At 40.0% G+C, this 240,210-nt stretch overlaps 2 protein-coding genes and 1 long non-coding RNA gene across 5 annotated transcripts; 2 read left to right on the top strand and 1 right to left on the bottom strand.

Moving 5' to 3' along the window:
• Positions 1 to 10,125: 10,125 nt before the first annotated feature.
• Positions 10,126 to 32,735, top strand: LOC128644002 (embryonal Fyn-associated substrate-like; the record flags this gene model as incomplete). The annotated part of the gene is given in 8 exon segments (XM_053696768.1): positions 10,126 to 10,296; positions 10,298 to 10,441; positions 10,516 to 10,632; positions 11,045 to 11,158; positions 11,160 to 11,701; positions 11,703 to 12,012; positions 31,828 to 31,911; positions 32,080 to 32,735. Coding segments are annotated over 8 exon segments (1,902 nt in total), but the record flags the coding sequence as incomplete, so codon positions are not given.
• Positions 32,736 to 94,806: 62,071 nt separating this feature from the next.
• On the bottom strand, positions 94,807 to 203,509 carry LOC128644000 (apoptosis regulator R1). 3 transcript variants are annotated; one of them, XM_053696767.1, is made up of 8 exons: positions 203,374 to 203,509; positions 198,930 to 199,357; positions 99,905 to 100,019; positions 96,678 to 96,745; positions 96,395 to 96,501; positions 96,203 to 96,290; positions 95,806 to 95,954; positions 94,807 to 95,580 (listed from the first exon to the last, which is right to left on the bottom strand). In XM_053696767.1, the coding sequence occupies exons 2-8, from the start codon at positions 199,344 to 199,346 to the stop codon at positions 95,541 to 95,543; spliced, it is 984 nt and encodes a 327-aa protein (XP_053552742.1). In that variant the 5' UTR covers positions 199,347 to 199,357; positions 203,374 to 203,509; the 3' UTR covers positions 94,807 to 95,540. The 3 variants fall into 3 exon arrangements, with proteins under 3 accessions (XP_053552742.1, XP_053552740.1, XP_053552741.1); XM_053696765.1 differs by lacking the exons at positions 198,930 to 199,357; positions 203,374 to 203,509 and adding an exon at positions 106,423 to 106,865; XM_053696766.1 differs by lacking the exons at positions 94,807 to 95,580; positions 95,806 to 95,954; positions 96,203 to 96,290; ... (1 more) ...; positions 96,678 to 96,745; positions 99,905 to 100,019 and adding an exon at positions 197,706 to 198,781.
• On the top strand, positions 175,560 to 180,305 carry LOC128644001 (uncharacterized). The gene is made up of 2 exons (XR_008399905.1): positions 175,560 to 175,589; positions 179,963 to 180,305. It is a non-coding gene; the product is annotated as an uncharacterized LOC128644001 (long non-coding RNA).
• Positions 203,510 to 240,210: the final 36,701 nt, after the last annotated feature.

The following is a 240,210-nucleotide window of genomic DNA, read 5'->3' on the forward strand; positions in this document are numbered from 1 at the left end:
TATCTGTGTGTGCAGTGACTATTACTGTGCATAATTATTAGGCAACTTAACAAAAAACAAATATATACCCATTTCAATTATTTTTTTTACCAGTGAAACCAATATAACATCTCAACATTCACAAATATACATTTCTGACATTCAAAACAAAACAAAAACAAATCAGTGACCAATATAGCCACCTTTCTTTGCAAGGACACTCAAAAGCCTGCCATCCATGGATTCTGTCAGTGTTTTGATCTGTTCACCATCAACATTGCGTGCAGCAGCAACCACAGCCTCCCAGACACTGTTCAGAGAGGTGTACTGTTTTCCCTCCTTGTAAATCTCACTTTGATGATGGACCACAGGTTCTCAATGGGGTTCAGATCAGGTGAACAAGGAGGCCATGTCATTAGATTTTCTTCTTTTATACCCTTTCTTGCCAGCCACGCTGTGGAGTACTTGGACGCGTGTGATGGAGCATTGTCCTGCATGAAAATCATGTTTTTCTTGAAGGATGCAGACTTCTTCCTGTACCACTGCTTGAAGAAGGTGTCTTCCAGAAACTGGCAGTAGGACTGGGAGTTGAGCTTGACTCCATCCTCAACCCGAAAAGGCCCCACAAGCTCATCTTTGATGATACCAGCCCAAACCAGTACTCCACCTCCACCTTGCTGGCGTCTGAGTCGGACTGGAGCTCTCTGCCCTTTACCAATCCAGCCACGGGCCCATCCATCTGGCCCATCAAGACTCACTCTCATTTCATCAGTCCATAAAACCTTAGAAAAATCAGTCTTGAGATATTTCTTGGCCCAGTCTTGACGTTTCAGCTTGTGTGTCTTGTTCAGTGGTGGTCGTCTTTCAGCCTTTCTTACCTTGGCCATGTCTCTGAGTATTGCACACCTTGTGCTTTGGGCACTCCAGTGATGTTGCAGCTCTGAAATATGGCCAAACTGGTGGCAAGTGGCATCTTGGCAGCTGCACGCTTGACTTTTCTCAGTTCATGGGCAGTTATTTTGCGCCTTGGTTTTTCCACACGCTTCTTGCGACCCTGTTGACTATTTTGAATGAAACGCTTGATTGTTCGATGATCACGCTTCAGAAGCTTTGCAATTTTAAGAGTGCTGCATCCCTCTGCAAGATATCTCACTATTTTTGACTTTTCTGAGCCTGTCAAGTCCTTCTTTTGACCCATTTTGCCAAAGGAAAGGAAGTTGCCTAATAATTATGCACACCTGATATAGGGTGTTGATGTCATTAGACCACACCCCTTCTCATTACAGAGATGCACATCACCTAATATGCTTAATTGGTAGTAGGCTTTCGAGCCTATACAGCTTGGAGTAAGACAACATGCATAAAGAGGATGATGTGGTCAAAATACTCATTTGCCTAATAATTCTGCACTCCCTGTATTTGATTCAATCGATTGCCGCTCTTAGCTCCTATAGCAGCCCACGGCTAAAAAATGTTTTGGCTAAGAGGTGACGATGTCACTTCTTAGCCAAATAGCCGTCAGATAAATTCGGCTTGGCGCCCATGGGAGCCGGATTTACCGCAAGGTTATTGGCTAAGAGGTGAAAACGTCACCTTTTAGCCAAAATTTTTTTTAGCCGTGCTCTGCTGTAGGAGCTAAGAGCAGTGATCAATTGAAACAAATAAAGGGGCTTTCTACATACCATAAAAATACCTTGCATTTCTGCAAACTAAAGGCATTTCTATATGCACTTCCTTGTTTAATTTCTATAGAGAAACAGAAAAGATGAGAAGTAAACAATGTTGTACCTTTAACACCAATGACTAACATCTGTAAATATTTCTGGGGCAGATACCTCAGTCTTTAAAATATATCCAGAGACAGTGCTCTCAATAGGAAGAAAACATATGAGACAAAATATACAGGCACCTCATTACAGAAGTATTCACACTGTGGAGTGTAGGGAGTGCCTTTTACATTTTAAATATAATTCCATTAGCAAAAATGCTTCTAGTAAAAGTGCATTAACAAAAGGCTACCCCTGCATTAGGATTGTACAGTGGTTTCAATGGCATACTCACATATGCTACATGTGACTAGATTTAAACACTGTGCTTGCTCAGAGAGCTGGCAGTGGTGTATATTGCAACAGTACAGACTTAATTTGTATCATACAAGCTGCTGTTGACTCACTGAGAAGGTGTAGTGTTTGAATCCTGATGCTCTAGTCACACGAAAGCATATGTGGGTATGCCGTTGAAACAGTGTACAATCCTAATGCAGGGGAGCCTTTTATTAGTGCAAGTTGCAGTCCATCTATCTATCTATCTATCCCCAAAATCATTAGACAGAGCATCATGTATATTATTACTATTGCTTACTACTGAGTTAGATTTCGGGCCCAAAACAGTTTGCAGCAGGGCCCTTTGTTAAGTAGGTCTGCTACTTTTCAGTCTCATATTAGTTTCACAAAGAGCTTTTATTGAATCAATGCCAGTGATATCACTGACTTATCATTCCGCTATACACATTAAGTGGAAATCAATAAAGAAACCTGAGTCCTGAAATAGACACTGTAAGCTGGAATTGGAAGACCAAAAAAAAAAATAGTTAAAAAACAATCCAACATAGGAACAATTTTTAAATAGACAATTAAATTTGACATCATTACTATTCTATTACTATACTATACTATTACTATATGAATAATAAATTCATTTCACTTACATAACATTTCCCTCATCTAACTCTGTATTAACATCTTTCTCAATCTTGCAGTCCTCACCTCCTGTTTCTCATCACCTCCTACCCTTCTAGATTGTAAGTTCCCACGGGAATAGGGCCCTCAATCCCTCCTGTATGTGTTTGTAAATTTTGTCCTGTCAAGTCTTGTTTTATTTAAATGAATTGTATCCATGGACAGCACTGCGGAATATGTTGGCGCTTCATAAATAAAGTATAATAATAATAATTACTATATACAAATATTCTCCAATCAATAGTAAAAAAAAATCCTGACCCAGCAATATACCATAGTAAGATTTTTTTGCAGCCACACCCAGAAACAGACTTTAGGTACCAGCCAGCCTCATTTAGGGATTAAATATAGCTTTAATACAAGGCACCTGTATCCTGTGAAATAAACCTGGCTTGTGAGACTTAAAGGAACAGTGTTACTTAAACAAATCACAAATAAAAGTTTCAATCTATTAGCGTTGCGGAATCTGTTGGCGCTCTACAAATACCTGATAATAATAATAATGAATCAAGCCTTTACATTGTAATGTTTGTTATTTTGGCAGGTGTTTAGTATTGCAGCTAAGTTTCAGGGTTTTTGAATTAGGTATATAAATCACCCCTATTTCAATGTTTTTATTTTTAAATAAAACATTTTTTGTTCAGTTCGCATTTCCATAAACATTATTGCACCCTAGTTTAACCCTTTCACTGCCTAAGCCATTTATAGATTAAAGGGACAGTCAAGTGAAATAAGTGGTCAGTCAGCAGAAGCTTAGATACAAGGTAAATTACAGAGGTAAAACATGTATTATTATAACTGTGTGGTTATGCAAAATTGGGGAAATGGGTAATAAAGGGATTATCTGACTGTCCCTTTAAGATTTATAGTTTCAATGCTTTTTATTATCACCCCTGTCCACCCGACCTCTCCGCTGATTGCTGCCCACATTTAACATTGCACATGAGCCCTCCTTTGTGCTGCCGTGCAACCCTGCCTCCTGCACAGCTAATCGCGCGGGTAGGAGCTGTCAATCTTCCCGTTCGAGACCGGTGAGATTAAAATTCTCTACCTAAAAGGTGGAGAACATGATAGGGGAAGCAGCAGTCCTGATGACCGCTGTTTGAAAAATCGTGACTGCAGGTTTGCTTGTGGGCACCTGCAGTCATAGGCCTAGATTTAGAGTTCGGCGGTAGCCGTCAAAACCAGCGTTAGAGGCTCCTAACGCTGGTTTTGGGCGCCCGCTGGTATTTGGAGTCAGTGATTAAAGGGTCTAACGCTCACTTTTCAGCCGCGACTTTTCCATACCGCAGATCCCCCTACGCCATTTGCGTAGCCTATCTTTTCAATGGGATCTTTCTAACGCTGGTATTTAGAGTCGTTTCTGCAGTGAGCGTTAGAGCTCTAACGACAAGATTCCAGCCGCCTGAAAATAGCAGGAGTTAAGAGCTTTCTGGCTAACGCCGGTTTATAAAGCTCTTAACTACTGTACCCTAAAGTACACTAACACCCATAAACTACCTATGTACCCCTAAACCGAGCTCCCCCCACATCGCCGCCACTCGATTAAAATTTTTAACCCCTAATCTGCCGACCGCCACCTACGTTATACTTATGTACCCCTAATCTGCTGCCCCTAACCCCGCCGACCCCTATATTACATTTATTACCCCTAACCTGCCCCCCACAACGTCGCCGCCAGCTACTTAAAATAATTAACCCCTAATCTTCCGACCGCAAAGCGCCGCCACCTACGTTATCCCTATGTACCCCTAATCTGCTGCCCCTAACACCGCCGACCCCTATATATTTATTAACCCCTAATCTGCCCCCCTCAACGTCGCCGACACCTGCCTACACTTATTAACCCCTAATCTGCCGAGCGGACCTGAGCGCTACTATAATAAAGTTATTAACCCCTAACCCGCCTCACTAACCCTATCATAAATAGTATTAACCCCTAATCTGCCCTCCCTAACATCGCCGACACCTACTTAAATTATTAACCCCTAATCTCCGACCGGAGCTCACCGCTATTCTAATAAATGTATTAACCCCTAAAGCTAAGTCTAACCCTAACACTAACACCCCCCTAACTTAAATATAATTTACATCTAACGAAATAAATTAACTCTTATTAAATAAATTATTCCTATTTAAAGCTAAATACTTACCTGTAAAATAAATCCTAATATAGCTACAATATAAATTATAATTATATTATAGCTATTTTAGGATTAATATTTATTTTACAGGCAACTTTGTATTATTTTAACCAGGTACAATAGCTATTAAATAGTTAAGAACTATTTAATAGTTACCTAGTTAAAATAATAACAAATTTACCTGTAAAATAAATCCTAACCTAAGATATAATTAAACCTAACACTACCCTATCAATAAAATAATTAAATAAACTACCTACAATTACCTACAATTAACCTAACACTACACTATCAATAAATCACCAATCAGATTGAATCGCATTCTATTAGATCAAACAGCCAATAGAATGCTGTCAGCAATAGAATGCGAGCTCAATCTGATTGGCTGATTGGATCAGCCAATCGGATTGAACTTGATTCTGATTGGCTGATTCCATCAGCCAATCAGAAAATTCCTACCTTAATTCCGATTGGCTGATAGAATCCTATCAGCCAATCGGAATTCGAGGGACGCCATCTTGGATGACGTCCCTTAAAGGAACCGTCATTCGTCGGGAGACATCGGAAGAAGAGGATGGATCCGCGTCGCCTGCTTCAAGATGGACCCGCTCCGCACCGGATGGAAGAAGATAGAAGATGCCGCTTGGAGAAGATGTTTGCCGGTCCGGATGTCCTCTTCTTGCCGGATAGGAGGAAGACTTTGGAGCCTCTTCTGGACCTCTTCAGCAGGATTATGGATCGCCAACCCCCGCTTGGGTTGGATGAAGATCTTGGAGCCAGGACGGATCGGTGAACCTGGATGGTGAAGACAAGGTAGGAAGATCTTCAGGGGATTAGTGTTAGGTTTATTTAAGGGGGGTTTGGGTTAGATTAGGGGTATGTGGGTGGTGGGTTGTAATGTTGGGGGGGGGGTATTGTATGTTTTTTTTTACAGGCAAAAGAGCTGAAATTCTTGGGGCATGCCCCGCAAAGGGCCCTGTTCAGGGCTGGTAAGGTAAAAGAGCTTGTAACTTTTTTAATTTAGAATAGGGTAGGGAATTTTTTATTTTGGGGGGCTTTGTTATTTTATTAGGGGGCTTAGAGTAGGTGTAATTAGTTTAAAATTGTTGTAATATTTTTCTTATGTTTGTAAATATTTTTTTATTTTCTGTAACTTAGTTCTTTTTTATTTTTTGTACTTTAGCTAGTTTATTTAATTGTATTTATTTGTAGAATTGTGTTTAATTAATTTATTGATAGTGTAGTGTTAGGTTAATTGTAGGTAATTGTAGGTAGTTTATTTAATTATTTTATTGATAGGGTAGTGTTAGGTTTAATTATTCTTAGGTTAGGATTTATTTTACAGGTAAATTTGTTATTATTTTAACTAGGTAACTATTAAATAGTTCTTAACTATTTAATAGCTATTGTACCTGGTTAAAATAATACAAAGTTGCCTGTAAAATAAATATTAATCCTAAAATAGCTATAATATAATTATAATTTATATTGTAGCTATATTAGGTTTATTTTACAGGTAAGTATTTAGCTTTAAATAGGAATCATTTATTTAATAAGAGTTAATTTATTTCGTTATATGTAAATTATATTTAAGTTAGGGGGGTGTTAGTGTTAGGGTTAGACTTAGCTTTAGGGGTTAATACATTTATTAGAATAGCGGTGAGCTCCGATCGGAAGATTAGGGGTTAATAATTGAAGGTAGGTGTCGGCGATGTTAGGGAGGGCAGATTAGGGGTTAATACTATTTATGATAGGGTTAGTGAGGCGGATTAGGGGTTAATAACTTTATTATAGTAGCGCTCAGGTCCGCTCGGCAGATTAGGGGTTAATAAGTGTAGGCAGGTGTCGGCGACGTTGTGGGGGGCGGATTAGGGGTTAATAACTTTATTATAGTAGCGCTCAGGTCCGCTCGGCAGATTAGGGGTTAATAAGTGTAGGCAGGTGTCGGCGACGTTGTGGGGGGCAGATTAGGGGTTAATAAATATAACATAGGGGTCGGCAATGTTAGGGCAGCAGATTAGGGGTACATAGGGATAACGTAGGTTGCGGCGGTTTACGGAGCGGAAGATTAGGGGTTAAAACTGTAATGCAGGGGTCAGCGATAGCGGGGGCGGCAGATTAGGGGTTAATAAGTGTAAGGTTAGGGGTGTTTAGACTCGGGGTACATGTTAGAGTGTTAGGTGCAGACGTAGGAAGTGTTTCCCCATAGGAAACAATGGGGCTGCGTTAAGAGCTGAACGCTGCTTTTTTGCAGGTGTTATTTTTTTCAGCTCAAACAGTCCCATTGTTTCCTATGGGAGAATCGTGCACGAGCACGTTTTTGATGCCGGCCGCGTCCGTAAGCAACTCTGGTATCGAGAGTTGCATTTGCGGTAAAAATGCTCTACGCTCCTTTTTTGGAGCCTAACGCAGCATTTGTTTTAACTCTCGATACCAGAGTTAAATTTATGGTGCGGCCAGAAAAAGCCCGCGGAGCGTTAACAGCCCTTTTACCGCCGAACTCCAAATCTAGGCCATAGTGAAGAAAAGGGCTTGATAAATCTATGTTAAACCATCAGTACAACTGCCTTAAACACCGAAACCTAGGATTCAAATACTTGCTCTAATAAATCATATGTAGGTTTTCACAAGACACCTATTTAGGGCTAGATTACCCTATTTATCGCTCCCACTCGCGAGCTATTGCAACCGCGTTAATGCCAGATGTGCTAACCCGACACACATTCACATTCCAATGTTCTTCACATTGAAGAATATGTTTTTATTTATTCATAAACAGAAATTCCTACATATACTCTGATGTTTGTTATTTTGTAAAATATATTTATACCTATATAATCTATATGATTATATATAGGTATATGATATATACAGATATATATAGGAATATTTAATATTCCCCTATGTAAAGAATATTGGACATGGGTAATATTTACAGTAAATACCTAGTCTAAACATTTTATTAATTATTAATATTGCATACATATATATATATATATATATATTATATATATATACACACACACTACGTTTGCAGACTTTTTTTTTCACACCTGAGACCCTCATATCTTTGAGCTCTTTTAACTTTTGATTGCAATTTTCTTTTCCAATTAAAGGGCCACTCAAGACAAAATAAAACTTTTATGATTTCAGAAAGATAATGCAGTTTTAAGACACTTTCCATTTACTTACATTATCAAATTTTGCTCAATATTCACACTTTCTGGGGAACAAGATCCTACTGAGCATGTGCACAAGCTCACAGGGTATACATATACTAGTCTGTGATTGCTGATGTCTGTCACATGATACAGGGGGCTGGAAAATGGGAGAAAAAATAAATTTGAATTTCAAATAAGCAGTAGATTTTTTTCGGACAGATTAAGTGCTATTATTGCATTGTCTTTTTATTATGTAATTCTACTGCATTGAGTGGTCCTTTAAGTTATTATGAGTGTTACAAATAAGATACTTCTCTTAGTATCCTTTGTTGAAGAGTAGGCTCAGGAACATCAATGAATCATACTGGGAAATAGATGAACACATCTGTCTGGTGAGCCAATTGCAAGAGACATATGTGGAGCCACAAATTACCAGCTAGCTCCCAGTAGTGCTGTAGTACCAAGAAGAAGTAAATTGAAAGTAATTTAAAATTATTATTGCTCTATGTACGTTTAATTATGACTTTTATGTCCCTTTAACAAAATTCAAATAGCTGCACTTACATCTATCTATCTCTATCTATCTATCTATCTATCTATCTATCCATCCGTGTGTTTCTTTTATATATATATATATATATATATATATATATATATATATAAACACCTGATCATAGACATATATGCACTTGTTGGACATTCCATTCCAAAAAAACATGAGAAGGCTCTCCACAAGATTTTGGAGTGTATCTGTGGGAATTTGTGCTTATTCAGCCAAAAGAGTATTTGTCTGGTCAGACGCTAATGTTGGACGAGATGGTCTGGCTCACAATCTGTGTTCCAGTTTATCCCAAAGGTGTTCGGTGGGTTTGAGTTCAGGGCTCTGTGCTGGTCACTTGAGTTCCTCCACACCGAACTTGTCAAACCATGTGTTCATGGACCTCGCTTTGTGCTGGAACAGGAAAGGGCCTTCCCCAAACTGCAGCCACAAACTTGGAAGCATTGTATTGTCTAAATGTCTTTGTATCCTTTCACTGGAACTAAGGGGCTTAGTCCCAAACCCTGAAAAAACAGCCCAGACCATTTTATTCTTCTACAGTAGGCACTATTATGCATTCCGGTAGGTAGCGTTCTCCTGGTATCCGCAAAACTTAGATTATTCAATTAGACTGCCAGATAGTGACGCGTAATTCATTCGTTCCAGAGAACACATTCCCACTGCTCCAGAGTCCAGTGTTAGTGTGCTTTACAGCACTTCAGCAGACTAGTCAGGGGTTAAAAGTTACTAGCCAAGGGGAAAAATGTACTAGTCCACTCAATGGTAAATATGGGGAAAAGTAAATATTTTTTACTTGTCCATAGCAATTTTTTTATATTTATTTGACACAAACAAACAAAATATTTACAACATGTGTGATAATATACTTTCAACTATTTTTAAAACAATACCAAGACAATTATAGAATACAAAATATTAACCAGCAGAAGTTGTTCCAACAACACAATAGCTTTAAATTCAGTTATAATGATTTAAGTTTGTTTTTTTTGTTTACTAATAGGTTGGGATTTTTATAAAACATTCCATTTCTTGAAAAATCTCTGTATTCGTAGACCAGGATCTATAAGAGAATCTTATTGTTAAACTATCATATAATAATTAATTAACTTTATTAAAAAGATAAATATTGGAAAATGTTTTGATTTTCAATATTTAACAATTAATTTCATACCCCTACACATCACAAAGAGGAAATCCTGTTCCATATTCCTTATTTTCTTCTTTAATAAATACAATTTTATAAATAACAGTTTTGGATCTTGCTTTTGTTATTTTATTTAACCAATTCAACACCATTCCCAATATATTTCTATATTTTTCAACTTATCAGGGACTAGTGGAGATTTCAAGCACTGGATATATATATATATATATATATATATATATATATATATATATATGTATGTATATATATTTATATACGTGTGTGTGTAGTTGTGTTTATGTATATGTAGGGTTGTTTGATTGCTGTCACTGAGAACTCCAAAAATTCCAAATTTAGACAATGAGAGACAATCTGGGATAAAAATGCCAGTAAATGAAAGTATTTTTTCTCTGTTTTTAAGGCACAGCTGGCTCAGGCTCTATATGATAATACAGCAGAGAGCCCAGAGGAACTGAGTTTTCGCAGAGGGGACGTCATGTTGGTTCTGGAACGAGATGCTCCAACCCTTGGAGGATGGTGGCGCTGCTCTCTGAGGGGGCAACAAGGTATTTGCACCTGGGAACAGACTGCGGCTTCTTACTGATACACCATCACAAGAGAATGAGTATCAAGCTCCACGTGCACTGAGGGCTCCAACAGATAAGGAGGAACCTCAGAGTGTCAAGGAGATACCACAGACTCTGTCAGAAACTGAGGTGAGTATCAGAAATAATTAATTGGGTACCCCATGTAAGGTTAGAGAGAAATTAAATATTTACTTCTTTTGTAGGTATATGAAGTCCCCCCAGTGGCACGACCCTGCCTCATTCCTCCATTGACTGGAGCTCAGGATGATATTTACAAATGTCCTCGTCTCATAGGGGCATTGGTGCAGAACCCACAAGAGGTATAAAACACCAGAAACTGCATAGTCACAGTCTATTAAGCTTTACATATATTATGTTTCTTTCCCCACGTTTTTGCTTTAGGTAAGCAATCATTGCATTTTTAATTACCTATATTTGGATTTTATCTTCCTCCCATGATTAAGATAGTGATGGCCCACAAGTTTAATTAATGAAATATATAATAATAAACTACTCAGCAATATATATACAAAATTACACAATGTGTACCACTATAAACTATCCAAAACTATCATGAACAGATATATTATGTTTTTATTCTCAGCCACACTTCCCAAGTCACCCTCACCAGGGGGCTGTGAAAGCTCATAGTGTCCTGACCTCCTGCTTTAGAAGTACTTGTCCTGTTTATCTCACAAGTGTTGACAGGCTCTATCATGCCTTTTTTTGCAGATATATGACATGCCTAAGTTACTGAGAGACTCCCAGAGTGCACCTGAGACATACGATAGTCCAGCATTATCGAGAGCTGTGGTATTGATGCCCCCGGAACCCATACCCAACCCAATCGGAGACAATTCCAGAGGATATTTATGATGTTCCTCCAATCTTTCATAGTCTACCAGATACAGAGGGTGATGAGGAAGATGGAGTGTATTCTATGCCATCAAATCTTAAGAGGGTATCAGGACTACAAAACCTATATGAGGCACCTGAAGATATACTGAGCACTGGTCATCCCTTAGAAACCCTAGAACCTCCTCATACGCACCGTCTTTCAATCTCAAGTGTTGGTAGTGCTCGGTCTGTAGATTCTGCAGGAAGCAGAGAGTCTAACTTGCCACCTTCCCTAGTTTTGGAGTATCGTAATGATGGCACATGCACACTAGAAGCCTTGAGAGTGCTCCACCATGAACTACAGAGAGCATTTCCTTTTGTGGATGAAGGATTAGAGGAGTTGGAGGCATCTAAGAAAGTAGACACTCTAAGGGATTTTATTGGCATGGCACATATAGCTTTACTCCGCTCTTGTCAGGCATCAGACCCCTCTCTTCACAGAGAGCTCTCTGGCCATGTGGAACAGCTTGAACGTGTCATGCGTGACATGCAAGGCAGGAGGGAAGCAGAATCCACTACCCAAAGTGGTACAAGAAGAAAGTGGATACATTGTAAGTCTTATCAATGCTAATGCTGCCCTTCTGTTCCCTCGCCCTCGACTGAGCTCAAGTGAGAGCCTCTCCCGCCGCCCACTACCTGCACTCCCCATTGCCTCTCCAGCCACCCACAGGAAGGGAAGCATTCAAGACAGACCTCTTCCACCACCACCCACGCTGTCTCATACACAGTTTAACAATGAGGAAACTGCTGACAGCGAGTATGAAAGGATACAGTGCAAAGACAATCATTATGTACATTTACAGGTAAGGAGCATTTTTATGTGGCTAAAACTCTTGTTATCATGTCCATGAACTTCAATGTATACAGTTTCATGCCTTATGGCGTAGATAGATACTTTCCAGGAGTTTTCAGACACTTTCCCTCCCTGCTGTCTTTACTTTGTTTATAACCCATTTGAAATTCAGTAGCAGCTCTGCTCAAGCTGAGAATGTGTTGTTTTCTTTATTATTAAATAAGAAGAAAAAGATTGTGACTTTACTCAATATGCTTTACTGTGGCCTTGGTCAGGGCTACCTGACCATGGCTATCAGACTCACGATATCCCTTGGGTTTATTAGATTATGACTGTAGCTTTAAGGGTCATTATATTTCACCTTCATGGGCCCATTTTCCTTTCATAAACAGACTAGAACATGTTGTGCTATGCTTTCCTCAGTCTGTGTGCCATTATGTTCCCCAGATTGCCCAGCCCTGCTCCAAAACACATCTTTGGTTTACCTGGGAATTATATTTCTTGTTACAGAAACTTATTTGAGGGATGAATTCCAAGCTTCTGTAAATGTATGTTTGCAGTTGCATAGCTGGGTGTTTTCTCTGCAAAGCATTGTGTGTTAGGACCAGTACTGAAAGAGTTAATAGCAGCAGCACTAAAGAGTTCATGGAGCTATAATGCTGAGCCATTAGGATTTACTGCACAAACAGCATTCTCTGCATCTCCAACCTTCTGTACAATGTTATTTTTATTTTATTTTTATACATGTTGGGGGGAGATATTGAGTTATTTCCTGACACATGACATTATGTTGTGCTTTTGCATATTCTCATATGAAAAATAAAATAACAAACAAACAGCCAGATTACGAGTTTTGCGTTATGAGGGGTGCGGTACTAACTTGCACGTTATTCTCACAGCTCACTTACCTACAGCGCTGGTATTACAGGTTTTTACAAACCCGGCCGTTAAAAGACAAGAAGTGAGCGTTGTGCTCCATACCGCACTCAATACCAGCGCTGCTTAAGTCAGCGGTGAGCTGGTTGTACGTGCTCGTGCATGATTTCCCCATAGACATCAATGGGGAAAGCCGGCTGAGAAAAAGTCTAACACCTGCAATAAAGCAGCGTAAAGCTCAGTAACGCAGCCCCATTGATTCCTATGGGGAAACACATTTTATGTTTACACCTAATACCCTAACATGAACCCGAGTCTAAACACCCCTAATATTACACTTATTAACCCCTATCTGTCGCCCCCCGACATAGCAGACACTGCATTATAACTTATTAACCCCTAATCTGTCGCTCCGGACATCGCTGCCACTATAATAAACATATTAACCCCTAAACCGCCGTACTCGCACCTCGCAAACATTAGTTAAATATTATTAACCCCCCTAATCTGCTGTCCTAACACAGCCGCCGCCACCTACATACATTTATTAACCCCCTAATCTGCCGTCCCCAACGTCGCCGCCACTAAAAGGGAGCGTCTGAGCATAATTTAGCTCACTTCAAACCCTAATACCAGCGCTGCTTATAGGTAGCAGTAAGCTGGAAAAACCGTGCTCGTGCACGAGTTTCCCATAGGAAACAATGGGGCTGAGCTGGCTGAAAAAAAACCTAACACCTGCAAATAAAGCAGCGTTCAGCTCCTAACCGCAGCACCATGTTTCCTATGGGGAAACACTCTCTAAGTCTACACCTAACACCCTAACATGAACCCTGAGTCTAAAACACCCCTATCTTACACTTATTAACCCCTAATCTGCCGCCCCCCGCTATCGCTGACACCTACCTTTATATTATTAACCCCTAATCTGCCGCACCGGACACCGCCGACACCTACATTATAGCTATGAACCCCTAATCTGCTGCCCCTAACATCACCCGACACCTATATTATATTTATTACCCCCTAATCTGCCCCCCCCCAACGTCGCCGCCACCTACCTACACTTATTAACCCCTAATCTGCCGACCGGACCTCCGCCGCCACTATAATAAATGTATTAAAGGACCAGTCAACACAGATTTGCATAATCAACAAATGCCAAGATAACAAGACAATGCAATTGCACTTAGTCTGAACTTCAAATGAGTAGTAGATTTTTTATAACAAATTTCAAAGTTATGTATATTTCCACTCCCCTTGTACCATGTGATAGCAATCGCCAATCACAAATGCATATACGTATAGTCTGTGAATTCTTGCACATGCTCAGTAGGATCTGGTGACCTCAAAAATTGTAAATATAAAAGACTGTGCACATTTTTTTCTAATGGAAGTAAATTGGAAAGTTGTTTAAAATTGCATGCTGTATCTGAATCATGAAAATTTTTATTTAACCTGAGTGTCCCTTTAACCCCTGAAACCGTCGCACTCCCGCCTCGCAAACATTATAATAAATTTAACCCCTAATCTGCCCTCCCTAACATCGCCGGCCACCTACCTACAATTATTACCCCCTAATCTGCCGCCCCCACAGTCGCCGCTACTATAATAAAGTTATTAACCCCTAAACCTAGTCTAACCCTAACACCCCCCTAAATTAAATATAATTTAAATAAATCTAATAAATTTACTATAATTAAAAAAAATATTCCTATTTAAAACTAAATACTTACCTATAAATAAACCCTAATATAGCTAACAATATAACTAATAGTTACATTGTAGCTATTTTAGGATTTATATTTATTATACAGGCCAACTTTGTATTTATTTTAACTAGGTACAATAGCTATTAAATAGTTTATAACTATTTAATAGCTACCTAGTTAAAATAATTACACAATTACCTGTAAAATAAATCCTAACCTAGTTACAAATACACCTAACACTACACTATCATTAAACTAATTAAATAAATTACTACCAATTATGTAAACTAAAATACAATTAAATAAATCTAAACTATAATACAAAAAAAATAACAAACACTAAATTACAGAAAATAAAAAAATTACAATAAGTTTAAACTAATTACACCTAATCTAAGCCCCCTAATAAAATAAAAAAGCCACCACAAAATAATAAAATGCCCTTCCCTATCCTAAATTACAAAGTAATCAGCTCTTTTACCAGCCCTTAAAGGGCTTTTTGAGGGGCATTGCCCCAAAGTAATCAGCTCTTTTACCTGTAAATAAAAATACAATACACCCCCCAACATTAAACCCACTACCCACATACCCCTACTCTAAAACCCACCCGATCCCCCCTTATAAAAAACCTAACACTACCCCCCCCTGAAGATCACCCTACCTGGAGCCATGTTCACCCAGCCCGGGCACCGATGGGCCAGAAGTGGACATCCGGAGTGGCAGAAGTCTTCATCCGATCGGGGCGCAGCAAGAGGTCTCCAAGCGGCAGATGTCTTCATCCAAGCGGCATCTTCAATATTTCATCAACCGGAGCGGAGCCATCTTGAATCCATCCGACACGGAGCCATCCCTTCTTACAGATGTCCTAAGGCCGAATGAAGGTTCCTTTAATGACGTCATCCAAGATGGCGTCCCCTCGAATTCCGATTGGCTGATAGGATATCTATCAGCCAATCGGAATTAGGTACGGAAAAAATCCGATTGGTTGATTTAATCAGCCAATCGGATTGAAGTTTCAATCCGATTGGCTGGATTAAATCAACCCAATCAGATTTTTTTTTGTATCTAGCCTTAGGGTTTATTTTTATTTTACAGGCAAGTTTGTATTTATTTTAACTAGGTAGAATAGTTACTAAATAGTTATTAACTATTTACTAACTACCTAGCTAAAATAAATACAAAATAAAACCTAACCTAAGTTACACTAACACCTAACACTACACTACAATTCAATACATTACATAAATTAAATACAATTAAATAAATTAAATGCAATTAGCTAAATTACAAAAAACAAACAACACTAAATACAGAAAATAAAAAACAAATTACAAGATATTTAAACTAATTACACATATCTAATAGTCCTATCAAAATAAAAAACCCCCCCCCCCAAAATAAAAAAATCCAGAGCCTAAACTAAACTACCCAATAGCCCTTAAAAGGGCCTTTTGCCCCAAAGAAATCAGCTCTTTTACCTGAAAAAAAATACAAACAACCCCCCAACAGTAATAACCCACCACCCACACAACCAACCCCCCAAATAAAACCCTAACTAAAAAAACTAAGCTCCCCATTGCCCTGAAAAGGGCATTTGGATGGGCATTGCCCTTAAAAGGGCATTTAGCTCTACTGCGGCCAAAGCCCTAACCTAAAAATAAAACACACCCAAAAAAACCCTAACATTAACCCCTGAAGATCACATACAGTTTTGAAGATCTGACATCCATCTCAACGAAGCCGGAGAAGTCCTCAACGAAGCGGGAGAAGTCTTCATCCAAGCCGGGAGAAGTGGTCCTCTAGACGGGCAGAAGTCTTCATCCAGACGGCCATCTTCTATATTCATCATCCGGCGCAGAGCGGGTCCATCTTCAAGACATCCGACACGGAGCATCCTACTTCTTCCGACAAATCTTCCAGAATGAAGGTTCCTTTAAGTGACGTCATCCAATATGGCGTCCCTTAGATTCTTGGATTGACGTCACTTAAAGGAACCTTCATTCTGGAAGATTTGTCGGAAGAGAGAGGATGCTCCGCGTCAGATGTCTTGAAGACGGACCTGCTCCGCGCCAGATGGGGTGAAGATAGAAGATGCCGTCTGGAGGACCACTTCTCCCGGCTTGGATGAAGAATTCTCCCAGCTTCGTTGAGGACTTCTCCCAGCTTCGTTGAGGATGGATGTCGGATCTTCAAAACCTGTAAGTGGATCTTCAGGGGTTTAGTGTTATGTTTTTTTAAGGGTTATTGGGTGGGTTTTATTTTAGGTTAGGGCTTTGGGCGCAATAGAGCTAAATGCCCTTTTAAGGGCAATGCCCATCAAATGCTCTTTTCAGGGCAATGGGGAGCTTAAGTTTTTTAGTTAGGGTTTTATTTGGGGGGGTTGGTTGGGTGGGTGGTGGGTTTTACTGTTGGGGGGTTGTTTTGTATTTTTTTCAGGTAAAAGAGCTGATTTCTTTGGGGCAATGCCCGCAAAAGGCCCTTTTAAGGGCTATTGGTAGTTTAGACTAGGGTTTTTTATTTATTTTGGAGGGGCTATTTTTATTTTGAAAGGGCTATTAGATTAGGTGTAATTAGTTTTAAAATATCTTGTCATTTGTTTTTTTATTTTCTGTAATTTAGTGTTTGTTTTTTTTTTGTAATTCAGCTAACTGTATTTAATTTATTTAATTGTATTTAATTTATGTAATTTATTGTAGTGTAGTGTTAGGTGTAGTGTAACTTAGGTAGGTAGTATTTTAGAGGTAAATTTGTATTTATTTTAGCCTAGGTAGTTTGTAAATAGTTAATAACTATTTAGTAACTATTCTACCTATTTAAAATAAATACAAACTTGCCTGTAAAAATAAAAATACAACCCTAAGCTAGATACAATGTAACTATTAGTTATATTATAGCTAGTTTAGGGTTTATTTTACGGGCAAGTATTTATTTTTTAAATAGGAATTATTTCGTTATTAATAGTAGGTTTTATTTAGATTTATTTTAATTATATTTAAGTTAGGGGTGTTAGGGTTAGAACTTAGATTTAGGGGTTAATAAATTTAGTATAGTGGCGGCGACGTTAGGGGCGGCAGATTAGGGTTAATAAATGTAGTAGGTGGCGGCTATGTTAGGGACAGCAGATTAGGGGTTAATAATATTTAACTAATGTTTGCGAAGTGGAAGTACGGCGGTTTAGGGGTTAATATGTTTTATTATAGTGGCGTCGATGTCTGGAGCAGCAGATTAGGGGTTAATAATTTTATTATAGTGTTTGCGATGCAGGAGGGCCTCTGTTTAGGGTTAATAGGTAGTTTATGGGTGTTAGTGTACTTTTTAGCACTTTAGTTATGAGTTTCATGTTACAGCTTGTAGTGTAAAACTCATAACTACTGACTTTTAAATGCGGTACGAATCTTGACGGGATAGGGTGTACCTCTCACTTTTTGGCCTCCCAGGACAAGCTCGTAATACCGGAGCTATGGAAAGTCCCATTCAAAATAGACTACAAAATAGACTTAAGCAATTTGCGTAAGTTGATTTGCGGTAAGGCATAAAAGTGTGCGGGGCCCTTAAATCGGCAAGACTCGTAATAGCAGGCGGTAGTAAAAAAGCCAGCGTTATGAGACTTAACGCTGCTTTTTTACTCATAACGCAAGACTCATAATCTAGCCGAAATTGTATAAGTAGACACCTTTATAGGCTAACAAAAGAGGATTTTTTTTGCAAGCTTTCAATTGTACTATGCTCCTTTCACCTTATACAATTTTATTATATTTTTCATTTAGTTAACTGGCTAAACGGTACCAAGAAACAAAAAAAATCTTCTCTTATGGAAGAAATTTATACATTGGATTCTGAAGTTTTCCTTATTTTTTTTGTGATTTGGGGCCTGTTGTTAAAAAACATATATCATTTGAGTGGGGTTACTCACTGAAATATGACTTACCAGTAGCTTTTTAAATTTTAAGCAGCAAAAAAAGCTCAAAAACAGCTTATCACAGAGGTGTAAAAAGGCTTAAAGGGACAGTGTATACCAGTTTTCATATAACTGCATGTAAACAGACACTGCTATAAAGAATAATATGCACAGATACTGATCTAAAAATCAGTATAAAACCTTTTAAAAACTTGCTTAGAAGCTCTCCATTTAAGCACTGGTGATGAGGTTAGGCTGGAACACCAACTGAAAAGGGCGGGAAATAGACATCCCCCCCTCGTTTTCATATGAAAAGACCAGATTACACAAACAGGCGAAGCAAGCAGAATCTGTACACATCAGTATACATCTGACACTTAAAGCGATAGTTTAGTCAAAATTAAACTTTCATGATTCGATACAGAATGCAATTCTAAGCACTTTTCTAATTTACCGCCTATTATCTTCGTTCTCTTCGTATCTTCATTTGAAAAGGCAAAGTATGTAAGTTTAGGAGCCGGCCATTTTTGGTTCAGAACCTGGGTAGCGCTTGCTGATTGGTGTCTAAATGTAGCCACCAATAAAGCAAGCGCTACCCCAGGGTGTTGAACCAAAAATAGGTTGGCTCCTAGGCTTACATTACAGCTTTTTCAAATAAAGATATCAAGAGAACAAAGAAAAATTGATAATAGGAGTAAATTAGAAAAGTTGTCAAAATGCAATGCTCTAGCCGAATAATAAAAGAAAAAAATGGGTTTCATATCCCTTTAAGGGTTGGTCAGGAGTCTGAAAATTAGCACAATGCTATTAAATATAAGCAAAAAACTATGAGTTACAAAAACACTCCAGGTGGGCTTATAAATGGATCATCAACAAAACATATACGCTATGAAAAATCTAGTGTGCAATGTCCCTTTAAGCAGCTGATCTCTAGTTCTTATGGTTGTAATGAGTCACGCACACACACGTACAGTATATAATACACATTTAAGGGACTGTTCCATCACTCATTTAGTCAACTTGTATCTCTTCAGGGGAGCAGTTCTTATTACTTTGACCTTTTGCCTTGCAGACTATAGTATAAAGTATATTTTAGTCTTCTCCTTTAAGGGATATAACGCATTATGCTTAATGTAAATCATAGCAATATGAATTATTCATCACATGAAGTTCTGCAATAGTAGCTCTCTTATTTAGCTGTGGGCACAGGCAGTGTTCATTTAGCAAGAAAACAAGTAAGTTGTTTGCAGTTTTTTAACATAATCTGTTTATTTTTATGTGTACTTCTATTTAACATTTTTCTTTTATAGTAAAGGAATATTGTTTCCTATCCCTTTAATCTACAGCCTCAGTCTCCACCCTTTTAAAACTGCAGTGGTCTATTTTTACAACTGCCCAGTGTAATTGCTCAGTGTAACAACCTGAGTCCCATACTGAAACTAAAGTTAGGAATAGCTTCTGATTTCACACCTCCTCTCTTCCAAGGCAACAATTTGTCAACCTGTAGAAAGTGGTACATATTCTGTATATGTAGAGCATGCATTTGTTCTGTTGTCTTTTACATTGTCTCTAGGCAATTTTTCTTTCTTTTTTGCTTGCTATCTACTTAGACAAATTGCTTCTTGATGATAATTTTGTGATTTTTTTTTCAGATTGGTTTATGGCCATCTTATATCTTCTTGTTTAGTTAAAGGGATAGTCTAGTCAAAAATAAACTTTCATGATTCAGATAGAGCATGCAATTTTAAGCAACTTTCTAATTTACTCCTATTATATTATTTTTCTTTATATCTTGTTATCTTTATTTTAAAAAGCTGAAAAGTAAGTTTAGGAGCCGGCCCAATTTTGGTTCAACACCTAGGTAGCGCTTGGTGATTGGATGGCTACAATTACACACCAATCAGCAAGCACTACCCAGGATTGATAAAAGGAGTAAATTAGACAGTTGTTTAAATTGCTTGCACTATCTGAATCATGAAAGTTTAATTTTGACTATACTATCCCTTTAATTATTCTCGTCCTTCTTTTCGTTTCAAATGATCTAGTTTGTCCAGTTGTTGCTAAACAGATATTCAGTTTGATTCTACATCAGGGGCTCGACAAACCCAGGAGCCAGGGAGTCATTGGCTCCTAGGATTTTACACATAGCTCCCTACTTTTTGGGTTATTCTGCATACATCTATATACAAATACCACTGTTTGGCTCCTAAAGTATGTCTGGCTCCTAATTTTTAAACACATTTGTCAACCTCTGTAAATCTGCATTACATGATGGTCTACCATGTCATTTCTTTTTCTGGGTAAATTTCAGACTCCATAGGCTATAGCTAGTTTACAAGTGGAGCGCTATTAAAAGTGTTTGCTAGATCGTCAAATTCTTTGAATGTCTAGTGCAGGGAGCATTATTAGCATACTCCTTATGCTCATATTGCTAGGGATGAGTTTAGTGTTTCATTCAAGGGCAAACCAAAATATTGCTATAAAAAATAGCATTTTTAAAGGGACATTCAAGTCAAAATAATATTTTATGATTCAGATAGAACATGCAGTTTTAGGACACTTTCCAATTTACTCCCATTATCAAATTTTGCACAGTCTTTTTATACTCACACTTTCTGGGGAACAAGATCCTACTGAGCATGTGCACAAGCTCACAGGGTATACATATACTAGTCTGTGATTAGCTGATGTCTGTCACATGATACAGGGGGCCAGAAAAAAAGGGAGAAAAAATAAATTTGAAATTCAGAGTAAGTGCTATTGCATTGTCTTTTTATTATGCACTTGTTAATTATGTAATTCTACTGCAATAAGTGGTCAATTTTCATATAACTGCATGTAATAGACACTTCTATAAAGAATAAGATGCACAGATACTGATATAAAAATCCAGTAAAAAAACGTTTAAAAAATTACTTAGAAGCTCCCAGTTTAGCTCTGTTAAAAAGGTAGTTGAAACACCCACTGCAAATGGGGGGGGGGAGCAGACCCCCCCTTCCCTCCCCCTTCCTTTGCATATGAAAGACTCTTTACACAAACAGGAGCAAGCTGGAGTAGGTATACGTCAGTATTCTCCTAAAGCTTTGGGGCTTGATTAGAAAATCAGAGCAATGTTATTAAAAAATAAGAAAAACTATACATTTAAAAAAAATAAGAAAATACCTGTATGGTCTATATAAATGGATCATCTACAACACATTTATGCAAAGAAAAATCTAGTGAATAATGTCCCTTTAAGACCTGAAGTAAACCATTATTACTAACAGTATAGCACAGAACTCCACTACCTGCACACCATTGATTTAGTGCACCCTCAGCTTAAAGGGACACTGAACCAATTTTTTTCTTTTGTGATTCAGATAGAGCATGCACATTTAAGCAACTTTCTAATTTACTCCTATTAACATTTTTTTCTTTGTTCTCTTGCTTTCTTTATTTGAAAAAGAAGGGATCTAAGCTTTTTTTGGTCAGAACCATGGAAAGCACTTGTTTATTGGTGGGTGAATTTATCCACCAATCAGCAAGAACAACACAGTGTGTTTACCAAAAATGGACCTGCATCTAAACTTACATTCTTGCATTTCAAATAAAGATACCAAGAGAATGAAGAGAATTTGATAATAGGAGTAAATTAGAAAGTTGCTTAAAATTGCATGCTCTATCTGAATCACGAAAGAAAATTTTTGGGTTCAGTGTCCCTTTAATAAACCCTTGGCTTACAGCTTAAGTGATATCCGGCATGAATTTTACCATTGTATCATGTCCGCTCGCACTTACATAAATATACCCCCTTGACATAAAGTGCACACAGATCTATCATGTAGCTTATTGTAATTATTGGACCTGCAAAGTCCAAGTGTAAGCAGCCCCATGGTGTGATGGGTAAAGTTAATGTCTGTTTTGATCTTTTCAGTTGTCTTTGAGTCTGTGCACATCCTTTACAACTGGGGTGTCCAATCTTTCGGCTTCCCTGAGCCACATTGGAAGAAGAAAAATTGTCTTGGCCCACACGTAAAATACACTAACGATAGCTGATGAGCTTAAAAAAAGGTCCGTGCATAATTTTCATGATATCTGCCACCACAGATAAGCAAAAAAGTCCTTGCATAATAATCCTAATTATTCGGAGGGTCTTTTAAAATTGTTGAGCAGGTCCCAAGTTTGTGATCACGGATAAAAAAAAAATTGCCAAAGCATAACATTTAAAGGGACACTCAATCAAAATTAAACTTTCATTATTCAGATAGAGCATGCAATTTTTAACAACTTTCCAATTTACTTCCATTAACAAAATGTGCACAGTCTTTTCAAATTTAAACTTTTTGAGTCACCAGCACCTACTCAGAATGTGCAAGAAAATGTGTGTATGCATTTATGAATGGCTGATGGCTGTCACATGGTACATGTATGCATTTGTGAATGGCTGACGGCTGTCACATGGTACGTGTATGCATTTGTGAATGGCTGATGGCTGTCACATGGTACAGGGGGAGTGGAAAAAGACATAACTTTTAAAATTTTCAGAAAAAAAATCTACTACTCATTTGAAGTTCAGACTAAGTGCTATTGCATTGTCTTGTTATCTTGCATTTGTTAATTATGCAAATATACTGTGTTGACTGGTCCATTAAAATTAGCAGCTTTACTCTCCAAACCTCTTTTAATAGATTTTCCAGTTTCTTCCATTAGCCTTGCTATAGTCTGGTGAGACAAACTGATTTTAGAAATATATTTTTTATCAGGACAAATTATATCTGCCACACTTTTCATACATTGCTTAATAAACTCACCATCAATAAATGGTTTTGATTTTTTTGCTATAACTTTAAAAAAAAAAAAAATTTGTTGAGAAGACAGACTTTTTTTTCCAGTTCCGCTATTTTGTCCTTATGACACATTCCTTGATACGCACCGAATTTGGCAGCATGTTGTTGCATATAATGCCTTTTCAAATTATAGTCTGAAAACTGGCACAAATTTACTACAAATTAAGCAGAGTGCCCTACTATTTGCCTCGATAAAAAAGTAGTCAATCTGTCCCCTTTTCATTGCACAAACTTCCGTCATCCGTAATTTTTCTTTTTTTTGGGTTCTGTTTCATTTAGGACATTGTGGAAGCCATGCAGAAATGAAAAAAAATAATAGATAAGCAACTATATTTACTTTTATTATTAAAATTAATAGACAGGAAAATAGAAAGCAACCTATACGAAGGTAGGTTGAAATATTATCCATAATCGCTGTGTTTTAATTGCCAAGTCACCACAAGCACACGTAACGTCTGATGGTGTCAATTCGACTGTCCGTGCTTGAAAGATAACACTGAAAGCCGCACACTGCCTTAAAACTGAAGCCACACATGCGTACAAATAGCAAAAGCGTTCTGTGCGCGGCAACGCTATGCCTAGTACAGAATACCTTGTCAAAATTCATTTTACGTGACATTGCAACAGAGTCCTCTCGCTCTTTATTTTAGTAGTTCATTTGAAAGTTTTTTTGTTTCTTCCAAAAAAAAAAGTTTACAAATTTGTGTTGGGCCGCATTCAAATCCATCCTGGGCCGCATTCAAAGCCATCCTGGGCCGCATTCAAAGCCATCCTGGGCCGCATTCAAAGCCATCCTGGGCCGCATTCAAAGCCATCCTGGGCCGCATTCAAAGCCATCCTGGGCCGCATTCAAAGCCATCCTGGGCCGCATTCAAAGCCATCCTGGGCCGCATTCAAATACATCCTGGGCCGCAGGTTGGACACCCCTGCTATACAATGTAATATGATTTTCAATATTGTTGTCTTTACCTGGAACCTCACATAACCACCTGTCATCCCTGGATGTCCTTTATACAAGTTCCATTGCACAAGATTAGGTATTGTTAGCTGTTGAGACATAATCTTGAAGTAGATATTTACGTTCTTTTAGTCATCCGTGAAACACGTGACCTCAGATTTGTGTAACCGACTATCTTTTAGAAGAAAAACGTGCGGAAATGTACTGTTTTGTTTTAGCTGTTTATTTCCTTTTTAACTGATTACTGGTAACCTTGCTACGTGTTTATCATCATGTGACCTATGTTTAATTCGGTAATGCTATGCTCCAAATGCTAAAGTTTAGCACTGCGGATATGCTACTGTTAGGGTTAATACATCTTTTATGTGGAATAAATTAATGAGTGCTTTCTTTAAATCATAGTAAACTGACACTCCAGAATTTGCAATTATATTCTTTTTATTCTATAATTTCTCTTTTTTCTATTTCCACTCCCACTGCATCATGTGACAGCCAACATCCAATCACAAATGCATATATTCTGTGAATTCTTGCACATGCTCAGTAGGAGCTGGTGACTCAAAAATGTGAATATAAAAAGACTGGACATTTTGTTAATGGAAGTAAATTGGAAAGTTTTTTTAAAATTGCATGCTCTATCTGAATCATGAAGTTTAATTTTGATTAGAGTGTCCCTTTAATGCCGTCACTGTTATCAGCAGTAGTCAATCCCTGACCGTGCTCTAAAAGGGATTGTCTACACTAAAATATTTATTGTTTAAAAAGATAGATGATCCCTTATTACCTATTCCCCAGTTTTGCATAACCAACACTGTTATATTAAAATACTTTATACCTCTTTGATTACCTTGTATCTAAACCTCTGCAGACTGCCCCTTTATCTTTATGCTATTTACAGACTTGAATTTTAGCTAATTAGTTTAAACTCATAAATAACGCCACAGGAGTGAGCACGTTATCAATATGGTGCACATGAACTAGCAGTGTCTTGCTGTAAAAAGCTATAAAAATGCTCTAGTGGCTTAGAGACAGGCAAAAATGTATCTGCAATAATTGTGCATGTTACCAGCTAATCGTATGGTAGAAGGTTGCTTACAAATTAATAAATAAAGATAAAGGAGTATAAGTATAAAAATAAATTTTAGAGGGACAGGAAAAATTGTTCTATTTTTTTTTCTTCAATTAATCCATTTTAAACATTTCAAGAGCAAATAAAAGTAACTTTAATGTTCCTTTAAGACAATCTAAAAAGACAATCACCTAGATTACGAGTTTTGCGTTAGAGGCTATGCGGTGCTAACGAGCAGTTTATGCTCACCGCTCACTTACAGACATCGCTGGTATAACGGGTTTTTACAAACCCGGCGTTAACCGCAAAAAAGTGATTGTAGAGCAAAATTTTGCTCCACATCTCACCTCAATACCAGCGCTGCTTACGTTAGCGGTGAGCTGGCTGAACGTGCTCGTGCACGATTTCCCCATACGAATCAATGGGGAGCGCCGGCTGAAAAAAAACCTAACACCTGCAAAAAAGCAGCGTTTAGCTCCTAACGCAGCCCTATTGATTCCTATGGGGAAAATACCTTTATGTCTACACCTAACACGAACCCCGAGTCTAAACACCCCTAATCTTACACTTATTAACCCCTAATCTGCCGCCCCCCGACATCACCGACACCTACATTATATTGATCAACCCCTAATCTGCCGCTCCGGACACCGCCGCCACCTACATTATACTTATGAACCCCTAATCTGCTGCCCCCAACACCTACATTATATTTATTAACCCTTAATCTGCCACCCCCAATGTCGCCACAACCTACCTACATTTATTAACCCCAAATCTGCCGCCCCCAACGTCGCCGCCACTGTACTAAATTTATTAACCCCTAAGTCTAACCCTAACACCACCTAACTTAAATATAATTTAAATAAATGTAAATAAAAATAACGATCATTAACTAAATTATTCCTATTTAAAACTAAATAGTAACCTATAAAATAAAGCCTAAGCTAGCTACAATATAACTAATAGTTCCATTGTATCTAGCTTAGGGTTTATTTTTATTTTACAGGCAAGTTTGTATTTACTTTAACTAGGTAGAATAGTTATTAGTTATTAACTATATTAACTATTTAATAACTACCTAGTTAAAATAAGACAAATTTACCTGTAAAATAAAACCTAACCTAAGTTACAATTACACCTAACACTACACTATAATTAAATTAATTCCCTAAATTAAATACAATTAAATACAATTAAATAAAATTATCTAAAGTACAAACCCCCCACTAAATTACAGAAAATAATAAACAAATTACAAGATTTTTAAAATAATTACACCTAATCTAATCCCCCTAACAAAATAAAAAAGCCCCCCAAAATAAAAAAGCCCTACCCTACACTAAATTACAAATAGCCCTTAAAAGGGCCTTTTGCAGGGCATTGCCCCCAAATCCCCCCCCCCAACATTAAAACCCACCACCCACATATACAACCCTACTCTAAAACCCACCCAATACCCCCTTAAAAAAAACTAACACTAACCCCTTGAAGATCACCTTACTGGGAGAAGTCTTCACCCAACCGGGCCGAAGTCCTCAACGAAGTCGGGAGAAGTCTTCATCCAAGCCGGGCGAAGTGGTCCTCCAGACGGGCAGAAGTCTTCATCCAGACGGCATCTTCTATCTTCATCCATCCGGCGCGGAGCGGGTCCATCTTCAAGACATCCGGCGCGGAGCATCCTCTTCCATCGAAGTCTTCTTACTAAATGATGGTTCCTTTAAGTGACGTCATCCAAGATGGCGTCCCTTCAATTCCGATTGGCTGATAGAATTCTGTCAGCCAATCGGAATTAAGGTAGAAAAAATCCTATTGGCTGAACTTCAAGGTAGAAAAAATCCTATTGGCTGTTCCAATCAGCCAATAGAATGACAGCTCAATCCTATTGGCTGATTGCATCAGCCAATAGGATCTTTTCTACCTTAATTCTGATTGGCTGATAGAATTTAACTAGTGTTTGCGAGGCGGGAGTGTGGCGGTTTAGGGGTTAATATATGTATTATAGTGGCGGCGATGTCCAGTTCGGCAGATTAGGGGGTTAAACAATTTATTATAGTGTTTGCAATGTGGGAGGACCTCGGTTTAGGGGTTAATAGGTAGTTTATGGGTGTTAGTGTACTTTTTAGCATATTAGTTATGAGTTTTATGCTACAGCGTTGTAGTGTAAAACTCTTAACTACTGACTTTAAAATGCGTTACCAGTCTTGACAGGAGAGGGTGTACCGCTCACTTTTTTGTCAGACTCGTAATACTGGCGCTATGCAAGTCCCATTGAAAAAAGAGGATACGCAAATCATACGCAGTGGATTTGCGGTATTTCCAAGTCTGGCCAAAAAAGTGAGTGGTACACCTGTACCTTCAAGACTCGTAATACCAGGGTGCGTTAAAAAGCAGCGTTGGGACCGGACAACGCTGCTTTTTAAGCCTAACGCACAACTCGTAATCTAGCCGAATGGCTTTGTGGTATGTAACTTCATTCATTACTTTTGGGAATTCAGAACCTGGCCACCAGGAGGAGGCAAAGACACCCCAGCCAAAAGGCTTAAATACCTCCCCCACTTCCCTCATCCCCCAGTCATTCTTTGCCTTTCGTCCCAGGAGGTTGCAGAGAAGTGTCAGACGTTTTCGATAGTCTCTTATGGAGGGTAGTACTCATCGGCATGGGACTGGAGTTGTCAGCCTCTCAGTGAGAGCATGGGTGAAAGTTAGAGTCCGGATATGCAGGGAGAGTCTTTCTGCAAAACCATCCCGACTCATATTAACTGCTCCACAACTAATCAGTGTTGACGAGTTTCGCTGCCTGCTTTTTTCTCTCAAGTCCATGGCAGAAGCAACACTGTCACACTTGAAGGGCCGTGTTCCTGTTCCACGGCGTAGATTCCGGTAAGATTGTTTCATTTTACTTTCATCATGAATGTATTATAATTACAACTGTTTATCCATTTGTTATGTGCATCTGTCTGCTACTGTGTAGTGTTGTTTCCTTCGGGAACTTTCTTCTCTGGAATTGATACTTGCGATTTTGTGGTCGCACTGTTTACAAAAGTCTGTCTGACTGTTCTTTATCCCTCAATCTCGGAGGAGACTCTTTGTGGCCTTGACAGTGCTGGGGCCCTTGGTTTCAGGCTGGTCCTGACTGGGTACAAATCCTTCTGTCTTTGAGGCCTAGTTCAGACACGTGGCGCCTTTTTATGTCTGGTTGGTCGCCTAGTGATAACAATATGATTTGTGTTGTTTTCTTGTTTTATTTTACAAGCTTCAACTATCGGACTTGAGGGTCCGTGGTTGCTTAGGGGCATGGGGGATTGGGGCCGGGACTCCGTTGAGATCTGCAACAACATGCTCAGTCGTTTCCGTATGAAGGATCCTTCATACCGCCGTTCTTACGGTTTTGCCTTTCATTGTCTCTTTGGAAGTGTCCTTTTAGGACTTGCTCCTTTTAGAGGTTCTCTTCCTTTGGGTTAAGACTTTCTGGACTTTGTCTGGATTTTCTGGCGGCTTTGGCCGCTTAATTAGGAAGTGAAGGCCGTGAGGCTCTGTCTTCCTTCGGGATTTAGTCGTCTCCATATTAGGGGCGATAGGAGGTGTTTGTCTCTTTTTCCAAGCTTTTGCTTAGGGGATGTCTTTCTGCCTGGGTTCAAGGAGATTTGCATTCTTCTCCCTTGGGTGTGGTCCTCTGGAACATTAATCTGAAAGGATTATGGAAACTAGCCTTTCTTTCTACTCTCTTTAGGGTGACTTTGTTCTTGTTCTCATTTCCCTTAGTGCTGCCTCTTGGGGCCTTTAGGCTCTAGAGAAATTGCATGACTTTGTTGCGGCCTAGCACCTTGTTGGGGGGGTGTTGACCTCCGGCTAAGGGTGTTCTCTTCCCTTTGGCCGGGAATTACGAGTGAGTCCTGTACCCGTTCTCCGGGTTTCCCAGTTTTCATCCCCCGTGAGGTCTGATTGCTTCAGATGGGGTATCTTGTGTTCCCTGGGGGTGTCGTTCGTTCTAGGACGATTCTGGGTCCCAGGTCCAGGGTTCTTGTCTTGGATCCTATGATCCTGTGGACTGATTCGGGACAACCCAGTTTTTTCAGAGACCCTATGTTGCGACATAAGGGCTAGCTCATTGGGCTTGCAAGCAGGAAGGCCAGAGTTCACATCTACCTTCGTGTACTGGTTATGAACGTTAAGGCCTGACTTGTCCTTTGGACGGAGTATGCTCCTCTTCATGGGGAGTTTTTTCTCTGTTGGGTCAACAGTGGTGTCTGGATGATTTTTTCATTTGGTCCGTGTTTTGATCATACTATGGCTTCATGTCTTGTGGACATGTACGCTGTTATTATCTGTGCCCTTCCCTTTTGAGGGGATAGTTTGTCTTCCTTATGAGCTGAGGTTTCCTCTCTCTGGAGGGTCTTTGTCCTGCCCTGTGTGTAGGAGGTTGGATCAGGTGGCTTATTTCTGTAAGGGGCAGCAACTGCTGCTCTGTAGTCTCTGTTCCACCTGTTGGAAATTAATCTCGCTACGTAGAGACTGTCTAAGAAAGTTTTGACAGGTCGTCCTACGGATCTATTGCACTTTTCTCTGTTCCAGGTCCTAGGGGGTTCTCCTTGGGAGTGCCTTATTTTGGAGGAGCCAATTGGGTTGGCACCCGAGCTTTGTTGGGGTGAGTGAGTCCCCCCCCTTTTTCCTTCCATTCCCTAGGGGCTTGTGGTTGGAGTCTTTCTGTCCTCCCCTGTCTATCAGACTTGTCTGTCGCTTGGGCTGGTCCGGTGTTGGAGCAGGATCTGAGATCTGTTGCTCTGCTATTTTGTCCAAGGAGCATTCGAGGTACGGTAAGCCTCTTTGAGGTTTCTCCTTTCTCCACGTTCAATATTTGTGGGAAGGACTGGCGGCTTTTAGATAGCCTGCAATGTTATACGCTAGTTGTTTTCCCAAAAGTAATGAATGCAGCTGTGGACTCTTTCCATTTATGAAGAATAACTTAAATTATGCTTACCTGATCATTTTCCTTTCTTCAGATGGAAAGAGTCCACAGCTCCCCTCCAGTATTTTTCTGTGGGGCGTCTGTTATTTTTTTCTTCTGGCACCTTTTCACCCTCATATTTCTCCTACTGTTCCTTGTTCCCTCGGCAGAATGGGGGATGACGGAAGTGGGGGAGGTATTTATGCATTTTGGCTGGGGTGTCTTTGCCTCCTCCTGGTGGCCAGGTTCTGAATTCCCAAAAGTAATGAATGCAGCTGTGGACTCTTTCCATCTGAAGAAAAGAAAAATATCAGGTAAGCATAATTTAAGTTTTTTCACAGAACATTTTGTCAGGCAGGTGGAATTATGAAGTAGCCAGGTGGGGGCAGTGTAGTCACATTTTCTGTTATTTATAAAAGTTACTCAGGCTATCCAAAACACAAATGAGTTTATATAATTTAAAAATTAGCTTAATATTGGCTAACATTTTAGCCAGGTGGTGTGCCCATTAAACAGGTTCTAGGGACACTGACTATGCAAGACTGTTACTTGGTCTTCCCTTATGTTCTCTGAATTCTGTAGGTTTATATTTTGTCACAGATCCACCAGTTCCTAAATTATATTATGATTTTTATAGATTTAAACTTAAAGGGGCATAAAACCCAAAAAATTTCTTACATGATTCAGATAGATCATATTTTAAACAACTTTCCAATTTTATCATCAAGGTTGCTTTTTTCTTTGGTATTCTTTTTTTAAAGCTAGGTACGGTTAAAACTTATTTCTAAAACATTGAAAACCGCCTCTTATCTCAGTGCATTTAGGTAGTTTTTCAGATTTAGACAGTGCTAGTTCATGTGTGTCAGATAGATAACATTGTGCTTGCTCCCATGGTGTTATTTAAGAGTCGGCACTGATTGTCTAAAATGCAAGCCTGTAAAAAAAAACTGAGATAAGGGGGCAGTTTGCAGAGGCTTAGATACAAGGTAATCACAGAGGTAAATAGTGTATTAATATAACTGTTGGTTATGCAAAACTAGGGAATGGGTAATAAAGGGATTATCTATCTTTTTAAACAATAACACTTCCTTTAAACACTAAATACATTTTAAAAGCATGGTATTAAGATTATTCCCTGCCTTATGCTGGTCATGGGTGTTGTCATGTTGAAATTTAACTTTCATTGCATTCCAGTGCTGATATACGTTTGCACATGTGCAGCAACTCTTCTTAAGATACCTGCAGTTGAATCTAAGTTCAAAAATGGCAGCACCCATGATTAGAGGGAGGTGCAGGAAATGTATTTAGTGCTTAATGTCCCTTTAACAATAAGGGTCTTTCACAAAGAAAAAACTATATTATACATCTAAAAATATGTAGAGAGCAAAAGACGTCTTGACCTTTGCTATGTACTCTGAAAGGCACAGACTACATAACCTGTTTCCTAAACAGAATTCTTCAAGAATAAAAAAATCATTTATTTCAAGTCTAATGTTTTGTTCTATTTACCCTGCACTCAAACTCCCACTTGTTTCTCCTAGGAAAGGGTTACAGCTCAGATTAAACCAAAACCTGGAGAAAAACATGCAGATGCTGATCTTAGCAAATTAAAGGCAAATAATGAGGTATGTAACATGCACATTCAATGGTAATAGTCTAGAACAGACACACTTTTAGAATTAGTTATGAGTATTATTTGGTATAGTACTGTGGCTCAGTATATGAAATACTGCAGGATAATTAGTTAAATATTTAGGTTTAAGCACCTTGACCCATACAGTTTCTTATTGCAGATTGCGCTGAGTCCTGATCCCTCAGAAGAAGACCTCCACTTGTTGCGTTTCTATGCAGCTCAGAGCCACGGACACCTAGAAACACTTCTATCCTACGTGAACACTTTCCTAGATTGTGCTAGCTCACAGCCCCCACGTGTCTTTGTGGGACATGGGAAACAGTTGGTGATTGCAGCACACAAGCTGGTTTTCATTGGCGATACACTGGGGCGTCTCCTTAGTTGTGGCCAATTACAGTCTCAGTTAGCAGGGGAGTCAGGAGCCTTGTGTCAAGCACTGAAAGAAGTGGTGCTTGCAACAAAGGAGGCAGCTGCGCTATACCCTTCCTCTTCAGCTCAGAAAGCCATGGTGAGCAGCGTTTCTGTACTCTGTACCTACGCTCAAAGCTTCACAGATCTGTTGAAGAGTTTAGCTAGTTGAAAGAGTAACAATAAAGTATCCTGTATGGTCATATGATAATCTACCTTAGAATATGGGAGCTGAGGGCACTCTCTGAGCATTTGACATGTGGCAGAATACAGCTAGCTGAGGGACCATGCCACCCTTAAGACTTTAAGTTGTTTTTTTTTATATGTTTTTAACAAATTATTTATTTTGTATGATAAGGGCAGAGTGAAAGATGTGTTTTCTAAATAATAAAACGGTACAACTCTTAATATGTCCTGTCTTTAATACATGAGATTCAACATGGGAAAACCCGTTTAAGTGTCAGTATATCTGCAATTAATGGGACATAAAACCCCAAACAATGTGCTCATGATTCGGATAGATAATACAATTTTAAACAACTTTCTAATTTACTTCTATTATCTAATTTGTTTCATTCTTTTTGTATCATTTGTTGAAGGAGCAGCAATGCTCTACTGGTTTCTAACTGAACACATGGGTGAGCCAGTGACAATTGGTATATATATGCAGCCACCAATCAGCCGCTAGAACCTGGGTTCTTTGCTGCTTCTGAGCTTACCTAGATAAACCTTTGAGCAAAGGATAACAAGAGAAGGAAACCAATTAAATAATAGAAGTAAATTGGAAAGTTGTTAAAAAATTGTATGCTCTGTCTAAATCATGAATGTCTAATTATGATTTTACTGTCCCTTTAAGCATTGCATAGGATTTGAATATAAATGTTTTAAAGGCATTTCTTAAAATGTAATTTTTTAAAGAAAAAGTTGCATAGATTTGCAGTCATGGGTCCTACTCTTTAAAAATACTTATCTCTGCTGTGGCATGCACTGATCAAGCAATCACTGTGTAAAATGTAGCAGGGTTAGACCTCTGAAGTCTATAATATGCACCTCAAGATCTCAAGGGAAATAGAAAAAAAAATGTTAATTACAAGAAGCAAAACACGTACATTGCAAAGTATTTTTACTAAACACTTTTTGGATTAGATTACCAGTAAAATGTAGATGGTATGAGAATGTTTAGGGGCCGAATGATCAAGCTCCGAATGATCAAGCTCAGAATTATCAAGCTCCTTTAGGCTCGCCGGAAACAGACGTTATGAAGCAGCGTTATAAAGACCACTGCTCCATAACTTGTCCGCCTGCTCTGAGGCAGCAGATAGAAATCAACCTGTTCGAATACGATAGGGTTGATTGACACCCCCTGCGAATCTCCAGGGGGTGGGATTGCACAAGCAATTCACAAGAACTGCTTGTGTAATGATATACTCTGTCGGCATTTATTGATGTGCGGCGGACATGATACGCTACATCGTATCATGTCCGCTCGCACTATGATAAATTGGCCCCATAGTGTGCGGAAATGGGAGAAACCTACAGATATGGCAATAAGTTGTAAATCAATAGCAAAAGAATCCAAATAAATAAGCAGGGTGATATCCACCGTTCCCCTCGATGGTGTGCGCTTTTTCAGGCTAGCGCACAAGCATTTTCCAAGTGGAGCTGTATCTGCATCTTTGGTTTCATGTTGGTCATGGTAAGTGTGCATAAATATCAGTTTTGGTGCTTTTGATTGAGATATCTAAAATAAGGAGATCAGTCTGTTGGATAAGAGGCAGCTGAATGAACAGTTTGCCTCTTTTGCAGGTTAGATATCATAAATGTAGATTACTGAATGACCTGTAAGTGGCCGTATTGTTGATTCTTAAATGTTTAATTAACGTTTGGGTTTTGATTTGTTCACTCTCCGTTTAGGAAAAGATGGAAACAATAAATACCCCAGTATAAAGCAATGTGCACTGATGCAAAGCCCCAGTTTGCAAAAAAACCCCAGCAATCTTACGGCCAGATTACGAGTTTTGCGGTATGAGGGGTGCGGTGCTAACTTGCACGTTATTGTCACCGATCACTTACCTACAGCGCTGGCATTACAGGTTTTTATAAACCCGGCGTCAAAAGGCAAGAAGTGAGCGTAGAGCAAAATTGTGCTCCATACCGCACTCCAATACCAGAGCTGCTTAAGTCAGTGGTTAGCTGGTTGTACGTGCTCGTGCACGATTTCCCCATAGACATCAATGGGGAGAGCCGGCTAAGAAAAAGTCTAACACCTGCAAAAAAGCAGCGTAAAGCTCCGTAACGCAGCCCTATTGATTCCTATTGGGAAACACATTATATGTTTATACCCTAACATGAACCCCGAGTCTAAACACCCCTAATCTTACACTTATTAACCCCTAATCTGCCGCCCCCGACATCGCCGATACCTACATTATACTTATTAACCCCTAATCTGCCACTCCGGACATCGCCACCACTATAATAAACATATTAACCCCTAAACCGCCGCACTCCTGCATCACAGACAGTTAAATATTATTAACCCCTAATCTGCCGCCCCTAACATAGCCGCCACCTACCTACAATTATTAACCCCTAATCTGCCGCCCCAACGTCGCCGCCACTATACTATATTTATTAACCCCTAAACCTAAGTCTAACCCTAACACCCCCTAACTTAAATATAATTAAAATAAATCTAAATAAAACTTACTATCATTACCTAAATAATTCCTATTTAAAACGAAATACTTACCTGTAAAATAAACCCTAGTTAGCTACAATATAACTAATAGTTACATTGTAGCTAGCTTAGGGTTTATTTTTATTTTACAGCTAAGTTTGTATTTATTTTAACTAGGTTGAATAGTTACTAAATAGTTATTAACTATTTACTAACTACCTAGTTAAAATAAATACAAATTTACCTGTAAAATAAAACCTAACCTAAGTTACACTAACACCTAACCTTACACTACAATTAAATAAATTACCTAAATGAAATACAATTAACTAAATTAAATACAATTACCTAAAATACAAAAAACAAACAAACACTAAATTACACAAAATAAAAAACAAATTACAAGATATTTAAACTAATTACACCTAATCTAATAGACCTATCAAAATAAAAAAGCCCCCCCCCCAAATAAAAAAAAACCATAGCCTAAACTAAACTGCCAAAAGCCCTTAAAAGGGCCTTTTGTGGGGCATTGCCCCAAAGAAATCAGCTCTTGTACCTTTAAAAAAAAAAATACAAACAACCCCCTAACAGTAAAACCCACCACCCACACAACCAATCCCCCAAATAAAACTCTAACTAAAAAAACCTAAGCTCCCCATTGCCCTTAAAAGGGCATTTGGATGGGCATTGCCCTTAAAGGGGCATTTAGCTCTATTGCAGCCCAAAGCCCTAACCTAAAAATAAAACCCACCCAATAAACCCTTAAAAAAACCTAACACTAACCCCCTGAAGATCCACTTACAGTTTTGAAGAGCCAACATCCATTCTCAACAAAGCCGGGAGAAGTCGTCATCGAAGTGGAAAGAAGTCCTCAACAAAGCCGGGAGAAGTCTTCATCCAAGCCGGGAGAAGTGGTCCTCCAGACGGGCAGAAGTCTTCATCCAGACGGCATCTTCTATCTTCATCCATCCGGCGCGGAGCAGGTCCATCTTCAAGACATCCATTGGGGAGCATCCTCTTCTGCCGACGACTACCCGACGAATGAAGGTTCCTTTAAGTGATGTCATCCAAGATGACGTCTCTTAGATTCCGATTGGCTGATAGAATTCTATCAGCCAATCGGAATTAAAGGGACAGTAAAGTCAAAACTAAACTTTCATGATTCAGATAGGGCATGCAATTTTAAACAACTTTCCAATTTACTTTTATCATCAAATTTGTTTTGTTCCCTTGGTGGTATTTTTGAAAAGCTAAACCTAGCTAGGCTCAAACTGATTTCTAAACAGTTGAAAACCGCCTCCTAGCTCAGAGCATTTTGAAAGTTTTTACAGTTAGACTGTGCTAGTTCACGTGTCATATAGATAACATTGTGCTCACTCCCGTGAAGTTATTTAGGAGTCTTCACTGATTGACTACACTGCATGTCTGTCAAAGGCACTTAGATAAGGAGGCTGTCTGCAAAGGCTTAGATACAAGGTAATCACAGAGGTAAAACATATATTAATATAACTGTGTTGGTTATGCAAAAACGGGGAATGGATAATAAAGGGATTATCTATCTTTTAAAACAATAAAAATTCTGGTGTAGACTGTCCCTTTAAGGTTGAAAAAATCCTGTTGGCTGATGCAATCAGCTAATAGGATTGAACTTCAATCCTTTTGGCTGATCCAATCAGCCAATAGGATTGAGCTCGCATTCTATTGACTGATTGGAACAGCCAATCGGAATCTAAGGGAGGCCATCTTGGATGATGTCACTTAAAGGAACCTTCATTCGTTGGGTAGTCGTCGGCAGAAGAGGATGCTCCGCACCGGATGTCTTGAAGATGGGCCCGCTCCGCGCCGGATGGATGAAGATAGAAGATGCCGTCTGGATGAAGACTTCTCCCGGCTTCGTTGAGGACTTCTTTCGATTCGATGAGGACTTCTCCTGGCTTTGTTGAGGATGGATGTCGGCTCTTCAAAACTGTAAGTGGATCTTCAGGAGTTAGTGTTAGGTTTTTAAGGGTTTATTGGGTGGGTTTTATTTTTAGGTTAGGGCTTTGGGCTGCAATAGAGCTAAATGCCCTTTTAAGGGCAATGCCCATCCAAATGCCTTTTTCAGGGTAATGGGGAGCTTAGGTTTTTTTAGTTAGGGTTTTATTTGGGGGATTGGTTGTATGGGTGGTGGGTTTTACTGTTGGGGGATGTTTGTATTTTTCTTTACAGGTAAAAGAGCTGATTTCTTTGGGGCAATGCCCCGCAAAAGGCCCTTTTAAGGGCAATTGGTAGTTTAGTTTAGGCTAGGTTTTTTTTTTATTTTGGGGGGGCTTTTTTATTTTGATAGGGCTATTAGATTAGGTGTAATTAATTTAAATATCTTGTAATTTGTTTTTTATTTTGTGTAATTTAGTGTTTTTTTTAAATTTAGGTAATTGTATTTAATTTAGTTAATTGTATTTAATTTAGGTAATTTATTTAATTGTAGTGTAGTGTTAGGTGTTAGTGTAACTTAGGTTAGGTTTTATTTTACAGGTACATTTGTATTTATTTTAACTAGGTAGTTAGTAAATAGTTAATAACTATTTAGTAACTATGCTACCTAGTTAAAATAAATACAAACTTGCCTGTAAAATAAAAATAAACCCTAAGCTAGCTACAATGCAACTATTAGTTATATTGTAGCTAGCTTAGGGTTTATTTTACAGGTAAGTATTTCGTTTTAAATAGGAATTATTTAGTTATTAATTGTAGGTTTTTAGTTAGATTTATTTTAATTATATTTAAGTTAGGGTTAGACTTAGGTTTAGGGGTTGATACATTTAGTATAGTGGCGGCGACGTTGGGGAAGGCAGATTAGGGGTTAATAAATGTAGGTAGGTGACGGCGATGTTAGGGACAGCAGATTAGGGGTTAATAATATTTAACTAGTGTTTACGATACGGGAGTGGGGCAGTTTAGGGGTTAATATGTTTATTATAGTGGCGGCGATGTCCGGAGCGGCAGATTAGGGGTTAATAATTTTATTTTAGTGTTTGCGATGCGGGAGGGCCTCAGTTTAGGGGTTAATAGGTAGTTTATGGATGTTAGTGTACTTTTTAGCACTTTAGTTATGAGTTTTATGCTACAGCTTTGTAGTGTAAGACTCATAAATACTGACTTTAGAATGCGTTACGAATCTTGCGGGATAGGCTGTACTGCTCACTTTTTGGTCTAAAAAAAAAAAAAGCTTGTAATACCGGCGCTATGGAAGTCCCATTGAAAAAAGACTTTACGCAAATTGCGTAAGTTGATTTGCGGTACGGCCAAAAAAAGTGTGCAGGACAGCTGTACCTACACAACTCGTAATAGCAGCGGTAGTAAAAAAGCAGCGTTATGAGGCTTAACGCTGCTTTTTTACTCATAACTCAAAACTCGTAATCTAGCCGTTAGAAAATAGTATGTAGTATCAAATTTGGATCGAAACAAATTCAGCTGCCCTAGCGCAAATGTTTTAATACTGAACTGCTAACATGAATATGTTAACATTATACATTTGAAAAGGTTGTGTTAACATGACTGCCCTCATCACCCTCCATGACGTAAATAATTTGGTATTGTAAATTAATATGAAATATGATAGCTTTAGCAGTCACCTGTGAATTGTTTTTATATAACTGTTCTTTAGAAGGCTGACACCTGTTGACCCCTACCTATACCTTCTCATATGGATTTCACAGAATTGTTTCTTTCATACAGGTTGTGAGATTCCAAGATCCATTACTCCTGGGAATTACTCTTCCTTACCACTAGGAGGAGGCAAAGATTCCCAAACCCCAAGAGCTCTATATAACCCCTCCAACCTAACAGGTACCTCAGTCTTGTCTTTGCCTCTGCTGGAGGAAGGTGAAGAATGAAGATGTGCATATGATTCTTCATTGAGATGGTCAGGGAGATTTATATGGGGTATGGTTAGTGGCTTTTTTTCTCACCTCATGGGAAAAGTTGTCACATACCTTCCATAAATGGTCGCAGGGACTTGTCTTTTGCTTCTTTCTATGGTTCTACAATACACTCCTATTCCATAAACTCTGCTGATATGTTGCAGTACTGGTTTGGCTTGCAACTGGCCTCTTGGTAAGTATATATTTTTTTCCATATGATACTCAATATCCTTATGTGGGTAATTACAGTTATATATTAATTTATATATACAGCATTGGACCAGATTCTATATATTATTCTCCTTTGAAAAATATTTTGCGCACATTGGATTTTTTGGTGCATTTAGTTTGATTTTTTTTACCGCACGTCAGCCTTGCTTGTTTCAATCTGGATACATAAAGGAACTGTTGCTGAACGTTTACCAACTGAGCTTTTTTTAGCGTGTTTTAACACCTATGTGCTCAATTTTTGGCTCCTTCATTTTTCCTGCCTTGATCAATTATTATATGGGAATAATTTAGGATTGTATGAATTGGCTCTAAATGTTTATATTTTGTGTTTGCACTTTGGGGGTTATTTTGGGTTTTTGGGATATGTGAAGAGGTGTAAATAAACACTTTTTGAATAAGGATTTTTGAGTGCAGCCTTGTCATTCTTTGATATCCATTAATACTGTGGATATCTCTTTCTTTTTTCTTTTTGTATATAAATGTTTATGCTATTGTAGCTCAATGCTATAATGGAGCTTTCTTATTCTGTCCCCTGAACACCTTTCTACCAAAATGAAGTGTGTTGTAAAAAGGCTGATGTTTCTCCTCCAGCTTATTTATGTCACTCATGTTTAAATATGGTAATGCATTCAGATGAACCTAACGCTGCTTCTATAGGTATTACTGCTCCTTCTGTTTGTTCTTTACAGTGGAGCTCTATAGATTTTGCTCTGGGTGTGAAAAACCTCATCAAATCTGCAGTTTATGAAGTGTTGGCAGCTCTCCCGCCTTCAAGTAAGCGTAAAAGGTTAGTTCAGAATTTACCTTCCACCAGTGCTATGTCTCCTGAGGCCAGGAATACTATTGTTTCTTTAGAGGGGGACGTTTCCTCTGATGATGAGGAATCCTCCTCTGATGTTTAACCTGATACATCCTCTTCATTATTTAAAGTTAAACATATCCGTTCTCTTTGAAAAGGGATTAACGACTCCAAGGGTTCTGAGGATAAGCCTTCTAATTGTTTACATTCAGTTTCCTATTCAACATGCTGCCTCTGAGATAGTTTCTAAGGAATGTTGTTAACCAGGAAATTATTTGCAAGGTTTAAAGGGACACTGAACCCAAATTTTTTCTTTCGTGATTCAGATAGAGCATGACATTTTAAGCAACTTTCTAATTTACTCATATTAACAAATGTTCTTTATTCTCTTGGAATCTTTATTTGGAATGCAAGAATATAAGTTTAGCTGCCAGCCCATTTTTGGTGAACAACCTGGGTTGTCCTTGCTGATTCATGGATAAATTCATCCACCAATAAAAAAGTGCTGTCCAGAGTCTGAATAAAAAAAAAAGCTTAAATGCCTTCTTTTTCAAATAAAGATATCAAGAGAACAAAGAAAAAATGATAATAGGAGTGAATTAGAAAATTGCTTAAAATTGTATGCTCTATCTGAATCATGAAATAAAAAATTTGGGTTCAGTGTCCCTTTAAGAAGTTATATCGTCTACCTGCTTCTAATATTGAACTGTGGGGAACTGTCCGTAAGGCAGATGGGGCCATTTCTACTCTGAATTGGAAGAGAGCACTTCTTTTAAGGAGCCTTTCTACAAGTAGGGTATTTGTTTAGGCCTGTTATCTCTTGCTGATGTAGCTGTTGCTACTTCTTACTGATTAGCTAGTCTTTCTGCAGTGCACAGTGTTCTAATGATTCTGCCAGTGAAAATCTTTTGGGTTTCAAGAATGCTTATTATTTGGTGGGGTTACTGGCCCTTTAAAGGGACAGTATACACCAATTTTCATATAACTGCATGTAATAGACACTACTATAAAGAATAAGATGCACAGATACTGATATAAAAATCCAGTATAAAACTGTTAATAAACCTACTTAGAAGCTCTCAGTTTAGCTCTGTTGAAAAGGTAATTGGAAAGCCCACTGCAAGTGGGAAATAAGACACTCCCCCTACCCCTTCTTTTGCATATGAAAAGGCCCTTTACACAAACAGGAGCAAGCTGGAGTAGGTAGCTGACTGTATTCTCATAAAACTTTGGGGCTTGGTTAGGAGTCTGAAAATCAGAGCAATTTTATTTAAAAATAAGCAAAACTATACATTTGAAAAAAAACAAAAAACTTTATGGGCTATATAAATAGATCATCTACAAAACATTTATGCAAGGAAAAAATGAGTGTATAATGTCCCTTTAAACACAGGGGTTTCTCAGATTCTGTAATTTAAACTTTAATCCAGGCTCATAAGCCAGTGACTAGAAGGATTTATCATAAGGTCCGGAAGGCTTATTGTGTGGTGTATAGATCATTTTTTTCCCTGGTAATCGTTTAGAATTCCTAAAATGTTGTAGTTCTTACAGGATGATTTGGATAATGGCCTATCTGCCAGCTCTTTGAAAGGGCAGATTTATGCTCTTTTAGTTTTGTTTAATAGGAAGATTGCTGATCTTCCTGACATTCATGGGTTTGAGGCTTTGTCACTAACTTAGCCTGTAATCAAGCCATTTCTCCTCGCTGGAGTCTTAACTTAATGTGAAAAGCTTTATAGGCTCCTCCTTTTGAGCCTATGGGGCATATTTATCAAGCTCCGAATGGAGCTTGATGTCCCGTGTAACTGGCGAGCCTGCAGGCTCGCCAGAAACAGCAGTTATGAAGCAGCGGTCACAAAGATCGCTGCTCCATAACCTGTCTGCCTGCTCTGAGCAGGCGGACAGACATCGCCGGAAATCAACCCGATCGAGTACGATCAGGTTGATTGGCACCCCCCTGCTGGTGGCCTATTGGCCGCGAGTCTGCAGGGGGCGGCGTTGCACCAGCAGCTCTTGTGAGCTGCTGGTGCAATGCTGAATATGGCAAGCGTACTGCTCGCCGTATTCAGCGAGGTCTGATGGACCTGATCCGCACTGTCGGATCAGGTCCGACAGACCTTGATAAATAGAGGCCATTGCATAAAGTGAATATTAAGCAGTTTTCTTGGAAGGTTTTGTTCCTTTTGGCTATCTCTTTTGCTGGAAGAGTTGCCGAATTGTCTGCTCTTCATCAGAAAAAAGGCAGTCTTAAGGAATAAATGTGATTTCTTGCCCAAATTTCTGTCTTCAGACAATATCAGTAGGAATATTGTTGTCCCTTCTTTGTTTCATTATCCCAAGAATGCTTCAGAGACATTTGCATACTTTGGATGTTGTTAGAGAATTGAAGTATTACATTGATGCTACTAAGGATTTCAGACAAACTTCTGGTTTCTTAATTTTACTGGTTATAGTTCTGCTGTTTCTTTGGCCTCTTGGTTGAAACTTTTGATTCATAAGACTTACTTGGAGGGAGGTCCACCGAAACAGATTACTGCTCATTCTACTTCTTGCGCTTCTATGAATGAGGCTTCAGTTGATCAAATTTGCAAGGCAGCTACTTGGTCTTCTTTGCATACTTTTACTAAATTCTACCATTTTGATGTTTTTGCTTCTTCTGAGGCAGCCTTTGGTAGGAAAGTCCTCCAGGGCAGTTTCACCCCGATTTATTTTTATCTGATTGATTAAATTGTAAGTGGGTTTAAAAAAAAAAAAAAAAAAAAGCATTTTTGGGGTTTTTGTGGATTTTAGTTTTTGAGTGGAAAAATATGTTTTTAAATCCCACTCTTTGTGTCACCACCTTTATGAAAGAAAACAAAATTTATGCTTACATGATATATTAACATCTTTCATGGTGGTGAGAGTCCACAAGACACCACCCAATGTTTTTTTTCTTTCCTAAGATATGGTGAGTCCACAACTTCATCATTTACTGTTGGGAATACCACTCCTGGCCAGCAGGAGGAGGCAAAGAGCACCACAGGAAAGCGATTAAGTATCACTTCCCCAGTCATTCTCTTCGTCTTGGTGCATGGAGGAGGTGAAGTTTTGGTGTTTGAAGAAGATTAAATTAATTTCACTTCAATCAAGATTTTATTATTTTGAAAGCCAGAGTAGGTTTGCTCTGATCTTTTCTTTCAAGATTGGGTCTAGCTGTACTCCACATTAGTCTCTTCAGGCAGTGGTGGCTTTAAAGCAGTTAGGAACTTGTGAAGTGGGCTTCACTGCATTTTCCTAACATGTTGCTTCCCATGGTATAGAAAGCCAGAGTAGGTTTACTCTGTTCTTTCTTTTTTCTACAGGTCTCTGTGAGGAGTGGCTTCCTTTCACCCGGGTAAGCTGACCCCCTAGATGCAGGTAAGTGCCTTTCTATCTTCTAGGGTGGAGATATGGCACTTAAGATTTTAAACTAATTGGCTGCATCGTTTTGGGACATATATATCCTTTATGCAGGATATTTTAAAGGGCAGGGAGCAGGCACTGATTTGTGATAAAAGACAGGGATTATAATTTTTGCTATTAAGAAGTTATTTCCCCTTTTTATTAACTGTGGGCTGTATGTTGCTGTGTTAAGTGACACGGATTTAACAAGTGGGCTAGTTCGCTCTCAGACTTATTTAGAGCGGGGTTGTCTTTTGATGTTTGGATGTGCAAACTTTGAGACCATAAGAGGTACATGCGCGGGTGTCTTATCTGATTGTACCCGGTAAGGGTTTATGGCGAACAGAACCTTGGGCTCAACTGCACTTCCATTAGCGGGGGAAAGTCATGTCTGGTAGACATGTTTCTTTTATTGCGTAGTTTCTTCTTGGCGGGGAGATGCTGAGAATCGCGCGCTTCTTTCTCTCTGAGAACTATGACTAGCCAAGTAGCTTGCTAGTGTGTTAAGTGACACGCCTCTCTGTTTCTGTTCTAAGTTTAAACTGAGCGGCGTTCTCACGGCTGAAGAAAATGTTATTGTCTGTGTGAGTTCGGCAGGGAGCTCTGCCGCCTTTTTGCTCGGTTCGGTTGTTGTTGTTACTGATAGCAGTAAAGGAGGAACCGCTGCAACTTGAGAGAACGTTTATGTTTAAAGAAGAGTGACAAGTCAAGAAATCTTTGATCTTGCATACTAAATAGTACTTTCAATAAATCATTCATAAGACATACATATTAATTGTTCAGATGATATTTATTGTGCCTGGGGTACTGTTTTTTAAAGTGACAGTACATAATAATTTAAATTTATGTTTATGTTCTATCATGAAATAGTGTTATGTATTAAGGCACAATTTCTTTGTTTTTCAAACATGGATAAGACATTCTGTTCTAAGACCGCATGTTATATCCTGAAGCACTTTTTGTTTTGCATATGCAGTTCAGTGCTATATGATTAATTTTAACTGTTTAATTATAATATAGATTGTTGCCCACTGAGCCCATTGTCTCTAAGGTTGATGCTGTTTAGGCAATGCCACAGCTTTCTCCTCAATCGTCCCAAGCCTTTATGGTGTCACATGCAGTGCCCTGCGGTTCCTCTCAATCTCCTGGATGAGTTATTTGCCTGGAGAATTTGCTACCAAGGTATCTTCTGCGGTATCTGTGGCATTAAGTCATTAAGCCGGAAGCCATGATATCTGGTCTCCCTGTGCTAGCCCACAGGGCGTTGTGGCTATTTTCTTGGTCAGTGGTTTCTTCCCATGAGTCCAGGTTTCTGGCGATTCCTTACAAGGGTAAGATCTTGTTTGGTCCTGATTTGACAGGAATATTCTGATATACGGGTGGAGAAGTGTCTTTTCTACTAGAAGACAAGAAAAATAGACCTAAAGGACGTCAGTATAGAACCCTGCAGCTGAGTCAACATAAATCAGCATAAAGAGTTTGCCCCCGATCCGGGATCGGATCAAGTGGGAGGCTGAATCTCTGTTTTTTCTTCAAACGTGGATACGAGATGTCCCAGATAGACTGAGGACATAGTATTTCAGGGTTACTAAATAGAATTCTTGCTTTTCCTCCCAGATGCAGGTTTCACCTCTCTCTTTTATCTGCAGACCATAACAGAGAGGCATTTTTGAATTGTGTTTAGTTCCTTTCTTCCTAGTTCCAGTTCCTGTAAGGGAGCAGAGTCTAGGATTCTATTAATTTCTGTTCATGGTTCCTGAAACAGTGGGAATTTTTCGTCCTATTCTAGACCTCAAGTGTCTCAACAAGTTTTTTCAGGGTACCGTCCTTCATAATTGAAACCTTTGGTTTCATTTTTCCTTTGGTCCAAGAGGGTCAGTTCAAGATGACCATAGACCTGGGGGACGCGTATCTTCAAGTTCCGGAGATTTGCTCAATTTCTTTAAGGTGATGGTTTTTCCCTTTGGCCTTGCTGCGACTTCCTGTGTGGGCTATCTTGGCAGTGATCAGGTTTCGGGGACTTAAGGTTTAGGCGCCAACAACAAGTAAACTCTCATACAGAGATCTTGTTGTCTTTTCTTTGTTTCCACGGATGGACTGAAAATGAGTTTCCTTGTTCCAGCTACAGGGGTAGTTTTATTAGCAACTATTTTAGTTTTCCTATTTCTGAAAATTTTCTGTCAGAGGTCAGAAAATCAAAGATTATTTCCTCTTGCCTCTCTCTGTAGTCTACTTTTGCAGCAGGCTCCGTTTGAGCCATTGCATTCCATAGATATTAAGTTGCTATCTTGGAAGGTTTTGTTTCTTATTGCTATCTCTTCTACTCGGAGAGTCTCGAAACTCTCGGCTTGCAGTGTGATTCGGATTACCCTATCTTTCATGCTGATAAGGCAGTTCTAAGTTGAATTTTCCTCCTAAAGTGGTTTCGGAAAATAATATTAATTAGGAAATAGTTGTTTTTTTTTCTCTGGCCTATTACTTCTTATCATAAGGAATGTCTGTTACACAACTTGGATGTTGTGCGTGCGCTAAAATTCTACTTATAGGAGACTAAGGATTTTCGCCAGTCTTCTGCCCTGTTTGTTTGTTCTCAGGAAAGCATATAGGTCAGAGGGCTGCTGCTACTTCTCATTGTTTTACTTATGAGACTGCTGGTCAGCAGCCTTCTGAGAAAATTACAGCTCTTTCCACATGGGCTGTTCCCTCTTCTTGGGCTTTCAAATGTGAAGCTTCTGTGGACTAGATTTGCAAGGTTGCATGCTTGGTCCTCTGAATTCTTTTTCTAAATTTTACTAATTTGATACTTTTGCCTCGGCTGAGGCTTCCTTTGGGAGAAAGGTTCTTCAAGCGGTGGTGCCTTCTGTTTAGGTCTACCTGTCTTGTCCCTCCCTAGTCATCTGTATACTCTGGCTTGGGTATTGGTTCCCAACAGTAAATGATGACATTGTGGATTCACCATATCTTTGGAAAGAAAACAAAATTTATGTTTGCCTGATAAATTTATTTATTTCCAGATATGGTGAGTCCATGACCCCGCCCTTTGTTTTAAGACAGTTATTTTTTACTAAACGCCAGGCACCTCTACACCTTTGTATATTTCCTTTTTCCATTACCCTTCGGTCGAATGACTGGGGTTTGTGGGAAGGGAAGTGATACTTAACAGCTTTGCTGTGGTGCTCTTTGCCTCCTCCTGCTGGCCCGGAGTGGTATTCCCAACAGTAAATGATGACGTTGTGGACTCACCATATCCATAAATAAATAAATATATCAGGTAAGCATAAATTTTGTTTTTATTATGCAAATCTTTTTCCCCCTTTTTTTTTTATTCCTCTGATTGCTTTTTCCTACCTCACTTTGCTTGGCTATACCTTAGGCTAAGGTACCCGTGAGATGGGAAGGGTTTTATAGTGCTCTTGGGGTTTGGGAATATTTGCCTCCTCCTAGTGATAGGGAAAAGTATTTCCCTGGAGTAATGGATCATGGACTCTTGCACCATAAAAGAGTATATCTTTATCTGTGTGTGTGTGTGTGTGTGTGGGAGAGAGCATCTGTACCTGAAAGAGTATATTGTTGTGAGAGAGACTGCGTTTCTGTGTGTGTGTGAGAGAGCGTTTCTCTGTATGTGTGAGAGTACTACTACTTTTGACTACACTCAAGAAGAGTGCATGCACATTTTAATCACTTGGCCCAAAATTGCATAGAAAAAATATTTGCACACTGCTCAAAAAAATTAAAGGGAAGATTGATTATATCAGATATGGGCCTAGTGGAGCGCAAAAATATTAACGCTATTGTGCAATAACATTGATAGAGCACTATTCATACTACTTCGATTTATGAGCTTATTTCCTTGCTAAGATTGGAAGAATCCACAGCTTCATTCCTTACTGTTGGGAAATACAACACCTGGCCACCAGGAGGAGGCAAAGATACCCCAGCCAAAGGCTTAAATATCCCTCTCACTTCCTCATTACCCCAGTCATTCTTTGCCTTTCGTCACATTAGGAGGTGGCAGAGAAGTGTCAGAAGATTCAGAGACTCCTGAAAAGGGTATCTGCCGTTCGAGATAGGACTGGAGTTTTAAGTATTAGTGTCAACCTCTTAGTGAGAGTATTGATAAAAGTTAGAGTCTGGAGATGCAGGAAAAGTTTTTCTGCGAAAGCATCCAGACTACTGCTAACAGCTCCTAAACAATAATTGTTGACAAGTTTCACTGCCTGCTTTCTCACACTCAAGTCCATGGCAGGAGCGCTGCTATAAGACTGTCACACTTGAGAGGCTGTGTTCTGTTCCACAGCATGGATCCTGGAGGTAAGATTGTTTCAATTTTTTACACATAAAACGCTATAACAGGGTTACAGTGTGGCTCCTTTATACCTTGATAGGATCCAGGGTTAATATCCTCTAAAGGGGGATTATTGAACAGCTGGGGTTAATTAATCAGTGTATTAATTATTTACATGTTGCTTTGTGTGATTTTTCCTGGGCTGATAGACTGTGTGTTTTTGGCTGGAACAAACAGGTTTCACATTCCTTCTAAATACAGGGAGAGTCCACAGCTGCATTCATTACTTTTGGGAATACAGAACCTGGCTACCAGGAGGAGGCAAAGACACCCCAGCCAAAGGCTTAAATACCTCCCCCACCTCCCAGTCATTCTTTGCCTTTCGTCACAGGAGGTTGGCAGAGAAGTGTCGGAAGATTTTGGAGTAATTCCTTATGAAGGGTCTCTTCGAGATGGGACTGGAATTTGAAGCAGTCTTGTCAGCCTCTCAGTGAGAGCATTGATGAAAGTTAGAGTCCGGAGTTGCAGGGAGAGTCTTTCTGCAAAACCATCCCGACTCATATTAACAGCTCCATAAGCAATCAGCGTTGACGAGTTTCGCTGCCTGCTTTTATGCACTCAAGTCCATGTCAGAGGCGCTGCTACAATCTGTCAAACTTTAAGGACCGTGTTGCTGTTCCACGGCATTGATTCCTGTAAGATCGTTTCAATTTTTACATGCTTGTAACGTTAGAAGACAGGGTCTCAGTGGGACTCCTTTATCTTTATGGAATCAAGGGTTAATATCTCTGGAGGGGGATTATTGAACAGTGGGGCTTAAATCATGGTTGTTATGTGATTTTGACTGCTTATGTGTAAGTGACGTTTGGAGCTCATAGGCTGATACGGAACGTACAGGTTATTTTCGAGCTGCTCAGTTTTATGAACTGGCGCGCTTTTCTTAGCGGGAGGAATCCTGTACGTTGCACCATGTGACCGGGTGCGGTCACGTTTTTGTTTCCCATTTCCGTATTCCTGACCGTGTGACTGCGGAGAGGATCCATTTTCTCTACCTGTGTCATAGGAGGTGGTGAGTGCCCCAGCCATTGGGGGTGTAAGGTGCCAGTTATTTTTTGACCATAATCTGCTTAGTTGAGTTATGGAGGATTCTGATATGTTAGAGGGGGTTTCCTCTGATTCAGATTTTGATACCTGTGTTTATTGTGAGGTGGCCCGGGGAACCCAGCCCTCTCAATTATGTTCCGTATGCCACAACAGAGTGTTTTCATCTTCCCATGTTGGAACGTTAGAGACTACTGAGCCATCCGCCTCAGAGGAATCGGCATCCCATGAGTTGCGTTCCTTAACATCCTACACAGGCGGTTGCCCTGTATACCGTTACCACTTCTCCGGAAGGAGGCCTTTTTCCACCAGAGGTTACTACATGGTTTCGCATTGGCCATATCTCTGGCCTTAGCACATTTGCATCTTCCTGCCACGTGCAAGCAAAGGCTTAATCTGTGTACTCCTGCCCAAGGTCCGGCATGTAAAAGAACTTTGGTATCTGATCAGTCTTCTCGGGAAGCGGTATCCTCTGAGGCTTCAGAGGTGTTACCTCTAGGGTCAGAGACCCCAGATACTCCGACGGAGGTGAATTTTGCTTTAAAATTTAGAATGGCTGTGTGTACTTCTGAGAGAAGTTTTGGCGACGGATGGGATCTAAGGTTTTTTTTACAGTATCCTGTTTTTCTGGGTTCTGGTTGCTCCTATTTTTGGCGGTTATGGTTTCTCCATCGCCTACTAGGAGTTTTAAGAAATCTCTCTTGTCCTTTCCAGTTGAGTTTGGAGTGGAGTTCCTGGGGTAGACTCCAGGGTGGTTCTTGATTCTGTTTGATTTTCAGACAGGGGGTCTCCTAGGCCCATTTGAGGTAAAATACTCTATAGGCTTGCCCTGCTTTTTTCCTTCAGTCCTTCGTTGGTACTGTGGGTGGGTGATGTTAACAGTCTGGTTTTTCGGGTTGGCATGTTGCTATCTATCTCCAGATTCTCATTGATTTATGGTTAGTCCGCACCGGTCGCTTAGTATGCGGTATATCTTTCCATATTCTGGGAAACTTTTCTTTGGTCTACTGGGGCAGTTTGTCTTACCACTTCCATGGAAGTGGGAGAGTGTCTTCTGGGATTCCTTCTGTTTTCTCTTAGGAATCTTCAGTCACTCTTTCTACTCTGAGGACCTGGTCTTCTGAGTTTTTACCAGTTGGGTTTTTTCTGAAGTAGATCCTTTTTCTGACTCAGAGTTCAGCTGGAGGTCGACGAACTCTCCTTTGGTGTGTGCTTTTGACGGATCTGTACTTTTGGTGGTATCCAATCTAGGTTCTCTGGGCATTCGTGCCTATCCTATTCTTGCCCTTAGGGGATCGTGGTCAAGAATTCTTAAGTAGATCTCTCGATCTTTTTGGGGAAGTTTATTCTTCCTTGTTCCCTTCGACTATGTCACCTCTTCTGGGTTAATTCAGTCTGTCAGCGGTAGGCATCAGGGTACCTGATTGCTCCTTTTTTGTGCTAAGACTCATTTTCGTTCTTGGGCTTCTCCGTTAGGGTTGCTCCTTATTATGGAGTTTGACAGGGTCTTCGCCCTTGGTGTTTTGATGTATCGTGAAAGGAAGTTTTTTGTAAAGGTGTCAGTTCTTTCCTCAGCTTGTAGCTGGTCCCTCCTTTGGGTTGACAGCCTTCCCCCCCTGTTTTGGTGGTGGGGTGTTGGTACTCTCTAATTTTATATTTCTTCTTGAGGTTCTCTCTGGTTCTTCCAGTGTGTCCTAGAAAAAGGGTTCTTAGCCGGTTCTTGTTAGGACGGCTAGTTCTTACCAGGAGGGTTAGCCTGGCTGTCTAACAGACGTGCGGTTACGGGTGGGCTCAGCCGTCGCTTCTGCCCATAGTTTTTTTTGTATCGATGCAGCAGATGGTCCTTGAATTATCTATTCATTGACCTGTTACGTTTCTGGAATATCTCTCCAGGTCCTAGTATCTCTTGCAGTCGGGTAATCCGCCTTATGGGTCTTCTTTCTAAGGAGACTTTTTCTTTAGGTTCTGCAAGGGACTTTCTCCCCTTTTGTTTCTGGGATTGTACCTCGAGGTCCTTTCAGACCTCTTAGCATATTCTTTTGTTCCTGGTTTCTTCCTACGGAAGTGTACGGTGTTGGGAGTCTTGGTTGTCCTCGTCGGGTTCGTGGAGGAGTGTTTCTTCGCCTGATCTCATAGTCAGTGGGACTCTTGTCTCCTCAGAGATTTGTGTGCTCTTTTTGGGACCAGTGATTATGTGTGGTCCTTGACGTGAGCTCTTCCGGTCCTAATTGTTGGGCAGTTACTTGGTCCTGCTAACTTTTTTGGGGCTTTTGCTTTGGTTGAAGCAGTTTTCAGGAGATGGGATTTTTTTCAGGCTGTGGTGCCCTCAGATTGGACCACCTTATTGTTACTCCCCCCCCCCCCCCCGTTAGCATTCAGTGTCCTCTATAGCTTGGGTAGTTTTCCCAAAAGTAATGAATGCAGCTGTGGACTGTATTTAGAAGGAAAACTAAAATTATGACTTACCAGATAATATCCTTTCCTTCGATACAGGGAGAGTCCACAGCTCCCGCCCGTGCTCTCCGGAGGGCGGCCCTAAATTTAAATTGCTTTCTTCTGGCACCTTTTTCACCCTGATATTTCTCCTACTGTTCCTTGTTCCCTCGGCAGAATGACTGGGGGATGAGGGAGGTGGGGAAGGTATTTAAGTCTTTGGCTGGGGTGTCTTTGCCTCCTTCTGGAGGCAGGAGTCTGTATTCCCAAAAGTAATGAATGCAGCTGTGGACTCACCCTGTATCAAAGGAAAGGAAATTATCTGGCAAGTCATAATTTTTGTTTTTAAGTTTCACGTTTTTGAAAGTCTTGCACAGCTCTTATTACTTGCTGTACTTGTAATAACAGGGGAAGTACTGTCTTGCACTCCATGTGACCGGGTGTGGTCTATATTCATTTCCTCCATTCCGGCTGAGACTTGAACCTGAGGAGAGTGTTTCCTCTGTAAAGTGTCTCAGCCATTGGGAGTATAAAGGTGCAGTTTTTTATAGTAAAAAACTTTGTGTGTCCTTCTGTGGGTATAACCTGAGCTATGGAGGACTCTGACATGTTAAAAGGTACTCCTGTACTAAATCATACCTGTTTATATTGTGAGGAGGCTGTGGTTTTCCCGCCCACTCAATTATGTTCCACATGCCTTAACACCGTTATAAAGTCTAAGAAGTGAGACAAGCCTGCTAATGCTCTTAGTCGCTCCGACTCGTCTACCTCTCAGGACTCGGCGTCCCGTGAGATTACTACCCTTGCTACATTATCCACTCCACATGCACATGCAGTAGCAAATCTAATCCTCCATCCGGAGGGGGCCTTCTTCCTGCAGACTTTGCCGCGCAGTTACAAACGCAAGAGAAAGGTTAAACATAGCTCTCCTGACCCAGAGTCGTCTAAATATTTATCGGATTTGGCTATTATGTCCCAGTTATCCGATGATGAGTTAACCTCTGTAGTGTTAAAGGTGTTGGAGTCCTTAGCGTCTAAGCCTCCTGCTGCAGAGGAACTGTCCTTTAGATTTAAAATTGAGCACTTGCGTTTTTTTATTAAAGGAGGTTTTGTCTATGTTAGAGGTTCCAGAGGCCGCGCTGCCTGAAGAACCCGTTGATACCTAAATTAGACAGAGTTTACGAAGACAGGAAAGTTCCATTGACTTTTCCTGTGCCGGTTAAGATGGTGAACATTATTAAGAATGAATGGGAAAGAGTTGGTTCTTCCTTTCTCCCTTCGTCTACTTTTAAAAAGTTGTTCCCGGTCCTGGACTCTCAACTGGATTTGTGGGGCTCCATTCCTAAGGTGGATGGTGCTATCTCTACGTTTGCTAAACGTACTACTATACCTCTTGAGGATAGTTCTTCGTTCAGAGAGCCGATGGATAAGAAAATGGAAACCTTTCTGAGAAAGCTGTTTCAACATACAGGATTTTTGTTTCAACTAGCAGCTGCAGTTGCCGGAGCGGCTACCTACTGGTGCAACTCTTTGTCGGAACTCATTGAGGTGGAGTCTCCCCTCGAGGATATATCAAGACAAAATTAAAGCTCTGAGAATTGCTAATTCTTTTATCTGTGATGCGAACATGCAAATTATTCACCTAAATGCAAAGGCCTCTGGCTTTGCGGTCCTAGCCCGCCGGGCGCTCTGGTTGAAGTCTTGGTCTGTGGATATGACTTCTAATTCCAGACTCCTTTCTCTTCTCTTCAAGGGAAAGATTTTATTTGGTCCAGGCCTGGACTCCATTATTTTTACGGTTACTGGAGGCAAGGGTGCCTTTCTACCGCAAGATAAGAAGAAGTCTAAAGGACGAAAATCTTCTAATTTTCGTTCCTTTCGTTCTGACAAATCCCAACAACAACAATCCACCTCCATGCCTGAGCAACCCAAGAGTACTTGGAAGCTGGCTCAGTCCTGGAATAAATCCAAGCAAATCAAGAAGCCTGCTGAAAACAAGTCGGCATGAACGGGCGGCCCCCGATCTGGGATGGGATTGTGTAGGGGGCATCTCAGGGATACAAGATAGGCTTCAATTCCTTCTCTCGAATCTGCCTACCAGACCAGAAAAGAGGGATGCCTTTCTAGGCTGCGTTCAGGATCTATCCTCGTTAGGAGTTGTTGTCCCGGTGCCTATCAAAGAACGAGGTTTGGGGTTTTATTCAAACCTTTTCATGGTCCCAAAGAAGGAGGGAACTTTCCACCCAATTCTGGACCTAAAGTGTTTAATCAAATTTCTCAGTGTCCCTTCCTTCAAGATGGAGACAATAAGGTCCATTCTTCCTTTGATTCAGGAAGGTCAGTTTATGACCACTATAGATCTGAAGGAAGCTTACCTTCATGTTCCAATCCACAGGAAACACTTTCAGTTCCTGAGGTGTGCATTCCTGGACCAGAACTTCCAGTTCATTGCCCTTCTGTTTGGCCTAGCTACTGCTCCAAGAATCTTTACAAAGGTTCTGGGGGCTCTTCTAGCTGTTGCCAGAACTCAGGGTACTGCAGAAGCCCCATACTTGGACGATATTCTGGTGCAAGCACCATCCTTTTGTAAGAATTCTCGGAGTCCCCTCTCAGTCTTCTTCGATCACATGGATGGAAGATTAACTTGGAAAAGAGTTCTCTTATCCCAAGTATCAGGGTGGAATTCTTGGGTACTATAATAGACTCCATATCCATGAGGATATTTCTAACAGACCAGAGACGGTGCAAGCTAACTTCAGCATGTCTTGCTCTCCGGACCGCCTTGAGTCCCTCTGTGGCTCAGTGTATGGAGGTGATTGGTCTCATGGTGTCCTGCATGGACATAATTCCTTTTGCCAGGTTCTGTCTCAGACCTTTACAACTGTGTATGTTGAGGCAGTGGAACGATGATCATTCAGATCTGTCTCAACAGATTGTTTTAGACAGCCGGTCGAGAGAATCTCTCTCTTGGTGGCTATGTCCAGATAATCTGTCCCGAGGGACATGCTTCTTAAGACCATCCTGGGAGATTGTGATTACGGACGCAAGCCTATCCGGATGGGGAGCTGTTTGAGGTTCCAGGAAGGCACAGTGGTTGTGGACTCAGGAGGAGTCTTTCCTCCTGATCAATATTTTGGAACTACGGGCAATCTTCAAGGCCTTGGTCACATCTGGGTTTGTCCCAGTTTATCAGATTCCAATCAGACAATATAACCTTGGTGGCCTTACATCAACCATCAGGGGGGGAACGAGAAGTTCCTTGGCGATGAAGGAAGTATCTCAGATTCTGGAGTGGGTGGAGGCCCACAGCTGTTCGCTGTCAGCGATCCACATTCCGGGTGTGGACAACTGGGATGCGGATTTTCTCAGCTGGCAATCCTTCCATCCAGGGGAATGGTCTCTCTATCCCGAGGTGTTTGCAGAGATATGCAGCAAGTGGGGGATGCTGAAGATAGATCTCATGGCGTCCCATCTCAATACCAAGCTACCCAGGTACGGGTCGAGGTATCCCCAAGCGGATCTAATAGATGCACTAGCAGTGCCCTGGAGGTTCAAACTCATATCTTTTTCCTCCATTACCACTTCTTCCTCGAGTGGTGGCCGGCATCAAGCAGGAGCGGGTATCAGTAATCTTGATTACTCCATCGTGGCCGCGAAGGACGTGGTTTGAGGATCTAGTGGGGATGTCCTCATCTCCTCCGTGGAAGTTACTTTGTCACAGAGACCTGCTGATACAAGGTCCATTTGTTCCTCAAAATCTAGATTCTCGGAGGCATGGAGATTGAGCGCTTAGTCTTAGCCAAAAGAGGTTTCTCTGAGAGTGTCATTGATACTCTTATTAAAGCTCGTAAACCAGTTACTCGGCGTATCTACCACAAGGTGTGGAGGACCTACTTATTCTGGTGTGAAAAGCGTGGTTTTTCCTGGCAAAGAGTTAAGGTTGCGAAGATCTTATCTTTTCTCCAGGATGGGCTGGAGAAGGGCCTTTCTGCTAGTTCCATAAGGGGACAGATTTTGGCACTGCCAGTTTTACTGCACAAGAGGCTGGCTGAGCTTCCGGACGTGCAGTCCTTTGTTAATGCTCTGATTAGGATTAGACCTGTGTTTAGATCTGGGGCTCCTCCTTGGAGCCTAAATCTTGTTCTTCGGGTTTTGCAACAGATCCCGTTTGAGCCTCTGCATTCCGTTGACATTAAATTGTTATCTTGGAAGGTTCTCTTTTTATTGGCTATTGCCTCTGCGCGCAGAGTTTCTGAGATCTCTGCTTTGCAATGTGACCCCCTTATCTGATTTTTCATGCAGATAAGGCAGTTTTACATACTAAATTAGGTTTTCGTCCTAAGGTTGTGTCAGATCACAACATCAATCAGGAGATTTGGTTCCTTATGTCCTAATCTTCTTCATCGAAGGAACGCTTACTTCACAATTTGGAATGCGGTTCGCACCTTGAAGTTCTATCTTCAGGCTACTAAGGAGTTTAGACAATCTTCCTCTTTGTTTGTTGTCTATTCGGGGAAGCGTAAGGGGCAGAAGGCTTCTTCGACTTCCCTATCTTTTTGGTTATGAAGTGTCATCCACTTAGCTTACGAGACAGCGGGACATTGTCCTCCTGAGAGAATAACGGCTAATTCCACTAGAGCGGTGGCTTCCTCTTGGGCTTTTAGCCCCTTGACGACACACATCGTACAGGGTACGTCATACAAAAACTGTACGTCGTCAGGGGTTTTAAGCAGCTGGAAGTGATCCTGATCGCTTTCAAGGTATTGCCGTGATGCCTCGATATTGAGGAATCAATGCAATACCTTTTTTTGCACACCGATGCAGAGAGAGCCAATCTGTGGCCCTCTCTGCATCGGCCAGCGATGGTGCTGATCTTGGTGGGTGGAAGCCATTACAGGGAGGCGGGTGAGCGGCCCATCGCTGGGGAACTTCCTTCCAGCCAGCCATTCTTAATGTCGGGTGTGCGCAAGCCTGCAATCTAGCCACATGCAAAAATAAAAGTGCTGGGAGAGGGTGGTGGGTGGCAGAGGAGGGGGGGGGGGATACTTTTTAAAAGCGATCTGGGAGGGGAAGGGGTATGGAGGGGGGCAGCTACACTACAGAAAAAATGTGTTGTTTTTTTTTAAAAAAGTTTTGTTGCAAAGTGGGTGCTGGCTGCCAGTACCCAAAATGGTGACGAATAGTTAGTGGGGGGAGGGTTAGAGAGCTCTTTGGGGGAAATCAGGGAGGTTGGGGGCTAAGGGGGGATCCTACACACCAGAATATTTTTTTTTTTTAAATAATAATTTTTTTATTTATTTTAGTACTGGCAGACTATAGCTAAAATTAACCCTTCAAGCTCCCTAATTAACCCTGTCACTGCTGGGCATATTACAAGTGTGGTGCGCAGCAGCATTTAGCGGCCTTCTAATTACCCAAAAGCAATGCCAAAGCCATATACAGTGTGGCAAAAAAGTATTTAGTCAGCAGCCAATTGTGCAAGTTTCCCACTTAAGAAGATGAGAGAAGCCTGTAATTTTCATCATAGGTATACCTCAACTATGAGAGACAAAATGTGGAAACAAATCCAGACAATCACATTGTCTGATTTGGAAAGAATTTATTTGCATATTATGGTGGAAAATAAGTATTTGGTCACCTACAAACAAGCAAGATTTCTGGCTCTTACAGACCTGTATCTTCTTCTTTAAGAGGCTCCTCTGTCCTCCACTCATTACCTGTATTGATGGCACCTGTTTGAACTTGTTATCAGTATAAAAGACACCTGTCCACAACCTCAAACAGTCACACTCCAAACTCCACTATGGTGAAGACCAAAGAGCTGTCGAAGGACACCAGAAACAAAATTGTAGACCTGCACCAGGCTGGGAAGACTGAATCTGCAATAGGCAAGCAGCTTGGTGTGAAGAAATCAATTGTGGGAGCAATAATTAGAAAATGGAAGACATACACCATTGATAATCTCCCTCGATCTGGGGCTCCACGCAAGATCTCACCCCGTGGGGTCAAAATGATCACAAGAACGGTGAGCAAACATCCCAGAACCACACGGGGGGACCTAGTGAATGACCTGCAGAGAGCTGGGACCAACATAACAAAGGCTACCATCAGTAACACACTACGCCGCCAGGGACTCAGATCCTGCAGTGCCAGACGTGTCCCCCTGCTTAAGCCAGTACATGTCCGGGCCGTCTGAAGTATGCTAGAGAGCATTTGGATGATCCAGAAGCGGATTGGGAGAATGTCATATGGTCAGATGAAACCAAAGTAGAACTGTTTGGTAGAAACACAACTCGTCGTGTTTGGAGGAGAGAGGATGCTGAGTTGCAACCAAAGAACACCATACCTACTGTGAAGCATGGGGTGGCAACATCATGCTTTGGGGCTGTTTCTCTGCAAAGGGAACAGGACGACTGATCCGTGTACATGAAAGAATGAATGGGTCCATGTATCGTGAGATTTTGAGTGCAAACCTCCTTCCATCAGCAAGGGCATTGAAGATGAAACATGGCTGGGTCTTTCAGCCTGACAATGATCCCAAACACACCGCCCGGGCAACAAAGGAGTGGCTTTGTAAGAAGCATTTCAAGGTCCTGGAGTGGCCTAGCCAGTCTCCAGATCTCAACCCCATAGAAAACCTTTGGAGCGAGTTGAAAGTCTGTGTTGCCCAGCGACAGCCCCAAAACATCACTGCTGTAGAGGAGATCTGCATGCAGGAAGGGGCCAACATACCAGCAACAGTGTGACAACCTTGTAAAGACTTACAGAAAACGTTTGACCTCTGTCATTGCCCACAAAGGATATATAATAAAGTATTGAGATTAACTTTTGATATTGACCAAATACTTATTTTCCACCATAATTTGCAAATAAATTATTTCCAAATCAGACAATGTGATTGTCTGGATTTGTTTTCACATTTTGTCTCTCATAGTTGAGGTATACCTGTGATGAAAATTACAGGCCTCTCTCATCTTCTTAAGTGGGAGAACTTGCACAATTGGTGGCTAACTAAATACTTTTTTGCCCCACTGTATGTCTGCTATTTCTCAACAAAGGGGATCCCAGAGAAGCATTTACAACCATTTGTGCCATAATTGCACAAGCTGTTTGTAAATAATTTCAGTGAGAAACCAAAAGTTAGTGAAAAAGTTAACAAGTATTTTTATTTGATCGCATTTGGCAGTGAAATGGTGGCATGAAATATATCAAAATGGGCCTAGATCAATACTTTGGGTTGTCTACTAAAAAAATATATATACATGTTAAGGGATATTCAGGGATTCCTGACTGATATCAGTGTAGGTTGTCTACTACACTACCCTAAAGCTAAAATTAACCCTACAAGCTACCTAATTAACCCCTTTACTGCTGGGCCTAATACAAATGTGGTGCACAGCGGTATTTAAAGTAATGCCACAGTCATAAATATCTGCATTTCTGAACAAAGGGGATCCCAGAGAAGCATTTACAACCATTTGTGCCATAATTGCACAAGCGGTTTGTAAATAATTTCAGTGAGAAACCAAACGTTTGTGAAAAAGTGATTATATATTTTTTTTTATTTGATCGCATTTGGCGGTGAAATAAATGGTGGCATGAAATATTCCAAAATGGGCCTAGATCAATACTTTGGGTTGTCTACTAAAAAAATATACATACATGTTAAGGGATATTCAGGGATTCCTGACTGATATCAGTGTTTCAATGTAACTATAGCTAATTTTGGAGGGAAAAAAGTGGTTTGGAAATAGCAAAGTGCTACTTGTATTTATTGCCCTATAACTTGCAAAAAACAAAGAACATGTAAACATTGGGTATTTCTAAACTCAGGACAAAATTTAGAAACTATTTAGCATGGTTGTTTTTTGGTGGTTGTAGATATGTAAGATTTTGGGGGTCAAAGTTAGAAAAAATGTGTTTATTTTCCAATTTTTCATCATATTTTTTTATAGTAAATTATAAGATATGATGAAAATATGGTATCTTTAGAAAGTCTATTTAATGGTGAGAAAAACAGTATATAATATGTGTGGGTACAGTAAATGAGTAAGAGGAAAATTACAGCTAAACACAAACACCGCAAAAATTTAAAAATAGCCCTGGTAAGAAATTGAAAAATGGCCTTGTCCTTAAAAGACCAGTTCACAATAGAGCTGCAAATGCTTAGCTGCATTAAAGTGAATGTAAATTTTGATGCTAAACTGCCCGGTTTTTAAAAATTTGATTAAAAACAGGGGCACTTTAATTCATCAATATTTTCATTTCACTCCTGTTGTGAAAATAAACTTACTTTTTAATCTTCACAGCAGCTCCAGCTTCCTCCACCCATTTCAAAGCCTCTTCCTGGGTCTAAAATGAGGTATCTGGCTTCCTCCAATCACAGCAGTGAATCAGACACTGAATCCCCCGGGGGGGAATCTGTGATTGGAGGATGACCTATCCATCATTTCTGACATCAGAAATGGCTTGTGAGACCGGAGGAAGCAGCAGCTGCTGTGAAGATTAAAAGGTAAGTATTTTTTCACAACAGGAGTGAAATGTAAATTTTGATGAATTAAAGTGCCCCTGTTTTTAATCAAAGTTTTAAACACCAGGCACTTAAGCATCAAAATTTACATTCACTTTAACACAGTCTTACAAATTAAAATCAATTTATAAACAATAAACTTGGCAATATAAAAAGTTGGTTGTTTTTTTTTTTAAACATTTTTTAGTTTGTACCGTACCTGTTAATCTCAATGCCACTGGAACTCCCAGTTAAAAGGGCTGGACAAAAAAGATCTATTATCACGCCCCCTAACCAATTAAATTTTAATCTATGCAAATGTTATGAGTGTGTATGCAATGCGATGAGCTTCACCTGCATGTACCCTAAATAAAAATGTATACAGATATAATATCAAACATAGAAGTTAAAGAACATTTGGGTAACAGTGATCATAACATGGTCACATTTGAAATCTCTTTTCATATGCAGTGTTTTAAAGGCTTAACTAAGACTTTTAATTTCAAGAAAGCAAAATTCAACGATTTAAGGAAATCATTAAATAATATAAATTGGGACAATGTATTTTCTAATAAAAATACAGAGGATAAATGGATAATATTTAAAAATTTGTTAAATAAATATACATATCAATACATACCATATGGTTATAAAAATAAAAAAACTAAGCCGTTATGGCTAAATAAAAATGTGTTAAGCGAAATTAGGAAAAAACGTAGGGCATTTAAATTATTAAAAGAAAATAGTACAGACTCAGCATACAATATTTATAAGGAATGTAACAAAGCATGCAAAAAAGCAATCAAATTAGCCAAAATTGAAAATGAAAAATTAATTGCCAAGGATTCTAAGTCTAACCCTAAAAGGTTCTTTAAGTACATAAATAGCAAAAAATCTAAGAAGGATAATATAGGTACATTAAAATGTGTGGAGGGTAGCATGATAAATAATGACAGGGAGAAGGCTGAGGTTCTAAACCAGTATTTTTCTTCAGTATACACAAGAGAGGAACCATTGAATGATACTTTGGAACAGAATAGAACATGCCAGTCCATACCACTAACTGGGTTTTGTTTAGAGGATATCAGGAAAAAACTAAAAAATATTAAGGTAAATAAAACTCCAGGCCCAGATGGAATACACCCAAGGGTGTTAAGTGAACTTAGCACTGTTATAGACAAACCTTTACTCTTAATTTTTCAAGACTCATTATCCTCAGGCATGGTACCCCAGGATTGGCGTAAAGCTGATGTGGTGCCACTCTTCAAAAAAGGAAGCAGGGATGATCCAGGAAGCTATAGACCAGTTAGTCTGACATCAATAGTGGGGAAGATATTTGAAGGGATTATAAGGGATTATATTGATGAGCATATTTGTGTAAACAAGATTATGAGTTCTAATCAGCATGGCTTTAGGAGAAATAGATCATGTCAAACTAATCTAATTAGATTCTACGAGGAAGTAAGTAAAAATATAGATAAAGGGGAATCAGTTGATGTGATATACTTAGATTTTGCAAAGGCATTTGATACAGTGCCACATGAGAGATTAATGCACAAAATTAAGGGACTGGGAATAGCTGAAAATGTTAGCTCATGGATAAATAACTGGATAAAAGATAGGGAGCAACGAGTAGTAGTAAATGGATCATACTCAGATTGGACAAAGGTAATCAGTGGCGTCCCCCAGGGATCAGCACTGGGCCCTGTTCTTTTTAATATTTTTATAAATGACTTGGAGCAAGGATTAAATAGCGACATGTCTATTTTTGCAGATGATACTAAGTTAAGTAAGGTCATTAGGTCAGAGCAGGACGAACTCTCTTTACAAAGGGATTTGCTAAAATTAGAACTATGGGCAAGTGAATGGAAAATGATATTTAATACGGAAAAATGTAAGGTTCTACATTTTGGAAGTAAAAATAAGCAGGCTACGTATTTTTTAAATGGGACAAGACTTAGCCAAACACAGGAGGAAAGGGATTTGGGAGTAGTAATAGATAACAAGCTAAAGATGGGTGCACAATGCAGGGCAGCGGCTTCAAAGGCTAATAAGATACTAGCATGTATTAAAAGAGGCATTGATTCAAGGGAGGAAAGCATAATTCTGTCATTATATAAAGCCCTGGTAAGACCTCACCTTGAGTTTGGAGTGCAGTTCTGGGGACCGATTGCTAAAAAAGATATTGCAGAACTAGAAAAAGTTCAGAGAAGGGCCACAAAGCTAATAAGGGGATTGGAGAAATTAACCTATGAGGAGAGGCTAGCCAAACTGGATCTGTTCTCTTTAGAAAAAAGGCGCTTGAGAGGTGACATGATTACTTTATATAAATATATTCAAGGCCCATATACAGAGATGGCAGAAGCTCTTTTTATTCCAAGAAAATTGTTTCTGACAAGAGGTCATAATTTAAGGTTGGAGGAAAGGAGATTTAATCTCCTGCAACGGAAACGTTTTTTCACTGTAAGAGCAATAAAATTGTGGAACTCATTACCAAAGGAGGTAGTGAATGCCAATACCATAGATTCATTTAAAAATAGTCTGGATAAATTTCTGTATATAAACAAAATTCATGGATATGATTGCTAGTATTAAATGGGTCACATTTTAATGGGGTTATTTAAGCTTAACTGGAGCTTTTTGTAAGTATTTTAGATTTGTATAGGTTGAACTCGATGGACTTCAGTCTTTTTTCAACCTTATCTACTATGTTACTATGTTACTATTTGGTGTTACTTAATAGTATAACCTTTCTTTCATGTAATTAGCAAGAGTCCATGAGCTAGTGACGTATGGGATATACATTCCTACCAGGAGGGGCAAAGTTTCCCAAACCTCAAAATGCCTATAAATACACCCCTCACCACACCCACAATTCAGTTTTACAAACTTTGCCTCCTATGGAGGTGGTGAAGTAAGTTTGTGCTAGATTCTACGTTGATATGCGCTCCGCAGCAAGTTGGAGCCCGGTTTTCCTCTCAGCGTGCAGTGAATGTCAGAGGGATGTGAGGAGAGTATTGCCTATTTGAATGCAGTGATCTCCTTCTACGGGGTCTATTTCATAGGTTCTCTGTTATCGGTCGTAGAGATTCATCTCTTACCTCCCTTTTCAGATCGACGATATACTCTTATTTATATACCATTACCTCTGCTGATTCTCGTTTCAGTACTGGTTTGGCTTTCTACAAACATGTAGATGAGTGTCCTGGGGTAAGTAAATCTTATTTTCTGTGACACTCTAAGCTATGGTTGGGCACTTTGTTTATAAAGTTCTAAATATATGTATTCAAACATTTATTTGCCTTGACTCAGAATGTTCAACATTCCTTATTTTCAGACAGTCAGTTTCATATTTGGGATAATGCATTTGAATCAAACATTTTTTCTTACCTTAAAAATTTGACTCTTTTTTCCCTGTGGGCTGTTAGGCTCGCGGGGGCTGAAAATGCTTCATTTTATTGCGTTATTCTTGGCGCGGACTTTTTTGGCGCAAAATCTTTTCCGTTTCCGGCGTCATACGTGTCGCCGGAAGTTGCGTCATTTTTTGACGTTCTTTTGCGCCAAAAATGTCGGCGTTCCGGATGTGGCGTCATTTTTGGCGCCAAAAGCATTTAGGCGCCAAATAATGTGGGCGTCTTATTTGGCGCTAAAAAATATGGGCGTCGCTTTTGTCTCCACATTATTTAAGTCTCATTTTTCATTGCTTCTGGTTGCTAGAAGCTTGTTCTTTGGCATTTTTTCCCATTCCTGAAACTGTCATTTAAGGAATTTGATCAATTTTGCTTTATATGTTGTTTTTTCTCTTACATATTGCAAGATGTCTCACGTTGCATCTGAGTCAGAAGATACTTCAGGAAAATCGCTGTCTAGTGCTGGAACTACCAAAGCTAAGTGTATCTGCTGTAAACTTTTGGTAGCTATTCCTCCGGCTGTTGTTTGTATTAATTGTCATGACAAACTTGTTAATGCAGATAATATTTCCTTTAGTAATGTACCATTGCCTGTTGCAGTTCCTTCAACATCTAAAGTGCAGAATGTTCCTGATAACATAAGAGATTTTGTTTCTGAATCCATCAAGAAGGCTATGTCTGTTATTTCTCCTTCTAGAAAACATAAAAAATCTTTTAAAACTTCTCTCCCTACAGATGAATTTTTAAATGAACATCATCATTCTGATTCTGATGACTCTTCTGGTTCAGAGGATTCTGTCTCAGAGATTGATGCTGATAAATCTTCATATTTATTTAAAATGGAATTTATTCGTTCTTTACTTAAAGAAGTACTAATTGCTTTAGAAATAGAGGATTCTGGTCCTCTTGATACTAATTCTAAACGTTTAGATAAGGTATTTAAATCTCCTGTGGTTATTCCAGAAGTTTTTCCTGTTCCTAATGCTATTTCTGAAGTAATTTCTAAAGAATGGGATAAATTGGGTAATTCATTTACTCCTTCTAAACGTTTTAAGCAATTATATCCTGTGCCGTCTGACAGATTAGAATTTTGGCACAAAATCCCTAGAGTTGATGGGGCTATTTCTACCCTTGCTAAACGTACTACTATTCCTACGTCAGATGGTACTTCGTTTAAGGATCCTTTAGATAGGAAAATTGAATCCTTTCTAAGAAAAGCTTATCTGTGTTCAGGTAATCTTCTTAGACCTGCTATATCATTGGCTGATGTTGCTGCAGCTTCAACTTTTTGGTTGGAAACTTTAGCGCAACAAGTAACGGATCATGATTCTCATAATATTATTATTCTTCTTCAGCATGCTAATAATTTTATCTGTGATGCCATTTTTGATATTATCAGAGTTGATGTCAGGTTTATGTCTCTAGCTATTTTAGCTAGAAGAGCTTTATGGCTTAAGACTTGGAATGCTGATATGGCTTCTAAATCAACTCTACTTTCTATTTCTTTCCAGGGTAACAAATTATTTGGTTCTCAGTTGGATTCTATTATCTCAACTGTTACTGGTGGGAAAGGAACTTTTTTACCACAGGATAAAAAATCTAAGGGTAAAAACAGGGCTAATAATCGTTTTCGTTCCTTTCGTTTCAAGGAAACCATCTCCTTCTAGAAAGGCAAAGCCTGCTTCTAAGTCCACATGAAGGTGCGGCCCTCATTCCAGCTCAGCTGGTAGGGGGCAGGTTACGTTTTTTCAAAGAAATTTGGATCAATTCTGTTCACAATCTTTGGATTCAGAACATTGTTTCAGAAGGGTACAGAATTGGTTTCAAGATGAGACCTCCTGCAAAGAGATTTTTTCTTTCCCGTGTCCCAGTAAATCCAGTGAAAGCTCAAGCATTTCTGAATTGTGTTTCAGATCTATAGTTGGCTGGAGTAATTATGCCAGTTCCAGTTTCGGAACAGGGGATGGGGTTTTATTCAAATCTCTTCATTGTACCAAAGAAGGAGAATTCCTTCAGACCAGTTCTGGATCTAAAAATATTGTATCGTTATGTAAGGATACCAACGTTCAAAATGGTAACTGTAAGGACTATCTTGCCTTTTGTTCAGCAAGGGCATTATATGTCCACAATAGATTTACAGGATGCATATCTGCATATTCCGATTCATCCAGATCATTATCAGTTCCTGAGATTCTCTTTTCTGGACAAGCATTACCAGTTTGTGGCTCTGCCGTTTGGCCTAGCTACAGCTCCAAGAATTTTTACAAAGGTTCTCGGTGCCCTTCTGTCTGTAATCAGAGAACAGGGTATTGTGGTATTTCCTTATTTGGACGATATCTTGGTACTTGCTCAGTCTTTACATTTAGCAGAATCTCATACGAATCGACTTGTGTTGTTTCTTCAAGATCATGGTTGGAGGATCAATTTACCAAAAAGTTCATTGATTCCTCAGACAAGGGTAACCTTTCTGGGTTTCCAGATAGATTCAGTGTCCATGACTCTGTCTTTAACAGACAAGAGACGTCTAAAATTGATTTCAGCTTGTCGAAATCTTCAGTCACAATCATTCCCTTCGGTAGCCTTATGCATGGAAATTCTAGGTCTTATGACTGCTGCATCGGACGCGATCCCCTTTGCTCGTTTTTACATGCGACCTCTTCAGCTCTGTATGCTGAATCAATGGTGCAAGGATTACACAAAGATATCTCAATTAATATCTTTAAAACCGATTGTACGACACTCTCTAACGTGGTGGACAGATCACCATCGTTTAATTCAGGGGGCTTCTTTTGTGCTTCCGACCTGGACTGTAATTTCAACAGATGCAAGTCTCACAGGTTGGGGAGCAGTGTGGGGATCTCTGATAGCACAAGGAGTTTGGGAATCTCAGGAGGTGAGATTACCGATCAATATTTTGGAACTCCGTGCAATTTTCAGAGCTCTTCAGTTTTGGCCTCTTCTGAAGAGAGAATCGTTCATTTGTTTTCAGACAGACAATGTCACAACTGTGGCATACATCAATCATCAAGGAGGGACTCACAGTCCTCTGGCTATGAAAGAAGTATCTCGAATTCTGGTTTGGGCGGAATCCAGCTCCTGTCTAATCTCTGCGGTTCATATCCCAGGTATAGACAATTGGGAAGCGGATTATCTCAGTCGCCAAACGTTGCATCCGGGCGAATGGTCTCTTCACCCAGAGGTATTTCTTCAGATTGTTCAAATGTGGGAACTTCCAGAAATAGATCTGATGGCATCTCATCTAAACAAGAAACTTCCCAGGTATCTATCCAGATCCCGGGATCCTCAGGCGGAGGCAGTGGATGCATTATCACTTCCTTGGAAGTATCATCCTGCCTATATCTTTCCGCCTCTAGTTCTTCTTCCAAGAGTAATCTCCAAGATTCTGAAGGAATGCTCGTTTGTTCTGCTGGTAGCTCCGGCATGGCCTCACAGGTTTTGGTATGCGGATCTTGTCCGGATGGCTTCTTGCCAACCGTGGACTCTTCCGTTAAGACCAGACCTTCTGTCGCAAGGTCCTTTTTTCCATCAGGATCTGAAATCCTTAAATTTAAAGGTATGGAGATTGAACGCTTGATTCTTGGTCAAAGAAGCTTCTCTGACTCTGTGATTAATACTATGTAACAGGCGCGTAAATCTGTATCTAGAGAGATATATTATAGAGTCTGGAAGACCTATATTTCTTGGTGTCTTTCTCATCATTTTTCTTGGCATTCTTTTAGAATACCGAGAATTTTACAGTTTCTTCAGGATGGTTTAGATAAGGGTTTGTCCGCAAGTTCCTTGAAAGGTCAAATCTCTGCTCTTTCTGTTCTTTTTCACAGAAATATTGCTATTCTTCCTGATATTCATTGTTTTGTACAAGCTTTGGTTCGTATAAAACCTGTCATTAAGTCAATTTCTCCTCCTTGGAGTTTGAATTTGGTTCTGGGGGCTCTTAAAGCTCCTCCGTTTGAACCTATGCATTCATTGGACATTAAATTACTTTCTTGGAAAGTTTTGTTCCTTTTGGCAATCTCTTCTGCCAGAAGAGTTTCTGAATTATCTGCTCTTTCTTGTGAGTCTCCTTTTCTGATTTTTCATCAGGATAAGGCGGTGTTGCGAACTTCTTTTGAATTTTTACCTAAAGTTGTGAATTCCAACAACATTAGTAGAGAAATTGTGGTTCCTTCATTATGTCCTAATCCTAAGAATTCTAAGGAGAAATCGTTGCATTCTTTGGATGTTGTTAGAGCTTTGAAATATTATGTTGAAGCTACTAAGTCTTTCCGAAAGACTTCTAGCTTATTTGTTATCTTTTCCGGTTCTAGAAAAGGCCAGAAAGCTTCTGCCATTTCTTTGGCATCTTGGTTGAAATCTTTAATTCATCTTGCCTATGTTGAGTTGGGTAAAACTCCGCCTCAGAGGATCACAGCTCATTCTACTAGGTCAGTTTCTACTTCCTGGGCGTTTAGGAATGAAGCTTCGATTGATCAGATTTGCAAAGCAGCAACTTGGTCCTCTTTGCATACTTTTACTAAATTCTACCATTTTGATGTATTTTCTTCTTCGGAAGCAGTTTTTGGTAGAAAAGTACTTCAGGCAGCGGTTTCAGTTTGAATCTTCTGCTTATGTTTTTCATTAAACTTTATTTTGGGTGTGGATTATTTTCAGCAGGAATTGGCTGTCTTTATTTTATCCCTCCCTCTCTAGTGACTCTTGTGTGGAAAGATCCACATCTTGGGTAGTCATTATCCCATACGTCACTAGCTCATGGACTCTTGCTAATTACATGAAAGAAAACATAATTTATGTAAGAACTTACCTGATAAATTCATTTCTTTCATATTAGCAAGAGTCCATGAGGCCCGCCCTTTTTTTGTGGTGGTTATGATTTTTGTATAAAGCACAATTATTCCAATTCCTTATTTTATATGCTTTCGCACTTTTTTATCACCCCACTTCTTGGCTATTCGTTAAACTGAATTGTGGGTGTGGTGAGGGGTGTATTTATAGGCATTTTGAGGTTTGGGAAACTTTGCCCCTCCTGGTAGGAATGTATATCCCATACGTCGCTAGCTCATGGACTCTTGCTAATATGAAAGAAATGAATTTATCAGGTAAGTTCTTACATAAATTATGTTTTATGTGTTACAGTAGCAAAGGGTTAAATGGAGAGTGATTCTTTGACCTAGGTAAAACATTCTGCCTTGAGAAAGAAAGCCGGTAGGAGATAAAATCCAGATTAGAGCACTGACTGAATATCTTGACTACGTGCTGCTAAATATGCAATTGCAGAGCTACAAATGTTGGCAGTTGATTCCATTCTGTGGAGGGGGGGAGCATGTAATTTAGTAACATGGATAACCTGGCTGACCCCCAAGCCTGTAAATTACTGGACCTGTATTCCTCTTCCATCACATTTACTGCTCTTAAAGGGACACAACCCAAAAATTTTTTTTCATGATTCAGATAGAGCATGAAATTTTAAGCAACTTTCTAATTTACTCCTATTATAAAATTTTCTTTATTCTCTTGGTATCTTTATTTGAAATGCAAGAATGTAAGTTTAGATGCCAGACCATTTTTGGTGAACAACCTGGGTTGTCCTTGCTGATTTGTGGATAAATTCATCCACCAATAAAAAAGTGCTGTCCAGGGGTCTGAACCAAGAAAAAAGCTTAGATGTCTTTTTCAAATAAAGATAGCAAGAGAACAAAGAAAAATTGATAATAGGAGTAAATTAGAAAGTTGCTTAAAATTGCATGCTCTATCTGAATCACGAAAGAAAAAAATTGGGTTCAGTGTCCCTTTAACCCCTTAATGACAACTGACGTACCAGGTACGTCCTGCAAAAACTAGCAGTTAGTGACAATGGACGTACCTGGTACGTCAGTTGTTTAAGAGAGTGCTGGAAGCGATCGCAATCGCTTCCAGCAGCTCTCAGGGTATTGCAGTGATGCCTCGATATGGAGGCATCCTGCAATACCTTTTAACAAGCCTCCGATGCAGAGAGAGCCACTCTGTGGCCCTCTCTGCACCGGTAACAATGGTGCTGTGTTCCAGGGGGAAGGGAAGCAAGGAGGCGGCAGCGTGCGCGTGCACGTGGGGGCGCGCGCGTGTGCACGTGGTGGCGCGCGCGCGCATATTAACCACTGACACCAATGGAAAAAAAAAAAGTTCAAAACATTAACATTAAAAAATATATATATATATAAAAGGATCTGGGGGGGGGGGGTTGGGGGTATTGAGGGGGGGCTGCTACACTACAGAAAAGTTTATAAATATTTTTGGGGGCAAAAGTTTATAAATATTTTTGGGGGCAAATTGGGTACTGGCAGACAGCTGCCAGTACCCAAGATGGCGGCAATTAAGTAGCAGGGAGGGTTATAGAGCTGTTTGGTGGGGGATCAGGGAGGTTGGGGGCTAAGGCAGGGCTCCATTACAGCAGAATACATTTTTTTTTAAAATAAAATAAAAAAAACTCCTTTTATTTAGTACTGGCAGACTTTCTGCCAGTACTTAAGATGGCGGGGACAATTGTGGGGTGGGGGAGGGAAGAGAGCTGTTTGGGAGGGATCAGGGGGTGGGATGTGTCAGGTGGGAGGCTGATCTCTACACTAAAGCTAAAATTAACCCTGCCAGCGCCCTACAAGCTACCTAATTAACTCCTTCACTGCTGGGCATAATTCACGTGTTGTGCCCAGCAGCATTTAGCGGCCTTCTAATTAACAAAAAGCAAAGCCATATATGTCTGCTATTTCTGAACAAAGGGGATCCCAGAGAAGCTTTTACAACCATTTGTGCCATAATTGCACAAACTGTTTGTAAATAATTTCAGTGAGAAACCTAAAATTGTGAAAAATTTAAAGTTTTTTTTTATTTGCTCGCATTTGGCGGTGAAATGGTGGCATGAAATATACCAAAATTGGCCTAGATCAATACTTGGAGTTGTCTACTACACTAAACTAAAGCTAAAATTAACCCTACAAGCTCCCTAATTAACCCCTTCACTGCTGGGCATAAAACACGTGTGGTGCGCAGCGGCATTTAGCGGCCTTCTAATTACCAAAAAGCAACCCCAAAGCCATATAAGTCTGCTATTTCTGAACAAAGGCGATCCCAGAGAAGCATTTACAACCATTTGTGCCATAATTGCAGAAGCTGTTTGTAAATAATTTCAGTGGGAAACCTAAAGTTTGTGACAAAATGTGTGAAAAAGTGAAAAATGTTTTTAATTTGATCGCATTTGGCGGTGAAACGGTGGCATGAAATATACCAAAATGGGCCTAGATCAATACTTTGGGATGTCTTCTAAAAAAAATATATACATGTCAATGGATATTCAGGTATTCCTGACAGATATCAGTGTTCCAATGTAACTAGCGCTAATTTTGAAAAAAAAAGTGGTTTAGAAATAGCAAAGTGCTACTTGTATTTATGGCCCTATAACTTACAAAAAAAGCAAAAGAACATGTAAACATTGGGTATTTCTAAACTCAGGACAAAATTTAGAAACTATTTAGCATGGGTGTTTTTTAGTGGTTGTAGATGTGTAACAGATTTTGGGGGTCAAAGTTAGAAAAAGTGTGTTTTTTCCATTTTTTCCTCATATTTTATAAAAAAAAATTATAGTAAATTATAAGATATAATGAAAATAATGGTATATTTAGAAAGTCCATTTAATGGCGAGAAAAACGGTATATAATATGTGTGGGTACAGTAAATGAGTAAGAGGAAAATTACAGCTGAACACAAACACCACAGAAATGTAAAAATAGCCATTGTCATTAAGGGTAAGAAAATTGAAAAATGTTCCGGTCATTAAGGGGTTAAGCTAAGGGAAATTGGGAATTTCACTGTGATCCCGGCAAGAAAATAAACTGTTTACAGTTGAACACGGACTCGCTTCCTTGCCATGACGTTACAGTTGGGGGAGGCACATGGGCACTGCACTGAAGTGAATGAAGGCAGACTGGCCGCAAGGCCAAAAACTATTTCAATGGGTATTGGTCATGTAGTTTGAAAACTGATATTTCAAAAAAATATTTACACACAAAGAAAAGGATTATTGTAGAGCGTTTGGCAATAATGTATATAACTTTTCCTGCAATTTTATTTAAAATTAGTTAACTTTTTGGGTAAACTGTCCCTTTAAGGGGTTACGATCAAAGCCTCTATGGATCAGATTTGTAAGGCGGCTACCTGGTCCTCCTTACATACTTTTTCAAAATTTTGCAAGTTTGATGTTTTCGCTTAAGCAGCTTTCGGGGCAAAAAAATTGCAGGCTGTGGTGCCCTCAGAATAGGGACCACCTCTTCCTTTTTGTTCCCTCCCATTATTCATTCAGTGTCTTCTGGAGCTTGGGTATAGTTTTCTCAACAGTAAGGAATGAAGCCGTGGACTCTATCTTAGGAAGGAAAACATAATTTATGCTTACCAGATAAATTCCTTAGGAAGAGTACACGGCCCCTGCATGTTTTTTCTTGTGTATGGGTGGTCCCCTATTATTTATTTTATTCTTCTGACACCATTTATACCCTAATGTTTCTTTTCCTTGTTCCCTCTGCAGAATGACTGGGGAAATAAGGAAGTGGGAGGGATATTTAAGCCTTTGGTTGGGGTGTCTTTGCCTCCTCCTGGTGGCCAGATGTTGTATTTCCCAACAGTAAGGAATGAAGCCGTGGTAAGCATAAATTATATTTTTACATACCAAGGGTTTTAGTTTTTTTTAAGCAGTGGAGATAGATTCTAAAAGATACTATACTAACATATGTATATCATATAGTTCAGTTGTGCTAAATCCCTCACATACCCCTTTAATTCTGCCACAAAACCTTTTCATTAATAAATCTTTGTTTCCTAAGTATGAAGTCAAAATATAAAACTTAAATCGTGTTTTGTTACGCCAACTAACAAGAGATAACATTAAATATTAGGTCTCAAAATGTGCTCAAATGGTAATGAAACCCAATTTTTTACTTTCATGATTCAGATATTGCACGCAATTTTAAATAACTATCCTATTTATTTCTATTATTTAGTTTTCTTTGTATTCTTTGTTGATACAAAAAAACAACAGGTTTTTCTCTCAATGATAGATTTCTGTTATATATATATATATATATATATATATATATATATATATATATATATACACACACATGCTGCCCATGTGATTTCTGTTACATTATATATATATATATATACACACATGCTGCCATGTGATTTCTGTTACATTATATATATATATATATACACATACATACACACACATGCTGCCATGTGATTTCTGTTAGATTATATATATATATATATATATATATATATATATATATATATATATATATATATATATATACACACACACACACACACACACACATATACACACACATGCTGCCATGTGATTTCTGTTACATTATATATATATATATATATATACACACATACACAACAACATTTTAAATTAGGGGGAGGTAAAAAGTGAGTTTAAAATCCTCCACTACGCATAAAATAGAGAAAATAACTCATTGTGAAGTTCATTAACAAATCTAGACAAGCCAGAAGGCTTGTTTTTCCCACAGAAAACTTCTGGAATACATTATTTACAATGCAGCAAAGGATTCTGGGTAAGATATGCAAATTAGGTTCACAATGACACACCTTTTTACTTCAGCCTGCTTTTCAGCAGATTCCCTTAACGCCAAGTATGTTGTTGTATTTGCCAGGAATCAACTTCACCCAGCAGTGATTTAAACTTTCTCCCAGCTGATGAGTAGCAACAACTACGAAACAGTCTGTCCTGGGATAGTTTTAAATCACTGCTTTAACCCTAGCTAAGTCTATAAGCTGTGTGAACAGCGATACTTGGCGTTAAGGGAATCTGCTGAAAAGCAGGCTGAAGTAAAAAGGTGTGTCATTGTGAACCTAATTTGCATATCTTACCCAGAATCCTTTGCTGCATTGTAAATAATGTATTCCAGAAGTTTTCTGTGGGAAAAACAAGCCTTCTGGCTTGTCTAGATTTGTTAATGAACTTCACAATGAGTTATTTTCTCTAATATATATATATATATATTTATATATATATATATACACATACACACACACACATGCTGCCCATGTGATTTCTGTTATATATATATATATATATCTATCCTATTATATAAAAGGCCAAGTGTGTTTGTCTGAAGCTGTCATGCGCAGTACAGACAGCACGAGGACAAACACACCTGCCCTTTGAGTCCCTGCTCCTGCTGGTGATCCGATCTGCGCTGCGGTAGGAGTGGGCGTGACCGGACGTGAGTGGGGGCGTGGCCGGACGTGAGTGGTCGTGGCCGGGCGCAGTCGCACGTTGGAAGATGGGATAGAGATAGAGAGAGGGGGAGAGAAAGAGAGGGGGAGAGAGACAGCAAAAGACAGGGGGGAGAAAGAGAGGGGGGAAGAGAGACAACAAAAGAGAGAGGGGGAGAGAGAGAGACAGCAAAAGAGAGAGGGGGAGAGAGAGAGACAGCAAAAGAGAGAGGGGGAGAGAGAGACGGCAAAAGAGAGAGGGGGAGAGAGAGACGGCAAAAGAGAGAGGGGGAGAGAGAGACGGCAAAAGAGAGAAGGGGAGAGAGAGACGGCAAAAGAGAGAAGGGGAGAGAGAGACGGCAAAAGAGAGAAGGGGAGAGAGAGACGGCAAAAGAGAGAAGGGGAGAGAGAGACGGCAAAAGAGAGAAGGGGAGAGAGAGACGGCAAAAGAGAGAAGGGGAGAGAGAGACGGCAAAAGAGAGAGGGGGGAGAGAGACGGCAAAAGAGAGAGGGGGGAGAGAGACGGCAAAAGAGAGAGGGGGGAGAGAGACGGCAAAAGAGAGAGGGGGAGAGAGACGGCAAAAGAGAGAGGGGGGAGAGAGACGGCAAAAGAGAGAGGGGGGAGAGAGACGGCAAAAGAGAGAGGGGGGAGAGAGACGGCAAAAGAGAGAGGGGGGAGAGAGACGGCAAAAGAGAGAGGGGGAGAGAGACGGCAAAAGAGAGAGGGGGAGAGAGACGGCAAAAGAGAGAGGGGGAGAGAGACGGCAAAAGAGAGAGGGGGAGAGAGAGACGGCAAAAGAGAGCGGGGGAGAGAGACGGCAAAAGAGAGCGGGGGAGAGAGACGGCAAAAGAGAGAGGGGGAGAGAGACGGCAAAAGAGAGAGGGGGAGAGAGACGGCAAAAGAGAGAGGGGGAGAGAGACGGCAAAAGAGAGAGGGGGAGAGAGACGGCAAAAGAGAGAGGGGGAGAGAGACGGCAAAAGAGAGAGGGGGAGAGAGACGGCAAAAGAGAGAGGGGGAGAGAGACGGCAAAAGAGAGAGGGGGAGAAAGACGGCAAAAGAGAGAGGGGGAGAAAGAGACAGCAAAAGAGAGGGGGAGAGAGAGCGCAAAAGAGAGGGGGGAGAGAGAGCGCAAAAGAGAGGGGGGAGAGAGAGCGCAAAAGAGAGGGGGGAGAGAGAGCGCGCAAAAGAGAGGGGGGGGAGAGAGAGCGCGCAAAAGAGAGGGGGGGAGAGAGAGCGCGCAAAAGAGAGGGGGGAGAGAGAGCGCAAAAGAGAGGGGGGAGAGAGAGCGGGGAGAGAGAGCGGGGAGAGAGAGCGGGGAGAGAGAGCGGGGAGAGAGAGCGCAAAAGAGAGGGGGGAGAGAGCGCAAAAGAGAGGGGGGAGAGAGAGCGCAAAAGAGAGGGGGGAGAGAGCAAAAGAGAGGGGGGAGAGAGCAAAAGAGAGGGGGGAGAGAGCAAAAGAGAGGGGGGAGAGAGAGCGCAAAAGAGAGGGCGGAGAGAGAGCGCAAAAGAGAGGGCGGAGAGAGAGCGCAAAAGAGAGGGCGGAGAGAGAGCGCAAAAGAGAGGGCGGAGAGAGAGCGCAAAAGAGAGGGCGGAGAGAGAGCGCAAAAGAGAGGGCGGAGAGAGAGCGCAAAAGAGAGGGGGGAGAGAGAGCGCAAAAGAGAGGGGGGAGAGAGAGCGCAAAAGAGAGGGGGGAGAGAGAGAGCGCAAAAGAGAGGGGAAGAGAGCGCAAAAGAGAGGGGGGAGAGAGCGCAAAAGAGAGGGGGGAGAGAGAGCGGGGAGAGAGAGCGCAAAAGAGAGGGGGGAGAGAGAGCGCAAAAGAGAGGGGGGAGAGAGAGCGCAAAAGAGGGGGGAGAGAGAGCGCGCTAAAGAGGGGGGAGAGAGGGCGCAAAAGAGAGGGGAGAGAGAGAGGGGGGGGAGAGCGCAAAAGAGATGGGGGGAGAGCGCAAAAGAGATGGGGGGGAGAGAGAGCGCAAAAGAGATGGGGGGGAGAGAGCGCAAAAGAGAGCGGGGAGAGAGAGCGGGGAGAGAGAGCGCAAAAGAGAGGGGGGAGAGAGAGCGCAAAAGAGGGGGGGGAGAGAGCGCGCTAAAGAGGGGGGAGAGAGAGCGCGCTAAAGAGGGGGGAGAGAGAGCGCAAAAGAGAGGGGGGAGAGAGGGCGCAAAAGAGAGGGGAGAGAGAGAGCGCAAAAGAGATGGGGGAGAGAGAGAGAGCGCAAAAGAGATGGGGGAGAGAGAGCGCAAAAGAGATGGGGGAGAGAGAGAGAGAGCGCAAAAGAGATGGGGAGAGAGAGAGCGCAAAAGAGAGGGGGAGAGAGAGAGCGCAAAAGAGTAGGGGAGAGAGAGAGGGGGGAGAGCGCAAAAGAGAGGGGGGAGAGAGGGCGCAAAAGAGAGGGGAGAGAGAGAGCGCAAAAGAGATGGGGGAGAGAGAGAGAGCGCAAAAGAGATGGGGGAGAGAGAGCGCAAAAGAGATGGGGGAGAGAGAGCGCAAAAGAGATGGGGGAGAGAGAGAGAGAGAGCGCAAAAGAGATGGGGGAGAGAGAGCGCAAAAGAGAGGGGGAGAGAGAGAGCGCAAAAGAGATGGGGGAGAGAGAGAGGGGGGAGAGCGCAAAAGAGATGGGGGAGAGAGAGAGCGCAAAAGAGATGGGGGAGAGAGAGCGCGCAAAAGAGTAGGGGGGAGAGAAAGAGCTCAAAAGAGATGGGGAGAGAGCTCAAATAGAGGGGGGGAGAGAGAGCAAAAGAGAGGGGGGAGAAAGAGCGCAAAAGAGAGAGGGGGAGAGAGAAAGAGCGCAAAAGAGAGAGGGGGAGAGAGAGCTCAAAAGAGGGGGGAGAGAGAGCTCAAAAGAGGGGGGAGAGAGAGCTCAAAAGAGGGGGGAGAGAGAGCTCAAAAGAGAGGGGGAGAGAGAGCTCAAAAGAGAGGGGGAGAGAGAGCTCAAAAGAGAGGGGGAGAGAGAGCTCAAAAGAGAGGGGGAGAGAGAGCTCAAAAGAGAGGGGGAGAGAGAAAACACACACACAGAAATCACATGGCCAGTGTGTGTGTGTTATATTATATATATATATATATATATATATATATATATATATATATATATATATATATATATATATATATATATATATATATATATATATATACACTGCTCAAAAAAATAAAGGGAACACTTAAACAACACAATGTATCTCCAAGTCAATCACACTTCTGTGAAATCAAACTGTCCACTTAGGAAGCAACACGGAGTGACAATCAATTTCACATGCTGTTGTGCAAATGGGATAGACAACAGGTGGAAATTATAGGCAATTAGCAAGACACCCCCAATAAAGGAGTGGTTCTGCAGGTGGTGACCACAGACCACTTCTCAGTTCCTATGCTTTCTGGCTGATGTTATGGTCACTTTTGAATGCTGGTGGTGCTTGCACTCTAGTGGTAGCATGAGACGGAGTCTACAACCCACACAAGTGGCTCAGGTAGTGCAGCTCATCCAGGATGGCACATCAGTGCGAGCTGTGGCAAGAAGGATTGCTGTGTCTGTCAGCGTAGTGTCCAGAGCATTGAGGCGCTACCAGGAGACAGGCCAGTACATCAGGAGACGTGGAGGAGGCCGTAGGAGGGCAACAACCCAGCAGCAGGACCGCTACCTCCGCCTTTGTGCAAGGAGGAACAGGAGGAGCACTGCCAGAGCCCTGCAAAATGACCTCCAGCAGGCCACAAATGTGCATGTGTCTGCTCAAACGGTCAGAAACAGACTCCATGAGGGTGGTATGAGGACCCAACGTCAACAGGTGGGGGTTGTGCTTACAGTCCAACACCGTGCAGGACGTTTGACATTTGCCAGAGAACACCAAGATTGGCAAATTCGCCACTGGCGCCCTGTGCTCTTCACAGATGAAAGCAGGGGCACACTGAGCACGTTTGACAGACGTGACAGTCTGGAGACGCCGTGGAGAACGTTCTGCTGCCTGCAACATCCTCCAGCATGGCCAGTTTGGCAGTGGGTCAGTAATGGTGTGGGGTGGCATTTCTTTGAGGGGCCGAACAGCCCTCCATGTGCTCGCCAGAGGTAGCCTGACTGCCATTAGGTATCAAGATGAGATCCTCAGACCCCTTGTGAGACCATATGCTGGTGCGGTTGGCCCTGGGTTCCTCCTAATGCAAGACAATGCTAGACCTCATGTGGCTGGAGTGTGTCAGCAGTTCCTGCAAGACGAAGGCATTGATGCTATGGACTGGCCCTCCCGTTCCCCAGACCTGAATCCAATTGAGCACATCTGGGACATCATGTCTCGCTCCATCCACCAACTTCACTTTGCACCACAGACTGTCCAGGAGTTGGTGGATGCTTTAGTCCAGGTCTGGGAGGAGATCCCTCAGGAGACCATCCGCCACCTCATCAGGAGCATGCACAGGCGTTGTAGGGAGGTCATACAGGCACGTGGAGGCCACACACACTACTGAGCCTCATTTTGACTTGTTTTAAGGACATTACATCAAAGTTGGATCTGCCTGTAGTGTGTTTTTCCACTTTAATTTTGAGTGTGACTCCAAATCCAGACCTCCATGGGTTGAAAATTTTGATTTCCATTTTTTAATTTTTGTGTGATTTTGTTGTCAGCACATTCAACTATGTAAAGAACAAAGTATTTAATTAGAATATTTTATTCATTCAGATCTAGGATGTGTTATTTTAGTGTTCCCTTTATTTTTTTGAGTAGTGTATATACACACATGCTGCCCATGTGATTTCTGTTTTTTTTTATATATATACATACACATGCTGCCCATGTGATTTCTCTTAGATAATATATATATATATATATATATATATACACACACACACACATGCTGCCCACGTGATTTCTGTTAGATTATATATCTATATATACATGCTGCCCATGTGATTTCCGTTATATATATATATATATACACACACACACATACTGCCCGTGTGATTTCTGTTAGATTATAGATAAATATATCTATAGATAGATATATATATAGATATATATATATATATATGCACACACACACGCTGCTCATGTGATTTTTGATTATTTTCCTAGCACACACTACACACAGGCTCTGCCATTCTATACAGAGCAAACCTTACTCCTTTTACAGAGAGTATAATTTTTCCACATCATTTTCTTATTCCAAGGACCTGAGGGACAGATTGTACTCTCTCTGCAGATCCTGTAGGGTGTGATTTGCACACAATGAAACCACCAGCTGACCTGCTGCTTTCTAACATTAAACATATGTGTACTCTCCCATTCATGCCTTGTGCTTTACAGCATTTAATCCACCCACAGCAGTGTTGATGCATCATGCCCATTTTGGTCACGTTTAGCGGTGCACGCTTTACTACAGCAGCTTCACGTGCCCTACTCTAATTATGAAACAGCTTTTTAAAACTATCACACACGCGCAATATTATAGTATTTAAAAGCCAAGTGTTTTGTGTGTGCGTATGTATATATGGCCGGTGAGGTAGCTCAGTTGGTAAAATGCACGGACTACAACAAAAAAAAAAGCCTGTTTAAAAGATCCAAGGTCACAGGTTCAAATCCTGGCAGGGCCAACTCAGCCCTTCATCCTTCCGAGGTCGATAAAATGAGTACCATTAAATAGGGTAATAATAACAACTATTACTATTCAGCTACTGATTTGGTGAATTCCAAGAGCAAGCGCTTTGAGTCCCACTGGGAGAAAGGCGCTATATAAATACTAGTTATTGTGTGTATATATATATATATATATATATATAGCTTTCAGCAGCCGTTTATTCTAATTGATACTTGTGTGTATCCTGCGTGGTGATGACTTTACTTTAGACTGCTCACTTACATATATGACAAACTAGTCTCAGATGAATAAAAGAGACACAAGGATTCGAATGTTGCTACCAAAATATGTGCAGTTTTAAATGTGGTGTTATATTGCTTTATATAATGTATACAGACACACAAATACAGTATATATATAAAAAATAATGTTTTAGGTCTCTAAGGAAGGTCAGGTTAGCAAAATCACTAAAGGCTGAACTGCAAAGGTTGGTCTTTCAGGGGTGAACTCCTGTATAACAATCAATATTGATCTAGAAAAAAATTACTGAACCATGAAAGAAAGAAAAAGTATCTAAATATTTTAGCAAAAGCAGACTTGCTGCAATAGCGTAGACAAACTTTTCCATCTTATTTGCTTTGTTCTTCTGATATCCTTTGTTAAAAAATACCTAGGTGGGCTGAGGAGCAGCAATACACTACTGGAAACTAGCTGTTAATTGGTGGCTGCACATATATACCTCTTGTCACTGAATCACCTGTGTTCAGCTAGCTCCCAGTAGTGCAATGCTGCCTCTTCAAATGATACCAAAATGGAATATTTGACAATAGAATTAAATTGGAAAGTTATTTAAATATATGGGTTTCATGTCCCTCTAATGGTTAACACTCAGCAGTAACCACCTCATATTTCAGTTGAAGTGAAAATCTGGTCAGCTGCCTTTTCCAATAATTATATATATTTTTTTTTTAACTTTCACCCAAAGACAGTAAGCACAACACTCTTCCGGTCAAGCCCAAACACTGGGAGCTCTGGTGCCAAATAGTGAATACAAAGGATTTTCTTCTGATTCAAAAACAAGTTCTATTTTGTTAGCCAACATCCTGCCAATTGCTCATAGGGTTTTCCTGATCAAAGTAGAGGAATATGCAACTAGCATGGCTGATTGGTCAGCGGCAGGGACCAGCGCATGTAATTTTTCAACTATAATGGCCCTTTAATTCACACAAGTGGTGACAAATGTTGTATACAGACCAAGACAACTTTCCAATATAAATAAATTAAAAGAGAGAAGCGCTCAACCTGGGAACGAACAATAGCATAATAGCTTGTTCTATGGCTAGTTACCACCCAAGAAGCAGCCTCTTTTTGCTCAACATGTACCTTTCACAGAGAACTTTCCTGAAGCATATCAGTCTGATCCTGACTTCACAGTACAGTCCAGCCCCATAATACCAGGCAATCCCTCTCTGAACAAGAGAAACAGCAAAACCCCAGACGTACGTTTCAGCCAGCAGCAAGAATTAAAGTTTAGAAGCTGGCCCCTTTTTGGTCCACAACCTGGGTTATGCTTGCCGATTGGTGGCTAAAGCACCCACCAATAAACAAGTGCTATCCAGGTGTCCTGAACCTAAAATTGGCTAGCTGCTTAGTATCCTGTTTTTTCATATAAAGATAGCAAGAGAAAGAAGGGGGGAAAAAAAGGCATAAATTAGAAAGTTGCTTAAAATTACCTGCTCTATCTGAATCATGAAAGAAAAAAAAATGGGTTTGTATCCCTTTAAGGCACTTAAGGACTGGGTTTGAGCTGTATGCCTTATTTTCAAAGCTGCCCCACCCACTTTCTATCACAAAATCGGTGTTTCACACCGATTTCCTGTACACTTTAAGTTAATAAAATGTAGCACTTACAATACCTACAGACTATGGCACACTCTCACAGTTGATATATTTTGTCTTGCATTGAAGCCTTATGAATACATTCCAGGCCATATCTGCTTAAAGTATTTGTTTCAATAGTAAAGCCTAGCGTTTGTAAAACGCTAGGATTTACTTTCACTTTAAAGTGAAACAAGGGAGTTTTAGCTTTCTTTTCCCTTACCAGTGTGTTTAAAGACTTAACTATATGTTAGTTCAAACATGTTTTCAAGGGATACCTTGTTAATAATAGCAGCATGGTATTAGTAATGCAAACCCCAGGGTATGTTGCTGCACCTTAAAAGGGATACTGAACCCAATTCTTTTCTTTCGTGATTCAGGTAGAGTATTACATTTTAAGCAACTTTCTAATTTATTCCTATTAAATTTTCTTAATTCTCTTGGTATCTTTATTTGAAAAGCAAGAATAAGTTTAGATGCCAGCCCATTTTGTTGAACAACCTGGGTTGTTCTTGACGATTGGAAGATAAATTCACCCACCAATAACTAGTGCTATCCAGCGTACTGAACCAAAAAAAAAAAATATAGATTCCTTCTTTTTCAAATAAAGATAGCAAGAGAACAAAGAAAAATTGATAATAGGGGTAAATTAGAAAGTTGCATGCTCTATATGAATCATGAAAGAAAAAAAAATTGGGTTCAGTGTCCCTTTAAGGGATTAAAACAGTTTTCTGGTTAGCTTCTACTCACTGTGCTGCCAGGGAGGGAGGACTCAGCTTTTTTTTTTTTTAATTCTTGTTTTTGTGAAATCTCCTTGTTGTGTAAAGTGCCTTGCATGTCTCTTGGTACTGACTCATGATTCTATTATACCTGCTTAAAAGGGACAGTCTAGTCAAAATTAAAATTTCCATGATTCAGGTAGGGCAGGCATTTTTAAATAACTTTCCAATTTACTTCTGTCAAATTTGCTTTGTTCTCTTGCTATTCTTTGTTGAAAGCCAAGTAGGCTCATATGCCAATTTCTAAGCACTTTAAGGCCACCTCTTATCTCAGTGCATTGAGTTTTCCACAGCCAGACAGCACGCTAGTGCATGTGTGTCATAAAGGTAACATTGTGCTCACTGCCATGTCGTGATTTATGAGTCAGCTCTGATTGGCTAAAATGCAAGTCTGTCAAAAGAACTGAAACAAGCCCTTGTTTTAAGGGGCTGTCAGAAGATGCTTAGATACAAGGTAATCACAGAGGTAAGAAGTGTATTAATAACACCATGTTGGTTATGTAAAACTGGAGAATGGGTAATAGGTTATCTTTTTTAAACAAAAATTCTGGAAGTAGGCTGCCTCTAAGATTTATAATGAATATGGGAGAAGTCAGAACTGTGGTGCTTCTCTCTCCCCTCCCCCCAATCTAGCTTTCTACCTCTCTTCTACCCCATCCACCATATTATTGAACAGTTCAACGCTATTGCCAAGTGGATAGTTAGCATCAAGGTTTCCACATTCTAAACCAGGTTTTGAAATATCTTAGAGTGGAGAGAAATAAAAAAAAAAAAGAAAGAAATGTGCAGCAGTCTCCAGCCTTTAAGAATAAAAAGGCTTGAAAACCCAGATCTAGGCATCTTCTGCTACTGTGTTGTCACTCAGAATATGAAATTAAATAACCAGTAGATAAATGCAGAGATCCTTCTTCATGAGGCAGGAAACACAGCACTAGGCAGCTGCTTGTACCGTTTAGCTCTTTTAGGACCCGGATTTATTCTTGATCACCACACTAAGATCTGTGCAAATCCATTTTTTAGTGGTGATCATTCACAAAAAAAACATAATTTATGTAAAAACTTACCTGATAAATTCATTTATTTCATGGTGGCAAGAGTCCACGGGATATGCATTCCTACCAGGAGGAGGCAGTTTCCCAAACCTCAAAAGCCTATAAAACATAATTTATGTAAGAACTTACCTGATAAATTCATTTCTTTCATATTAGCAATAGTCCATGAGCTAGTGACGTATGGGATATACATTCCTACCAGGAGGGGCAAAGTTTCCCAAACCTTAAAATGCCTATAAATACACCCCTCACCACACCCACAATTCAGTTTAACGAATAGCCAAGAAGTCGGGTGATAAGAAAAAAGTGCGAAAGCATATAAAATAAGGAATTGGAATAATTGTGCTTTATACAAAAAAATCATAACCACAACAAAAAAAGGGCGGGCCTCATGGACTCTTGCTAATATGAAAGAAATGAATTTATCAGGTAAGTTCTTACATAAATTATGTTTTCTTTCATGTAATTAGCAAGAGTCCATGAGCTAGTGACATATGGGATAATGACTACCCAAGATGTGGATCTTTCCACGCAAGAGTCACTAGAGAGGGAGGGATAAAATAAAGACAGCCAATTCCTGCTGAAAATAATCCACACCCAAAATAAAGTTTAATGAAAAACATAAACAGAAGATTCAAACTGAAACCACTGCCTGAAGTACTTTTCTACCAAAAACTGCTTCAGAAGAAGAAAATACATCAAAATGGTAGAATTTAGTAAAAGTATGCAAAGAGGACCAAGTTGCTGCTTTGCAAATCTGATCAACCGAAGCTTCATTCCTAAACGCCCAGGAAGTAGAAACTGACCTAGTAGAATGAGCTGTAATCCTTTGAGGCAGAGTTTTACCCGACTCGACATAGGCATGATGAATTAAAGGTTTCAACCAAGATGCCAAAGAAATGGCAGAAGCTTTCTGGCCTTTTCTAGAACCGGAAAAGATAACAAATTGACTAGAAGTCTTTCGGAAAGATTTAGTAGCTTCAACATAATATTTCAAAGCTCTAACAACATCCAAAGAATGAAACGATTTCTCCTTAGAATTCTTAGGATTAGGACATAATGAGGGAACCACAATTTCTCTACTAATGTTGTTGGAATTCACAACCTTAGGTAAAAATTCAAAAGAAGTTCGCAACACCGCCTTATCCTGATGAAAAATCAGAAAAGGAGACTCACAAGAAAGAGCGGATAATTCAGAGACTCTTCTGGCAGAAGAGATAGCCAAAAGGAACAAAAAACTTTCCAAGAAAGTAATTTAATGTCCAAAGAATGCATGGGTTCAAAAGGAAGAGCTTGAAGAGCCCCCAGAACCAAATTCAAACTCCAAGGAGGAGAAATTGACTTAATGACAGGTTTTATACGAACCAAAGCTTGTACAAAAAAATGAATATCAGGAAGATTAGCAATCTTTCTGTGAAAAAGAACAGAAAGAGCAGAGATTTGTCCTTTCAAAGAACTTGCGGATAAACCTTTATCTAAACCATCCTGAAGAAACTAAAATTCTCGGAATTCTAAAAGAATGCCAAGAAAAATGATGAGAAAGACACCAAGAAATATAAGTCTTCCAGACTCTATAATATATCTCTCTAGATACAGATTTACGAGCCTGTAACATAGTATTAATCACAGAGTCAGAGAAACCTCTTTGACCAAGAATCAAGCGTTCAATCTCCATACCTTTAAATTTAAGGATTTGAGATCCTGATGGAAAAAAGGACCTTGCGACAGAAGGTCTGGTCTTAGCGGAAGAGTCCATGGATGGCAAGAGGCCATCCCGACAAGATCCGCATACCAAAACCTGTGAGGCCATGCCGGAGCTACCAGCAGAACAAACGAGCATTCCTTCAGAATCTTGGAGATTACTCTTGGAAGAAGAACTAGAGGCGGAAAGATATAGGCAGGATGATACTTCCAAGGAAGTGATAATGCATCCACTGCTTCCGCCTGAGGATCCCGGGATCTGGACAGATACCTGGGAAGTTTCTTGTTTAGATGAGAAGCCATCAGATCTATTTCTGGAAGCTCCCACAAGAAATACCTCTGGGTGAAGAGACCATTCGCCCGGATGCAACGTTTGGCGACTGACATAATCCGCTTCCCAATTGTCTATACCTGGGATATGAACTGCAGAGATTAGACAGGAGCTGGATTCCGCCCAAACCAGAATTCGAGATACTTCTTTCATAGCCAGAGGACTGTGAGTCCCTCCTAGATGATTGATGTATGCCACAGTTGTGACATTGTCTGTCTGAAAACAAATGAACAATTCTTCAGAAGAGGCCAAGACTGAAGAGCTCTGAAAATTGCACGGAGTTCCAAAATATTGATCGGTAATCTCACCTCCTAAGATTCCCAAACTCCTTGTGCCATCAGAGATCCCCACACAGCTCCCCAACCTGTAAGACTTGCATCTGTTGAAATTACAGTCCAGGTCGGAAGAACAAAAGAAGCCCCCTGAATTAAACGATGGTGATCTGTCCACCACGTTAGAGAGTGTCGTACAATCGGTTTTAAAGATATTAATTGAGATATCTTTGTGTAATCCTTGCACCATTGATTCAGCATACAGAGCTGAAGAGGTCGCATGTGAAAACGAGCAAAGGGGATCGCGTCCGATGCAGCAGTCATAAGACCTAGAATTTCCATGCATAAGGCTACCGAAGGGAATGATTGTGACTGAAGGTTTCGACAAGCTGAAATCAATTTTAGACGTCTCTTGTCTGTCAAAGACAGAGTCATGGACACTGAATCTATCTGGAAACCCAGAAAGGTTACCCTTGTCTGAGGAATCAATGAACTTTTTAGTGAATTGATCCTCCAACCATGATCTTGAAGAAACAACACAAGTCGATTCGTATGAGATTCTGCTAAATGTAAAGACTGAGCAAGTACCAAGATATCGTCCAAATAAGGAAATACCACAATACCCTGTTCTCTGATTACAGACAGAAGGGCACCGAGAACCTTTGTAAAAATTCTTGGAGCTGTAGCTAGGTCAAAACGGCAGAGCCACAAACTGGTAATGCTTGTCCAGAAAAGAGAATCTCAGGAACTGATAATGATCTGGATGTATCGGAATATGCAGATATGCATCCTGTAAATCTATTGTGGACATATAATGCCCTTGCTGAACAAAAGGCAAGATAGTCCTTACAGTTACCATTTTGAACGTTGGTATCCTTACATAACGATTCAATATTTTTAGATCCAGAACTGGTCTGAAGGAATTCTCCTTCTTTGGTACAATGAAGAGATTCGAATAAAACCCCAGCCCCTGTTCCAGAACTGGAACTGGCATAATTACTCCAGCCAACTCTAGATCTGAAACACATTTCAGAAATGCTTGAGCTTTCACTGGATTTACTGGGAAAGAAAAAAATCTCTTTGCAGGAGGTCTCATCTTGAAACCAATTCTGTACCCTTCTGAAACAATGTTCTGAATCCAAAGATTGTGAACAGAATTGATCCAAATTTCTTTGAGAAAACGTAACCTGCCCCCTACCAGCTGAGCTGGAATGAGGGCCGCACCTTCATGTGGACTTAGAAGCAGGCTTTGCCTTTCTGGCTGGCTTGGATTTATTCCAGATTGGAGATGGTTTCCAAACTGAAACTGCTCCTGAGGATGAAGGATCAGGTGTTTGTTCTTTGTTGAAACGAAAGGAACGAAAACTATTATTAGCCCTGTTTTTACCCTTAGATTTTTTATCCTGTGGTAAAAAAGTTCCTTTCCCACCAGTAACAGTTGAAATAATAGAATCCAACTGAGAACCAAATAATTTGTTACCCTGGAAAGAAATGGAAAGTAGAGTCGATTTAGAAGACATATCAGCATTCCAAGTTTTAAGCCATAAAGCTCTTCTAGCTAAAATAGCTAGAGACATAAACCTGACATCAACTCTGATAATATCAAAAATGGCATCACAGATAAAATTATTAGCATGTTGAAGAAGAATAATAATATTATGAGAATCATGATCTGTTACTTGTTGCGCTAAAGTTTCCAACCAAAAAGTTGAAGCTGCAGCAACATCAGCCAATGATATAGCAGGTCTAAGAAGATTACCTGAACACAGATAAGCTTTTCTTAGAAAGGATTCAATTTTCCTATCTAAAGGATCCTTAAACGAAGTACCATCTGACGTAGGAATAGTAGTACGTTTAGCAAGGGTAGAAATAGCCCCATCAACTCTAGGGATTTTGTCCCAAAATTCTAATCTGTCAGACGGCACAGGATATAATTGCTTAAAACGTTTAGAAGGAGTAAATGAATTACCCAATTTATTCCATTCTCTGGAAATTACTTCAGAAATAGCACCAGGAACAGGAAAAACTTCTGGAATAACCACAGGAGATTTAAAAACCTTATCTAAACGTTTAGATTTAGTATCAAGAGGACCAGAATCCTCAATTTCTAAAGCAATTAGTACTTCTTTAAGTAAAGAACGAATAAATTCCATTTTAAATAAATATGAAGATTTATCAGCATCAACCTCTGAGACAGAATCCTCTGAACCAGAAGAGTCATTAGAATCAGAATGATGTTCATTTAAAAATTCATCTGTATAAAGAGACGTTTTAAAAGATTTTTTATGTTTACTAGAAGGAGGAATAACAGACATAGCCTTCTTAATGGATTTAGAAACAAAATCTCTTATGTTATCAGGAACATTCTGAACATTAGATGTTGATGGAACTGCAACAGGTAATGGTACATTACTAAAGGAAATATCTGCATTAACAAGTTTGTCATGACAATTAATACAAACAGCTGGAGGAATAGCTACCAAAAGTTTACAGCAGATACACTTAGCTTTGGTAGTTCCAGCACCAGACAGCGATTTTCCTGAAGTATCTTCTGACTCAGATGCAACGTGAGACATCTTGCAATATGTAAGAGAAAAAACATATAAAGCAAAATTGATCAAATTCCTTAAATGACAGTTTCAGGAATGGGAAAAAATGCCAAGGAACAAGCTTCTAGCAACCAGAAGCAAAGAAAAAATGAGACTTAAATAATGTGGAGACAAAAAGAGACGCCCATATTTTTTTTTTTTAGCGCCAAATAAGACGCCCACATTATTTGGCGCCTAAATGCTTTTGGCGCCAAAAATGACGCCACGTCCGGAACGCCGACATTTTTGGCGCAAAAGAACGTCAAAAAATGACACAACTTCCGGCGACACGTATGACGCCGGAAACAGGAAAGATTTTTTGCGCCAAAAAAGTCCGCGCCAAGAATGACGCAATAAAATGAAGCATTTTCAGCCCCCGCGAGCCTAACAGCCCACAGGGAAAAAAGTCAAATTTTTAAGGTAAGAAAAATATTTAATTCAAGTGCATTATCCCAAATATGAAACTGACTGTCTGAAAATAAGGAATGTTGAACATCCCGAGTCAAGGCAAATAAATGTTTGAATACATATATTTAGAACTTTATTAAAAAAGTGCCCAACCATAGCTTAGAGTGTCAAAGAAAATAAGACTTACTTACCCCAGGACACTCATCTACATGTTTGTAGAAAGCCAAACCAGTACTGAAACGAAAATCAGCAGAGGTAATGATATATATATATATAAAAATATAAAAATATAAATATAAGAGTATATCGTCGATCTGAAAAGGGAGGTAAGAGATGAATCTCTACGACCGATAACAGAGAACCTATGAAATAGACCCCGTAGAAGGAGATCATTGAATTCAAACAGGCAATACTCTCCTCACATCCCTCTGACATTCACTGCACGCTGAGAGGAAAACCGGGCTCCAACCTGCTGCGGAGCGCATATCAACGTAGAATCTAGCACAAACTTACTTCACCACCTCCATAGGAGGCAAAGTTTGTAAAACTGAATTGTGGGTGTGGTGAGGGGTGTATTTATAGGCATTTTAAGGTTTGGGAAACTTTGCCCCTCCTGTTAGGAATGTATATCCCATACGTCACTAGCTCATGGACTCTTGCTAATTACATGAAAGAAATACCCCACCCACCTAACTCAAACCTCAGTTTAACTTATAGCCAAGGGGTGAGGCGTAGAAGGAGAAAAAAAAATCATAAAGAGCAGGAAAAAAAAAAAAAAGTATGCTTACCTGATAAATTTGTGTTTTTTTTTTTTAGACATGATGAGTCCACGGATCTCATCCTTACTTGTGGGATTATGCCTCCTGGTCAGCAGGAGGAGGCAAAGAGCACCACAGCAGAGCTGTTATATAGCTCCTCCCTCTCCAGTCATTCAACCAAAGTTAGGAAGAGAAAGGAAAAGCCAAGGTGCAGAGGTCTCTGAAGTTTACAAAAATGAATAACCTGTCTCAGAACAGGGTGGGCCGTGGACTCATTGTGTCTAAAAAGAAACAAATTTATCAGGTAAGCATAAATTTTCTTTTTTTAAAGACACGATGAGTCCACGGATTTCATCCTTACTTGTGGGATACAATACCAAAGCTAGAGTACACGGATGATAAGGGAGGGACAAGACTGGGAACCTAAACGGAAGGCACCACTGCTTTAAGAACCTGTCTCCCAAAAACAGCCTCAGCCAAAGGTATCAAATTTGTAAAATTTAGAAAAAAAGTGTGGAGAGGATCAAGTTGCAGCCTTACAAATCTGTTCAACAGCAGCATCATTTTTGAATGCCCATGAGGAAGCAACAGCCCTGGTGTAATGAGCCGTAACTCTTTCAGGAGGCTGCTGTCCAGCAGTCTCATAAACAAAACGGATTATACTCTTCAGCCAAAAAGAGGTAGCCATAGCTCTCTGACCCTTAAATTTTCCAGAAAAAAAAAATGACAAAGAGAAGATGATTGACGAAAGTCCTTAGTCGCTTGTAAGTAAAATTTTAAAGCACGGACTACGTCCAAATTGTGCAGAAGACGTTCCTTCTGAGGAGGAGGATTAGGACACAAGGAAGGAACAACAATCTCCTGATTAATGTTCTTGTCTGAAACAACCTTAGGAAGAAAAACAAATTTAGTACGTAACACCACTTTATCCAAATGAAAAATAAGGTAAGGTGAATTATATTGTAATGCCGAAAGCTCAGACACTCTTCGAGCAGAAGAAATGGCAACAAGAAATAAAACCTTCCAAGATAACAACTTAATATCTATGGAATTCATAGGTTCAAACGGAACCCCTTAAAAGGACTTTAAGAACTAAATTCAAACTTCATGGAGGAGCAATTTGTTTAAACACAGGCCTGATTCTAATCAAAGCCTGACAAAAGGATTGAACATCTGCGACATCTGCCAGACGCTTGTGTAACAAAATAGATAAGGCAGAGATCTGACCCTTAAGGGAACTTGCTGATAAACCCTTCTCCAATCCTTCTTGGAGAAAAGACAAAATCCTGGGAATCTTACCTCTACTCCATGAGTAGCCCTTGGATTCACACCAAGATATTTACGCCATATCTTATGGTAAATCTTCCTAGTTACAGGTTTACGCGCTTGAATTAAAGTATCTATGATCGAATCAGAAAAACCCTCGCTTGGATAGGATTAAGTGTTCAATCTCCAAGCAGTCAGGGTGAAGGAAGGGTCCCTGAATGAGAAGGTCCTTCCTCAATGGAAGTTTCCAAGGTGGCAGGGGTGACATGTCCACCAGATCGGCCTACCAAATCCTGCGAGGCCACGCAGGAGCGATGAGGATCACTGATGCCTTCTCCTGTTTCCCCGGGTTATTGCTTGAATCAAACGGGGATATGCTAGGCTGAAGGACCAAGGAACTGCCCAGGCATCTATCAGTTTGGCCTGGGGGTCCCTGGACCCGTATCTCGGAAGCTTGGCATTCTGACGAGATGCCATGAGATCCAACTCCGGCCGACCCCCATTTGAGAATCAGGTTGGAGAATATTTCCGGATGGAGTTACCATTTCTCCCGGATGAAAAGTCTGCCTGCTCAGAAAATCCGCCTCCCAGTTGTCCACCCCTGGAATGTGGATCGCTGACAGATGGCAAGAATGGGCCTCGGCCCACTGGATTATCTTGGATACTTCGGTCATCGCTAAGGAACTCCTTGTTCCTCCCCGATGATTGCTGTAAGCCACTGTCATTATGTTGTCCGACTGGAATCTGATGAATTGGGCCGAAGAGCATTGAAGATCGCCCTCAGCTCTAGGATGTTGACGGGAAGGAGAGACTTTGGCCGAGTCCATACTCCCTGAGCCTTTAAAGAGCCCCAGACTGCTCCCCATCCTAAAAGGCTGGCGTCCGTTGTCACAATCACCCAAGGAGGTCTGCGAAAGCACGTCCCCTGGGATAGATGATCCAGAGACAACCACCATTGAAGAGAGTCCCTCGTCTCCTGTTCAAGGGTTATTCGAGGAGACAAATCCGTATAATCTCCATTCCACTGCCTGAGCATGCTTAACTGCAGAAGCCTGAGGTGACACTGAGCAAACGGTATGATGTCCATTACCGCCACCATCAATCCGATTGCCTCCATGCACTGAGCCACTGACGGTTGTACTGAAGGGCTCGACCTGAATCCAGAATCATTGATTTTCTGACCTCTGTTTTCCAGATTTACCTTCCACCCGTGAGTTCTCAGGAAGGATAGCACAATGTCGGTATGGGACCTTGTTTGCTGACAAGATGACGCCTGGATTAGAATATCGTCCAGATAAGGTGCCACCGCAATGCCCCGCAGTCTTAGAACCGCCAGCAGAGACCCCAGAAACTTTGAAAATTCTGGGTGCCGTGGCCAGGCCGAAAGGAAGAGCCACAAACTGAAAGTGTTTGTCCAGAAAGGCAAACCTCAGGAACATGTGATGATCTCTGTGGATAAGAACATGAAGATATGCATCCTGTCATAAACTGACCCTCCTGGATCAATGGTACGAATAGTTTCCATCTTGAAGGATGGAACTCTGAGAAACTTGTTTAGACTCTTGAGGTCTAAGATAGGTCTGAAGGTTCCCTCCTTTTTGGGAACTACAAACAGATTTGAATAAAAACCCTGCCCCTGTATCGGAACGGGACAAATTACTCCCATGTAAGAGAAGTCTCTTACACAATGTAAGAACACCTCTCATTTTATCTGGTCTGCAAATAATCTTGAAAGAAGAAATCTTCTTGGCGGGGGGGGGGGGGAAGAATTTCTGAACTCCAGTTTGTATCCCTGAAACACTATTTCTACAGCCCAGGGATCCTGAACATGTCGCACCCAAGCCTGAATGAAGGAAAGTCTGCCCCCTTCCAGATCCGGTCCCGGATCGGGGGCAAACCCTTCATGCTGACTTGGAACCAGCAGCAGGTTTCTTACTTTGTCGACCTTTCTGCTTAGTTCTTTTATCCTGATGGAGGAGATGATTTCCTTCAAGCAAGGTCCAAACAGGTTCTTTCCCTTGTAAGGAATAGCCAGAAGCTTAGACTTGGATGATACGTCCGCAGACCAAGGCTTCAACCATAAGGCTCTGCAGGCTAGGATAGAAAAACCTGAACTCTTAGCAGCCAATTTAGTAATTTGTAGAGAAGCATCTGTAATAAAAGAATTGGCTAAGTTCAGAGCTTTACCCCGATCCTGGATTTCTTCTAAAGAAGTCTCAGTCTTAAGAGACTCCGCAAGAGCATCAAACCAATAACCTGCCGCACTAGTGACCGTAGCAATGCATACAGCCGGTTGCAATAACAAACCCTGGTGAAAATAGATCTTTAAGTAAATCCTCCAACTTCTTGTCCATAGGGTCTTTGAAAGCACAACTATCCTCAATAGGATTAGTAGTTCGTTTGGCCAAGGTGGAAATATCCCCCTCCACCTTAGGAACCGTCTGCCAAGTTTCCCTGACAGCGTCAGCTATAGGGAACCTCTTCTTGAAAATGGGAGGAGAGAAGGGAATACCTGGTCTCTCCCATTCCTTAGAAATAATCTCCGAAGTTCGCTTAGGAACTGAAAAAACATCTGAGTGAGGAGGAACTTCGAAGTATTTGTCCAACTTACTCGATTTCTCAGGAACGACCACTAGTGTGGAATCACAATCGTCCAAAGTCACTAAAACCTCCCTGAGTAACAAGCGGAGGTGTTCTAGTTTAAACTTGAAAACAACTTCAGAATCAGTCAAAGGTAAGGAACTCCCCAAGTCAGAAATTTCACCTTCCGATAGACCCTCCATACCCTCCAACTCACAGCCCTGGGAGGGTACGTCCAAGATTGCCACCATAGCATCAGAAACTTCATTGGCCACGTAGTTGTCCTTCCTTTTACGTTTGCCTTAAAGTATAGGAAAGGCAGATAACGCATCAGAAAGTGTAGATGACATTACTGCAGCTATGTCCTTTAACTTAACTGCAGCAGAAACTTAAGATGTACAGGGCACTGCTTGAGCGGGCGTTAAGGGTTGGGACGCTTGAGGAGAAAGCTGCGGCATACTCTGCATCTCATCGTTAGTCTCCTGAGAAGCATCCGCCTTAGACAATTTTTTATCATGAAAAAAATTTCTCAACACATGAGGGACAAAAAAAAAACAAAAAAAAAACCAGGAGGTTCCACATTGGCATTGAAACACACGGCACAAGTAACATTCTGGAAATCCTCTAAATCCATGATATAGAAAAAAAACAGTGCAAAGACTGAATTAAATAAAAAAAAATATATAAACTGGCCCTTTAAATATTTAACCCACCACTCTTACTGTATTGAAAAAGTGTGCAAAAACAAAAACACCAGAAACTGGCCCTTTGATAAATCCTGAAGAATAACAGGATACTGTGCCTTTAAATAGTAAAAGCAACTATTTTACCAAGCTGGGTAAAAAACGCTTCACTTTTAAAAAAATTTTAACTCATTTGTCCCGCAAGAAAAAAAAACTGACACCTCTTCGACCTCAACAGCTCTGCTGAGGCGCCTACCTGCCACCCGGTCTTCAGACCGCTATTTCCAGCAAGTTTGAGGTCGGGTCTCAGAACGCTATCAACCGCTTGCTTATTACTCAACTATGCGGTTCCAGCGTAACACACGATGACCTGATCTTAGATATCGGAACTCTGGAACAGACAATCTCATACACTGCACGGCTTCTCTAGACCCGACTGAAGTGTGCAAAAATTAGCCCCACCCTTTGTGACCGTCAAAATCTTTACGCAGCTTCTCGGTTAAGTGTAATAAAAATAACCGATAGCCCCAAACTTAGCCCAGTGCTGTCATTGGAGCCCATGAGATATAGAAAGATATAGATATAGAAATATATAGATATAGAAATATATAGATATAGATATAGTGCAGAGTCCATTGTGAAATATGCCCCAGAATAACAAAAACTGCACTTACCTTGATGCTGTCCGACAGCAGGACAGCTCCAACAGGTTTCCCTCATATAGCCCTGTGGAAAAAGATAGGGCCTGAGTTAGTTCTTGCTTAGGCCATCATAAGGGCAGCATCACAGTATGGGAGGCGCAGTGAGAATTATGTCCCACCAGTTCCCATTGCTCTAAAGCCACCAATAGCTCTACTGTAGAGACTGATATGGCTATGAATGACTGGAGTGGGAGGGAAGGGAGGAGCTATATAACAGCTGTGCTGTGGTACTCTTTGCCTACTCCTGCTGACCAGGAGGCATAAATCCCACAAGGATGAAATCCGTGGACTCATCGTGTTTTTAAAAATAATAAAAAAAAAAAAACGTTTTATAAAAAATAGCCCCCCCCACCAAAAAAAAAAAATTGAGTGGGCTTACGCCACAATGAAAGAAATTAATCAGGTAACGTTTTACATAAATTGTTATTTCATATAGATGGCAAGAGTCCACGAGCTGTTACTGATGGGATATAATACCCAAGATGTGGAAGTCCAATAATGGGTGGGATAAAAGAAAAACAGCTATTTTCGCTGAGAAATTAAACCCAAAAAGTAATTATTTTCTTAAATTGAGGTATGTGCGAGGTGGGCAGCGTATTTATAGGCTTTTGAGGTTTGCCTCAACCTGGTAGGAATGTATATCCCATCAGTAACAGCTTGTGGACTCTTGTCAGCTATATGAAATAAATCCGGCTCTGAAAAGAGCAGAATGGCACGAGCAGCTAATTACTTCTGCATATGGATCCTCCTGAAGGATCCGAATGCACATACCTAATAGCAAGTACCAAACTCCCATTTTGGGATTACCACACTGTCATAAGCAAAAACCTTATTCAAAAATCCAAAATCCACACACGACTGTTTCCTTTTTTTTTTTATTTTTCTAATTTCCCCTTCCTGCCTGCCTTACATACTATAAAAAAATAAAAAAATAAAATCAAAAGAAAACAAAAAAAACATTCTGAGCTCAAAAAACAAAAAAAAATAAAATATATATAATAAAATCTAAAATACAAAACAAATACAACAAAAACAAAAAACTCCAAGCTCGTGTCTTCCAAGAGTACAGGAATCTGAGCCAGAATAAAATTAATGAAAAGGCTGTTGTGAGGGGCAGCCGAGTCTCTCCGGAAAACAAGCTTCTCCAATAGAAAGAAACCTGCAAAGATAAAAACGCGAAAAAAAAAAAAAAAAAACACAAAACAAAAAACAGCAGGATGTTCAGACATCACCCCCACCCACAAAGAGAGTAGACGGTGACCCAAGGACATCACTTAATATAGGAAACATTTCAAGAGTAGCCTGGATCCCCTGACCAACAATTGTACAGTTAAAAGGACCCAAACCAAACACCACCCCAGTCCCAAAACACCCTGAGAATCAGGGTGTTTAAAATTCCCCTCCAACCTTACCTAGCAGACCCCACTATCTATATATTATATAGAATGCTTTGAAACATGGGGAGAGGGCATAGGAGGAAGGGGGAGCACAAAGGGACCTCATCTGAAACATTCATAAAATTCTTTCCAGTCTTCATTTTTTTTTTTTCTTTTGAGTTTTTGCCTTTTTTCAGGTCTTCCTAAAATTATATTTTTAGTAAGGAGAATACCATGACGTCACTCGAGCACGACCCCTGAAAGAAATAAGGCTAGTGTAAAAAAACACATCAGTATAGATAATTTTCCCATTTAGGAACCACCCATATAAGAAAATCTTACAAAATCAATCGTTTTTGAATTGTGGAACACCCATGAATTTAAGTGCCAAAGCACTGCAATGCTAAACCCTCTAATAAGATAAACTACCCCTTAAAATATAATATTTCCACTATATCTAGGTGCAGAGCAGATTGTCAGACCTGTATACGCGTCCCCTCGGTCTTGCGGTGAAGCCACTGTAAAAACGTGATCGAGAACTGTACGACGCGGTCCTTGCCCTATATCTTGCCCGTGGAAAGCCCCTGTCTGTAGAACTGATACCAGGTCTGTTGGTTCTCTTGGGTACCACCTGTGAAAGCAGACTTTGTACAATTCTTCTGTTTTTTCACCATACATACAAATATAATCACAAACATAACAGGATGGGCAAACAATGGGAAGTGGATCTAGATGAGAAAAAAAAGTTAGAAGTTTAATCAGTTCATTTAACTACACTTAGGCAACATTTTGATTCCGTTGTATTTTGTAGGGTTAAGGGAACATTTTTTTTACTGTTAAGGGTACTTGCAGAGAAGTTTATTCTAAAAAATACATTACCTTGATTTGTCGCCCTCTGAAGAGAGACTCATCCAGTGCCATAGATGTCCTAACAGATTCCTTATCTGAAAACTCTATATATGCAAATCTGAGAAAACAAAAGCATACTGGTATGTTGGGAACAAGATCATGCAACTAATAATCCTATACACAACACAGATAAAACCGCCAGAGATGTGTAAAATTCCATACCCCTTTGGATGACCTGTGAACTTGTCGCATAAAATGGTCACCCTGTTCACAGAGCCACAGCCATGAAAATGAGCCTCCAATTCCTCTGCTGTTGCACCATAGTCTACCTGCAAAATTTTGAGAGAAAAATGTACACAATAAAAATAAAAACCATTGGTTAAGTTACTAGAATTTTAAAACACACGTTAAGAATGAATATGCACCTGATGCAGCCCACCCTATGGGTGAAAAACTCAATTACTTTGTCTATAGTAGACTATAAAAACGTGAACACACAACTTACATTTCCTACGTATATTGACCGGGCATCAGCCTCCATCTTCTCTTCAACAGACATGATGACTGGGCCAGCTAAAAAAATGAAAGAGTCAAACTGCAGTTCTAGTTTTGGTCATTCCACTCTTAGAATGGAGTTTAGTTACACTGTCAACATGGGGGGGGGGGGGGGAGAAGGTACATGGTTTATAGTAGCGTTTTTAAAAGCTGCTACTGAGCATGAGCAAAAAACGCACACAGAATCAACACTTTACCTCTTAAAGGGCCATTAAGCAAATTTTATTTATAAAGAAAAAACTCTGCAATATACTTTATTTTGTCCCTTTAACTCCATTCTGAAGTTGTGAGCTTTTCAGTTCCTGTTTTGAATATATGTTCTGCACTTCCATTTCTCACAGCCATTGGTTACACACACTCTCTAGTGACCTATTTATAACTGTCCCCAATTGGCCACAGCAGAGAAGGCAACCTATGTTAAAACATGGCAGCTCCCATAGTTTTATAGACACTAAACATTTTACAAAATAAGTAAAGATTTAAACTGCTAATAAAGCTTTTAAAAAAATAAAAATCTACATGTTATTCAGACTAATCTTTTCTCTGAAAGCATCATTCTGTCCAGCATTAAGTGTTTAAAGGGACATGAAACAATTTTTTTCTCTCATGATTTAGAAAGAGCATGCAATTTTAAACAACTTTCTAATTTACTTCAATTAACTATTTTGCTTCATTCTCTTGATATCCTTTGCAGAAAAGCATATCTAGATAGACTCAGAAGCTGCTGATTGGTAGCTGCACATAGATGCCTTGTGTGATTGGCTCCCCCATGTGCATTGGTATTTCTTAAACAAGATATCTAAAACATGAAGCAAATTGGAATGATGTATAAAATAGTATTCTCTACTTGAATCATGAAAGAACACATTTACTACCCATTCCCCAGCTTTGCACAACCAGTTATATTAATATAGTTTATAACATTTAAAAATCTAAATGTCTGCCTGTTTCTAAGCCACAACAGACAGCCTCTTACCACATGCTTTTATATTAGCTTTTCACAAGAGACTGCTAGTTCATGTGGGTCATATAGATAACATTGTGCTCTCTCCCCTCTCCCGTGGAGTTGTGGCTGACACTGCACTTACTGGCTAACGTGCAAGTCAATAGAAAATAGCCATGTAATCAGGGGCTATCAAAAGAGGCTTAGATACAAGGTAATCACAGAGGAAAAAAGTATATTAATATAAACATGTTGGCTATGCAAAACTATGGAATAGGTAATGAAGGGATTACCTTTTGCTCTTGGTATCCTTTGTTGTAGGAGCAGCAACGCACTACTGTGAGTTAGCTGAACACATCAAGTGAGCCAATGACGAGAGGTATATGTGCAGCTACCTCACAGTAATTGCTGCTCCTGATCCTAAGTATGCGTTTCAGCAAAGGATGCAAGAGAATGAAATAAATTAGACGTAAAATTAAAAGTTTGTTTATAACTGTTTTATCTGAATCATGAAAGAAATTGTGAGTGTCGTGGTTCTTTAATGCTACAGAATACAAAGACCTTTTAGACAATAGTGTAGAGCTGCAACAGCTAATCAATTATGAAAATAGTTGTCAGCGAATCTCATAATTGATTAGTTGGTTTGCAATTAGTTGGTCTGTACATGACACCAGCTGCTTCACATGGAATTGGGTTTTATGGTTATGCACTTAGCCTAAAGGACGTCTACAGATGTTTACTTTTCACTTCTTCAGAACAGTATAAGTTAACTACTCCTGGCTCATGTGCAGAAATAATAGGAGTCATCATTTGGATTGTTTACATTAAATCATGTGATTTGGGGTTATGCTCTGCATGATATAGTGCAGAGCTTGTTATTTACACCCAGCACTAGATTAATGGGAGTTATTTGAATTGATGTGCACCATTATCTGTTTGCACAATTATTAGCGTATTGCTTGGTATTGCTGATTATATGTACTGTAAAAATAAATGTGTAAGGCTTTGTCCTGTTATTGATATATATTTTTAAATTATATATTTTTCCCTAACCTTATAGTTGGTTATTTACCATTGCATATAGATATTCAAGATATTTTTTTTTATGTTAGAATGAAGGCTAGGCTAACTTTGTTGAGAGGCCCCTTGTCAAGGTGGAACACACTTAGCATTGGTGAGGAGCTAACAAAGATAAATATCCCACCTTCGCAAAACCCTACTTATGCATCTCAGGTACCCCAACACCATCTGAGCGCCTCTTCTCTGCTGCAAGTAAAATAGCTTGTAAAAAAAAAAAAAAAAAAAAAAAAAAAAAAAAAAAGAGAGAGCCAGCCTCAGCCAGAAGCAAGTAGTCAGGTTAACATTTTTGCATTTTAATGCAAAGTTTCTGGAAGAGTGAATAACAGTGTTATAAACAGCGAGTCTCTTTCCAGCTCTACCTCTTTTCAAACAGTTTGTGGTTTTGTTTTATTATAAAAATGTGTTCTGCTGCTTAAAAAATGAACAGTTGTGTAAATGTAAACTTTTAGTCTGAAGTTTATATTTGTAACACTTAGTATGTGAATTTTATTTTAAATATAGGAAACAATTATTGATTTTTTGTATCCGATTAATCGAAATAATAATCGGCCAATTAATCAATTGTGAAAATAATAGTTAGTTGCAGCCCTAATAGAGTGCTTCCAACTATTTGTGCAAGAGTTTGAGAAGACTGTTTCCTGTTCCAGCATAACTGTGCCCCTTCATATAAAGCAAGATCCATGAAGACCCGATATGGAGGAACTAGAGGCCTGTGCAGAGCCTCGACTTCAACCCAATTGAGCACCTTAGGGATAAATGGGAACTCAGATTGTGAGCCGGACCTTCTTATACAAGATCAGTACCCGACCTCACAAATGCTATTTTAGCTGAATGAGCACAAATTCTTATGTAACGCCTAGTTTGTTTTCACACTAAAGCCCAGATTGGTTCCTCTAAATAAGGCAGATAGGTAAAGTTTGGCTATAGAAAACAATTTATAGTAAAAAATAATGTTTTAAAAGCATTTAATCTCAGCTGTTATAGCAACACAGCAGAAATGTCTTGTAGTTGCAAAGTGTTTGCTGTGCCCTAAACCCAGCAGATACCACAAAAGCTGCATTTCAGCCTTCCAGTATACAACATTTATTTCTAAGAACTTATTGAAGCTTCCACTACCATTCACTCAAGCTCTTCCTAAGTCACAAAATACTCACCATTTCCAGGAGGAGGGCTCATGTTCATCTGTTTCTCAACCTCATTCTGCAGCTCTTTCAGTTTCTCTGCCTCCTCTTCCATCTCCCTAACCCGTGCCTTGATTGCTTCTAACTCCTGTTCATGAAAAAGATTAAAGGACCAGTCAACACAGTAGATTTGCATAATCAACACATGCAAGGTAAGACAATGGAATAGCACTTAGGTCTGAACTTCAAATGAATAGTAGATTTTTTTTCTGACAATTTTAAAAAGTGGTCTATTTCCACTGCTCCTGTACCATGTGACAGCCATCAGCCAATCACAAATGCATATACGCTTATTCTGTGAATTCTTGCACATGTTCAGTAGGAACTGGTGACTCAAAAAAGTTTAAATATAAAAAAAAAAAAAAAGACTGCACCTTTTTTTTTTTAATGGAAGTAGATTTGAAAGTTGTTTAAAATTGCATGCTCTATCTGAATACTACAAGTTTAATTTTGACTTGAGTGTCACTTTAATGAGTAAAGCACCCAAAACAAACATTTTAGTAACTTGCAGACAATTGTGGGACTATTATCCAGCTTATCAGCACCAGGCCCTCTGACTACAAATACATATAGAAAGATCAGTATCCTGCCAGGAACAAACAGCTCAGTGGCTTATTCTGTCCCAGTTACCACCTGGCAATTTGGGGCTGGTCTGACCTTGTTAGGTGGGATCAGAAATATACTTTAGGAAAGTTCTACTTTGTGAAAAGCACAATTGGGCTAAAAGAGGTTGCTCCTGGGTGGCAACTCGCCATAGAACAAGCTACTGAGCTGGTAGAGCGTTTTTCTTTCTGTATGCATTTGAATTACAACCCTGGGGAGATCCCCCTTAGGGTGATGGGGAAATCAGATATTGACTCCTTGCCCAATGTTCTTAGAGGGATATAGCTCCACCACACTGAACACACACTGACCTTGTTCATACCAGCCCCAAATGGTTCCTGACCTGTTCATATAACAGACCATCATGAGTAGGGACAAATACCATTTTAACAGTCAAGAACCTAAATATGCATAATCATACATAGTACGATAATTATAAAAAGAGCAAATATATGACAAGCTCATAAAGTGTAACATTCATATGCATGAATAGGAACTAACCAGAAAAAAATATAACCAAGATAGATAAGTTAGTTCCTATTCATGCATATGAATGTTACACTTTATGAGCTAGAGAACAGCTCTGTTTAAAAAGAACAGCCTAATGTGGAGCAGCACTGAAAAGTTAAAGTGCTAACAGTTCCTGTTCTTTCTGCGATGACATCTCAGACCACTCTATGTTCTGCCTTGGGGCCCCTCAATGAGGAGATAAAAATAAAAGAACAAAAACATATACAGTGTATAACGTTAAAGGGACACTGAAACCAATATTTTTCTTTTGTGATTTCGATAGAGCATGCAATTTTAAGCAACTTTCTAATTCACTCCTATTATCAATTTTTCTTTGTTCTCTGCTATCTTCATTTGAAAAAGGTAATTGTTTTTTTGGTTCAGAACTCTGGATAGCACTTTTTTATTGTTGGATGAATTTATCCACCAATCAGCAAGGACAACCCAGGTTGTTCACCAAAAATGGGCCGGCATCTAAACTTACATTCTTGCATATCAAATAAAGATACCAAGAGAGTGAAGACAATTTGATAATCAGTAAATTAGAAAGTTGCTTACAATTGCATGCTCTATCTGAATCACAAAAGAAAAAAAATGTGGGTTCAGTGTCCCTTTAAGTCTAATAAGGATACTAGTATAAGAGGTGAGGAGCACCCCAAAAATATATCTAAGAGGAGGCTGGATCAAGATTATAACTGTATAGAAAGTAGGGTTGCACCGATACCATTTTTTTATGGCTGAGTACAAGTACCGATACTTGTTTTCAAATACTCGCCGATACTTTTTTTATGTCATGTGACATACCAAACACAATACAGACTAATTATTTAAGATTCCTTCTTTATAATTATAAAAGGACTAATTCAAAAGACATTATGAAATAAAAAAGTTCACTGAACAGGTTTATAAATAAAAAATATTACAATAAAATATTAAATTTAAAGGGGTGATACAATTGGGTTGTAGGGCTGTTATATAACATCAATCTGACATTTGTATGGAGGTTTGACTCTAAGTTGAACAGTCTTTCACTTTCCTCACTACTGCATGGGGCAGAAAGATATTTTTGGGCCATTTTAGCCAGAGCTGGAAACCTGTTTATTAACTGCCCAGTACTTCAGGGGTTTGTCTGAACGAGGTACAGTGATCTCTCCTACAATAATACAAATAACAATTTGTATTGGCAGAACAGTAGTAAACAATTTTACTACTATTTTTAGTTTAGACTCCTCTCCAGTTTAAAATTAAATGGGAACATGCAGTTTGAAAAAACTCCACAAGATAGCATATGGGTAGGAAGTGGAAGTATCGGTGCATTTGCACGAGTACAAGTACTCATGCAAATACTTGGTATCGGTACCGATACTAGTATCGGTATCTGTGCATCCCTAATAGAAAGTACTAGGTAAATGAAACAGAACTTATTACGACATATCAAGTTAATACTTAGTCACTGTAGAACATATTTCACACAGCTGACTGACAAACAACATCTAGTAAATAGCCATAAGCCACTAGCAAATGACCTGATTAAAGTAATAGTATGCAGTGAAATCTAAGGGGTATGACCCCCAGTATGGTACCAATAACCTGTATACCAGTCTATTCCAGTGCCCGAGTTATCTAATAACACACGAGAACATATATACGGAACATATTTCACACATATTATAAATTAAAGTTAGGCACAGAGTAATGTCACCTTGATGTGCATTTCGCTTCAGCTTCTTTAAAAGGCCTTTTGAAGAAGCTGAGGCAAAATGCGCATCAAGGCGACATTCTGTGCATAACGTTAATTTATAATATATGTGTGAAAAATGTTCCACATATTTTTAGTATATATGTTCTCATAAGTTTAGATAATTTGGGGACTGGTACACAGGTTATTGGTACCGTTTATGAGCTTGGCAGTAGCTCATGATTTACTCTCCTCTTTGGGATTTCCGTGTGCTGGACACTACCTACCTATTTTATCAGAATATACACTTCAGGAAAGTTACCCTTTGTGAAAAGCACCATAAGGCTAACTTGCCATAAAACTAGCTAACGAGCTGTTCGTTCCAGGTACATCGTTTCTTTCTGTACGAAACTCTGACTGCCCTTTAAAAACATTTTTAAAAGTGAAGTCTCCACTGCTCTATTGGTAGACACAAGCATGATGAGACAGACACACAGAGTGTTCGGGGATGCTACTGAGAGCTTTTATCACTCATGTTCAGCTTTCTGGCCTGCTGTGTTGCAACTCTAGTAGACCTTCCCCGATATAGGCCTCCCTGCCAATCTGACCTGCTGGATCCTAGACGCTGGGATGAGTCCAAGGAAGGGCCTGCTGGGAACAGTCAAAGTACTCACAACTCAAGGGCCATTCTCACCCAGACCACTCTAATGGTGACTGTCAGATTTCCAGTGGAACCAACCAGACATCACATCCCCAGCCAAACCTGCTTTCCAGAAAAGCTGTATTATACCACTAGATAACCCTTAACAGTAAAAATGCTCCTGTAGTCCCAATGGCTGCACTTACATTTGCACTAAAATGCAGCAAGAAGGTAGCTGTAACTTGAAATGAATGAAAAGGACATAAAGGCTTTGGGAGAGCTTTACACCGGGCCCCCATTCAATTCCCAATAGTCTTCCTACACGAACACATGACTGGCCCTGATTGACCATGGACACTGCCTCAGTTGGCTAAAAAGGATGGACGTACCATTATGTCACTAGGGTCCTTAAGACCTGGGGTTTTTTCCACAATGTAATTGTATACCCATTTAAAGGAAGGAGTTAAACAACTTGACATCCCACCCCCCTTACACACTTAAAAAAATAAATTAAAAAAAAAAAAAAAAAAAAAAAAAAAAGCATGCCACTACAGCCAGAAAACTACATGCTCTATCTACCCTGCTCTGTGTGTTTAACCCCTGCAAAGGGGTTAAATACAGTAAAAGTTCACCATGGCACCTCAGTGCACTGCTGGTCACGAGCAGACCTTGTAGCGTTGATAACAGGTGAAATAATCAGCTGGATTAGTAAACATGGTTATTTGACCTGCTTTCATCCAAGGTAATCTTAAAAACCTGGCCTGTTGGGGAGGCCTGAGGACAGGTTTGATAAACAGAGCATGTGATTGTTCCAGCTATTATAGCCTTATAAGAAATCATGAAAATCTGGCCTGTCAGGAGGTATTTAAGAACTAGAGTTGAGACACTGCTTTGCAGGACATGGCATCTATGTGTGTATTCTGCTCCTAAAAGGCTCACTAGTCAGTTCCTACTCAACAGCACCAATGCACTATGGCTCCCAAGTGTGACCATGTTTAACCCTTGCAGAAGCTATAAAAAATAACCGAAAAGCATTTGTACAATTAGGGATGCACCGAAATTTCGGAAAAACGGTTTTAAAATCATTTGGGGGAAAAAGTCATTTTCGGTTTTCGGCCAAGGGCATCCTGAATTTTTGATTTCGGTCTAGAATTTTCATTTCAGTGCATCCCTATGTACAATGATAAAAAACTCTTTCACTGAGGCAATCTTATTGCTGCATTATGCTATTAATTTAATACAGAGCTACCAGAAGTCGTAATCTTGGATGCTGAAGACCAGGTTAGGTCAGGGTTGATATATTTTAGTTGTAGGGGCCAGACATATATATACATACACACACACACCCAGTGTGACATTCTAGGGACCATGGCTCCTACAATTTGAAGAATCCTAAAATTACATTACACTGGCATTGCCTAAAGGAAGAGCCAAGAGAACCCCTTTTTAAACTCAGAAAACTGGTGCTGTTCTAGGACACCAAAAGCAGCCTAAATATCGCAATCACTCTTGCATATTTAGGGGTAGATTTACCAAGCCCCTACGGCAGCAAGTTCTCGCAAGAACTTGCTCGCCGTGATTTATCAAGCAGCGGTCACTAGACCGCTGCTTCCCTAAGCTATTCGCCACCTCTAAACTGGCGAAATTCAATCTCCTCGGTCGAGTACGACCGAGGAGATTGACAGCTCCTGCCCGCACATGATTGGCTGTGCGCGGGCAGGGGGCGGGATTGCACGCGAGCACAAAATTGCGCTCGTGTGCCATGCCAAATACCTGCGGGTAAATTCACCCCGCACAGGCGAGCTGAGGCGTACAGGGGCGCATATACGCGCCCCTGTACGCCACAGCTATAATAAATCTAGCCCTTAGTTGTCAGTGTTAAAGTGATGGTAAACTTTACAAACTTTTAAAATCAGGTCCTTAATCTACGTGATTTTGGAGGGACTTTAATTGATCACTTCTAATGAAGATGCGCTGTAATGTACTTTTTAATCTAGCCGTTCCATTCAAATACTCCACAGGTTGCCCACTTCCAAAACTCATTTTGTGAGCTTGCAGTTTGAACTGTTATCTAATTTGCCCTCTAGCTGTACACTGATTGGTGAACAGTTCAAACCCTTTAGCTCACAGAAATACATTTGTTTTGAAGTGTGCAGTCAGAGCATGCGGTATTAAAATGTAAGTTACAGCGCATCTTTATTAGAAGTGATCAATTAAAGTCCCTCTAAAATATCACAGATTCTGGCCCCCGATTTTAAAACATAACGTTTACCATCACTTTAAAGGAAAAGTCAACACCTAAATTATTGTTTAAAAAGATAGATAACGTCTTTACTACCCATTCCCTAGCTTTACATAACCAACTTTGTTATATTTACAGTTTATAAAACATTTAAAACTCTAAATGTATGCCTGTTTCTAAGCCACTGCAGACAGCCTCTTGACACATGCATTTTATTAGCTTTTCATATCTGAGCCACATAGATAAGACTGCTCTCTCCAGTGGAGTTGTGCATGACAATGCACTAATTGGCTAAAATGCAAGTCAACAGATATGACATAGCCATATGATCAGGGGTGCTGTCAAAAGAGGTTTAGATACAAGGTACTGAAGAGGTTAAAAGTATGGCTGTGCAAAACTGGGGAATGGGTAAAAGTGATAATCTTTTTAAACAACATTTTTGGAGTAGGCTGTTTCTTTACGGGGTAGCTGAATCATCCAAACTACAGCAATCATTGTTCTGTAATATTGGAGATACAATTGCTGTATTACTTTATATAATATTGACTTCGGGGGGGGGGGGTGAAGAGACCCTCTTTGTTTGAGCTGGCAAATATTTATAACCCTACACAATGGTCCGCTATCCACAGCTTCGGGACCACGACGCTACATATTCATTGATGCACCAAAACTAACGACCCCATAGAACCCTGAGACAGCGAACAATCTAAAAGCAAATTCAGCCATTTCTGAAGGCTTCTGGTACACTGCGTGTTAGCTCACGTGCCTCCTCAATATTACCGTCACAGGCAATAATCTCACTGCATCCAGGTGCTTACCGGGTCCTCGATCACAGGAACTCCGCCGATCTCCCCGGGATCCTCCTCTTCTAGCTCCTCTTCTTCCAACTCCTCGAGACCTCCAGACCCCGCGCCTCCAGGAGTGCCCCGTACCCCAGATCTCCTCGCAGCCAACCTTCGGATAGCGGCACTACCTCGGCTCCGCCTGCCCGGTCCCAAAAGCTCTAAGTCCAGATCGTGACCCATCGGATCGTCACCCCCCGCTTCTTGACCCACATCGCTGGTCTCGGCACCGCTTCTCAAACCGTTTTCATAGTCCGAGCCTCGCATCCCTGCAACCGAAGACAACGCAGCCATCTTGTGCCGAGACTAAACACCAGGCCGCAAGAAACACCCTTTAAAAATGAGAAAGGCCTAGTATTAGGTGCTAAATGTGCCACTCAAAATGGAGCAGCCGCTGGTTGGCTAGTTTTGCGCTTATTGTTTCCTATGGCGCCAGAGACAAGTTCCGTTTTTCAGGTGTTCCTTGATTGGAGTTTCAGGGTTGTGCATCAGCGAGAGGCAGGGCCACTGTGGACACGCCCACAATTTTGCCTGCTGGTTTAAAATGACTGTTTTAAAGCGGTTACCTCATGATTCTATTTTCCTTCCTGCCAAAAAGGTTCATTTGAAATTTTGAATATCATTTATATTCTTGTTCTATGTCAAAAACATATCGACAAAAAAACAGCAGCATCTAGGTTTTATAGTTGCCTTTTTTTTCCACCAGTGTCAACCTGGAATTGTAGAGAAAAACTTAACAGAAATAGAGACTTGTTTTATTTACCTATCTACACTATATATATTTTTAGTAGACAACCCAAGGTAATGACCTAGGCCCTTTTTGGTTTATCTCATGCCACTACTTGGCAGCCAAATGAGATTAAAAAATATTTTTTTTCACAATTTGTTAAATTCTCACTGAAATTATTTACACACAACTACAGCACTGCTGAGCAGTCATAAGACAAATGGTTGTAAAAGCTTCTCTAGAGCCCCCTTTGTTCAGAAACAGCTGAGATGCATGGCTTTGCCATTGTTTTTAGCAATTAGAAAGTGGTTAATTGCAGCTGTGCACCACACTTATAAAATTCCAGGTAGCGAAGAGGTTAATAAGGTAGCGTGTACAATTAATTTTAGCTGTAGAGTAGAGATTACCTTCCCACCCCAATATCTACCTGATCCCTCCAAAACAGCTCAAATCCCTCCCTCATCTCTTACTGGTCACCACTGGCACCTCCTACCATAGCCAAAAAGTCACATACTCATCCTCAGCCCTGGCATATACTCCTCTGACACACTACAAACGTAGATGTTCCTGCACTGCTGAGCGACATTGGAGAAAATCCTGTTGTTCAGGTGGCGTCCTTTATTACTAATTTATCTTTAACTCCTACTATTCTGCCCTTAACCCTCTCCAAGCAGGACTACTTCTCTACTCTTATCTCTACTCTTTCTTCAAACCCAAAACGTCTGTTCTCCACTTTTAACACCTTTATCCTCCCACCTCCTATTTCCACTTCTCTCTCAACTTCAGATTTTGCCAAACACTTCACCAACAAAATAGATTTCATCAGAAACTAAATCATCTCCCAACACACTACTAGTCTCCAACCACCTCAACCAATAACTGTTGTCCAAAACCCGCAAAGTTTTTTTTTTTGCTGCTACTGAGGAAGAAGTTTCTGCCCTTATATCCTCCTCTCACCTCACTACCTGTCCCCTTTAATTTCTCCCTCATGCCTTAAACATGCACTAATCACGCCTATCCTCAAAAAATCTTCTCTTGATCCATCATCTCCATCCAACTACCACCCTATTTCCCTACTCCCCCTCGCCTCAAAACTTCTGGAAAGTCTTGTACATACACATTTATCACATTTCCTCACATTAAACTCCCCCCTTGATCTATTGCAATCTGAATTTCGCTCACAACTCTCTACAGAAACTGCAATAATTAAAGGGACACTGAACCCATTTTTTTTCTTTTGTGATTCAGATAGAGCATGCAATTTTAAGCAACTTTCTAATTTACTTCTATTATCAAATTTTCTTAATTCTCTTGGTATCTTTATTTGAAATGCAAGAATGTAAGTTTAGATACCGGCCCATTTTTGGTGAACAACCAAACCTGGATTGTTCTTGCCGATTGGTGGATACATTCACTCACCAATAAACAAGTGATGTCCATGGTTCTGCACCCCAAAAATAGCTTAAATGCCTTATTTTTCAAATACAAATAGCAAGAGAACAAAGAAAAAATAATAATAGGAGTAAATGAGAAAGTTGCTTAAAATTGCATGCTCTATCTGAATCATGAAATAAAAAATTTGGGTTCAGTGTCCCTTTAAGGTTACTAATTACCTAATTACAGCAAAATCTAAAAGGCCACTTTTCTTTATTAAAGGGACATTCAAGTCCAAAATAAACTTTCCAATTCACTTTTATCACCCATTTTGCTTTGTTCTCTTGGTATTCTTAGTTGAAATCTAAACCTAGGTGGTTCATATGCTAATTTCTTAGACCTTAAAGGCCACCTCTAATCTCAATGCATTTTGACAGTTTTTCACCACTAGAGGGCATTAATTCATGTGTGTCATATAGATAACATTGTGCTCATGCACATGGAGTTACCTAGGAGTCAGCACTGATTGGCTAAAATGCAAGTCTATCAAAATAACTGAAATAAGGGAGCAGTCTGCAGAGGCTTAGATACAAGGTAATTACAGAGGTAACAAGTATATTAATATAACCGTGTTTGTTATGCAAAACTAGGGAATGGGTAATAAAGGGATTATCTATATTTTTAAACAATAAAAATTCTGGTGTTGACTGTCTCTTTAATCCTTCTTTATCTGTTTGCAGCCTTTGACACAGTTGACCACACTCTCTTGTTTCAAACCCTCCAATTTTTCTGCATCTGTGACACAGCTCTCTCGTGGTTCTCCTTTTACCTGTCTAACTGGACCTTTAGTTTAACCTTCTCTGACCCTTTACCACTTTCTGTTGGGGTACCGCAAGGTTCTGTCCATGGTTCCATTCTCTTCTCAATTTATACATCATCCATAGGTTCCTTAATACAGTCCCATTGGTTTCAATACCATTTGTATGCTGATGATACCTGCATCTACATCTCTGCACCAGACCTATCCCCTTTCTTACTAACTTGTGTCACTGTCTTTCTAATATTTCATCCTGAATGTCCTCTTAATACCTTAAGCTAACTCTCTCAAAAACTGAGCTCCTTATCCCCCCATTCCAAAATCCCAACCCCTTCCCCAACTTTCTCAGTTGATAATAACATCATTATCCAACCCTGCATGCCCAATGTCTTGCTGCCTCCACCTCAAAAACCTCTCCAAATTTCGCCACTTCCTCACACAAGACACAACTAAGAATTTAATTCACTCTCTAATCATTTCCCGCCTTGACTATTGCAACTCCATCTTCTCCGGTCTCCCTAGCTGCCAATCTAAAATAAATGCCTCTGCCAGGCTGATCTTCCTTACACGTCTCTCCTCATCTGCTGCACCTCTCTGCCAGTCCCTTCACTGGCTTCCTCTAACCTCCAGAATAATAAAGCATAACATCCTGACTCTAACTTTTAAACGCCAATAGAATGCGATCTCAATCTGATTGGCTGATTCAATCAGCCAATCAGATTTTTCCTACCTTAATTCCGATTGGCTGATAGAATCCTATCAGCCAATCGGAATTGAAGGGACGCCATCTTGGATGACGTCCCTTAAAGGAGCCTTCATTCGTCGTTAGTCCGTCGGGGAAGAAGGATGTTCCGCATCGGCGGGATGAAGATCGATCCTGAAGCAAAAAGATTGAAGACCCCGCTTGGAAGATGACATCGCCCGGATGGAAGATGATCTTCAGCGCCGCTTGGAAGATGACATCGGCCGGATGGAAGACTTCTTCAGCGCCGCTTGGAGGATCACTTCATCGGATGGAAGATTTCTTCAGCGCCCCTTGGAGGATCACTTCTGGCGCTCCGGATTTCCTCTTCAGTTCCATCGGTGGCTCGGCTGAGTGAAGACGACTCAAGGTAGGATGATCTTCAGGGGATTAGTGTTAGGTTATTTTAAGGGGGGTTTGGGTTAGATTAGGGGTATGTGGGTGGTGGGTTTTAATGTGGGGGGGGTTGTATTTTTCTTTTACAGGCAAAAGAGCAGTTTTCTTTGGGGCATGCCCCACAAAAGGCCCTTTTAAGGGCTGGTAAGGTAAAAGAGCTTTGAACTTTTTAAATGTAGAATAGGGTAGGGAATGTTTTTATTTTGGGGGGCTTTGTTATTTTATTAGGGGGCTTAGATTAGGTGTAATTAGCTTAAAATTGTTGTAATATTTTTTAAATGTTTGTAACTTATGTTTTTTATTTTTTGTACTTTAGTTAGTTTATGTAATTGTATTTAATTGTAGTTATTTGTAGTTAATTTATTTAGTTAATTTAATGATAGTGTAGTGTTAGCTAAAATAAATACAAAGTTACCTGTAAAATAAATATAAATCCTAAAATAGCTACAATGTAATTATTAATTACATTGTAGCTATCTTAGGGTTTATTTTACAGGTAAGTATTTAGTTTTAAATAGGAATAATTTATTTAAGTATAGTGTAGTGTTAGGTGTAATTGTAACTTAGGTTAGTTTTTATTTTACAGGTTAATTTCTCTTTATTTTAGCTAGGTAAGCTATTAAATAGTTAATAACTATTTAATAACTATTGTACCTAGTTAAAATAAATTGAAATTTGCTTGTAAAATAAAAATAAATCCTAAGATAGCTACAATATAATTATTATTTATATTGTAGCTATATTAGGGTTTATTTTAAAGGTAAGTATTTAGTTTTAAATAGGATTAATTTAGTTCATAATAGAAATATTATTTAGATTTATTTAATTAATATTTAAGTTAGGGGGTGTTAGGGTTAGTGTTAGACTTAGGTTTAGGGGTTAATAAATTTATTACAGTGGCGGCGGTGTAGTGGGGGGCAGGATAGGGGTTAATAACTTTATTATAGGTGGCGACGGTATAGGGGGGGCAGGATAGGGGTTAATAACTTTATTATAGAGGGCGGCGGTATAGGGGGGGCAGGGTAGGGGTTACTAGGTATAATGTAGGTGGCGGTGGGCTCCGGCAGCGGCGGTTTAGGCGGTTAATACATATATTATAGTTGCGGTGGGCTCCGGGAGCGGCGGTTTAGGGGTTAATATGTATAGAGTAGCTTGCGGTGGGCTCCGGGAGCGGCGGTTTAGGTGGGAATAACTTTATTTAGTTGCGGCGGTGTAGGGGGGCAGATTAGTGGTGTTTAGACTCGGGGTACGTGTTAGGGTGTTAGGTGTAGACAGCTCCCATAGGAATCAATGGGATATCTGGCAGCAGCGAACTTGTACTTTCGCTATGGTCAGACTCCCATTGATTCCTATGGGATCCGCCGCCTCCAGGGTGGCGGTTTGAAAACCAGGTACGCTGGGCCGTAAAAGTGCCGAGCGTACCTGCTAGTTTTTTGATAACTAGCAAAAGTAGTCAGATTGTGCCGCACTTGTGTGCGGAACATCTGGAGTGACGTAAGAATCGATCTGTGTCGGACTGAGTCCGGCGGATCTAAGTTTACGTCACAAAATTCTACTTTTGCCGGTCTTTAGCCTTTGATAACTAAGGCGATTCAGCCTCGCCACAAATACTCTGCGGAATTCCAGCGTATTTGAGGTTGACGGCTTGATAACTACCCCCCTATATATTTTAATGATAGGACCAGAGGGGAAACACCCAAGGAATTATTAATCCAATACTCTAATCTTTGCCAGGTCTGTCTTATCCTTGGGCAGTCCCAGATCATATGCGCCAGATTTGCTGAGGGAAGCAAACACTTGGGGCATTTGTTGAAGTGAGGATTTCGATATCTAATACCTTTGTCTGGGGTATAATATGTCATAAACAATAGTTTGATGTGTGCTTCTCTCCATGAAGAAGAGAGCGTGGCTTGCGTGACCATGGAAATAGACTGTTGAATGAGAGCCGGGTCAAGGTTACCATGGGGAATCACTACCCGCCATTTGGAAGATATCTTTTCCAAATTAAGGGAACCATTAATTGAGATAAGGCTTTGGTATACTGTGGAGATTGACATACAACCATTCTTCACTAGCACCAGCCAATTTTCTAGCCTGCCCAAAGTCCAATTCCATCTGTACTGCCGCGTAAGTTCTGTTACAAAGTGTCTTACTTGGAGATAAGCAAAAAAATCTTTCTGGGGAAGATTAAATTCTACTCTGAGTGATTCAAAAGTTTTAACACATTTCCTCTCTTTATCTAAGAGACAAAGGATGTTATCTAGACCAGAATTATGCCATCTTCGAAAAAGTGGTGACTGAAGCCCTGCTAGAAATTGGGGGTTGCCCATTAATGGCATGTATTTAGACACTCTGTTTTCTACCGCCATACATTTGCAAAGCCGCCACCAGGCATAAATCGGGTTAGGGATAGATCTAAATTTTCTCACCTCCCTTGGGAGAGAGCTGTGATTACAATGAATTAATGCTACGGGATAGAAGGGATAGGTGACATTTTGATCTAAATCATTGTTTGTGACATAGTCACTAGAGTGTATCCAATCGGTAACTATGCGTGCAAGAAAAGCATAATTATAGGTTCGGAGATCTGGGAGCGCCATGCCCCCATACCTCCTGGGGAGCGATAGTTTAGATAAGGCTATTCTGGGTTTTTTATGCTGCCAAATAAAACCTCTAAGTGCCGTATTAAGTGACCTAATGTCTTTTGCTTTCAACATTAATGGGATATTTTGAAGGACATAGAGAACTTTGGGGAGGAGAATCATTTTGTAAATAGCAATACGACCCGAGATAGATAATGGAAGATTTTTCCAATTTAACAGGCTATCTCTGACTTTATTTAAGACTGGAAGAATATTTAATCTATACCAAGAGTCAGGATTAGAGGAAATTGACATGCCCAAGTATTTAAAGGACTGAGACACTTCTTTAAAGGGTGAGTTCTTGAGTGAGTCTTTAGTTTGTTTAATCTAGAGGAGCTCCGACTTTGAGGTGTTTATCTTGTATCCCGAAAAGGACCCAAATTGGTCAATAATTGCCAAAAGCTTAGGTATATTCACTTTGGTGTTCATTATATAGATCAGAATGTCATCAGCGTACAAAGCAATTTTTAACTCTTTTTTACCAACCTTGATACCTTCCAGTTGCTGTCTAATTAGGATAGCTAGGGGTTCAATAGCTACGTCGAAGAGGAGAGGAGAGAGAGGGCACCCCTGTCTTGTTCCCCTCTTTAAGCCGATTTCTGCGGAAGTCATGCCATTTACTATTAATTTCGTGGAGGCTTTGCCGTATAATTTGTCAATGAATTCAGGAAACTTACCTCTGAAACCAAATTGTCGAAGGGAGAACAGGAGGTGATCAAGATGAACTGAATCAAATGCCTTTTCGGCATCGATTGCGAGAATAGCCGAGTCAGAAATGCCCTCCCTCTCCCCGGTGCCCCATTCCTCTGAATTTTTTAAGTAATCAATAGTGACAAAGACTTCCCTTATTTTTGCAGAAGAGTTTCTCTTAGACAAAAATCCTGCTTGGTCCTTATTGATAATACCAGTAAGAAGCACTTGCAATCTTTGTGCTAGGATAGAAGTCAGTAATTTGTAATCTATGTTCAGTAGAGCTATCGGTCTGTAAGACTCTTTCTTATCCGGATCTTTCCCCTGTTTTAGTATAAGGGAAGTGTATGAAGCCGCAAAATAAGGGGATACCGGTTTGCCCTGAATATAAATGTCATTAAAAAGCCTCGTTAAATGTGGGACGAGTCGTGGGGACAAAATTTTATAAAATTAATTTGGAAGGGCATCGGGACCTGGGGCTTTATTTAGGGGAAGCTGCTGGATAGCTCTACTGACTTCTAATTCAGATATGGGAGAATTTAAGGTTTCAGATAGCTCAGGGGTTAAAACTGGGTGGCTAATTTTATCCCAGAATTCCTCCCTCTGATCAACATTTGATTTCCTCAAAGAATATAGCTCTTGATAGTATTCTGTGAAAACTCCTAAGATATCCTCCGACGATGTAACTGTTTTATCTCCTTTTTGAATAGTATCAATCGTGGATGACCCTTTGTCCCCTTTAATGAGTTTAACCAGGAGTTTCCCTGATTTATTACCGTATCTGTACATCTTGGCCTGAAATTTTAATTCTTTCTGTGTGGTCCTATGGATAAGGAAGGTATCTCTTTCCTTCTTGGCTTGTGAATACCTTGTCCAAGTTTCTGCTGACCTGTGTAATAAGTAGAGATTATACGCATTAGAAACGGCCTTTACCACTTCCTTTTCTCGCAATTTATAGCTCTTAGTCCTAGATATGCTGTATGCGAGGATTTCTCCCCTAAGAACTGCCTTGGCAGTTTCCCAGAAGAGCGCTGATTGATTTAGATGTTCATGATTAAAATGAGAATATTCCTCAAATTTGAGATTAAGCCAATTTTTAAATTTATAATCTGAGGCCAAGAATTTAGGAAAGTGGAATCGAAGCCTATCCGAAGAGAAATCCCCAAGCTGAAAATCCAAAAATATGGGCGCATGATCGGATATGCAGATAGGCAGTATGCCTGAGGTTACACCTTGCTTCATGAGTCTTTCATCTAAGAGGAAAAGATCTATCCTGGACAGAGTCTTATGTGCCATGGAGAGAAAAGTAAATTCACTACAATCCGGGTTTTGAACTCTCCATATATCTCTTATCCTAAGGTTCCGAGTGATCCTTTTAAACATTTTAGTTTCCAAATTATCTTTTTTTGTTTTGGGCGCAGCAGGGTTCTGTCGACACCTATCCAAGGGGTAATGCGGAGCCATGTTGAAATCCCCACCTAATATTATATAGCCTTCAGCATAAGAGAGAATTTTAGCTTGAATTGATTCCCAAAATTCGTAGTTATATCTATTCGGGGCATATATATTGCAAAGCGTATAAAGAGTTTTAGCTAGTTTAATTTTGACCATCAGGAATTTCCCCTCTGTGTCCGTATTTATGTCCAATATTTCATAATTCAACTTTTTCCCTAATAAAATTGCTACTCCACCTTTCCTTCCTACACTGGGAGAGGCAAGGACTTCCTTAACCCATGCGCATTTAAGCTTTAGTACTTCCTCTATTTTTAAGTGTGTTTCTTGAAGGAAGGCAATCCTTGTATTGAGTTTCCTCAGATGCGATATTATTAATTTCCGCTTGATCGGGGATGTGATGCCTCCTATGTTCCATGATACCAACTTGAAGCTACCTGCCATATTGCTTATTTAAATTTGGAAAGCGCAGGAAGGAGGAGGAGAGAGAGAAAGAAAAAAAAAAGGGAAGGGGAAGGAGCCCAACCAGTGCTCCCCCCCCCCCCCACACATCCATGTCTTGTGACCCTTGCCCCACCTGACCCCTTGACGCCCAGGGGCCAGCCCCTAACCTTCCATGGGACTGTTCCAATACCTTAACAATTAAGAAGAAAAAGTAAGACAATAAATTTCTAAATACATCTTTAAAAACCTGTAAAAAGCCAAGATGCATAATATCTGTAATTTGTGTTACAGTTCTAATTTTCCTTAGCAGCTGTAGGACCTATAACAACTGTAGGGCCTAACTGGGCCAAAAAGTTATCTGCCTCTTCCACAGAATCAAAGAAATGTGCCTTATTTTCCACCCAGATCTTGAGCCTAGCAGGGTAGATTAGGGTGGCGCGGAACCCCTGGTTAATTAATTTTGTGCATAGAGGGGCTAGTTTCCTCCTCTTTGCAGCTGTTTCAGCTGAAAAGTCTTGAAACAACATAATTTTTGAATCTTGAATATAGATGGGTTGATTTTTTTCGAAAAAATTGTAGTAACATAATTTTATCTTGGAAGTTTAGGACCCTAGCAATGATGGGTCTAGGCTTAGTGGTTTCTTTACCCACTAAAGGCCATCCTAACCTGTGTGCCCTCTCGAGTACAATCTGTGGCTGAGACTGTGGTACTTGTAAAAGCTGTGGTAAGGTAATGGTTAAAAATTTATTAAGGTCCTCAAACTGCCTTTCCTCTGGGACCCCGATTACTCTTATGTTGTTCCGCCTTGAGCGGTTTTCTTCTAATTTGTCTTGTGTTTTTACCCAGATAGATAGGGAGGCTTCCAATTTAGTGTTTTGGGCTAATGTGAGATCCTCAAGATCAGAGATCCTTTGCTCTGCCTCTGATAGTCTGCATGAGAATTGTCTAAATTCATTGGTCAATAATGATATATCTTGCTTAATTTCAGTCCTAAGACTGTCAAATTTGGGAGCCAGGGCTTCTATAATACTTGCCACCAAGGCTTGAGTATCAAGCGCCTCGCTTGGGGGTGGAGGATTAGTGATCGCTGGATGTACCTCCACAGAGGTCTCTAGCGTGGTCTTATTTTTTCTGTCTCTATGTCGAGCCGCCATAGCTGAAGGTGGGGTTTTAGATTGCGTGTTAAGGAATTTATCCATGTGCAGGTGCCCTAAGTGACAGTTAATACGTGGTGAGCGAAGTGAATTCTGCTAGTGGAGAAGATAAGAAGGACCCCCTTAGAACCACCAAGGGGGTGAGCTGAGTGAAGGAATAAGCCGTGAAATAGGTCGTGCAAAATTGTGCTCTTAATTGTGACGTGGGAAAGAGAAAAAAAAAAAAGGGGGGGGAGGGGGAGGAAAAACCGAGAGTGAGAGGTGAGGGGGGGGGGGGTGAAGTGCAAGGTGGTGGGATAAGTCAGTTATGGAGGCTAACAGGGAGAAATTATTAATTTGACCAGAACGCTAATTAGTAAATAGTGAATTCAGAACCTGGGTGTTACCCCAGCGTGATCCGCGAGGCAGAGTCCCTTATTTAACCCTTAATACAAAATTGCAGGGAGAAAGCTCCTGCTCCTTAGCTGTGCAAGACAAAGAAATGATTAACATGTAAATTGCGATTCAAAAGCAAGAGCAAAAAGAACAGAGGGTTTAGCTTAAGTACAAGATCTATACATATTAATACATTGACACAGTGAAATTGGGAGAAAACCAGCTACTAGGTATTATATGCCTATGTGGATAACAGGATATTAAGCATCCCAGAGGGAGAGAAACAGCAACAGTTCAGAGTTTCTGTTATTGTGGTTATATTAAAGTATCTAGAAGTCTTTCTATTAAAGAGAGATTTTATAACCAAAAGGGAGCAACTTGCATTGCTCAGCAAAACACCGTTCAGAACTTTTTTCTGTGTGGTAAGGGAGGCTTTCACCTTCACAATATACAAAGTTGATGGCAGATAGGATATATGTATGACTTCAATCCACACAAAAATAAAGTCAGCTTATTCCTCCTGACTTTCAGTACTGACCATAACATGCAGGCAGAAAAAAGTATTCAAAGAGCTGTTGCAGCAGAAGTTGAGATTTAAATCCAGTAGGATACAAGGAACTGTAGACAGGGGACCATATATGTACTATTTAGCCCAGCTTATAAGGGTATACTCCAAACCGGACAGGTGCTGAGTTAACAGGAACATTACTGATTATTATTAAAGTCTTGCAAAGTTCCTCAACTCCGGTGAAATTATGGTAAAGGGCCAAGCAGCAATTAGAAAGTCATGCATATACTCACAATACTGAGGATTCGCTGGTCGCCGGAAAGTTTTTATGTTGCAAAAAGCCGGGTGCAACCTCTGCAGCTTGGCTCCGGTAAGACCGCTCAGCGTACACACCTCCTGCAGGAGATTAGATCAATCAGGTAAGCTGCTGGACTTGATCCAATAACGCCTTCTTGTGCTCTGAACCGACAGCGGCAAAGACCCCCCTCACGCAGCCTCGGTGGGAGGGGAGTTGCCTGAAAAGAGCAAACGGTACCTCCAGCCCGCGGGGCCTCCGGCGTTAAACTGCTGACCAGCTAATCCAGCAAGACCAAGGCTCCCTGAGCCAGAACCGACCTCCTCACCTACACCAACTGTGCGGGGGAGGGAGAGTAGATAGCCCGGTCACCAGGGACCGCCTCCAGCCACCAGGGGCCACAGGTTCTTGAGTCTCCCACGATGTTGGTTCCTCTCCGCCGGGTAAATGTTGAAGTAAATGACCAGTGAGCGCACCTCTAGGTCAATCTTTCCATATAATAATTTATGGCGGTGGTTCACTCCCCTCTCGCAGCATCGGTGGGAGGGGGGGGAAAAGAAGACACTTACAGCGGTGTTATTGCTTTAATTCTTTTCCTTCAGCCTAGCTTCCCCCTATGGCAGCCCAGTCACAAAAGTCCCATAAAGTTGCTGCAATGGCAGCCCAGTGCGATGGATAAACACTGCTGGGGCACCGGTAGCGAAGATATATGCTCAGCTAGCCACCCAAGGTCAAGGGTATTAGGCACGGGAAATCTCTGCCAACGGCTCTTGCTGGAAGTCAGAGAGAGAGAGAGTTGACGTGACCTTCTTCCTTGACTCCTCCCCTGGAACTCAGGGAATGGAATTTTAAACAACTTTCCAATTTACATTTATCATCAAATTTGCTTTGTTCTCTTGGTATTCTTTGTTGAAAGCTAAACCTAGGTAGGCACATATGGTAATTTCTAACCCTTGAAGGCTGCCCCTTATTTCAATGCATTTGGCAGTTTTTCACAGCTAGAGGGCGTTAGTTCACGTGTGCCATACAGATAACATTGTGACCACGCCCTTGGAGTTACAAATTAGAGGGCGCTTATTGGCTAAATGCAAGTCTGTCAAAGGAACTGAAATAAGGGGGCAGTCTGCAAAGGCTTAGATACAAGGTAATCACAGAGGTAAAAAGTATATTAATATAACCATGTTGGCTGTGCAAAACAGGGGAATGGGTAATAAAGGGATTATCTATCTTTTTAAACATTAACAATTCTGGAGTAGACTGTGCCTTTAAAAGAATAAATAAAGACATGCTCTAATCCATTACAACATGTAATTGCTATCGACCCTAGACTAGGGGTTAAACATACAGTAGAAATACCTCTTAGGACTTGCAGAGCACTACTGGGCCTGAGCAAAAAGAACTACTGGAAAGTCTCTCTGAGTCCCAAGTGGTACTTCTGTGTCTTTAACCCCTTAACGACCAGTGTCGTACCCTATGACAAATTAAAGGTCCTAGTCGCTGTCATAGTCACTTGGCATTTCAGCTTGATCAAAATGCCATGTGACTCTGACCGTGACCATCAAAGGTCATTGTCGCTGTTGCTGTCATAGTCACTTGGCATTTCAGCTTGATCAAAAATGCCATGTGATTCTGACCGTTACCACGACCATCAAAGGTCATTGTTGATGTTGCTGTCATAGTCACTTGGCATTTCAGCTTGATCAAAAATGCCATGTGACTCTGACCGTGACCATGACCATCAAAGATCATTGTCGCTGTCAGTCACTTGGCATTTCAGCTTGATCAAAAATGCCTTGTGACTCACCGTGACCGCGACCAATAAACTTTCATTGTCAGAGTCACTTAGCATTTTCCTTACAAAAAATGCCTTGTGCTTATGTCTGTGACCAAGAGAGGTCACTGTTGCTGTCAGAGTGCCATTTTTCTCCTTCAAAATACTTGATATTTTTGAAAACAAAAAATACCACTGTAATAACTGTTCCTTGAAAACATATAATATGCTTTCATTTACTAGGTTTGCCAGATCCTGTATATTAGTGTGAGGGTGAAGGGAGTTGTGTGGAACTCGGTATGCAGGAATAGAGACAAAGGACAAAGAAAGTATTTTCTTGTGAATAATTTACTGAAGCAAAATTATAAACAACAATATTCTGGAGTATGGGAAAAGGGAATAGAATGCCCAAGTTATAATAGGTACAAGCCTTTCAACAAGCACAGACTACCTAGCGGGTACTGTTGGTAAGGATTCGGCTTTAAGGATGCAGATAGACATATACAGGAATCACGGCAGAGATGATTAGTTTCAGGAGCAAAGTAAGCATACGCAGGTATCACAGCAGAGATGCTTGGCTTTAGGAGCAAGGTAGGCATACGGCGGTATCACAGCAGATATGCTTGGCTTCAGGAGCAAGGTAAGCATATGCAGGTATCACAGCAGAAATGCTTGGCTTCAGGAGCAAGGTAAGCATACGCAGGTATCACAGCAGAGATGCAAAGTCTCAGGAACAGGGTAAGCATACACGGGTATCATAGCAGAGATGCTTGGTCTTATGAGCTAGAATACACTGAATAGGCAATAATAGGCAGAATGAAGGTTTAGCTGGGTTTATATAGGGACTCCCACACCTGAGTCCTCCAGGTGGGAGTTCCTGTAATCAGTGCTTTGGCCCTTTAAGTTTCAGCGATGCGCGGCTACGCGCGATTAGGAAATTGTAGGTGCAGTTGAAGCAGACAGGTCTCAGCGTCCCACGTGTAGAGATGCCAAGACAGAGCGCAGCACACTTATTGCCTGGGGAGACCGGGTCTTCCAAACCTGGTAAGAATCCCGACAATTAGCCAGCTGGCTGTAAAATATATATATATATTTTTTAAATCCTTCATTCACTGTGTTGTTCGTCAGTCACTGTGTCGTTAGTCAGAGTCACTGTGGGATGCACTAATTTATGTGGCAGAAACTGCAGCTGATTCAATCAGAAGCGCTAGTTTCACAGTTGAGCCCTGAGACTAGCGCTGCTGATTGTAGGTTCTGAGGATAAATTGTCACGATTCCAGTGCTCTGTGTGCCCTGAGCAGGACTTTAATCTTGTGTCTAACACCTTTGCAGGGGTTAAAAACAGCATTAACGCGTCGCTAGTTTTAAAATGACATTTTCTAAATGTGTTAGAGGTTATCATTTTAACACTGTAAGAGCCAATAAAAGACACCTAAACAATAGCTGATGCCCTAAACTGCATCTATCTGTATCACAGTAACACCCTACGCAGTCTGTATCCCTACACTATTAACTACTAAGGTGCAAGCTCCCCACCAAAAATGAGCCATTAACCACCATGTACACTGATCGAATAACCCTTCAAACGCCAAACCCCCAGTGCAATTAACCAATTATGTGCCATGTACCCCCAACTGAAATTATCCCTTAAACTGGAAGTAGTCTAACATATTAACCCTTAAACAGCCAGAACCCCAGCACCATTAACCCATAAACCCTCAGAACCCCAAATTCATTAAACCATGAGCTAATTAACACCAACAGCACTAGATCCCCTTCACTCTGCACCTCTAGATCCTCTATCTCTTAACCCCTAACTCCCAGAGCCTCCTTTTCTATGTTATTAACATAAGGACTGGTGAGGCTAGAGAGGCTGAAGACGCTCTAGAACACCGGAAAAAACGCCGTAATCTAGGCGTAGGTTTTTCTTTGCATAAATGTTTTGTAGATGATCCATTTATATAGCCAATCTGGGTGTGTTTTTGATAAATTGTATAGTTTGGCTTATTTTTAAATAACATTGTGCTGATTTTCAGTCTCTTTACCAAGCCCCACAGTTTTAGATGTATACTGATGTATACTGACTTTAGACTGCTTCTGTTTGTATAATGGGTCTATTTAAATGCAGGGGAGGGGTAGGTTCTGCTATCAGCACCTTTCAGTGGGTGTCCCAGGCTTATTTCACTAACAGTGTTAAATTGGGAGCTTCTAAGTAAGTTTTTAAAAGGTTTTACACTGATTTTTAGAACAGTATCTGTGCATATTATTCTTTATATTAGTGTCTATTGCATGCAGTTAAATTAAAATTGGTGTATACTGTCCCTTTAATAGAAAAGGAGGCTCTGGGAGTTAGGGGTTAAGCGATAGAGCATCTAGAGGTGCAGAGTGAAGGGGATCTTGTGCTGTTGGTGTTAATTAGCTTATGGTTTATTGAATTTGGGGTTCTGAGGGTTTATGGGTTAATGGTGCTGGGGTTCTGGCTGTTTAAGGGTTAATATGTTAGACTACTTCCAGTTTAAGGGTTAATTTCAGTTGGGGGTACATGGCACATAATTGGTTAATTGCACTGGGGGTTTGGCGTTTGAAGGGTTATTCGATCAGTGTACATGGTGGTTAATGGCTCATTTTTGGTGGGGAGCTTGCACCTTAGTAGTTAATAGTGTAGGGATACAGACTGCGTAGGGTGTTACTGTGATACAGATAGATGCAGTTTAGGGCATCAGCTATTGTTTAGGTGTCTCTTATTGGCTCTTACAGTGTTAAAATGATAACCTCTAACCAGTGACGTGCTGTCATAGGAGGCAGGGGAGGCAGCGCCTCCCCTGTCCTATGTGTGTAATTACACTCACTTTATTTATAATGTTAAAAATAAAAAATATATATATTTTTTATTTTTATATATAATTTTTTTTTAGGTAACCAAGGTACCCCCCTCCCCCCCCCCACCTCTGCCGCCTGCCACCCGCCAGCTAGAGAATGTGCCACCCAGTGGCACTTAAGTCTCTGTCTGCAGCCCATACCGTATCTTATAGAGGCTGCTCTCTAAGCAGCTGCCGGAGTGTGATGTCAGAGCTCAGCTCACTGCTCCATGTCTAAGTGCTGCTAGAGACTGCTCCACCCAGTGGCACTTAAGTCTCTTTGCAGCCCATACAGATCCTATTAGAGGCTGCTCTCTAAGCAGCTGCCTGAGTGTGACGTGGGTGTCAGAGGCTCAGAGCTCACTGCTATTGGAGGCTTGCTCCAGTAGGACTGGCGGGAATCAAGGACAAGAAGAGAGAAGAGACCGGAGAAGACAGAAGAGCTGAGTGCTGAGCCTGACAGTGCTGAGATGGACCTGCCCTGGATAACGGTAAGTAAAGTATTTTATTGCCCTGTTTGTGAGCCAGGCAGCCTACAGGTCTACAATGACAATCTAGAGAGAGTAAGTTACACTATGGTACTGTACTGGTGCTGGTGTAATTTTATTTTCTCAACTTTTTTTTTTCAACTTTTTTTTTTCTTGGTAACCTGGGACAACACTCTGATTTCAAACTGTCATTTCCTGCTGAGAGGGAAAGAAGCTGCCTGTGTGTGTGTAATGCAGTTGCCCGGTGCCATAGTGTGAAGTGCTCAGTCAGACAGTGTGACCATGTCTAGCAGAGCTGCAGATTAAAGGTATGTGCACTGCTCAATTTGCTTGGTAATGGTACACCACTGCTGACTTCAGAACCTCCATTTCATCCCCTGTGTCTCCCCCACCCCTCCTCCCCTGTGTCTCCCCCCCCCCCCCCCCTCCCCTGGGTCTCCCTCCCACCCCCCTCCCCTGTGTCTCTCCCCCCCTCCCCTGGGTCTCCCCCCCCCACCCCCCCTCCCCTGGGTCTCCCCTCCACCCCCCCCTCCCCTGGGTCTCCCTCCTACCCCCCTCCCCTGTGTCTCTCCCCCCCTCCCCTGTGTCTCTCCCCCCCTCCCCTATGTCTCTCCCCCCCTCCCCTATGTCTCCCCCTGTATGTTTCTCTCCCCTCTGTCTCTCTCTCTCCCCTCTGTCTCTCTCTCTCTCCCCTCTGTCTGTCTCTCTCCCCTCTCTCTCTCTCTCCCCCCTCTCTCTCTCCCCTCTGTCTCTCTCTCTCTCTCTCCCCTCTGTCTCTCTCTCTCTCCCCCCTCTGTCTCTCTCTCTCTCCCCCCCTCTCTCTCCCCTCTGTCTCTCTCTCTCTCTCCCCCTCTCTCCCCTATGTCTCTCTCTCTCCCCCATGTCTCTCTCTCTCCCCCATGTCTCTCTCTCTCCCCTCTGTCTCTCTCTCTCCCCTCTGTCTCTCTCTCTCCCCTCTGTCTCTCTCTCTCCCCTCTGTCTCTCTCTCTCCCCTCTGTCTCTCCCTTTCTCCCTCCTCCTCTGTCTCTCCCTTTCTCCCTCCCCCTCTGTCTCTCCCTTTCTCCCTCCCCCTCTGTCTCTCCCTTTCTCCCTCCCCCTCTGTCTCTCTCCCCTCTGTCTGTCTCTCTCTCCCCTCTGTGTCTCTCTTTCTCTCTCTCCCCCTCTGTCTCTCTCCCCTCTGTCTCTCTCTCCCCACTGTCTCTCTCTTCTCTCTCTCCCCTCTGTCTCTCTCTTTCTCTCTCTCCCCCTCTCTCCCCCTCTGTCTCTCTCTCCCCTCTCTCTTCTCTCTCTCCCCCTCTGTCTCTCTCTCCCCCTCTGTCTGTCTGTCTCTCTCTCCCCTCTGTGTCTCTCTTTCTCCCTCTACCTCTCTCTTCTCTCTCTCTCCCCTCTGTCTCTCTATCCCTTCCCCTCTGTCTCTCTATCCCTTCCCCTCTGTCTCTCTATCCCTCCCCCTCTGTCTCTCTATCCCTCCCCCTCTGTCTCTCTCTCTCACCGCATCTCTCTCTCCCCCTCTGTCTCTCTATCCCTCCTCCTCTGTCTCTCTCTCTCCTCTCTCTCTCTCTCTCTCTCTCTCTCCCTTCTGTCTCTCCCTTTCTCCATCCCCCTCTGTCTCTCTCTCCCCCCTCTCTCTCTCCCTTCTGTCTCTCCCTTTCTCCATCCCCCTCTGTCTCTCTCTCTCTCTCTCTCTCCCATCTGTCTCTCTCTCTCTCCCCTCTCTCTCTCCTCTGTCTCTCTCTCCCCCTCTGTCTCTCTATCCCTCCCCCTCTGTCTCTTTATCCCTCCCCCTCTGTCTCTCTCTCTCTCCTCTCTCTCTCTCTCTCTCTCTCTCCCCTCTCTCTCTCTCTCCCCTCTCTCTCTCTCCCTTTCTCCATCCCCCTCTCTCTCTCTCCCCTCTCTCTCTCCCTTCTGTCTCTCCCTTTCTCCATCCCCCTCTGTCTCTTTCTCCCATCTGTCTCTCTCTCTTTCTCTCCCTCTGTCTCTCTCTTTCTCCCTCCCCCTGTCTCTCCCTTTCTCCCTCCCCCTGCCTCTCCCTTTCTCCCTCCCCCTCCTTCTCTCTCTCTCCCCTCTGTCTGTCTCTCTCTCTCCCCTCTGTGTCTCTTTTTCTCTCTCTCCCCCTCTGTCTCTCTCTCCCTTCTGTCTCTCCCTTTCTCCATCCCCCTCTGTCTCTTTCTCCCATCTGTCTCTCTCTCTTTCTCTCCCTCTGTCTCTCTCTTTCTCCCTCCCCCTGTCTCTCCCTTTCTCCCTCCCCCTGCCTCTCCCTTTCTCCCTCCCCCTCCTTCTCTCCCTTTCTCCCTCCCCCTCTTTCTCTCTCTCTCCCCTCTGTCTGTCTCTCTCTCTCCCCTCTGTGTCTCTTTTTCTCTCTCTCCCCCTCTGTCTCTCTCTCCCCTCTGTCTCTCTCTTCTCTCTCTCTCTCTTTCTCCCCTCTGTCTCTCTCTCTCCCCTCTGTCCCTCTCTTTCTCCCTCTCCCCCTCTCTCCCCTCTGTCCCTCTCTCTCTCCCCCTGTCTCTCTCTCTCTCTCTCCCTTCTCTCTCCCCCCTGTCTCTCTCTCTCTCTCTCTCTCTCCCTGTCTCTCTCTCTCTCCCCCTGTCTCTCTATCTCTCCCCCCCTGTCTCTCTCTCTCCCCTCTGTCTCTCTATCCCTATCCCTCTCTCTCTCTCTCTCTCTCCCCCTCTCTCTCCTCTCTGTCTCTCTCTCCCCCCCTCTGTCTCTCTCTCTCCTCTGTCTCTCTCTCTCTCCCCTCTGTCTCTCTCTCTCTCCCCTCTGTCTCTCTCTCCTCTGTCTCTCTCCTCTGTCTCTCTCCTCTGTCTCTCTCCTCTGTCTCTCTCTCCCTCCCCCTCTGTATCTCCCTTTCTCCCTCCCCCTCTGTCTCTCCCTTTCTCCCTCCCCCTCTGTCTCTCTCTCCTCTGTGTATCTTTCTCTCCCCCCCCTCTGTGTCTCTCTCTCTCCTCTCTCTCTTTTTCTGTCTCTCTCTCTCTCTCTCTCTATCCATCTCTCTCTCCCTGTCTCTCCAACCCCCTCTGTCTCTATCCTTATGTGTCTCATTCTCCCCCATGGTCTCTTTGTCTTTCTCTCTACCCTCTGTCTCTCTTTGTCTCTCTCTCTCTCCTCTGTCTCTTTGTCTCTCTCTCCCCCTCTGTCTCTCTGTCTATCTCTCTCTCCCTGTCTCTCCCACCCGTTATTACTACTTTCCTTCATTCTCTTGATATCCTTTGATGAAAATCATATCTAAATATGCTCAGTAGCTGCTGATAGGTGGCTGCACAATAGATACCTCATGTGATTGGCTCACCCATGTACATTGCTATTTCTTCAACAAAGGATATCTAAAGAATGAAGGCATATCCTAGCCAGTGCCTCACCTGCCTCTGACCTCACTGCACGTCACTGCCTCTAACACATTTAGAAAATGTAATTTTAAAACTAGCGACGCGTTAATGCTATGTTTTTAACCCTTGCAAAGGCGTTAGACACAAGATTAAAGTCCTGCTTGGGGCACGCAGAGCACTGGAATCGTGTGAATTTATGCTCAGAACCTACAATCTCTAGCGCTAGTCACAGGACTTAACTATGAAACTAGCGCTTCTGATTGAATCAGCGGCAGTTTCTGCTCGGGACCTGCAGTGCTCTGCAGGTACAAAGCACTGGATTATGTGGGTTTAGAATTAAGGCGTTGTTAGCTTTAAAACATTTAAAAATTACAAGGTCTAAACCATTGGTGCATGTAATTTTACACTATAATGGACACTTGAGTGCTTAAAGGGCCACTAAACCCAAAATCTTTCTTTCATGATTCAGATAGAGAATAGAAATGTAAACAAAATTACAATTTACTTCCATAATTTATTTTGGTTCATTTTTTAAATATCCTTATTTGAATAAAAAGCAATGTACATGGTGAGCCAATCACATGATGCTTCTATGTGCAGCAACCAATCATCAGCTATGAGCATATCTAGATATGCTTTTCATCAAAGAATATCAAGAGAATAAAACAAATTAGATAATATAAGTAAATTAGAAATATGTTTAACATTGCATTATCTTTCTAAATCATAAAAGAAAAAATGTGGGTGGCATGTCCCTTTAAGTAGACTGTTTCCAGTTGCTGTAAAAGATTACTTCAGCTTTTTTTTGAGCATTGCGTGTGGTATAGAATGATCAGGTTGTAACACTACATTACTATGGACAGCCACATAGATTAGTGCATCCCATGCTCAGTATTCAAAGTAGACTTGTGCATGGCCGAAAAATTATTTTCGGTTCGGATCGATTTGGATGTTTTCGAATTTCGGTTCGGATCGATTTGAATTCGGAAAAATTCGAATGAATTAGTTTCGGATTCAAATAAATTCGGCTGGATTCGGTTCGATTCGGAAATTCGGTATGTGTTAGGTGGGATGTGCTGTGTATTAGACTAGTATTATGTACTGTATATTAGGTGTAACCCATAGCAGTGATACAACCGAAAATACTGTACAATACTAGTGTAATCCATGGCCATCCGAATGTAACGAATAAATCTGAACTAATTCGGATTTATTCGGTACTACCGTAATTCAGAAATTCAAATCGATCCGAATCTCCGAATTTAACAAATTCGTCCGAATTTCGATTCGGAACAAATCGAAATGCACATGTCTAATTCAAAGCTTTATTTCTCTTGTTAAGTGTATCCAGTCCACGGATCATCCATTACTTATGGGATATTAACTCCTCCCCAACAGGAAGTGCAAGAGGATTCACCCAGCAGAGCTGCTATATAGCTCCTCCCCTAACTGCCATTACCAGTCATTCTCTTGCACCCAACGACTAGATAGGATGTGTGAGAGGACTATGGTGATTATATTTAGTTTTATACCTTCAATCAAAAGTTTGTTATTTTATAATAGCACCGGAGTGTGTTATTCCTTCTCTGGTAGAATTTGAAGAAGAATCTACCTGAGTTTTTACTATGATTTTAGCCGGCGTAGTTAAGATCATATTGCTGTTTCTCGGCCATCTGAGGAGAGGTAAACTTCAGATCAGGGGACAGCGGGCAGATTAATCTGCAAAGAGGTATGTAGCAGCTTATTATTTTCTGACAATGGAATTGATGAGAAAATTCTGCCATACCGATATAATGTAAACTCAGCCTTAAATGCAGTAGCAGCAACTGGTATCAGGCTGTCATGTATGTATATTTTACACTTCAGTATTCTGTGGAATGGCACTTCACTGGAATTATACTGTGTGCATAAGACTTTAGCCTAATTTGCAGGGACTGGCAACAGGCTCTTTAATAACACTTAATTTATGTTAAACGTTTTTTGCTGGCATGTAAAATCGTTTCATTTTCTGAGGTACTGGGTGAATAAAATGTTTTGGGCATTATTTTTTCCACTTGGCAGTTGTTTTATTTAATTTATGACAGTTTACTGATCTCTCTCACTGTTGTGTGTGAGGGGGAGGTCAAAAAATTCAGTCAGAAGCTCATTGTATTTCCTGCATGATCCGGTTCATCTCTACAGAACTCAGGGGTCTTCAAAACTTGTTTTGAGGGAGGTAATCATTCACAGTAGAGCTGTGAGATTGTAGTTGACTGTGATAAAAAACGTTTATTTCTGTAACTTTTTTTTTTCTGCTATCAGGGTTAGTTATCCTTCGCTAATGGGAACAAGCCTTTGCTAAAATTGTGTTTTTTACAAAGATTTGATGCTATAACCTTTCAGTTTATTAACTTTCAACTGTCATAACTCTTTCTGTGCTTCTTATAGGCACAGTACGTTTTCATATTATAGTAAATTACTTGAAAAGTATTTCCAAGTTGCTAGTTTATTTGCTAGTGTGTTAAACATGTCTGATTCAGAGGAAGACATCTGTGCTATATGTGCTAATGCCAAAGTGGAGCCCAATAGAAATTTATGTACTAACTGTATTGATGCTACTTTAAATAAAAGTCAATCTGTACAAATTGAACATATTTCACCAAACAACGAGGGGAGAGTTATGCCGACTAACTCGCCTCACGTGTCAGTACCTGCATCTCCCGCTCGGGGGGTGCGTGATATTGTGGTGCCGAGTACATCTGGGCGGCCATTACAAATCACATTACAGGATATGGCTACTGTTATGACTGAAGTTTTGGCTAAATTACCAGAACTAAGAGGTAAGCGTGATCACTCTGGGGTGAGAACAGAGTGCACTGATAATGTTAGGGCCATGTCAGATACTGCGTCACAACTTGCAGAACATGAGGACGGAGAGCTTCATTCTGCGGCTGACGGTTCTGATCCAAACAGATTGGATTCAGATATTTCAAATTTTAAATTTAAGCTGGAAAACCTCCGTGTATTACTAGGGGAGGTGTTAGCGGCTCTGAATGATTGTAACACAGTTGCAATACCAGAAAAAATGTGTAGGTTGGATAAATATTTTGCGGTACCGTCGAGTACTGACGTTTTTCCTATACCTAAGAGACTTACTGAAATTGTTACTAAGGAGTGGGATAGACCCGGTGTGCCGTTCTCACCCCCTCCGATATTTAGAAAGATGTTTCCAATAGACACCACCACACGGGACTTATGGCAAACGATCCCTAAGGTGGAGGGAGCAGTTTCTACTTTAGCTAAGCGTACCACTATCCCGGTGGAGGATAGCTGTGCCTTTTCAGATCCAATGGATAAAAAGTTAGAGGGTTACCTTAAGAAAATGTTTGTTCAACAAGGTTTTATATTGCAACCCCTTGCATGCATTGCGCCTGTCACGGCTGCAGCAGCATTTTGGTTTGAGTCTCTGGAAGGGACACTTGAATCAGCTCCATTAGATGAGATTACACACAGGCTTAAAGCTCTTAAGTTAGCTAACTCATTTATTTCAGATGCCGTAGTACATTTAACTAAGCTTACGGCTAAGAATTCCGGATTCGCCATTCAGGCGCGCAGAGCACTGTGGCTAAAATCCTGGTCAGCTGACGTTACTTCTAAGTCTAAATTTCTTAATATACCTTTCAAAGGGCAGACCTTATTCGGGCCCGGATTGAAAGAAATTATCGCTGACATTACAGGAGGTAAAGGCCATGCCCTGCCTCAAGACAGAGCCAAACCTAAGGCTAGACAATCTAATTTTCGTTCCTTTCGGAATTTCAAAGCAGGAGCAGCATCAACTTCCTCTGCTCCAAAACAAGAAGGATCTGTTGCTCGCTACAGACAAGGCTGGAGACCTAACCAGTCCTGGAACAAGGGCAAGCAGGCCAGGAAACCTGCTGGTGCCCCTAAAACAGCATGAATTGAGGGCCCCCGATCCGGGAACGGATCTAGTGGGGGGCAGACTTTCTCTCTTCGCCTAGGCTTGGGCAAGAGATGTCCAGGATCCCTGGGCGCTAGAGATAATATCTCAGGGATACCTTCTGGACTTCAAATACTCTCCCCCAAGAGAGAGATTTCATCTGTCAATGTTGTCAACAAACCAAATAAAGAAAGAGGCGTTTCTACGCTGCGTACAAGAGCTTTTATTCATGGGAGTAATCCATCCAGTTCCACGGTCGGAACAGGGACAAGGGTTTTACTCAAATCTGTTTGTGGTTCCCAAAAAAGAGGGATCTTTCAGGCCAATCCTGGATTTAAAGATCCTAAACAAATTCCTAAGAGTTCCATCGTTCAAAATGGAGACTATTCGGACAATTTTACCCATGATCCAAAAGGGTCAGTACATGACCACAGTGGATTTAAAGGATGCTTACCTTCACATACCGATTCACAAAGATCATTACCGGTATCTAAGGTTTGCCTTTCTAGACAGGCATTACCAGTTTGTAGCTCTTCCATTCGGATTGGCTACGGCTCCGAGAATCTTCACAAAGGTTCTGGGTGCTCTTCTGGCGGTACTAAGACCGCGAGGAATTGCGGTAGCTCCGTACCTAGACGACATTCTGATACAAGCTTCAAGCTTTCAAACTGCCAAGTCTCATACAGAGTTAGTACTGGCATTTCTATGGTCGCATGGATGGAAGGTGAACGAAAAGAAGAGTTCTCTCTTTCCACTCACAAGAGTTCCCTTCTTGGGGACTCTTATAGATTCTGTAGAAATGAAGATTTACCTGACAGAAGACAGGTTAACAAAGCTTCAAAATGCATGCCGTGTCCTTCATTCCATTCAACACCCGTCAGTAGCTCAATGCATGGAGGTGATCGGCTTAATGGTAGCAGCAATGGACATAGTACCCTTTGCACGCCTACATCTCAGACCGCTGCAATTGTGCATGCTAAGTCAGTGGAATGGGGATTACTCAGATTTGTCCCCCACTCTGAATCTGGATCAAGAGACCAGAAATTCTCTTCTATGGTGGCTTTCTCGGCCACATCTGTCCAGGGGGATGCCATTCAGCAGGCCGGACTGGACAATTGTAACAACAGACGCCAGCCTACTAGGTTGGGGCGCTGTCTGGAATTCTCTGAAGGCTCAGGGACAATGGAATCAGGAGGAGAGTCTCCTACCAATAAACATTCTGGAATTGAGAGCAGTTCTCAATGCCCTTCTGGCTTGGCCCCAGTTAATAACTCGGGGGTTCATCAGGTTTCAGTCGGACAACATCACGACTGTAGCTTACATCAACCATCAGGGAGGGACAAGAAGCTCCCTAGCAATGATGGAAGTATCAAAGATAATTCGCTGGGCAGAGTCTCACTCTTGCCACCTGTCAGCAATCCACATCCCGGGAGTGGAGAACTGGGAGGCGGATTTCTTAAGTCGTCAGACTTTTCATCCGGGGGAGTGGGAACTTCATCCGGAGGTCTTTGCCCAAATACTTCGACGTTGGGGCAAACCAGAGATAGATCTCATGGCGTCTCGACAGAACGCCAAGCTTCCTCGTTACGGGTCCAGATCCAGGGATCCGGGAGCGGTTCTGATAGATGCTTTGACAGCACCTTGGACCTTCGGGATGGCTTATGTGTTTCCACCCTTCCCGATGCTTCCTCGATTGATTGCCAGAATCAAACAGGAGAGAGCATCAGTGATTCTAATAGCGCCTGCATGGCCACGCAGGACTTGGTATGCAGACCTGGTGGACATGTCATCCTGTCCACCTTGGTCGCTACCTCTGAAACAGGACCTTCTGATCCAGGGTCCCTTCAAACATCAAAATCTAATTTCTCTGAAGCTGACTGCTTGGAAATTGAACGCTTGATTTTATCAAAACGTGGTTTTTCTGAGTCAGTTATTGATACCTTAATACAGGCTAGGAAGCCTGTTACCAGAAAGATTTACCATAAGATATGGCGCAAATACTTATATTGGTGCGAATCCAAGAGTTACTCATGGAGTAAGGTTAGGATTCCGAGGATATTGTCTTTTCTACAAGAAGGTTTAGAAAAGGGTTTATCCGCTAGTTCCTTAAAGGGACAGATTTCAGCTCTGTCCATTCTTTTACACAAACGTCTGTCAGAAGTTCCGGACGTTCAAGCTTTTTGTCAGGCTTTAGCTAGGATCAAGCCTGTGTTTAAAACTGTTGCTCCACCATGGAGTTTGAACTTAGTTCTTAATGTTTTACAGGGGGTTCCGTTTGAACCCCTTCATTCCATTGATATCAAGTTGTTATCTTGGAAAGTTCTGTTTTTAATGGCGATTTCCTCGGCTCGAAGAGTCTCTGAGTTATCTGCCTTACATTGTGATTCTCCTTATCTGATTTTTCATTCAGACAAGGTAGTTCTGCGTACTATACCTGGGTTCCTACCTAAGGTGGTCACTAACAGGAATATCAATAGAGATTGTGGTTCCATCTTTGTGTCCTAATCCTTCTTCGAAAAAGGAACGTCTGCTACACAATCTAGATGTAGTCCGTGCCCTGAAATTTTATCTACAGGCAACTAAGGATTTTCGACAAACGTCTTCCCTGTTTGTCGTTTATTCTGGTCAGAGGAGAGGTCAAAAAGCTTCGGCTACCTCTCTCTCCTTTTGGCTTCGTAGCATAATACGGTTAGCCTATGAGACTGCTGGACAGCAGCCTCCTGAAAGAATTACAGCACATTCTACTAGAGCTGTGGCTTCCACTTGGGCCTTTAATAATGAGGCTTCTGTTGAACAGATTTGCAAGGCTGCAACTTGGTCTTCTCTTCATACTTTTTCCAAATTTTACAAATTTGACACTTTTGCTTCTTCGGAGGCTGTTTTTGGGAGAAAGGTTCTTCAGGCAGTGGTTCCTTCCGTATAAAGAGCCTGCCTGTCCCTCCCGTCATCCGTGTACTTTAGCTTTGGTATTGGTATCCCATAAGTAATGGATGATCCGTGGACTGGATACACTTAACAAGAGAAAACATAATTTATGCTTACCTGATAAATTTATTTCTCTTGTAGTGTATCCAGTCCACGGCCCGCCCTGTCACTTTAAGGCAGGTAATTTTTCCATTAAACTACAGTCACCACTGCACCCTATGGTTTTCCTTTCTCTGCATGTTTTCGGTCGAATGACTGGTAATGGCAGTTAGGGGAGGAGCTATATAGCAGCTCTGCTGGGTGAATCCTCTTGCACTTCCTGTTGGGGAGGAGTTAATATCCCATAAGTAATGGATGATCCGTGGACTGGATACACTACAAGAGAAATAAATTTATCAGGTAAGCATAAATTATGTTTTTCACTATGGGGACAAGACAACAGTTAAAATGTTAACTCTTGACTTGTCATTACCTCACTTTACACAATCCCTAACAATCTACTACTACTACACACAATCCCTATATGGATATGCACTGTTGCTTTTTACAAAGTGACTTTTGGAACTCTGTAAATACTTTTTTCTATCTTGCTAGCATGCATAGTAAAATGCTTATGTATAGCAGAAAAAGAAATAGATAAAAAAAAAAAAATGCACTTTTAAGTAGAAATATTTGGTTCCCCCTTTTTTCTGTAACAAACTGAAAATGTATATTTGTAGGTGCAACAATAAACTCTATAACCTTGCTACATTTAATGAAAATCGGAAAAGAAAAAAAAATGACAAATTCCCTCTGTTTTATGAATGATGGCCTCTATTTTATGGATGTTGTAAACCAGCATTCACTGAGTATTCTCAGTATAAATAAAGTAATTTCATCCTTTTTTCAACACAATCTTAGCTGAAGGAGAGAAGCAAACATCTGACTACAATGCCTAAAAAAAGGAAATTTATGCTTACCTGATAAATGTATTTCTTTTACGATATGACGAGTCCACGGATTTCATCCTTACTTATGGGATTACGCCTCCTGTTTAGCAGGAAGTGGCAAAGAGCACCACAGCAGAGCTGTATATATAGCTCCTCCCTTCCCTCCCCCTCCAGTCATTCGACTGAAGTTAGGAAGAGAAAGGAAAAGCCAAAGGTGCAGAGGTGACTGAAGTTTAACAAAAATAAATACCTGTCTTAGAAATGACAGGGTGGGCCGTGGACTCGTCATATCGTAAAATAAATAAATTTATCAGGTAAGCATAAATTTCCTTTTCTTTTACAAGATATGACGAGTCCACGGATTTCATGCCTACTTATGGGATACAATACCAAAGCTATAGGACACGGATGAAAGGGAGGAACAAGACAGGAACCTAAACGGAAGGCACCACTGCTTGAAGAACCTTTCTCCCAAAACCAGCTTCAGAAGAAGCAAAAGTGTAAAATTTGGAAAAAGTGTGAAGAGACGACCAAGTTGCAGCCCTGCAAATCTGTTCAACAGAAGCATCGTTTTTAAATGCCCATGAGGAAGCCACAGCCCTAGTAGAATGAGCCGTAATTCTTTCAGGAGGCTGCTGTCCAGCAGTCTCATATGCCAGACGGATGATACTCTTCAGTTAAAAAGAAAGAGAGGTAGCAGTAGCTTTTTGGCCCCTACGCTTTCCAGAAAAAACAACAAATAATGAAGATGATTGACGAAATTCCTTAGTCGCCTGCAAGTAAAACTTCAGGGCACGAACTGCGTCCAAGTTATGCAACAGACGCTCCTTCTTAGAAGAAGGATTAGGACATAATGAAGGAACAACAATTTCCTGATTAATATTCTTATTAGAAACAACCTTAGATAGGAAACCAGGTTTGGTACGTAAAACCACCTTATCAGAATGAAAGATAAGATAAGGTGAGTCACATTGTAACGCTGAAAGCTCAGAAACTCTACGAGCAGAAGAAATAGCAACCAAAAATAAAACTTTCCAAGATAACAACTTAATATCTATGGAATGCATGGGTTCAAACGGAACCCCTTGAAGAACATTAAGAACTAAATTCAAACTCCAGGGTGGAGCAATTGGTCTAAACATAGGCTTAATTCTGGTTAGAGCCTGACAAAAAGACTGAACGTCTGGAACATCTGCCAAACGTTTGTGTAGCAAAATTGACAAAGCAGAGATTTGTCCCTTTAAGGAACTCGCTGATAACCATTTCTCCAATCCTTCTTGGAGAAAAGACAGAATCTTGGGAATCCTAACTCTACTCCATGAGTAGCCCTTGGATTCAGACCAATAAAATATTTGCGCCATATCTTATGGTAGATCTTTCTAGTAACAGGCTTACGTGCCTGAATCAAAGTATCAATGACCGAATCAGAGAACCCCCGCTTAGATAAAATCAAGCGTTCAATCTCCAAGCAGTCAGTTGCAGAGAAACTAGATTTGGGTGTTGGAAAGGTCCCTGAATGAGAAGGTCCTGCCTCAATGGAAGCTTCCACGGCGGCAGAGAGGACATGTCCACTAGATCGGCATACCAAGTCCTGTGAGGCCACGCAGGCGCGATCAGAATTACTGAAGCCCTCTCCTGTTTGATCCAAGCAATCACCCGGGGAAGGAGAGAAAACGGTGGAAACACATAAGCTAGGTTGAACGACCAAGGCACTGCCAAGACATCTATCAGTTCAGCCTGAGGATCCCTTGACCTGGATCCGTATCTCGGGAGCTTGGCATTCTGACGAGACGCCATCAGATCCAATTCCGGTCTGCCCCATCTGAGAATCAGGGTGGCAAAGACCTCCGGATGGAGTTCCCACTCCCCCGGATGAAACGTCTGTCTGCTTAAAAAGTCCGCTTCCCAGTTGTCCACTCCTGGGATGTAGATTGCTGACAGATAACAAGAGTGAGCCTCCGCCCACCGAATTATCTTGGATACTTCTGTCATCGCTAAGGAACTTCTTGTTCCTCCCTGATGATTGATGTAAGCCACAGTCGTGATGTTGTCCGACTGAAAACGGATGAATTTGGCCGAAGCCAACTGAGGCCAAGCCTGGAGCGCATTGAATAATGCTCTCAATTCCAGAATATTGATTGGAAGTAGAGACTCTGACCACCCTGAGCCTTCAGGGAATTCCAGACTGCACCCCAACCTAGTAGGTTGGCGTCCGTTGTCACTATCACCCATGAGGTTCTGCGGAAGCACGTCCCTTGGGACAGATGATCCGGCGACAACCACCAAAGAAGAGAGTCTCTTGTCTCCTGATCCAGATCTATCTGAGGAGACAAATTTACATAATCTCCATTCCACTGCCTGAGCATGTTCAGTTGTAGCGGTCTGAGATGAAAACGAGCAAACGGAATGATGTCCATTGCCGCCACCATCAATCCAATTACCTCCATGCACTGAGCCACTGATGGCCGAGGATTGGACTGAAGGGCTCGGCATGTATTCAGAATCTTTAACTTTCTGACCTCTGTCAAGAAAGAAAATTTTCATGGATATGGAATCTATTAGAGTTCCCAGGAAGGGAACCCTGGTCTGTGGAATTAATTAACTTGTTTCTAGATTCACCTTCCACCCCTGAGTCCCCAGAAAGGACAGAACCATGTCTGTATGAGACTTTGTCAGATGGTAAGACGACGCCTGGATCAGAATATCGTCTAGATAAGGCACCACTGCAATACCCCGCGGCCTGAGAACAGCCAGAAGGGACCCTAGAACCTTTGTGAAGATCCTGGGTGCTGTGGCCAACCCGAAGGGAAGAGCCATGAACTGAAAATGTTTGTCCAGGAAGGCAAACCTTAGGAACTGATGATGATCCTTGTGGATAGGAATATGAAGGTATGCATCCATCAAGTCCACGGTAGTCATATATTGACCCTCCTGGATCAATGGCAGAATTGTTCGAATAGTCTCCATTTTGAAGGATGAGACTCTGAGAAACTTGTTTAGACTCTTGAGATCTAAAATGGGTCTGAACATTCCCTCTTTTTTTGGGAACCACGAAAAGATTTGAGTAAAACCCCTGCCCCTGTTCCAGTATTGGAATGGGACGAATTACTCCCATAGTAGAGAGGTCTTTTACACAACATAAGAACACCTCTCTTTTTATCTGGTCTACAGACAATCGTGAAAGAAGGAACCTCCCCCTTGGGAGAGAATTTTTGAATTCCAGTTGATACCCTTGGGACACGATTTCCAGTGTCCAGGGGTCCTGAACATCTCTTACCCAAGCCTGGGCAAAAAGAGAAAGTCTGCCCCCTACTAGATCCAGTCCCGGATCGGGGGCCACCCCTTCATGCTGTCTTGGGAGCAGCAGCGGGCTTCTTGGTTTGTTTACCTTTGTTCCAAGCCTGGTTGGGTCTCCAGACGGCCTTGGCTTGTGCAAAATTCCCTTCCTGTTTAGTGGCAGAAGAAGCGGGGACTCCTTTGAAGTTCAGAAAGGAACGAAAGTTATTTTGTTTACCCCTCAGTTTAGCTTCTTTATCCTGAGATAGGAGATGACCCTTACCTCTCGTAATGTCAGAAATTATATCTTTCAAGTCAGGCCCGAATAGGGTCTTCCCTTTGAAAGGAATAGCCAAAATCTTTGACTTAGATGACATCAGCAGACCAAGACTTTAACCATAACGCTCTATGTGCTAAAATGGCAAATCCGGCATTCTTAGCCGCCAACTTGGCAATCTGAAAGGCGGCGTCCGTAATAAAAGAATTAGCCAGCTTAAGAGCCTTAATTATATCTAAAATTTCCTCTAAAGGAGTCTCAGTCTTAAGAGACTCTTCTAAGGCGTCAAACCAGAAAGCCGCCGCAGTGGTAACTGGTACAATGCAGGCTGTTGGTTGTAAAAGGAAACCCTGATGAGTAAATAACATTTTTAGAAGACCCTCCAATTTCTTATCCATAGGGTCTTCGAAGGCACAACTGTCTTCAATAGGAATAGTTGTACGCTTAGCCAGGGTAGATATAGGTCCCTCCACCTTAGGGACTATTTGCCAAGAGTCCCGAACAGTGTCAGATATGGGATACATTTTCTTAAAATTAGGAGAAGGTGAGAACGGGATACCCGGTCTTTCCCATTCCCGTGTAATAATATCCGAGATTCTTTTAGGAACCGGAAAAACATCAGAGTAAGCAGGCACTTCTAAGTATTTGTCCATCTTAAACAATTTCTCTGGTGGTATCACAATAGAGTCACAGTCATCCAGAGTCGCTAAAACATCCCGAAGCAACAGGCGGAGGTGTTCCAGCTTAAATCTAAAGGACATGACGTCCGAGTCCGTCTGAGGTAACATTTCCGGAATCAGAAAGTTCCCCCTCAGACAGAAGTTCCCTGACAATCAAATCAGATCCCTGTGAGGGTACATCGGAAATAGCCAACAATGCATCAGAGGTCGCAGTATTCAAATTGACTTCTGTCCTGCTGCGTTTGCCCTGTAACACTGGCAACTTATATAAAACCTCTGTAAGGGTAGATGACATAACTGCAGCCATATCCTGCAGAGTAAATGAAGTAGACGCGGTTGAAGAACCCGGCGTCGCTTGGGTGGGCATTAAAGGTTGTGACGCTTGGGGAGAAAGTAGCGGCATACCCTGATTCTCATCAGACTGAGAAGCATCCTTAGGCATACTTTCCTTAAAGAAAATCCACTCTTTACATTGTAAGGCCCTTTCAGTACACGAGGGACAAAAAAAAAAAAAGAGGGGGTTCCACAATGGCATCTAAACACATAGAACAAGTAGTTTCCTCAAGTTCAGACATGTTAAACAGACTAGCAATAGCAATAATAGCCGTTCTTTACTTGAAATATTGAGCTCTGATGTCAAATTACATAGACAAAATTTTTGAATTAAAAAACGTACTGCGCCTTTAAATAATAAAAGCACAACAATTTTTCTGTTATCTCCAAAACAACGTTTGCAGCAATAAAAACAATCCTTATGTGTCCAAAATAGTCTAACAATATTGCACGAATTTGCTTACATATGTTATATATCAATTTAACTCGATTTTATTAGTTATAACAACTTTATCTCGATTCAGGCCCCTGCACCTCGCCACAGCTCTGCTGCGGCGCCTACCTGCCCCCAGAATATTTAGAATCTGCTGCAGTAGCTCCTAAGCCTCTTCGTTAGGCAAAATAACTTTGGCCCTGCCGGAGCTCAGGACCTTGCTGACTATCCGATCCGGATGATACTGTGTGGCTGAGCGAGTGAAATTAGGCCCCGCCCACCGTGGGCGTAACTCTAGCCTTACAGAGACCCGCATGGGTAGTTGGTTAAAAACAAACATGTCGGCTCTCAAAATCAAATATCCCCCTCTTACATACACAAGAAACAAACATGATGCTCAATTACAAAACGTAACTTTCTCTCTCAGGAACGTTATTATATGACAAAGCCAGCCCTTAGCCAGCAACCGCATCTCCCAGCGTTTAGCCCACACTTAATATCCTAAATTAAGTCCTCAGACATATTTAGCAATCAACATAAAGGGAATTCCAGGTACACCACTTCTATACATATAGTGCCTACCGATTACCCCTCCCCAGATAGAGAATAATGTCAGCCTGTTCTGATGCATCAAGTCTCTCCAGAAGCAAATGACTGAACATACCTCAATGCTGCTTGTAGCATGAAACGGTTCTCCACACTGAAGATGTTTCTTTACACTACCTTCAACTGCTCTGTGGGAACCAGCATGGATCTTAGATAATTTTTGCTAAGATCATCAACATCAGGGCAGAAAAATAAAATGTCTCCACTCCTCTTGGGAAGTTATAGACTGACGATTTCTCCCTAAGGAAAATAGTACTTACTGGCACCATTTTAAAATAAAAAACTTCTTGATTGAAGAATCTAAACTAACACCTCACTTTACCTCTTCCTATCACTAACACAGGCAAAGAGAATGACTGGGGGGAGGGAAGGGAGGAGCTATATATATACAGCTCTGCTGTGGTGCTCTTTGCCACTTCCTGCTAAACAGGAGGCGTAATCCCATAAGTAAGGATGAAATCCGTGGACTCGTCATATCTTGTAAAAGAAAATAAATTCCCCAATTCTAAACACATTTATTAGAACACATAACAAGTAAGGATGGAATCAGGGTGTACAATATACATAACATGTACATGCAGCAGAAACTACATTTAAACAGACAAAGGAGAAGTCAACAGCCTTAAATAAATATGTAATAAAAAAACTTTTTTTTATTTCTTTGCATTTAGCTTTATCACTTCATCAAGAAGTTAATCGGGACAAAAAAGAAATGATTACAACTTTATTTACATACTAGGCAATAAGCCTGCCCAGAGGGCAGTCTATGTTGAAAAAAATACAAACCCCCAAGCTAAATTTACAAAAAATAAAAAAAAGTAAAATGACAGAAAAAAATAAACAAAGCCATCCAAAATAAATTTTTTTAAAACTAAACCAATACCCCTATAAAAATAACCCCCCTCAAAATAAAAACACCCCCTAATCTAATATTAAACTACCAATAGCCCTTAAAAGGGCATTTTGTAGGGCATTGCCCTAAGTTAAATAGCTTTTTTATACCTCTAATAAATACTAAGTTCCCCCTAACAGTAAAAAACCCCCACCCACCAAACCCCCCAAAATAAAAAAAACCTAACACTAAAAAAAAAACTAAACTACTCATTGCCCCTAAAGGGGTATTTGTATGGGCATTGCCCTTAAAAGTGCAGAGCGAGCAGACGTGTTTGTCTGTGGCTCTGCTACCAATATAACATTTAACAGTAATTTAATTAGATTTTATACCCTATAACTCAACTCTGGAGTTCAATCCCTATAAGGAAGAAAACAAACTATCTAAATCTTTAATTGAACAAGGCTTCAAGCATCTTATATGACTTCTGCTAAGGATAGATCTAACTGACTTCCCACGTGGCGGTGGGGAGCGCTTGGTATATGGTTATAACCTTACTTTGGGTCCACTACTGCACCATCAAATATGGCGGACTTCTCAGAACTACTACAGGCTAGAGAAAATGATGCAGAAAATTGACTGCAACGTCTATGATCTGAAGCTCGCACTGCGGGAGCAACGTGGAGAAGCGAATCAGCCTCCATCTAAAATGGCGACTGCCACGGACCTCAATGAGGGTGATGAAACCACACGGCCCAAGAATGGAATGCCAACACCAGTACTGGATCTTTCCGCACAGGTTATATGTAAGGTTCCAGAGAGGAGCCTTGCGGCTGAGAAAGGGGACACACACTACCCCCCAGAGAACTTGATCCCGGACTTCACATCGGCTATGGATGTCCTGCAGTGGGTCCCTGACATTGAGAGCGGTGTGCTTGCAGTGCTAGGAGAGAAGGACATATGTAACCCGTCCACTATTGTAGGGCCTTTGCAAGGTACTCTCTGTTTAGCGGGGGGGTTGCGGATGAAATTGAATATGACCGCAGATGTTCAACCCTGGAGCCCAAAATTGCTGGGAGTCTTTAATGACAGGGACAATGACTTGGGGCATGATGTCCTGGTGGAACTTTACTTCAGGCACATTAGCAGAATCGAAGTCGGCTAATTACTAATCATGCCCTTTGTCAGAGTCCTGAATGAAGTCCTGATAGCCGGAAGAATTGGAAACTGTACTTTCTCACATATCTAGAACTCAGCGAATAGTTGCACACATGTATTTTGTTCTTTTTTGTTGGGACGTCTGTTCTGTCCCCTACATTTATTTAGTGGGTCACAATGTTTTAATATTAAGGTTGGGATAGCAGTCGAGTTGTCTTTACTTAGGCTGACTCATTGCGTTGTCTCATGTGGGAAAATTTCTGCTATTCTGACATTGCCTTTGATTTTAGTCTACATGAGGTTTTTTTTTTTTCTTTCTTTTTTTGTATAGAGGAAGTGCATCTTATATTGTAGACATTAATGTGTATGCTATTAGGGTACAAGTGTTATGTTCTGGATGTCTATTTTAATTTACATAATAAGTTTGATGCTATTTGGGAGTAAATACAGTTGTCAACTTAATATTAGGTTCACTCCTATGGTTCCTTATATCTATGTATCAGCATACCCTTTGACCCTATTTAACCTAAGGGATGACATGGTTTCTCCTCCTGCGGTGAGCCTTTAGCATTACACTCTGGGAGCCGCTTGCGGCCGAGGTGGCTCAACGGAGAGTCATACGCATTGATCCTGATGTAGGGGTAGAACGTATCCCATAAGGTAAAGCAAACTGGGCGCATTATTCATTCAAGGGTTGTCTCATTTCCAGCTATGATATAGACAAATACATCTATAAGTACACTTTAAGGTAATAGTTTGATAAGAATATGGGATGTATAACAATTTATTGCTTATATCAACTAAATGTCTATTAACACTTTTTGAGTAGGACTATGTACAGAAATTCCTTACAGCCTCGCTTAGTTAGGGTGGCCAAGCCCACACTTTAGCCCCACTCTATTCAGCATCAGAAGGCATATGGTATGATGCTGGCTCTGGCTCTTATATTATGATTTATTATATATACTTTATTATATATGTAGGTAACTTCGCCTTGGCTTCTAACCTTAGTTTTAAATGCCATTCCCCCTCCCCTGGGTACTGCACTGTATAGGTGTAATTCCGTAACTGACAGCTGAAGTCTCAAAATGGACTCATTATAAGATTACGTTTAACATTCTTTGTCTGAGACTATATGTATACATGCATTGTAAAAGCCAAAGGGTCTAATAGGCTGTTGAACGTATATAAAATATCTCTACCTATTGTTACTCTTGAGAAATGTAAGTAATGGATCTGTACTGTTTATATTTGAACTTCCTCCCCCCCCCCCCCCCCCCCCCGGGCTAATGTGAGGCTCTGGGGGGTAACATTAGCCTTTCATCTAATTTGGTGAATTTTCTCGGCGGTATTAATCCACCACCTTCACGTCTCTAAATCATGCCCATAAGTGGCTATATATCATCATATTTCCCTCCAGCACTAAAAGCTATTAAGGATAGGTCCGAAAGTGACCTATAGTGTTAGACAGGAGGTATATAAAACTAAAAAAAAAACGAAGTTTCTTGACTAAATATGTTTTGGTTGAAATGTAACTCAATTTGCTTAAATCTTTATCATGTTTTATAAATCGGGAAATGGTTGTATATATGACAGAACATATATTTTGTTTTAATGTGATGTGTAAATACCTCAATAAAAATCTTTGATTACAAAAAAAAAGTGCATTCAGCTCTTTTACTGCCCTTAAAAGGGCAATCATCTCTTTTTCTAGCCCAAAAAACCCTAATCTAAAAAAAAAAAAACACCCCAAAAATTTAAATAAAAAACCCTAAGCCCCAAATAGGTACTTACTGTTCCTGAAGTCCGTCGGAGGTCTTCTTCCAGACGGATCCATCATCTTCGATCTTCATCCGGAGTGAAGGCGGCGTGGAGCGGAGGTGCAGAGCTGTGTTCCCGATGCCTGGATCCTCGGCGGCGGCTGCGTTGCGCAGCGGCATGGAGGCTCCTCTTAATCTGATGTCCGTCGTAAATTGAAGATTGAATGCAAGGTACTGCAATCAATTAGGGGTAACTTGCATTCCCTATTGGCTGAAATTTTAAAATCAGCCAATAAGATTTCAGTAGCTCTCATCCTATTGGCTGATTTAAAAAATTTCAGCCAATAGGAATGCAAGGTACCCCAATAAATATGAGGTACCTTGCATTCAATTTTCATTGTGCGGCGGATGATCGCATGAAACGGAGCCTCCACGCTGCCAAAGACTACCGCCGCTAAGGATCGCCACATCTGGGAACACCGCTTCACACCGCCTTCGCTGTGGATGAAGATAGAAGATGATGGACCCGCCTGGAAGAAGACCTTCTCCGTCGGACTTCAGGAACTGTGAGTACCTATTTGCGGGCTTTATTGTTAGGATTTTTTGGGGGGGGGGTTAGATTAGGGTTTTTTGGGCAATTGAAAAAGAGCTGAATGCCCTTTTAAGGGCAGTGAAAAAGAGCTGAATGCCCTTTTAAGGGCAATACCCATACAATGGGTAATGGGTAGTTAAGTTTTTTAGTGTTAGGTTTTTTTATTTTGGGGGGTTTGGTGGGTGGGGTTTTTTTTTTACTCTTAGAGGGGGGGATGCGTGTGCAACTGGCGACACCGATGGACGCGTTACAAATGTGATTATAGTATAGATATCTACACAGAACTGAGACATAAACATCATGTAATAAATTATTGTACAATGATTACCACATGGTTTTATTGTCCAAAAAAATAAAGAATGCTGCTTAGCTCTACAAGTGTGCACACAGAACTGAGAATGAGAAGAGGTGGGATCTCATTAAAATAAACAGAATGCAAGTCAGGTCACACCCCAGTACAGTGCAATGTATGCTGGAATGTGTAGTTTACAGCTCAATTTACTTTTTTTGTTTTGTTTTTCCTATGCAAAACGGACCATGCATTTAACATAGCAAGTATCACACAAATATAATGTACCTTTTTATTTGCAGAAACAAAGTTCCCTTTAGCCGTAAAATAAAGTTTTATGCTATCCCCATGACATCACGTCATCCAGCCCTCAAATGTGGGCCGTCTAAGGTTTATCCTACTTGCCAATCGGATGGCGAGTATTTGCATGAAATTAAAATACTTTTGCATCATTCAACGCATGCGCAATAGGATTTTCTTAGTCTTGCATGCGCATATTGCGGCACAGAAGCCGACATGACCGACACCAGAATAAAAATAACGTATGTGCATATTAAAGTTTAATCAATGCGATAGGTATTCCAGCTATTCTACTGTCAAATGTATTTCAATGATAGCGGTCCAGTATTGCTTCGCTATCTGCAATATCCGCTGTGAATATTTCCACAATATATTACATATGACTCTGCAATGTAATTGTTAATGGAATAAAAATTCAATAGATGCATTTATTTTTTTCCGTTTCAAAAAGAATATTATACATAATAAAATGAATGCCAGTTAATGATATTTAATTCAGAGTAACCTTCGGCAATGTCTATTATGTAACATATAAAACCATAAACAAAGTTTTAACGTTTGTATGCAACTCTATATGTGTAAATATATAAATAAATTTGGTATAATCATTTTTTTAAAGTTTTATATATGTATACATCCTATTGCATTATGATTGCATATTAACATGTGTATAATTTTAATTAGTATATATATATCCAATATATTCTATTTGTAATAGCATTAAAATTCAATTTAATTGATTTATATATAGATCATATTAATATATTGTGAATGTGACTACTAATCCAAATCTTTTAAACATCCGTATTAAAATATATAATTTTTAGGGTTAAGGATTGAAATCAATATATAATTTGTAAAAATCATATATTTTGCTCGTCCATCATAGGGAGATTCTATGTTCTATTACATAATTACACCGCAACAAATTATAATGCCCAAACAGTAGTAATTTCAATTGCATTGTATGTTACAGTGTATATTTTTTTGCTCGTTAATTCTAGGGGATTTTCAAAGCGATCACTTACTTACGTTTACTGCGCAGCATAGTCTTCTGATGCAGTATCAATAGAGCGTGTATTCTTCCCCATAAGACGGTGACATATCCGATGATGTTGCGCTAACTCGCGCATGCGCATTGCGTCTAGGAGTCACCATCTTTCAACTGGAGTTGTCCCCCCCGGATTGGAAATCAGTAACGGCGACAACTCAGTGGGTTTGGAAAAATTAAATATTTCTAATAGTAATATATTAAAAACGCTACATATTTAATACATGATCAACATTGAAAAAAGTTTAATTGAAAGGTATACTATTATATAACACTATTCTATTTTTGACTACAGTGTCCCTTCAATGTTCACACATAGTGGTTTATGCTGCTTGTCATTTATAAGGTAACCACTGTGAGTGAAAATTAAGGACAAGAAAGCTGCAAAATGTACAAGGCTGAAGTTGGATAGTTTCTAATAAGTAACTGATATTATAAAAGGGTTAAAATCCTTTGTGCCACTCATTTATGTGTGGATATATACAAGGAGTGAGCCTCTTCATGGGACAGACATGTTATCAGTCTTGTCCAACGCTCTTTATGGCAAACAAATTGGTGTCAACCTTGCCACTTTATATATTTTACCTTTTCTAAATAAGTAATTGGTATTTTAAAAGGGTTACATTTATTTGGGTCACTCATTTCTGTGTAGATATATACAGGGCTTTAACCCCATTTATAGACATATTTTCAGCTTGATCCAATGCTTTTGAAGGCAAACAATCTGGTGCCATCCTTGCCACTTCATATATTTTACCTTTTCTGAATAAGTAACTGGTATTTTAAAAGGGTTAAAATCCTTTGGGCCACTAATTGTTGTGTGGATACATACACTGCATGAAGCCCTTCATAGGATAAGCATGCGTTTAGTCTCGACCAATTATTTGTATAGCAAACAAACTTGTGCCAAACTTGCCATCTCTTATTTTTTACCTTTTCTGAATAAGTAACTGGTAATTTAGGGTTAAAATCCTTTGGGACACTCATTTATGTGTGGAATATACAAGGCATGAACTGTCAGCCTAGGGTTGCCACCTCGGCCTGGACACTAATGAGTTACACATGCTGCAGGGTATGCAGAGGGAAACATGCATTGTGCTGCTGGTCAGCACACAAATAGTAATCCTTGGCAGCACTATTCATGTTCCTCCTTGCACGTCCTGCAGCATGTGTAACTCATAAGTGTCCAGGAAAACATGGCTGAGGTGGCAACCCTATGTCAGCCTGGCACAACGCTCTTTATGGAAAACAAATTGGTGACAGCCTTGCCACTTCATATATTTTAACTTTTCTGAATAAGTGGTATTTTAAAAGGGTTAAAATCCTGTGGGCCACTCATTTCTGTGTGGATATATACAGGGCATGAGCCCCTTTATAGCACAGACAAGTTCTCAGCCTGGCCCAACGCTTTTTATGAAAAACAAACTGGTGCCAACCTTGTCAAATCACATATTTTACCTTTTCTAAATAAGTTACTGCTATTTTGAAAGGGTTTCTTTGCCATATACATCTTTGGGACAGTCTGAAAACACTTTGATTGTACAAAGGGGCTCACGCCCTATATAACCACACAGAAATGAGTGGGCCAAAGTATTTTTACCCTTTCAAAATACCAGTTACTTATTCAGAAAAGGTAAAATGTATGAGATGACAACGTTGGCACAAGTTTGTTTACTACAAAAAGCTTTGGGCCAGGCTGAAAACATGTTTATCCTATGAAGGGGCTCACTCCTTGTATATGAAAGGGCTCACTCCTTATATATATCATACCTCCCAACATTTCAAAATTCAAAAGAGGGACACCAAAGCCCCCCCCCCCCCCGTGGCAAAAAATTTAAATATGATGGGCGGGGCTTAAAAAATTATAAGACCAAAGTAATATAAATAAAATGAATAAAGTCATAGATTTTAATACACTTAGCAAATCAAACACAAGCTCAAACCACTGGTATGGCTATGTGAGCTATGTATTTAATTATCCTTTGCAAAGACATTGCTAAATATTTTTTATCTTAATTGGACATTTAATAATAAATTATTTAAAACTGCTCTGCATTCCCCATTAATATTCAAAATTCTGGCCTTTAAAGTCAGAAAAAATGCACAGTACCACACTACATAGCATACACTTACACATGCAGATACACACGCACACACTACATAGCATATACTTACACATGCAGATACACACACACACACACACACACTACATAGCATACACTTACACATGCAGATACACAGGCTGCGGCTGCCACTGTTTGTTACCCTGGTATTAGCACTGCTCATTGTATAAAACTGAAGGCATGCTAGTATTATCACCAGGAGTTAGACATCATCGTTACCAGAGGTAGGTTAGAGAGGTCATCATTACCCATGGTCAGAGTGTATACAGCCTTCTTACTCCTGTTAACCCACACACCATTCCTTTTCCACAGGGAATCTAACAGGTATCTAACTGTGAGAGCAAAGCCAGCTGCTTCTGAGTATGGGGCAAAATGGGACAGATGGCTAGCAACCCGGGACAGGGGGACAGACCCCTAAAATCGGGACTGTCCCGCGAAAATCGGGACAGTTGGGGGGTATGTAGATATCCACACAGTAATGAGGGCCCAAAGGATTTTAACCCTTTTAAAATATCCGATTCCTTTTTAGAAAAAGGTAAAATATATGAGGTGGCAAGGTTGTCACCAGTTTGTTTGCATCAAAAAGCGTTGGGCCAGGGTGAGAACATGTTTATTCTATGGAGAGGTTCACGCCCTGTATATACAGGGAGTGCAGAATTATTAGGCAAATGAGTATTTTGACCATATCATCCTCTTTATGCATGTTGTCTTACTCCAAGCTGTATAGGCTCGAAAGCCTACTACCAATTAAGCATATTAGGTGATGTGCATCTCTGTAATGAGAAGGGGTGCACAGTACCACACTACATAGCATACACTTACACATGCAGATACACACGCACACACTACATAGCATATACTTACACATGCAGATACACACACACACACACACACACTACATAGCATACACTTACACATGCAGATACACACGCACACACACTACATAGCATATACTTAAACATGCAGATACACACACACACTACATAGCATACACTTACACATGCAGATACACACACACACTACATAGCATACACTTATACATGCAGATACACACACACACAGACACTACATAGCATACACTTACACATGCAGATACACACGCACACACACTACATAGCATATACTTAAACATGCAGATACACACACACACTACATAGCATTATTAGAATTATTAGGCAAATGAGTATTTTGACCATATCATCCTCTTTATGCATGTTGTCTTACTCCAAGCTGTATAGGCTCGAAAGCCTACTACCAATTAAGCATATTAGGTGATGTGCATCTCTGTAATGAGAAGGGGTGCACAGTACCACACTACATAGCATACACTTACACATGCAGATACACACGCACACACTACATAGCATATACTTACACATGCAGATACACACACACACACACACACACTACATAGCATACACTTACACATGCAGATACACACGCACACACACTACATAGCATATACTTAAACATGCAGATACACACACACACTACATAGCATACACTTACACATGCAGATACACACACACACTACATAGCATACACTTATACATGCAGATACACACACACACAGACACTACATAGCATACACTTACACATGCAGATACACACGCACACACACTACATAGCATATACTTAAACATGCAGATACACACACACACTACATAGCATACACTTACACATGCAGATACACACACACACTACATAGCATACACTTACACATGCAGATACACACACACACTACATAGCATACACTTACACATGCAGATACACACACACACACACTACATAGCATACACTTACACATGCAGATACACACACACACTACATAGCATACACTTACACATGCAGATACACACACACACTACATAGCATACACTTACACATGCAGATACACACACACACTACATAGCATACACTTACACATGCAGATACACACACACACTACATAGCATACACTTACACATGCAGATACACACACACACTACATAGCATACACTTACACATGCAGATACACACACACACTACATAGCATACACTTACACATGCAGATACACACACACACTACATAGCATACACTTACACATGCAGATACACACACACACTACATAGCATACACTTATACATGCAGATACACACACACACTACATAGCATACACTTACACATGCAGATACACACACACACTACATAGCATACACTTACACATGCAGATACACACACACACTACATAGCATACACTTACACATGCAGATACACACACACACTACATAGCATACACTTACACATGCAGATACACACACACACTACATAGCATACACTTACAGATGCAGATACACACACACTACATAGCATACACTTATACATGCAGATACACACACACACTACATAGCATACACTTACACATGCAGATACACACACACACTACATAGCATACACTTACACATGCAGATACACACACACACTACATAGCATACACTTACACATGCAGATACACACACTACATAGCATACACTTACACATGAAGATACACACACTACATAGCATACACTTACACATGAAGATACACACAAACACTACATAGCATACACATACAGGCAGATACACACACACATTACATAGCATACAGTTATACATGCAGACACACACACACACTACATAGCATGCACTTATACATGCAGATACACATACACACCACATAACTTACATTTATACATGCAGACACACACACACACGACATAGCATAAACTTATACAGATACACACACACAGAGTTATAGATACAGATAGACACACACACTACATCATATATGGGTATCTGTAATTCATTGTATCGGGTCGGCAAGCACATTAGCTGTCAGGCTGCGGCTGCCACTGTTTGTTACCCTGGTATTAGCACTGCTCATTGTATAAAACTGAAGGCATGCTAGTATTATCACCAGGAGTTAGACATCATCGTTACCAGAGGTAGGTTAGAGAGGTCATCATTACCCATGGTCAGAGTGTATACAGCCTTCTTACTCCTGTTAACCCACACACCATTCCTTTTCCACAGGGAATCTAACAGGTATCTAACTGTGAGAGCAAAGCCAGCTGCTTCTGAGTATGGGGCAAAATGGGACAGATGGCTAGCAACCCGGGACAGGGGGACAGACCCCTAAAATCGGGACTGTCCCGCGAAAATCGGGACAGTTGGGGGGTATGTAGATATCCACACAGTAATGAGGGCCCAAAGGATTTTAACCCTTTTAAAATATCCGATTCCTTTTTAGAAAAAGGTAAAATATATGAGGTGGCAAGGTTGTCACCAGTTTGTTTGCATCAAAAAGCGTTGGGCCAGGGTGAGAACATGTTTATTCTATGGAGAGGTTCACGCCCTGTATATACAGGGAGTGCAGAATTATTAGGCAAATGAGTATTTTGACCATATCATCCTCTTTATGCATGTTGTCTTACTCCAAGCTGTATAGGCTCGAAAGCCTACTACCAATTAAGCATATTAGGTGATGTGCATCTCTGTAATGAGAAGGGGTGTGGTCTAATGACATCAACACCCTATATCAGGTGTGCATAATTATTAGGCAACTTCCTTTCCTTTGGCAAAATGGGTCAAAAGAAGGACTTGACAGGCTCAGAAAAGTAAAAAATAGTGAGATATCTTGCAGAGGGATGCAGCACTCTTAAAATTGCAAAGCTTCTGAAGTGTGATCATCGAACAATCAAGCGTTTCATTCAAAATAGTCAACAGGGTCGCAAGAAGCGTGTGGAAAAACCAAGGCGCAAAATAACTGCCCATGAACTGAGAAAAGTCAAGCGTGCAGCTGCCAAGATGCCACTAGTTTGGCCATATTTCAGAGCTGCAACATCACTGGAGTGCCCAAAAGCACAAGGTGTGCAATACTCAGAGACATGGCCAAGGTAAGAAAGGCTGAAAGACGACCACCACTGAACAAGACACACAAGCTGAAACGTCAAGACTGGGCCAAGAAATATCTCAAGACTGATTTTTCTAAGGTTTTATGGACTGATGAAATGAGAGTGAGTCTTGATGGGCCAGATGGATGGGCCCGTGGCTGGATTGGTAAAGGGCAGAGAGCTCCAGTCCGACTCAGACGCCAGCAAGGTGGAGGTGGAGTACTGGTTTGGGCTGGTATCATCAAAGATGAGCTTGTGGGGCCTTTTCGGGTTGAGGATGGAGTCAAGCTCAACTCCCAGTCCTACTGCCAGTTTCTGGAAGACACCTTCTTCAAGCAGTGGTACAGGAAGAAGTCTGCATCCTTCAAGAAAAACATGATTTTCATGCAGGACAATGCTCCATCACACACGTCCAAGTACTCCACAGCGTGGCTGGCAAGAAAGGGTATAAAAGAAGAAAATCTAATGACATGGCCTCCTTGTTCACCTGATCTGAACCCCATTGAGAACCTGTGGTCCATCATCAAATGTGAGATTTACAAGGAGGGAAAACAGTACACCTCTCTGAACAGTGTCTGGGAGGCTGTGGTTGCTGCTGCACGCAATGTTGATGGTGAACAGATCAAAACACTGACAGAATCCATGGATGGCAGGCTTTTGAGTGTCCTTGCAAAGAAAGGTGGCTATATTGGTCACTGATTTGTTTTTGTTTTGTTTTTGAATGTCAGAAATGTATATTTGTGAATGTTGAGATGTTATATTGGTTTCACTGGTAAAAATAAATAATTGAAATGGGTATATATTTGTTTTTTGTTAAGTTGCCTAATAATTATGCACAGTAATAGTCACCTGCACACACATATATCACCCTAAAATAGCTAAAACTAAAAACAAACTAAAAAATACTTCCAAAAATATTCAGCTTTGATATTAATGAGTTTTTTGGGTTCATTGAGAACATGGTTGTTGTTCAATAATAAAATTAATCCTCAAAAATACAACTTGCCTAATAATTCTGCACTCCCTGTATTTACAAAGAAGTGAGTGGTCCAAAGGATTTTAACCCTTTTAAAATACTAGTTACTTATTCAGAAATTTAAAAATATATGAGATGGCAACGTTGGCACCAGTTTGTTTGCTATAAAAAGCGTTGGGCCAGGCTGAGAACATATTTATCCTATGAAGGGGCTCACGCCCGGGAGTGGCCCAAAGTAAAGAGTGGCCCAAAGGATTTGAAGCCATTTGAAATACCAGTTATTTATGTAGAAAAGGTCAAATATATGAAGTGGCAAGGTTGGCAATAGTTTTTTTTTTTGCCATAGAAACCATTGGGCCAGGCTGAAAACATGTTTATCCTATGTAGGGCTTCACGCTGCGTATGTATCCACACAGAAATTAATGGCCCAAAGGATTTGAACCCTTTTAAAAACATAATTTATGTAAGAACTTATCTGATAAATTCATTTCTTTCATATTAGCAAGAGTCCATGAGCTAGTGACGTATGGGATATACATTCCTACCAGGAGGGGCAAAGTTTCCCAAACCTCAAAATGCCTATAAATACACCCCTCACCACACCTACAAATCAGTTTAACGCATAGCCAAGAAGTGGGGTGACAAGAAAAAAGTGCGAAAGCATAAAAAATAAGGAATTGGAATAATTGTGCTTTATACAAAAAAATCATAACCACCACAAAAAAGGGTGGGCCTCATGGACTCTTGCTAATATGAAAGAAATTAATTTGTCAGGTAAGTTCTTACATAAATTATGTTTTCTTTCATGTAATTAGCAAGAGTCCATGAGCTAGTGACGTATGGGATAATGACTACCCAAGATGTGGATCTTCCACGCAAGAGTCACTAGAGAGGGAAGGATAAAATAAAGACAGCCAATTCCGCTGAAAAATAATCCACACCCAAAATAAAGTTTAAATCTTATAATGAAAAAAACTGAAATTATAGACAGAAGAATCAAACTGAAACAGCTGCCTGAAGTACTTTTCTACCAAAAACTGCTTCAGAAGAAGAAAACACATCAAAATGGTAGAATTTAGTAAAAGTATGCAAAGAAGACCAAGTTACTGCTTTGCAAATCTGATCAACCGAAGCTTCATTCCTAAACGCCCAGGAAGTAGAAACTGACCTAGTAGAATGAGCTGTAATCCTTTGAGGCGGAGTTTTACCCGACTCGACAAAAGCATGATGAAATAAAGATTTCAACCAAGATGCCAAAGAAATGGCAGAGGCCTTCTGACCTTTCCTAGAACCAGAAAAGATAACAAATAGACTAGAAGTCTTTCGGAAACTCTTAGTAGCTTCAACATAATATTTCAAAGCTCTAACTACATCCAAAGAATGCAATGATCTCTCCTTAGAATTCTTAGGATTAGGACATAATGAAGGAACCACAATTTCTCTACTAATGTTGTTAAAATTCACAACCTTAGGTAAAAATTTAAAAGAAGTTCGCAACAAGAAAGAGCAGATATTTCAGAAACTCTTCTAGCAGAAGAGATGGTCAAAAGAAACAAAACTTTCCAAGAAAGTAATTAATGTCCAATGAATGCATAGGTTCAAACGGAGGAGCTTGAAGAGCCCCCAGAACCAAATTCAAACTCCAAGGAGGAGAAATTGACTTAATGACAGGTTTTATACGAACCAAAGCTTGTACAAAACAAAGAATATCAGGAAGATTAGCAATCTTTCTGTGAAAAAGAACAGAAAGAGCAGAGATTTGTCCTTTCAAGGAACTTGCAGACAAACCTTTATCCAAACCATCCTGAAGAAACTGAAAAAATTCTCGGAATTCTAAAAGAATGCCAGGAAAAATGATGAGAAAGACACCAAGAAATATAAGTCTTCCAGACTCTATAATATATCTCCCTAGATACAGATTTACGAGCCTGTAACATAGTATTAATCACAGAGTCAGAGAAACCTCTTTGACTAAGAATCAAACGTTCAATCTCCATACCTTTAAATTTAAAGGGACAGTTTACTCAAAAATGTTCTCCCCTTTAATTTGTTCCCAATGATCCACTTTACCTGCTGGAGTGTATTAAATTGTTTACAAGTAGCTCCTTTACCCTTATATTGGCATTTGAAATTGTTAATTTAGCATGTGGTATCCCCACCTATTCTGAAAGTTTGTGGCCGCGCGTACCAGCTATAGATAAGCTTTGTAAACACAGCCAGCAGAAGAAATTACACTCCCAGTGTGATAAAGCAGAGATAAGGTAGTAAACTGTTGATTTTCCATTGTTCTCTCAAAGTATTGGTGATTGTTTTAAGGACAGATATAAGATAAAGAAGCAGGTATATGTGCACAATGTGATACAGTAATGAGATCTGATTATACCTACAAGCTCAACCTATTTTATTAGGCTGTGGCATCAAAACACAAAATCAGAGCTTTAATATACAGAAATAAACCTTAAAAAGCTAATTTTCATACATTTTTTACTCTGCAGTTGGTAAAAAAAGCAATTGTAAACACATTAAGGGAAAAACTATTTTACAGTATACTGTCCCTTTAAGGATTTGAGATCCTGATGGAAAAAAAGGACCTTGCGACAGAAGGTCTGGTCTCAACGGAAGAGTCCACGGTTGGCAAGAGGCCATCCAGACAAAATCCGCATACCAAAACCTGTGAGGCCATGCTGGAGTCACCAGCAGAACAAACGAGCATTCCTTCAGAATCTTGGAGATTACTCTTGGAAGAAGAACTAGAGGCGGAAAGATATAGGCAGGATGATACTTCCAAGGAAGTGACAATGCATCCACTGCTTCCGCTTGAGGATCCCTGGATCTGGACAGATACCTGGGAAGTTTCTTGTTTAGATGAGAAGCCATCAGATCTATTTCTGGAAGTCCCCATATTGAACAATCTGAAGAAATACCTCTGGGTGAAGAGACCATTCGCCTGGATGTAACGTTTGGCGACTGAGATAATCCGCTTCCCAATTGTCTACACCTGGGATATGAACCGCAGAAACTAGACAGGAGCTGGATTCCGCCCATAGCAGTATCCGAGATACTTCTTTCATAGCCAGAGGACTGTGAGTCCCTCCTTGATTATTGATGTATGCCACAGTTGTGACATTGTCTGTCTGAAAACAAATGAACGATTCTCTCTTTAGAAGAGGCCATGACTGAAGAGCTCTGAAAATTGCACGGAGTTCCAAAAATGTTGATTGGTAATCTCACCTCCTGAGATTCCCAAACCCCTTGTGCTGTCAGAAACCCCCATACAGCTCCCCAACCTGTCAGATTTGCATCTGTTGATCATAGTCTAGGTTGGAGGAACAAAAAGAAGCCCCCTGAACTATACGATGGTGATCTGTCCACCACGTCAGAGAGTGTCGAACAATCGGTTTTAAAGATAATAATTGAGATATCTTTGTAAAATCCCTGCACCACTAGTTCAGCATACAGAGCTGAAGAGGTCGCATGTGAAAACGAGCAAAGGGAATCGCGTCCAATGCAGCAGTCATAAGACCTAGAATTTCCATGCATAAGACTACCGAAGGGAATGATTGAGACTGAAGGTTTCGATAAGCTGAAACCAATTTCAGACGCCTCTTGTCCGTCAGAGACAGAATCAAGAACACTGAATCTATCAGGAAACCTAAAAAGGTTACCCTTGTCTGAGGAATCAAACGAACTTTAAGGTAAATTGATCCTCCAACCATGTTCTTGAAGAAACAACACTTATAAAAGACTGGAAGGTTCTTTCTAGAGAAAATGAGCAAAGGGAATTGAATCCAATGCTGTGGTCATAAGACCTAAAACTTCTATGCATATATAGCAACTGAAGGAAATAATAGAGACTAAAGGTACCGATAGACGGAACCCAATAACATTATCCCTTGTCTGATAGAGACAAGGACAGTGACACAAACTATCTGGAAACCTAAAAAAGGTGACCCTTGTGTGAGGAATCAAGAGCTTTAGAAAAGAAGATCCTCTAACTATGTCCTGAAGAGTAAGTGAATCATATGAGATTCCGCATCCTCAGAAAATAATCTGAATGAAAACAGAAAAATGAAAATATGCATTTATTGTATCTAATGAAAACAAATAATGCTATCAAAGACCATAAAAAGGCCAAATAATTTGAATAAAACTTCAAAACCCGGTTCCTCAAAAGAAACTGGAAGAAACAGCCCAGAAGATTCCAGGTCTGAGCAGCGCTTGAACCCCATGGGTGCCCAGCCATGCTTCAACAGTACCCAAAATACATAGGACAGAAACACAGTTAAAGAAAGTGTTAGCCTTGCTGGAATAAAATCAAAGAAATTTGGACAAAATAAATTTCAAAGAAGCCTTAACCTGCCCCTTACCAGCCAAGCTGGAATACGGCACGTACATCGCAAATTTAGGGAGCTGATTTCGAACTCCAAATATAGACATGTTACTTGGGAAAGAACTCTGGATTTTTTTTTTTTTTTTTTAAAAATCACAAAATTCTTTTAGCTAAAAAAGCTAAAGACATAGATTAACCCTCATTTGCGAAAATATTCGATAAAATGAAGACACAAATGAAATTATTAGCATGATAGTTCAGTTTAAAGGACCAGCCAATACAGTGGACTTGCATAATCAATAAATGCAAAACAACAAGACAAATACAACAGCACCTAGTCTAGTAAATGTTGTCCCTTAAACAATGCTAAAATAAATCATAATCTGATACTTGATCTTAAAGTAAACAGAGAAAATAAAGCAATTGCAATATCCAAATAAATCACAGGACCAAGCCTGAAACTAAATAATTTTCCATAAATAAGATACAGCTATCTAAAGGAAAATAAATACTATTTTGCTATAGAAACAATAGCATAATTAGTAGAATTAGAGATAGCCCCAATAAATTGGAGAACCCTCCAAATTAAGTTTAACTGCTGGCAAAGAATATAGTTTAAAACCTTTTTGAAAAAGGAATAAAAGAAAATTCTCAGCCTATTCCATTCCCTAGTACAGGGAATTGGAAAGAAAACCTCTAAAGAAATAAATAGGCAGAAATGATGTCAGCTAGTCTTAAAGAACTAGTTACCTTAATATCCAAAATAATCAACACCTTTTCAACAAAGAACAAATGTACTTTAATAATTGAAAAATAATAAAAAAGTAGATTTGTTAGTGTCAATATCTGATGAAGAAAATTTCTGAAAAAAACATCATCAGAGAAGGATAAATCAGTATGTTGTTGGTCATTTAAAACTTCAATAATTAAAAAAAGAAGTGAAAAAGACCTAAAAATTTTATTAGAAGGCACGAAGTCAGACAAAGCCTTTAACATAGAATCAGAAAAATATTTCTTATAAGTCTTCTAAATATTTCTTGTAAGAAAAGAAAATATATAAAGCATAAATACTAATGGATTCCGCATGTAAAAGTATAACAAAATATCTTATTACAAACCATAGCTAAAGATAAACATTTATAACATTTAAAATAAATGAACTTAGCTTTGGTAGAACTGAAACTCAGTTAAGCGTTTTTCCAAAAGTGGCTTCTGATTCAGAGTCCAATTGAGACATCTTGCAATATTTAATAGAAAAAAACAACATATAAAGCAAAATTGATCAAATTCCTTAAATGACAGTTTCAGGAATGGGAAAAAAATGCCAATGAACAAGCTTCTAGCAACCAGAAGCAATAAATAATGAGACTTAAATATTGTGGAGACAACAATGACGCTCGAAATTTTTTAGCGCCAAAAAAGCCGCCCACATTATTTGGCGCCTAAATGCTTTTGGCGCCAAAAATGGCGCCACATCCGGTAACGCCGACATTTTTTGGCGCAAAAAACGTAAAAAAAATGACGCAACTTCCGGCGACACGTATGACGCCGGAAATGACAAGAAAATTTTTGCGCCAAGAAAGTCCGCGCCAAGAATGACGCAATAAAATGAAGCATTTTCAGCCCCCGCGAGCCTAACAGCCCACAGGAAAAAAGTCAAATTTTAAGGTAAGAAAAAATTGATTATCCATATGCATATTCCCAAATATGAAACTGACTGTCTGAAAATAAGGAACGTTGAACATCCTGAATCAAGGCAAATAAATGTTTAAACACATATATTTAGAACTTTATATAAAAGTGCCCAACCATAGCTTAGAGTGTCACAGAAAATAAGACTTACTTACCCCAGGACACTCATCTACATGTAGTAGAAAGCCAAACCAGTACTGAAACGAGAATCAGTAGAGGTAATGGTATATATAAGAGTATATCGTCGATCTGAAAAGGGAGGTAAGAGATGAATCTCTACGACCGATAACAGAGAACCTATGAAATAGACCCCGTAGAAGGAGATCATTGAATTCAAAAAGGCAATACTCTCCTCACATCCCTCTGACATTCACTGCACGCTGAGAGGAAAACCGGGCTCCAACCTGCTGCGGAGCGCATATCAACGTAGAATCTAGCACAAACTTACTTCACCACCTCCACAGGAGGCAAAGTTTGTAAAACTGATTTGTGGGTGTGGTGAGGGGTGTATTTATAGGCATTTTGAGGTTTGGGAAACTTTGCCCCTCCTGGTAGGAATGTATATCCCATACGTCACTAGCTCATGGACTCTTGCTAATTACATGAAAGAAATACCAGTTACTTATTCAGAAAAGGTAAACTATATGAAGTGTATATCAATAGCTGCTTACAATTATTGTGAAAAAGGTACGGGCTTGCAGTGACTAAGGAATGACCAGAATTACCTGTATATCAATCACAGAGAGCACACAAATAAAATATAACCATGTCCAGAATACTCACAGACAGGCGAACGCCTAACGCACGTTTCGCCTGGGCTTTCTTAGAGCCTCAAAGATTTGACAGTAAACGTTAAGTTTTTTTTTTTGCTCCCTTTCTGCGGATCTACCTATGTGTTTAAGTGTGTGCCAAATAGTGGTTTTCTTTTTTCTTTTTTGGGGGGGGATTACAAAATATATGAAGTGACGTCTGTTATATGATGGGGTTCAAGCCCTATATATATATATATATATCCACATATAAATGAGTGGCCCACAGGATTTTAACCCATTTAAAATATCAGTTACTCAAAATTATGTCGTCACGTTTGCCATCTGTTTATTGCAATATAAGATGATTATTTTATAAAATGTAAGTTTGTTTAGGTTTTTGGAAAGTGTTTTATTTTATTTAAACTAAAAATAACTGTAGATATTTTGTTTATAAAGCTTTATTTTGCAAATTGCAATCAGTTGCAGAATAAGAAGCTGACTAAATAAGAAGACAACTTCAGCTTTGTACATTTTGCAGCTTTCTTGTACTTAATGTACACTCACAGTGGTTACCTTATAAATGACAATCAGCATAAACCACTGTGAGTGAACATTAAGAGCAAGAAAGCTGCAAAATGTTTAGTTTTCAGAATGAATGTCTATAGGTTGTTTGTTACATTAAAGTTGATTTAAAAAAAAAAAAAAAGCAAAGAAAAAACCTTTGAGTGTAGGTCACGTTTCCTGTCTAGAGTGGAGCTCCAGTCTGCAGCTAGACCCTTCTCGTTATTAGTGGTATTTTTTGTATGCAAAACTATCAAGGGGCCTATTTATGAAATGTCTGTCTGACAGACATCGCTGAATGCGGAGAGCAATACGCTCTCTGCATTCAACATTGCACCAGCTGAGCTCTTGTGAACTGCTGGTGCAACGCCGCCCCCTGCAGATTTGCGGCCAATCGGCCGCTAGCAGGGGTAGGGTTGCCACCTGTCCCTTAAAATACAGAACACTTATAAATTACACATGCTGCAGGGTGTGCAGGGAGGAATATGAATAGTGCTGTCCAGAAACACAATACATGTTCCTCCCTGCACACCCTGCAGCATGTGTAACTCATAAGTGTATAGGAAAACATGGCTGAGGTGGCAACCCTAAGCAGGGGGTGTCAATCAACCCAATCGTATTCCATCGGGTTGATTTCCTGCGATCTCTGTCCGCTTCCTCAGAGCAGGCGGACAGGTTATGGAGCAGCGGTCTTTAGACCGCTGCTTCATAACTGGTGTTTCTGGTGAGTCTGAAGGCTCACCAGAAACACGGCCCTTCAAGCTCCACACGGAGCTTTATAAATGGGCCCCCAAGTATTTTGGATGAGAAAAAAGGCACTCTGACAGCAAAAGTGACCTCTGTTGGTCACAAGCATAAGCACAAGGCATGTTTTTTATAAGGAAAACAGAAATGCTAAGTGACTTTGACAAACAACACAGTGACTCTGACGAATGACACAGTGAAAGGAGGATTTAAAAAAAAAACAAACAAGTAATTATTTTACCAGACAGCTGGCTAACTGTCAGGATCCTTACCGGGTTTGGAAGACCCGGTCTCCCCGGGCAGCAAGTGTGCTGCGCTCTCTCTCGGTGTCTCTCCACGTGAGACGCCGAGACCTGTCTGCTTCAACTGCTCCTGCAATTTCCTAAGCGCGCTTGGCCATGCGTCGCTGAAACTTAAAGGGCCAAAGCACTGATTACAGGAACTCCCATCTGGAGGACTCAGGTGTGGGAGTCCCTATATAAACCCATCTATATCTTCATTCTGCTATGAGTTATTGCCTATTCAGTGTTTCTCTTTTTAGCTCATAAGACCAAGCATCTCTGCTATGATACCCGTGTATGCTTGCCCTGTTCCTGAGACTTAGCATCTCTGCTGTGATACCTGCATATGCTAACCTTGCTCCTGAAGCCAAGCATCTCTGCTGTGATACCTGTGTATGCTTACCTTGCTCCTGAAGCCAAGCATCTCTGCTGTGATACCTGTGTATGCTTACCTTGCTCCTGAAGCCAAGCATATCTGCTGTGATACTTGCATATGCCTACCTTGCTCCAGAAGCCAAGTATATCTGCTGTGATACCTGAGTATGCCTACCTTGCTCCTGAAGCCAAGCATCTCTGCTGTGATACCCGAGTATGCCTAGCTTGCTCCTGAAGCCAAGCATCTCTGCTGTGATACCTGTATATGCCTACCTTGCTCCTAAAGCCAAGCATCTCTGCTGTGATACCTGCATATGCTTACTTTGCTCCTGAAACTAATCATCTCTGCCGTGATTCCTGTATATGTCTATCTGCATCCTTAAAGCCGAACCCTTACCAACAGTACCCGCTAGGTAGTCTGTGCTTGTTGAGAGGCTTGTACCTATTATAACTTGGGCATTCTATTCCCTTTTCTCCTACTCCAGAATATTGTTGTTTACAATTTTGCTTCAGTAAATTATTCACAAGAAAATATTTCCTTTGTCCTGTGTCTCTATTCCTGCATACCGAGTTCTACACAACTTCCTTCACCGTCACACTAATATACAGGATCTGGCAAGCCTAGTAAATAAAAGCATATTATATGTTTTCAAGGAAAAGTTGTTACAGTGGTATTTTTTGTTTTCAAAAATATCAAGTATTTTGGTTTGGATGAAAAAAAAGTCACTCTGACAGCAACAGTGACCTCTGTTAGTCACAGACATAAGCACAAGGCATTTTTTTGTAAGGAAAATGCTAAGTGACTCTGATAACGAACGTTTTTTGGTCACGGTCAGTCACAAGGCATTTTTGATCAAGCTGAAATGCAAAGTGACTATGACAGCGACAATGACCTTTGATGGTCGTGGTCAAGGTCAGAGTCACATGGCATTTTTGATCAAGCTGAAATGCCAAGTGACTATGACAGCAACAGCGACAATGACCTTTAATGGTCGCGGTCACGGTCAGAGTCACATAGAATTTTTGATCAAGCTGAAATGCCAAGTAACTATGACAGCAACAGCGACAATGACCTTTAATGGTCGCGGTCACGGTCAGAGTCACATAGAATTTTTGATCAAGCTGAAATGCCAAGTAACTATGACAGCAACAGCGACAATGACCTTTGATGGTCGTGGTCACGGTTAGAGTCACATGGCATTTTTGATCAAGCTGAAATACCAAGCGACTATGACAGCAACAGCGACAATGACCTTTGATGGTCACGGTCAGAGTCACATGGCAATTTTGATCAATCTGAAATGCCAAGTGACTATGACAGCAACAACGTCTAGGACCTTTAATTTGTCAGCAATCAAAGTGTTTGTCAGAGTCATGTGGAAATTTGCACTAAATCTGCTATGTGACTTTGACAATCTCCTAATATTGACACTGTAACAGGGAATCCTTCACTTGTTCACTGCAGATAAGCAGGAAGGGAGGCAGCAGGGATTGGTGTAGAGCTGGAGACGATTGTATATACTAGAATCTAAAGGGCTTGGTAAGTTGTGGCAAAATCTACATTAGATTTAAAATTTAAATACATGCAAACGTTTCAGCATTTTGACAAATATGTCCTTAACTAAATTAAATATTAAGCTAAAAAAAAAATCAGTGCATAATGTCCCTTTAAAATGGATATCAAATCCAATTTATTTATTTCATTATTCAGATAAAGAATGCAATTCTAAACACCTGTTATCAAATTTGCTTTGTTCTCTTGGTTTTGTTTGCTGGATGAGCAGCAATGCACTACTGGGAGATATAGCACATCAACATCAACTAAGCCAATTAAAGGAGGCATATATGATGTGCAGCTACCAATTAGCAGCTAGCTCCCAGCAATGCATTGCTGCTCCTAAGCCTATCTAGGTATTCTTTTCAACACAGGATACCAAGAGAACGAAGCAAATGAGATAATAGAGGTAATTTGTAACGTTTAAAAATCGCCGCTTTATGCGACTCAAAACAGTGTTTGGGTTTTATGTCCCAATAAGGGCCATTATAGTCAAATAAATTGCATGCTCTTATTCGTTAGTGTGTGTAATTTTAAGACCATTGATCCTAGACTACTACGTGTTTAACCCGTGCAAAGGCACTAAAACACACAGTAGAAGTACCACTCAGGACTCGCAGAGCACTGCTCGCCCTGGTTCCACATTTGCTCCGTGTGACTATCCGCCAGCATTTTCTACTCTGTACCAGCAGTGCTCTGCAAGTCCCAAGCAGTGTTTCTACTGTATGTATAACCCCTTTGTAAGGGTTAAGCACACTGCAGTCTAGGGTCGATAGCCTCAAAATTACATGCTGTAATAGATTTGTGCATGTCATTTTAAAAAAAAAAAAAAATTTAACCCCATTTAAACCCTTAAAGGGACACTAAACCCACATTATTTCTTTCGTGATTCAGATAGAGCATGCAATTTTAAGCAACTTTCTAATTTAAACCTATTATCAATTTTCTTTGTTCTCTTGCTTTCTTTATTTGAAAAAGAAGGCATCTAAGCTATTTTGGTTCAGAACCATGGAAAGCACTTGTTTATTGGTGGGTGAATTTATCCACCAATCAGCAAGAGCAACCCAGTTTGTTCACCAAAAATGGGCTGGCATCTAAACTTACATTCTTGCATTTCAAATAAGAGACCAAGAGAATGAAGACAATTTGATAATAGGAATAAATTACAAAAGTTGCTTAAAATTGCATGTTCTATCTGAAGCACAAAAGAAAATTTTTGGGTTCAGTGTCCCTTTAAGACTATTGGATGTAGCTACTACATCACAACGTTGTTTGCTTTGCGTACCCTGTTGATTATGTCCGATCTTGTGCCTTATGCTGCAGTCCCCATAAAAATTTTTTTATTTGTAATTAAACATTTCTATAATAAAAAAACAAAAATTGAATTTCCAAAAAAAATTTAAATAAATTTGTAAATTTAGATTTTTATTTCACAATTTTAGTACTATGATAAAGAATCACACGCACTCACCTTTTTGAAAGCAACCTTATTTAATAGAATTTGATTTTAATAAAATAAAATCACGATTTAAATCGCTAGTCAGTAAGTTGATTTAAATCAGATATCTCTACATAAAGACACATTCATTCTGGTTATCTTAAATGGAAACTAAACTCACATTTTTTTCTTTCATGATTCAGATAGAGCATGAAATTTTAAGCAACTTTCAAATTTTCTTTGTTCTTTTGCTATCTTTATTTAAAAAGCAGGAATGTAAATCTTAGCAGCCAGCCCATTTTAGGTTCAGCAGCATGGATAGCGCTTGCTTATTGGTGGCTACAGTACATTCAGCTACTAATAAGCAAGCATAACCCAGGTTCTCAACCAAAAATGGTCCGGCTCCTATGCATCACATTCCTGCTTTTTAAATAAAGATAGCAAGAGAGCGAAGAAAATTGATAATAGGAGTAAATTAGAAAGTTGCTTAAAATTGCAAGCTCTATGAGAATCATGAAAGAAAAAATTTGGGTTTAGCGTCCCTTTAATATTCAAAACCAGATGGGTTAATTGTTAGAATAAATTTTTAGATTAGTTTTACAGTTATAATTTTTTTTTACTGATTTGGTTATGTACCATTAGAAATACATTGAAAGTTATGAAATTATTGCAAGTTGAACCATTTCCAGATTAATAGGTTAAATGGACAGTTTACTCAACCCCTCCTTTAATTTGTTCCCAATGATCCACTTTAACTGCTGGAGTGTATTAAATTGTTTACATAGTATTTGCATTACCCTTATATTGGTATTTGAAATAGTCGATTTAGCTTGTGGTATCCCCACCTATCCTGAAAGTTTTTGGCCTTAAAGGGACAGTCTAGTCCAAAATAAACTTTCATGATTCAGATAGAGAATGCAATTTTAAACAATTTTCCATTTTACTTTTATCACCAATTTTGCTTTGTTCTCTTAGTATTCTTATTTGAAAGCTAAACCTAGGAGGTTCATATGCTAATTTCTAAGCCCTTGAAGCCTGCCTCTTCTCTCAGGGTATTTTGACAGTTTTTCACCACTAGAGGGTGTTAGTTCATGTGTGTCATATAGATAACACTGTGCTTACGCATGTGGAGTTCCAGTGAGCCAGCTCTGATTGGCTAAAATGGATGTCTTTCAAAAGAACTGAAATAAGGGGGCAGTTTGCAGAGGCTTAGATACAAGGTAATCACAGAGGTAAAAGGTGTATTTATATAACTGTGTTGGTTATGAAAAACTAGGTAATGGGTAATAAGGGATTATCCATCTTTTTAAACAATAACAATTCTGGTGTAGTCTGTCCCTTTAAGGCCAAACTATAGATAAGCTGTATAAACACAGCCAGAAGAAATTACACATCCAGTGGGGTATAGAAGAGAGAAGGTAATACAATTTTAATTTTCCATTGTTCTCTCCAAGTATTGGTGATTGGTTTATGGACAGATAAAGAAGCAGGTATATGTACACAATGTGATAAAGTAATGAGATCTGCTTATACCTACAAGCTGAACCCATATTAATAGGTTGTGGCTTCAAAACACAAAATGATCTGTTCAATATACACAAACCTTAAAAAGCAAATCTCATACATTTTATACTCTGCAGCTGGTAAAAAAACATAATTTATGCTTACCTGATAAATTTATTTCTCTTGTGGTGTATCCAGTCCACGGATCATCCATTACTTGTGGGATATTCTCCTTCCCAACAGGAAGCTGCAAGAGGATCACCCACAGCAGAGCTGTCTATATAGCTCCTCCCCTAACTGCCACTACCAGTCATTCGACCGAAGACAAGCAAGAGAAAGGAGAAACTATAGGGTGCAGTGGTGACTGTAGTTTAAAAATAAAAAACACCTGCCTTAAAATGACAGGGCGGGCCGTGGACTGGATACACCACAAGAGAAATAAATTTATCAGGTAAGCATAAATTATGTTTTCTCTTGTAAGGTGTATCCAGTCCACGGATCATCCATTACTTGTGGGATACCAATACCAAAGCTATAGGACACGGATGAAGGGAGGGACAAGGCAGGGCGCTTAAACGGAAGGCACCACTGCCTGCAAGACCTTTCTCCCAAAAATAGCCTCCGAAGAAGCAAAAGTATCAAATTTATAGAACTTTGAAAAAGTATGAAGCGAAGACCAAGTCGCCGCCTTACAAATCTGTTCAACAGAAGCCTCATTTTTAAAAGCCCATGTGGAAGCTACCACTCTAGTAGAATGAGCTGTAATCCTTTCAGGAGGCTGCTGGCCAGCAGTCTCATAAGCTAAGCATATTATACTCCTTAGCCAAAAAGAAAGAGGTTGCCGAAGCCTTTTGGCCTCTCCTCTGTCCAGAGTAGATAACAAACAATGCAGATGTTTGATGAAAAACTTTAGTAGCTTGTAAATAAAACTTTAAAGCACGAACCACGTCAAGATTGTGTAAAAGACGTTCCTTCTTTGAAGAAGGATTAGGACACAGTGACGGTACAACAATCTCCTGATTGATATTTTATTAGATACCACCTTAGGTAAAAAAACAGGTTTGGTACCCTTGAAGAACCTCAAGAACTAAATTTAAACTCCAAGGCGGAGCAACAGGTTTAAACACAGGCTTGATTCTGACTAAAGCCTGACAAAACGCCTGCACGTCTGGAACCTCAGCCAGACGTTTGTGCAAAAGAATAGACGAAGCAGAAATCTGTCCTTTTAAGGAACTAGCTGACAAACCCTTCTCCAATCGTTCTTGGAGAAAAGATAATATCCTAGGAATCCTGACCTTACTCCATGAGTAACCCTTGGATTCACACCAATGAAGATATTTACACCATATCTTATGATAGATTTTCCTGGTGACAGGCTTTCGTGCCTGTATTAAGGTATCAATGACCGACTCGGAGAAACCACGCTTTGATAAAATCAAGCGTTCAATCTCCAAGCAGTCAGCCGCAGAGAAATTAGATTTGGATGGTTGAAAGGACCCTGAAGTAGAAGGTCCTGCCTCAGAGGCAGAGTCCATGGTGGAAAGGATGACATGTCCACCAGATCTGCATACCAAGTCCTGCGTGGCCATGCAGGTGCTATCAAAATTACCGATGCTCTCTCCTGCTTGATCTTGGCAATCAGACGAGGGAGCAGAGGAAACGGTGGAAACACATAAGCCAGGTTGAAGGACCAAGGCGCTGCTAGAGCATCTATCAGCGCTGCCTTGGGATCCCTGGACCTGGATCCGTAACAAGGAAGCTTGGCGTTCTGGCGAGATGCCATGAGATCCAGTTCTGGTTTGCCCCAATGTTGAATCAACTGTGCAAACACCTCCGGATGGAGCTCCCACTCCCCCGGATGAAAAGTCTGACGACTTAGAAAATCTGCCTCCCAGTTCTCTACTCCTGGGATATGGATAGCTGATAGATGGCAAGAGTGAATCTCTGCCCATTGAATTATCTTTGAAACTTCCAACATCGCTAGGGAACTCCTCGTTTCCCCTTGATGGTTGATGTAAGCTACAGTCGTGATGTTGTCCGACTGAAATCTGATGAACCTCACTGCCGCTAGCTGAGGCAAAGCCTGAAGAGCATTGAATATCGCTCTTAGTTCCAGAATGTTTATTGGAAGGAGTGCCTCCTCCTGAGTCCACGACCCCTGAGCCTTCAGAGAGTTCCAGACTGCACCCCAGCCTAGAAGGCTGGCATCTGTTGTTACTATTGTCCAATCTGGCCTGCGGAAGGTCATACCTTTGGACAGATGGACCCGAGATAGCCACCAGAGAAGAGAATCCCTGGTCTCTTGATCCATATTTAGTAGAGGGGACAAATCTGTGTAATCCCCATTCCACTGACTGAGCATGCAGAGTTGCAGCGGTCTGAGATGTAGGCAGGCAAACGGAACTATGTCCATTGCCGCTACCATTAAGCCGATTACTTCCATACACTGAGCCACCGAAGGGCGAGAAGTATAATAAAGAACACGGCAGGAATTTAGAAGTTTTGACAACCTGTCCTCTGTCAGGTAAATCCTCATTTCTACAGAATCTATCAGAGTTCCCAGGAAGGAAACTCTTGTGAGAGGGGATAGAGAACTCTTTTTCGTTCACTTTCCACCCATGAGACCTCAGGAATGCCAGAACAATGTCCGTATGGGACTTGGCAATTTGGAAATTCGACGCCTGTATCAGAATGTCGTCTAAGTAAGGGGCTACTGCTATGCCCAGCGGCATTAGGACCGCCAGAAGTGACCCCAGAACCTTCGTAAAGATTCTTGGTGCCGTAGCTAACCCAAAGGGAAGAGCCACAAACTGGTAATGCCTGTCTAGGAAGGCGAACCTGAGAAACCGATGATGATCTTTGTGTATCGGAATGTGAAGATAAGCATCCTTTAAGTCCACGGTAGTCATGTATTGACCCTCCTGGATCATAGGTAGGATGGTTCGAATAGTCTCCATCTTGAAAGATGGGACCCTGAGAAATTTGTTTAGGATCTTGAGATCTAAGATTGGTCTGAAGGTTCCCTCTTTCTTGGGAACCACAAAGAGATTTGAATAGAAGCCTTGCCCCTGTTCCTCCTTTGGAACTGGGTGGATCACTCCCATAACTAGGAGGTATTGAACACAATGTAAGAATGCCTCTCTCTTTATCTGGTTTGCAGATAATTGTGAGAGGTGAAATCTTCCTTTTGGGGAAGAAGCTTTGAAGTCCAGAAGATATCCCTGGGACACAATTTCCAACGCCCAGGGATCCTGGACATCTCTTGCCCAAGCCTGGGCGAAGAGAGAAAAAGTCTGCCCCCTACTAGATCTGTTACCGGATCGGGGGCTGATCTTTCATGCTGTCTTAGAGGCAGCAGCAGGCTTCTTGGCCTGCTTACCTTTGTTCCAGGCCTGGTTAGGTCTCCAGACCGGCTTGGACTGGGCAAAATTTCCCTCTTGTTTTGCATTAGAGGGTGTTGATGCCGCGCTCGTCTTAAAGTTTCGAAAGGCACGAAAATTAGTTTGTTTGGTCCTTAATTTATTAGACCAATCCTGAGGAAGGGCATGACCTTTTCCTCCAGTAATATCCCAAATGATCTCCTTCAGTCCAGGCCCGAATAGGGTCTGCCCCTTGAAGGGAATGTTGAGAAGCTTAGACTTTGAAGTAACGTCAGCTGACCAGGATTTAAGCCATAGCGCCCTACGCGCCTGTATAGCAAAACCTGAGTTCTTAGCCGTTAGTTTGGTTAAATGAACAACGGCGTCAGAAACAAATGAATTGGCTAGCTTAAGCGCTTTAAGCTTGTCAAGTATATCATCCAATGGAGTTTCTACCTGTAAGGCCTCTTCTAGAGACTCAAACCAGAAGGCCGCAGCAGCAGTGACCGGGGCAATGCATGCAAGAGGCTGGAGAATAAAACCTTGTTGAATAAACATTTTCTTAAGGTAACCCTCTAACTTTTTATCCATTGGATCTATGAAAGCACAACTGTCCTCGACAGGAATAGTTGTACGCTTAGCTAGGGTAGAAACTGCTCCCTCCACCTTAGTAACCGTTTGCCATAAGTCCCGTGTAGCGGCATCTATTGGAAACATTTTCTTAAGAATAGAAGGGGGAGAGAACGGTACACCTGGTCTATCCCATTCCTTAGTAATAATTTCTGAAAACCTTTTAGGTATTGGAAAAACATCAGTGTAAACAGGCACTGCATAGTATTTATCCAATCTACACAATTTCTCTAGCACTATAATGGTGTCACAGTCATCCAGAGTAGCTAAAACCTCCCTGAGCAACATGCAGAGGTGTACAAGCTTAAATTTAAATGTAGAAATATCAGAATCAGGTTGAAGCATCTTCCCCGAGTCAGAAAAATCACCCACAGAAAGAAGCTCTCCTGCCTCAGCTTCTGCATATTGTGAGGGGATATCAGACATAGCTACTAAAGCGTCAGAGAGCTCTGTATTTTTTCTAGTCCCAGAGCTGTTTCGCTTTCCTTGTAACCCTGGTAGTTTGGACAATATCGCTGTAAGGGTATGATCCATAACTGCTGCCATGTCTTGTAAAGTAAACGCCATGGGCGCGCTAGATGTACTTGGTGCCCCTTGAGCGGGACTCAAAGGTTCTGACACGTGGGGCGAGTTAGTCTGCATAACTTCCCCCTTGTCAATTTCCTCTGGTGATAAATCTTTTAAAGACAGAATATGATCTTTATAACTTAAAGTAAAACCAGTACATTTGGTACACATTCTAAGAGGGGGTTCCACAATGGCTTCTAAACATAATGAACAAGGAGTTTCCTCTATGTCAGACATGTTTAAACAGACTAGCAATGAGACCAGCAAGCTTGGAAAACACTTTGATAAATGTAAACAAGCAAAAAAAATAAAAACGGTACTGTGCCTTTCAGAGAAACAAATTTTGTCAGAAATTGAAAAACAGTGATAAAAAGCAGTAAATCTTACGAAATTTTTACAGTGTGTATAATAGACTAACAGAAAATTGCACCCACTTGCAAATGGATGATTAACCCCTTAGTTTCAAGACCGGATCAAAAAAACGATATAAACGTTTTTTAACAGTCACAACAAACTGCCACAGCTCTGCTGTGGCCCTACCTGCCCATACAACGACTTTTGAAGGCACAAAAACCCTTTGTAGAGGTCCTAAGTGTTCAGGGGACTCCTTCAGGGAAGCTGGAAGTCTCAAGCTGCAAAAACTACTGCACGATTTAGGCCTGAAATTAGGCCCCTCCCAACCTGTACTCACAGTGAGAGGGCCATAAAAAACTATCCCTAGGCAAAATCTAGCCAGCCATGTGGAAAAACTGGGCCCCAATAAAGTTTTATCACCAATATGTAGAAAAAAACGTTTAAACACTTCCAGCAAACGTGATCTTATTTTCAGTAATGTGAGAAAGTAATAAGAATATTACCTTTTACAGCAAGCATGATACTAGTCGTTATTAAATCACTGTAATCAGGATTACCTTAAATAAATCCGGTATTAACAGCATTTTCTAGCATATTCATTTCTCTAGAAAAATTTAAACTGCACATACCTTATAGCAGTAGACCCTGCATGCCATTCCCCCAGCTGAAGTTACCTCATCTCTTCAGTTATGTGTGAGAACAGCAATGGATCTTAGTTACAACCTGCTAAGATCATCAAAAACCACAGGCAGGCTCTTCTTCCACTTTCTGCCTGAGGCTAAAACAGTACAACTCCAGTACCATTTGAAAATAATAAACTTTTGATTGAAGATAAACTACATAAATTTACCACATCTCTCTAGCTACTTGCTATCTTGTCGAGAGCTGCAAGAGAATGACTAGTAGTGGCAGTTAGGGGAGGAGCTATATAGACAGCTCTGCTGTGGGTGATCCTCTTGCAGCTTCCTGTTGGGAAGGAGAATATCCCACAAGTAATGGATGATCCGTGGACTGGATACACCTTACAAGAGAAAAAGTAATTGGAAACACAATTTTATGTATACTGTCCCTTTAATCATTTATATTTAAATAACTTTTCTGGTTTACTTTATAGGAAACACAATAATCTTTATCTTAAAGGGACATGAAACCATTTTTCATCATGTTCCAGATGGAGCATACCACTTTAAACAACTTCTCAATTTACTTCAGTCATAAAATATTCTTTTTTGTCTTGGTATCCTTTGTTGTGCATATGTATACTAGGCTGATGGCTATCACATGATACAGGGGTCCAGCAAATTGGGAAAAATAAAATTGTCAGAAAAAAAATCTCCAGCTTATTTAAAATTCAAAGCAAGTATTATTGCACTGTCTTTTTATTTTGCACTTGCTAATTATGCAATTCTGCTCTATTTATTTATTGGTCCTTAAATACAGTAGCATTGCATATTTGGCAAATACATATTAAAAAGACAGTGTAATAGCACTAACTATATATTTCAAACACACACAAACTGTGCAGTAGGGGCTGGTACCACAACGTGTGCATATAAAATGATTGTGCACATTTTGATAATGGAAGTAATTTTGAACGTGTTTTGATTTTAATCACAAGCTGTATATAAATCTTGAAAGCCTAATTTTAAATGTAGTGCCCCATTAAGAGGTAATACATTGATTCTGTGTACAAAAATTTGCAGAGAAAGAATTAAAGGTAATTTTTCTCTTTTTTATTTTTATTTTATAACATTTGTTGTAAAGAAGAGGAACATAATTCCTGCAGATACAAAATTCCCCTTTCTGAGAACCGCAAACCCAAACATCAGTGATATCTTCTAGATAGGAAAACTGCCCAAAATAAACTTACAGAAACTTCTGGGAGAGCGTGGAATTGTGAATGGATTAATGGAATTCATTTACCAAAACACCGAATTTTATCCACCTTTTTTAAAATTGGATTTCCACCTGTGCATACCTCTCACGATAACATGACCATTATTTCTATTTTTTGTCACCTACCACTTTGATTGTAAGTTACTTATAAAAGCAGGTTCCCTGTATTGTCTTTATATATTTTATCCCCTATATAGCAATACAGAACTTGTTGAAACATTCTAAATAAAAATAATAATAATAATATTTGTCTGAACCTTTCCCGCTGTTAGGACAATCTATGCTGCCCTTAACTGCGCCAGGCTTTAGCGCCGTTACAACGGCATAGAACGTCCTAACGGTTTGTGTGTTCTGTTCCCCCTCCATTGCCTCCTGCGTGCTGGATCCGGTTATGGGGCGTGCCTAACACATCAGGCAGTCCCCCAGGATCCAAACAGCATGTAGGAGGTGTATCAATCTGCCCCTGCCACAATATAACAGCCAATGAGTGGTTTCATTGGTTGTTACCAGTGTATCTGCTTCCTGTCTTCCCTCATTGCAATCTGAGGGACAGTGGAAGGCAGATCCGCATGTGTGTGTGCGCTTCAAAAAAAGAAAAAAAAATATTTTTTTTTTTGCTGCTGCTGATCACAGAGCTGCTACCGTGATCAGCCTGTTAATGAATAAGGTGGGTGGTAATTGGGGTTCTGAAGTGGGATTTTGGGGGTTGTGAAGTGGAAATTGGTGTTAGAGATAAATAAAAAATCCCTTATGGCTAAGCACTATTCAGCAGAAGAGGCTTATGCCGTTCTTGCTGAAGATTCAGGGAGTGAAACCCTCTCTGCTTTATCTGACAGCGCAACCCTTACGGCATCAGTAATAGAGCCCCTGAGTGATGCATCTCATGCTGTTGCTCCCTGCCCTCCACCTAAAAGGAGGCGTCAAAGAAATGATCAAAATTGGCTACCCCCAAATTTAACTGCCCCTGAAATACCCCCATTTACAGAGACTCCTGGCATCAAAACTAATGTTCCAGTATGTGAGCCAATAAACTCTCTGACAGATACTATGTTTGAGCATATAGTTGCTCAAACAAATTTATATGTCAGCCAGTATCCGTCAGAGAATTCACAATCTCAGTATGTCAGAAAAAATACCTGGCACCCCACTGACATATCGGAGATTAAAAAGTTTTGGGCCCTGACTTTGGCAATGGGGATTGTGAAGAAACCCAGCATACAGTATGTTCTTACTAGAGCCAGAACCCCATCCTGGCTACCCCTAATTTTCCAGGGATTATGAAGACTGATAGATAGGAACAGTTGCAGTTTATTTTTATTTTTTTAATGATAATGCCCAGTGCCTCCCCAGAAATGACCCCTTGCATTAAAGGTTTTATAAAATAAGGCCCCTGATAAACTACCTTTCCCAAAAATATGCAGACATTTACATCCCTGGCCAGCACATTTGTATTAACGAGTCACTTATGAAATTTAAGGGGAGATTGCTTATCAAGCAATATATACCATCCAAGAGGTCCCGCTATGGTGTAAAATTTTTATAAACTGTGCGAATGCAGTACAGGGTAGACCAGGGCATTTTGCATCTACCAGGGTAAAGATAGCCACTTAGATCCACCTGGCTGCCCAGATTCAGTTGGCACAAATGGGAAAATTGTGTAGGATCTCCTACTACCCTTGCTAAACAAAGGGTACCATTTATGGCTCGAACATTTTTACACAAGCACAGATCTATTCTTTACGCCACGATGAGCTACTTTGTAAATGCTCTCCACAATGAAGCTACAATGCCAGTGTCTGTTAAGGGAAAATGTGCACTGGTCCTAAAGCCAAAGTGCATTGTGGAGCACAACAAAAAGATAGGGGCAGTAGATTTAGCTGACCGGTGCCTGTAGCCATATCTAATTCAAAGAAAGACCAGAACCTGGTACAAAAAAAGTAGCCTTTTACATTATGCAGATCGCAGTGTATAATGCGTATGTGCTCTACAAAAAAGCAGGCACAGGGAAACATTATACTGTTTTGGATTTTTTGTTAAATGTTACATTTGATATTTTGTTTAACCAGACCCCTAATCCTTCAACAGTTCATTCAGAAAATGTCCAGCAACTCGGCGGCAGGCATTTTCCCTCTAAGATCCCCCCCACAGCCTGCAAAAAGTCAGCCCAGAAAAAATACAGTCTGCTATAAAAAAAGGAATGAGTAAAGATTCAAGTTACCATTGCCCTGACTCAGGGATGTGCAGTCAGGTGAGGCAAAACCTCACCTGTCATATGGGAACAGAATTATAAATAAAAAAGTTGTTTTTTTTGTGTATAACTTTTTTTGTATACAAATCTATAGAGAGAAGTAATGACTAGGTCTGCCTCCCTCCACTGCGCAATATGTAACATGGGCGGCTAGGAACCACAAGCACCAGCGCCATCAGCTGCTTAGTATAAACTAAGAGTGCCGCATTAACCCCCAATTTAGGCAACTCCCATAGCTGCTTCTTGTCACTACCCAGTCATGTTCACACCTTTGCATGCTCATTGAGATGCTGCCTTTGTTGACTGCAGGGGTAACTATGACCAGAGTGGTCAGTGAGACAGGAAGAGGCGGAGCAGCTGAGAGCAGCAGAGGAAGAATCTCAGAATGTCAAGAAGAACTGAAAGCAAGGTAAGCCTTTTGCACATTAAAACAACTTGATACTGGGGCTGTGTAACCATTGCAGGAGAAGGTAGTGGGACAGCTTGAAACACCTGTTTTTTGAAGGAACTCACATAAGCATAGTTGAGGTACCAGCATGGGAACGGACTTGACTCCTGCTCAGCAGACAGCTCATTGCAAGGAATTATGGCTACTCACACACTCCCCAACCTGTGCAGCATTTTAATCTTTGCAATGAGTTGTCTGCTTCTGAGCAGGAGTCATGTCCATTCCCATTCAGATACCTCCATGGGAGTCAGTAGGGGGTGCCGTTAATATTTGTGCAATGAGCGTTGGTACAGGGGCACAGATGATGCAGCCCTGTGCATAGATCAGAGTGGCTCATAATAGGCTGCATCTCTGGGTGGGATAACAACATAAAGCCATCAATATATGCTAACATATATGCTTGAAAAAACCTCAAGCCGAAGACTTTTTTGATCTGCTGCGCGGTGCCTCTGCCTGTTTTTCTAGCACCCTTGTTCTACGAGAACTCCAATTCATCAAAAACTCCAATCTGATGTCACTTCCGGTGATTCCATACATCTGATTGGTTTGAGTCTCAGTGAGTGACAGGATTCACAGCCAATTAGATGGGCACTGTAATCGCTTATCTTCACTATCTATTTTGCCTCCGCCTGTGGGGTTCAAGGGGGCTATGCCCCCCTTGTAAACCTCATTCCCCAGGGTTTACTTGGGGTGTATGCCAGAGGATCGGCGGTGCGCCCCCGAAGACAGGCAAAACAGATAGTGAAAATAGAAGAGTCACCGGAAGTGATGTCAGATTGGAGTTTTCGAAGTTTCTCAACAGAACACCGGAGGAACCTCAGCAAGTCAGTAGGCGGGGGTCGCCTGTGTCAGTAGTCCAGGAAATAGCTGCAAAACTTAGATCTCACTGCTCTGAATGTTTAAAAGGGTAAGCTGCAGTTTATTCACAGACTTTCTCCCTTTTACGTTGTAGAGATTGTTCCTCATCTATAATTGAAGGTTCCCAGCCTTATCATTGTATGGGTTGCAGCAAGGTGCAACTCTATATGAAAGGCTGGGAAGACAGCTGTTCAGGATGCTATTGGGGTTATCTTTCAGTGATCTACCAGTATGTTTGTGAATATCAGCACTGCCTATTGTTATCCTGCTCTTTTTTGTTACTGCTGCTAAAAATCTGAAACTCCAGGTTAAAGCGTTTGGTAGCCATAAGAAAAGCCTAACATGCAACTATCAGATAATATACTGTATGTATATGTGTGTGTATATATATATATATATATAATATACTTTGGTGTCTATAAATATTATATGTGCATCTTTGTGTCTTCCGATTACATATTATATGGGGTTTGTAGCTGTGTCCCTGTGTGTAATGTTACTTTGGTGTGTAAATATGATTGTGTAATGTGTATGCATCCCCATATGATGCAAATTTTATTTTTTACGATAATTAGGACCCTGTTTGTAAGTATGATTGCATGAGAGTCTTTCTGTGTAAATGGCACCTGTTATATGTGATAATCTGTGTAGAAGTGTCGACATCTGTAAATATGGTATTATTTATGACCCTATGTATGTGTCCCCTGTATATATGTCCATTTATTTAAATGTGATGTGAAAAAGCAATGCTGTGTATAGATGTGACCCTGGATATGTGTGTATTTGACCCATGTGTGAGAAGATAAAATAACCCAGTGTGTTCCAGTTGTAAAGGTTACTCTGTGTGTTTCCCCCTTTGCATACCTATCTTAGTGTCACACCGTGTGTGTATCAAAGTCTGTATGTGTGTGACCAGTTGCCTGATGATCTAAAGCTTTTCTACTAGTCAGTACTGTGAGGTCCCACAAAGAATATTAGAAAATACATTTTTAGCTAATCTTGCTATGCAGTTTCTGGATGTGAAGGAGAAACACATTGCAATATAAACCTTTTTTTTTTTCATGAGGGCAAGTTTTTCATCATTAGGCTTTAAGTATAATCCTGTATGTCTGCTCTCTATTTAATGAATCTTTTAAATATAGTTTTCCCTTGCGTGTTAAATAATTCCCGGTGTTACTATTCCAGGTTATCTGGAATTTAATATTCTACAGTGACACAAAATCAACAACTTTTTTTTTGTATGTATTTTTTTTTTTACTTAAAGTGAATGTAAAGTTTCATCAAGTAGTGCCCGTTTTTTAAAAATACTATTAAAAACAGGGGCACTTTCATTGATGAAACTTTACATTGCACCATATTTGCAGAAATACTTACCTCTTCGTCTTGAAAGCCGCTCCAGCCTGTCGCAAGCCTCTTTCTACAACGGAAATGACAATTCCGGCATCCTCCAATCATGGCGCTGCTTTAGGCAATGCTTCCCTTGGGGGGGGGGGGGGGAGCCGTGATTGGAGGATGCCGGAATCGTCATTGCTGACGTAGGAAGAGGCTTGCGACGGGCTGGATCGACGTTCAAGACGAAGAGGTAAGTATTTCTGCAAATATGGTGCAATGTAAAGTTTCAGCAATAAATGTGCCCCTGCTTTTAATAGTATTTTTAAAAAACGGGCACTACTTGATGAAACTTTACATTCACTTTAAGTAAAAAAAAAATACATACAAAAAAAAAAAAAAGTTGTTGATTTTGTGTCACTGTAGAATATTAAATTCCAGATAACCTGGAATAGTAACACCGGGAATTATTTAACTCACAAGTAGTAATAATAATAGTATTTTTAAAAACCGGGCACTACTTGATGTGAAACTTTACATTCACTTTAAGTGGTGTTAACCTGCACTACTGCATCTTTACATTTTGCATTTGTTTTGTTAATGTCAACTTACTATACCAGGGACACTAAATTGAAATTTCCCCATAGGCCAAATATAGTCAGTCCTCAAAGTTTACATACCCTGGGTATTTGGGTAGTTTCTGTTGTCATTAGGATTTAAAAAGAGTAAACACAGTTGATTGATAATAAATAGCTTCAGCCGCCGAGCACTAACCATGAGTGAAAGAAAAGTTTTTATGTTATCATTCATATTCTCAGAAAAATGGCCAAGAAATCATAAATTCTGCCAGGGTATGTAAACTTATGAGCATTATTATACTTAGGGTATTTTATTCCCCCCAACCCGGAAAAATTTCTGTGGATGCCCAATGGCACCTCATCTATGCTAATGTGAGTTCAAGCAAAACAGGTGTCTCAAGCTATGCCACTACTGCCTTAAATCTTTAATATGTATTTATAAGTATGCTAAATTGTAAACATATTGCGGCGCGCGCAGGCTACAGTAGGAGATGGGCAGTAAGGGTGATGATGCTGCTTTTAGAAGCTGTGTTGAACGTTATCTTATCTGCTATTTTGCTGAGACAAGGCAGTACGTGATTGAGCAGTTCCTGGAGAACTTACTGTCTCAGGAGCAATAGTTACCCCTGCAGTCAACAAATGCAGCATCTAAATGAGCATGCAAAGGTGCTGGGTGAGCTGATTGAAATTAAAGTAAGGGGAGGAATAACTTGCAAGGTGCATCTCTGCCTCTGTGTGTCTGTCACCCTGCATCTGTGAATGTCTACCTGCCACTGTGTGTGTGTGCGCCACCCTGCCTCTGTGTGTGTAACCCTGCCTGTGTGTCTGTGTCACCTTGCCTCTGTGTGTCACCCTACCACTGTGTGTATGCGCCACCCTGCCTCTGTGTGTGTAACCCTGCCTGTGTGTCTGTGTCACCTTGCCTCTGTGTGTCACCCTACCACTGTGTGTATGCGCCACCCTGCCTCTGTGTGTGTGTCACCCTGCTTGTGTGTCTGTCACCCTACCACTGTGTGTGTGCGCCACCCTGCCTCTGTGTGTGTGTGTAACCCTGCATCTGTGTAAATGTCTCCCTGCCACTGTGTGTGTGTATATTTAGAATTCTACAGACTTGACTGAATATGGGGCTGGTCTTCAAATTTATTTAGGGCTGCTTTTTATTCACCAATAGGAGCTTACCTAATAATTCCTCTGCTCACAGGGTTAAACATGAGCTAATCTCCAGTTATACGTAATAAACATGGGAATGGGGCACATGTTTTGGAATTAAGTTATGTCAATTGGTGGGTGTCTAATCTTTTTCTTCTGGGCAACAGAAGGCAAATTTATAGGAAACCTGTTATAGTAAAATAAACTGTAGACCCTATGTTTATATTGCAGTAGCTGTGCTTAATCACACTGTGTTACTGTTTCATGTCACTTATTCAGTTACACGTTGTCTGCCCCTTACCTCATGTGTGATATTCTTCATAGAGCTAAACAAAAGCATTTCTTTCTTGTTATCAATAATGAAACAACTTTACAATATATTTTCATTATTTATTTTGCCCCCTTTCACCTGTAATTTAGCACTGAATATTGAGAAAATTCGAATTATCAGAACATGGAATGGAGATTGCTGACTTCTCAAGGCTAACCTTGCTACATATATGTCCCTAATTGGCTTTAGAGAATAACAGCTGCAAAACTCTTTATACTAACTGCATGACAGTAGCTAGCCTTGTTGTCTGAAGAATAAAGCCCAAATTAACTTCTCCAAATAAGGCAATAGGTGGGTTGAGTTTGACTACTGGAGAATAGCTGCAGTAAAAAGGATGTTAATTTGTTTTAAAACGTTAAAGGAGCATTCAACACAAAAATTTGATTTCATGTTTTAGATAGAACATACAATATTAAACAACTTAACATTTTACTTCTGTTATCTAATTTGCCTTTTTCTTTTGGTATCCTTTGAAAAGCATACCTATGTAGGCTCAGTAGAAGCAATATACTACTTGAAGCGAGCTGCTGATTGGTGGCTGTCCATATATGCCTCGTCATTGGCTCATTTAATATGTTTAGTTAACACCCAGTAGTGCATACCTTCAACAAAGGACAGCAAGAGAATTAAGCAAATTTAATAATAGCAGTAAATTTGACCTACAACCTGCCAATTTAATCGTAAATTTAAACTGCCTCTGTCAGGTTTATATATGTGTTTCTCAGACGTATCATAACCAATGCCTCACCAGTCTCTGTCCTCACCGCACATCACTGCCCTGACTGTCCCTCTCGACCTGGCCTCTGTATCACTGTTTGCTTTAGAATATCACACAGAGTTAAACTTTTAATTGAAAGCAATCTCTATTTGCTCCTAATTTATTTAATTATTATCTATTCCTAACTTCATGGACCCCCTGACCTTGTCCTGCCCCTTTATATGTTAAAGGGACAGTTCACCCAAAACATTTCTCCCATTTAAATTCTTCCCAATGATCCATTTTACCTGCTGGAATGTATTAAATTGTTTACAATTAGCTCCTTTACCCCTATTTTGGCCTTTGAAATAGCTGATTTAGCTTGTGGTATCCCAACCTATACTGAAAGTTTTGATACTGGAGTCTCAGCTATTGAATAGCCTAAATAAACACAGCCAGCAGAAGAAATGACACTCCCAGTGGGGTGCAGGATAGTTAATAACATGATCATTTTCCATTGTTCTCTCTATGTATTGAGCTTACGTTTTCCAGACAAATAAAGGATATGGAAGCAATTGTGTGTGCACAAAGCAATAACATAATGAGATATATTACCTGAAGCTCAAACCATTGTAATAGGCTGTAGATTAAAAGCACAAAACCAGCTACTTCATATACACAAATAAACCCGAAAATGCAAATTTTCATACATTTTAAACTGGAATAACAAGTAATTGAAAATACATTAATATAAAAACAGTTTTACAGTGTACTGTCCCTTTAAGCCCATCCACTAAGGTCATGATAAATTAACCATACAAAACAACTAAAAATACTCCTTTTAGAATATCCTGAGTTATCAAACTTTTGCAAATGATACGTCATGAAGGGGGGGTAATTTTCATTCCTGGGCTGCCACACTGCCTCAAAGCAAACATAGGTCCATAAAATCAATGTGCCATATTTCCATGTAAATGGGCAGGCTCCATGTTGGGCCCTGTAACTTCCTAAAACCAAATAAAACTTGTGCATGGGGGGTATTTTTGTACTCATGGGACATCACTGAACACAAATATGGGTGTGTTATAGAAGTAAAACATAAGGATGATGATGATCCAAATAGCAAAAGTTCAGTGTTTGTGTGAAAAACGCAAATAAAAATATATGACCACTATATTTGGCCAGGTGTTGTAACTAAAGACTGGATATAGCACTTTTGAAATACCCTGGGATGTCTACTTTTACAAATGGTATGCCATGAGGGGGGGGGGTAATTTTCATTCCTGGGCTGCCATACTGTCTCAAAGGCAAGATAGGTCCAGAAAATCAATGTGCCAAATTTCCATGTAAATGGGCAGGCCCCATATTTGGCCCTGCATCTTCCTGAAATCCCATAAAACCTGTACATGGGGGGTATCTTTGTACTCATGGAACATGGCTGAACACAAAAATCAGTGTTTTATGGCAGTAAAACATATTAAGGATGATATAAATGGTAAAAGGCCCATATTTGGTCCTGTACCTTCTGTAAACCCCATAAAACCTGTACATGGGGGTACTGATGTACTCGTACGACATTGCCAAACACATATGTGTTTTATAGCAGCAAAACATATAAGGATGATGACAGAAAACAGCCAAAGTGCAGTGTTTGTGTGAAAAACGCATACAAATAAAATATGACCTTCTCAGCGTTGACAACCTAGGCTCTCTGGTTGCCTTCTAAATCTAGACACAAGATATTAGGTAATTACCCCAAGTTAGTTCTATTCTCAATGGCAGAAAATTCTAGCTACACACCAACATATATCGTCTGACTATTCGCCGCTCACACCCCTTCTAGGCAACCCAGAATTGCCTACTAGCAAACCATACACGCTCCGACAAACACTCAACTATTTTATCATTTCACAACAGGAAATAAAGCAAAAACCCTTGCTGAACTACAGGAATCCAGTATATGTATCTCCTGGTTCACTTATGCTCAAATTAGGCATTATCTTGATACCCACATACACAAAACAAAGCTCCTAAAAGATCTCACCATATTCAAAAGGTTTCCTCTTAAACCCACTACCTAAGCATTTGATGTCACTCACATACAGGTTACTTTTAAATAGAAATGACAATACTCCTCCCTCATACACCCTAAAGTGGAATGTAGAACTAGATATAAACATTTCTAACGAGGATTGGAATAAAACATTTATAAACCACACGAGATCTTCTGTCTCTGCCAAAATTTTAGAAATGAACTATAAGTTTCTAGCAAGATGGTACCTCACTCCCCAGAAACTCAGAGCGATATACAAAAATTCAGATGGCAAGTGCTGGAGGGGATGTGGAGAAACAAGCACACTTACACACATCTGGTGGGGATGCGATAAAATAAAGGACTACTGGTTGGGAATTCTCGGAATCATAGGCACTAAGTTGAATAAAATAGTTTTTAACCGCCCTCAAACACTGTTGTTTCACGCACTCCCTAAACTGAGGGATAGGCACAGACAAGACCTACTTTTTTTTTAGTTGAATAGTGCAAAAATGCTGATACCCAAAAATTGGAGGTCTCCTATTGTTCTGAACAGCTGAGAAGTGGAAATCGCAAGTGGAATGACTCCTACGTATAGAAAAATTCAGATATTTAAAAGATGGGAGAGTAGAAGTTCATGAATACATGGTACAAACATGGAAGGGGAACCTCACAGGAGTCTTGGGTATAAACAACCAGGCCCAGATGGGGTGGACTACTGCAGGAGGGGAGGAAGTGGTGAGAGAGTGGAGTTTTTTTGTTTTGTTTTCATTGCTCAGGAATCACATTTTACTTCCTTTTCAGCTTTTGTAATGTTTATACGTAGTTAAGATACAGATTATCTGTACAAAAATGTCCTATTATGTTAATATAGAAATAAGAAAACAAAAACTCTTGAGCTTACTTAGAAACAAGACCTTGATCTCATTTGGACTGCTGAAATGAGCACAGGTTATAAGCATGGCCAGGATTTTGTATGTTATGTACAAATTGGACAGTGCCAGACGGCAAAATGGTCGAAACATGATTGTAATGTGAAATACTTTGTACTGTCAAACAGTTTAATAAAGCTATTTTAATTACATTAGGATCTATGTAAAGAGTTTGAATCCTTCAGTCATGAAAAAAAAATTGTTATCAATGCAAAGGTAATTTTAATGTTTTCAAAATTCAATAATATGGAAGGGATACAGTGATCAGTTAATAGGAATGTATTGTTCTTCTTGAAACTGTTAGAGATTAATATTTTCTGTAAATTAGGAGAACTAGGGCATGGATGATCAAAAATACACTTCTTTTCTCCAACATTGGTGTGTCCGGTCCACGGCGTCATCCTTACTTGTGGGATATTCTCTTCCCCAACAGGAAATGGCAGAGTCCCAGCAAAGCTGGTCACATGATCCCTCCTAGGCTCCGCCCACCCCAGTCATTCTCTTTGCCGTTGCACAGGCAACATCTCCACGGAGATGGTTAAGAGTTTTTTGGTGTTTAAATGTAGTTTTATTCTTCTATCAAGTGTTTGTTATTTTAAAATAGTGCTGGTATGTACTATTTACTCTGAAACAGAAAAGGATGAAGATTTCTGTTTGTAAGAGGAAGATGATTTTAGCAGACAGTAACTAAAATCGATTGCTGTTTCCACACAGGACTGTTGAGATGAAGTAACTTCAGTTGGGGGAAACAGTTAGCAGTCTTTTCTGCTTAAGGTATGACTAGCCATATTTCTAACAAGACCATGTAATGCTGGAAGGCTGTCATTTCCCCTCATGGGGACCGGTAAGCCATTTTCTTAGTTAAACATAAAAGAATAAAGGGCTTCAAAAAGGGCTTAAAAACTGGTAGACATTTTTCTAGGCTAAAACAATTGCTTTACTAGGCATATTATGCAGATTCTAACTAATTATTGATATTATAATCTTGGGGAACGTTTAGAAAAACGGCAGGCACTGTGTTGGACACCTTTTTCAGATGGGGGCCTTTCTAGTTATAGACAGAGCCTCATTCTGGGACTGTATAGGGGTTAAATGTAAAAACGGCTCCGGTTCCGTTAATTTAAGGGTTAAAGCTCTGAAATTTGGTGTGCAATACTTTTAATGCTTTAAGACACTGTGGTGAAATTTTGGTGAATTTTGAACAATTCCTTCATACTTTTTCACACATTCAGTAATAAAGTGTTTTCAGTTTGAAATTTAAAGTGACAGTAACGGTTTTATTTTAAAACGTTTTTGTGCTTTGTTGACAAGTTTAAGCCTGTTTAACATGTCTGTACCATCAGATAAGAAATTAGAGGGTTTGCTTAAAAAGATTTTTGTACAGCAAGGTTACCTTCTACAACCAATTTCATGCATTGTTCCTGTCACTACGGCAGCGTGTTTCTGGTTCGAGGAACTAGAAAAATCGCTCAGTAAAGAATCTTCGTATGAGGAGGTTATGGACAGAGTTCAAGCACTTAAATTGGCTAACTCTTTTGTTTTAGATGCCGCTTTGCAATTAGCTAGATTAGCGGCGAAAAATTCAGGGTTTGCTGTCGTGGCGCGCAGAGTGCTTTGGCTAAAGTCTTGGTCAGCGGATGTGTCTTCCAAGACAAAATTGCTTAACATTCCTTTCAAAGGTAAAACATTATTTGGACCTGATTTGAAAGAGATTATTTCAGACATCACTGGGGGAAAGGGCCACGCCCTCCCACAGGATAGGTCTTTTAAGGCTAATAATAAGCCTAATTTTCGTCCCTTTCGCAGAAACGGACCAGTCTCTAATTCTGTATCCTCTAAGCAAGAGGGTAATACTTCACAACCCAAACCAGCCTGGAAACCAATGCAAGGCTGGAACAAGGGTAAGCAGGCCAAGAAGCCTACCACTGCTACCAAAACAGCATGAAGGGATAGCCCCCGATCCGGGACCGGATCTAGTGGGGGGCAGACTTTCTCTCTTTGCTCAGGCTTGGGCAAGAGATGTTCAGGATCCTTGGGCGCTAGAAATAGTTTCTCAAGGTTATCTCCTGGAATTCAAGGAACTACCCCCAAGGGGAAGGTTCCACAGGTCTCAATTATCTTCAAACCAAATAAAGAGACAGGCATTCTTACATTGTGTAGAAGACCTGTTAAAGATGGGAGTGATACATCCAGTTCCAATAAGAGAACAAGGAATGGGATTTTATTCCAATCTGTTCATAGTTCCCAAAAAAGAGGGAACATTCAGACCAATTTTGGATCTAAAGATCCTAAACAAATTTCTCAGGGTACCATCGTTCAAAATGGAAACTATTCGAACGATCCTACCTACTATCCAGGAAAATCAATTTATGACTACCGTGGATTTAAAGGATGCGTACCTACATATTCCTATCCACAAGGAACATCATCAGTTCCTAAGGTTCGCTTTTCTGGACAAGCATTACCAGTTTGTGGCACTTCCATTTGGATTAGCCACTGCTCCAAGGATTTTCACAAAGGTACTAGGGTCCCTTCTAGCGGTTCTAAGACCAAGGGGCATTGCAGTAGTACCTTACTTGGACGACATCCTGATTCAAGCGTCGTCCCTGTCAAAAGCAAAGGCTCATACGGACATCGTCCTAGCCTTTCTCAGATCTCACGGATGGAAGGTGAACAAAGAAAAAAGTTCTCTGTCCCCGTCAACAAGAGTTCCCTTCTTGGGAACAATAATAGATTCCTTAGAAATGAGGATTTTTCTGACAGAGGTCAGAAAATCAAAACTTCTAAGCTCTTGTCAAGTACTTCATTCTGTTCCTCGTCCTTCCATAGCGCAGTGCATGGAAGTAATAGGATTGATGGTTGCAACAATGGACATAGTTCCTTTTGCACGAATTCATCTAAGACCATTACAACTGTGCATGCTCAGACAGTGGAATGGGGATTATACAGACTTGTCTCCGACGATTCAAGTAGATCAAAAGACCAGAGATTCACTCCGTTGGTGGCTGACCCTGGACAATCTGTCACAGGGAATGAGCTTCCGCAGACCAGAGTGGGTCATTGTCACGACCGACGCCAGCCTAGTGGGCTGGGGCGCAGTCTGGGAATCCCTGAAAGCTCAGGGTCTATGGTCTCGGGAAGAGTCTCTTCTCCCGATAAACATTCTGGAACTGAGAGCGATATTCAATGCTCTCAGAGCTTGGCCTCAACTAGCAAAGGCCAAATTCATAAGGTTTCAGTCAGACAAAATGACGACCGTTGCATATATCAATCATCAGGGGGGAACAAGGACTTCCCTGGTGATGAAAGAAGTGACCAAGATAATTCAATGGGCGGAGGATCACTCCTGCCACTTGTCTGCGATCCACATCCCAGGAGTGGAAAATTGGGAAGCGGATTTTCTGAGTCGTCAGACATTCCATCCGGGGGAGTGGGAACTCCATCCGGAAATCTTTGCCCAAATAACTCAATTATGGGGCATTCCAGACATGGATCTGATGGCGTCTCGTCAGAACTTCAAGGTTCCTTGCTACGGGTCCAGATCCAGGGATCCCAAGGCGACCCTAGTAGATGCACTAGTAGCACCTTGGACCTTCAACCTAGCTTATGTATTCCCACCGTTTCCTCTCATCCCCAGGCTGGTAGCCAGGATCAATCAGGAGAGGGCCTCTGTGATCTTGATAGCTCCTGCGTGGCCACGCAGGACTTGGTATGCAGACCTGGTGAATATGTCATCGGCTCCACCATGGAAGCTACCTTTGAGACAGGACCTTCTTGTTCAGGGTCCATTCGAACATCCGAATCTGGTTTCCCTCCAACTGACGGCTTGGAGATTGAACGCTTGATTTTATCAAAGCATGGGTTTTCAGATTCTGTAATAGATACTCTGATTCAGGCTAGAAAGCCTGTAACTAGAAAAATTTACCATAAAATATGGATAAAATATATCTGTTGGTGTGTTCTAAAGGATTCCCATGGAACAAGATAAAAATTCCTAAGATTCTATCCTTTCTACAAGAAGGTTTGGAGAAAGGATTATCTGCAAGTTCTATGAAGGGACAGATCTCTGCGTTATCTGTTTTACTTCACAAAAGACTGGCAGCTGTGCCAGATGTTCAAGCATTTGTTCAGGCTCTGGTTAGGATCAAGCCTGTTTACAGACCTTTGACTCCTCCCTGGAGTCTAAATCTAGTTCTTTCAGTTCTTCAAGGGGTTCCGTTTGAACCCTTACATTCCGTAGATATTAAGTTATTATCTTGGAAAGTTTTGTTTTTGGTTGCAATTTCTTCTGCTACAAGAGTTTCAGAGTTATCTGCTCTGCAGTGTTCTCCGCCCTATCTGGTGTTCCATGCAGATAAGGTGGTTTTGCATACTAAGCCTGGTTTTCTTCCGAAAGTTGTTTCCAACAAAAATATTAACCAGGAGATAGTTGTACCTTCTTTGTGTCCGAATCCAGTTTCAAAGAAGGAACGTTTGTTACACAATTTGGACGTAGTCCGTGCTCTAAAATTCTATTTAGAGGCTACTAAAGATTTCAGACAAACATCTTCCTTGTTTGTTGTTTATTCTGGTAAAAGGAGAGGTCAAAAGCGACTTCTTCCTCTCTTTCCTTTTGGCTTAAAAGCATTATCCGATTGGCTTATGAGACTGCCGGACGGCAGCCTCCTGAAAGAATCACAGCTCACTCCACTAGGGCTGTGGCTTCCACATGGGCCTTCAAGAACGATGCTTCTGTTGACCAGATATGTAAGGCAGCGACTTGGTCTTCACTGCACACTTTTGCCAAATTTTACAAATTTGATACTTTTGCTTCTTCTGGGGCAATTTTTGGGAGAAAGGTTTTGCAAGCCGTGGTGCCTTCCATTTAGGTGACCTGATTTGCTCCCTCCCTTCATCCGTGTCCTAAAGCTTTGGTATTGGTTCCCACAAGTAAGGATGACGCCGTGGACCGGACACACCAATGTTGGAGAAAACAGAATTTATGCTTACCTGATAAATTACTTTCTCCAACGGTGTGTCCGGTCCACGGCCCGCCCTGGTTTTTTAATCAGGTCTGATGAATTATTTTCTCTAACTACAGTCACCACGGTATCATATGGTTTCTCCTATATATATTTCCTCCTGTCCGTCGGTCGAATGACTGGGGTGGGCAGAGCCTAGGAGGGATCATGTGACCAGCTTTGCTGGGACTCTTTGCCATTTCCTGTTGGGGAAGAGAATATCCCACAAGTAAGGATGACGCCGTGGACCGGACACACCGTTGGAGAAAGTAATTTATCAGGTAAGCATAAATTCTGTTTTTTATATAATGCTAATTGGTTATGAGTGAAATAATTTGCAAATAATGCATTCTAATTAAAAAAAAAATATATGCTAAATAAATTATCTCTACATATAAAAATATATATATATGACCACTACATTTCGCCAGGTCATGTGTTGTGACGAAGGGGCTTCGCATAAAGATGAGACATAACCTTTTTGAAATTCTCTGGGTTGTCTACTTTTGCAAATGGTATGCCATGATGGGTTAATTTTCATTCCTGGGCTGACATAATGTCTCAAAGATGACATAGGCCCAGAAAATCAAGGCAGTACATCGCTGAACACCAATACGGGTGTTTTATTGCAGTAATGTCTATCAGGATGATGATATTCACAATAAAATCGTTTGGCAAACAACGTTTCTTAATTACTCACACCTACTTAGAATTTTTTCAGATAAAATTATAGTTTAGAAATAAATATTTGATGTGAAAAGAAAGCCTTATCTGTCCTCTAAAAAGCAATATATAATAAGTGTGGGTTCACTTAATATGAAAGAAGTAAATTATGGTTGAACAGACATATAGTTGAAATTCTAGGTTTTATTTACATTCAGAACTTGGACAATTGCCTATGTCATGAAAGGGTTAAAAGTAATGGCTGGATGGCAACCCTTGATGACCTGGTTTATTATTGCTCAGACTTAAAATACTGTGTCATGTTACAGCTTTGGTCCAGAAAGGTTTATTGAACTGTATTGAACAAGGAAACACAAATAATTTAAGTAGATAGTGAGTACACATTACATAAATAATTCAACGTTTCTTTTCTACCACTTGGTTGCCATGAACTGCGTTTTCATGTTTTTAGCAGTTAGTTCAAAAGGAATCCATCAGCCACTGTGTTGTGTAAAAAAATAAATATGTTATTAAACTGAAAATAATTGTGGATATAGAAAAATAAAGTTACTTTTATTGTTATGACTTTATCTACCAGAACACGAATACAGTTATTGCTCTGGTAATAGAAGACTGGCTATGAGGTTGTAACCTAGGTGCTTCAATGAGAGCCTACAAAATTAGGCTCAAGAGTGTGCATGTGTTTTGAGCATAACACTGTTTCAATAGTGTTTAAAGGGACACTTTAATGATTCAGATAGAGCATGCAATTTTAAGCAAGTTTCTAATTTACTCCTTTTATCAATTTTTCTTCATTCTCTTGCTATCTTTATTTGAAAAGCAAGAATGTAAGTTTAGAAGCCGGACCATTTTTAGTTCACAACCTGGGTTGTGCATGCTGATTAGTGGCTGAGCTGAAGACCCTTTGTATGGGGAGGATTCCCTATGACTTTTTAAGAAACTAGGACTATTCCTTATATACATTTTTCCCCCTCTATAATTCATTATATATATATATATATATATATATATATATATATATATATATATATATATATATATATATATATACACATATATATATATATATATACATATATACACACATATATATATATATATACACACATATATACATACACACATATATACATACACACATACATAGTACTAAAATGCTTTTGAGTTTAGGATGCCAAAAACATACAGGATTTAAAAACTCTCAATCTTAGTCTCAAATGAGCCCTAACAAGCCATGTTTAAATAATAAAAACACCCTACCTGGGCAAGGTGTGATAGTACGTTGTTAAAAGGACACTGAACCCACATTTTTTTCTTTCACGATTCAGATAGAGCATGCAATTTTAAGCAAGTTTCTAATTTACTCCTTTTATCAATTTTTCTTCATTCTCTTGCTATCTTTATTTGAAAAGCAAGAATGTAAGTTTAGAAGCCGGACCATTTTTAGTTCACAACCTGGGTTGTGCATGCCGATTAGTGGCTAAATGCACCCAAACAAACAAGTGCTGTCCAGAGATCTGAACCAAAAATTGGCTGGCTCCTTTGCTTAGATGCCTTCTTTTTCAAATAACGATAGCAAGAGAATGAAGAAAATTTGATATTAGGAGTAAATTAGAATGTTGCATGCTCTATCTGAATCATGAAAGAAAAAAAATTGGGTTAAGTAATCCTTTAAGACATGTGCATTATCCTTAGCATACATCACTGTGCCACATGGACAAAAGCAAAGTTTCAACAAAGTATAGAAAAAAAAAAAAAAAGAAAAAAAGATGTAAATTTATAAAGCTTTCTTTTAATTGTACACACTGAATATAAAAAGTTTAAAGGGATAGAAAAAAAAAAAAAAATGAAGAGTGCATGGGTGCATTTAAATTAGCATTTTTTTGCAATATACTACCATTAGCAAAAGTGCTTCCAGTTATTACCGTTTTCAACAACATACACACATATGCAGTGAGTGCCCTGTGCACCAGCACAGTAGCTTGTAGGACATCTTCACGGATGCAATACAGACCACTGCCAGCTCTCTGAGCAAGCATGATGCCTGAATCCTGATCATCTAGTCACATGTGACATACTTGCATATGCCGCGGAAACAAAAATAACTTTTACTAGAAGCATTTTAGCGAAATTAAATATATTGCAGAAATGTTTCTATTCAAAACTGAAATGCATACACGCACAGTTCAATTTTGACCTTTTCCCCCCTTTAAAATAAACATTGACTGGTGTATTGGTGACATAGCTTATTGGAACATGAAATGTATTATTACTTCATAAACTCACTAAATCACTTCCAGAAATCAAATTGCTTTAATGAATTTCCTATGACACCTTTGCATCCATCCATCACACTCAGGAAAGCAGTTGATAATAGTTCATTGTATTAAAAGGATATTTAACAGTATGGAATTGTAATGTAAAATGTTTAATTATGTATAGTTACAACAAAACATCTTTGAAATATACTTTCATTATTTATTTTGTCCCATTTTCCTGTAATTCAACCTCTTCACAACTTTCTATAAAGTAATAGGTGCTGCCATTTTTTAATCTTCTCATTAGCTATCCTTCCTGCTGAGGAGAATTAGGGACCGATATAAAAATAGGCAATAGACTTTCAAACAAGGATGTGTGCAGCATAGGATTATCCAAAAGGGTTTCCGCACAGCCTTGTTTGTGTAGAGGTAAATAGAAAACTAGTTCAAACATGGAGGAGCCCATTACTCTATAGAAACTAAACATTTACATGTATAATTTTCAATATTTACACAACTAATAATTGTAAAAATATATCAACATATTATTCTAAGCCTAATTTTTTAATTTAAAATACATCAGTATGACTAACATGTATTTACTGTCCCTTTAAGTTGCATCAGGAGCACCATTACAAATGGGCTGCCCCCCACTAGGAGTCAAATGTCTGCTGCTGTCTCTTGTTTCCATAACCAATACTGCAGCATTTACATTTTTAGTATTTGTGGCGGTTTCAAAGAGGCACAAGCAGCCAATTTAAATAAAATAAAGGCGCCATTTGTAAACAAATTACTACACTCCAGCATGTAAAATTGCTAATTGGGGACACAGTAGAGAAATTACTACACTGCAGTGTCCCTTGAATATCAAACTAAACACAAGATAAATAGGGGGCATTCCACAAAGGTAACTAAATGGATTATTTTGTAACATTTTGGAGGTACTAGTTTTTATATGCAAGATTAATACACAAATAATTGTTTCTGTGTAACATGTTAGACCTATTATTAGATAGATATATATATATATATATATATATATATATATATATATATATATATATATACACACTGTATGTAAATACGTGTTTTTTTTTTTTATATCCCTTTAAATTTATAATAGGAATGTAATCCAACCCAAAACTTGCATAAACATTTCTACCTATATGTTTGCATTCACAAAATCCATTTAAAACTCATCCAGTACTTTCTCCATAGCAAGGGCAGAGAATGTCTTGTTACAGTTTGCAGATAGTTCTAAAAGAGATTTAGAGTTTAAAATATAACATCAAATGGAGCAATTGCAGACGAAGAGCTTCAATAATCCCAGGCAATACAAAACTTGGAAGGTAATCAGAGCAGTAGAAGGGCCAAAGCTGGCCAACCCCAGATGAATTCGCTATATCTCAAGGCCCTACATTTTCAGAGGAAACACTGATGGTCATCGCTTGAGTTTCCTGGTAGGTTTATTAGTTGCTGGCATCTCTATTTTAATGTCCTGGGGCAGAAAAAGCAGTTTATGACCAATTATACAGTTACAGCAGCTGTGTCATAAACGTATTAAAATGTTCTGTTACTACATTTAGATAACTAGCCATTCAAGGGATACTATAATAAGATCTGTAATACAATTGAATATTTATTTCTCACTGATTAATTCCTTTGAGCCATACCTCACACATCACTTTCTTCCAGTTCTTACTCTACTATATAGAAATATTCATTTATGCCTCCATTTAAAATACTATAGCTATTTACCATTATTCAGCGTCAAAGATTTACAGTGAGGATGCTAAAGACAAAATAGTCTGATGGGGATGTCTTTCACTGTATTATTTACTGCAGATCGCATACTTTCAATAGAACTAATCATCCACGGGTAAAATATAAAAAGAAGCTTTGCCTATTCAGAACAATGGAAAAAACAAACAGGCAAACAAGCAGTATATTCATTCTTAGAGAACAAAAGCAAACCTAAAGAAAAAAGGTGCAAAAGGGTGTAGACAAAAGTAAAGGAAATGATAGAGACTGATAACATAAAATGCTAATCAGGGGTTAAATGGACAGTGTACTGTGATATTTTTCCACCACTTTAACGAGTTCCAAATGATCCATTTTACCTGCTGGAGTGTATTGTATGGTTTAAAAATAGATCTTTTACCTATATTTTTCATTTGAAATAGCTGTTTTTGCCAGTTTTATTCCCACCTATGCTGAATATCTGGTTATTGAAAAGCTGTGTAAACAAGGTTTACAAGAAATGACTCTTCCAGTGGGTGGTGGGACAGAGATATAACAAAATGTGCATTTTTAATTGTACTCTAAGGGTCTGATGATCCAAAAACTTTCACTGATATTTTTTCTAGACATATTATGTAGGCGTCTCCTTCCTGCATAACAAGACAAACTTTTGTCAAGCTAAATTTCTAAATTATGGGGCGTCTTAGATCATCTCACCTGAGCAGAGAGCTTTTAGATCACCGGCCCAAAGTATTGATCTCACTGTGTATAGAGAGAGACAATAATGAGGATTTTGTGTAAATAGATCAACGAATGAGGTCTACTCTCCCTGGAAACACAGCCCATTTGATTTGGTCGTGCACTATTTTATATACAAAACTATACCTAAGAGAGAAATTTCCCATACTAATGAGTAATTGTAAACACATTTAAAGGACATGAAACCTAAACGTTTTCTTTCATGATTTAGATAGAGCATATCATTTTAAACAATGCTCCAATTTACTTCTATTATACAATTAGCTTCATTCTCTTTGTATCCTTTTTTGAAGAAGCAGAAATGCACTAATGGGAACTAGCTGAATATATTGGATGAACCAATGATGAGGCATTTACATGCATCCGCCAATCAGCAGCTAGCTCCCATCAGTGCATCACTGCTCCTAAGTCTAGGTATACGTTTCAACAAATGATAGCAAAATAACAAAAAAATAATAGAAGTTGGAAAGTTGTTTAAAATTGTATGCTCTGTCTGAACCATGGGTTTGATGTCCCTTTAAAGTGAACCCAATGTTACAGTACAGTGTCCCTTTAAACAAAATTAGCTCCTGACCAGCAATGCACTTTTGACCCAGAACTGAACACGGTTGCTGAGCCAATCAGGGGGCAATGTGTATACCCAGCAAACACCAGCCATGTTCTGCTCAAGATCGGCAGTAGACTGCCAGTCCAGATTTTTATTAAAGTGACAATGTGCTGAGGCAAACAACTGAATAGAGGTCATTCTATTTAAAGTTGGTGCTAAAACATGCTTTCAACTGGACTGGGATCACTCTCTACCACCCCACTGAAAGACTGATTTCTGCAGCTGCTCTTCGGTTACATAGCTTTTCTACAGAACAGTCTAAACATTTTCAGCATAGATGGCTGTTTCAGCATGCAAAACAGCTATTTCACATGAGAAAATAAAGGTACAACAACCTATTTTTTTAAACAATGTAATATACTCCAGCAGATAAAATGGATCATTGGAAATACATTAAATAAACTATTTAACAGAACAATGTCCATTTAACTATGTGTTTACCCCCTTTTATAGGTTGGTAAAACATAATTCTATGCAAACAGTGCAAAAACATTAAACTGGAATATTTTATGATTGCCCAATTATGTAAGTTTACCAGTATCAGATATACTGAGATCACAAAGGAACTAGTACAGTTACTAGTTTAGGTCTTGTTTGGTGTAAATTTACATGATGCAAAGATAACCTGCTTTTATAGCGGCATCTAGCCCTATAAGCAGCATTGGCGTTATCTGTGTCATTTACTCGCAAGGAGTGCTGTTCTGATCGTCATTGCTGGGTTTGGAATTCATTCTGCTTTGTCTTTAAAAAGTATCCCCTTCACCACACCTTATTGCATTAAACAAAAAGAGCTGAAGACCCTTTGTATGGGGAGGATTCCCTATGACTTTTTAAGAAACTAGGACTATTCCTTATATACATTTTTCCCCCTCTATAATTCATTATATATATATATATATATATATATATATATATATATATATATATATATATATATATATATATATATATATATATATATATATATATATATATATATATATATATATATATATACACACACATATATACATACACATATATACATACACACATACATAGTACTAAAATGCTTTTGAGTTTAGGATGCCAAAAACATACAGGATTTAAAAACTCTCAATCTTAGTCTCAAATGAGCCCTAACAAGCCATGTTTAAATAATAAAAACACCCTACCTGGGCAAGGTGTGATAGTACGTTGTTAAAAGGACACTGAACCCACATTTTTTTCTTTCACGATTCAGATAGAGCATGCAATTTTAAGCAACTTTCTAATTTACTCCTATTATCAATTTTTCTTTGTTCTCTTGCTATCTTTATTTTAAAAATAAGGCATCTAAGCTAAGGAGCCAGTCAATTTTGGTTCAGTACCCTGGACAGCACTTTATTGGTGGGTAAATTTATCCACCAATAAGCAACAACCCAGGTTGTTCACCAAAAATGGTCTGGCTTCTAAACTTACAGTCTTGCTTTTCAAATAAAGATACCAAGAGAATGAAGAAAATGTGATAATGGGAGTAAATTAGAAAGTTGCTTAAAATTGCATGCTCTATCTGAATCACAAAAGAAAAAACAATTGGGTTCAGTGTCCCTTTAAGCTGCTGAACTGCCAAAGGAGAAGAAATATAATTACACCTTTATGGTCTACAAAGAAAAGGTCTAGTTTAGAGCAGAGCTTCACAACTCCAGGCAGCATAAACCTCTAACATACAATTTTTTTGTAATGATTTCCCTACTTGAGCACAGAAGTCACTGAACAGCCCATATAAGAATATCCTTAAATCTGGAAAGGTATGGGTTAAAGACGGAAGGTGACGCACGAGCAAGGATAAAAAGGCAAATTATTTCTGATAAATATCTCTCCTAAATTTATTTTTATCTGAGGTTATTTAGCACTACAGAATCTGTTGGCGCTCTACAAATAATAATAAAAAGGGACGGTAAAGTGAAAAATGTACTTTTATGGATTTGATACAGCATGAAATTTTAAACAACTTTCCAGTTTACTACCATTTTCATTTTTGCTTAATCCTCTTGGTATCTTTTGTTAAAAAGAGTAATCCTAAGTGAGTTTAGAAGCGTGCACGTTTCATTGTAGGAATGTTAGAGCCCATTAGTATGCACGTGTCTTTAGCATTCTATGGCAACAGTGTTTGCATGTATTTAAAACACTGATATAAACATTGCTTGCAGATGGCTAAAGACGTGCACGCTCCTGATCTCAAATAGTATTACGCTTAAAAAAAAAAAGCATAGCAAGAGAACAAAGCAAAATGGAAAGTTGTTTAAAATGGCAAGCTGCATCTAAATCACCAAAGTTTAATTTTGAATTTATTGTCCCTTTAATCGCTTTGTTTATCAGACTTTCTATGGCCTTATCAATACAGCAGAGTACAGAGTCTATTAATACAGCTAGCTTGGCAGCCATAACATCTTAGATGTTTTTGCTCCTTGTGTTTCTATTTACAGAAGATTCCTGTTTGAACAACTTTTGGATTTCATATGGAACGGTGTTGGTATTTTCTTTTTACTGCAAAGGGCATGTTGCAAAAAGCTCACAGGCTCCGATGATCTTGCTGTGGAGCTTCGGGAAGCAGGTAGTATAGTTTATTGCCTTTATTTTATAGCTTATCTTACCAATAAAAAGGTTTCAACATGACAGTTAAAGGGGCAGTAGACATTACAAAAGGAAATGTTTAATTATGTATAGTAAAAATCTTTCCAATATCTTTTTATTATTTATTTTGCTGTAAATTACGTCTGAACATTTTGGGCTTTCCAGTTCATAGAAATGGAAGTACACACTGCAGACTTCCCAAACCTAACCTTGCCATAGTTTAGCTTCAGCAGAAATGATAAGGTAACAAACTGCACGTTATGGAGAGATATGTGAGAAGGTTGGGCTTGTGAAGCCTGACAAATTATCAGAAAAAAAAGGAAGAGGAAAATAAATAAACTATACTGTAAAGTTTTTACAACATATGTAAACATTTTATGCTACAATCTACTGGTTTACTGCTCCTGTTCAGTATTCATTTTCTAATGCAGGCGTTTCATTAGCTACTTGACTGAAACCAATCTAAAATGAGACAAACACACAGTGGAAAAACACACATACCACTATCAAGGATAAATGAAAGAAGCATTGTGGACCAGGAAACTTTAATACACTTTGAGAGTCTGCCCATTTCCTTCTATAAAGCACCCACTTAGTGTTTTGTAGAGAGGAACCTGTAACTCTGCATGTATAAAAAGGTACTTGCGCCTCTCACTACAGTGTGGGTGAAACGGTCTAAGAGGACAGCAATATACGTTTAATTTAAAATCCTTTTGCAATATAAAGAAATAAACAAATAATAAGGTGAGGTGTGATTGGTATGTAATCCTATCCTTGCACAGTTAGGAAAAGCATTGAAGTATCCGTCTACAGTAAGAGGCACTGCTAATATCACATGTAATTTAGGGAGAAGAATGCTGCAACACTTTAGACACAAAATAAATTTAAACTGGAGATGACAACAACAAAACAAAAAAAAAACACAACATTAAAGCAACATCACACAGCCCACCAACATGTGTCATCCTCCACTCTGGTGAAATATGCTTTTCCTTCTGCCCCCGAGTCAATATTCAACAACACTCCAATTACAGAGGCTATAAAGGCAAGGCAAGTTCACAGAGCAACACCAGCAGGAAGAAAATGCAATAAATATATTGGTACTGCTCACGGAATACACACAGAGCAGACCCCACAAGCAGGCAGATCAACAGAGTTTACAAACAAAACCTCCATGCGTGCATATATTAAAACGAGACAATGGGTATACACGCAGCACAAGTGCAGACAGACACTGCACGCATGTCAACAGAAAGTACCAAACATCATACGTGCTCACATACAATATTCAAACAGAAGCAAACAATGCAAACACAAAAAGTGCACACACTGGCAGAGTACACAGTAAGGTTAAATCACACACCCACCACTAACAGGCTGGTTGAGCTCAACAAGCACACGTACACACAGACAATGCAGCATTTGCTTAGTGTATGCCAGTTTTTAGGTATCTCTCACTTGCTGGCAAAAAGAGCCCCAACAGTCATTAAAGCCCCCAAAGCCACTGCCCCAGTCAGAACAGTCTTCAATGAAGCCCAATTTCCCTCACGCTGTCGTCGAGCCTCTTCTATAGCACCTTCCCCATAGAGAGCCAGGAATCCGTTCTGAGGAAGAGAGGGACATAGTGACATGGAATGAACAACATTAATTCTAAGTGATTGTTGAGATAGAGCATTGTGTGAGGATTCAGATTGTGTTGTGCATAGGAAGGAAGGGGCATGGGTGTATAAGGAGCAGGAAGATATTCCTCACCCAGCCTCCATTGCTCTGTATCCAGTCTCTCAAGTTGGTTTCCAGATATGTCACCATCCAGTCCTGGATCCGTGGCAGGAGTGCAGCCATCTCCTTATTCACACTTTCGGCACACAACGCAGCTCCAAACACAAAAAATGCCACCACACGGCCCCAGTTCACCCCGCCATGGAACAGACCTCCCGCAACCTCTGCAAAGTGAGTGTATGCTGTGCCAGGGGTCACATGGATTTGTGCTGAGATCTCACTAAATGCCTGTCTGAATCTCTCTTCGAATTCATCCCCCGCAGCACGCATGGCAGAATGCAGAGCACATGATGCTGCTCCTACAGGTTCTGGACACAGGCCTCTTTGACAGAGCTTGTAGCGTACAAAATCCTCCACCAGGGGACGGGATCCCTGGTCAGATTGCGCCATCCAGCCTCACTCTGAAAGACACAAATTTACACTAACCTTGAGGAACAAAAAAAAAAAAATTGCCTGGAAGCATAAAGGACCCTTACAAGGGCAAACCAAACCTTTTACATGGGATGTCAGTGGAAGATCATTTAAACTTCTGACATACAGAGAGAAAATTAACTTGCTTCCTAACAGATCAACGTTTAGAAAAGAAACTAAATAAACCACTTCCCTAGTAGCAAATAAATCTTGTCCCTAATGCAAAGAGAACCAATGCCCTCTACTTTACAATAAAGAGCTCATTGTATAAAAAGATAAACTCCATTCCTGCCAGAGACCATCTACCACCAAGTGCTTGAACTGACAGAAGCAATTAACCCTAATCATGCCACCAAGAACCCAGTTTGCAAAGGGTTCTTGGACAGTCAGTCAATAACCATCTATTCTAGTAAAGATTTCAGTCTTTATAAAGTCTATTAAATCAAACCCACCAAAAGAAAGAAAACTGTTTGAAAGAGCCAACTAACTCCTACTTTAAAGGAATAGTCTAGTAAAAAAAAATAATAATAATAATATATATAATGCAGTTTTATATATAGCGTGCAGTTTTAAGCAACTTTCTAATTCTTCGTTCTCTTGGTATCTTTATTTGAATGTAAGCTTAGTAGCAACCGGCCCATTTTTGGTTCAGAACCTGGGTAGCGCTTGCTGATTGGTGGCTACATTTAGACATGGGCCAGCTCCTCTGCTTACATTCTTATTTTTTCAAATAAAGATAGCAAGAGAACAAACAAAAGTAGATAATAGGAGTAAATTAGAAAATTGCTTGCTCTATCTGAATCATGAAAGTTTAATTTTGACTAGACTATTCCTTTAAGAAAAATAATTACTGAGTCAGTTTACCCTTTTTAATGGCAGCCAACCAGTAAGGAGGCATCCAACTAACCCTAATCCTTTATAAGTTCTCAATAAGCAAAATGCCAAACAATATGTAGATAGACAATAAAACCATTTTAAATGCACTCAGTTAAAGGTCAACAAACATACAGCTTCCTTTTCTCTGGGTGATGACGATAAGGAAGTTGGTTTCTTATTCAAGCTGTTTTTTATTCATGGAAGTTGGTTTCTTATTCAATGTGTTTCTTTTTCATGGAAGTTGGTTTCTTGTTTAAAATTTTTTGTGAGACTGCGTTAAATTGAGTTTAAAATTCAAATATAGGTTTTATTTAAATAAAAGTATGATTCATATAAGGTAATTGAATAAAGAACAAGCGATTCACTCCTTAAAACTCGATTTTATTTAATCGGTTTAAAACTGCTTTGCAGGAAGAAATCCCAGATTGTGTAGAGCGTAGCACACAGGCTTATGCGTTTCGGCAGGTTGCTATAACCATAGCCATACCGCTTCTTCTTGATTCATTTATCTATATCCAGTGGGTTCTACTCCTACACTCTACGTATGACTGCTGTAACCTGGAACCAGCTCCTCCCATTGCCAGATGCTGTAAATCCTGAGCGCCTGTATGCCAGGGAGCATCGGACAGCACAATCCTCAATTGGACGCCGGAAAGCACACACGGATCATGTCCGTGGAGGAAAAGGAAACCCACTGTGCCTTGGCAGCAAGACCGGATGGGAGAATGTAAAGTGCATGCACCCAGAGCAGAAGGTATACTTTTGAATTTGAGAGGAAATGCTAGGTTCAGGGGACTTTATATTATTTTGTGCCTTGTCCAATATTCTGGGACTTTGGAAATACTCTACCGTTAACTTTCTCTTGAACTTTGTTTAACCTATTCGTATAAGGTAATTACACAGAAGTGAATTCCCTTCGTATCGTGTGTGTGTGTGTGTGTGCGTACGTATATATATATATATATATATATACATATACACACGTTAGCATCAATACAAATATTACAATTTTAAATAAGTAACTAATATTTACTAAGGGATAATGACCTTTGGGCCACTGATTTCACTATGAATATACATAGAGTAGATCCCCCTCCATGACATGGAATTTTTCTTAGCCTGGCCCAATGGTGGTTTAGGCACATAAATTGATGCCAACACTGGCATAGATGCTTTAATTCACATTTTGAGTAACTTATATTTTCAAAGGGTTAATGACAATTGGGCCAATGAAATTACTGTGAATATATGTATGGTAGATCCCCCATCCATGACATAGAATGCATTTCAGCCTGGCCCAATTGTGTTTTGGGCACATAATTGATGCCAACACTGTCATATGCTGTAAATCACATTTCTGAATAAGTAACTAATATTTTCAAAGGGTTAAAGATCATTGGGCCACTGATGTTACTGTGAATATACATAGAGTAGATCCCCCTCCATGACATAGAATTGTTTTTAGCCTAGCCCAATGGTGTTTTGGGCACATAAATTGATGCCAGCACTGGCATAGGTTCTGTAATTCACATTTTTGAACAAGTAACTGATATTTTCAAAAGGGTTAATTACCATTGGGCCACTGATTTCACTATGAATATACGCAAGGAAGATCCTGCCATCATGAAATGAAATTGTTTTCAGCCTGGCCTAATGGTGTGTTGGGCAAAGAAATTGATGCCAACACTGGCATAGGTGCTGTAATTCAGGCTAAAAACAATTTCATGTCATGGAGAGGAATCTTCCCTATGTATATTTATAGTAAACTCAGTGGTTATTAACCCTTTGAAAATATCAGTTACTTATTAAAACAAAAGGAATTACAGCACCTATGAAAAAGCCGGCATCAATTTCTGTGCCCAAAACACCATTGGGTCAGGCTAAAAACAATTCAATGTCATGGAGGGGGGTCTACCCTACTTATATTCATAGTGAATTTAGTGACCCAAGGGTCATTAACCCTAAGTATCCATTACTTATTCAAAATTGTAATATTTGTTTTGATGCCAGTGTGTGCCCTCTGTTTCCAGTTTATATATACACAATGATTGTATAAAAGGAATTCACATCTGTGTAATTACATTATATGAATCATATTTTTAGTTAAATAAAACCTATTTTTAATTTTAAACAATTTAAAAGGGATACTAAACCTATTTTTTTCCCCCTTCTATGATTCAGATAGAGCCATACAACTTTCTAATTTACTCCTATTATCAATTAGTATTTGTTCTCTTGCTATCTTTTTTTTTTTAAAAAAGCAGGAATGTAAAGCTTAGGCGCTTGCCATTTTAGGTTCAGCACCCTGGAACGCTTGCTTATTGGTGGCTTCATTTAGCCATCAATAAGAGCAAGCGTAACCCAGGTTTGGAAAAAAAATGGGCTGGCTCCTAAGCTTTACATTCCTGCTTTTTAAATAAGGATAAAAAAGGAACAAAGAAAAAAAGTGATAATAGGAGTAAGTTTGAAAATTGCATGCTCTATCTGAATCATTAAAGGACAAATTTGGGTGTTGCATCCCTTTAAAGCAGTCTGACAAAAAAATTGAATAAGAAACCAACGTACATACATAAGTAACCAAATACCACAAATAAGAAACCAGCTTCCTTATCGTTGGGTGATGTGAGTTTGTAATCATAAAATGAACACTCTCCTTAGCATAGCAATTTAAACCTCATCTGAAAGGGTAACCTCTTCCTACAAAGAGGCAATTAACCATTCCCTGTCACAGAATGAGATATATATATATATATATATATATATATATATACACCCTTATTTTGTCTGAGGAAGGGGAGTGTGTACCCAAAACCACCACGTTTGATATATTAAATTTCACTTCTTAAAAGACCAGAGTGGCTCCTTATGTTCTCGTTCTCTCTTTCTATAGTAAGGAAAAATAGATCTGATGAGAAGTAATCGAGTACAATAAGTAATGATCTAAGCAGCACCTTTGTCCACGTCAGAACTAGAAAGATCTACATAGCTGCAATTACTAGGTTCCCTGACAGAAAGTATACTCCCTATAAGTAAAGATCATCCACTGTTCTGAGTAAAGGGCACACGGAAATACTTCATCACTTTGTGGTCAGAGATTCAGATATAATTAACTCCTTCCTGCAGCTCTCACCTATCAGCTGCAGCTCGGGGGCCGCCCGGAGGCGACTGCTTCCGGTTTCATACTGCTACATCCATCCAGCTCGGTGCTCTTCCCGTTACTCTCTTTTCGGCTTTAGCATTTCCGGTTTTGTCGTGGCGACGCCCGATGACGTCATAAAGGCCGCGATAAGTTCTTATGCAAATCAAGGGGTGGGCAACAAACGAATCTCTGGCTTTGTCATTGCCAAATTGCCAATGGATGCCGTAATGTATGGAGTAAATGCGCGTACTATATGGTCGCATGTGGTGTTTCGCATTAAAATATTCGTGTCACTGCTGTTTAATATCGCAGTGAATTATCTAATCTGAGAGTAGTGATAAATCTGAGGTTAGCTGTCCATACACGCGATTGTCGCATACTCTGCAAAAATCCGTATCCATTTGTGTAAGCTCCGCTCTCATGAGGTCAGAACCTGTTCTTCGAAGTAGTTTAATATATCAGTGTCTATGGCCTCTTTTGTATTTATTGCATTCAAACGGACATGAAACCAAAATCTTTTCTTTCATGATTCTGATAGAACATGCAATTTTAAAGAACGTTACAACTTATTTCTATTATCTATTTTGTTTAGTTGTTTAGGTAGGCATAAAAACTACTGATTGAAGGCTGAACACACACACACACACATATATATATATATATATATATATATATACATATACATACATAGTAACATAGTAGATAAGGTTGAAAAAAGACTGAAGTCCATCGAGTTCAACCTATACAAATCTAAAATACTTACAAAAAGCTCCAGTTAAGCTTAAATAACCCCATTAAAATGTGACCCATTTAATACTAGCAATCATATCCATGAATTTTGTTTATATACAGAAATTTATCCAGACTATTTTTAAATGTATCTATGGTATTGGCATTCACTACCTCCTTTGGTAATGAGTTCCACAATTTTATTGCTCTTACAGTGAAAAAACGTTTCCGTTGCAGGAGATTAAATCTCCTTTCCTCCAACCTTAAATTATGACCTCTTGTCAGAACCAATTTTCTTGGAATAAAAAGAGCTTCTGCCATCTCTGTATATGGGCCTTGAATATATTTATATAAAGTAATCATGTCACCTCTCAAGCGCCTTTTTTCTAAAGAGAACAGACCCAGTTTGGCTAGCCTCTCCTCATAGGTTAATTTCTCCAATCCCCTTATTAGCTTTGTGGCCCTTCTCTGAACTTTTTCTAGTTCTGCAATATCTTTTTTAGCAATCGGTCCCCAGAACTGCACTCCAAACTCAAGGTGAGGTCTTACCAGGGCTTTATATAATGACAGAATTATGCTTTCCTCCCTTGAATCAATGCCTCTTTTAATACATGCTAGTATCTTATTAGCCTTTGAAGCCGCTGCCCTGCATTGTGCACTCATCTTTAGCTTGTTATCTATTACTACTCCCAAATCCCTTTCCTCCTGTGTTTGGCTAAGTCTTGTCCCATTTAAAAAATACATAGCCTGCTTATTTTTACTTCCAAAATGTAGAACCTTACATTTTTCCGTATTAAATCTCATTTTCCATTCACTTGCCCATAGTTCTAATTTTAGCAAATCCCTTTGCAAAGAGAGTTCATCCTGCTCTGACCTAATGACCTTACTTAACTTAGTATCATCTGCAAAAATAGAGATGTCGCTATTTAATCCTTGCTCCAAGTCATTTATAAAAATATTAAAAAGAACAGGGCCCAGTACTGATCCCTGGGGGACGCCACTGATTACCTTTGTCCAATCTGAGTATGATCCATTTACTGCTACTCGTTGCTCCCTATCTTTTATCCAGTTATTTATCCATGAGCTAACATTTTCAGCTATTCCCAGTCCCTTAATTTTGTGCATTAATCTCTCATGTGGCACTGTATCAAATGCCTTTGCAAAATCTAAGTATATCACATCAACTGATTCCCCTTTATCTATATTTTTACTTACTTCCTCGTAGAATCTAATTAGATTAGTTTGACATGATCTATTTCTCCTAAAGCCATGCTGATTAGAACTCATAATCTTGTTTACACGAATATGCTCATCAATATAATCCCTTATAATCCCTTCAAATATCTTCCCCACTATTGATGTCAGACTAACTGGTCTATAGCTTCCTGGATCATCCCTGCTTCCCTTTTTGAAGAGTGGCACCACATCAGCTTTACGCCAATCCTGGGGTACCATGCCTGAGGATAATGAGTGTTGAAAAATTAAGAGTAAAGGTTTGTCTATAACAGTGCTAAGTTCCCTTAACACCCTTGGGTGTATTCCATCTGGGCCTGGAGTTTTATTTACCTTAATATTTTTTAGTTTTTTCCTGATATCCTCTAAACAAAACCCAGTTAGTGGTATGGACTGGCATGTTCTATTCTGTTCCAAAGTATCATTCAATGGTTCCTCTCTTGTGTATACTGAAGAAAAAAACTGGTTTAGTACCTCAGCCTTCTCCCTGTCATTATTTATCATGCTACCCTCCACACATTTTAATGTACCTATATTATCCTTCTTAGATTTTTTGCTATTTATGTACTTAAAGAACCTTTTAGGGTTAGACTTAGAATCCTTGGCAATTAATTTTTCATATTCAATTTTGGCTAATTTGATTGTTTTTTTGCATGCTTTGTTGCATTCCTTATAAATATTGTATGCTGAGTCTGTACTATTTTCTTTTAATAATTTAAATGCCCTACGTTTTTTCCTAATTTCTTTTAACACATTTATATTTAGCCATAACGGCTTATTTTTTTTATTTTTATTTTTATAACCATATGGTATGTATTGATATGTATATTTATTTAACAAATTTTTAAATATTATCCATTTATCCTCTGTATTTTTATTAGAAAATACATTGTCCCAATTTATATTATTTAATGATTTCCTTAAATCGTTGAATTTTGCTTTCTTGAAATTAAAAGTCTTAGTTAAGCCTTTAAAACACTGCATATGAAAAGAGATTTCAAATGTGACCATGTTATGATCACTGTTACCCAAATGTTCTTTGATTTCTATGTTTGATATTATATCTGTATTGTTTGATAGCACTAAATCCAATATAGCTTTACTCCTAGTTGGCTCCTCTATTAATTGTGACAAGAAGTTATCCCTGAGAACATTTAAAAATCTATCCCCCTTAGCTGAATTACTAGTTTCATTGGCCCAGTTTATATCAGGGTAGTTAAAATCTCCCATAATTACAGCACTGTTATTAGCAGCCTTACCTATTTGCATTAGTAGTTGAGTTTCCTCTGGGTCACTAATGTTGGGAGGCTTGTAGCATGTTCCTAGTAATATTTTTTTAGGATTTTTCCCCCCACTCTTTATTTCAACCCACAGGGTCTCTACATTGTCACTTGTATCATAAATATCTTCCCTTATTGTAGGTTTAAGGTCAGGTTTAATATACATGCAGATTCCTCCACCCCTTTTATTATTCCTGTCCCTCCTAAATAATGTATACCTCTCTAAGTTAACTGCCCAGTCATGTGAATCATCCCACCAAGTTTCAGTTATACTGATAACATCATAGTCCTCTTCTGCAACTAAGAGCGTCAGCTCCCCCATTTTACCTGTCATGCTTCTTGCATTTGTTGTCATACATTTAATTTTCATGTGCTTTCTGCTGCTACTTGGTGTACTTTCCTCTATACTTTCTAATGTGACATTTCTTAAGTCATCCCTTCCTTGAGATATTAATGGAGAGACATATTCAGACACTGATCTCTCTGTTCTATTTTGTTCAAATTGACCCTCCCCCCCTTTGCCTAGTTTAAAAGGTTCTCTAAACGTGCTACCATCCTTTCCCCCAACACACCTGCACCCATGTCATTCAGGTGCAATCCATCCTTACTGTACAATTTGTACCCTAGTGAAAAATCAGCCCAGTGTTCTAAAAAGTCAAACCCCTCATTTTTACACCATGTTTTTAGCCATGAATTAACAGACCTTAGCTCCTTCTGCCTTACTGAGTTAACACACGGCACTGGTAATATCTCAGAAAATATTACTTTGGATGTCCTTGCTTTAAGCTTGCTACCTAACTCCCTGAAGTCATTTTTTAGGACTCTCCATCTCCCACTGATTTCTTCATTAGTACCAATATGCACCATGACTGCAGGATCAGACCCGCATCCCTCTAACAATCTATCAATACGCTCCACAATATGCCTAACACGAGCCCCTGGAAGACAGCAAACTGTTCTATGTAAAGGGTCTGGATGACAAATTACCCTATCAACCTTCCTTATAATAGAGTCTCCTACCACCAACATCTGCCTCTGGCCCTGACTTGTATGCCCCTCTTCCATGACTGAAGGACTGCCCACCATAGTATGCTCCTCTTCCACAGCTAAAGGACTGTTCACTATACTAGGCAACACGGCCCTCTCTGACACTGCCACCCCTGAACTGATATCCCCAACATCTTCACTTAATCTTGCAAATCTATTGGGGTGTACCAGCTCAGAACTGGCCTGTCTCTTCCGCTTACTTCGCCCTCTAACTGTGACCCAGCTACATCCTGGAGTCTCCTCATCTGAATCCTCCCCATTCCCACTGCTGGAGCCATTAACAACCAGCTCAGTCCTATCCATTTCCCTTTCAAGTGTCTGAATTTCATGTAGTGTTGCAATTCGTTCCTCCAGATCCCCAATACGAGTTTCTAAAGAGACAATATGCTCGCACTTGCCACAAACATATAATCCCAGAAGCGGCTGCTCCAGTGATGCAAACATGTGGCAAACTGTACACTGAATGAGATTCTCACACATTCTTAATAAAAGGTTTAACTTAAAAGTATTAAATAAATATATTTCCCCTTGGTTACCCCAAGGTAAAAACAGGTGGCCCTCGTTTTACAACGGTTCAATTTACACCGTTTCAGAATAACAACCTTTTTTTCCAGTCATGTGACTGCTATTGAAAAGCATTGCGAAGCAGTGCATTTATTAAAATAGCCAGTAGGTGGAGCTGTCCGCTTGTGTTGCAGCAAAGCCAAGCAAGCTGAAATTAATCAGTTTAACCAGACCTGAGCTATCGAGCAGATTTCAAAGGAACAAGATCTTCCTGTCTATAAATCAGTCCAGATTGGAATGCATAGAAAGAACTGTTTGCAGAAAAATGCAAGTGAAGTCTGTGTTGTGTGATTATTTTATTAGGTTTATAATGCTGTTTAGCAAATGTTTTTGTTCCTTTAACTTAGTTTAGTTATATATTCTGTGTTGTGTGATTATTTTATTAGGTTTATAATGCTGTTTAGCATTTAAAGTCTTCATTTCAAAGCTTTAAAAATAATATATTAGGTGTTACTTATGACAATTTTGAGAGGGGCCTGGAACCTATCTCCTTCACTTCCCATTGACTTGCATTATAAACTGGGTTTCAATTTACAACGGTTTCGATTTACAACCATTCCGTCTGGAACCCAACCCCCGGTGTAAACTGAGGGCTACCTGTATATATTTTTTTTATTTTTTTTTCATTGGCTTTCAGCTAACTCCCAGTAGTGCTTTGCTGTTCCTTCATCAAATAACAAGAGAATGAATCAAACTAGATAATAGAAGTAATTTGGAAAGTTATTTAAAATTATATGATCTACATGAATCATGAAAAAAAAAAACATTTTAGCTTTCATTTCCCTTTAAACGTCAGTTGCAGTGGGAGATACCCAGAATTTTATTTAGTTCATGCAGACACATTAGTTTGCAGAAATACCCCAAAATATGAACATTTCACTATACAAAATGCAAATTTAAATGTTTTGTGTAACTTTCTTTAGTTTATATGAAAAACAGAGTAGGTTTTTTATTAGTATTTTATATATGGTTCCACATTTATTCAAATTCTCAAAACACCAAAACTGATGATGATATACCTGTTTTACAATACTAAATAGCAGTTGAAATTGCTAATGTTTCTTCTTACTCTACACCATCTAGTACTTTATGCAGAAAATAACAATACACTTATATGATATGTTAAAGCTTTACAAAAACATAATTTATGCTTCCCTGATAAATTAATTTATTTCATGGTGGTTACAGTCCACAATACATTACCCCTGGGAATTACTCTTCTCTACTACTAGGAGGAGGCAGAGATTCCCAAATCCCAAGAGCACTATAAACCCCTCCCACCTCACACATACCTCAATCTAACACATAGCCAAGCAAGTGAGGTAAGAAAAAAGGAATAAGAGCCATAAAAGGAGCAGGGAAAAAAGATGTGCTAAAGAAAAAAAATAACCCTAAAAAGCATAAGGATGTGGTCTTGTGGTCTCTCACCACCATTAAAGAGATTGATTTATCAGGTAAGCATAAATTATGTTTTCTTTCATACAGGTGGTGAGAGTCCACAATCCATTACCCCTGGTAACTAATACCCAAGCTGTAGAGTCCATGAGTAATAACACAAGGGAGGGATTTAAAAACAAATCCACTAAGCAATTAAATCCACAACCCCAATAAAAAATATTTTTTTAACTGAGAAGTAAAATCCACAACCCCAATAAAATGTTCTTTTTTTTTTTTTTAATGCAATTAAAATAAATAAAACAGGCAAAAAAAATCAAACTGAGACAAGACAACTGCCTGAAGAGCCTTCCTATCAAAAGCTGTTTCAGAAGATGCAAAAACATCAAAATGGTAGCATTAAGTAAAAGTATGCAAAGAAGACCAAGTAGCTGCCATGCAAATCTGATCAACTGAAGCCTTATTCTTGAAAGCCCAAAAAGGGGCAATTGATCTTAACAGAATGAGCAGTAATCTGTTGCGGTGGAGGCTGGCCTGCCTCTAAGTAAGCCTTGTGAATCAAATGTTTCAACCAAGAGGCCAAAGAAACAGCAGAAACTTTCTGACCAGAAAAGTGAATTAACTAGAAGTTTGTTTAAAGGGACACTGAACACAATATTTTTCTTTCATGATTCAGATAGAACATGACATTTTAAGCAACTTTCTAATTTACTCCTATTATCAAATTTTCCTCATTCTCTTGGTATCTTTATTTGAAATGCAAGAATGTAAGTTTAGATGCCGGCCCATTTTTGGTGAACAACCTGGGTTGTCCTTGCTGATTGGTGGATACATTCATCCACCAATAAAAAAGTGCTGTCCAGAGGTCTGAACCACAAAAAAAAACATTAGAAGCCTTCTTTTTCAAATAAAGATAGCAACAGAACGAAGAAAAAATTATAATAGGAGTAAATTAGAAAGTTGCTTAAAATTGCCTGCTCTATCTGAATTCTAAAAGAAAAAAGTTGGGTTCAGTGTCCCTTTAAAGTCTTTAGCATAAATGTAATATTTCAATGCCCTAACAACATCCAATGTATGCAAAAACCTCTCTGAAGCATTCTTGGGATTAGGACACAAAGAAAGAACAATCTCTCTGCTAATATCTGAAGAAAAAACCTTAGGCAAAAATTAAAAAACAGTCCGTAAAACAGTCTTATACTGATGAACAATCAGAGAAGGAGGGTCACAAGAAAGAGCAGATAATTCACAAGCTCTTCTAGCAGAATAAATCACCAAAAGTAATAACTGTCATGATCTGATCATTTCCGTGTCGCTGCGGCTCTCAGATCTCTCTCTGTACTACCGCCTCCTGTTGCCTAGCAACGCGACACGGCCTTCATGTATCCGCCCTCTGTGCTTTTAAACCTCGGCGGGACTTCGCTCCGATGCCCGTTTGTCGGATAGCGTTCTTGCTTCCTGCTGCTTGGCTCCGTGAGTGTTATCACTGCTACCTGTTATCTGGATATTTGACCATTTCTTTGCTTGACCACTCTGCTGCCTCATCCTTAAACCTGATTAAAGGGACATTGACCTTTGCTTTGCCTGACCACCCTGCTGCCTCATATCTAAACCTGATTAAAGGGACATTGACCATTGCTTTGCCTGACCACTCTGCTGCCTCATCCTTAAACCTGATTAAAGGGACATTGACCATTTCTTTGCCTGACCACTCTGCTGCCTCATCCTTAAACCTGATTAAAGGGACATTAACCATTGCTTTGCCTGACCACTCTGCTGCCTCATCCTTAAACCTGATTAAAGGGACATTAACCATTGCTTTGCCTGACCACTCTGCTGCCTCATCCTTAAATTTGATTAAAGGGACATTGACCATTGCTGACCACTCTAACGGATCATCCTCTGTCTGCTTTAAAGTGATACTGACCTCTGCTTTGCCTGACCACTCTAACAAATCATCCTCTGCCTGCTTTAAAGTAATACTGACCTCTGCTTTGCCTGACCACTCCAACGGATCATCCTCTGCCTGCTTTAAGTTTCTGTACCTTGTACTCCCTCATCTCATCAAGAGTCTCTTCCGTGTCCCTGCATCATGTGTGAGTACACAGTTTTCTTTTCCAGCATATTAATCTGTTCTAGTTTCTTTCCTGAGTGGGTCACGTCCTGGTTTCCTCTCAGTGTGCTAGCGTGTGTTTATATTATCACGCTAGCAGTTGGGTCTAATCCTGGACTGATCCTATATGGCTGACAATAACACTTTCCAAGAAAGCAGTTTAATATCCACCTGATGCATAGGTTCAAAAGGAGGAGCCTGCAAAACCCTAAACACCAAGTTAAGATTCCATGGAGGAGAAATTTGCTTGATTTCAGGTTTAATACAGACCAGAGCCTGAACAAAACCATGAATATCAGGAAGATTAGCAATCTTCCTATGGAAAACAACGGAAAGAGCAGATAGGCCCTTATCCAGACCATCCTGTAAGAACGGCAAAATCCTAGGAATTCTGAAAGAATGCCAGGAAAAACCATGATCTACGCAAAAAATAAAGGCCTTCCACACCTTATGATATATTCCCCTAGTAACAGGTTTACAAGCCTGAATTCAGATTATTATAGCCTATGGTGACTAAATAATCTTGATTTTATTACTGAATCCAAACAGCAGCAAAGAAAACATACAGAGAAAAAAAAAAATAACATAGTAACAAGACTGCACTAATCAGCACACAGCAGCCTAATAAACTGTAATGAACAAGTCCAGCACTTCCTCTTTTCTTTGACCGTTGGACAGCGGAACCAGTTAGGAAGAAAAACAAACTCCAATGATTATCCATCATAAACCAAAATGGAACAGCGACTCCCAGGAACGGAAAACCAACAGATGACATGGTCCATAGATAAATGAGGGAAAGAAATCCACAGAGTCACAGAAAGAGAAAAAACGAAAAGTAACAACTAATCCCAGAAAAGAAAATCAACAGCAATAACATCATTTAGATGAAATTTCCAGAAAACAAAATCTTTATTTGCCTCCTGTCTTTAATAAAATCAAGATTATTTAGTCACTATAGGCTATAATAATCAGAATGTTACGACAAGACAGGAGGCTTCATCTTTTGCATTTTGTAAAGCACCTACAGAAGAATTTCAAAACAAAATAAACAACTTCAAAATTTCCCAGAGTCAAAGCTCTGATGCCCCTCTTGAAAACCCTGGGGGGGAGGAGGGTTCTTTTAACCCCATTTTACCTCTGGGCAGGAGGTTCTATCACCCCTATGTGAAAATCCATGGGGAGGAGCTAGCAGCCATCGGGCTGGAGATATGCCTCAGTGGGACTGGGAGAGAGAGGGTCTTCCCCAGCCAATTGCAAGGATAAAAGAGACTCTAATATTGAGCTAGATAGTTTAGAAGTCAGGGTGACAGGGTTAGAGCGAGTCTCATTGGTATAAAGAGATACCTCTGAAGAGGGGGTTAAGGATGATTTAATATGTCAGCAATGGCTGATTCAAAGAAGGCAAAACAATCTACTTAGAAGAAGGAAGAGGATAGGAAAGTGAGAGACACAAGGAAAATACATTTCCAAAGAAAGCATAAAATAAGAAAGAATAAGGAAATAAAACCACAATGAGAACCAGTGTCGTGCTGAGCAGCGTCTCGCTTGACCTGGTCAGGCATGCGCCAGCGTGGACTCTCAGCACAGCACCGGAAGAGATAGACGAAGTACATTAAGGTCATGAACAGGTAAACAAATAGAGTACTAAGAAAGCTGGGAAGTACAGAACAGATTAAACAGTACTTGCAAAAATCCATTGAACACTGGAGAAGTGTGTACATAATTAGCACTCTACAACACTAGGTTTACATTTTCAAAGTTGAAAAAAAGATAACCATTCCCCGAAAGAAGGGGTAAAACTTAACTTTTTATATATTAAGCTAAAAAATTAAATTACACCCATAAAAACACAATGGAGCCGCAATGATGCAATATCGGAATAAGTTTATTACTACTATTTCCCCGAGTGGAGTAAAATATTATTTTATTATCACTTGTAGTGCCATCACTTTTTCTATTTTGTTCTAGTAGAGTAAACAGTACCCCTAAGTGAGAAGCCCGGGAGAGGAGCGTAAGGCCTTCCAAAGCCGCTTGTGGGCGAAAACGACACCAAATACTGGGCTGAAAGAGTCAGAAGCATGGGAGACAGCTCTGGAGTGTGGCGAGAGGGCTTATGATCCACCTCAGAAGAGGGGAAAAAGATTTAGTTTTAGTGCGACAGCAAAGGTCAAAATAATATGAGCAAAAATCCTCTTCAGAAGAAGGACGGGGAATAGTAACAGTCTGACAGATCTTAGGAATAGAGGGATTCCTCTACAGATGCCATAGACACAATATGTAAAGGGACCTTGTCTTGCATAAATGTTTTGAAGATGATCCATTAATATAGTCCATCTGGAAGAATTTTTAAAATAAAATGTATAGTTTATATTTAAATAACATTGCGCCAACTTTCAGACTCCTAACCAAGTTCCACAGAGTCAATTTACGCTCATGCACACACATATATACACATACATAACCATACATAAACATGTACATGAATACACCTAGACATGTAAATATACACACACACGAGCACATGCATATATGCCCTACATATGCATACATAAAAACAAAAAAAGGAACACACATACACATATATATGAATCTAAACATACATCCCCATATACTCACTTTCATATGCATAAAAAGGAGCAAAGCTATATATATATACACACAAAGACATGCATACATACACACTGCACAAAGATTCTTTAATAATTTTACAGACCCTGAGGGGAATCAAACTTGAGTCTAACAAATGAAATAGTATAGACAAAACCACTATGCTATCATAGAACAGTTATATACATTCTCTTTCCAGATTTAATATATGAGAGAGTACAATATTTAAAATGATATCTGTCTCATTTATTGCAGATTACATTTCCTATCATTGTCTGTTCAATTTCTGGATTACATCTCTATTAATATCACATCTCTTATCAATGATAGTTTCTCTAAAGGTTAGTAGAGGGCAATGAGATCCCCAAAGGGGTTACAGAGGGCTGTAAGGCGACATATTACAATAGATATAGCCTAATATACGCTAAAATACTATATCCGACTGAAAAATATACTAACAGAACAGACAAAAATATACCTAAAATATTTGAAATAGCCTAAATACAGGCGAATATATCTAATATCAATATAGCCAAAAAACAGGCTTAAAAAACTATAGATATAGTTTTAATCCTGTAATATATTCATATGATATAGCCTAAACAGGATTAGTATATAACAGACTATGGTAATGAACCAGGCAAGATTAAAAACCCATGTCTCTAAGATCTAAGGAAGATAATGTTCAATAAAATCAACCGAAACCCTAAAATTGTAAAAGCCTAAAAGGGGCTAATTAGTTAAAAATAGTTTGCATTTCTGCCAAGTTTTTTAAAATATTAGAGAAACCTAAAACAGGTTTGATGAAACTTAAAACAGGCAAATAAACTTATATATATAAAATACCTAATACAGGCAGTGATGTAAAATAGCCAGAATACCGGCTAATATACCAAATTAATCAAGTCTTTATCATAAAGTCTGTTAAATATAGTCTATTCTAGGGATGAAAAAAGCAAGGGGAAAATATAACATATATACAATGGGATTGTAAACAAATAAAAATAATAAGGAAAATAAGGCCTGGCTCTGGCCACACAAAGACTGGTCAAAAGACCTACATACAGGCAGGATAAAAAAGGGCCATAGAACACACACACTCCGCATGAAACAATACAAATATTTATTTAAGAGGGGCCTAGAGAACTAGACCCTCATGCGTTAAGGATAATATTAAGGAGGGCCAACCAAGACCGTGAGAAGGCCTAACACGGGCCGCCACACTGCAAATCCGGTACCGTCCTGAACAGCGGTTCACACTCTGGTCAGGCGTGTGTTCGCGATCATCAGAATGGCACCTGATCTGAAAGAAGAGGCTGCAATGTAGTCACGTGACTACCGTGATGCGGTCACTTGAAGGCCTCAATCCAAAATAATATTGGAGAAAAAGGACTGAGCTGGAAGCCGCTCAGAGGGGCAAGCAGAAAACACACTGACACCAATGATATCACTTATACCAATGATTAAAACAATAATATAAAAGAAAATGGATTTAAGATAAAATATACAAAAAACTATAACCAGAAAGGAGCAAAGGCCACTGTGCAGAGGAGCTTGTGTTCTAGAACAGTACACAGTTAGAAATAAAAAGCTTTAGAGGAAAAAGGGTCTAATTATGAAAGAAAAAGATGGAATGACAAATATTTCACTATTAGTATAGGGAACAGGAACTCAGGAACAATAAAATATACAAGATAAATAAACGATCTATAGCTAAATATAAAGAAAGTGAAATTAAATACTTATGTTCAAACGTAAAGCCTTAGCTTACTGAGCTATTAACAGATACATATACTAAAACAGAGAGACAAGCGATAAAGCTAACAGAAACTAACTAAAAACTTATGATAATACAAAAATGTACTATAGAATATATTAGAGAAAACGATACATGACCTGCTGTCTGGAAGCAGCAAAGAAAAGAGGAAGTGCTGGGCTTTACAGTTTATTAGGCTGCTGTGTGCTGATTGATGCAGTCTTGTTGCTATGTTATTATTTTTTTTATGTATTCTTTGCTGCTGTTTGGATTCAGTAAAGATTTGATGCAAAATATGAAGCCTCCTGTCTTGTCATAAAATTAAGGTTTCAATCACAGAATCAGAGAAACCTCTATGTCTAAGGACTAAATGTGCAATTTCCATGACATCAAGTTCAGAGAATTGAGATCTGGATGGAAAAACGGACCTTGAGACAGAAGGTCTGACCCGCAGAGCCCAATGAGGACAACTGTATATCTGAACCAGATCTGTATACCAAATCCTGTGATGTCAAGCTGGGGTAATCAGGGTTACTGAAGATTTCTCTAGGCTTATCTTGGAAATCATTCTGGCTAGAAGAAAAAGAGGAGGAAACAGGTAAGCAAGCTGAAATAACCAGGGAGCTACTAGATCACACAATCTCTGCTTGAGGATCCCTGGACTTTGTAAAGTACCTGGGTAGTTTGATGTGCAAACAAGAGTCCATCAGATCTATCTCTGAACACATCCTGGTGGTGAGACCACTCCCCTGGATGTAAAGATTGACGACTGAGAAAGTCTGCTTCCCAGTTGTTCACCCCTGGAATATGAATCACATAAACTAGACAAGAATTGATTTCTGCCCATGAGAAAATTCGAGCCACCTCCCTCATAGCTAGGGAGCCCCCCTGAAGGTTGGCATAAGCCACTGCTGTGACATTGTCTATCTGTTTTCAGAGATGAGATTCTCTCTATTTTTCTCTCTATTTTTATTGAGGTTGTATAACAAATAAAACAGGCAAACAAAATCACTGAAATATACATAGTGAGAAGTAATCACAGTTCAAAGTGGTTCTCCAAGTAATTAAACATCGAAATAGGAACACAAATATTGCCCAAAAGTTTTTTTTATTAAGTTTTCTATTATTTATATTGTATCCCCTTTAACTATGAAATAAAATAATTCCCCCCAATGGTAAATAGAGGTCTCTCTTGGAACCACTAAAAGTGATTTATGTCAGAATGGGGAATTTTGGGGGAGAGAAAAAAAATAACAAACTGGGCCACTTTGGATAAAGATATAAAATGATAATTAGCCAACTTTATGTGGATTGAGTTGAGTAAGTGGAATATATGTAGAGAGGATCTTCAAAACTGGAAATCCATTTTACCAACGAGAGGAATACAGGGCAAAAAAACAACAACCCTTGACACTAAGTCTAGTGCAGTGAACATTTAAATAAGAAGGGCATCGATATTAGTCTAAATTAAATTAGTAACCTCTCATAGCTGTGGATATCTAGCATTAGAAGCACCAGAAGACGTCCCGTCTTAATAAGTTGCTACACAGAGGGACTACATACTGTAGTCAATTAAGGTGTATATTATTTAAGTACTATAAAAGTATAGTAACTCTCAATAGATTCATTAACAACTTATTTCTGAGTAAGTTATGTGAAGGGAATGTTAAATGAAAAAGCAGTTTTATAAGTAACCAGGTAAAGGGGTCTCTTGTGAGGGTCCTGTGATACTTGTACTTATAAGGAGATGTAGCATGCTTGCATATGACAAACCACTGTAACATATATTACACTAGAGTGGAAACATGACTGTTCACTCCACCTCGGCCACTGGTAGCGGGGCTCATCCTGAGCATACATTTAGGCTGTATACATACAAGTTATTTCACCCTGGACCACCTCACTAAAGAAGCTTCTTACAACTAGGTAAGCTGACTCTATGAGGCCTATTTATCAAATGTCTGTGGGACCTGAACCGACAGTGCGGGTCAGGTCCGACAGACATCGCTGAATGCGGAGACCAACGCCGCCCCCTGCAGACTCGCGGCCAATCGGGAGGTGTCAATCAACCCGATCGTACTCGATCGGGTTGAATTCCGGAGATGTCTGTCCGCCTGCTCAGAGCAGGCGGACATGGTTTATGGAGCAGCGGTCTTTAGACCGCTGCTTCATAATTGCTGTTTCTGGCGAGCCTGCAGGCTCGCCAGAAACACGGGCCCTCAAGCTCCGTTCGGAGCTTGATAAATGGGCCTCTATATATAAGCATAGTAAATCATATAAAAACTGTTGAAAAATGCTAGACTTGCATAAACCCTCTAAAAATATTTTTAGCAGGAATAGACTCTAAATTAAACTTAAAGTGAAGGTAAAGTTTGCTGTATTAGAATCTAATACTATACATTGCAGCACAAATGAATGACACTTTCATTCATCAAAAATTCTAATTTATTTTACTTTTCTACCGTGTTTTCGCCGTTTTTATTTGACATCTTGCTGTATCCAAATTCAACCCGTTATTTATTTTTTTAACATGCTGGCCACGTTTTTACACCAGCCAATTGACTTTCTGGCCGTTAGGCGGCCATCATTTGACATCATCCCTCTCTTGGACGCTATGCGCATGCGTTACCTTTGTTTGCTCTCACTGGGAAGCCAAGCGCTGCCTCGTTTCGTGCATGCTTAAGCCAATTTTTTTTTTTTTATAGAGGATTACATATCAGGCTTATTTCTAGAAACTGCAAGCTGGGATTACCGCATGCACATTGTTGACTGGCGACGAGTTTATTCGCATGCACAGTTCATTTAGTCGCCGTGCACGAGCCTTGGAGACACGTATAGAGCAGGTGGGACCGCTCTATACGTCATAAGATGCAAAATCAGGAAATGGCTCATGGGAGGAGTTTGAAACGGAACAGTAGGAAAAATAAAACATCAATATTATAGAAATAAGTAATGTTTCAGAGAAAATAATTTAGCAACTCTGTATGTTATAAGCTGCATTTTTGAATAGTGCTTACAGAACAATCTAACTTTACCTTCACTTTAAGATAACTATTATAAACAGAACACACATTTAGGCAGTATACATACAAGCTATTAGATAGAGGGTCTCAAGCAGGAGCAAAAGTCCTATATAGCGGAGACTTGTACATTGTATACCCTCTTCTTGCCCTCTTTACTAAACAATAGCTGTGGAAGGGTTAGCTGATTAGCCCTTCATCATAGAAAATCATGGGCAATCAACGACTTGGAAGAGGCTGTGTGGCTCATCTAGTGGGGAAAGTATAAATCTAATGCAGGTCCCAATGTAATAGGCATCTTTCGAAATGTCTGAGCGTAGTGCAAGTGATCCGCAGTTTGCGCTACCAATGTTAGAAAAAGGAAGCAGATTAGGATGTACCATTCGGCAGCACGTAGGTGCCGTCCAATTGATCAGAAAGTCCCCTGGTTCATCCGAATTATGGTGAAGCTGCTCGTAGATCTGGTCATCACTTTCAAATGGATCGAGGTGGGAGAGGTTTGGGCCACATCCATAAACGGAGCACCCCTATCAGCTGTATCAGCGGGTGGTGGTATGGCAATCAATTCTAAGTGTATAGTGGGATCAGCCTCACAGGAAACCCGCAGCTCTGAGGGTCTGTACACTAGTCATTCCTTCAGGATACAATCTCCAAACGCTGCTGTCAGTAGCCGCTTAAGCCTCAGGTAATAATCATCCAGGAGTTGAAAAATCCGCACTTCGCATAAGATTCAAACCATTATAATCTCTCTCAAGTATAGTATTTTTCCCCTTGCGTGTCAAGTTAGTTGCTTTTCATATGTGACAGACAGATAAGGGATATGGTGTTGTAAGGCTAAATAGTAAAGTAATGGATTTTAAAAAGAGCCTTGCTGACTCTGTAATTACCCCCGAAACCAAGCAGGAGGGAGTGTTGAGACCTATCCGAACACGGCCACCGCAGGTCTCAACGGCCCAGATTGACAAGTAGAGAAGGATCTTTAGATATATATAATTTGGCACAGCTTAGTATTTAGATGTGATCTGTAAAATTTCAGCAGTGGATGTTAGGTAAGGTAGTTGATATTCTGTGGTTATTCAACTACTTGCTTCTCCGTCGTTAGTATTGCTGATGGCCATGACAGCTGCCCAGACACAACAGAGGCCAAACTTGAAGAGCCCTGAAAATTGAACGGATTTCTAGAACATTTATAGGTAACCTTGCCTCCCAAGGATCCTAAACTACCTGTGCTTTCAAGGACTCCCAAACAGCTTCCCAACCTGACAGACTTGCATATGGTAGTGATCACAGTCAAAGGTAGGATGAGCAAAAGAAGCCCCCTGAATAATAAACTGGTGATCCAGCCACCAAATAGAGACTGACTTGTATTGGGATCCAAAAATATCTTCTGAGACAGCTGAGTATAGTCTCTGCACCATTGACGAAGCATACAGAGCTGAAGAGGGTCTCATGCTACATTTAGCCACCAATCAGCAAGCACTACCCAGGTGCTGAACCAAAAATGGGTCCGCTTCTAAGCTTACATTCCGGCTTTTCAAATAACGATACCAAGAGAATGAAGAAAAATTGATAATAGGAGTAAATTAGAAAGTTCCTCTATCTGAATCATGAAAGAAAGAAAAATGGGTTTCATATCCTTTAACCTGCCCTCTTCCAGAACTTCTGGATTGGGGGACGCACCTCATACAGATTTAATAGTAGTAGGGATAGACTTCTTACCCTGCTTTGACTTGTTCCAGTTAGCACTAGGTCTCCAGAATGAGCCAGAGGTGCCTTTCTTCTAAACAGAGGAGTCAACCTTTTGCTTCCTTATTCTGGCAACGGAACTAAAATGATTAGTAGCTTTAGATTTTCCTCTAGACTTTCTGTCCTGAGGAAGAAAAGCCCCTTTACCTCCAGTAACAGTAGATATTATAGAATCTAAATCAAACCAAATAACTTCTTTTCCCTTGAAAGATATGTATAATAATTCGATTTTGACACCATATCAGCAGACCAGATTTAAGCCATAAGGTTCTCCTAGCAAGGACTGCTAAAGACATGGATTTCAAATTAATCTTCATAATATCAACTACAGCATCACAAATAAATAATTGTCACCTTTAAGTAAACCCAAAAGATTTGCACTAGCACAGTCATCAGACTACTGTTCTGAAAGACTAGACAACCAGTAAGTTAAAGCAACAGCCATATCAGCAATAGAAATAGCTGGCCTGAGCAAATACCCGGGCTTGTAAAAAGGTCCTTCTATGAAATGGTTTTAATTTTCTATCTAAATGATCCTTGCTGTCTTCCAAAGGAATAGTAGTATGTCTAGACAAACTGGAAATGGCCACATGCCATCTTGGGGAACTGTTCCCACAAATCAATATTAGCAGCAGGGTAAAGGAGATAACAACAGTTTACAAAATTGGAATTTAAACAATTACAAGGATTATCATCAAAAACATTAGGCTATTTGACCCCTAAAGTAAGTTAAGACTCCTTTAAAAGAGAATAATTATGTTCAACTTTAAACAAAAAAGAGGTTCAACATCACTTGAAGATCCTCATCACCAGAGAAAACGTCATCATCTGTAGACATAACAGGTATGCCTGGTTTCAGGGCACATAGAACTTGTAGAAGGTAACATTTGAACTGACCTTTTACCTTGTTTGAACTGCAGCCGTTGATAAAAAAAATTTACAATAGGTGAAACATTATCAAGATTTTTCCTGTAATGAACAAACAGAAGGTGCATTAATACCTAAGGAAACATCATTAGGTTGGTCTGATTGGATAAATAATGCTAAACATGAGTCACATGAGCTGTTGAAGGGTCCCTCAGCGTTTTTCACAATAGCATACCTAATAATGGTAGAAAGGTGTTCAGGACACTCAGTTTTCTGGGTAGATTTGTGGACAAAATAGCTGCATTATAATATATTGCAAGGCAATGCAATAAACACTATAACCCCCTTAAAAAGCTCTTTAGGAAGGAAATCGCCCTCCTAAGTAGCTTTTTTAAATAAACTCACAGGTACAATGAACACTAAGACCAAACTGCAACATAAAGGCAGGAGACATTAACATAGTATCCAAATGGCAGATAACACTCATCAGAATGAGGAAAACGCTGCGAAAAAACAACTATAAAAGATTTAGCGTGCCTAGTCGAGGATTAACGTGCACTTACCCGGCGTGCGTAAACCAGCCAAAGCACAAAAAGTGAGTATAATAATACTAAAGTAGGTGCTCGAACCCAACAAGCATTAACCCATTGTGCTCTACCCCTGACGCACATAAACCCAAAGGCCAATGCAAAAAAATTTAAATTAACCGTGCCAAAAAAGCCGACACGAGCAAAATAGCAGGGGGGGAATTATGTAAGGGGATTCTGTCCAAGGGCCGTATATACTAGCAAATATTTATATAAACTTAAAAAGTGCCCATAACATAGCTATAGAGTTTCTAAATGTTATACATTGTATTTACCAATATACACTTGTAAACGAGCAAACAGACAGCAGACTGCAAAACCATTACTGAAACATATCAGCAAATGTTATGGAATAGCAGTATATTGTATATCCATAAAGGAAGACAAGTCACGGCGTTCAATTATGGAAGGTATATGAAAAAAATTCCCATGAGGTGAAAATAAATCACTAACCATACCCCATATACATCCCTCTGAAAAGCACTGTACACTGAGGGGAAATACACATCTTCATTCATCAACCATCTCCAGTGGGGCAAAGTAAAGATTGAGGTATGTGTGAGATGGGAGGGGATTTATAGAGCCCTTGGGGTTTGGGAATCTTTGCCTTCTCCTAGTGGTAAGAAAAGATAATTCCCAGGAGTAATGGATTTTGGGTCTCTCACCACCTGTATGAATTAATGATTTAACTCCATACTCTGCCCGGGAATTTCTGACTAAAACTTGCCCAAGATACTTGATAATTTGTTAGTGTTTTTGCTATTACACTGTTTAAACAGAAATAGGAGCCTTTGTTTCTCGATATACCTGTGGGAAAAAAAAATAAATATATATATGCCATAAAGAGAGCTTTCAGAGGATGACAGTTTTAACTAGCTATTTTTTATTAATGGATTTTTTTCAGTTATTACAGCAGAAAGGAAAGAGAAACACATTTGAAAAAACATCTAATTTGATACGATATACCACGAGTGTCAAGAGTATATATACGTTTCCCCAAATGAAGAATCCTGAAGTAAGGCAACAAAGAGAAGAAGAAAACATAAAACAAATTCTGTTTACAAAACAGTACAGTAATAATGGACCATGTCCCGGAGTTCTAGAAATAACTCCCGATACTTGGGAGAACTACGCACAACTTAGTGATTCTCACATATTTTTCAATGGATATCGGGCATTCCCTCCCTGACTGTGTTTAACAGAAAAGTATTATAAGAATAACCATGAAAAAAATAATACCTTGATCGGGACCTCAAAAAAAAAAAAAAAAAGGAAGAAAAACCCTTCGATACTCTTCCTCAAAACTTGTCCCCAGTCCTCCCCCGTCCCTCCCTCCCCCGCGCAACACCAGCCGAGTCGAAGAGCTATTCACATCTTAATCGACAGATTCACTTACCGGGAGAAGTCGTCATCCAGACAGCAACTTCTATCTTCATCCTTCCGCGCAGAGCGGGCCATCTCAAGACATCCGACCAGAGCGATCCTCTTCAACGACCGCTTCTTCGTATGAATATCTCTTTAACTGACGTTCATCCAAGATGGCGTCCCTTAGATTCCGATTGGCTGATAGAATTCTATCAGCCAATCGGAATTAAAGGTAGAAAAAATCCTATTGGGCTGATTCAATCAGCCAATAGATAGAGCTGGCATTCTATTGGCTGTTCCATCTTGGATGACGTCACTTAAGGGATATTCATTACGAAGAAGCCGTCGTTTGAAGAGGATGCTTCCCGCGTCGGATGTCTTGAAGGATGGACCCACTCCGTGCCGGAAGGATAAGATAGAAGATGCCATCTGAGGATAGACTTCTGCACGTCTGAAGACCACTTCTTGGCCCGTCTGGAGGACCACTTTCTGTTGGCTTCGTTGAGTACATCTTGCCGCTTAGAGTGAAGACTTCTCCCGGTAAGTGAATCTTCGGGGGGTTAGTGTTTAGGAGATTTTTTTAAGGGTGTATTGGGTGGGGTTTATTTTTTAGGTTAGGGCTTTGGGGCCTGCAAAATAACTAAATGCCCTTTAATGGCAATGCCCATCCAAATGTCCTTTTCAGGGCAATGTGGAGCTTAGGTTTTTTTTAGTTAGTATTTTATTTGGGGTTGGTTGTGGTGGGTGGTGGGTTTTACTGTTGGGGGGGGGGTTGCTTGTATTTTTTTTACAGGTAAAAGAGCTGATTACTTTGGGGCAATGCCCCGAAAAAGGGGCCCTTTTAAGGGCTATTGGCAGTTTAGTTTAGCTAGGGGGTGTTTTTTTTTTTCGGGGGGCTTTTTTATTTGATAGGGCTATTAGATTAGGTGTGAATTAGTTTTAAAGATCTGTAATTTGTTTTTTATTTCTGTAATTTAGTGTTTTTTTGTGTGATTTTGTTAATTTAATTTATTTAATTGTATTTAAGTTAGTTATTTATTTAATTGTATTTAATTTAATTAATTTATTTAATTGTAGTAATAGTGTTTAGGTGTTAGTGTAACTTAGGTTAGGGTTTTACAGGTAAATGTGTATTTATTTAGTTAGGTAGTTATTAAATAGTTTAATAACTATTTAATATCTATTCTACCTAGTTAAATAAATACAAACTTTCCTGTAAAATAAAAAATAACCCTAAGATGGCTACAATGTAACTATTAGGTTATATTGTAGCTAGCTTAGGTTTATTTACAGGTAAGTATTTAGTTTTTAAAAGAGAATAATTTAGTTAATGATAGAAATTTTATTGTAGATTTATTTTAATTATATTTCAATTAGGGGTGTTAGGGTTAGACTTAGATTTTAGGGGTAATACATTTAATATAGTTGGCGGCGACGTTGGGGGCGGCAGATTAGGGGTTAATAAGTGTAGATAGGTTGCGCGACATTAGGGGCGGCAGATAGGGTTAATAAATAGAAATGTAGGTGGGGGCGATGTTGGGGGCAGCAGATTAAGGATTCATAAGTATAATTAGGTGGCGGTGGTGTCCAGCGGCAGATTAGGGTTAATAAGTATAATGTAGGTGGCGCTATGTCGGGGGCTGCAGATTAGGGAGGTTATCATGTGTAAGATTAAGGGGGTGTGTAGACTCAGGTTCATGTTAGGGTGTTAGGTGTAAACATAACTTTAGTTTCCCCATAGGAATCAATAGGGCTGCGGTACTGAGATTTACGCTGATTTTTTGTAGGTGTTAGACTTTTTCTCACCAGCTCTCCCCATTGATGTCTATGGGGAAATCATGCACAAGCACGTACGACCAGCTCACCGCGGACTTAAGCAGCACTGGTATTGGAGTGCGGTAAGGAGCAGCATTTTTGCTCTACGGCTCACTTCTTGTCGTTTAAACGCCGGGGTTTTGTAAAGACCGTAATACCAGCGCTCTAGGGAAGTGAGCGGTGAGAAAAAACTGCTCATAAGCACCGCATAGCTTACTACGCAAAACTCATAATCTGGCCAATAGTTTCCTTCAATAGTTAGAAAATTGTGAGGCAGAAAAGTTAATTTCCTCCAACAATGGTGTTCTGGTCCACGGCGTCATCCATTACTTGGGGGAATGTTCTCCCCCACAGGGAAAGGCAAGGAGAGCACACAGCAAGAGCTGTCCATATAGCGCCCCTCTAGCTCCGCCCCCCAGTCATTCTCCTTGCCGCTCTGAACAAGTAGCATCTACCACGGGGATGGCGAGGAGTTATGTGGTGTTAGTTTGTAGTTTCTTATTCTTCTATTCTTCTGCTAGAAGAGTTTCTGAATTATCTGCTTTGCAGTGTGATCTACCCTATCTGGTGTTCCATTCAGATAAGGTTGTTTTGCGTACTAAGCCTGGGTTTATCTTCCAAAAGTTGTTTCCAATGAGAACATCAACCAGGAAATAGTTGTTCCTTCTTTGTGTCCGAATCCAGTTTCAAAGGAAGGAACGTTTATTACACAATTTAGATGTTGTTCGTGCTTTAAAGTTCTATTTAGAAGCAACAAAAGATTTTAGGACAAACCTCATCCATGTTTGTCGTTTACTCTGGGTAAGGGAGGAGAGGTCAAAAGCTACTGCTACCTCTCTCTCTTTCTGGCTGAAAAGCATTATCCGCTTGGCTTATGAGACTGCCGGACCGGCAGGCCTCCTGACCGTATCACAGCTCACTCTACTAGGGCTGTGGCTTCCACATGGGCCTTTAAGATCGAGGGGGCTTCTGTTGACCAGATATGTAAGGCAGGCGACTTGGTCTCTCTGCACACTGTGGGCCAAATTCTACAAATTTGATATTTTTGCTTCTTCGGGTAGCTGTTTTTGGAGAAAGGTTTTGCAAGCCGTGGTGCCGTCTGTTTAGGTAACCTATTTGCTCCCTCCCTTCATTCCGTGTCCCGAGAAGCTTTGGTATTGGTTCCCACAAGTAATGGATGACGCCGTGGACCGGACACACCAATGTTGGAGAAAAACAGAATTTATGCTTACCTGATAAATTACTTTCTCCAGACGGTGTGTCCGGTCCCACGGCCCCCCTGGGTTTTTTTAATCAGGTTGAAAATGTTTTTTCTTTATACACTACAGCACCACAGCACCCTATAGTTTTTCTCCTTTTTCTCCTAACCGTCGGTCGAAGACTGGGGGGGGGCGGAGCCCGCGGGGGAGCTATATGGACAGCTCTTGCTGTGTGCTCTCCTTGCCTTTCCCTGTGGGGGAGAACAGTTCCCACAAGTAATGGATGACGCCGTGGACCGGACACACCGTTGGAGAAAGTAATTTATCAGGTAAGCATAATTCTGTTTTTCTAGGTGTCTGCATACCCTGTGCCATGCCACAACTGTATCTCTGAAAATTCTTTTAACGTATTAAGGGAAGGTCTTTAACCTCCAGAGGTAAATATTTTTTAAATATAGGGGTTTAACCAGAAATTTCTATTTCTAGGTGGGTAAAGTGGTTACTCTCCAAAGAGCCAATCCAGAGCAATCTTTGCTACTGCCACTAAATTGTAAATTGCTATCGGCTAGATTACGAGTTTTGCAGTAAGCTGAAAAGAAGCAGCGTTATCAGGTTCTAAACGCTACCTTTTCACACCCGCTGCTATTACGAGTCTTGCAGTTTAGGGGCACACCGCACACTTTTTCGCCTTACCGCAAAACAACTTAGCGCAAATTGCGTATAGTCTTTTTTTTAATGGGACTTCCATACGCTGATATTACAAGTTTGTCCTGGGGAGGCCAAAATAGTGAGCGGTACAAACCCTATCCCGTCAAGATTCCTAACGCATTTTAAAGTCAGTAGTTTATGAGGTTTTATGGTACAAAGCTGTAGCATAAAACTCATAACTAAAGTGCTAAAAAGTACACTAACACCCATAAACTACCTATTAACCCCTAAACCGAGGCCCTCCCCATTGGCAAACACTATATATAAAAATATTAACCCCTAATCTGCTGTTTCCGGACATCACCGCCACCAGAATAAACATATTAACCCCTATACCGCCGCACTCCCGCCTTGCAAACACTAGTTAAATATTATTAACTCCTAATCTGCCGCCCCTAACTATCGCCACCTACCTACATTTATTAACCCCTAATCTGCCGCCCCAACGTCGCCGCCACTATACTATATTTATTAACCCCTAAACCTAAGTCTAACCCTAACCCTAACAGCCCCTAACTTAAATTTAATTTAAATAAATCTAAATAAAATTACTATAATTTACTAAATTCCTATTTAAAACTAAATACTTACCTGTAAAATAAACCCTAAGCTAGCTACAATATAACTAATAGATACATTGTATCTAGCTTAGGGTTTATTTTTAATTTACAGGTAAGTTTGTATTTATTGTTAACTGGGTTAGAATAGTTACTAAATAGTTATTAACTATTTAATAACTACCTAGTTAAAATAAATACAAATTTACCTGTAAAATAAAACCTAACCTAAGTTACACTAACACCTAACACTACACTACAATTAAATAAATTACCTAAATGAAATACAATTAAATAACTCAAATACAATTAGCTAAATTACAAAAAAAACAAACACTAAATTACAGAAAATAAAAAACAAATTACAAGATCTTTAAACTAATTACACCTAATCTAATAGCTCTATCAAAATAAAAAAAGCCCACCCAAAATAAAAAAAAACCTAGCCTAACCTAAACTACCAATACCCCTTAAAAGGGCCTTTTGCGGGGCATTGCCCCCAAGAAATCAGCTCTTTTACCTGTAAAAAAAATACACACAACCCCCCCAACAGTAAAACCCACCACCCACACAACCAACCCCCCCAAATAAAACCCTAACTAAAAAAAAACTAAGCTCCCCATTGCCCTGAAAAGGGCATTTGGATGGGCATTGCCCTTAAAAGGGCATTTAGCTCTATTGCGGCCCAAAGCACTAACCTAAAAATAAAACCCACCCAATACACTCTTAAAAAATCCTAACACTAACCCCCGAAGATCACTTACCGGGAGAAGTCTTCATCCAAGCGGCAAGATGTCCTCAATGAAGCCGGCAGAAGTGGTCCTCCAGATGGGCAGAAGTGGTCCTCCAGACAGGCAGAAGTCTTCATCCCAGACGGCATCTTCTATCTTCATCCTTCCGACACGGAGCGGGTCCATCTTCAAGACATCAGACGCGGAGCATCCTCTTCCAACGCCGACTACCCGATGAATGAAGGTACCTTTAAGTGACGTCATCCAAGATGGTGTCCCTTAGATTCCGATTGGCTGATAGAATTCTATCAGCCAATCGGAATTAAGGTTGAAAAAAATCCTATTGGCTGATGCAATCAGCCAATAGAATGCGAGCTCATCAGCCAATAGGATTTTTTCAACCTTAATTCCGATTTGCTGAATTCTATCAGCCAATCGGAATCTAAGGGACGCCATCTTGGATGATGTCACTTAAAGGTACCTTCATTCGTCGGGTAGTCGTCGTTGGAAGAGGATGCTCCGCGCTGGATGTCTTGAAGATGGACCCGCTCCACGTCGGAAGGATGAAGATAGAAGTTGCCGTCTGGATGAAGACTTCTGCCCGTCTGGAGGACCACTTCTGCCCGTCTGGAGGACCACTTCTGCCGGCTTCTTTGAGGACTTCTTGCCGCTTGGATGAAGACTTCTCCGGGTAAGTGGATCTTCGGGGGTTAGTGTTAGGATTTTTTAAGGGTGTATTTGGTGGGTTTTATTTTTAGGTTAGGGCTTTGGGCCGCAATAGAGCTAAATGCCCTTTTAAGGGCAATGCCCATCCAAATGCCCTTTTCAGGGCAATGGGGAGCTTAGGTTTTTATAGTTAGGGTTTTATTTGGGGGGTTGGTTGTGTGGGTGGTGGGTTTTACTGTTGGGGTGTTGTGTGTATTTTTTTTTACAAGTAAAAGAGCTGATTTCTTGGGGGCAATTCCCCCGCAAAAGGCCCTTTTAAGGGCTATTGGTAGTTTAGGTTAGGCTAGGTTTTTTTTTTATTTTGGGTGTTTTTTTATTTTGATAGGGCTATGAAGGTACCTTTAAGTGACATCATCCAAGATGGCGTCCCTTAGATTCCGATTGGCTGATAGAATTCAGCAAATCGGAATTAAGGTTGAAAAAAATCCTATTGGCTGATGCAATCAGCCAATAGAATGCGAGCTCATCAGCCAATAGGATTTTTTCAACCTTAATTCCGATTTGCTGAATTCTATCAGCCAATCGGAATCTAAGGGACGCCATCTTGGATGATGTCACTTAAAGGTACCTTCATTCGTCGGGTAGTCATTGTTGGAAGAGGATGCTCCGCGCTGGATGTCTTGAAGATGGACCCGCTCCACGTCGGAAGGATGAAGATAGAAGTTGCCGTCTGGATGAAGACTTCTGCCCGTCTGGAGGACCACTTCTGCCCGTCTGGAGGACACTTCTGCCGGCTTCTTTGAGGACTTCTTGCCACTTGGATGAAGATTTCTCCGGGTAAGTGGATCTTCGGGGGTTAGTGTTAGGATTTTTTAAGGGTGTATTTGGTGGGTTTTATTTTTAGGTTAGGGCTTTGGGCCGCAATAGAGCTAAATGCCCTTTTAAGGGCAATGCCCATCCAAATGCCCTTTTCAGGGCAATGGGGAGCTTAGGTTTTTTTAGTTAGGGTTTTATTTGGGGGGTTGGTTGTGTGGGTGGTGGGTTTTACTGTTGGGGGGTTGTGTGTATTTTTTTTTTACAAGTAAAAGAGCTGATTTCTTGGGGGCAATTCCCCCGCAAAAGGCCCTTTTAAGGGCTATTGGTAGTTTAGTTTAGGCTAGGGTTTTTTTTTTATTTTGGGTGTTTTTTTATTTTGATAGGGCTATTAGATTAGGTGTAATTAGTTTAAAGATCTTGTAATTTGTTTTTTATTTTCTGTATTTTTTTTTGTAATTTAGCTAATTGTATTTGATTTATTTAATTGTATTTCATTTAGGTCATTTATTTAATTGTAGTGTAGTGTTAGATGTTAGTGTAACTTAGGTTTTATTTTACAGGTAAATTTGTATTTATTTTAGCTAGGTAGTTATTTAATAGTTAATAACTATTTAGTAACTATTCTACCTAGTTAAAATAAATACAAACTTGCCTGTAAAATAAAAATAAACCCTAAGCTAGATACAATGTAACTATTAGTTATATGTAGCTAGCTTAGGGTTTATTTTACAGGTAAGTATTTAGTTTTAAATAGGAATAATTTAGTTAATTATAGTAATTTTATTTAGATTTATTTAAATTTATATTTAAGTTAGGGGGGGTTAGGGTTAGACTTATGTTTAGGGGTTAATAAATTTAGTATAGTGGCAGCGAGGTTGGGGTGGCAGATTAAGGTGTTAATAAATGTAGGCAGGTTGCACGCGGCATTGGGGGAGGGAGATTAGGGGTTAATAAATATAATGTAGGTGTCAGCAATGTCTGGGACGGCAGATTAGGGGTTACTAAGTGTAAAAATTAGGGGTGTTTAGACTCGGGTTCATGTTAGGGTGTTAGGTGTAAACATAAAATGTGTTTCCCCATAGGAATCAATGGGGCTGCATTTACTGAGTTTTACGCTGCTTTTTTGCAGGTGTTAGACTTTTCTCAGCCGGCTCTCCCCTTTGATGTCTATGGGGAAATCGTGCACGAGCACGTATAACCAGCTCACCGCTCACTGAAGCAGCACTCGTATTGGAGTTGCAGTGTGGAGCTCAACTTTGCTCTACGCTCACTCCTTGCCTGTTAACGCCAGGTTGATAAAAACCATATACCAGTGCTGCAGGTGAGCGGTGAGAATAACGTGCAAGTTAGCACCGCACCCCTGTTACCGCAAAACTCGTAATCTAGCGTATATTAGGAAGCCCCATTCCCCAAGATCTTCTTTTTAAAACTAATTTCTTATACTAATTCTGGGGCTCCTTATTCATCCATATAAACTCTTAATAGCCGTGTTAATTTTCTTTAATCTCCTGTTTCTTAGATAAGGAGTGGTAAATTCTGAAATACATACAACAATCTTGAGAGTGCTATCATCTTAAGTAAGTTGTATTTTGCCAAAGATAGAAAGCGGGGAGAGTTACCCACCTTTAAGAGTTTTGCAAAATTGTTTAACCCATTACTAATATTTAGGGAGTACCACTCTGTTCGATCAATAGATATTTTAATCCCCAAGTATGTCAAAAATGGCTTACTTCCCTAAATATTTTGGTTTCTGAGTCTTGATTTTTCTGGATCCACAAAACTTCGGACTTATTTCTGTTAATTGATATCCAGAAAATGATCCAAACCTCTCTATAATCTGACAAATCTTATTAAAGCTTTTATTTGAATTTCTGGAAAATACCAGCAAGTCATCTGCGTATACAGCCAACTGAAGGCTCTTACTACCTAGTTCTATCCCTTGAATATCCTTCCTTAATGCAATCAATAATGGTTCTAAAGCGATGTTAAAGATTAAGGGTGATAAAGGTCACCCCTGCCTTGTTCTTAAGAGGGAAAAATATGTTGTTTTATTATTATTATTTATAACCAGTGCCACCCTAGATTCCCTATATAACATTTCAATCATGTTAAAGCAGTTACCTGCATATCCAAATTTAGTAAGGAAGTGAGAAGATGATCCCATGTGACGGAATCAAAAGCTTTACTTGCATCTAGCGATACTATAGATATGTCCTCATTAATTGTTTTCGGGTTATATTTATTGTTATACCACTGATCTAAAATTGTTAGGAAGACCTTCCTCAAGTTGGTATTCGAGAACGTCCTTTCATAAATCCTGTTTGGTCAGAATGTATGACAGTATCTAGAGAGGCCTGAATCATTTTTGCCAGTATACTTGTTATGATCTTATAGTCAATATTCAGGAGTGAAATCGGTCTATAAGAATCAATTAAATGAGGGTCTTTCCCCGGTTTGGGGATTATAATAATTGTGGATTCATTAAAGTCTTCTAATGGTTTCAACTGACCGGACCAAAACTTATTGTCAAAAGAGTTAAAATAGGTGTTATCTCATCAATAATACCTTATAAAACTCAGATGGAAGACCATCTGGCCCTGCCACTTTATTATTTGCCAATGCTTTAATTGTTTGGTATATTTCCTTTTCTGTAATGGGCTCATTAATTCTCTCTAGGGTTTGCCTCTAGTCTCGGGATTACAATTGAGTCCAGAATTTTTCCTTGTATATATATAGGCTGTGTTGAATAAAGTTCTGTAAAATAATCCAAGAAATTTTTTGTATATCCCCCATGCTAGTCCACGTAACCCCCTTTTCTTGGATTTTGTTTAAAATGTTGGAGTTTTGTTTTTTATCCGTGCTAGAAAACTACCCACCTTATTCCCATATCTATAATACTGTGTACACGACTTTATATTCTCTTTGATTTCATTTTGAATAAAGTATTTGTCTCTGTTTTTTTTGGCCTGAACGTATTTTTTCCAATTATCTGTAGTTTTTTCCTAAATGTATTTACTATACTTATTAATAAGACAGTTAGTCACTTGCTGCTATATAAGTTGTTTTTTCCTCAATTTTATCAGAAAAGTATAATCTCTTCTCTAAGTACCGCTTTCGCAGCGTTCCAAAATATATGAGTTTTATTGAGGTAACCGCTATTAAAATTATTGTAATCTGCCCACTTATCTTTCATAAAATTTATGAACTGAGTATTTTTTATCAAATATTTAGGGAAGAAGAATTTATTAGTCTTCCTGTCCTTCGTTTTGGGGTTCAACACAATTGCGATAGGGGCATGGTCTGAGATTGTTATCAAATCAATATACAGTAAGCTTCTTGAATGTATCGATTAATTTATCTGAGATGAGAAAGAAATATATCCTGTTTTTTTTAGATTTCGAAAGACATGTATATTCCCTTTCGTCTGGGTGCATGATTCTATATATATCCAGTATTTTTAGATCCTGTTGGAATTTTTTATAGTATAACTGTCTCTCTTTCTTCTAGCCAACGTATTTCTATCCAGGGCCTTTTCCATTGCTGAGTGATCTAGGTTCACCCTACATCTGTCTAGTATGCTATTAGGGGTAAGATTAAAATCTCCTCCTATAATCAGGTTATTACCAGAATAATTAAATAATTGGTCTAGAATACTCTGCCAGAACCCTGTATCCTCTATCAGACTGAACTCGGCCAGTAGTCTTGTTATCCCGGCATTGAGCTGGAATGATAGGGAATATCCCAGAGCAGAGAAAGTTAGTAAGATGAGGAGAGCGGCACTCACCATAGGCAGGACAGTCCCCATCGGCAACGGCAAAGCAGTCCAAGGACACACCACTAGAATGGTCAGGCAGGCAGGGTTCAGCAACAGTAAAGCAGTCCAAGGGCACACCACTAGAATGGTCAGGCTTTCAGGGTTTGGCAACAGTAAAGCAGTCCAACGGCACACCACTTGAATGGTCAGGCAGGCAGGGTTTGGCAACAAAGAGGCAATCCAGAACAACAGGGGTTAATGAGCAGAGTAGTCAGACAGGCAGGGATCAGCAGCAGTATATCAGTCCAGCAATTCAGGGTAAAACAGGCAGAGTAGTCAGCAAACAGGCAGGTTCAGCAACAAAGATCAGTCCAGCAGATTAAGGGTTAAGGCAGGTAGAGTAGTCAGTAGACAGGCAGGTTCAGCAACAAAGGTATTAGCTATATGGAACGATCTGTCACACCCAGGAGCACACAGAGTAACATCTATACTTGGGCAGTGACAGATCGTTCCTCCCAGATTTAAATAGGTGCAGATTCGTGCCTCAGAGGTCTGCCCGTCATCTGGAGCGTGCGGCGATGACGTCAGTGCCGCACGCATCCAGAGCCGACACTGCCCCTGACAACGAGCAGAGAAGGAGACGCCGCGCCCCTAGCAATGGCTAGAGCGGCGTGGCGTGACATATACATTGCAAATTAAAAATTTCCTATCCCCAATTTCTACTTCTGCCAGAATATATCTACCCTCCTTGTCTCTCACTACATTATCTATCTTGTATTCTAAGGCTTTATTGAAAAGGATGGCAACTCCCTTTTTCCTTTGATGACCTGGCGTGAATAAAACTTCTTTAACCCATCCACCTTTTAATTTAACTGCTTATTCCCCCTTCAGATATGTTTCCTGCAATAATAAAATCTGGGCTCACAATTTTTTGGCATATCTTAAAATAGATTTACGTTTAATGGGTGATGTGATACCACCTATATTCCATGATATAATTTTAAGATTCATTTTACAGAATTATATATAAAAGTTGACGACTCTCCCAAAAATCGTGGCGTGATGGGGGGGAGGAGAGAGAGAGGGAGAGAAAAAAAAATCAACTAGCTATTTACACGTATTAACGGAATTCAGAAATTATTGAAATTACCCAAAATAGTAAACAAACAATAATGTATAAAAAGATTAATTATGACATTCCACAAAAACTTGCAGCTTTCTAACTGTAGGATTCAGCTAAAACCAAACGTATATATTTTTAAAATTATTTTTAAATAAAGGGACAGTTTACCCAAAAACTTTCCTTTAATTTGTTCTCAATGATCCATTTTACATGCTGGAGTGTATTAAATTGTTTACAAATAGATCCTTAGCCTTTATATTAGCATTTGAAATAGCTCATTTAGCCTGTAGTATCCCTACATATACTGAAAGTTTATATACCTAGTTATAGGCTATTGAGAAACTGTGTAAATACATACAGCAGAAGAAATTACACTCACAGTTGGAGGTGGAAAAGATAAAGCTCTAAATGTTAATTTCCAAATGTTCTTTCTAAATATTGTACAGAGACAGTTATAAGAAAGGGAAGCATTTGAGTGATAAGATAACGAGATCTGATCTGTCAGCAAGCAAAGCCTATTTTGATGGGTTGCGATTTAAAGAGCAAATCCAGCTATTTTGTTTGTTTGTATAAATGAGCAATTTCTCATACAATTTATCCGCTGCAGCTGGTATAAGTCATGGGGAACACATTCAGGGAAAAATAATTTTACAGTTACTTGTTCTTTTAAGGTCCTTTTCTGCTGCTATGTCTATAATGATGCAATGGGAAAACTCTCATTTGGCAGAACTGCCCAATTTCTCAATTTTAAACCCCAAAACTATATAAATATTTCTAAAGTAAGCAACACAAGTTATTGATCTAGGACAATTTTGGTATATTTGATGCCATTATTTGGCCGTCAAACACGATTGTATAAAAAAATATTGTTAACTTTTCACAAATTTGAGTTTCTCATTGAAATTATTCATACACAACTTCTGCATTCATAAGACAAATGGTTATAAAAACTTGTATGGGGTTCCCTTTGTTCAGAAACAGAAGACATGCATAGCTTTGCCATTGTTTTTGACAATTAGAAGGCCGATAATTACAGTTGCGCACCACACTTCTGAAATTCCAAGCATTGAAGGGGCTAATCAGGTAGCTTGTAGTGTAGAGATTACCCTCCCATCTGACACCTCTCACCCCCTGATACCTACCTGATCCCCCCCAACCACCCACCTCTCTGATACTCTCCCAAACAGCTCTCTAAACCACCCACCTCCCACTGCCAGCCCCCATCAGACTAACTGCCTGTAACAAAATATTTCTGTTTTATTTTATTTTTTTATTTCATACTTCATTTCTTTTAGTTTTCCAATTTGGCTGGTATGTTCATTCATTGCATTACTACAGAAAAGAACTACAAGTTCTCATTATCAACTGCAAATCTGTCTGTTTGACGTTTTGTGCAACTAGCGCTGATGATTGGGTAAGCATCAATTTCCTCTTGGGACTAGCTAGAGTCACCAGATCTCTAAAATATGACCATTTGCCACCAGGCAACTGAAAGTATACAGGTCAACTCATTTCAAAGAAACAAGGAGGCTTATGTTCCTATATGTATTTGTGGGGGGGGGCAAACTCAAACAATGTGCTTCTGTATGTATATAGTTCTCTCATGTCATTACTGTTCTTATGGGCACATGACCCCTCATTTGAAGCAGGGCCTCTCCACTTTTAAAAGAGGAGCAATTTCCCATATTTTGTGTGCTTATGAAGGGCTTCTGAAATAAATTGTTTATTGCCCAGGTTGCTCTAAAATGCACTTAGCAGGTGAATAAATTGGTATATAAACCATCTGACATCTAGTCGGGACTCATTTTGGGAATAATATCCACTTCCATATGTGGAGCTTTTTGTGTGTGTTGCATATTAGCTTTAAAGGGATAAGAAACTCAAAACTTTTATTTTGTGATTCAGACAGAGCTTACCATTTAAAAAAAAAGTTTCCAATTTACTTCTATTATCAAATTTGATTGTTCCTATAATATTCTGTGTTGAAGAGATACCAAGGTAGGCATCTAAAGCACTACATGGCAGGAAATAGTGCTGCCATCTAGTGCTCTTGCAAACGGATAACATTGTTGCAAAACTTTTGTCATATAATGCTCCAGAAATGGGCCGGCTCCTGAGCTTACATCCCTGCTTTTCAACAAAAAATAACAAGAGAATGAAAAAAAAAACGTATGATAGAAGTAAATTAGAAAGTTATTTAAAAAACAAAATTTATGCTTACTTGATAAAATTATTTCTTTCCGGATATGATGAGTCCACAGCTTGAGTAATTACTGTTGGGAATATCTCTCCTGGCCAGCAGGAGGAGGCAAAGAGCACCCCAGTTAAACTGTTAAGTATCACTCCCTTAGCCACAACCCCCAGTCATTTTACCGAAGGGAAATGGAAAAAAAGGAGTAACACAAGGTGTAGAGGTGACTGAGGTTATAGTCAAAAGAACAACTGTCTTAAAAATAAAGGGTGGGGCCGTGGACTCACCATATCCGGAAATAAATACATTTATCAGGTAAGCATAACTTTTGTTTTTCTTTCCTAAGATATGGTGAGTCCACGGCTTGAGTAATTACTGTTGGTAAACAATACCCAAGCTAGAGGACACAGATAAATAGGGAGGGACTAGACAGGCAGTCCTAAACAGAAGGCACCACCGCTTGAAGAACCTTTCTCCCAAAAGAAGCCTCAGCCGAGGTAAAAGTATCAAATTTGTAAAATTTTGAAAAAAGTATGTAGAGAAGACCAATTTGCAGCCTTGCAAATTTGTTCCACAGAAGCTTCATTTTTGAAAGCCCAAGAAGAGGAAACAGCTCTTGTGGAATGAGCCATAATTCTTTCAGGAGGCTAAAGAGTAGTAGCAGTAGCTTTCTGACCTTTACGTTTCCCAGAGAAACAGACAAAGAGGGCAGAGAACTGGCGAAAATCCTTAGTCGCCTGTAAGTAGAATTTAAGAGCATGTACAACATCCAAATTGTGTAACAAATGTTCTTTGGAAGAAGAAGGATTAGGACACAGAGAGGGAACAACAATTTCCTGATTGATATTTCTATTAGAAACAACCTTAGGAAGGAAACCTAACTTAGTACGAAGAACCGCCTTATCGGCATGAAAAATAAGATAAGGGGAATCACACTGCAGAGCTGAGAGTTCCGAGACTCTACGAACATAAGAGATAGCAACAAGAAACAAAAGCTTCCAAGATAACAACTTAATGTCTATGGAATGCAACGGCTCAAACTGAGCCAGCTGTAAAACTTTTAGAACAAGGTTAAGGCTCCAAGGAGGAGCAACAGACTTAAAGACAGGCCTGATGGGGGGCAGAGATGGCCAGCAACCCTAATGGCCGCATCTGAATAGAGCTCCGTACAACGGGTCTCGTTTGGACACTATTATGCAACCTTAAGGAAAAATAACCACATGCAACCTGTCTCCCGCACTCGGATAATCAGTGGCCAACTAATAACAGCTTGATCTAACCTGCTGAACAATGTCAGATCTGATCCCGGGACTTGAGGCCTATCCGTCAACGCAGTGGTCTGAAAGGACATTACTTAGAGCTATAGAAAGCTGAGCAGGCTTTCCTCAATAATCAGTAACTCTTTATGAATTTAAGCAGGACTTGTAAAGATGCCATATCTCAGATTGTTCTCCAATTGCCCGAATAGAGTGGATTGGCAAAAACACCTGCCCAAAGTTTTCCTCCTCCACTCCTTTTTCTTCCTTAGGATGAGAAGTTATTCTCTTATTCTCCCGATGATCCCTAGGGATCCATCGGATTTTGTTGTAATGTTGTATTTACACTGTGTGCAGAATTATTAGGCAAATGAGTATTTTGACCACATCATCCTCTTTATGCATGTTGTCTTACTCCAAGCTGTATAGGCTTGAAAGCCTACTACCAATTAAGCATATTAGGTGATGTGCATCTCTGTAATGAGAAGGGGTGTGGTCTAATGACATCAAGACCCTATATCAGGTGTGCATAATTATTAGGCAACTTCCTTTCCTTTGGCAAAATGGGTCAAAAGAAGGACTTGACAGGCTCAGAAAAGTCAAAAATAGTGAGATATCTTGCAGAGGGATGCAGCACTCTTAAAATTGCAAAGCTTCTGAAGCGTGATCATCGAACAATCAAGCGTTTCATTCAAAATAGTCAACAGGGTCGCAAGAAGCGTGTGGAAAAACCAAGGAGCAAAATAACTGCCCATGAACTGAGAAAAGTCAAGCGTGCAGCTGCCAAGATGCCACTTGCCACCAGTTTGGCCATATTTCAGAGCTGCAACATCACTGGAGTGCCCAAAAGCACAAGGTATGCAATACTCAGAGACATGGCCAAGGTAAGAAAGGCTGAAAGACGACCACCACTGAACAAGACACACAAGCTGAAACGTCAAGACTGGGCCAAGAAATATCTCAAGACTGATTTTTCTAAGGTTTTATGGACTGATGAATTGAGAGTGAGTCTTGATGGGCCAGATGGATGGGCCCGTGGCTGGATTGGTAAAGGGCAGAGAGCTCCAGTCCGACTCAGACGCCAGCAAGGTTGAGGTGGAGTACTGGTTTGGGCTGTTATCATCAAAGATGAGCTTGTGGAGCCTTTTCGGGTTGAGGATGGAGTCAAGCTCAACTCCCAGTCCTACTGCCAGTTTCTGGAAGACACCTTCTTCAAGCAGTGGTACAGGAAGAAGTCTGCATCCTTCAAGAAAAACATGATTTTCATGCAGGACATTGCTCCATCACACGCGTCCAAGTACTCCACAGCGTGGCTGGCAAGAAAGGGTATAAAAGAAGAAAATCTAATGACATGGCCTCCTTGTTCACCTGATCTGAACCCCATTGAGAACCTGTGGTCCATCATCAAATGTGAGATTTACAAGGAGGGAAAACAGTACACCTCTCTGAACAGTGTCTGGGAGGCTGTGGTTGCTGCTGCACGCAATGTTGATGGTGAACAGATCAAAACACTGACAGAATCCATGGATGGCAGGCTTTTGAGTGTCCTTGCAAAGAAAGGTGGCTATATTGGTCACTGATTTGTTTTTGTTTTGTTTTTGAATGTCAGAAATGTATATTTGTGAATGTTGAGATGTTATATTGGTTTCACTGGTAAAAATAAATAATTAAAATGGGTATATTTTGTTTTTTGTTAAGTTGCCTAA

This window comes from Bombina bombina, unplaced genomic scaffold (genome assembly GCF_027579735.1).
Source record: "Bombina bombina isolate aBomBom1 unplaced genomic scaffold, aBomBom1.pri scaffold_666, whole genome shotgun sequence".
Classification (NCBI taxonomy): domain Eukaryota; kingdom Metazoa; phylum Chordata; class Amphibia; order Anura; family Bombinatoridae; genus Bombina; species Bombina bombina.

Excerpts from the sequence above, each read along its gene's own strand:
- LOC128644000 (XM_053696767.1), bottom strand. The coding sequence starts at position 199,346 with ATGGCGCAATCTGACCAGGGATCCCGTCCCCTGGTGGAGGATTTTGTA. Across the intron at positions 96,291-96,394 it reads TTCACAGGTCATCCAAAGGG|ATTTGCATATATAGAGTTTT; the intron begins GTATGGAATTTT and ends TTGTTTTCTCAG. Across the intron at positions 95,581-95,805 it reads CCGAGGGGACGCGTATACAG|GGGTCGTGCTCGAGTGACGT; the intron begins GTCTGACAATCT and ends TATTTCTTTCAG.